The following is a 288,358-nucleotide window of genomic DNA, read 5'->3' on the forward strand; positions in this document are numbered from 1 at the left end:
CTTGACACACGATTTCAACATTTTCTGCTTGCTCCCTGTGTTTTCTGGCCACTGTTTGTTCAATAATAATATTATATATCAAATAATATTCAACCATGAAGTAACCTCTGGTCTAGTATAAATATACATTATATTCACATGCGCACAGTTTCCTCCGGCCCGCTAGAGAGCGATGTTGCGCTTTGACAATTTACTTACGTCAAGTTTGTTGCAGGAAGTAAATCTCACTGGTCAGAGGAAAGGCATGCCTCCGTCGGCATGCGAGTTTGTTTGGATCTACATGTGACACCGACTTCATTTAAATTAACAGATACTCCTAACCACCAGGAAATTTAACAATATCTGTCAGTGCATCACAGCAGTCATGGTAAAAAAAGGCAAGAAAGAAAAGAAGGTAAAGGGAGCGGAGAAGACAGCTGCCAAAATGGAGAAAAAAGTTTCAAAGCGGTCCAAACGAGAGGAGGTAACCTAACGTTAACATCAACATACCTGGGTTAACGCTGTATGTTAATATTTGTTCTGTGACTGTATATGTATCTTTTCCTATTATATATTTATATGCATATGACAGAGAAATAGCACAGTCTGCCGAGCCAATAACTTTGTAGCTTTGTACTTCATGGATGTTGGGAAAATCATTTTTAGCTGACCTACTGGTCTGTTTACTGCAAATGGTAACTAAAATTCAACTCTCAAACTAAATTAGTGCCAGGTAACAACAAAACAGTCTATAATTAGTAATAGCAATATTGCTAATATTCATATTACCCATATTACTAGGACCCACAACATTCGCTTATGTTTGAAAGCCATTTGGTTACGTTCTTCCTTCCTTCCTTCCTTCCTTGTCTGTCTCCAGGAGGATCTGGAGGCTCTGATTGCTGAGTTTCAGAATCTGGATGCAAAGAAGACCCAAGTTGTAGAGACAACATGTCCACCTCCATCACCAAGGTTCAACTTCATTGTCCCTATTGGGAAAATTGTCTTGCATATACAGCCTTGAACACAGATCATAATAAAACATATATAACATGCATATTGCTAGCTCAGTATTAGCATAACAACAAGTCTTGAGTACATCTAGCCATCATCAACCAGCCCAATCATCAGGGGTTAAAACAAAGTTACCATTGCCATCCACCAATATTTGCATGGAAGATCATCAGCTGACTTAGGAGACTCAGGAGTATTTAACAGTTAAATAACATGAGAGATAAAATATATAATTTCTTCTAAATCAACATTCAGATAGAAAAGGGTCAATTCTTAACTACCGTCTAAAAACTATGTCGTAATGCATGTTCTTGTCACCTGTCGAGAGAAAACTAAACTAAGTAATAATAGCAAATGTAATGACTGACTCTACCATAGAGTATTAGTGTTCCAGTTGAATTTTCCACACACCCCAATCTAGTTTAGCTTTTAAAGGAAGTTGTAGTCGCTGCTGGGCTGTTTTACAGATTGCTGTGGTGTTATTACGGCAACATGAAAATCAGTCTTGACTGACTGACCGACAGACCAACACTGCCATCCCTAGAGCGACGTTGCCACCTTGGCTGCGAAGCAGTCTCAAGGGAGATTACAGTGTTTTCCCTAGGTTTGTGTAAGACTTATGCTGCACGTATTTGGCGGAGGGTTTAGGGGTTTTCTCCATCAAGAAAAGGTGACGTTTTTCAATAAAAAACATGCAATTTCACATAATTTTGGACTGTTATTATTATCAAATCTGTGTAGTGCTGGGTACCGAATTCCATACTTTTGAGGCACCGACCAAATTGCCTCTAAAGTATCTAGTATCAAAAAGTGCCTCGCCATTGCAGTACCCAATTTCAGTACCTAAGTAGTAAATCTTATCAGCGTCAGTGAGCCAATACGTATGCAACATGCTTCTACAAAGATCTAATAATGCTGCTGATTGACTGTCTAACGTTAACCGTCGTAGAGACACGCAGGAAAAACTCTACCTTACACACAGAGAAAAATAAAATAAATGAATTTGTTCCGTAATGTAATTTTCTTTTTGTTTTATAAAATTGATATAAAAAAAAGTATTGTTTAGGAACTGGTATCGAAATCACGGTATTGGTATCGGTACCGAATATTTTTGAACGATACCCCCTATATCTGTGTCTAAAACGTTGAAAGAACTAGAGCAGATAGTAAAAAAATAACACGGAGGATGTATGTATGTTTTGTCTCTGATGTCTTTTCATGTTTTTCAGATTGAGTGCGTCTCTCTCCGCCCATCCTGAGAAAGACGAACTCATCCTGTTTGGGGGAGAATTCTTCAATGGAAAGAAGGTAGTAGAAAATACCCTGAATGAGTAGCTAATTAGATGGTTCAACGTGGTGACGTTTAATCCACCAACTCCTCTTTTTTCCCAGTGTATTCAGTATGTTACAGCAGACATTCCACTGAATACATTCTTCATTTAAAAACTTGTTTTTGCAGACGTACCTGTACAACGATCTGTTTTTCTACAACATCAAGAAGAACAGCTGGGTTAAATCAGACATCCCCAACCCTCCTCCCCCACGCTGCTCTCACCAGGTACACCCACAGAGAGCATCCTGGTGCTCTCTCTCTCTCTCTCTCTCTCTCTCTCTCTCTCTCTCTCTCTCTGTCTGTCCCTCTGCCTGTATAAGTTCTCAGCTTTATTGTATTTGATTTGATTCTCAGCGACACTTTTAGTTATGCAGTACCACTTCCAAATAAGCAAAGACCAGGTGACTAATATTAACCAAATGACAGGTGTTCATTCTATATAGCACATTTATCACCCTATATAGCCTGAACTTTTGCACATCTCTCAACAAGGGTTTCCGCGGTGTCTTAAAAAGTCTAAAATTTCAAAGTCAAAAGTTTAGTCCTTAAAATGTCTTATATTCGCTTAAGTATTGTGTTCTAGGTCTTAAATAATTTTCAACAGGTCTTAATTTTTCTACGTCCATGTCACGCTACCTCTAATGCTCATTAAAATGCTCTCGTAGCACTTTAGTATATGTATATATATATATTTTTCTTTTATTCCGTGGTGTTGTAGTTCTTTCTGTTGCTAGTCCAAATATAATTCGCTGTATTACGACTACAAGTGAGACCAACATGCAACTTATTTTGCAGCCAATCTAGACACCAGTCCTCTAATGCCAATGAGGAAATCGGTGAATTGTTTCAGACAATGTTTTCGGACTCTGACATTTTTTTGATTTCATGACATAGGTAGGTCTTACATTTCATTCATAATGGTCTTAAAAAGATCTTTAAAAGTCTTAAAGTTGACTTGGTGAAACCTGCAGAAACCCTGCACAACATTTTTGAACATCCTGCACTAATCCAAACAGCCTCGTTTTTCTTAATGTTAAACAGTTATATTGTGCTGTGTATATATATATGTTTTCTGTATCTATTGTTTGTTTAATGTGTTTATGTATGCGGCCCCAACTGAGGGAAATTCCTCGTAAGTGTTACTTACTTGACAGTAAATCCCATTCTGATTCTGATTCTCAATAAGTTTACAGCTATGTTTAATAGACCCTGGTAGTGTTACATTTGTTCCACTGGAACATAATTTTGTTTGGAAGTCCTTCATCATTTATGTGGTTCTTCATTTAAACCACACGGGGGCAGACTGCTGCAACACCAATCGGAGGAAATTTAGGAACTTATCAGCAATGTCATCACGGCTGATGGCTTGTTGCAAGAAAACCAATTAAATCCGAGGACATCAAACGTCCTTATCTCGCTCTTTTTATGCAGCCCTCTCCCTCCCCTCCTTTCTTTTCCTCCCCCTCTGTCCCCCTCCCTCCTCCCCTCTGTCCCCTCCCTCCTCCCTCCTCCCTCCTCCTTCCTCCCTCCTCCCTCCTCCCTCCTCCCTCCCCTTAGGCGGTGGTAGTCCCCCAGGGTGGGGGTCAGCTTTGGGTGTTTGGCGGAGAGTTTGCCTCTCCAAATGGGGAACAGTTCTACCACTACAAGGACCTTTGGGTGCTGCACCTGGCGACACACACGTGGGAGAACATCAAGTATGTGCAGAGGGTCATAACAATAGATGTAACGATGAACGGAAGGCATCATAAATGCAGTGGTGGAATGTAACTAGGTACACTCAAGTACTGTACCTAAGTTCAAATGTTGAGGTACTTGTACTTTACTTGAGTCTTTTCTTTTCATGCCACTTTCTACTTCTACTCCACTACATCTCAGAGGGAAATATTGCACTTTTTACTCCACTACATTAATCTGGCCTGGAATATGAAGTAACGCGTTGAGTCATTTACAAATGGATCCGTTTGGACGCAAACATTCTTGAAACGATGCCAGGGAAGACGGGGAAAAAAAAGATTGTTTTGGTACGTGTGGACGTGGCCTTAGTTGATTGACAGAACTGTTTGGATCATTTCCAGTTTCTAAAATGTGAGGAGTTGAGTAGTTTTAGTTTTAATACTTTAAGTACATTTTCATGATGATACTTAAATACTTTTACTAAAGTAACCTTTTCAATGCAGGACTTTTACTTGCAACAGAGTATTTTTACAGTGTGGTATCAGTACTTTTACTTAAGTAAAGGATCTGAATACTTCTTCCACCGCTGCATGAATGGAAGTAATGATCGGCAGATTGAATGTGTGAATACAGGAATCCGAGGGTGGCTAAAAATATTTCATATTATGTTCATTCATGAAGACATCTTCATTAGTTCATTCCATTCTGTAATGTCAGCCTAATTAGTAAATAAGTTGATTACTTAGGTAATAAGAATATTACAGTCCCAAGTCCCATAGGAGCACAGTGTTGTGGATATTCACTTTGTATTCATAAGGATGATTTTACAGACGTCAGTGATCTGAAATGATTTGAGGTTCTGTGTTTTTCCAGGGCACCTGGGGGTCCACCAGGTCGCAGCGGCCACCGGATGGTCCTCAGCAAGAAACAGCTGCTGGTGTTTGGAGGTTTCCATGAGAACACCAGGTAGGCAGAAGGACACTGAGTAATAAACAAGGAAATTATGTCTGTAATGGAGGGGGCGGTAGACATGTAACATGTTTGATTACATCATTACTTGCCTCATACCAGTAATGGGTAAAGAGAGACAGCCTATTCCAAATCATGTTCATTTTAAATTCTTTTTTTAAAGATTATTTTATTGGGCTTTTTGGCCTTTATTTGATAGGACAGATGAAGACAGGAAAAAGGGTAGAGAGAGGGGGGGATGACATGCAGCAAAGGGCCACGGGTCGGACCCGGGCCGCTGCATTAAGAACTCGGCCTCGGTACATTTTAAATTCTATAAGAAACAAAACAAACCCATAGAGATCAGCACAGTTTCATATATTCTACTCAGTACATCAAGTAAGTTTGATTAATTCATCGGAACATAATTGGACTTGCTGTATAAGTATAGAATTTATAAAATAAGTGTGACTCTTAGTGGTTGTATGTACAAAGACACTGTGGCAGACAGTCACTTGTAGAGACAACCTCCCTGAGAATGATTTTTTGCTTTTATAGCAGCAACAGCCAGCTTTTCAGTGACAATCTCTGATAAACCCACTGTACCTCAGCCTCCAGGACGCTGAGGTCCTGGAGAGCCGGCAGATTGCAGCCAATCACCTTCTCAGCAAAGCGGAGGATACGCTGCAGTCTGCTCTTGTGGAGTTCAGCCCCCATGTGTCCAAAAGATTGAGCTTTTAGAATCAGATCCAGGCTGTCATGTAAACATCAATCTCTCTGCAATAGGTCATAAAGCTGACAATGCTCTTCGATGTAAAACCTTTTTGATGTAATCAAATTCTTTGTATTGATATCGACATCACTGACGAGTTTGATATTTTTAGACATTTGATTTCATAGATATTTGGCTTGTGTATGTGTGGGGGGGGGGGGGGGGGGGGGGGGGGGGCAACATTTTAATTATTGAAGGCAATACAAATTATGAAGATTAATAGAATCATTCAGCTATAGGGCTGGGTACCGAATTTGATATTTTGAATAATGCTGCCGAATGGCTGTCTAACGTTACACGTCGTAGAGATACGCAGGTTAAAAAAACTCTACGTTAACTACAGAGACGGGGCTCACGTAGTAGGACCTGAAAAATAAATAAAAAGATTTCAGCGTTCAGGAACCGGTGTCAATGTCTTAGTATTGGTATCGGTACCAACATTTTTTTTAATGATTCCCAGCCCTTTTCAGCTACTTTTCAGCTCCTTAGATTTTTCGCCGCCTTGTCTTGACTGTTTCTCTGTCCTCCAGAGAAGTGGTCGTGGTCCAGGTTGAACCCCTCTGGGAACAAGCCCCCTCCTCGCTCTGGTTTTTCTGTTGCGGTGGGCCCAGCAGGGCGGGCGCTGCTGTTTGGTGGGGTTTGTGATGAGGAAGAGGAGGAAACGCTGGAGGGCGACTTCTACAACGACCTGTACCTGTATGACATGGTGAAGAACCGCTGGTTCCCCGGCCTGCTCAGGGTAAGCTACAAAGCTGTGAACCTGCAAAATGAATGAGTAGTTGTCAAGTTTGTTTGGATGAAAGGATATGTTTTGGCTTCAGACTCTGTTCTGCATTAAATATATATATTAGGGGACTTCCGGTAAGATGGCGGCGTGAGAAGTCTTTAAGTTTTCTGCTCCGCGTGTTTCCTATTATTTTACGACTCATTCAACACTTATTCAGTGACACAGTTTGAAATACTATTCACGACCCTCAGTAAGAAACATGCCGAGAAACAACACTAAAAGGCGTCCGATATTACTGAGGCTGCTGGCGATACGCAGAGTATGCGCGCGCGGCGCCCGCTTCGAGTCAGGGGATATCAGAGAACTCCTTGGTGGGATTAGATCTGAGGTAGCGGCGCCAGGGTGGAGATCCTTACAGAGCTTAAATCATCTATCTCTGCGGTGAAAACTTCATTACTGGAGCAAGAACAGAAACTGAAGGATGTGGAAGAATCCCTTACCGACGTGGATGGCCGCGTTACTGCCCTGGAATCTACGTGCTCAGCGCTGTCGAAAGATAACGAAAAACTGAGGATCAAGCTCGATGACTTGGAAAATCGATCCAGGAGGAACAATATTTGTGTGATCGGTATCCCCGAGGGCTCCGAGGGCTCTCATCCTTCTGCATTTATTGAGGCTCTGGTACTCGAGGTATTTGGTGAACAGAGTTTCTCCAAAAAGCCGGAGGTGGACAGGGCTCACCGTTCTCTAGCCCCCCCGCCGAAAGCTAATCAAGCCCCCAGGCCGTTCATCGTGCGAATGCATCACTACCAGATGAGGGAATTGATTCTCCGTCTGGCACGAGAAAAGGGTCAGGTGTTATACAAAGGATTGCGTATACACTTCTACCCAGATGTAAGCGCTGATGTTGCGAAGCGGAGAGCGGCATTTAACCAGGTAAAGGCTGAACTCAGAGGAGCGGGAATTGAAATCGGCCTCCTTTTCCCTGTGCGTCTACGGATCAATCATGACGGGACGAAAACTTTTTTCGATTCCCCGCAGCGGGCTTTGGAATTTGTGAGGAGGATTGCCCCCCCTTCAACGAGTGAGTAGGAACTCACATCTCGGCAGATAATGTAGACCTACGTGTCTCCACTTTTGTTTCCCGCTGAGCACAGGTTCTGTTTGGCTCAAGTGGTGATGATAACGAAGAGACTCATTTAAGTTTGGACTGATCCACACTCTTTAGTTCATAGTAAATGTCACTTATTTCTTCTATCAATAGCAACTTAGTTTCAAGGAGCAAAAACGCGAGCTGGTGAGTTATGGTTCTTAGTATACCAGCAGATGTTCGTTGTTTGAAGGAGGGAGGGGGGCGGGAGGGGAATTTAACGGTTTTTATTTTTATTTTTTATTTATTTATTTATTTATTTTATTTTATTTTATTTTTCTCTTTTTTCTCACCATTCATTGTTCGGAGTCAAGGTGCTTGTGTGCGGCGTTGTGACAGTTTCGCTAGATGTGCCTTATTCATTTACAAATACTTTCTGATAGATGTCCAACGTTAATAAATGTGATGTAAATTTCATAACATGGAACGTGAAAGGCATGAATAATGTCATTAAAGGGGTGATAGAATGATTATATAGGGTATTTCACACTGTTCCTTATGGTCTCCTAATGGGGTATGTAACATTGGTTGGGCTGAAAATGGCCTGGTTGATATTTTATTGGCCCTTATGCATCTCTGTGTTTTGGCCCTATTTGTAACAAGAGCTTTTCTTCCAAATATGGTATGGTCATGAATATTTAGATGAGCTGCGCGCTGATTGGTTGAGTGACTTGCCATACGCACATATTAGAGACGCGCGCTGATTGGTTGAGCGAATCCCCAATACACATACATTAGAGAAGCGACAGAATCTCATATTCCAGACACTGCAATGTTTCATTACCAAATTCACTTCTGAGACTTTTTAAGCGAGAAATCAACTATATAAAGCTGAAATATGGGCCGTTTTACAAAATTTGATGGCTAATTGCAAATTTGGTAAGACGTGTCGGACTTTAGGAGCTCCACACAGTCTGACGAGAAAGCGGCAGCCTGCTGGGCTCCATACCCAGGGCAAAGTCACCCTTTGTGGATACTGCACTACGGGGCTCCGCGGCCAGCTGCCGGCATAACTATAATATATTTACGGTTTGAATTTCGTCACGCCACTTTGATTTTAAGGCATTTTTATGAACGCGAGGCGTCTTTGTAGGACGAGCAGCTGCTTGCTATATGTCCCATTCATTACAATGGGGAAATACCGCAGCTAGCTAGCTACACTGTCGCCATAACTAAATTATATTTACAGTTTGAATTTCGTCACGCCACTTATATAACATCATTCCCCAATGTCTTATAAAGCTAACCGTTGTGTCCGATTTGATTTTAAGGCATTTTTATGAACGTGAGGCGTCTTTGTAGGACCAGCAGCTGCTTGCAATATGTCCCATTCATTACAATGGGGAAATACCGCAGCTAGCTAGTGTCGTGCTTCCAAGGTGCACTCCCAGGTGAGGACTTCTTCACTGCAATAGATAGTAATAACTTCACAAACACAAGTTAAAGTTCACACAATAGGCTCCTATAGGAGGAGAGCATCACTCCGTAGGCAGACTCCGCAGTCTGTCTCTCACCAGTGAGCTCTGACTCTCTTCCTCTTTTGCCTGTCTTTTATTGAAGTTTAACAAGGGCAGTTACATATCACACACGAACATCTGTCTCTACAAAGTGGGCTGTTGCTTTTGATGGATTGTGACTGAGCCAGGTCTTGGTGTCCTCCGTCCTTGCTTACTGCATTCCACAGAGGAACATGTCCTCCTTTGCACGATGCAGGCCACCTGTGTGCAGCCTTGGTTCTGTTCTCGTGCAGCATACTTTTAGCTCGTTAAGTCTAGGCAGCTTGCTGTAATAATTAGGCAGTATATTATAGGAACATAAGTCATTTGGTCAGCAAAGCGTGTGTATCTATATCCCACACTAGCTACACTTTCGCCATAACTAAATTATATTTACAGTTTGAATTTCGTCACGCCACTTATATAACATAATTCCCCAATGTCTTATAAAGCTAACCATTGTGTCCGATTTGATTTTAAGGCATTTTTATGAACGCGAGGCGTCTTTGTAGGACCAGCAGCTGCTTGCTATATGTCCCATTCATTACAATGGGGAAATACCGCAGCTAGCTAGCTACACTGTCGCCATAACTAAATTATATTTACAGTTTGAATTTCGTCACACCACTTATACAACATCATTCCCCAATGTCTTATAAAGCTAACCGTTGTGTCCGATTTGATTTTAAGGCATTTTTATGAACGCAAGGCGTCTTTGTAGGACGAGCAGCTGCTTGCTATATGTCCCATTCATTACAATGGGGAAATATCGCAGCTTGCTCACTTTCGCATAACTAAAGTATATTTACAGTTTGAATTTCGTCACGGCATGAATATTACAGGTTCCCCAAGGTCTTACAAAGCTTAGCTAACACTTGAATGTATTGAATGTATTTTTGTGAATGTCAGAGTTAGGAGGAGGCTAGCTAGCTCTCATTGATGGACTCCATCTCACCGCGGCTCTATCAATGAGACTCGCGGACAAGAGGCTTTATTTCCCCGATTGTTTGTTTAAATAACTCAACACACATACCCATTATAAGATTAACTGGAACCCCGGGGCTGCGGTAAAAGATTGGCGGGCGTAAGCCTCGCTGACACTGCGGGTCAGGGTGGCAATGGCAACCCAGGCAGCACCAACACGGCGAACTAAACTCCGCACACAGTCGGAGAAAAATTTTGCAATTGGCCATCCTTTTCGTAAAGCGGCCCATATTTGAGCTTTATATGGTTGATTTCTCGAAAAAAGTTTCAGAAGTGAATTTTGTAATGGAATAGCAGAGATCTGCATGACCTAGCTAGATTCAGAAGACTACCTGATCTCAGGTCAGTTGTGTAGCCTATGTAAATATTGGGGCGTTGACTGTTCTCTTTGGTTCCGGGATTTTGAGACGCTTGCGTAAGCAACTCAGCTTTGTTGGGATTCGCCCGTTTTCAGCGGCAGTTTCAAAATATGAGATTTTCATAGTAAAGGGGTGTCAATGGGACTTTGAGCTTCTATGTATGTCCTATTTACCCACCGAACTGTCGTTATTCAACTATGACAGGGTAAAATCGGTTTTGCATTCTATCACCCCTTTAAAAGAAATAAGATTTTTTCTCACTTACGACAATTAAACGAAGACATTATTTTTCTGCAAGAAACCCATATTCTTAACTCAGATGTAATTAAACTTAGGCAGAATTGGGGAGGACAGGTATTCCATTCGAGCTTTAATGCAAAAGGCAGAGGTACTGCTATTCTTATCAGGAAGAGCATTTCTTTCACCAGTGAAAAGGTTATTACTGACTCCTCGGGTCGCTACGTTATCGTCACAGGCCGCCTGCTTGACAGGCAAGTTATCCTTGTTAACATTTATGCCCCAAACTTTGATGATAGCAATTTCTTCAGCAAAGTCTTTACATCTATCCCACCTGCTGATGATTATGCTTTAATTATAGGTGGGGACTTTAACTGTGTTCTAAACGCTTCGCTAGATAGATCCTCCGCTAGAGTCATACAGCCTTCCAAGGCAGCTATAAGCATTAAACATTTCTGTGACCAATTTGGACTGTTAGACCCCTGGAGATTTCTTTTTCCTTCTTCCAGAACATTCTCCTTTTTCTCTCCTGTTCATCACTCGTATAGTCGCATTGATTTTTTTCTTAGTGGATAAGAGTATCGTGCCCTTTGTCTCATCTAGTATGTATCATAGCATTGTTATATCTGATCATGCTCCTTCCTCTTTTGTGCTTAGTTTACCAACTCTGCACCCTTCCTTTAAACCCTGGAGACTAAATACATTGCTTTTGGCAGATGACGAATTCATAATTTTTCTATCTAAAGAGATTAATATGTATTTGGAACTGAATGACAGACATGATATATCTAGATCTGTACTTTGGGAGGCACTGAAAGCTTATTTGCGGGGCAAAAATAATTTCTTTCTCCTCCTATGCTAAAAAGCAAGAGCTCTCTAAACTCAGAAATATTTCAGAAGCTATCAACAGGTTAGATGAACAGTACGCCATCTCTCCCTGTCCACGCTTATACAAAGAAAGAATAAGCCTTCAGTCCGAGTATAACTTGCTGTCAACTGCACATGAAGAGAGGAGGTTGTTAAAAACGCGGCATACATTTTATGAGTTTGGGGACAAGGCCAGTAAATTATTGGCTTTTCAGTCTCGTCAATTAAATAACTCTAAAATGATAACTCATATTAAGACCCCATCTGGATCCATGCTACATAATCTGAAAGATATTAATGATAGTTTTGTCAATTTTTACTCTACCCTATATACCTCAGAGTATCCGAGTGATTCTGCAACTTTTGACTTCTTCAAAAAAATTGATTTACCAACTGTTAATTCTGACCTTCACTCTGACCTAGGCAGACCTGTGGCCGCAGCAGAAGTTGCGCAGGCTATTGCGGCAATGCAGAGCAGTAAGGCTCTGGGTCCAGATGGATTCCCGATAGAATTCTATAAGAAGTTTTCAGCTTTGCTGGGCCCGCTTCTTGTGGCTGTTTATAATGAGTCGTTCAATACAGGAACCCTTCCCTCAACACTCACGCAGGCCTCAATTTCTCTTATCCCAAAGGAGGGTAAGGATCCCACTCGTTGCGAATCATACAGGCCATTCTCGCTTCTGAATGCGGATTTTAAAATCTTGTCAAAAATTCTTGCGCTACGCCTTGAACCCATTGTCCCTACTATAATTTCGCCTGACCAAACAGGATTTATTCGAGGCCGTAACCCATTTAATAATCTACGACAACTATATAATATTCCCCCAGGCGAACTTGAAGCAGTAATCTCTCTCGATGCTGAAAAGGCCTTTGATAGGGTAGAATGGGAATACCTCTTTAACACTCTTAAACAGTTTGGATTTCCTACAGACTTAATCTCATGGATGAGACTGTTATATACCTCCCCGAAAGCCTCAGTGTGTACAAACAATGTACACTCTGAATACTTCCCTCTACACCGGGGCACCAGACAAGGGTGCCTCTCTCTCTTCTGCTATTCGGCCCTATCAATTGAGCCCTTGGGGGCTGCGCGTGCCAATACAGCAAATTTTAAAGGTATTACGCGGCGATGGTACAGAGCATAAAATTTCATTATATGCAGATGACGTTTTATTATATGTATCAAGCCCAACCTCCTCAATACCTCAAATTATTTCACTAATAAAGGAATTTGGCAAGTTATCTGGCTATAAGCTTAACATGAGTAAGAGTGAGTTTTTTCCGATCACTCCGGCTCTTGTAGAGACTCCTCCTCTATCCCGTTCAGAGTAGTACGTGAGGGGTTTAAATACTTAGGTGTACAAGTCACAAGATCGTTTAATAATTTGTTTAAGAGACCAATTTTTGCCCACTTTTGGATCGGAATGTAAAAAAATTAAAATTTTTTTTTTAAAAAAGAAAAAAAAAAAAAAAAATATTTTTTTTTTTTTTTTAAAAATTTTTTTTAAAAAAAAAAAAAAAAAAAAAAAAAATTTTTGGAAAAAAAAAAAAAAAAAAAAAAAAAAAAAAAAAAAAAAAAAAAAAATTTTTTATTTTACTATTGGGCATGCAACGTTCAAAAAATAATTTATTGGCTACCTAGTGTAGATCCTCAAAAAACTCCTTTGTGGGTGCAAATGGAACAATCATGTACTTACTTCAAACTTTGCTCTCTAATTTGCTCTTCACTCCCCCTGGTGGGGAAAAATTACAACTCTCCCCCCAATCCTGCACTGACTCACACTTTAAAAATTTGGGCCCAATTTAGAAAACATTTTGGTTTGCAATCAGCTTCCATTCTAGGTCCTTTGGTCTCTAACTGTTTATTCCCTCCATCTTATGTGGACTCTGATTTTTGTGTCTGGGAGGAAAGGGGCATTAGGCTCCTAAGAGACTTATATATTGATAATAATTTTTGCTCCTTTGAAGAGCTTGTACGTAATTTTGCCTTACCAAGATCCCACTTTTTTAGATTCTTGCAGATTAGGAGTTTCGTCAAAAAGGTTTTTGCCTCCTTTCCAGGAATACCCCCTACATCACCTATGGATACATTGCTTGATCTGAAACCGCATAGTAGAGGACTTATTTCAAGCATATACTCTATTATAACATCTATAGATCCACAGAACTTGGAAGATATTCGCAAGGCTTGGCAAAGTGATTTACGGCGAGAAATTACAGATGGAGAATGGGAAGATGCTTTAAACCATGTGCACTCCTCCTCACCCTGTGCGAGGCATGGCTTAGTCCAATTTAAGGTTCTTCATAGGCTTCATTTCACTAACGCCAAACTAGCTAAGATTTACCCGAATGTCAACTCTGCGTGCAATAGGTGTTTGCAATCGCCTGCCACAACTGCCCACATGTTTTGGCTTTGTCCTGGGTTGGAGGAGTTTTGGAGAAAGATTTTCGAATCCTATAAAAATATCTATGGCATCCAAATTGACCCCGATCCCTTAATGTGCATTTTCGGCGTTGCTTCCGAGGGTACAGAACTTAGGAAAGATATTCGTTCTGTTATCGCCTTCACTACATTATTGGCAAGGCGTTTAATATTATTTCAGTGGAAAAAGGTAGACCCCCCAACACATAAAAGCTGGTTGAAGGAAGTGATGTCTTACATTCAACTCGAAAAGATTAAATACATGATACGGGGTTCAAAATGTAAGTTTCAAGACACATGGTCCCCCTTTATAAGATATTTTAAAGAGCTCCCCTGTCTCTAAAATGGAGTAACCTACCTCAATTCCCCTTTGTTGTATCATCCTTCTGGTTTTTATTTTAGTTTTACTTATCTTCTTTAAAAATGTGTGCATGCCGGTCTTTCATAAGTATCTATCTCTGCTAAAACCACTATATTATTATTATTAATTTTTTTTATATATTCTTTTTTATTTTATTTTATTTGTTTATTTTATTTATTTATTTATTTTTTGTTTTGTTTTGTGTGTGTCAGTTCTCTTGTTTTCTGGACTAATTGCTTTATAATGTGGGATTTATACTTTTTATGAAGATGTGCTAACTCTCCTTTTTTTTTTACTTATTTATATATATATATAGTTTTTTTGTTAATGTTGTAGGGGGAGGGGTGGGAAGGTTATATTGTATTGTAACTGTTAAAAACCCAATAAAGAAAGTATTGGAAATATATATATTAGGGATGATACGGTTCACAAAACCTTTGGTTCGTATCACGGTTTTAGGGTCATGGTTTTCGGTTCTGTACGGTTCTTGTTATTTTTTCTTTTAATTTTTAACACTCCAGAAATAAACTTCAGCATATGATATATAGCTAAAATTAGCATATTTAATGCATTTTGCACAATACATGCACACAGTGGCAGTTCTATCTATTGTTTTATTTCCGCTGTCATCATAGGTAACATGAAATCCAAACTGTTCCCACACACCAGACTTATACGATGCTGGCGCATACTCCAACTCTGGGCAGCCTTCCTTATCTCTCCCACTTGACATTTCTGCATGTGACGTGACCTGCAGCACCAGCACTCCACACTCCACTTGAGGAGCGGTCGGCTCGGCGCCTCTCAAAATCTGACGAAAATCTTTTAAACTGACCTTTGTCGATTAAAAAAACAGACAGATTCAGCGAATGTATGGCCTATTTCTCTCTTAAAATGTTTTCAGAAACACATTTTGTGAACTATTTTCGTAAAATACGAGATCGTATTCAGAACGAGACGCCATTAGAGTCTGTTTTGAAATTCGGGAGCAGCAAGACCCACGTGACGTGTTCGTCCCATCAGCTGCCATGTGTTGCGTTCGTCACACTCATCCCCCTCATCATTTCCAGTAAGTGTTTTAACATAGGTGTCGAAAGTGGGCAGTAAGTGGTTAGTGTACATTAACAGTGTACTGACGAACCGTGCGACGCACAAACGCTCCGAACCGAGACAAGCGAAGTGAGATGCTTAACAAGTTACACACCACCGCCACTGCATGAACATCTCTATCATTTCATCAGATATCACATGACTCACACATCACTGTTGCTTTGTTTATGTCCATGTGCTGTCACCTTATTGTCAACAGTAATTGACACAGTCTAAATCCTTGTGTTCCCTCAGCTGCTTTTGTAGTTTTGTAGGAATATAGTTTTTGTCACATTTACTTCCAGTTTCCTAAGGTTACAGTTACTTGTTTTGTGGTTATGCCATTGAGAAGATTTAGAAAACAAATGCTAATATAACTGAGCACCCTTTTAAAAATCTTGTTTTTGTCTTCACAAGAAAAGTAGAAATATGATCTAGTCTCAAAGTAATCTACCAGGAATGTGCGTTCGCATGTATGTGATTGACCAACGCAGGGCCTTGCCGGATGACATTGCGTTGCAGCAAAAGTTGAGCCTGGTTGAACTTTTTTGGGAGGCTGGATCCTCCTCCATTGGCACCCCTGAGGTGCTGAACAGGCTCTGGATTAAATGATAGTTAATTAAACTTCAGTTCATAGTTATTTTACTGTGAATAAACAATGAAATGATGATTTATGTTTACTAATTATGAGTAATGTTATAATTTGTGTTATTTTATCATTAGTTGAGTGCAATATAACATAATTAGTTTATAAATGTATTAGGGCTGTCAAACGATTAATGTTTTTTAATTGCGATTAATCGCAGAATTTATATAGTTAATCGCGATTAATCACATGTTTTATGATTAAAATTCTATTATTTTGCATTTCAGAACTGTTTTTAAGTACATATTAACAATGGAAAGCAATTCTTATCAGTGTATCTTGATTGGGAATCAAATGAACGCAAAGAAAGTAACTTTATGAAGTTGACTTTAAGATTTGTATTAGTTTATTATTTATTTACTGTAAACAAAAGAAGAAAAAAGAAAAAAAAAGAAGGGTACTAAACACCAGTCAGCAACTTGTTTATTGTTAAGGCCATGGTCAAAATTAAAGATTTAATAATAATGTAATTACTATAACAATAACTTATTTCACCAGTAAATTGCTGTTGAACGACAAAAACAACCACCAGATGGGAAAAGGGTATTTTACAATTACTGTGAATGCACCACGAGGTTACCTGTTTTAAGTGAACGCACTGTCTGTGTTGTTTAATTCCGACAATGGCAGCTGCAAGTGAACGCACCGTCTGTGTTGTTTAAAGTGCCAATATTATGAAAAAATAACTTTTTCTGGGATTTGGGGTGTTCTTTTGTGTCTCTGGTGCTTCCACACACATACAAACTTTGAAAATAATCCATCCATGCTGTTTTGAGTGAGATACGATTTCTGAATGTGTCCTGCCTTCAGTCTCCTAGTGAGCTGTTCAAAATCGGCTCGGACTGTGATGTCACAGTCCGAAATGAGCTGGCTAACCACAACCGTTAGCTCGTAGCTAACGGTTAGCATGCTAACGCTAGCATGCTACGTCGTTCTCAATAGCAAAGCACTGCTACAACACACACAAGTTCACCATAATCTACAAAAGAACTACTTACATGTGTGCCCTCATTTAGAAGTCTCCCAGCTAATCCTGCCTTTTAACTGACCAAAGTTGGACAAACAGGCTTTCTTTTACTGTCTCTAGAGTTAGCTAGCTGACATGCTCTACATCTGAGCTACTGAGCATGTGCGAGTGCAATCAAAGATAGTAGTGAAGAAGAAGATGGAAAGAGGTCTCACTCAGTAGCTAAAACAGAAACCAGGTGAAAAGAGGATCTGCAGCAGTGAGAGAGAGCTGTGCAGTACAACAAAAATATGGTGTTTTTAGAAAATTAAACCATGTAAACTTATTCTGGTACAACCTTAAAATACAGTTATGAACCTGAAAATGAGCATAATATGGGCGCTTTAAATCCGACAACGGCAGCTGCTGCGCTGCAGAGCAGACTGTTACATCCTGGTGTTGGAATCCTCTACAGTGAAATACAGTCACACTTTACACTGTTTAACGTTAGCTGTCAGCATTTTAACCGTGTTTAATCCAGCTGCTAGCTAAAGGTAGGCCAGGGCTGGACTGGCCATCGGGCATACCAGGCATTTTCCCGGTGGGCCGGCGCACTTTTGGGCCGAATCGCCGATATAAATAGGCCTTTTTCTTTTTGCCGGGCGGGGCAGGCCCATAAAGATCTCACAGCGGCCCATTGGTTAATTTTCTTTATTAGCACTGGCCTGACCCAATCAAATCCAGGAACCCCCTTACCCACTCCGGGCCGCAAATTTACGAATCCCACTATGGCCACGCCTCCCGGCCATGAGACACAAAGCTGTAATAGTTGTGCTGGAAGTTTAGCATTCACGTTAAAATGGACAAACGAACACCAAAGCGCAAGGGAAGTGCAGAGAAATTACAGGAGAAAAAGATTAAGAATCTACAGGCGGATTACTCAAAATGTGCCAAAATTTCTGACATGTTTGGGGCTGTAGTAGCTGCTTCAACATCAGCATTACCTGAAGCCGAGGAGGAGGAGAGGTGGCTGGCTATACAGAGAAGCAGAAACAACATCATGACAGGGAAGAAGCCGAATGACCATGACAGGACCATGGGAGCGAGTGAGGAAAAGATGGAAGGAGAGAGTAGTTGACGATGTGGTAAGGAGTAGGCAAATTAACAGGGACTCTCAGGAAGGGAGGGAGGCTGTGTATGTGTTTGTGTCCAAGCAGCTGAGACGCAACAGAAACGCCACGCTCGCGCGACATGTGCAGTGTGTAACCGGCCTCAGTGTTCCTTGAATGGCTTAATTAGCTTCTCTTGTATTGGTGCTCTTTTCCAGAGCATATACAAATTGATCACATGAACGCTGAACACTAGGCAACTCATATAGAATGCACGCATATTTTAAGAGGACTGTCTGCAGGGAATGTGTCTGACCAATCACGGTGGGTGTGGGCCGCCTGGGCCAAAAAATGCCAGGGCCAATTTTTTGTCCCAGTCCAGTCCTGAGGTAGGCTAACGTTACATGCTGTCAGTGTAGTGTAAAGTCAGGCACCGAAATGAGGCACCGAAATTTTCGTTCTTATTCGGTGTTGTTACTACCGTTTAGGTCGGCACGTTTCGGTACCCAACCCTACTTACCAGAGACAATATAGTGTGCAGTAACTTCTAAATAATTTTGATTACTCACGGACGTCCAGTGATCACCGGTTGATGAGACAGCGTTTGCACTTTGCATTTTGGTTTCAATAACAGATTGCCGAGTAGCACTCTCCAAAATATGCTTAGCTTGTAGGTGGTAGCTCAAGCTTGAAGTGCTTCGGTGATATTTTCGCGTCGCAATTAAATGCTGTTATAATTAATACTTTGTTAATGGTTAATAATTGTTTTGTAAACAATATATAAACATTATTTGGAGGGTTATTATAACTGCAACTAATGGTTATAATAATAATTGAATGATTACCAGGTGTGGCTGTGTCTCGGAGGTAGACAAACACAAGATTGGCGGTTCGATCCCAGGCTCCTCCGGCCACATGTCAAAGTGTCCCTGAGCAATGCACTGGAATGAGGCGCAAGCGTGTTTCCTCGCATATGACATGGCAGCAGTAATCCGAGCAAGACGAAGATAGGCCAAGGAGACGAGCTGAAAAGATTTTTGCCACAAGGATCACACTTTTTCAGTTGAGTGAACACAATCTGTGTTACAGATTAAGCAGCCATGCAATATTACAGTTACTGGAAGAAATCAAAGATGACTCTGACTCAGCGTTCACATTCCATTCCAGCAATTGTTAAACTCCTCGTTACATTACACATATTGGCATCGGGATCATTTCAAACAGTCATAGCATCAGCAGTGGGAATATCGCAGTCTGCACTCAGCCGTATCATAGCACCAGTACTTAACGCTTTGCTGTAGCGCACTAGTCAATACATACATTTCCCCACCACTAATGCCGAAATAACACGCATCATGCAGGATTTCTTTGACATAGCCCATTCAATTGCGCTTTTAAATGTGCGCAATTTACGGTATAGTGGGCAAAGGCGCTGATTACCCGATGAGATGCAGGTTTGGTAAATACGACGTAAGCTGATGTATCACAGCGTGCGCTTTCTGCAGGTTGGCCATGGCGCTGATAACGCTACTTTCGCAAATGTACGTACATCTGGCCCTCTGTCTCCAAAGGTACAGAGTCTGGTGTGGGGAATGGAGAGCAGGCCAGCATCTGAGGACAGCAGGTTTCGGGGTGGGGTGTATGGATGGAGGAAGTCGGAGAGGTACTGTGGGGCCAGGGCGTGGAGGGATTTGTAGGTGAGGAGGATTTTATATGTAATGTGGGACTTAATTGGGAGCCAGTGAAGGTGGATGAGCGTTGGGGTGATGTGCTGTCACGTCTTGGTGTGGGTGAGGACCCTGGTAGCAGAGTTTTGGACATACTGGAGCCTGTATTGGGTTTTGCTGGGGACCCCAGACAGGACTCCATTGCAGTAGTCCAAACGGGAAGTAATGAAAGCATGTATGAGGGTTTCTGCCACGGAGTCAGAGAATGATGGCCAGAGTCTGGAAATGTTTTTAAGATGAAAAAAGGCAGATTTGATAGATTTGAGTATGGAAAGAGAGGGTGGGGTCTAGGATTACACCAAGGTTGCTGACCTCAGGATGGGCAGATGGCGCACCCGTCAACATCCAGGATGAGTTCTTCAGCCTTCTGGAGCAGCACCTTGGGGGCCACAACCAAGAGCTCTGTTTTATTGCTGTTCAGTTTGAGTAGGTTGGTTGACATCCATGCTTTGATGTCATGCAGACAGTTGACCAGTAAGAGGGGGGGAAGCTGAGTGGATGGTTTGGTGCTGATATAGAGCTGTGTATCATCGGTGTAGGAGTGGAAACTGAGACCATGTTGCCGTATAATCTGACCAAGGCGGAGCATGTAGATGGTGAAGATAGGGCTGAAACGATTCCTCGAATAACTCGAATAATTCGATTACAAAAAATCCTCGATGCAAAATGACTTGCCTTGAAGCTTCGTTAAATCAGTGTTACCAACGTTGTATCGCTGACGGACGGTGTTTCCGCACGGAGCATTATTACTGTCGCACACCAGACGCGGCTCAGTCTGCTGCTGGCGACACATGCCAGAGCGTAAATAGCGAGGGGCTCAGAGACAGGCTGGAGAAAACGACAGAAAGTGTCCAAAGTTTGGAATCAGTTCAAACGTAATTAAAACTAAAACTCTGTACAGTGTGTCTACTGCAAAATCAAACTAGCTTACCACGATAATAGCACGACGTCAGTGCTTTAGCATCTCAACAGAAAACATGGAGTCTAACTTAATCATCCATTCCACAAAGCGGACCCGACAAAAGTAAATCACAGAGTCGTGTGGACGATGAAACTACACCAAACACAACAACTACCAAAATCAAAGACAAGAAAATACGTAGTGGTGACCACGATCTGATCTAAAGAGCTGACGCATTGACTATCCCTTCGGAAAAACAGCTGATTGTTGTGCACCCCTCTCTCTCTCTCTCTCTCTCTCTCTCTCTCTCTCTCTCTCTCTCTCTCTCCACGGAGAAACAGCTGATCAGCGATCTAATAGCATAAGTGTAACAGAGCTGTGTGACATTATAATCAAATATATAAATGAAAATATAACTAATAGTATAACTAATATTTACATATAGGCCTACTGTATATACAGATCAGTCTCAGGTTGAAACTTGTAGTTCTGAAAGTTAAGTTGCACAACTTAATGTAATGTTTGTGTATGTTTAATGTATGCCTTAGTTTGAGGTTGATATCTTTGAAAAAAATAATCTTTAAAAACAATGCAATATGGCACTTAAATGCACTTAATGCACTTAATGCACTTGATAAAGTGCTAGATTAATCGATTACAAAAAGAATCGATAACTGCAGCCCTAGGTCAAGAGGATGGGTCCAAGCAAAGAGCCTTGAGGTACGCCTTAGTTGCTTTTACAGGAAAGTTGGAGATCGGCCGGCAGTTGTTTGCATCCTCCGTATCCGAACCTGGCTTCTTGAGGATAGGGGTGACTCAGGCAGTTTTAAAGTAGGTGGGAACTACGCTAGACTCAAAGGAGCAGTTGATGACATCAACCATGATGGGACACAGGACAGGCAGACATGCTTTGACCATATAATAATATAATAGCTATCCAAATAATGTTTATTGACGTCTTACAAACATTTGACAAACAATGTCATTTGATAGATTAACAAATACTTAATATGTAATATCTTATGATGTGGGCACTGTGCAACAATACACTGTTAAATAACATCTATCTACATCAACTATAGCATTACTAATAATTAGTAAACATTATTATAATTTCATTGTTTGTTAACAGTAAAATAACTACAGTGTTTGCCCTAGGATTTTTTTCCAGGGGGGTGGTGACTCTCCCCCTATAAAGTTTGAAAACGTCAACGTCAATTTACTGAAATAAAAACAGAAACTCTCAAAATGAAACTGCCAATACGCTCATTCACAGTCATTAAGTTGTTTCCTGTATATCGGTAGTTTAATTTAAAAGAAATAATGACACATTTCTGTGTAAAAGGCTCGCGTAAAAAATATAAATAGAAGATTGTCCAATTTAACGCTTGTAGAGCGGATCTCCACGGAGCATACACACCAGTACGTGCTGCTCTCGTGCCTGGTGTTTTATTGATTATAGTGAAAGCATAGTGTTGGAACGTCCGCTCCACATACGTTACACGTGCAATGTAGCGTAAAGTTAAAATTAATTGAACTTTTAAGGCGATGAACGAGAAGCGAATTGCCTGTATGTGTGAAAACCGCTTTATTTCGCGCATCCGTTTTTTTTGTGTGTGTAATATATAGCATAATTATATAATTTTGTCATTCTTTCGGGGGGGCGTTTTGGGGGGGCAGGCCAAAACAATAATTGGGGAAACACTGAACTATTAACTTAAGTTTAATTTATCAACTTACCATTTATTAGTGAAGGTTATTAGAAAGTGTTACCAATAATTTCTATAAATTTTGGAGAATTCTTCACCACTGGTTGGAACCAGCACCTCTCAAGGGAGCTGCCATGTATCTATGCTTCGACCTATGTCTGCGATTATTGACTGTTTGGTTTCTGTCTGTCCAGGGAAACAAGTCGGGGAAGAAGAAACGAAGGAGGGGGAAGAAGGGTGGAGCAGAGGGGCAGGGTGCAGAGAAGGAGGAGGAGGAGGAGGAGGGGGCACCCCAGGGACCCACTGAGGTCGTCAAGGAGATTGTCACAGAGGACGGCACAGTGATTACCATCAAGGAAGTGATCCCTGGAGCTCAGGAGGAGGAGGAGGAGGAGGGAGAAGAGGAAGAGGAGGACGATGATGGCAAGAACACACACACACACACACACAGACACAGACACACACACACACACACACACACACACACACACACACACACACACACAGAGACACAGACAGACATTTTACTGTCAGATTGTTTATAGATTTGTCTGACCGCTGACGCAGGAGTGTGAATGAGGCCTTACTTGGAATTCCTCATGGGGGTGACAGAAACTACGCACTATAGCTTTAAGGTGTGAAAGAAATAGGGCAAAGATATAGATAGGTTGGACAATCACGTTTTCTATCTCTTCGGGTTCAGCCTCGGCCCCCCTGGTGGAGCCCTGCGCTAGGTCCAGCGCCATGGCAACGGCGCGTCAGGGCAAGCTCTTCCTGTACGGAGGTATGTTTGAGGTTGGTGACCGCCAGTTCACCCTGAACGACTTCTACTCTCTGGACCTCAACAAGATGGACCAGTGGGAGGTTCTGGTTGAAATGGACCCAAGTGAGTGAAAAAGACATGCCAATTATGCATAAGCGAAGTAACTCTTGTAGACAAATTGAAATGATATGACATGTGTTCAGTGTCAGCGTAGCAGGTAGTTCTACAGCAGCCAGTATGCTGATTTGTCTCGTTTGAATATGTTGTGATGCAGGAGAGGAGTTAGAGGATGATACAACGGGAGATAGGTACGTGAGTTTCGATTTCTGATTGTTTTTCTCCACAGAGACACAGGAGTGGCTGGAAGAGTCCGAGTCAGAGGAAGATGAAGAGGAGGAGGAGGAGGCGGCGAAAGGAGCAGAAGGGGTGGAGGAGGGGGAGGAGGAGTCTGAAGAGGAAAGCGAGGATGAGGAAGGCAAGTGATTATTCTGCCTCTTCACTCTCTTATACTTATGTCTTTCTTTTCCTATTGACCTTTTCATGCGATTTATTATGAGTAACAGGCACAGTATGTAGGTCAGGATATTCTTGGCATTAAACAGATGATGATATAAGCTATACCAACCTTTCAAGCATGTGAAAACATCTCCAATATGAAATCTGATATGGCATCAATAGTTGACTGTAGATGCTAAATGCCCTAGATTTCAGTAACAATCAACATCTTTGTTTAAATATTTTATTATCTATCTAATAAATTGGGAAGCGGTGTGTGTGTGTGTGTGTGTGTGTGTGTGGATATAAAAAAAAAACGGTGAATAAAACCAAACGGCCGAACAATTATAGGGAAAAAATTTACGTAAAAAAAATAAATACCTGCAGTCGCAGCACACAGCAGGCTGTTGACACGCTCTGTACAGCAGCAGGGGGGTTTACCAGCTTTGACTGCAGTACACTTTTTGCTGCTTCCAACGTTACATGATTGCTGAATACTACAGGCAAACTTTTCTTCACTTTCCTGGAGTTGACGGAACATAGCAACTGTTGTGTTGGAAATGGTTTGGAAAAAAAGGTTTAACCATAACGCTGGCTTTTTCATGTCTACTCTTCACAATAAAAGTCGAGCTTAAATTCACTTACAGCATTTTGCTAAGAGGAAACTCAATAAAAAGCCATTTTGCCGACAGTAAATATCAAACAAAAGCCAGACACAATATCATATTAAGTTGCTGTGAGCTGTACTTTCACCACTTCTAAAGAAACGGCAGAACATAACTTAATCTTGGAGTTTCCTCCACAGCGCTGTGCAGAAAGGTTGGGCAATGCGTGACTATCTCGGAGCTGACCGGGCAAAGACAGCAGTTTTCATCAGACTCACCCTGGGTCCGGTTAATTAAGTGTGCTGCTAAATAATAACATTACCGTCAGAAAAATACCCCCGCAATCAAATCCATACTTCAACATTGGAAATGACCACCTCTGCTGAAAGTTAAAATCATTAACGATAATAATGACGAGACAAGACACCATCAGCGTCCTTAAACGCTGACTGTGGTGATATCAACATGCAATATCTTTGACGAAAAAGGCAACACTAAAATGTAGTTGAAAAAAAACCTTTGTCTACATCATTCCAATCCTTCCCCTCCTCCATATACATATATATAATTATATATAAAGCAATAAAAAAAGAGAAAAGAAAGAAAAGAGAAAAGAGAAGAGAAGAGAGAAAGAGAAAAAAGAAAATAGAAGACAATGAGAATAAAGCAAAAACAAGATGACAGGTAAACACAAGTGGAATAATGAATGAAAAGAGCAAAACCCAAGACAAACAGGAACCAACTAAAACAGAGGAAAAGGCACACACACCAACAGAGACAAGAGAAAAAACAACACCACACACAACAGAACACACATACACACATAAAGGATAACACAAACACAAAAAATAAACAGAACGAAAAGAAATACACACGAAAACACAAAGACCACAAGAACCACAGAACTAAAACAAGACAGGAACACAAGCCAGACTCACAAAAAAACAACAAGAATAACACACACAACACAGGAACAAAAGGATGACCAACAGAAAGCTTGGATGAATGACATCCACAAGGAGACTACAAGTGGAGATGAGACACACATAGAGACAGAAATAATACAAATGAACAATAATCAGGTCACCTCAACACAGCCGTGCAGAACAAATGAATAGTGAAGATGGAAACAACAACATAAGTGAAGGAAAAACACTTTAAAACTAATAAAAAAAGACACAGGAGAGATAATGAACAGAAATATAGAAGGAGAGACAAAGAGAAAAAGGGAAGCGAAGAAAAAGTGAAGGAAGGAAGGAAATAGGGATGGACAGCCAGAATGCCTGGATATGAAAGAACATGAAAAGAAATGAATGGAAATAAAGAAAGATAAGAACAAGATGAGAATGGACTTGCAGGACTGGAAGCTGCACAAATAACATAGACTCGTTGAGAGAACTGCTTCGCCTGTAAAGTAGACAGAGCAGGCTGACAGCAGCCGGGCGGTGACAAAAATCTGCTCTCAAGTCGGACAGTTTCTAGCCGTTTCCATCAGCCTTCAGCAGGACTAAGCCAAGTGCTTGTTGCTGCTGTTGTTCTGAAACATATTAAACATTCTGAACTTAGCAGAACCTTTCCTTGTTTGTTTTTTTCTTCATATTTGCAAAGTTAAGTGATTTAGCATTTAAATATCCATTATTACAAGCTTCAGTCCCAATTTAAAAAAGCGATTAATCGCGATTAATTACAGCAAATTGTGCAATTAATTAGTTAATTTATTTTAATCGATTGACAGCCCTAATGATTTTTATACTATTTATTTGTATGATACAGCTGCAGATAAGTATTTGAACACCTGTCTATCAGCTAGAATTCTGACCCTCAAAGACCTGTTAGTCTGCCTTTAAAATGTCCACCTCCACTCCATTTATTATCCTAAATTAGATGTACCTGTTTGAGGTCGTTAGCTGCATAAAGACACCTGTCCACCCCATACAATCAGTAAGAATCCAACTACTAACATGGCCAAGACCAAAGAGCTGTCCAAAGACACTAGAGACAAAATTGTACACCTCCACAAGGCTGGAAAGGGCTACGGGGAAATTGCCAAGCAGCTTGGTGAAAAAAGGTCCACTGTTGGAGCAATCATTACCAGTGGTTTAATTGGCTTTTGTAGGGAGGGGGAGCCCTTATGGGGAATGGTCATCATTCAAAATCGCGCTGTAAAATGACTTCATGTGTTTTGACACCAAAGGGCTCTTTTTCCAGTATTAATGTGTAAGGTAGGGTTGATTAGTTATTCAAACAAAGAGAAATACTTTACAATTCACTTACTTTATTATTATTATTTTTAATTTTTTTACCTTTTATAGGGTAATGTTAACAGGCAGGCAATGGATGTAAAAATCTTTTTAAACAAGAACATTATGTTGATTTAAGAGAATCAGAAACCACTTTTATAGCCTTTTTAACAGTGATTGGCTGGCTCAGCTTGTTAATAGCCAGTGTATGTTAATTTAAGCTTCCAGTTTGTTAGACGGCACCAACATTTGGTCTGATCATAACTGGCCTGGCAGCCCAAAGGCCAAGGTTTGTGTGCTGACTTATGATGTGGGGGTCTGGGGGTCCTCCCCCAGAATTTTTTTAGCATTAAACACTTCATTTCCTGCATTTTGGTGAGTTTTTATGCACCTATTTCTACTACCTTTTTCTGAATAAATAAGCCTGAAATATCGTTGTAAAGGGAAACAAATCTAAAAACATAATGGAAAATATTGCAGTAAGGCTGTAAGCTGTATTGCTTTCATCTATTTATTCTCCTTTAGATCGACTTTTCAAATTATATCTGAGTCGTCAAACATGTAGCCTAGGCATCATTTATTTTTTGTTTGGGAAGTAACCTCCGTAAATGTGCATATGACAATAATTCACCTTAGTGATACATTATTCATTTAATTTATTAATAAACCTCTGGACTGTAATATTTCAGATGTTTGAGCAAGATTTCTGCTCATGTCCAAAACTTTGTGCACATTGAAAATATAACTCATCCCATCTGTGTTCTCTGAGATTTGGAGGAGTTGTGATATTTTGTGAAAAAAATAAAGTTTATAATTACGAGCTATTACGAGAATAAAGTCACTATATTTCAGAAAATAATCTACCTGAACCGTAGTCTGCTGTGCATTACATGATTGCTCTGCTGATACGGTAGATCTCAGACCGTCTGACAGACACAGAGCCCCGTTTGAGACGTTTAGGGAAGTGGCTGTACGCTGCTCTACATCGGAGGTGGAAACCCGAAATGTATGGAAGAAATGCACGGAGCTCAAACGCAACATCTGCCGCAGCACGCCGACAGCAGAGCGCATCCATAAACCGGAGCTGCACAGCTTTTACAGCGAGAGTGGAAACTAAACGATGTCCTGTTTCATATTTGTCAGTCAACTTTTCAAAATGCATTCGGGGCTACACTCAAAACATTCGGGGCTGAAACCCCGGCAAAATGTTTGATGCTGAAGGAGACGGAGCTGAGCTCCGGCAGGGTGTGTTGTGGACCTGAGGAGGCGGAGCTGCGCTCCGGTGCGCTCCGGCCCAATTTAACCTCTGATCATTACAAAATGGAAGAAGCTAAACATGACTGTCAATCTCCCTCGGACTGGGGCTCCATGCAAGATCTCACCTCGTGGGGTCTCAATGATCCTAAGAAAGGTGAGAAATCAGCCCAGGACTACACGGGAGGAGCTGGTCAATGACCTGAAAAGAGCTGGGACCACCGTTTCCAAGGTTACTGTTGGTAATACACTAAGACGTCATGGTTTGAAATCATGCATGGCACGGAAGGTTCCCCTGCTTAAACCAGCACATGTCAAGGCCCGTCTTAAGTTTGCCAATCACCATTTGGATGATCCAGAGGAGTCATGGGAGAAAGTCATGTGGTCAGATGAGACCAAAATAGAACTTTTTGGTCATAATTCCAGTAACCGTGTTTGGAGGAAGAAGAATGATGAGTACCATCCCTACTGTGAAGCATGGGGGTGGTAGCATCATGCTTTGGGGGTGTTTTTCTGCACATGGGACAGGGCGACTGCACTGTATTAAGGAAAGGATGACAGGGGCCATGTATTGCGAGATTTTGGGGAACAACCTCCTTCCCTCAGTTAGAGCATTGAAGATGGGTCGAGGCTGGGTCTTCCAACATGACAATGACCCGAAGCACACAGCCAGGATAACCAAGGAGTGGCTCTGTAAGAAGCATATCAAGGTTCTGGCGTGGCCTAGCCAGTCTCCAGACCTAAACCCAATAGAGAATCTTTGGAGGGAGCTCAAACTCCGTGTTTCTCAGCGACAGCCCAGAAACCTGACTGATTTAGAGAAGATCTGTGTGGAGGAGTGGGCCAAAATCCCTCCTGCAGTGTGTGCAAACCTGGTGAAAAACTACAGGAAAGGTTTGACCTCTGTAATTGCAAACAAAGGCTACTGTACCAAATATTAACATTGATTTTCTCAGGTGTTCAAATACTTATTTGCAGCTGTATCATACAAATAAATAGTTAAAAAATCATACATTGTGATTTCTGGATTTTTTTTTTTTGATTATGTCTCTCACAGTAGACATGCACCTACGATGACAATTTCAGACCTCTCCATGATTTCTAAGTGGGAGAACTTGCAAAATAGCAGGGTGTTCAAATACTTATTTTCCTCACTGTATAGTGTTTTGACCTCGACAACCCAACTGCATTTTACCGCAAACTTGCGACTAGTTAACTTTTTAAATTAATAACGCGATGTGCGGCGGCCAGTGTTGATAGTGTGGCGCACCTCCCACACATTAGTCTATGTGTGGGAAATGCTGAACTTCATACTCACCGGCACCTCTCTTCTCTTTTTTTTTTTTGTTCTTTCACACTCACTAATGTGTGGGCTGCAGCTGCTGCTGTGTGTGTTTAGGCTGCTTGCTAGTAGCTTGGTCATGATATTGTTTGTAAACTTCTGGATGGCGGTTCTTCATATGAGTGATCAAATTGGTGGTGTTGAAGGATTTGACACGGTGTCCTCCTTGCATTACTTCGACCGTGCAAGTATTGCGTACTGCACCACACCCCACCACCAATTTGATCACTAATGAAAAACGTTATAGTCTCCATTTCAGCATGTAAATCCTATGCTGCGTCTGAAACTCTGCAACATAAGGACCATCCCTATCCCCTTATGGGCCAACCCTAACCTTAGCCACTACTGGTTACTTGAATGTATCAAGTAATGGGTTAACCTCTCTACCTGTGTGTGTGTTTACAGATGAAGTGGAGCACCCCGCAGTGCAGGAGGGAGAGACGGTGATGGATTACCAGAGCCGTACAGAGCAGCACTGGATAGGACTGGCACGTGCCAACATGGGCCCCGACGCCAAGGAGAAAAAGGTGGCCAAGGTTGCCCTCGCCATGGCTAAAGTCTTCTTTGAAGACCAATAGTGGGATACGCCAAACTGTTTGACTGTGTGTGTGTGTGTGTGTGTGTGTAAAATAGTTTTTTGTAATTACCTTTTTATAAACATGTCATTTGAACTGTACTGCAAATAATTCAGTATTGCAAATTGAATTTCATTCAAGTTTAAAACAGAAAATAAAAACACTTTTTCTCCCACTGATAAAATTTTGATATATGGACTATTTACATCACCATCGTATTAGATGGTAGATAATGGTTTGTTGAGCATTCAAGTTTTCATTAATTTCAATAAAATAACTTATCTGTAAACACACTAAATAATATTCAACATTAACATTTTCTTTAACTGTATTGCTGCTGTTAATTTTGAGACCAGTGTGGCGTACCAAAGTAAAGTAGACATTAGTCTTTAAATACTTGGAGCCACATCTTAGTGCTGGTGAGCAATGAAATTAAATTGCTTTTGGTTTTGTGAGGACAGACAAGTTAGAGGTTGTAGATACGGCTAAGTGGTACAGCTTCTCTACGAAATCTTTTGTTTACACTAATATAAATTCTAAAATCTGTCAAATGTTTCTGTAGTTTCCACTTTTACAGTTTACAATCCAATCAGTGATGATGGGTGTTTTACTTTCAAGCTTCTCAGATTTCTTCAGAAGTACAGAAAGCTTTGTAGCAAACCAACAGTTCCAAGAACTACAACTTGTCTACATCTGGGCTACATCCACACTAAAACGTTTCGTCTTAAAACACATATCTTTTGCGACATTTAAACCTTGCGTCCATACTACTCCGGCGTTTCCCAGCCCCTACAACTGAGACATTTGGAAACACTGCTTTCGCTGTTTTAGTTTAAAAACTCTGGGGTTGCATCTTAGTCTGGACGGGCAGAAATGGAGATCTTTGGAAACAATAATGTTGACACCAACGTTTCCTCCCTGATTGGGTCTAATCAGTCACGATGTGTCCTTCCCTGATTCGTCAAGCCCCTATCACGTGACCCTTTTCCGGAAGAAAACAAACATCAGCCTTGATGACTGGTGGTTAAATAAACGTGTATAACGAATTACAGCGGTTTCTGACCTTAGTGTTGATGCTAGCAGCTGTTGTGCATTTATATTCTGCATTTTACAGTATAATGCTACTACTGCCTACATCCTCAGAAAGCAAGCTATCATTACAGCGATTTGTGAAGATTCCTGTGTCCAGTGGCATTATCAGCCTTGTTGGCATGCTCATGAGATATGGAAATGCTGGCCAATCAGAGCAGACTGGGCTTAAAGAGACAGGCGCTAAAACAGAGCGTCTCAGACAGAGGGTCAATACAGGTGCAGCAGCCATGGGCAGTATAAGAAAAATGTTTTATCATTCAGTGTTTTTTGGAACATTAAAGCATGTAAACATGTTGTAGTAGTAACACAAAATACAAGTATAAACCTGAAAACGGTATAGAAATGGGTCTCCTTTAAACAAATTATCTTTTGTTTATGTTCCCATTCATCCAAAAGTTGTTTGTTGGGTCTTCCTGCTGCAAGAGGACACTGTTTCACATCTTACAATAAATGTGATCATATTGTAGTGAGGACAAAGCTGGAAAGAAAATGCAACTGAACGCAGATTATGCATCAGACTAATGAAAGTCAACTTTCTTAAAAAAGTAAAAGAAAGAAGAAAAAAAACTCAAATGTGTCTCAATGTGTTTTTTTTAAATCCAAATTTCAACACTGATAAATTCCCAAATAAGTTTGAAAAAATCCAATATGTACCATAACTTTGCATATTTCTCGATAGGGTTTGCCCCCATCTGGTGGACATGTTTTGTCAGTGCAGCCAGTCACACAGGTGGAGAACAGAAGTAACAGACTACTTTAACCACTTGCAAATATTGAGGCGACACGCAAGCAAAACCAACAATATAGTGCTTTAAGTGTGTTAGAACTGAAGAAATTAACATAGAGAGGGGTTATTTTACTCCTCTACTTGAAGCCTGTTGGGTATAAAACTCCATCTGCAGACCACAACCACATGTTCAATTGGAGGTTTGAGCAGAAAGTAGAGAAAAGTACTCCAAGACGCTTAAAAGGTACAATGATCTGGTATTTCTTTTGTCCCTCTGATTTAAATTTCATGCTTTACACTGGTCATCTTTTTCTTAATTCCAGCTAAATTGCTTCTTTCCTCACCACTTCAGCTTGCTGGGCTATTCATACTGCTTCATAGATATGATGGTTTGGTGTGCCCCCTGCAGATGGCTAGTAGCAGCAGCAGCAGCAGCAACACATGTCCTCTGTCTGAGTTTTACTCCCCTACAACAAGCAAGGGGGAGAATAGGAAGAGAAAAAGAGAGGAAGGCGAGCTCAGCAGAGGAACGATGGTATTCAGGAATTATCAAATGATGCGTGAAAATGGAAGCAGTGTGGGAGAAAGGAGAAGGTAAGAGGTGTGAAAGATGGGACAACAAGACAGCAGCAGCAGCGAAGAAAAGGGAGAGAAGGAGGAGCGAGGGATGCAGGGAAGGAGGAGGGGACAAGTGCAGAACGTGTCAGGGAAGACAGTCACTGTGCGAGCACCAGCCTATCCTGACCTATTTTATCCTCCATCAGCATGTTGAACGAGGGATGAGAAGAGGCTGATGAATAATAAAGGAGAGGGAGAGATGGATGAGAATGAGACTGCCTTCCTCTAGCTCCCTTCTCCCTCCTTCCCAGCCCTTTTTCTCCCTTTTTTTCCTGCGACCCCCTTTTTTATTTTAACTCTGGGACAAAAAAAGATTTTATAAATAACTAAAGAGAAGAGATTCTTTTTCAGCACACTGCTGACGTGGTGGGGGCACGTAGCGTGCAATCGCCAGAGATGCGTCCGTCGTGTGTGTGTGTGTGTGTGTGAGAGAGAGAGAGAGAGAGAGACGAGGAACTTGTAGAATACGTGTATGGCAGGTTAAGGAAATGGGATATTTCTAGCTTTTTCCTAACAGTAGTATATTGCAAGAATAAATTATCAGACTTGGAATAATAAAGTTTAGATGTAGAAGAACTGAATCACTTTTGGCTGCCAGGATATCATAGATGAGGATGTCAAAGTGGGCAAACTAGCAACCCAGAGTTCCCTTTTGACCATTGGATGGAAACCACAGTATTTGTTATTTAGACTTTTAAGATCTTTTATTATTCTTACACAAAGCTGGTTTAGTCTTTTCATTCCTAAGGTACACAATCCAAGGCACATGTACGTAATTACTGAACACCCAGAGGAGCTCCCTTATTGATTGCTTGGAGATGTCACACCTGTACAGACAGACCAGATGGTGAACAAACACAGGGAGCTGCTGAATAAGGCTGCCTAACTGAGAAGAGAAAAACATTTTAATTTAGATTTAGCAGTGATTGTCCGACCCAACACTGGTTAGACATTTCTAAACTTTTTTTCTACCATGGAGTTTATGAGTTGCCAGATTGGTCATAATTGACACTGTCATTCTCACACATTAGTTAAACCATGAATAATTTATACCACAGACATATTACTGAACGTACACATAGGGCATGCACAAGTTACTGAAAATCTTTCATGTGTATTCTTAGATTATAATGAAATTGACAGAATTATACATTTTGTTCAATTAAATTTCATTAAAGCTGCTCTCATCAATATTTTCATTTTAACAGTAGATCAAATCACTACATATAATGTAATAGTGTTGCTTGTAGTGATGAACCCAGAGAGTTCGTCAGTGAATCTGCAGTCTTTTCGTTCTCGTTTTGGTTTTATGTCTCACAACTTTGCTTTTTTGGTTTGCTCTCATCGCTCCCATCAGCGTTCTTTCCAGATGCAACATGCAGCTTTTTCAGCAGAACTCCCTGATAAACCCACCTGACCAGCACCAAACAGCTGAGAGACAGAGTTATCAACTAGCTGGTAAACATTGTGCAGCATAAGAGCCAGATATTTCCCTCAGAAGTTGGTGGAGACAGTAGATGAATCCTCCATCATCCCCCACCCTCCCATTCTTCTTTCTTTGTAAGGACAGGTGTCAGAGCGAAGGGGTTGCCTCACAGGACGGCCCTGCTTTTGAACTAGCACCTCTCCAGTTACCAGTCCACGGTCCGTACTCAGTCTGTCTGGGGTCCTGAAGCAGCTACCCTTTTTTTTTAGTGATCAACTTTTTTATTGCCACTTTCAAACATACAAAACAAATGTGTCACAACGTGTGACAGGTAGTAGCAGATGGTGCACAGAACAGTTAAACACAAATTGAACAAGAACAAAAAACCCTCTCCCACCACCCCACCCTCTGTGGTCTCGAGGAAACAAAACAAACAAACAAACAGAAAACACACCTTGCCTAATCACTCTCCTCTAATTCTTGTGGGATTGAGGTGATTAAGTCTGATATTTGTGCTGCTGTGTTTTCCCATAGGTTGATAGTTGATGATTTTGCTTTTTTAATCCTTGCTGTAGAGAGCTCAAGCATAACTATGTCTACAAAATACGCTAACCACTGTTTTATAGAAAGCGAGTGAGGAGGGAGCCAGCGTTGAGCTATCATTTTCTTGGTTGCGCCACACATTCTCTATTGGAGAAAGGTCGGGACTGCAGGCAGGCCAGTCAAGTACCCGTATCCTCTTCCTCCGCAGCCAGGACTTTGTAATGTGTGCAGAATGTGGTTTTGCATTATCTTGTTGAAATATGCATGGACGTCCCTGGAAAAGATGTTTTCTTGAAGGCAGCATATTGTGTGCTCCAAAATCTCTATGTACTTTTCAGCATTAATGGTGCCATCACAGAAGTGCAAGTTACCTTTGCCAAGGGCACTGACACAACCCCATACCATGACAGACCCTGGCTTTTGGACTTGTTGCTGGTAACAGTCTGGATGATCCTTTTCTTCTTTGGTCCAGAGCACACGGCGTCCATTTCTCCCAAAAAATACCTGAAATACTGATTCTTCTGACCACAGTACACGTTTCCACTGTGTGATGGTCCATCCCAGATGTCTCCGAGCCCAGAGAAGTCGACGGCGCTTCTGGACACTGTTAACATAGGGCTTCCTTTTGGCACAGTACAATTTTAACTGGCACTTGTGGATGTAACTACATATTGTGGTACTTGACAAAGGTTTGCCAAAGTAGTCCTGAGCCCATGTGGTGATATCGCTTATAGATGAATGACGATTCTTGATGCAGCGCCGCCTGAGGGATGGGAGATCACGGTTGTTCAGCTTAGGCTTGCGCCCTTGTCCTTTACGCACTGAAATTCCTCCACATTCCTTGAATATTTTAATTATGTTATGCACTGTTGAAGGTGAAATAAGCAAATGTCTTCCTATCTTTCTTTGAGGAACATTGTTTTTAAACATTTCAATAATTTTCTCACGTATTTGTTGGCAAACTGGCGATCCTCGGCCCATCTTTGCTCCTAAAGGACTAGACCTTTCTTGGATGCTGCTTTTGTACCAAATCATAATTACAATCACCTGTTGACATCACCTGTTTCAAATCACATCATTATTTAACCAATTTACCTGATTACTAGCCCTAAATTGCTCCCGTCCCAACCTTTTTTGGAATGTGTTGCTGGTCTGAATGACAGGAAAGGATGTATATTTACAAATGAAATTAAGATGACCAGACAAAACATGAAATATTTTGTGTTCACATTGTCTGCAATGTAATACAAGTCAAAGTACATTTAGAAATCACTACTTTCTTTTTTTATTTGTGTTTTCCATACTGTCCCAACTTTTTTCTGATTTGGGGTTGTATTATTGATGTTGTTTTATTCCAGAACTCGTGCACCTGTTTACACTCCCAGACCATATGCAGGAAAGTTCCAGTTTGTTCAGGTTGACAGAACGTGCAATAGGGAGTGGGAATGACTTTAGAGACGTATCTCTTCTGGGGAGTCCAATACGTTCTATGACATATGTTGAAGTGCATATACTGGTGGTTTGGGTTCCTGGAACACTGGAAAATGTTGTTCCAAACTGTCTCCCAATTAATTGCGATCCCCTCAGGGCTCAGCTCTTATTCCCATTTCTTTACTATTGGGAGTTCTCCTATGGATACTTGCATCAGTTTAGCATACTCTTGGACACTAATCCTCTCATAGGAAAATCAACAAACCATTTAATAATTGGGTGCAACTCAAGACTGTTTCCACATGGCACTCCATAACATTTCCGGGCTAATCTTAAGCGAAGATAAAAATAGAAGGATATCCTGGGGACCTCAAAACTAGCTCTCAGGTCTTCAAAACTCAAAATACCTTTCTCATTGAATAGCTGGTCTAAAGTATAAATACCTCTGTCACTCCACTGCTTACAAGCAAAAGGTTTGTTACCAGACATTAAGTGTGCATTGTGCCATATTGGGGTATTCAAATGCCACTTATTGGTGTAGCATAGTTGCTCCTCCACCTGTTTAAAGTTGCTCAATGTATTGGTGATAATGGGGCCATAGACTAGCATACACTTTTTTTGGACACACACCTGCAAAGGCAAGATCTTGCAGTCTTAGACTTCCAGTGAGGTTTTGCTCTATTTCTCTCCATGGAACTGTAGATGAGGGGTCCATCCACACTCTGAGGGCTCGTAGCTGAAAGGCTCTGTGATACATTTTAAAGTTGGGGAGGGCCAGGCCTCCTGTGTTTGTTTGTTGCAGGGTCAAGTGTTTTAGCCTAGGTTGTTTATTATTCCAAATATACTGCCGAATTAAGGTATCAAGTTTCTTCCAGAAATGTATTGGTGGGGTTAAGGGGATCATTGTACTTAAGAAATTCACACAAGGAACTATGTTCATTTTAACAACAGCAATCCTGGACCGTAGTGATGCTGGCAGCGCAGACCATTTGGCCAGATCCCTTTGAACACTACTTAATATATTTTCATAGTTGTCCTGGATAACTCGCTGTAGCAATGCGTGTATGGTGATGCCCAAATATGCTTTGCTTTGGTTTGGTATTGTAACACTAATGACTGATGTTGCATGCCTGTTGTTCAATAAAAGAAGATTAGATTTATTCCAGTTCATTTTATAGCTGGAGATTGAGCCAAATTTGTTGAAGATCTTAAGAATTTTTGGGATAGAGTCCACAAGATCAGAGATGTACAACAAAATATCATCAGCAAATAATGATATTGAGCTGCTATTGGATTTAACCAGCGACCCTTTTAAAGGTAAATATGGTACAAAATGTGAGAGCTTGTAGACTTGATGTGAGCATGACGTGAGAACTTGCAGAGCAAAAATCTGTTGTATGTTAAAATTTTTACTTTTTGTACGTAAAACTATTCACACACGTGAGCTGAATTTGAAGTCACAGAGTGGGTAGTCTATATCCACACCGTTCCACTTCTTGGATTGCTCTGCCGGAAATTCCGCTGGATGTCACTCTTTTCGGATGTCCGTTTTCAGTGAAACCTGTTACCTTACCCTTTCTTTGTGTTGTAATTTTAAACTCCAGAGATTTCAAGTAACGAAGTACAAATACTTCGTTACCTTTCTTAAGTAGAAATTTTGGGTATTTATAATTTACTGGCGTAATTATTTTACAGTTTAGTTTTAGTAGAGTTTTTACTTCCTCCTTACATTTTCACGCAATTATCTGTACTTTCTACTCCTTACATTTAAAAAATAGCCTCGTTACTCCTATTTCACTTCGGCTTGTTTTCATTCCGGCTTGTCATCATTAAAAAAACCACCAAAAAAACCAAAAACCTATCCAGATAAATTGGGCCATCCAGATCGAGTGAATTTGATTGTGGTTGGATGAGAATATATATATATTTATATATATATAATATAGATATACCATTCCGACGCAATCCATCACACCTGCCCATGACACAAATCACGTCACACTCCAGCAAGGAAATAGCAGACGTATGTAGCCTAGTACGAAGATGTCTGTGGCAGAGACTCAGGAGAACTCGAGCGAAATGTCCCAACCAAGCACCAGTGAGGAGGTTGGTAGCCAGGAAGACCAGCAAACCCTTCTACGTCCCTGGCCGTACCTGGAAGAATTTTTCGAAATGGTTGGATCAGGGCATGAAGTTAACTTTTTTGACCACCAGTCACTTTGGCAGGTGGACTTTTAAATCCACCTGCCAAAGTGACTTTTTACCAGCCAGTTTTTTTTTTTGCCTCATAAAAGGTGAAAAACAGGACTTGCTGTGTCTCTATAATCCTGTCCTGTCCTATTCATGATAGCCTACTCATGGACATTGAGCCGTCATCACGTGCTGTAGTAGGGGGGCCAGCCTTGATAATACTGCATAGGGGTCCGGTGTTGGCTCGTTACGCCACTGCATATAAGAGATGAAATGACTGACAAAATCAGGAGTAGGCTACGCGCACCACAACAACAAAACACTGGTGAATGTGGACCATAACACATGAGTTGTTGCAAAAAAGTTTTTTTATTTGTATATTTCTTAAAAATAAAAAAATAAATAAAAAGGAAACTTGTGTTGGGGAGAATAATAATTAGTACTATTAATTATTTACTCTGGGCTGAGATTTTCTAGGAACCTTACCAAAAAGGCTCAGGATGATGATGTTGGTATAATATGAAAACGGCTAGTGGATTTAAGACACAAAATAATAATTTATTGAATGAATCAAATATGAACATATCTGTCAGTGGCTTGTTGATCTTTACATTGTTAGTTAATTTCCTATCCTTTGCTGGGACTCACATTCATATGGTTTCATATTGGACTTTAACTTAACATTGCACTTACAATAAAGTAGCTGTCCTCAATTTAGGTCATCTGTAGGTCTCATCTGCGTTTTTTCCTGCATCCACCGTATGTGATTGTGTGTGTGTCTGTGATTGTGTGTGTTTGTGTGTGTGTGCGTGTCAGTCTTGGGGAAAACGGAGCAACAGGCCCGCACGCTGCAGACAGCTGACAAGATGAAACAGCAGCAACTTTCAGAGACTTAAGAGTGAAAAATCGTTACAGCGTACATTGTTGTTACAATGTATACATATTGGCAGGACGGTCTGAAAAGTGTTGCACGGTCTTTCGCTGTACGTTTTGTTGGTAAATGTGAGATGTTCGAGTCACACACACACATCTCATCTTCATAACATAAACAAGGAAATTAATTTGATCCATTCTCCATCCCACTTGGTCAGTGCCTGCACGATAGGGAGCCCCGGCTGTCAATCAATGTCTTCCAGTGATGCGGGCCCCTGATTGGACCAGGCCCGTAAGCAACCGCGTACCCTGCTTACCGATAGTTACGCATCTGAATCACTCAATTCTCATTGGCTACCCGCCAAAGTGGCAGGTAGATTGACAGTGTTACCTGCCAATTGCAAAATTCACCCACATTTGGCGGGTGGGCGGGTGTTAATTTCATGCCCTGGGTTGGATGCAGAAACAACTTCTTTTGAATGCGCTGCAAGCTCTGCGCACCCAAGTACCACGAGCTAATTGTTTCCAAAACTCGCCGTCTAATTTGAAAAAGCATATTGATATTATTTTTTTCCTTTACATTACTTTTACTTTAATACTTTAAGTAGTTTTGAAACCAGTACTTTTACACTTTTACTTGAGTTGATACTTCAACTTCTACAGAAGTCTTTTTAAACCCTAGTATCTATACCTCTACCTGAGTAATGAATGTGAATACGTTTGACACCTCTGATGAGGACTATGGTTAACTGCTCCTCAGATCTCTGCAGTGTAAATCCAGACAGCTAGCTAGACTATCTGTCCAATCTGAGTTTTCTGTTGAACAACTAAAACAACTTTTGAGCGTACACTTTCCACCAAAACAAGTTCCTTCCCGAGGCTATTTTGCAGCAGCACCTTGGCTCTAGCACCGCCCAAGACGACTGTGATTGGTTTAAAGAAATGCCAATAAATGAGAGCACATTTTTCTCCCATCCCGGAATGCTGTGTGGACTAGCCAGACCTTCCTCCGAAGCGCTGTAGAGGAAGGTCTGGTCAGGGCCGGTTCTAGCCCTTTGGTTGCCCTAGGCAAGATTGAGTTTTGCGCCCCCGCCCCCCCCCCCATCCCCTAGTCTTGCATTTCCAGATCTCCACAGCGCTGTGTCAGCGATAGAGTAGCAATGTATGTTCATTTTAGTTTCTAGCTTCCATGTAAGTTAGATGGCACCAACATTTGGTCTAATCATAACTGGTCTGAGGCCAGTGTTTTTTCCAGATTTGTGTGCATGGTGACTTATGATGGGGGGGGTCTGGGGGTCCACCCCCTGAACATTTTTAGCATTAAATACTTCATTTCCTGCATTCTGGTGAATTTTTATGCACTTATTTTTGTTTACCTTTTTCTGAAACAATTTATACTGGAAATATCTTTATCTAAAGGGAAACATAGATTACAAACCAAATATAAAAACATAATGGAATATATTGCAGTAAGGCTCTCAGACATTCTGTATTGCTTTCAACTATTTATTCTCCTGTAGATCGACTTTTCTAATTAAATCTGAGTCACAACACATGTAGCCTAGGCATCATTTACTCTTCCCACTTTTGCTTCTTTTGTTGAAGTAACCTCCTTAAATGTGCATATTAAAATGATTCACCTGAATGATACATGAATTCATTTTAATGAATTAATAAACCCGTGGACTGTAATATTTCAGATGTGTTTGAGCAAGATTTCTGCTCATGTTCAAAACTTTGTGCACATTCAAAATACAATATATCTCATCTGTGTGTTCTCTGAGGTTTGGAGGAGTCATGATATTTTGAGAAAAATAAAGTGATAATAACCATAGTCTGCTGTGCATTATGTGATTGTTCTGTTGATACGGTAGATCAGTAGAACAGTTTAGGGAAGTGGCTGTACGCTGCTCTACATCGGAGGTGGAAACACAGAACTACGCAGAAATAGGGACACATCTGCCGCAGCATGCCCACAGAAGAGCACGCCCACGGAAGGTGCGCTGCAGCAGCTCCGTGTCTGTCAGGGGCGTAGCACAAGACCCTGGGCCCTATGCATAGGCAGTCCTGATGGGCCCCCATGTTCCTCAAACCCCCTCCCCCCAAAAAAATAAATAAATAAAATAAATAATAATCAGGCCTCTGTACACATGAATCTGTAGGCCTAGATGTTTATAGGGTAATAACTATTAACTGTAATGCTTGGAGTAGCCTGATAACACACATTTCAAACCTCCTTTCTCAACATTCTGAGTTACTACTACATTTTGTTTTCTCTGTATCTTTACTTGCCAACCTGTGTACTATGGTGTCTCTCTGATCATCTGTTAATTTATCTGGCCATAGTCCTGGATCCTCTGGTCTACACTACTTTCCAGTTCCTTAGCTCTCATTTCCACACTGTGCTCAGAGCTCCCTGCTGTCTTCACTCCTATCATCCTCAATCACATCTTCTCTATCATCTTTCTCTATGAAGGATACATCTGATATTAACCTCTTATCCTAATTGTAACCTAATATAATAAAACACACTAAGATGTTGGTGTTACTTAACACCTTTCAGTCAAAATGGCTAAACATGGTTTGCTTTAATTTTGATATTTAAGCTCACCTTGTCTCAAATCCAAAGAGGAGGATGAGGGGTCTGTTGTTACTCCCTCCCTGGTGGGACAGTTTCTGAAACTAAGGGCCAAGTGTTTCACAATGTTAACATCTGCTTCTACTAAATCTGACATAACTATAATGTTGACATGATATGATCTACCGATGATCTACCAAGCTACCTATGACACTGATTAGCCTATTATTGCTAATTATAGACATTATATAGCCTATTCATTTGAAATTAAACATGTTTTAAATAGGCTATAACAATGGTGTATTGGATGCAAACAGCGTTGTTAGTGTAGTTTATTTATTTTACCTCAGATTACGGTACATGTATAACCAAATTATCATTTGAAAGGGTATGTTCTGCTCTTTGAATGGGTTGTCTCAGTCCGTTTTTAGCACTAACAGTCACGGAGATATTCAAGCAGTTTAGCATCATGGATTTCATTTTTTAGTTTAGTGCTCACCTTTCTTTGAAAAGAAGTCAGTTACCAATTGTTTCTCCTCATTTTGTTTTCTCTCCTTCTCCTGTCTTTCCTTTCTTTTTGGTAGCATGATTTGGCTTTCTTTGAGAAAGACATTTCTACAGCAGAAGTTTGCGCTCCACCAGAGGCCTGTACTACGAAGCAGGATTTGGCGTTAACAGCTAACTTAAGGCTCAACCCAGGATTTTCTGTACTACGAAGGTGGATCAGTTGTTATCGGGTTCAGTCGCCGTGGTAACTCATGCTGAACACCTAACCTGGTCGGGAGCAGGTTAAGTTGGAGATCAGAGATCAACCGGTGTAAAAGCACCTGCTTCTTACAGTGCAGACGCTCTATTGCTTGGTCCTGCTTCTGCTTGCATATTTTTGCTGATAATCTTGCTTTTCCTCTGAGAGAAACTACGAGCAGCGGCTCTTGGATACTTATAAATCACTGGACTATACATTTTTTGTAGACATAGTAGGCTATTGTCATATTTGAAAATTTTTCTGCGTGAGCGTGGCCTACCAATAGCTCAAACCTGTCCTAAAGTGACTGTAGCTAAAGCTAATTAGCAGCAAGATGCCACCCGTTCTCCATAGAGGACTACTACAAACTCCTTCAGAAGATTGCAGTTCTGGAAACCAAAATGTACCGGTTAGAAGTAAACGTGGAAGTGAACAGATCATGTGTAAATGACACCACTTTACCAGTGACCCAAAACAATGGACAAAAGCATGCTAACACTCGGCTAACTAGCACCAGCAAGACCACAAATAAACAAGAGGGCTGTGGAACGGATAATAAATCAACAAGTGGCAGTCCTCCCTGGAACTCTTTTGGTGCAAAACCTAAGAGTAAATCATTTTCCTGGGAAATGGGAGGACGACTAACGGGCAGAGCACAGGGCCCTGAGATTTGTGATACGACCGGCTGGCCTGCATTATCATCCAGGCAGAGCGCCTCTTCAACCCCTGTACTTAGCAGGACACAGTCGTGGACAGCTGCAAAAGGGAAAATCAGCAACAAAATGCCTCCCCAACAATTGAATGCGCAGGTGAAGAACAGATTTGCTCCACTGCTGCAGGACCCTGGACATGACCTGGATTACGTCTCATCGTCACACAGCAGGGTAAGGACTGAGAGCAATTCTAAAAGTAAAAAGCTACAGGGAAAGTTAATGACTGGGCCCCAAACTCTGATTGTGGGTGACTCTGCTGTGAAAGATATAAAAAGCAGTAAAAACACCAAAATACTCTGTTTTCCCAAAGATATGGTGTCTGACTTGGCCCAAAGAATCCAGGATATCATAGCAGCACACCCAACTGTGAAGAACATTATACTGCATATAGGGTCAAATGACGTTGTAAAGCAAGAGTCTGAAGTGCTGAATCGTGACTTTATGAATCTGCTGAACACAGTCAGCTCCCTAAACGCAAAGGTGTTTATCAGTGGCCCTATACCACCAGTCAGAGGAGGAGCTGAGAGATTCGGCAGACTGTTGGCACTGAACAAATGGCTTTCAACTGCATGTACCAACAACCATTCTCTGCAGTTCATTGACAATTTTAACATTTTCTGCAGACATCTTTTTAAAGCAGATGGACTATTCCTTAACAAGCCAGGAGTAAAGCTGTTCACCTGTAGCCTACTTTACTTTCTGCGCCACACATCTGCTCCCTTGGCCAAGGACACAAGACAAGATGAACCAAAACAAGAGGAAGACACAACAAAGTGCGGCAGTGAGCCACCACAGCCCCCACCTGAGCAAAGATTTGACCATGAGAGACCAAAGAGCAGAGATGAGAAATCTCAGCACCCCTTCTCACCCGTCCAACACTCCTCAAACCCCTTGGACAACCACGACAGCTTTGAGGACTTCTTTAAGGATACGTCGCTCTCCCCTCTTTCCCCCATCCCCATGTTGGAGTTCACTGACCAGATGAAGCAGCTGGTAAATGCTGGAACCAAGTATGCCCCCCTTCCTTCTCCCATCGTAAAACGCCAGGCACCTCTGCCCCCTCAAGGACGGCAGTTAACTCCTTCTCCCCAAACTGATAAGGATACTTGTGTGCAAAAGGCAACAAGCATTAACTGATATGGGCTGGGTCCAGGCTGGATGCCTAGTAGCACTCATGACTCTTTCCAAGACAAGCCTGGGCCCTGCGTATTAGATTCTTCCACAATTCATGTTGTGATAGGTAATAGAAAAAGAATGGTGAATAAGCACGTGACTGCAAACTTTGCAAATTTAGCATCCATTCCTCGTCAGCCACAGTCTGTCCCAAAAACTGAAAACGCACTAACACTAGCCCTACTAAACGTTAGGTCTTTGGCGGGAAAGTCATTTTTAATCAATGATTTTATTATCAAGCACAATCTTGATTTTATGTTTTTAACTGAAACCTGGTTGGACCATAATAAAAGTGCTGCTGTTCTCATTGAGTCAGCCCCCCCGAACTTTAGTTTTATGAGTGAGAATAGAGTGAATAAGAAAGGAGGTGGAGTCGCCATTTTGTTTAATGACTCATTCCAATGTACGCAATTATCTTACGGAAATTTTGCTTCTTTTGAATATGTGGCTCTTCAGCTAAGATCCTCCCCTCAAGCTCTACTTCTAAATATCTACAGGCCACCTAAATACTGTGCATCCTTCTTTGATGACTTTACTGAACTGCTGTCTATAATCTGTATTAACTTTGACCGTGTAATTATTGCTGGTGATTTTAACATTCATGTTGACAACCCCAGGACCGAGGGACCAAAGAACTGTGTTGTGTTTTTGAGACCTATGGACTGACTCGGCAGCGAAACCCCACGCGCACAATAAGGGGCACACTCTGGACTTGATTATCTCCAAGGGTCTGAACATTTCCAAGGTTGTGGTGACTGATGTTGCTCTCTCTGATCATTCCTGTGTTTTCTTTAACGGCACTATCTCTGTGCCCAAAAGTGTTCAAACAAAGTTAATTAGAAAACGGTATATCACTGAAAACACCAGTGAATCATTCATTCAGCTTTTCTCCTCTACACCCACCCTCACTGGGGCCTCAGTCACTGAGCTTGTAGATAATTTCAACTGTAAAATTACGAACGTTATTGATGCTATTGCTCCCACTAAGGTCAAAGCTGTCTCTGGTAAGAAAAGATCTCCATGGAGAAATTTTATAGTTGTGAGAACAGAAAAAAGAGAGTGTCGAAAAGCTGAACGCAGTTGGCGAAAATCTAATCTCCAGGTCCATTATAACACTTATAAAGAGAGACTTCGCATTTATAATCTGGAACTAAGAAATGCAAGGCGGTCCTTTTTCTCTGACATTATTGCCAGAAACAATAATAATTCACGTGCTTTGTTTGCTACTGTTGATAGATTAACTAACCCTCCAGTACCAGTAGCATCTGAACTGTTGTCTACCAAGGCTTGCAATGACTTTGCCTCCTTCTTCACAGACAAAATTCAGAAAATTAGACAAACAGTCAGTGCTTCCATATCAAGTACACGATATGTGTTGTCACAGTGTGCACGCAAAACAAATTCCAACATGATACAATTTCATACGATCAACCTTAAAAACCTCGAGGACATTATACAACATCTGAAAACCTCCTCCTGTTACCTTGATATTCTACCAACGGGTGTTTTCAAAAATGTTTCGAATTGTTTGGCTTCTGATCTTCTACAGATTGTAAACACATCTCTGCTCTCAGGTATCATCCCACAGGCCCTGAAAACTGCAGTCATCAAGCCAAACCTAAAAAAGAACAATCTAGACAGGACACTAATGAGTAACTATAGGCCAATATCAAACCTTCCATTTTTAAGTAAAATCATAGAAAAAGTGGTTTTTCAACAACTCAACCTTTTCTTATCGCTAAACAACAGTTTTGATGCCTTCCAGTCAGGTTTTCGACCACACCACAGCACTGAGACGGCTCTTGTTAAAGTCTTTAATGACATCCACTTAAACACAGATAGTGGCAAAATTTCAGTCTTAGTATTACTTGATCTCAGTGCTGCATTTGATACGGTAGACCATGACATATTGCTTGACCGATTGGAAAACTGGGTTGGTCTTTCTGGCTCAGTACTAAAGTGGTTTGAATCATATTTAAAGAATAGGGACTACTTTGTGTCTATAGGTAATTATACATCTGAGCATACAAATATGACGTGCGGAGTTCCCCAAGGCTCAGTTCTGGGGCCTCTTCTGTTCAACATCTACATGCTTCGACTGGCTCAGATTATGGAAAACAACAAAATAAGTTACCATAGTTATGCGGATGACACCCAAATTTACATAACCTTATCGAACAGATTAATGATTGGATGTGCCAGAACGTTCTTAAATTAAATGAAGAAAAAACGGAGGTAGTTGTTTTTGGAGCAAAAGAGGAACGATTGAAAGTCAGCGCTCAGCTTCAAACGACAATGTTGAAAACAACAGACAAAGCCAGAAATCTTGGTGTAGTCATGGACTCAGACCTGAATTTTAAAAGCCACATTAACATAATAAAAAAATCAGCCTATTATCACCTTAAAAATATATCAAGGGTTAAAGGACTTATGTCTCAGCAGGATCTGGAAAAACTTGTCCATGCTTTTATCTTCAGTAGACTTGACTACTGTAACGGTGTCTTTACAGGTCTCCCCAAAAAATCAATCAGACAGCTGCAGCTGATTCAGAACGCTGCTGCTCGAGTCCTCACTAAGACCAAGAAAGTGGATCACATCACTGGCTTCCAGTGCCTCAAATAATTGATTTCAAAATACCTTTACTGGTTTATAAATCACTAAACGGTTTAGGGCCAAAATACATTTCTGATCTGCTACTACATTATGACCCACCCAGACCTCTCAGGTCATCTGGGGCAGGTCTACTTGTTGTCCCCAGAGTCAGAACTAAACAGGGGGAGGCAGTGTTCAGTTTTTATGCTCCACATATTTGGAACAAACTCCCAGAAACCTGTAGGTCCGCTCCAACTCTCAGTTCTTTTAAATCTAAGCTAAAGACCTATCTTTTTGATGTTGCTTTTCTTTAAATAATCTATTTTATTAACTTTAATTTCTTATACTGCACTGTAACTTTTATTCTTATACTGCACTATCAATTTTATTATTGTCTTTTAATGTTTTTAATGTTTATTAATGTTTTTAAATAGTTTTTAATTGTTTTCTTACTGCTCTTTCATGTTTTATGTAAAGCACTTTGAATTGCCCTGTTGCTGAAATGTGCTATACAAATAAAGCTGCCTTGCCTTGCCTTACTGACCAATCAATAGGTCGATTGATAACGGCGTCACCGTTCTTAAAGATCAGGCGGAGGTCGGTGCAGAGAGAGAGAGAGAGAGAGAGAGAGAGAGAGAGAGAGGTGCGCTCATAAAAGTTAAAACATTTAGAGACCAACAACCCCGTTAACATGGGTATTTTTATGAAATATATAGTCCATGAGCCAGGGGGGTTGATCGGTATCATCGGGGGGACAAAGGCTCATAGTGATTTTTGGCAAGGTATACACCCCTAGTGCTAGAAAAATAACGATAGCAGTGCAGTGGTGGTAGCGAATCACTTTTTTTCAGCTCATGAAGTTACTTACCCCCTAAGATAAATTCCGTTTTTGAAATCTGGTGTATATCTGGTTTAGGCTCATGGTAGGGATATTGTCAATATTCTATAATATGGTGCTTGGTATCGTTGGAAAGGGGAGCTTTTAGGCTTTCATTTAAGCCCAGTACTGAATCTGTCTGTCAATCACAGAGGTCACATGACTTCTTTAAACCAGAAATAACACACATTTTCTCCCAATTTCCGCCTAAACCGTGTGCTTTCTTTTATCCCTGGGGCATGACGGAACACCAGGGACACAAAACTCAACAACTTCAATACTCAAGGCACTCTGATGATTCAGAAAATGTACAATATACCCATACTATTTATATGTGAGAGCCTTAAATTAGACTTATGCAGCCGGCACAAGTCTTCAAAATAGAATTTAGCCAATAGAATGGACAAATAGAATACCCTATTAGTCCAGGGCCAAATGGCCTCTTTATTCATGTACAGTTGTAATAAAAAGTAATTGTTTCAATAGTGTTGTCAACATAACACTTGTAAGTGGTTTAACAAAATGCTTCTATCATGTATTTTAATATTCAGCCACTTTAAGTTAGAATGTCAGAAAGTAGCTCATGCACGTAATGATGGATTTTGACAGTTTGAAAAGGTTTTGTCAGTTTTGTGAAAAGATCGTAGGTTCAGTTGACTGGTTATAACAACACTACCAACTATGCCATCTTCAATCAACTTCCAGTGAGTTCCAGGGGTATTAAATGTAAGTACAAAATACTTTTTCTCTTGTGCTTGTGAATTGATGGGGAATAGACAGAGGGACATTATACCTATAGTAGGGGTCGGCGATATATATCGTCTACGATAATATTGTCGTTGTTGTGTTAACGATGTGCAAATTGATATTATCGAGTATTTAAATTACTTAGAAAATAACACTTCAAAACACGCATTGGAACGCTACACATTCACTAATGTCAACAAAGATGGCGGCACACGATTGTGCAGCGGCTGCTAGCTCTCCTGTCTCCTGTATTTTTATACAAGTACAGCCACACTGACCTAATCAATAGGACTACGATACAACACAGCCGTTACAGGAGCCTTCCAGGCGGCTCATAACGTCCCGGAGGACCTAGCCAGACAGGACGCTCCGTGGATTGTTGTTGGCATCTAGCACGCTGAGCTAGCTACCGGATCGAGACAAGAACTCCGGCAAGACCAGAGGAGGAAGACTGCATTTTTTGTGCAGAATGAATGGAGTACTGACCGCAGGGTCGTTGCCCAGCACTGCTCACCTGACCTGGAAGCCCTGTTGGTAATATACAGGCCATTTTATTTACCACGAAAACAGCACACCGCCGTCTACACAGCCCCCGATGCAAACGTTAGCACAAATTTGGCTCACCGCTAACCATAGTGAACAAACTGCAGCGCGATCACCTGGAGGGGATACATATTGTAGCAGGGGACTTTAACAAGGTGACCTTAAAGTCTGTACTCCCCAGCTTTTTCCAGCATGTAGATTGTGTTACTAGAGGGAAGAACACACTAGACCATGTATACTCTAACATCAAGACAGCATACAGAACTGCTCCTCTCCCTTACCTGGGCCAGTCAGATCATATCCAACTACTCCTGATCCCAGCATACATCAATCAGATCACATCCAACTACTCCTGGTCCCAGCATACATCATTCAGATCACATCAACTACTCCTGATCCCAGCATGCATAAGATCACATCAACTACTCCTGATCCATTAAAAAATTGTATTTGGGTTTTAGGTGTCGTCCCTCAACGCCTGCAGCAGGTGTTGCATATTGCAAAGTTATCTTCTGCACACACGCTGAAGAATTTCCAAACAGCTGACATGTTGCAGGTTAATTCACGAGGTTCCCTAATGTGCAAGAATAGCGCGGACACGCGCCACACACAGCGGAGAAGTTGAGAAGAAGGAGAAGGAAAAAGAGACCGTGTCTCTGTCCGTGTGTGCGTGCGTCCTTGAGAACTGTAACTCGTATAACTTAAGTTGTCAGTTAATTGTAGTATTGACCTGCATGAAATCGGCATATGTCAGACTGACCTGCCGCTCGCCGGTCATGGCAGAGCACGTGAAGCACGGCTTCGGTAGCCGTCATGTTGAATGTAAACAAAAAGTTGTTAAACCACTTACAGGTGTTATGTTGACAACACTATTGAAACAATTACTTTTTATTACAACTGTACATGAATAAAGAGGCCATTTGGCCATGGACTAATAGGGTATTCTATTTGTCCATTCTATTGGCTAAATTCTATTTTGAAGACTTGTGCCGGCTGCATAAGTCTAATTTAAGGCTCTCACATATAAATAGTATGGGTATATTGTACATTTTCTGAATCATCAGAGTGCCTTGAGTATTGAAGTTGTTGAGTTTTGTGTCCCTGGTGTTCCGTCATGCCCCAGGGATAAAAGAAAGCACACGGTTTAGGCGGAAATTGGGAGAAAATGTGTGTTATTTCTGGTTTAAAGAAGTCATGTGACCTCTGTGATTGACAGACAGATTCAGTACTGGGCTTAAATGAAAGCCTAAAAGCTCCCCTTTCCAACGATACCAAGCACCATATTATAGAATATTGACAATATCCCTACCATGAGCCTAAACAGGTATACACCAGATTTCAAAAACGGAATTTATCTTAGGGGGTAAGTAACTTCATGAGCTGAAAAAAAGTGATTCGCTACCACCACTGCACTGCTATCGTGATTTTTCTAGTACTAGGGGTGTATACCTTGCCAAAAATCACTATGAGCCTTTGTCCCCCCAGATGATACCGATGGCCCAAATTTGGGGCCCTGGCTCATGGACTAATAGCCTATATATTTTAATGGGAGGGAATTACATATCGGCTTCTTGAGCCGTGTGTCGCCAGTGCGCACATCGGTTTGAATTATGTTTTTATATTTTTTATTTGCTCTAACGATCGCTTCCCACTGCCAGGGTTGCAACTGAAATAATAGGCTAAAGCAACGACAGTTTATGGAAAGCACAAGTGTAATTATGGTCAGATCTTGGTCCTGACTGGTGAGGAAGTGATATTAATAAGAGTTGTGAACATTGTGATTGTAAACATCTACAGCGTCGGGTATTTATTTATTTTTTGCCAGCTTTCCTTCCTGTTTTAGGAAGCAGCGACTCTATTGCGTTTTCCCTGGAAAACCGTGTCTGTGTTCTTCATATTTATGGAGAATTATAATTTGCTCTTCTTATATATAACATGCGGCTCTGGTAGATGTTTGCGATTGGTCGTGGTGCGCAAACACCGCCTCTTTTATGTGAACGCGCGCGTCTCTAGATTGGGAAACCCTGAGTTGACTGAACTAGTTGATAACCAGTGTTGTAGTACAGGTTATGCGGGACCGCGGTTGTTAGGTTAGGTGAAGCCGGATTACTGAAAGAAATCCAGGACAAGTTGATCTTGCTTCGTAGTACAGGCCTCTGATGCTCAACTGAACTATCCCATCCATCCATCCATCTTCGTCGTCCGCTTATCCGGTGTCGGGTCGCGGGGGGAGCAGCTCCAGCAGGGCACCCCAAACTTCCCTTTCCCGAGCAACATTAACCAGCTCCGACTGGGGGATCCCGAGGCGTTCCCAGGCCAGGTTGGAGATATAATCCCTCCACCTAGTCCTGGGTCTTCCCCGAGGCCTCCTCCCAGCTGGACGTGCCTGGAACACCTCCCTAGGGAGGCGCCCAGGGGGCATCCTTACCAGATGCCCGAACCACCTCAACTGGCTCCTTTCGAGCAGGGCGGCAGCGGCTCTACTCGAGCTCCTCACGGATGACTGAGCTTCTCACCCTATCTCTAAGGGAGACGCCAGCCACCCTCCTGAGGAAACCCATTTCGGCCGCTTGTACCCTGGATCTCGTTCTTTCGGTCATGACCCAGCCTTCATGACCATAGGTGAGGGTAGGAACGAAACTGACCGGTAGATCGAGAGCTTTGCCTTCTGGCTCAGCTCTCTTTTCGTACAACGGTGCGATAGATGGAATGTAATACCACACCCCGCGCCCGATTCTCCGACCAATCTCCCGCTCCATTGTTCCCCTCACTCGTGAACAAAACCCCAAGGTACTTGAACTCCTTCACTTGGGGTAAGGACTCATTCCCTACCTGGAGAAGGCATTCCATCGGTTTCCTGCTGAGAACCATGGCCTCCGATTTAGAGGTGCTGATCCTCATCCCAACCGCTTCACACTCGGCTGTGAACCGATCCAGTGAGTGCTGAAGGTTCGCAGGCCGATGATGCCATCAGGACCACATCATCTGCAAAAACAGCGATGAGATCCCCAGCCCACCGAACTGCAACCCCTCCCCGACTCGCCTCGCGATATCCTGTCCACAAATATTACAAACAGGATTGGTGACAAAGCGCAGCCCTGGCGGAGGCCAACCCTCACCTGAAACGAGTCCGACTTACTGCCGAGACCCGGACACAGCTCTCACTTTGGTCGTACGAAGTTGGATGGCCCTGAGTAGAGACCCCTCACCCCATACTCCCGCAGCACCTCCCACAGTATCTCCGGGGGACCCGGTCATACGCCTTTTCCAGATCCACAAAACACATATAGTAGCCGGTTGGGCATACTCCCAGGCTCCCTCCAGGATCCTTGCGAGAGTGAAGAGCTGGTCCGTTGTTCCACGACCAAGGACGGAATCCGCATTGTTCCTCCTCAACCTGGTGTTCGCTCTCGGCCGAACCCTCCTTTCCAGCGCCTTGGAGTAGACTTTACCAGGGAGGCTGAGAAGTGTGATACCCCTGTAATTGGCACACACCCTCTGGTCCCCTTTTTTAAAAGGGGAAACACCACACCCCAGTCTGCCACTCCTTTGGCACTGTTCCAGACTTCCACGCAATGTTGAAGAGCGTGTCAACCAGGACAGCCCCTCCACACCCAGAGCCTTGAGCATTTCTGGGACGGATCTCATCAATCCCCGGGGCTTTGCCACTGTGGAGTTGTTTGACTACATCAGTGACTTCCGCCCGGGAAATCAACGACAATCCCCCGTCATCCTCCAGCTCTGCCTCTAACATAGAGGCGTATTAGTCGGATTCAGGAGTTCCTCAAAATGCTCCTTCCACACGCCCTATTACCTCCTCAGTTGAGTTCAACAGTGTCCCATCCTTACTGTACAAAGCTTGGATGGTTCCGCTTCCCCCTCCTGAGGTGGCGAACAGTTTTCCAGAAGCACTTTGGTGCCGACCCGAAGTCCTTCTCCATGTCTTCTCCAAACTTCTCCCACACCCGCTGCTTTGCCTCTTTCACGGCAGAGGCTGCAGCCCTCCGGCCCGCCGGTATCCTGCAACTGCCTCCGAGTCCTCTGGGATAACATATCCCCGAAAGACTCCTTCTTCAGTCGGACGGCTTCCCTGACCACCGGTGTCCACCACGGTGTTCGTGGGTTACCGCCCTTGAGGCACCTAAGACCCTAAGACCACAGCTCCTCGCACGCAGCTTCAGCAATGGAAACTTTGAACATTGTACACTCGGGTTCAAAGCCCCCAGCCTCCACAGGGATGCACGAAAAGCTCCGCCCGGAGGTGCGAGTTGAAAGTCCGTTGGACAGGGGCCTCCTCCAGACGTTCCCAATTTACCTGCACTACACGTTTGGGCTTACCAGGTCTGTCCAGAGTCTTCCCCCACCCGCCACCCAACTCACCACCAGATGGTGATCGGTTGACAGCTCTGCCCTCTCTTCACCCGAGTGTCCAAAACATACGGCCTCAGATCAGATGAACACGATTATAAAATCGATCATTGACCTTCGGCCTAGGGTGCTCTGGTACCAGGTACACTTATGAGCATCCCTATGTTCGAACATGGTGTTCGTTATAGACAATCCATGACTAGCACAGAAGTCCAACAACAAACAACCACTCTGGTTTAGATCAGGGAGGCCGTTCCTCCCAATCACGCTCTCCAGGTGTCTCCATCATTGCCCATGTGTGCGTTGAAGTCCCCCAGCAGAACAATGGAGTCCCCCACTGGCGCCCCATGCAGGACTCCACTCAAGGTCTCCAAGAAGGCCGAATACTCCGAACTCCTGTTTGGTGCATATGCACAAACAACAGTCAGAGTTTTCCCCCCCGCAACCCGCAGGCGTAGGGAGGCGACCCTCTCGTCCACCGGGGTAAACTCCAACGTAGCGGCCCTCAGCCGGGGGCTTGTTAGTATCCCCACACCCGCCCGGCGCCGCACACCCTGAGCAACTCCGGAGAAGAAAAGAGTCCAACCCCTATCCAGGAGTACGGTTCCAGAACCCACCAGGTAAGCCCCACCAGGTAAGCCCCACCAGATCTAATCCAGGTAAAATAAAATATATTCCAGACTTTTCAAGGGCCCTCTCTCCCCTTGGGCCCTGGTAATCAGTATTGGGTTTACCCCCAGTCCGACGCCCCCGGTGTCTGTGCTGCTACTCGTCTCTATTTTTACAGCGAGAGTGGACTCTAGCGACGCACAGCTCTGCTTCAGAGCTCCGTGTGTTTGAGTCTGACCCGTAGACTGGAAACGTTGTGTAATGAAAGGTTGACAAGTAAACGTGTGGCTGAGGGGGCGCCCTATGATATTTAATAAACACGTTTTATTTCACTTGTCGTTCTAATTCTATTATTAATGGGAAGTAAACCTAAGGGCGACACGGCGCCCTCAACACATTTGACGCCCTAGGCAATCGCCTTGGTCGCCTATGGCAATCGCCGGCCCTGGGTCTGGTAAAGTGAGACTACAGAGTGAACTACTGCCGACAGCATGCTGCTGGTTAACCCCCTGTCTACCACTATAGCTGCTGTCAAAACCACCACAATACACATGTATTATCAGGGTGCGATTTTCCGGTGGGATGCGTGGGATTTCCCCCTTTCTGGTCTACATACTGCCTCTGCTGAATTATTTTTATCCCCAGTGGGGACAAAATGTATCCCCAGGAGTTTAGCCAGAAAAAGTGAGCTTCGTGCGGCGATGCCAGTCACAGTTAGGCACCAAAACATCCAGATAAATCTTGGAAAAAAATCGGATTTGGATTAAAACAATTCAGAGGAACGAACAAGCCTCTCCTGTTCTTTTGTTTTTGCTACGAAGTAAACTCCGCTCTCCGGCTTAAAAGCACTGTGTTTTATGTTATGTTACGTTGTGCTATTTCATTTTGAGATTATTATCCATAGAATTTTTAAGTGCGTAAGCGTTTTGGCATGCCTGGTCGAGTGGCACTTTATCCATGATACTGAAAGGGGGATTTAATTCTTGCATGTTTTGTTTTGTTGTGCATGATCAAAAAACACGCCCCCCCCCTGCTTTCTTCACAAATCACACCCTGTATAGATCAGAAGAGAGACAGTCATGCACCAAAAAACAAGAAACACAAATGCCATCTTAGGTAGTATGCAGCAGTAAAACACTATTAAAGTTACCAGTTACTATTAGTTATGTAATCTTGTTACATCCTCATGAATATATAATATAGGCCTATATAATTGTGACAAATGTAATTTTTGTGCGTGAGTTAAACATTGATTTGAGACCTATACAACCCCTTATATATAATTTCACTATGCTCTGCTTTTTATATGTGACCCAGTAACCATTATCCATGAGTGTGTCAGCGCCTTCTCATTCCTTCTGTTCACATGTTGTCATGGATTTGTGAGGGCAGACTCTTGTGTTACTAACTTCTCTAAATCCTAATCCCTTTGTTGTGGTCAGGAAATCACGCTAAGTGTGCATTGCCCTGCCTGCCCTCTGAATGCCCTGCTCACCTTCTCTCTCTCTCTCTCTCTCTCTCACTACTACCAGTGTGTTTAGAGGCCTAAACCTTAATCCCCAGCCTCACAGTAATTTTATTATCATAATCTGGGCTGGAATTGGTTTAGCTATCCCAGACACTGACAGACAGAAGGACAAGGACAACAACCGAACAGGACAGCTGCAGGGAGGCGCTGAACGGAAAAAAAGAGTACATGGGAAGAAGTGTGAGAGAGGAATGAAGTTTGTGATATGAGGAGGAAGGATGAGAGGACAATCAGGGAGAGGTAGAAAACACAGACTAAAAGAGTATTCTAAGGGGAGTTAATCTAAAATAATTTTAGTAACATTTGTATCATCTGGTGTTTCCTTTACCCACTATGAGATCTAAACATCTGTTAGGTGACATGGGCACAAAAGTCAAAAGGAGGTCCAGGGCAGAGGGTGTTATTTTAATTTTCCTTCCTCAAACACCACTGTGATGCCCTTGAGAAAGGCACTTAAAGGATCAATCCACTGTGAATTACATAGGTCCGAAAAGTGCTGCTCCAAACCCCAACCAAGTCAAAAATGTGTACCAATAGCAGTGAAGAACACATTCAAATAAATGCATATTTCACAATTCAGTAAACTATTTTGTGCCATTCATAGGTGCAGCCATCCAGTAGGAAGAACTCTTTTTTTAAAAGATGTTTTTATTATTAGATAGTGTATATTGACTAGAGAGGAGGGAGACAAAGAGAGGGGATGACATGCAGCAAAGGGCTGCAAGTAGGATTCAAACCAGGGCCGCTGCAAAGGACTTGGACATTATCTATTGACCCAAAACATGGAAGCCTGAGGGACCCTGAAATACCTTTTCAGTATATACACCCAGTTAACAACTTACATTGGAACTAATGGGGCGCCATCTGGGAACACGTTTTCTTAATACTGCCATGGTTTGCCACTTTGTGTAGACATGTGCAGCTGAAACGCAGAACAAGCTCCATGTCAGTGTCAACGTAATCTTTATAAACAGATAACTGCATATGAATGCAGAATCTGTTGGCAGCGGGATAAGATTTTGGTATTGGAGGTGTTCTGGTTTCAGTTTGTAGTAATGACCAATCACGTTTCAGCGGGGTTTGGTTGCTTGCACGTAAACAGTCCGTATGGAGAGCAAAAGAGTCGCATTGGCCAAAATGCAATCCATCGGCTATCATCTAACAACGATATAGCATTTTTATTAGCCTAACATCCAGTCGGATGTACCTCCTCTGGTGTAGCCTGAATCAGACCAGACTCGAGCACTGACACAGCACTGTGGAGATAGGTCTGGTTGTGCAAGACTAGCTTTATGTTTTGCAATTTTTTTTTATGATTTTTAAATGTATCTGCATTCATATGCAGAAATCTGTCTAACGCCAAAATGCCAAAAACACCTACAAAAAGTATCTACAGTATGTTTGTCTACTGTGTGGAAAAATGTCCATAGACGGCCATAGACGGGGGGAAAGGAAGACATGGCTCCCGTCGACATGGCTCCCGTCGCCATGCCCCGCTTCAGCCTCTCTTCAGCTCAGAGTCCTCGCTGTTCAGTGGCCCCAAGACTGTCCTCAGACCTGCCGACTCCTGTTCACGTTGCCTAGTTTCCTGTCACTGTTCCAGTTGCCTTGTTGGCGGACCCTGTCCCGTCGCTTGTCTTCAGCTCAGCTGACCCGTCTCCTGTCTTCAGCTCAGCTGACCCGTCGCCTGTCTTCAGCCCAGCTGACCCGTTGCCTAACCCTCGCCATCAGCATTGTCGCCAGCCTCCAGAGGGTATACGTCTTTGACGTCTTGTTCGGTCTACAGAGGATTGCCGTCTGAGCCATCCTGTCCGGCCGCCAGAGGGGTTTCGCTTTGCCAACGGCCTCGAGAGGAATTTCACCGTCGCTGACGGCCTTCAGAGGGGTTACGCCTTCGCCGACGGCCTCCTGAGGGGTTTCGCCTTTGCCGACGGCCTTCAGAGGAGTTCTGCCTTGACCGGGGGTTTGTTTGAAAGGGGTTTGTTGGACTCCCTGCCGCTGGGAGACTTACTTCGCCAGAGGGGGGAATGGTGTAAGTTCCAGGGCGAACCGGAGACCATTGGTTGGCCGCTGAGGCAGCTCTATTTCGTCCTGATGCGGCCACCAGCATCTCAGGTGTCATATAGTCTGTTCCTGTACCTCCCTGACAGATCCGCAAACCTTATAATATTTCGGCATGGTTTAGCCACCAATCATTAGCATGAGCCACTGGTAGTAAGCTGGTTCGATATTGAAAGATATTGAAATATCATATCAATACATTTGATCTCTGTATACTGTATTACTGTGTTGCAATGTGGCACGTAATGTTACTGTGCATAATTCTCTGACATTGTATGATTTAAATGACTCTCTAATCTATCATCTGGGGCCTCATTTATAAAACCTGTTACTCAAGAAAATGTTGCGTGAAGCAGTGTGAAATTTGCCGTCGCAACATTCCTCGCAAAAGTCAGGATTTATAAAGAATTTCCATGCGTAAAAACTGTGCCCAGTTTTCTGCAACCTTTTGACCATGCGTGTGATTGTGCGTAAGCTCCCAAGGTTTTGTAGACTGCGTTTTAGTGAACTCCAGTGGTAACACGAAATATCACATGGATAAAGTACTCTGGATGCATAGTGCACAGCCTGCATGTGAGCACACCCTAAATTTTTATTTAGTTTTCATAACAATCAATTAGGTCTATCCAGGAATTATAAAAATGGATATTTATATCCAACAAATACATTTACCATACCCTTGTATGGTGTTCGGGTCTGTGGGACCCGTTTTTAGTGTTTGCTAAAAGAAACATGCTATTTTTTATTTCTTCTAACTCAAACTCATTGGCCTTGGCTCATTTTCTGTGAAGAACATAACAAATAACCTATTTTCAATGACTGCACACGGTACAACCACCTACAAATAACTATGACATATGAGGTGTTCGGGTCTACTGGACCTGAGTGTAATACTTTTAGGTGCTATGAAACTTAACTGTGTCCTCCTCCTAACTGGGCCTGCTGTGTGTGTGTGTCTGTATGTGTGTTTCTGTGTGTGTGTGTGTGTGCCTATGTGTCTGTGCGTCTCTGTGTGTGTCTGTGTGTCTGTATTAGAGTTTAGATTCTCTGCCCGAGCCCGACCTGAGCCGGGCCGTTATTTTCCGCCACTATCCTCGGGCCGTGCCGGCTATATAGGCTATATTTAGGCAAAAGTAACAAATGTGTCCAAAAAGTTACACAAGTTAGACTAATTACAAAATTCAACATGTGTCATTCACGGAGTCTCCTCCTCTCGCACACATCACACCGGGCCTACTGTGCGGTGTGTAGCATGGAGCTTGAGGATGTAAAAAAAAAAAGAAAAATAGGAGAATTAGCCTACCTTTGAGCAAGTTTGGAGGAAAGTCGGAGGTATGGAACCATTTTAAACAAGTCTTGGGCAGTGACAACATATGTGTCGGCTTTGTCGAGTGCATTAAGCGTGGCACGCTGCTCGCCTGACAGCAAATAAAAAGGGGACTTGAACAGACACATGAAGCAGGCTCGCCATGGCAGAAAAGATGATAGTCAGCCTTCAACGTCCTCTTTTGTCTTCTCCAAGCATAGGCAAGCCCTCACAGAAATGCATTGAGTTTTTTTTACGTTTCTTCATTCGGATCCATTTGCAGTCCATTCCATTCTGAATAAACAAACAGCGCAGTTTAGGCTACATGCTTCGTCCTTGTTGCATTATTCATTAATAATTCTAAACAGATTTCTGTAGTTCAAACAACTCTGAATTGTAGTTGACAACATCAGTTATAACGGCCCACGTATTAAAAAAGTATCGGGTTTAAATCGGGCTTGGGCTCATAATTACAGTTAATGTGTCGGGCTGGGCCGGGCTCGGACACAACGTGCACGGGCTCGGGTAGGGTCGGGCTTGTTGTTTTGGGCCCGATCCAAGCTCTAGTCTGTATGTGTGCGTGTCTGAGTGTAGGTGTCTGTATGCGGAAATGTTGTCTTTCTGCACCTGCTATTCCCACATAAAGTTACAAAATTGTTACATTTCAAGCACTTTCACCTGTTCTGATTAAGTTCTAAGAAATAAGCACCAATAATGATCAAAAATCTTGTTTCTATTTTTTACCTTTTTTATAATTAAATTTCCTTGTTTTCTCACAAAAAACGAAAGTGATCATATGATCATAAACAGTGGCGGTTTTTGGTACGGGCGAAATGGGATTTTTTCATGTCACATGGTGGGCGGCACGAGAACTTAAAAAAATAAATAAAATCCTCTGCGCCGCGAAGCGGTTTTCTGTTAGCCTATCTACCATTTCACTGTGTGGGGAATTGGCAAATCGGCGCCCCCTGCAGAGGCGCCCTGCTTGCACCACCTACTTTCAAAATGAAATGGACTAGTCCGTAATGGTGCGGGCGCGAAAGATAAATACACGGTGACAGGAGAACTGGAAAGTACACAGAGACGGAGAAAGACGAGTCTAAACCTTTCTTTTATGTCAATGGTCTAAACGTGAAAATGAAACAAAGTTACCCAAGCGGCTCAAATAAAAGAAAAAAGCGAAAAGACATGTTTTCGGCAGTAGCAGGACCTCCATCAGCTCCCGTGGCTGATGATAGTGGTGGTGGTGGTGTCAGCGGCAGTGGCAGTGGCATGCAAAGTGAGGAGAGGGACAGAGATGAACACTTTGCCCCTTGATAAAACTGAGCCAAAAACTGAGTGGTGGACAAACTGTTGATGATAACACTACAACAATAAAAGACGTAGGCATGCTTTACTGTATGATTCTTGCATTAGTGGCCTATATAAACGTTGCACATCATGCAAACGTTCTTAACGAGAATTGTAGCTTTTCTATCTGCATTGGCAGACAAAAACTCATGATAGACCTCTTCAAATTAAAGCACAGGGCCTCTTGAAATGATATATATATATATATATATATATATATATATATATATATACAGTACAGGCCAAAAGTTTGGACACACCTTCTCATTCAATGCGTTTCCTTTATTTTCATAACTATTTACATCAGGGGTTGGCAACCTTAGGCACGCGTGCCACCATGGGCACGCGGGACCTTAACCAATGGCACACTGGTAATATGTGTTCAATAGAGTTATTGATGTGTTGAAATCATGGTTGAAATGCTGAAGCACTCCCTCATCCGCATGCCAAATTACAACGTTCACAGTTGCGCGACCTGTTATTTACGGTAGGCTAGTTTGATTGACTTGTATCCCCACCAGACTGTATACAAACTATCCCCATACGCATGCAGCAAAGACCCAACCTACTCTGCCTCTGCTCTGATTGGCTAGTAAGCTACTAGTAATGCTGCTGGCCAAATCTGTGCTGGCGGAGCGGGCTTGGTAGCGGTATGTCGGCAATGGCAGGCCCGCTAGCTAAGAAAGCTAAAGTTAATGTTTGGGCATTTCAGCCCTCATGGACAGAACAGTGGGGTTTTGTGTTTCAGAAGGACCGTGCGGTGTGCACATTATGTCTTGAAAATGTTGTTTGCCGAACATCGAGTGTTAAACGCCATTTTGAGACCAAACATGAGAAAACTTTCAAGGATGTGGCAGACAAGGCTGAATCTATCAAACGTGCCGTGTCCAGGTATGGGAAGCAAGCTAACACCCTTAGTCTTCGCCACGGCCGAAGATCATGCTACCAAAGCAAGCTATCACATTGCTAATTGCATTGCAAAACAGGGAAAGCCATTCACTGATGGGGAATATATAAAGGAGGCTTTCATCTGTAGCTCAGATGTTTTGTTTGATGGCTTACCAAACAAAGAGACAATAAAATCAAGAATAAAAGACATTCCCATATCTGCCAGAAGTGTTGAACGACGCATCGAAGAAACGGCAGAAAACGTAACAGCGCAGCAGACAGGTGGTTTGAAAGAAGCTATGGTATTTAGCGTTGCACTTGATGAGAGTGTGGATGTAAATGACATACCATGTTTGGCAGTCATAGCAAGATACGGCGATGTGACTGTAAGAGAGGAACTCTGTTGCTTAAAGCCAATGCCTGAAACAACAAAAGGTGAGGACATAGGCAGAGTTTTTCTGGAGCATTTAGAGGAGCGAGGGATTGACATTAGCAAGATTTTTGCAGTGACAACAGATGGTGCCCCCGCCATGGTCGGGAAAGAGCGGGGAGCAGTCACATTAATCGAGGAACAAGTTTGTCACCCCATCATGAAACTTCACTGCATAATACACCAAGAAAATCTTTGTGCAAAAATATCAAATTCAGATCTTAATGAGGTTATGGCTACAGTGGTGAAAATTGTTAACTTCATAGTTAAGCGATCTGCTCTAACACACCGACAGTTCACATCTCTGCTCGAGGAAATGAACTGCGCACACAAAGATATCCCTCTCCACACAGCAGTCAGGTGGCTAAGCTGTGGGAAAGTTTTGGAGCGGTTTGTCAGCTGTTTTGATGCTATAAAGGCCTTCCTGGCTGAAAAAGGCCAAGACTATCCCGAACTGCAGGACGAGGAGTGGGTTGTGAAACTTATGTTTCTCACGGACATTACGGGACACCTCAACGAGCTTAATCTACACCTGCAAGGTGCAGGGCAAACAGTTTTGGACATGTACGACACATGGGCTGCTTTTGTTGGAAAGCTGAACATTTTTTCAAGTGACACCTCCACTTTCCGCTACTTCAGGCACTTAAGGGAGCTGTCCACGGAGCACAGCATCAGCACCGCTGAAATATGCAAATACATCAGCGGACTTGAGTCGGAGTTTACAACACGATTTCGGGAATTTCAGAAGTATGGACCCATGTTCTCATTCTTGATTAAACCCGATAGCTTTGATGGACATGAACTGGATTTAGCTCTGATGGACTGGCTGGATATACAGGACGTGGAAATGCAGCTGATTGAGCTGAAGACTTCAACACTGTGGGCAACAAAGTTTGCAGAGCTACGGAAACAGCTGGAAACCACCGCAAGGCATGATCACGGGACTTGTATCTTCACCTGCTGGATATCTGTACCAGATAAGTTTTGCTGTCTCAGGAACATTGCATTGGCTTTGCTGACAGTCTTCGGATCAACATATCTCTGTGAGCAGATATTCTCACATATGAAGAGCGTGCTCAGCCCCTCCCGCAGACGTTTGACAACTGACCACTCCGAAGCTTGTGTGCAACTTAAAGTGACTAAGTACGAACCCCAGATAATGGAGCTCAGCAAAGAAAAGCAGGTCCAGGGATCACATTGACTGGTAGGCATCTGTTTAATGTAGCACATATGACTTTACATACAAGAGCTCTGTCCCAGTCTCTTTTTTCATGTCAGATGTGGATGTTTTCATTGCAGCATCCTTGTATAGTGTTTGTGACATTTGCTGCCATGCAACCTTTTTTGAAATGAGGGAATATAATTGCAAGCAGTATGCAAAATGGGAACTGCATATAAATCTGTAAAAAAAAATACAAGTATTAAGAGTATTGCTGACAAGAGTAATGATTTCAACTAAGATGTGGATGTTTCATAAGCATGGCAGCATTATTGTATAGTTCTCATATGTCTGTTACTCTTAATTCTCCTGTTTTGACATTTACTGCCATTATAACAGAGTGAAATTTAAGATGATAAAAAACATTGGTGTAATGTTGGTAAGGTTAATGATTTCAACTCAGATGTGGATGTTTTCATAAGGTTGACAGCCTTGTATCATACTCCGGATATAATTACGTTATGGTTTTATTAAGGGAACTAGGCTAAATGTTATCAAATTTTGCTATGGAATAAAACTACAGATTCCCTGGATATTAAACTTTTGATGTGATGTCATAATTAAACTTAATGTTGACATGGCACACTAATAAACAAGAAATTTTGAAAAGGGCACTTCATATCAAAAAGGTTGCCGACCCCTGATTTACATTGTAGATTCTCACTGAAGGCATCAAAACTATGAATGAACACATATGGAATTATGTACTTAACAAAAAAGTGTGAAATAACTGAAAACATGTCTTATATTTTAGATTCCTCAAAGTAGCCACCTGTCGCCTTAGAACAAAATGTGTCTGGTGTTTTTCTTTTGTCTTAGTCATAAGTGAAAAAGATTAGCTGTCATTTCAGTGTGCGATGCCTAGGAAGTAATTGTTACAATTACAATACATTGCTCTGATTACTGCTTTGCACACTCTTGGCATTCTCTTGTTGAGCTTCAAGAGGTAGTCACCTGAAATGGTTTTCCAACAGTCTTGAAGGAGTTTCCAGAGATGTTTAGCACTTGTTGGCCCTTTTGCCTTCACTTTGCGGTCCAGCTCACCCCAAACCATATCGATTGGGTTCAGGTCCGGTGACTGTGGAGGCCAGGTCATCTGGCGCAGCACTCCATCACTCTCCTTCTTGGTCAAATAGCCCTTACACAGCCTGGAGGTGTGTTTGGGGTCATTGTCCTGTTGAAAAATAAATGATGGTCCAACTAAACGCAAACCGGATGGGATGGCATGTCGCTGCAGGATGCTGTGGTAGCCATGCTGGTTCAGTATGCCTTCAATTTTGAATAAATCCCCAACAGTGTCACCAGCAAAGCACCCCCACACCATCACACCTACTCCTCCATGCTTCACGGAGGGAACCAGGCATGTAGCATCCATCCGTTCACCTTTCCTGCGTCGCACAAAGACACAGCAGTTGGAACCAAAGAACTCAAATTTGGACTCATCAGACCAAAGCACAGATTTCCACTGGTCTAATGTCCATTCCTTGTGTTTCTTGGCCCAAACAAATCTCTTCTGCTTGTTGCCTCTCCTTAGCAGTGGTTTCCTAGCAGCTACTTGACCATGAAGGCCTGATTCGCGCAGTCTCCTCTTAACAGTTGTTCTAGAGATGTGTCTGCTGCTAGAACTCTGTGTGGCATTCATCTGGTCTCTAATCTGAGCTGCTGTTAACTTGCGATTTCCTGAGGCTGGTGACTCGGATGAACTTATCCTCAGCAGCAGAGGTGACTCTTGGTCTTCCTTTCCTGGGGCGGTGCTCATGTGAGCCAGTTTAGTTTTACTGGCGGGTTTTGCGACTGCACTTGGGGACACATTCAAAGTTTTCGCCAATTTTCTGGACTGACGACCCCTTCATTTGTTAAAGTAATGATGGCCACTCGTTTCTCTTTACTTAGCTGATTGGTTCTTGCCATAATATGAATTCTAACAGTTGTCCAATAGGGCTGTCAGCTGTGTATCAACCTGACTTCTGCACAACACAACTGATGGTCCCAACCCCATTAATAAGGGAAAAATTCCACTAATTAACCCTGACAAGGCACACCTGTGAAGTGAAAACCATTTCAGGTGACTACCTCATGAAGCTAATTGAGAGAACACCAAGGGTTTGCAGCGCTATCAAAAAAGCAAAGGGTGGCTACTTTGAGGAATCTAAAATATAATACATGTTTTCAGTTATTTCACACTTTTTTGTTAAGTACATAATTCCATATGTGTTCATTCATAGTTTTGATGCCTTCAGTGAGAATCTACAATGTAAATAGTCATGAAAATAAAGGAAACGGAAGGTGTGTCCAAACTTTTGGCCTGTACTGTATATACAGTGCCTTGCGAAAGTATTCGGCCCCCTTGAACGTTTCGACCTTTTGCCACATTTCAGGCCTCAAACATAAAGATATAAAACTGTAATTTTTTGTGAAGAATCAACAACAAGTGGGTCCCAATTATGAAGTAGAACGAAATTCATTGGCTATTTAAAACTTTTTTAACAAATAAAAAACTGAAAAAGTGGGCGTGCAAAATTATTCAGCCCCTTTACTTTCAGTGCAGCAAACTCTCTCCAGAAGTTCAGTGAGGATCTCTGAATGATCCAATGTTGACCTAAATGACTAATGATGATAAATAGAATCCAGCTGTGTGTAATCAAGTCTCCGTATTAATGCACCTGCTCTGTGATAGTCTCAGAGGTCCGTGTAAAGCGCAGAGAGCATCATGAAGAACAAGGAACACACCAGGCAGGTCCGAGATACTGTTGTGGAGAAGTTTAAAGCCGGATTTGGATACAAAAAGATTTCCCAAGCTTTAAACATCCCAAGGAGCACTGTGCAAGCGATAATATTGAAATGGAAGGAGTATCAGACCACTGCAAATCTACGAAGACCCGGCCGTCCCTCTAAACTTTCAGCTCATACAATGAGAAGACTGATCAGAGATGCAGCCAAGAGGCCCATGATCACTCTGGATGAACTGCAGAGATCTACAGCTGAGGTGGGAGACTCTGTCCATAGGACAACAATCAGTCGTATACTGCACAAATCTGGCCTTTATGGAAGAGTGGCAAGAAGAAAGCCATTTCTTAAAGATATCCATAAAAAGTGTCGTTTAAAGTTTGCCAAAAGCCACCTGGGAGACACACCAAACATGTGGAAGAAGGTGCTGTGGTCAGATGAAACCAAAATTGAACTTTTTGGCAACAATGCAAAACGTTATGTTTGGCGTAAAAGCAACACAGCTCATCACCCTGAACACACCATCCCCACTGTCAAACATGGTGGTGGCAGCATCATGGTTTGGGCCTGCTTTTCTTCAGCAGGGACAGGGAAGATGGTTAAAATTGATGGGAAGATGGATGGAGCCAAATACAGGACCGTTCTGTCTGAAGAAAACCTGATGGAGTCTGCCAAAGACCTGAGACTGGGACGGAGATTTGTCTTCCAACAAGACAATGATCCAAAACATAAAGCAAAATCTACAATGGAATGGTTCACAAATAAACATATCCAGGTGTTAGAATGGCCAAGTCAAAGTCCAGACCTGAATCCAATCGAGAATCTGTGGAAAGAACTGAAAACTGCTGTTCACAAACGCCGCTTCTCCATCCAACCTCACTGAGCTCGAGCTGTTTTTGCAAGGAGGAATGGGCAAAAATGTCAGTCTCCGATGTGCAAAACTGATAGAGACATACCCCAAGCGACTTACAGCTGTAATCGCAGCATAAGGTGGCGCTACAAAGTATTAACTTAAGGGGGCTGAATAATTTTGCATACCTATTTCAGTTTTTATTTGTTTAAAAGGTTTGAAATATCCAATAAATTTCGTTCCACTTCATGATTGTGTCCCACTTGTTGTTGATTCTTCACAAAAAATTACAGTTTTATATCTTTATGTTTGAGGCCTGAAATGTGGCAAAAGGTCGAAAAGTTCAAGGGGGCGAATACTTTTCGCAAGGCACTGTATATGTATATGTATATATATATATATATATATATAGATAAAAAAAAAAGATAAAAAAAAAAAAAAGAGAGCATTTTTTTGAATTCATGAGGAGTATACCGTTTTATTGTATTAGTAAATGGCACTCTTTTGAAGTATTTAATGTGTCAACTCTCACTGATTCTTGCTTACTCATTACATGGCGTTAGTAGTTTGAAGGAGTATTTATGTATATAGTGCATTTTTATTTTAAGTTCTGATAACCTATACTGTCATATTTTGTGAAGAATTGTGTCCATTGTCTTTTGAAAATGTTGGAGGTGGAGATTGTGCAACTTAAAAAGTGTTTCCTGTTGTAATTGCAATAGTTAAATAACTGGATTCTCTTGAGTATGTTTTTCAAATGTTCTAATGAAGGATTTGTGCAATTGAGAAATCTAATTTTCTCTTTCACTTATGTTGTTATAATATTATAAAAAAAAATTGGGGGGCGCTCGAAGGGGATCTCGCCCTGGGTGTAATTCAATGTAGAACCGCCCCTGATCATAAATGTGATCTCACAGGGGTAAATAGCAAATATGAACCATAAATGATATATATATCATTGGTAATTGAGCTAAATCTGTTAAGTATTTTTACATAAATTGTTATGGCTGTATTGATTTAAAAGCCTAATAATGTGGTGGATCCCCCAGACCCGGGAACATTGGCTGTGTAACAAAAATATGAACACCACACAAGGGTTAAGGCCTCCAAACAGGATTTTGTTTCAATGTTCTACCTCTGTTAGGAGCATCTCGATCTCACAATCACTGAATCGTGTTTTTTCCCCATTTTTCCATTTCATGATTGGTCATCAAGGGCTTCTTTACAAGGCTGCAATATTCATTGATTGATTAAGATGGACCTTATTAGGACAAATATGGGATGACCTTGGGAGGAGTGTGAGGCTTGTGCACGACCGCATAAGGTAACGCACGTCCGTATTTATAACGAGAAGAGTGCGTACCGGTGTGCATGGCAAGGTGTTATAAATCAGAATTTTGTTGTTCAGACAAAATTCAGACTTTTTGGCACACAAAATCTTTCAGAATAGAATCTACACACAGTTTTATAAATGAGGCCCCTGGCGTTTCCGGACATTTGCCAGAAGTTAGAGTAACTAGCGGGATTATATGACGCCATTAACAGGAGGCCAAATGACACACTCCGTGTCATTGATTAAAATGACTCTGGGTTTGAACATTGAAGGAAACATTTAGGATAATGTAAGTACACAACTAAACAAAATATATAACATATCGTATCATAGTCGTTTAGTCCAGGGGTCTTCAACGTTTTTAAGCCAAGGACCCCTTAACTGGAAGAGAGACGGGGCAGGGACCCTCTACTACATATATTGTATAAAATGCTGCATATTAAACTGGGCCTACAATAACATGTAGGGCGGCCCAAAATCTTTATACATAATTTTTTTGCATAGAATACTAAGCTATTAAAATAGTTGTTGGAATGATTTTATAAATCTTGTTTTAATGTTAAACATACATGTGGCACTGTGAATCCTTAGGATTAACTTTCTGTAGATGGCCTTAGTGACTCCTTTACCTATAGGCCAAGCCTATCATCAGTGGGCATTTACATTTGCTAGTAACGTGTTGGATTAATTTAAGGACTTTTCTAATTTTTGAAAAAAAACGTAAACAAATGTAACCATAATTTGGAAGCCTCCCTGCATTGACTCTGAGGACCCCCTAGGGGCCGCAGACCCCCTGTTGAAGATCCCTGGTTTAGACATTTTATGCAGAAATGTTACATATTATATCTTTATGGTATGTCTGACAGAATGCAAGTTGAATATTAGAGGTGCTGCAATTGCATATAAAGTCAATGGACAAATATGTTCTTATATGTGTTAAAAGGTGCCTTGTACTTGAGGGTACAGAGTACAGGGTGATGTCACATTACCATTTTCACAGATTTTTCACAGAATTTGTCTGGTCTTGAGGGGAAAATGACTTGATTGTCTCAGGAAAAAGCTAGGAACTACTACTGTTGCAATGGCCACCAAAGAAATTAATGAGTATGATAGCATGACTATAACCCACATATAATTTACCAACAACGAAAACAATTTAATGTTATGTTACTCTTTAAAGTAATAGTTCAACATTCTGTATGAAGCTAGAGCCAGGAGTCGATCATCTTAGCTTAGCATAATGACTTAAAAAAAGGGGGAAAGGGCCACCCTGGCTCTGTCAGAAGGTTATGAAAAATGTGTCTACCATTATTCCTAAAGTTAACTAGTTGACACTTTTGTGCCCAGCTAAGATAACCAGCTGCTGGCTATAGCTTCATATTCACCATACAGACGTACGAGTGGTATCAATCTAACTCAGCAAGAAAGCAAATAGGAGTATTTGGCAAAAAATGGCGAGCTATTCCTTTAAGATTCACCTGACGATGATTGAAAATATGTATCACTACCACTTGCAGTCATCGTTAGACTCTCAGATCAAGCCAAACATCCGAGAACCAAATGAGACAAGATGCAAAAAGAAAGACAAAGGGTGAGAAAATGATGAAAAGCTACAGGTGAGGGAGGAGTCTCTGTGCTGAGTGTGTGTCTCTTTAAGAGCTGGAGTGTACTATTGAGCAGGAGCAGGGGAGGGTTGGTTGGCTGCATTGGAACAGTCCTCTTTAATGAGCAGATTTTCTGAGCGAGGGAGACATACACACACACACACACACAGATCAGGAGAGAGAGAGAGAGAGAGAGAGAGAGAGAGAGAGATACAGCCATAGGAGGAGATGAGATTGTAAGACCAAGACAGCAGGCAGGAAGGCAGGCAGGCTGTGCGTCAGCCGGCGCTCCATAGGGAAACATGGAGACAAGCAGGAGATGCTGAAGAGGACAGAACACACCATAACAGGATCATACAGATGGATGTTATTTCATCAAGCAGGCAACCTGAAGGCAACAGAGGATAAACCACTTATGGACGCAGTGGATTAAAGACCTACAGACAGACTGAGAGAGGGAGAGGGAATATAGGGAAGGAGAAATTAATTAATTCACTTGTTTATTTTCATTGTCTGTGTGTGCGCACTTGCTGTCAGAAAGACTGTGTGTGTGCCTGTGTACGGTGTGTGCGTGCATAAGGCAGGAAACTGCATTGCTGCTCCCCAGCACCACAGGATAGACAAAAAAAGAAGGCAGCCGAGCAGATTACCTTATGTGTTTTCCCCATTTTTCTGTCTCTATGCATGTGTGTGTTCCTTCGCTGTGCAACCAGGCACAGTATGTGTGTCTGTGTGTGTGAAGGCTGAGAATAAGAAGAGGATGGTGAAGTGAGCTGCAGATTCTGACTTTAAATAGTCTTTAAATTGTCTTTCTTTTTTTTTTTTTTTGGTCTGATCATCGGGACCGAGCTTAAGAAACAGAATATTTCTCTTTTTATTTCTTTCTTCATCACACAACATGTTACAGCATCGGTGCTGATCAGAGAGCCTAAGGGTGGCTTCTATGCTGGAGGCTTGGAGGTTTGAAGGGCTGCCACCCGGGACACTTCTCGGCTCTACACCCCAGGGAGGTGTAGGCATCATCAGGTAGGAGGCAGCTGAACGCGGGGGTCTGAGCGGAAAGCAGGACAGGAGTAGGAGTAAGAGTTGTGCGCGTGTGTCGTGGACTGTGTAGGCAGGCCGATGGCCGGCCGGTGGAACTGCCTGATGGTTTAAACTCCTGCTGAGAGAGGATAATGGCAGTTCTGGGCCCACTCTCGTCCTCTCTCACCTGCATCTTCCACAGCAAAGCTGGAAAGTGCTACAAGGAGCCCACTAAGAGGATGGTGTGAACAGTCTCACCATTTCCCTCCACGCCGGGAAACCCTGACACCCCTGTGAGGGGGCCACGTTTTGTTGTTCACCTTGTTTCTCCTTCCTCTTCTCCAAACCAGCTGAAAACAAGGGGTGGCGTTGCTTGATTTGTGTGGGAGTTCTCTCACTCTCCTCATCCTCACCCCTGACCTCACCTACCTCCAAACTGAGCTCCATGGACTGGTTTTAGCACCAACCTGTCCTTTTTTCTCCCTTCGTTTTCTTTTTCTTTACTTTTTCTTTTTGTCGAGGCTTCAGGGGAATTGCCAAGACCTGTTTCATGCATGTCCACTGGCGGCAGGTTCAACTTTGACGATGGGGGGTCATACTGCGGAGGGTGGGAGGAGGGCAAGGCACACGGGCACGGGATCTGCACGGGACCCAAGGGCCAGGGCGAGTACTGCGGTTCCTGGGCCCATGGCTTCGAGCTGCTGGGCGTCTACACTTGGCCTAGTGGGAACACCTACAAGGGCACCTGGGCTCAGGGCAAGAGACACGGTGTGGGCGTCGAGAATAAAGGCCGCTGGGTGTACAAGGGCGAGTGGACGCACGGCTTTAAGGGACGCTACGGCGTGCGGGAGAGCACGGGGACCAGCGGAAAGTACGAGGGGACTTGGAACAATGGGCTGCAGGACGGATACGGAACAGAGACGTATTCAGATGGAGGTAAGAGGGGGAGGAGAAACACACAGGCAGGCAGATGCATTGTGGGTGATTTGTGGGTGGGCTTGAGTGTGTGTATGAGGATGTGTGAACCAAACAGTTCCTGTCAAGGAGCGATATTTGAGATTGACTGACAACTGTTGTCTGTGAAAATGACTTGTTAGTGGGGAATGATTGACAGGTCGATGACAGTTGCAGATGTGACAGATGTACAATAGGAGTAGTTAGTCCAGAGGTATTCTCGGGTCATCCTTTCTTCTGCCGTGGTCGTCACACACACACACACACACACACACACACACACACACACACACACACACACACACACACACACACACACACACACACACACACACACACACACACACACACACAGAGGCAAAGGGGTTGCATCAGGACAGGCTATGAAAATGATTCTCAATCTCTACTCTAATTTTCTCCCTCTAACTCTTACTTTCTCTGTCTTTTTTCTCCTCATCTTATTTCCTCCCAACCCTCACCCCTCATGTCAGCTGCATGAGGACACACTGTGTATTTGAAGGCCTTCAATTCAGGCCATGCAGTCTTAGGAGATGAATAAAAGGTTGTAGGAAAAGAGGACAGCAGTTCCAAAGTAACAAGTCCCAAGAAAACAAAGTGTTTCTATAAAAACAGATTACAATGTTGTATTAATCAAACAGAGGGGCAGAGACATAAAATCCATGTCTGCCCCCTTGATTTCTCCATTTACATGTACAATGCCAGTTTAATTACTCCTGTATGCTGTGAAATCAAATACACTACAGAAACAAAATGTTCACACTTAAGCGGCAGAGTAGGAGGCTCATTTTCAAATATTCTTTCACTCCAAATGAGATGTTTTAGTTATTCTTTGTCTAAACAAAACAAGACTAAGAGTATACACCCATTAGTGGTTCCATTAAGCTAAATGCTTAATCAGCATGCTGACATACTCACTATGACAATGGTAACATGCTGATGCGAAGCTGGTATAATGTTTACAATTTTAGTTTAGTATGTTAGCATGCTAATATTTGCTAATTAGCCCACATATTGTATTTTTCTTTAAAATACTTGGACTACACAATTTAAAGTGCATGAAAAAGTGTGCACCCGAGACTATGAGCTACGGTCTGTATCTCTCAAGCCTTTTTACCTTTTTTTTTACCTAATTGACTGTAATTCTTGTCTATGTTCCGGGGCTGCTGATTGGCAGATCAGCTGGTGTTTGTTTTGGGGGATTTTAACACGTGCGACCTGTCACCTCACCTTTCCACCTTTGCAGCATTAAGTAGACACGCTCGCTCGCTCCACTCGCAATCTGGACCAGTGCTACAGCAACATAACGGACGCATACAAGGCCGTGAGCCAGCCTCCCCTCGGAACATACTGTAATATCATCCTCCTAGTCTTCATCCACGAGGTTCCACTTCAGGGATTGTTCCGGTGCTGCCGGATATTCCCCTGGATCACGCGCTTTTCGCCCAGATGCCCATTACCTTACCCTTTTATTGTGTTGGAATTGTAAACTCTGGTCGATTTATGAGGACTATAGTTAACTGCTCCTCAGATCTCTGCAGGGTAAATCCAGACAGCTAGCTAGACTATCTGTCCAATCTGAGTTTTCTGTTGAACAACTAAAACAACTTTTGAACATACACGTTCCACCAAAACAAGTTCCTTCTTGAGGCTATTTTGCAGCGGCACCATGGCTCTGTCCGGTGCTTAGAGCCGCCCAATTGTGATTGGTTTAAAGAAATGCCAGTAAACCAGAGCACATATTTCAGACCCTCCTTTGCAGCGCTGTGGAGGAAGGTCTGGCAATGCGAGACCTATCTCCTCCCAACATAGAGACAGAAAGTCAAGCGTGAAAAAACACTCTTGAAAACAGTAGATCAATGGTCTGAAGATGGAGAGGAGAAGCTTAAGGACTGCTTTGACACCATGGATTACCAGATGTTTTTTGACGAATGCTCTTATCCACATGAACAAACAGATACAATCACAGGCTATATTACAGTAAGTTCTGTGAGGACACTGTTACCACAACTAGGACAGTTAAGGTGCTCAGCAGTAATAGCAGTAGTAAAAAAGACCTTAAAGTGTGATCCAATGAGAATGGGAGGGTTGCATTTTTGAAAGGTGAAATGGATTTGGTAAAGTTTTTACAGCGAAAACAGATTTTAAGAATAAGGTTGAGCAAAAATTCTGTACAGGCAATGCAAAGCCAGTATGGGAGGGGCTCCATACTGTAAGACAATGGGCAGGGAAAGGAAAAAGCAAAGTATGAAAACTGCAGAGTGGTAAATTTGTTAATGATCTAAACATCTACTAAGGAAGGTATAATGTGAGAGATCCAAGAATAGGCTGCAGTAGGCTAGGGAGCTACAATATGAACCTATTCTGCTATCTGAGAGAGAAATAACTACGTGTCTCTCCACGACAAGACCTGTGCCTAAAGTCTCTGGAGCAACATATTTGAACGTTTTTTAAACCAGTTGTACCCACTCCCCTGTAGTGTATGGAGAGACTTGTCCCATGTAGGGAATCAACTCGACCCTCTACAAGTCGACCCTCTACAATTTGCCTACAAATCGCACAGGGGGACAGAGGACCCGACAACCAACCCCCCCATAAACGTGATTGCTGGTCTTATTAGGGTGGCTGTGGCTAAGGTGGTAGAGCGGTCGTCCAATGGGAACCAGTGGTAAGGTTGGTGGTTTGATCCCTGGCCCTGCAGTCCCATGTGGAAGGGCAAGACACTGAACCCCCGAGTTGCTCCCGATGCTGTGCCATCAGTGTGTGAATGCTTGTGAATGTTTATCTGATGAGCACGTGGCACGTTAGCAGCCTCAGCCACAGTGTATCATGTGTGTGAATTAGGAGTTGGGATAGGGCCGAATTTTTTTGTCCGAGCCCGGCCCGCGTCCGACAGAACCGTGACCGAACCCGGCTCGAGCCCGACAGACTCTGCCTGATATGCACGTGTTTCGTTGTCAATTAAAGCTATAAACACATTTCCGCAATTCTGCACACAGGAAGACGGATGTTAGGTTAATATTTTAAATTTATTTTAATCACAAAAACGAACCTTTGCATCAAGTGAAACAGGCCCATTACATAATAAGCTGTTTTAAATTTTAAATGTCCAATGCCTTACGCTACAGCACTGATGTGACCTACCAAGCCCGGCCCGAACCCGTCCATCATTTCTAAATATCTGTCCGAACCCGGCCCGGCCCGTCGGGTACCGTTGGGACCCATCAGGCTCGGGTCGGGTATCCCAGCCTTAGTGTGAATGGTTCCTGTACTATGTAAAAGTGCTTTGAGTGGTCGTTAAGACTAGAAAAGCGCTATATAATACAGTCCATTTACAGTGCCTTGCGAAAGTATTCGGCCCCCTTGAACTTTTCGACCTTTTGCCACATTTCAGGCCTCAAACATAAAGATATAAAACTGTAATTTTTTGTGAAGAATCAACAACAAGTGGGACACAATCATGAAGTGGAACGAAATTTATTGGATATTTCAAAACTTTTTAAACAAATAAAAAACTGAAATGTGAAGGTGCCAAAATTATTCAGCCCCCTTAAGTTAATACTTTGTGCTACCACACTTTTGCTGCGATTACAGCTGTAAGTCGCTTGGGGTAGGTCTCTATCAGTTTTGCACATCGAGAGACTGACATTTTTGCCCATTCCTCCTTCGCAAAACAGCGCGGCTCAGTGAGGTTGGATGGAGAGCGTTTGTGAACAGCAGTTTTCAGTTCTTTCCACAGATTCTCGATTGGATTCAGGTCTGGACTTTAACTTGGCCATTCTAACACCTGGATATGTTTATTTGTGAACCATTCCATTGTAGATTTTGCTTTATGTTTTGGATCATTGTCTTGTTGGAAGACAAATCTCCGTCCCAGTCTCAGGTCTTTTGCAGACTCCATCAGGTTTTCTTCCAGAATGGTCCTGTATTTGGCTCCATCCATCTTCCCATCAATTTTAACCATCTTCCCTGTCCCTGCTGAAGAAAAGCAGGCCCAAACCATGATGCTGCCACCACCATGTTTGACAAGTGGGGATGGTGTGTTCAGGGTGATGAGCTGTGTTTTTATTACGCCAAACATAACGTTTTGCATTGTTGCCAAAAGTTCGATTTTGGTTTCATCTGACCACAGCACCTTCTTCCACATGTTTGGTGTGTCTCCCAGGTAGCTTTTGGCAAACTTTAAACACAACATTTTTATGGATATCTTTAAGAAATGGCTTTCTTCTTGCCACTCTTCCATAAATGCCAGATTTGTGCAATTATCGACTGATTGTTGTCCTATGGACAGAGTCTCCCACCTCAGCTGTAGATCTCTGCAGTTCATCCAGAGTGATCATGGGCCTCTTGGCTGCATCTCTGATCAGTCTTCTCATTGTATGAGCTGAAAGTTTAAAGGGACGGCCGGGTCGTCGTAGATTTGTAGTGGTCTGATACTCCTTCCATTTCAATATTATCGCTTGCACAGTGCTCCTTGGGATGTTTAAAGCTTGAAGCGGGAAATCTTTTTGTATCCAAATCCGGCTTTAAACTTCTCCACAACAGTATCTCGGACCTGCCTGGTGTGTTCCTTGTTCTTCATTATGCTCTCTGGCGCTTTTTACACGGACCTCTGAGACTATCACAGAGCAGGTGCATTTATACGGGAGACTTGATTACACACAGCTGGATTCTATTTATCATCATTAGTCATTTAGGTCAACATTGGATCATTTAGAGATCCTCACTGAACTTCTGGAGAGAGTTTGCTGCACTGAAAGTAAAGGGGCTGAATAATTTTGCACGCCCACTTTTTCAGTTTTTTATTTGTTAAAAAAGTTTGAAATAGCCAATGAATTTCGTTCCACTTCATAATTGGGACCCACTTGTTGTTGATTCTTCACAAAAAATTACAGTTTTATATCTTTATGTTTGAGGCCTGAAATGTGGCAAAAGGTCGAAACGTTCAAGGGGGCCGAATACTTTCGCAAGGCACTGTACATGTATTCATTGGATAGAAGCAGGTATTTTGTCATAAACCAAAGTATTGTATGGATTAAAATGTTGACCAAATGATGGCGCTAGATAAAAGATCAACTTATCTTTTGGGGAATGTGAATGTCTGTTCTAAAGTTTATAGCAATTTATCCAACAGCCATGTCATTTCACTTAAAAACACATATTTGAACCTCAGGGTTGGTGCTAGAGGAAAAGTCACGAGATCACCAAAGTCATTAGGCTTTGTCCTCTGGGAACCATGAATATGTTTTGTGCCAAACATTCCAGTGGCTGTTGAAATATTTTAGTCTGGGCCAAAGTGGTGAATCGACTGAACGGCATTGCCATCCCTAGAGCCATGCTAAACATACAGCCAAAAATCTTCTGGTGGGCATGGCCAGAAAAGTTGAATTGCAATACTGTTGAGACACAGAATCTGACAGTTTTGCCGAATTAGGTGTATCATTTTAATGCATGTAATATATCTGTGACTCTGTTCTTCATATGACTGCAGTAATATGATAGAAAACAATAATGATGGCCACAAAATGTACTGTATTATTTTCATGTATGATTCATAATTTTCATATGTAAACATATTTCAAAAGACCTTTAATTTGTAGAATCTATTGAAGCATCAGATTTACCCTGGAATTAAAATCAATGCCATCAATGCACTTTGAGTCTCTTAGACCGAGGCTCTTAGACCGAGGCTCAGGTCAGTCACTATTAATGACCATATGGATTCCTGCTTAAAAATAGATACACACACACATACATATGCATTGTGCATGCAAATATGCACACACAAAATCTGTTGTGTGAGTTGAGCAACAGAGCTGGCAGTAGCATACATGCAGTTAAAGCTTTGTTACATAACTCTACAACTAGCAGGCCAGCTTTTACACTGCCGGCCTGGACTACACACGCACACACGCACGCACGCACGCACGCACGCACGCACGCACGCACGCACACACACACAATCCTGAGCAGCCTGATAAAATCCGCAGACCAGACTGGTTTGACGAGTTGAATCAGGACAAGGGAGAAGAAGGCAGCTTGACAGACAACCAGACAGATGGGATGGACGGACAGGCGGAGGAAGGGATAGATGGATCGACAGATGTGCAGATTGATGGATGAATGGATCAGTTAAATGATGAATAGATAATTGGAAAAAATGGCTGGTTAGATGGATGGATGGATGATATCATGTTTACTATGAGAGATACTAATCAAGGGAAGAGTGAGATTCCTGCAGAAAGAAAGGGATGGACAAAAATGGACAGCAAAAAACAAAAAGTGATAGGAAGACCGCCCAGAGAGGACCATGTCTGCAAGGCTGTAGCTCTGTGAAGTATTTGAACCCACATACTGTAAATGCAGCAGAGATTGGCCTAGTTATGAGTGTTTATCTTGCCCCAACAGTACACAGTGTCCTTATTATAAAAGCATTTTTCCATTATATAAATCTATGAGGTAGAATAAAATGTTTTTGCTCAAGCCAGTGCACAAAACCACATAAGAGAAAGATAATAAGAAATAACTATGAAGGATTAATACACAAGACCAAAGAGGAAATGTATTTTGTGCAGTGATAATCCATTTCATGTTTACTAGGATAAACGTTACCTTGCTATAGCTGACTTACTCAGCTAACATGATTTTTACATGGCACATATATGCCTCGCTGGGTAATCTCTACATTGTGTTATTTAGCTTGATTCTGTGTTCTGCCAAAATCATGGCTTCCTGCTCCAGGTCTGCAGAGTAAGGCTTGTGAGAAACCAATTTCTGGTCTTGGTATGGCAGGGGAAACTCCACAACAAGAGTTGACTGTCAGATGACGTAAAGACAAAGATTCTATATGTCAGAGGCTAATGGTACAGAAACTCTTATGCTGTATTACATTTTAAAAACCCACTAAGGTGAAACATTAGCCCTATTCGCACAGGACTAGTATTACCTGTGATATTAATCCTGTGGAACCTGCCATGTCTGTAATTTGTCAAGTAAAATTCAACTGCAAATTACCTATAATAATCATCCAAACACATAGGTTGTGTGATAGTCAAATAAATTCAGTTATCTCAGGACAATTTACAGATAGAGTAGGTCTAGACTACACTCTATAATTTACAAAGACCCAACAATTTTTCACGAGCAAGCATTTAGTGTGACAGTGGCGAGGAAAAACTTCCTTTTTACAGGCAGAAACCTCTACAACTAATGCGAATCGGCTTCTCTGTGATTGTATTGGCTGCGTTATAAATGAAAGTTTTAACAGAGCCTTGACATCATATTCATGGGATAATGTTAGTAAATTTGAGTAAAATACAGACTTCACTTATCCTGTGTGAATGTGCCACACGAAACCATAGACTGTTATGGGCAAAAAAGACGTAGGGGTGGAGTAATTTCTAACTCATATGAGGTCCCATGGTAATACTAGTCCCGTGCAAATAGGGCTATCGTCTGGAAAGAGATCTGTTAAATTGCTACATTCATTGGGAAGAATACGTTTCAGATTTAACAGATCCTGTTGGTGCAAGCTTCATTTGAAAGAGTAATTTGTGCATTTAAAGCTTTAGTAATTGATTTCTGATTACCAATAGGAGGCAGAGTAACCCCAAAGCAATCTGACAGACACACTGCCCAGCCTAACTTTTACACATTCAGCAAACACGGAGCAACATTATGAAAATATTGACCTAAAATGGTCAAATTAGGTTTGGTTTTGGTATATCCATGTTCAGGAAAACAAATGGTTCCAATTATTTCAAATACAGTGTATATAACACACCCAGAGCCCAAGTTGTGGCAAAATAGTTTTTGGAGAATCTGTAGTTACTGCCTTTTTCCTTGGTATGGTGCCACGTTTTTGGTAAGTAATACAAAGCAAGAATACAGTAACTGCAAAATAGGTGTAAAATATCAAATTAAATATGAGGATTGATATGTACAAATAATAAGCTAATATAAAGTAACAAAAACAGCCACATGTCCAATAATCTACCTACAACTACTTAGCTGGATGACAGGATAACTTTAAAGTCATTTTTCTCAGTTCTGCACTCTGTGTAGTTACTGCCTTTTTACTTTGTAGGGCAGTATTTATATCTGTTGTCATTTCCTTCTGTTTCAAGGTATAGTTAAAGAAGGTGGTCCGACCTAGCTGATGTTTTTGCTGTGCTTATTTTCTGTACTATGTTGCTTTGCTAGCATCTTTGATAAACCAAATCTAGTGTTACGGTCAGCAACAGCTAGCCACCGGTCGGACTGACTGCTACTTAGGGTGGTGTAAATTAGCTCTCCGACCTAATGTTAGTGAAAGTATTGACATATGATAGCATCAAACATGCATTGTAGATGAATGAGAATAGAGCATATGCAGTAGTTCCTCGAATGTAAGCAGGGGTTTTCCACCCAGAAGTTACTGCAAACAAACATTGTCATTGGGTCTATAGTGATTAACAAAACAATTATTGACATAAAAAGAAGACATAATAAAAGTACTATTAAACTAAAACAAATAGCTAAAACAGAGTAATACGCTCAATTTATATATCATTTAGTGTCAATTAAAAGAAATTGATTAATGGTGTTGTTTGTTTAAGTATTGTATAGTAACATTGGATTTGGCAATATAATTAGCCAAGTTATTAATACAGTTTTATAGTTAAACTGAGCTCTGACATAATTTAACGGGAATATATTGCCTTTGCTTTGAATTACAGTAATGCCCGAGAAACTATCAGCTTAATTTGTCCTTAATGAACAAAATGATTGCCACCTAGAATTGTAATGAAACTCACTTGTCAGTCTTTTGTGATTTAATGGAACACGCTGTGCGCTAGGCTCACTGCCGGTCCCGCTCTCCCCTCCAACTACACCTGATGCCACATTTCTAAAAAACACTCTTTTCATCTCTGCTGTTTGGCTTTCCGTTCCTCTCCTACATTTGCCAACATTCCTCTCTCCTCTCCTCCCACCTCTCTCTTTCCTCCCTCGCTCAACTGCATTTGCACGGAGCTGCTCTATACAGTAGGGTTTCCATAGCAACGCTCACCGACATGCAGCAGGTCAGCATGTCACGAGGGACTGAGTGTTCCTCACTGCTATTGGCCGACCAGCCGGCTCTACTAGGCTTTGATTGGCTGGCTTGGCCTTCTGGGCTAATGGTGTTTACTGAGATGAAAAGCTAAACTGACTGATTACCAACCATACACACACACACACACACACACACACACACACACACACACAGACAGACAGAGAGAGAGAGAGAGAGAGAGAGGAACGAGAATTAGAGAAAGAGTGAGTGAAGAGATTATAGCAGTAGTGGTTGTTGTATCTGACTAGCTAATGCACCAAACACAGTGCCAAATGCACAGAAACTCACTCTACTATCCCTTGTTTCATGAATACTTCACCAAACCCAGAAAAAACAAAAACAGTTTGACACCATTTATATCGAGGCACATCCAATCACAGAAGCTTCATTAAACGATGCTCATTGTGACAGCTTCCTGGAGCCTCCTTCCTGTCCCCCAGCTGTTGGCAAATACGCCACAACAACATTATAATTAAATTGTCCTACATCAACATATCTTGCTGGCTTGCTAAAGGCTGCTATCAGTGCAGTAATTATTCCAGCTCTGACCATGTTATGTAAGCGGACATAATAAATTCCCTTTTCATGTTTAAATACACCCAGCAAATACATAAATTATTATCTACGCTGAGACATGACAGGTGGGCCAAATTAAGTCATGCAATGGTTAGACATGATGTTTGGAAGCTTGATGACAGGTGCATGTATTTGAGAGAATGTATTTGCAGCCTATTTGAGCATGTGGGAGGAAGCTCTTCAGCTAATAGTGATCACTGTGCTTTTTTCATATCATCCTGTAACTAAGACGTGTTTCTCTGGAGCACTCAGCCATGCATGTAGATGAGTTACGTTCAGTTCATGTCCAAATTCTTGTGCTCTGTAAATGTCTTTGATTGTTGTCAATTGCCAACAAGAATAGAAAATTGGGCAGTAGGCTACTAGGCATCCCTGACCTCCAGTCCTCACTTCAAAAGCATTTGTGAGTTCATTATGAGGTCATTGCCTCATTTGTTTTTGATCGTTTCGAAAAACGTGACTGATAAATCACAATGTTGAGAGAGTCTTCCTGCCCATGCCATTTTATAAATAGCCATACATGTGATGAATGTGTACATATTTCATATTTAATAAATTCAGTACAGGATCTGTCTGTCTCTGTGAAATCCAGCGTGCTGCTCCTGAAGCTGAATGCTGACTAATTCCTTTACTCTGTTCAAGATGATCCTGTTAAGCACTTTGCCTGGTGTCGGTAGGAGTGTGACCCCTTCTATAGTTTGCACCGTTGCTGCGGTTGCCATGTATTGCACTCTGTATTTTGTAAAGAAGGGAGGTTGGCAGGTCCTGCTGCCTTTCCAGATTCCCACACGGCACCTTTAAATCCATCCTCTATACTTGGTACACTTGTTCTAAGTAGATACAGTATGTCCGTTCTTTAATTGTGTCTTCTTGGTCAAGGATGGTTCAGCAGAGTGAGTGGATGTTGATGAACACAGCGCAGGAATCCAACAGTACAGGATTGTCTCTCTGACTACAACATGAAAGATTTGGTGTTGTCATAGATTCAGCCACCCGTTTGCTATTGAGGGGACTGTAGGTGTTCTTGCCCGCCACTTGATGTCCTAGGTGCCTTTTTAAGGTTGTTTCCAATCTTGTATATACTAGGGCTGACAATCAGGGCTTTAAATTAACTTTTTTGATCACCAGCCAACATGGCTAGTAGATTTTTAAAGTTACCAGCAAATCAGATTTTCCACTAGCCAAGTTTGTTTTTTCTAACTAACTTTACTTTAATTTCAGCTCTTCTGGTTTGTTTGGTGCAGGTCCGTTTGTCTTTTCTGTTTCAGTGTAGCTCGTAATCGATACCAATCTGGAAACATTTCTGCAGCTGGCCGATTCAAACAGACGCAGTGTTGATTGCTTTATTCATCACTGGCCAAATTGGTTAGTAACTTTAAAATGTTACACGGCAAAGTTAATTTTCACCCACATTTGGCAGGTTGGCAGCTGTCAATTTACAGCCCTTGGGTTGGCTCAGTGGGTAGAGCAGGCACACACATACTTAGAGGTTTATGCCTCGATGCTGAGGTCTAGGGTTCGAGTCTGACCTGTGACGATTTCCTGCATGTCTTCCCCCTCTCTCTCACCTTTCTCACCTAGCTGTCCTGTCAATTAAAGGTAAAAAAGCCCCCCAAAAAAACATAAAAAATAAATGTAATCGCAATGCATGTTTGTCCTTAGTTAACTTAAACATTTTTTATCTGTTCTAAATGTACTTTAAAAGGGATATTTTTCAAATTTGTAATGCTCAACTTGTTATTGTCATTGACTTGTTATTATCGCTTTCACTTTAACAACCCTAGTATATACTGTACATATGACTGATTTGGAGAGTCAAATATAGCAACAACAACAACAAAAATATAATATAATATACCGTGTATATATATATATATATATATATATATATATATATATATATATATATATATATAAAGTTTGAATATATTGAATACAAGTCTGAATATATTAAATGAACCATGAATATATTGAATGAAAATTTGAACATATTGAATGAAAGTCTGAACATATTGAATGTATATACTGTATATTCAGACTTTCATTCAATATATTCATGGTTGATACAATATATTCCGGCTTTCATTCAATATATTCCGACTTTCATTCGATATATTCAGAATTTCATTCAATATCTTCAAGGCATGATATACAGTGGGGCAAAAAAGTATTTAGTCAGCCACCAATTGTGCAAGTTATCCCACTTAAAAAGATGAGAGAGGCCTGTAATTTTCATCATAGGTACACTTCAACTATGAGAGACAAAATGAGAAAAAAAAAATCCAGAAAATCACATTGTAGGATTTTTAATGAATTTATTTGCAAATTATGGTGGAAAATAAGTATTTGGTCAATAACAAAAGTTCATCTCAATACTTTGTTATATACCCTTTGTTGGCAATGACAGAGGTTAAACATTTTCTGTAAGTCTTCACAAGGTTTTCACACACTGTTGCTGGTATTTTGGCCCATTCCTCTATGCAGATCTCCTTTAGAGCAGTGATGTTTTGGGGCTGTCACTGGGCAACACAGACTTTCAACTCCCTTCAAAAATTTTCTATGGGGTTGAGATCTGGAGATTGGCTAGGCCACTCCAGGACCTTGAAATGCTTCTTATGAAGCCACTCCTTCGTTTCCCAGGCGGTGTGTTTGGGATCATTTTAATGCTGAAAGACCCAGCTACATTTCATCTTCAATGCCCTTGCTGATGAAAGGAGGTTTTCACTCAAAATCTCACGATACATGGCCCCATTCATTCTTTCCTTTACACGGATCAGTCGTCCTGGTCCCTTTGCAGAAAAACAGCCCCAAAGCATGATGTTTCCACTCCCATGCTTCACAGTAGGTATGGTGTTCTTTGGATGCAACTCAGCATTCTTTCTCCTCCAAACACGACAAGTTGAGTTTTTACCAAAAAGTTCTATTTTGGTTTCATCTGACCATATGACATTCTCCCAATCCTCTTCTGGATCATCCAAATGCTCACTAGCAAACTTCAGACCGGCCTGGACATGTACTGGCTTAAGCAGGGGGACACGTCTGGCACTGCAGGATTTGAGTCCCTGGCGGCGTAGTGTTTTACTGATGGTAGCCTTTGTTACTTTGGTCCCAGCTCTCTGCAGGTCATTCACTAGGTCCCCCCGTGTGGTTCTGGGATTTCTGCTCACCGTTCTTGTGATCATTTTGACCCCATGGGGGGAGATCTTGCGTGGAGCCCCAGATCGAGAGAGATTATCAGTGGTCTTGTATGTCTTCCATTTTCTAATAATTGCTCCCACAGTTGATTTCTTCACACCAAGCTGCTTACCTATTGCAGATTCAGACTTCCCAGCCTGGTGCAGGTCTACAATTTTGTTTCTGGTGTCCTCTGACAGCTCTTTGGTCTTGGCCATAGTGGAGTTTGGAGTGTGACTGTTTGAGGTTGTGGACAGGTGTCTTTTATACTGATAACAAGTTCAAACAGGTGCCATTAATAAAGGTAACAAGTGGAGGACAGAGGAGCCTCTTAAAGAAGAAGTTACAGGTCTGTGAGAGCCAGAAATCTTGCTTGTTTGTAGGTGACCAAATACTTATTTTACCGAGGAATTTACCAATTAATTCATTAATGTGATTTTCTGGATTTGTTTTCTCATTTTGTCTCTCATAGTTGAAGTGTACCTATGATGAAAATTACAGGCCTCTCTCATCTTTTTAAGTGGGAGAACTTGCACAATTGGTGGCTGACTAAATACTTTTTTGCCCCACACTATATATTATACAGTATAGGACAACCTACTTGTATTTGGACAAAGTTATTTGTGTGTGTGTTGTGTGTTCAGTTACAAAATGACAAACATTTTCAAATATTCAGGGCAACGGCATACCACCATGTTATCATGGGTGGTATGCCATTTTTTTAGCAGATAAATAATCCTCAATTAGGAATCTGAAAGACTCAGACAGAAAAAGGACCTAAGCAGAATCTCTTAAACGGATAAGGGACCATTATCCGTTTAAGAGATTCTGCTTAGTGTGCAGTGATTTAAAGGGGCGCTATTCAGTTTTGGCAATTTTTGCTTGCAGGTTTCACTATAGAGCTCCCCCTACAGCTTCAGAATAGATATTTGGCAACACTGTTGTAAAAAGTCGTTGGCAACTCTCCCCCCTCCCATCTTCTCCCTTATGGTCATGTGCTTTGTTTTCACAGAAGCCGGCAAACGCACAGAGCCATGTCCACTGAAGTAGACAGCTAGTAAGCTGGCTAGTAAGACCGTAACAGACAGCGATCATAATAAAAACCTTTACAGACAATAGCAAACATCCTGAGGTCACAATGACAAGAAATTCAAAGATTGGACAGAGTTTAACGCCAGGTCAGCATCAGATTTGCAGGCTTCTGTTTGTCTTAGTTCTCTGCATTCTGAAGACGCAGGTCCAATGTTTACTCGTGTCTGACTCCTCGCTCGGTCAGTCTGCGGTTTCCTCTTTCTCTGTTCCTCCGACAATGCTTTCCTAGCTTTCTGCTTCTTTTTGCCGGCCCAGCGATGACGATTTTGTGAAAAACTCCATCGCTACCTTGTTCTTATAGCTAGCCGGTTCCTATACGTGTGCAGTGCCGTGAAGCAATTCGTTACATCGCGAGACCTGATATCATGTGATACTTTCTGACGCTGAAGCCGTTGGCTCGCCGGCCGAAAGTTGCAAGACCGTTCACAGGCGCTAGGGGGAAGCGAGACAACCACCATTCAACCCGAAAAAAGTAATATAACCATTCCAATGACTCCGAAGCTGTTCAGTTAAGGTAAATTAAGCTAAAAAAAACTGCATCGTTCCCCTTTAAACAGGCAACAGTTTAGCTTTAAACTTCCCTTGCTTTCAGTGTTCAGTCTTTGACCATTGTCTAACTTCTCTGTCTGCATGCCTGTTCAGCATATCTGCTATGTCTCTGTCTGGCTGTTTATCCTGCCTGTCAGTTGTCATATGTACCTGTCTTACCTGTCTGAGCAGTTGTTGCTTTTCTCCCCAGCTGTGTCCATTATACTGTCAGATTATACTGACATTTCTTACTTACACATGCAGTGCACCAGATTTACTTATTTCTCCTAAAAGCATTGCAAATATATCCACACATCAGTTCATAAAAAAAAGTGACACCACCCATGAAAGGTGGAAGGTGGTCAAAGAAAATCCACCTCCTCAGCAGTCACACATAGCTTTTTTTTTCTTTTCTTTTTCTCACAGATGCGCTCCAATTGTACAGTGAAGAAAAGTATTAAAAAGCATCACTTAACTTGTGCTTTGGTGTTTTGTTTTTTAGGGCCATTGCTAATACGTTCCTACTCTACTACCAACCCCACTGCAGCCTTAGCTTATGTAAAGGGAGTGGTTTGATGTTTGTAGTGAGGATTAGTGGTGCAGTCTGAATCATGAAAATTCTAAATATCTATCTTGGAAGTTTGCCCTGCACCACTGCTAATACAATACTAACTGGACATGAGGGAGTTTGCCCTGGAAGCACCAGGGATGGCATGGTGCTGCAACTTCTCTAAAACTCTTTAGAGACTGTATGAAAATTCATTGCGAAAGAGGAGGGCCAGAAAAGAGCTTTTCACTGAGGGGTAGTCTCACTTTATTTTTTGAGAGCTGGGGAGGGTCCCTGCAGATTAATGAAAATAGGCTAATTTGAAAACATTATATTGAGCCATTTTTCTTAAAAAAAGTTACACAAAATCACCTCATCACTGTTTAAATGTTTGTAAAAGCACAGACGTAAAAAGTAACCAATAGCACTGATTCAAATTATAAAATATGGAAAGTTTCCATATTCCATTTTTATTTATTGAATTTTTTTTAAACTTGCTTTTTAGAAAACTTGTGTTTCCATTGGAAACACACGGTTTCTGCCCGACAACAATATTAATGTTATAGGGTGCACCATCTTAATTTCTTATGATTGGTGAATTGTTGTACCAGTGATATTAAATTGTTTTGAGATATTGTGGGAGAGGTATTGCCAGATTATTTCTTAGTCAAGGGGAGAGTGTATATAACACTTTATAAAAATTGTGAAACATAAGGTTTAGCCCCACTTCCCACACCGATCATTTTCATACAATACCTTATTCAGGGTTTTTCCTGCATAGAGAAATTTTTGGTGCCAGCGCCAAAACGTCTGATTTTCAGCAGCCAGCCTCCCTCTCATCCACAACTGATATATTTTACACTTGGGCTGGTGCTGATAAGAGTGCTAAACTGCAAACTTCCATTTTGAATGGAAGTGAACGCTCTGCTGTGAAGCTGGCGCTAATGGGATCTCCGTTTGCAGAGTTCAGGCTGTACCGGAGGATGTGTTGAAACATTACACGTCATAACCCGTTCTCATTCCGAACTCGTAAAATAGTTGGGTGTGAGAATGTGTTGGGTGATCATGCTGCTCTGGGGGACTGGCTGCGCAGCGAGAAGCTGCTAAATTGAAACTGTTTCATGACCGGTTAAAAACGTCCAGTAGTCGCGTTAAATAGTAGTCCAATTCGGTGTCGTGGTACAGTTGGTTTCAACACCTGATGCGAAGTGTAGGCCTACGGGAGTACACATGAAAACCCTGAACAAGCGGCGTCGTTCTGCGCCGTCTTTCTGCTGTGCCCCATTCACGTAGTGTCATTTTTTCGCTATGAAGGTTAAACTCTGCAATTTATCCGCGGTTGACATGTATGCACGAACTGGGGTGGTCTGTTACACTGTAGGCTCAACATTACTGATACGTTTTTGATCAATATAATGTAGAAAACATTACACGTCATAACGTTTTTTTTCCATAACATGATTGTATTATTGTACAAATTAGCAGTAAAAGCAGTAGCCTATGTAAGTCAATCCTAAATTTTTCATCTTGGGAGCACAATGTGCTCCTTGGGGGAAAAAAGTGACCATAAGCCCTGTTCATAGGGCTACTGATTAAACAGCTGGACTTTGGGGTCAAGTGTAGTCCATCCGGGCCCATGTCCCAGATGTGGAAGCTCACTTACTGGAATACTGAATTGTGTTGTATTTTAGATTGTTACCTGTGATTTCCTTGCCATAAATATAGCCATTTTTACAATAAATTGCTGCCTAAAAATGTATAAGAATGCAGGAATTTAAGTCTTTTACGCTCAAAATGTCCTGGGGAATGACCCCCAGACCCCCCCTGCTTAATGTGTCCTGTTATTATTATTCGTTCTGATTTTGTTTTTTATTATTATTATCGTTGTTGTTTTAATTACACATTTCTTAGCTGTGGTAATGGAGCATTGGATGAGAACTTAAACATTTAAACCACTTCTACTGAAATCCCCACTGGCACAAACAATCTGATAATTAAAGTAAACTGAGTGAGAAACTTGACCTTGTGTTTTCTAATCTTACTCTACCTCCTCATTTCTCTCCCATACACAAACACACTCCTCCGACATGCAAGTGCTGACATGGTGAAACAACACATTAATAATTCATAAAATAACCAATTTCAACTCCTTCATAGTCCGTCTTGCTCCATGCTTTCTCTTTCTTACTGCTGTGCTTCACAAATCAATATTTAGAGGTGTAAAGCAGTAACAGAGAGGATACTGCGATAATATAACGTACATGAACCACTTTGAATCATCTGGAATTAGTGAAAAGATAGAAAAATGAATAGATAGTATTGTTCAAACAGAATTTACATAGTTTGATACGTGGTTTCTACTGTTGTATCCTTAGAATGAAACACAGACCTTTTTAAACTAGAAATAGAGAACAGACGTGCACATTGGTTAAAGAGACAATTATGAATTCAGCCTGGGGGTTGGCGCGTGATTAAATTGCTGTGCCTCTGTGATGTTTCCGCGCTTTAATCTCTCCGTGTTAACTCTTTCCGTGCGGCTGCCTCGTGCCCGCGGTAGCCTCAGCCTGGGTTATAGGCCCATATGATTTGAGAGTGCTTCCTGTTTGGCCTCCAGGCAGAATCACTGAAATCGTTTTGGCATGCGATTGTGAAGCAGATTCTCCTCACAACTGTAGGCCCGGGGTTGAGGCCTTCCTATATAGGCTACAGAAGTCAATTGTTGTCAATACAACAGTGACAGGTTCATATTGAAAATGATGAGAGGAGGATAACTTAATCTGCTGTTGCCTGCTGTCTTGGTACAGCAGGCAAGCAAGGCGTTTTTTTGTTAAAAAGTACAAAAATAGGCTACTGTAAAGTGTGTACCTCAGTCCGGCTGGTGCTAATGTTTTTTGTTTTTTTCATGTTTCCATGTAATGCACTGAATTCATATAAAAAACTGCCTGTGAGACTGTATCTTTTAGCACCATGGAGAGCGACATGCTCACATTGGAAAAGCAGCCTAGTGCCCAATGAATGAATATTTACTTAGGCATTATTGATTAAGGGTGGCATATGCTTCCAAGGAATCATAAAAAAGCAAAAAAAAACACACTGCTTTACATATATTTATTCACTCACACAGTAAGTTGCCAGTTTTGTAGTTACACCTATAGCTAAAACTAGTGCAATCTGACACAACAGATAATTTAAGAGAGGTGTTCAACTTCATTGTTATTTTGGAGGCTGTAGTTTGTGGTGCTGATGTTTTTCTACTATTTACAGTAGTCCAAATGGTGCGGAAAAAATGTTAGAAACACTGGCTGTGTCCAGAATGAGTCACTATTCACGTTTTAGGGCGCTTTTTCGTGGTCAGACATTTTTTCTATAGTGTCCGAATTGTAATTCAAATTTGTGGAATACATTTTAGAGCACTTATTGTTTCCCACAATGCAGTGTAATATCTAGTGAACATCAATGCTCACTACAATATTAAAACTATACCACTCACATTCTTGAAAATTAATATAGCTCGCAAATTAATCATTTTGTAGGTAAGGGGATGTCAGATTGCTAAAAATTAGTGCTGTCAGTTAAACGCGTTATTAACGGTGTTAACGCAAACCCATATTAGCGGCGTCAGTTTTGTTATTGCAAGATTAACGTTCTTTTTGGCTTAGCAAACTTTGTAGTTTTTTTCACATGCTATTGCAACAACTAGTAACGTTAGAAAAATTACAACACCACACCGGATCTAGCTAGACTGGAAACAAAACAACAGGCACACCGCACACACTTGTTTGGGCTTGCGAGCCGGCCAAAGAGTAGTAGGCTAACGTTACGTTTTGAGTGGATGGCGAGCGCGAGATGCCGAAATGGATGCCAATAAGATTCTGAATGGAAAGTTTACTTTTAAAAAGTTGCCAAATGGTTCCATTGACCATTGACCAAAGTGATCTGTGTGTTTTGTCGTTGTGAACTGAGCTATTATCGCAGCAGGTCCAGTCTGAAATACCACTTCATGGCCAAGCACACAGCTGATGCAAATTCTCCACCCCCTCATCAAAGCCTGATGACAAAAGCACAAAGCAAGCCAATCCACTTTTCCATGTTGATAAGAGCATTAAAATAAGAAAAAATAATGGGACAAAAAGAAATCAAGGGACATTTAGAATAAATAAAAATGTGCGATTAATTGCAAGTTAACTATGACATTAATGCGATTAATTGCAATTAAATATTTGAATCGTTTGACAGCACTACTAAAATGTGTTCCCTGGCTCTTTCTGGGGCCCGTTGCACAAAACCAGGATAAGGGATTAAGCCAGGATATTCCAGTTATCCTGGATGAATTTAGCCTTGACTTGGTTGCACAAAAGCAGAGGCACCTAAGTTACCATGGAGATTTATTCTATGCAGCTAGCCTGCTCCTGACCAGGCTAGCTTTATTGATTATGATTTATTAATCCTGGAGCCTTTTCTGTTCACTCAGCAGTGCTTATACCTTATTATTAGTATCAGCCTGCATTAAAATACAAAAGGTGCATATTGCTGTTCAGTAAAGCACTGTTATATAAAGTTGTGACCATTTGTTTTATAATTATTCATGTGACAGTCATTGTTACTGTTATATTGCTGTATGAAAACTGCTATTCATATTGTTATTAGAAGTTTGATGAATATATTACGGCAGTAGTTGAGATAATTAGAAAAGGCTGATACAGTAGTAAATGTGTTTTAAATGAAGTCACTGATGAAGGATAATATATAAAGTGCTATGCACGTGTTAGTGGTTCCAACAATGGCAGACTGGTCAGGGACAAATACACCTTTTACTATTTTAATTGATTTATTTCTTTAAGTATTCTTTAACAAAGGACCATGTATGTTCCTCTTCCATGTGCACTGTATTTGGCATTCTTAGCAGACAATTTGTGTTCTCTCCAGTAAACTGGGACTATAATTTGGGAGGATTGAACAATTATTATGGGTTTTTATAATTGTACAATCCTCCCTAATTATAGTCTTAGTTCACTGGACCAGTAACTATATAGTTGAGGCTACTGTACATTCATGAAACAACAGGGAGAGGACACCTCAATGGTTTTTGACCTTATATTTTCCTGGGGGGAAATAACTGATGAATACACTGTGTTACAGTCATGTTTAAAGTGTGCATTAAATGTATCACTTAATTATCTTTATAGTTTCTAGATGTTAGAGTCCAATTTCTTCAGAGCCTTCTTTTCTATGTCCATTAATAGGCCTTCAAAGCAAAGGAAGCAAAGCATATAATATGTAAAGAAGGAAACAAAAAACAAAAACAGCGGACCGACTGAATGATATATCTAAAAATATAAATTTACGGACTACTGCTCTTAAATGAAACCATTTAGAGTTAGGCTAATTATTTCCACAAAAGAACTGTTGTACACTTTGTCTGAAAAGCGAGCAGTGGGAGTAAATATATTCCTTAGGTAATTCATATTTTAGCCCATACGAGAGAGAGAGACAGAGTGAGAGAGAGAGGGATATGTACGCTTCACAGCATTGTAGATTAGTGGTTGTAATTGATCTAAATGGTACATTTCCTTCGTAACATTACTGCTCACTTTTAAGGCAAAGAGTACAACTGCTCATTTGTGCAAATAATTAGCCTAACTTCTTGAATGGTATGGCAGTTTCAATTCAGAGCAGTGGTCAATAAATGTATATTTTTAGGCTACTTAAGCATTCAGTCGGTCTGTGATTATCTGCCTCGCTTTCTCTCACTGTTTTATTACACCGCCCGTGTTTTACAAATTTTCCCAAATTATAAAGTGCACTCTGTGTAAAAAAACAATGTATTCTCCATTTTAGCATCAGTAAATCTGTGATCGATACTGTGGTCTATTTAAGTAACTTATAACTTATCCCAACTATGTACACCTGGCTTGACATAGCTTCACCTTCTTATTCTGGCTCGGCAAACGTGCAACCGATTAAGCCACGATGAGCGGATCACACTAAGTCAAGCTGCGCTTTTTCAGTTATCCTGGATTTCTTCATTCTGCTTTTGTGCAACAGGCCCCTGGATTGTTGTTTTGGAAGAATAAGGTAATGGGAAACTACTATAGGCAAACCATGGGTGTATTATATTAGAGGCGACTCAGTTTACACTTGCTGCCATAGCAACGGTAGTGCAGAGACAATGACCTGCGTCATGTCCATGGTCATGTCCGATAGTGTATTTTTATTTTACCGATGAGCTCACTATACAGAGAACTCCCCGATATAGTGAGTAGGGAGTAGGGAATGAGTGCATGTTTCCAGACACAGCCACTGTGTCTACTAACACTTAGGTAGCTATACAACTGTAGAGTGTAGTTTCATTCAATATTTTACAAATAGGGGGACAAATGCATGTCAAATCCTCTGTGGGACTTTACTAAAACTGTATAACATTTCAAAATTTTCCTTGATTCCTATGCAAAATGTTTATTGGGATAAGTGACATCTGTAGTTTTACCCTCACTCGTGAACAAGACCGAGATACTTGAACTCCATGGGGGCAGCAACCTGATCCCCAACTGGAGAGAGAAATCTACAATTTTTTGGCAGAGAACCTGATAAGGTTAGCTACCGAATTCGGCTTTTAGGCACCGACTGAATTACCTCCATAGTATCGAGCCTCGAAAAATGCCTCGTCATTCAACACCAAATTTCAATACCTAAGGAGCAAATCTCACCAGTGTCAGTGAGCCAATAAGCATGTAGCATGCTTCTACCAAGATCTAATAATGCTGCTGATTGGCTGTCTAGTGTTACAAAACTCTACTTTACACACAGAGACAGGGCTCAGAGACAGGGTAGGAGCTGAACATTTTAACAAAAAGATTTGAAATTTAGTTTTTGCTGAAAATGAATTTAATGAAATTGGTATTGAGAAAAAGAAGTATCGTTTAGGAACCAGTATCGAAGTCAAGGAATTGGTGTCGGTACCTGTATCAAACATTTCTGAGCGGTACCCAGCCCTAGAACCTGACCTGGAGATGCTGACTCTCTTCTGCTGGCTGTAAAACGAATTGCCTCCCACGCGGATAATAACGTTTACTTAAACTTAACCTGACCACTTCACTTCTGTCCTTTCCCCGGCCCTGTCCTTCCCCTGGCTGCGGCCTGAAATCCTATCCATGAAGAACAACCCTTGTGTCTAACACTGAAAACTAGGGCTGGGTACCAAATTCAATACTTTTAAAGTATCAAGTATCGAAAAATGTCTCGTCATTCAATACCCAATTTCAATACCTAATGAGTAAATCTCATCAGCATCAGTGAGCCAATAAGCATGCAGCATGCTTCTACCAAGATCTAATAATGCTGCTGATTGGCTGCCTAACGTTACACGTCGTAGAGACACGCAGGTTAAAACTCTACGTTATGCACAGAGACGGCTCACGCAGTAGGAGCTGAAAAATAAATAAAAAGATTTGTGCCGTAATGTTTAATGTTCCAATTTCTTTTCTTTTTTTTTTTATAAAATTGCTATTGAAAAAAGTATTGTTTAGGAACCGGTATCAAAGTCACGGTATTGGTATCAGTACCGGTATCGAAACGTTTTTTAACGATACCCAGTCCTACTGAAAACGTGTTTGACTCCCGCACTACCCCCCACAGGACCCTTTTTTGCACTTAGTATACAAAAAATCAACATACATACAGTTTTATTGTTTACAGAAAATGAATAATTGCCCTGTTGGACGTCAGTCAAACTGCAACTTAAAGTAACGGTTCATCATTTTTGGAAATATGCTTATTCGATTTCTTACCAAGAGTTAGGTGAAAGGATTGATACCAATCACTTCTGCATGGTGAATATGAAGCTACAGCTAGCAGCGGGTTAGCTTACAAAGGTAACAAAATCCGCCTATCAGCACCTCTAAAGCTCACTGATTTATACTGCAATTAGTCAGGGTTTTTCTTCATTTTAAACATCAACAACAAACAAACAACTTTTCAGTAATCTTATGACCAGAAATATGACCTGTAGCAGACAGGTGATTTTTTTTCCTGCACTGTCAGCAGAAACACTGTCACACAGAAGCACAGGTGATGTTCTGTCTCTGGATATTCAGGACTGTCTCTCTTTTGGGTATTGGTCTCACTCTTCTGTTCAAGCATGCTGGCGGTCATTTAATAAAATTGGTAATCTTGTCACACTGTTGCACTTGTGTGTGTGTGTGTGTGTTCTTTGATCTGTCTGTCATATGGTCGTACAGCTGTGTGCTGACATGATTACAAAGGCCTGGCCAGATGTGCCGGCCAGCTGTCTATGACACAGACTGTTTTTGTTTATGTATGTGTGTATGAGCCATAAAAGGCAGCATATTGTTCTAATGCCAAGGGCAGGTTCAGAAACACCACCACTTCTCACTCAAGTTTTTCAACAGCACTGTGGATGTGCTTGTCGTGCCTGTGTGAGTGTGTCTTAGATCTTAAGCAAGAATCCTATTGGCTTCTAACATTGGCTACATTCAGCACTTCCCACTTCACTGACACTTGAGCCCACAAGGGAAATGTTTGTGTGTGTTTGCGATAGAGACGTGGTTGCAGTCCTTATATGGCCATGTAGTTTGGTTAGAGCGAGTGCGTTTGCTACAGAATGAATCAGAGTGCTGTTACATCAGGGGTACGGGCAGGCAGGATGGATCACTTGCAATCCTATTGGAACACACGCTTCCGTTTGAGTCTGTGTGTGCGAGAGAGAGAGAGAGAGAGAGAGAGAGAGAGAGAGAGAGAGAGAGAGGAATGACAGAAACACACATACTCAGATGGCCTACTTTTCAGAAACATAGGGATGTAAGGACTATTATGCAGCAGTGAGTGCGGGTAGTGCAGAGACATGGTGTGAATGAATGGAGAGGATGGACAGAAAAGAGGAAGTTACTCCCATGTACAGTACTCAACTTAGTACTTTGTCAAATTATTTTATATTAAATATGATTATACACATCACAGAGAGGAAGTGGAGTACTCTGATACTGCTGTTAAATTATTGCAGTTTTATACAGGTCAAAAAACATCTTTTGTCAATAAGAATCACCATGCATAAAAAAGGAAAGGACATGTAATGCTATACTTTTCGTCTAGGCATGGCCAGATTAACCTGTTAGGGTGCACAGGGGCAACAATTTTGCTGTTTTCACATTTCAAATAGGTCTCATGTCTACCAGAGATTCCATTAGAGAAAATAATTGACCAATCACAGCTTAGTGGGAGGGATCAAAAATGGAAAGTTCATCTTCCTTCCTAGTTAGCCAGCTACCCACCAAATTTACGTCTCTTGCACTGCATGGGAGACCCGGAAGGTCCCATAGAAAAGCTCAGGTAGGCAGCTGTGCGCTGTTCTTTAATAGAGGTGAGGTGGTAAACCAGCCGTACATTTGCCAAACCAACTACTCCTCCTCCTTGAGGTCTTGTAAAACCGAAAAGCACTGTTTGAAAACACTTATGATAAAGCACAAGTCTCACCTTTGTGTCGCCTGTCCAAGTTTTCATCTTCTTCGCCCCATTGTGGTGTGCCAAGCCGTAATGGGGTTATTACTGCCACCCTGAGGCCAGATTTATGCTTTATCGGTTTTACAAGATTACGCACCCACACAAACGGCCGAATGCCTGATCCTTACGCCTGGCAGAGATAATAATCCCCACTCTAACAAGAAATCTACTACCATGCACACAATGTCAGGCTGAATAAATGAAGTGTAATGAAATTGCAATTTAGACTGATTATCAGGCTGAAACAAAAAAAGGGCCACAACATGAGTCATAATGCTCAGCTGATATTGAAATTACCAAAAGCCAAGTGATACAATGCAAACCTGGGGGTTTTGGCGCCTTTTAAAGTCTGGGGGCCCTGCGGCAGTTGCCCATTTTTAGTTTGTTTGGTAATCAAGCTTTGTATCCGGCAACTGTGGAGATAAGACTTTTGTTTCCCTTCTGTGCAATGCAAGATGGTAGTTAGCTCTTGAGATAGTGACCAGTGATTGTACACTACACTTAGTAGTCTCACTTTGCCAAACCTTCCTCCACAGCGCTGCGGAGGAGGGCCTGGCTAGTCCACACACCATTCCGGGATGCTCTGGTTTATTGGCATTTCTTTAAACCAATCACAATCGTCATGGGCGGCGCTAAGCACCGGGCAGCGCCACGGTGCCGCTGCAAAATAGCCTCGGGAAGGAACTTGTTTTGGTGGAACGTTGTACGTTCAAAAGATCTTTTAGTCGTGCAACAGATTGGACAGATAGTCTAACTATCTGTCTCGATTTACCCTGCAGAGATCTAAGGAGCAGTTAACAATAGTCCTCATAAATCAACCGGAGTTTAAAATTCCAACACAAAGAAAGCGTAAGGTACCTGACATCCGGCTGAAAAGAGTGAAATCCGGCGCAATTTCTGGCAGCACTCTGTAAGGCTATTTTTCATCTAAGATTTCTGTTGTTGTAGTCATCCTGTGTAGCCTATGCAGCACCAATTTTAAAATCCAGATAAATAATCAGACCACAGCTACTACAGAGAAAATATTTATGTAGAATTGGTATTGGTAATTGTTTTCCTCTCTTGTTAGGAACATTCCAAGGCCAGTGGGTTGGCGGGATGCGGCATGGCTACGGAGTTCGCCAGAGTGTCCCATATGGCATGGCGGCCGTCATCCGCTCCCCACTCCGTACTTCCATAAACTCTCTCCGCTCCGGTTCGGAGCACAGCAATGGTACAGCTCTGCTGGACCGGACCGGGGCGGTGGTTCCTGGTCCTCCTCCTGTTCCTGGCACTTTGACCACCAGCGTCTCCATGTGCAGCACGGGCAGCAGCGGCAGCAGCCCCGCTGTGTCTCGGGGAGGTTTTGTGCTGACGGCACACAGCGAGGCTGAGCTGCTGAAGGGTAAGAGAAAAGGCGGGCTGTTCCGGAGATCCATCCTGTCTGGGCTCAAGCTGAGGAAGTCAGAGTCCAGGAGCTCCCTGGCCTCCCAGAGGTCCAAACAGAGTTCGTTCAGGAGCGAGGCTGGGATGAGTACTGTGTCCTCTGCTGCATCTGATATCAACTCCACAATCAGGTAATAACAGGAGTAGATGATGGAGGGGGTGGGGTGTGCAAGCTTTACTGCAGATCAGTAGAGGAATGGTCAGGTTTTCCAACTGAAAAGTTGTTTAGGCTGGTGGCAAGTGTCTTTTTTTATTTATTTTTACGAGGGCCCGGGTTGGGCCAAACACAGACTAATGGCAGCATTAAGGTTGCGCCCGATAGTTTCTGTGATAACAGAATTCTAAATAAGAATTCTAAATAAGAATTTAAAAAGCTATATAAAGACTACATAAAGATTTGAAAATATGACTACGTCTAGTTTCCAACCGTTTTAAAAACATCTTAAAATATATTAAAAATAATTCCCAGTGGCTTAGGCCTGGTGGGGGCAATTTAGGGTTGCCCCCACCCCCACCAGGCTTGCAATACACTGGGGGAAACACTGTTGGTCTACTAGTTAGTGAGTTGGTTATCTTCAAACTGAAGGTCTAGAAGAAAATCACAAGGATACAATGAAAGTCTTGGTCTTAGTCTACCGCTCGGGCTCGGGTTGGGTATCCATCCTCTAGTTGGTTGGGGTGGTGGATGGGTCAAACACAGGACTTTCACCCAGGGGACCGGGGATCGTGTCACGTTTCCTAAACCTAACCGTCGCTTTCTTCTTTTACTGAACCCAACCGTCCCGTTCTTCTTTTCCTAAACAACCGTCCCGTTCTTGTCCTGTGTCCCGTTATTGTTTTCCTAAACCCAACCGTCCCGTTGTTCTTTTCCTAAACCCAACCGTCCCGTTCTCGTCCCGCATCCCGTTATTGTTTTCCTAAACTCAACCGTCCCACTGTTGTCCCGCGTGTCATGGAAACGTAAGCCCACCCACAACCTTTTCCTTAACTTAAGGGGCCGTGTTCATTTCACTGAATTCTTCCGTAGGCCCATCACGTAATTTCCGGTGATCCATGTTCATTTCACGGAATTCTTCCGAGGGCCCATCATGGAATTTTTTGTGATTCCGTGAAACTGCCACAGATTTTGAGTTAAGGGGCCGTGCTCATTTTACGGAATTCTGTGAGATCAGGTTGGCTGGGTACTGGGTAAGGAAAGGCTGTTTCATTCATCATGTGATGAATCAATTGTGTACCATTGGAAACACTAAAATTCCAAGTACACTGGATTGAGGTGACTTATTTTTAAAGGAACCAATTACTAGAGGACAAGAGTCAGCAGCTCTCAACCTTGTTTGTTGGCAAAGTGGCTGTCAGCAGCTTATCAGGTCTGATTAGTTATTGGCAAGGCTGATAAGGAGAGAAACCTCTAGGTCCCCCCCCCCCTTCTACAGCTGTAAACATGTACAAAAAAGCCTCTGAGGGCTCATATATGTATGCAAGATAAAATACAACATTTATAATTCATTTGTATGTAATGTATTGCAATTAATCAATTACTTACTTATGTGTTAGATATTCTTATAATTGTACCATATTATAGCAATATTTATTATGCTGGGCCAGTAAAAACATACTAAAGGGAAGTAGAGATCTAATTAATGGGCTAGAGGAGACAAGATAAAAAAACAAGCCTATGTGAATCCTAGTTGAGCAAGACATTTATTATTTCCTACAACTAAAAGTATTAGGAATGGTTCAACATTTTGGTGAATGACCTAACTTTCTTTCTTTCTTTCTTTCCAAGTGACGAATGATATCGATCTCATGTCTGTGTACTAAGTATGTAGACTTGAGTGAGGACATTGTTAGCCTATCTTAGTATAAAGACTGTATTATTGGTCAACCTGTTGCACACTCCTTTCAAAAAATCCACAAGAAGAGCATGCTCAGACTTGCTAATGGCATCTCTTCTGACTTCACCATGAATGGTTGAATAAATAATGAATACCAACTTCTGCTTTCTAACAGGTGATTTAGAGTCCCTTCATTTAGATACAACAGGCTTAAGAACTCTATTCTTGTAAAGAAAAACCGACCATACCTGGCAAACCACTTACCATCTCCAACAGAAAACACTGTTCACAAACTGCACCACACAGCTTTGATGTAGTCCAGCCTTTACTTCCGTGACGAATGTGCATCACTTTGTAACACACGTTATAATGCTCGCCTAGCTGCTAGCGTGGCACGCCCTCAAACTCTGCTTCTGACTGGCTTGTAGTGCTGACCTAGTTACTGCGCGTGTGCAACTCCCGTTAAAATTTCCAACTGGAAACTCTGACTTCATTGCCATTGGCGTACAGTGCTCTTTCTGTCACACTACGGTATCATAACTTACCTGCTAGCTAAACATGTTTTGTTCTCAAAGTTATATAGTATTTAGGATTATTGATTGAGCACACTTGTCAAACCAATGTAACCTTTCACCTTTCCAGTCTTGGAGATGCAGATGCAGAGTTGGCCGTTGCAGATGACGATGTGGATGCCACGGCAACAGAGACCTACTGCGGGGAGTGGAAGAACGACAAGCGGACAGGATTCGGTGTGAGTCGGCGGTCTGATGGGCTGCAGTACGAGGGGGAGTGGCTTAGCAACAAACGCCACGGCTACGGCTGCACCACGTTTCCTGATGGCACAAAAGAGGAAGGGAAGTACAAACAGAACATCTTGGTGAGCGGCAAAAGGAAGAACCTGATCCCTCTCCGGGCCAGTAAGATCAGAGAGAAGGTGGACCGAGCCGTGGAGGGAGCACAGAAAGCAGCCGACATTGCCCAGCAGAAGGCTGAGATCGCCTTGTCCAGGTAATGGCTTAATGCTGTTTTGTAGATGAGTTGTATGTCTGTCTTTCTTGTGTTTGTCATTTACCTCCATTCCTTAGGTTAAAGTAAAAGGTCAGAAGCAAAAGAAAAGCTAGTTCATCAGGGTCGGTTCTAGCCTGCTATATAAGGGTGGGCTGGTAGAAAAAATAGCCGCACTGGTAACCCAAAGGCATAGGATTTGGTTCAAGATATGTGGGGAGGCATATAAAGTGGGGGCTCAGGGGGTCCTCCCCCATTTTTAGCATTAAACACTTAATTTCCTGCATTCTGGTGAATTTTCATGCACCTATTTCACATTTGTTCTGCATAAATTCATGCTGTAAATGTCTTTATTTATGTAAAGGAAAACACAGAGGACAATTGAAATTATAAAAACATACTAGAATATAATGAAGTAATTAATGAAGGCATTAGTAGATTATCAAGTCAACACACATAGACATAATTTACTCCTCCCTCCTGGCCTCGTAGTTCATGACTAATGTATGATCCAAATTGACAAAGGCCTTAAAGTCCCTGAAAAACTATTTTCTCATTAGCTTTTTACGATGAGGGATGGCAACACATTCTCACTCCCATCGCGTACAGTATAGACGCTAGGGCATGTGCCTTTGGCATTGTTAGTGATGCCAAAGGTCTCCTTTAGCGTCATATCTAAACACGCTTGTTCCAGACTCTTGGCGTCACTTTTGACGCTTTGGGTTGGGACGTACGTTTAACTGACATGCGGCACAAGCAGGGGACAGTTAGGTTTGGGAAAAGATTGTGGGTGGGGTTATAAAATGTACGTTTCAGTGACACATGGGACAACAACGGAACACAAACCCCGGTCTCCTGGGTGAAAGTCCTGTGTTGTTTGACCCATCCACCACCCCAACCAACCTCCCTACGCAGCATTTCGGGCATTCATACTACTCGCTACTGTTGTTGGTCTTAATACTACGTCATCTTTTTAAAATGTTATTATTTTGGGCATTGCAGGCCTTTTATTTTTATAGGACAGATGAAGGCATTAAAGGGGAGAGAGAGGGGGAATGACATGCAGCAAAGGGCTTCAGGTTGGAGTTGAACCCGCGGCCGCTTCGTCGAGGAGGAAACCTCTATATATGGGCGCCCGCTCTACCAACTGAGCAATCCGGGGGCCGAGACAGGAGCAATCATGATCATATGATTCTCTTGCCAGTAAATGGCTGCTGAGCCATTCCCTTTAATGAACAGTATTCGTATAGACCTAGTTTTGTACTGATCTGAAAGTAACTAAGTATCTAAACTAGGAACATAATGAATATTCTACTGAACTGAAGACGGTCAGAATCAGTGCGAAATGTTGCCGTGGCATGAACTGTGATACCTTCACTTACTAATATACACAGGAAGTGCACTTGAAGGGTGATGTGATCACTTAGGTTAGAAAAAAGTGAATGAACTACATAGTCAGTGGCTTCGAATCCTTAAACGGAACTAAACGTAATGATTCAAATCAGCAAATTGATTCAATCTCACTCTCTGTTTATGTCTTGTATCTCTCTTTCTTTGTATTTTACCAGTGTCCACAACCATACTGATGACTCCATGTATCTGAGTCATTAGGGGAGGGTTGGCTCTACATGTAAACACTTGGATGGCCCCATTCCGCATTATAATTGAGATCAATGACAGATTAAGAACAGGATTAAGGTTAAGGTGGAAGTAGGGTTAAGGAGGTTGTGGTACAAGTGAAACAGCTAGCGAAGCGAGACCGTAAGGAGCTGTTAAGACTCTGATGAAGCTGCTCACCTGAATGGAAATGAGAGCCTGCTCTCATTATAACTCTGCTCATCGAACTTAAACATCAAGCACAGTTGGGGTTGTGATGTTAATGGGCGTGCCCTGACCTTGTTTACAACAGCTAGAAACTTTGGGACAGTAATATAAGGCAACAATTTTTGTTTTTCAGCTCAGGACTTAGACTTATTAATTAGATTTCCTAGGACCTCATGGATACACATCAATACTCTTGTCATGTGGGGAACCATCAGAAGTAGGCCCATGACCCATTTTGGTCCCAGACCTTGTTTCAAGGGACCCAGTTAGAGGGCCATGGATACAGTAATTCTGTGGCAGTACTTGCTGTCCAAACTTCTTTTTTTAACCATCATTTGTAGATTGGGGTTTCTAACGGCAACGTTTGGAAAAGAAAATGTAACAAGGTGAAACATTTGGATAATGACTTCAATCCAGGGATACAAGCAAGCAATTTGGCTTCACAGGAATCCCATTCCACAGTGAAATTTATATTAACTAAAAGATGGTTTGCCAGAGCCAGTTCTGAAAAGTAATACTGCAGGTCACAAGTACAATGTCTATTTTAGATTGCCAATGGCTGTAGGCCTATTGGTATAAACAGTATTATCCCTGATACCATAGCAACAGCCTTGAGTATTTCAAATCTGAGAAAAGTGACTTGATATGATGTATTTTAACACATAGGTAAGAAAAAGGTAGAAAGTTAGAAAACCATGCTTGAATAGACGGTTGTTGGTGTGGTGTATTTTTTGGCTGGACCAGAGGACTAGCCCTACAACCTCAAAACTCTGCCCCGCTGTCCTTCTGTCAGTGAGTGATGAAGTTCCACCATTGGTTCGAGTGAGTGTGATGACGTCAGTGTTGGTGTTTCCCCACTGGCCATTGCCTTTTCGAAATGTATTTATGCCACACAGGCTTTTACCTCCGATATCGCCCACGCACAGGCAGAGTAGGCTACATGCCGATGAACAAGTAAGCCTATAATAAACAATCACAAACAGCAGTGACACAAGGCTGGGCAGGTTTTGATATTTCATCATATAAAAATTGAGGGGAATTGAAACTCCAGGAGAACAGCAAATCAAAAGGGTTGGAAAGCAGTGGATACATATTTGATCATTTATCAGCTAGATCTAGATATAGATATAGGAAAATTGAAAGAGTACCAGTGCTTGGTATCAGAAAATACATGAAGTTCAGTACACATAGTATTAAAAATGAAAATGTAGAACTTCTGCATCCCTAAAAATATATATTTAAAGAAATAGTTTGACATTTGGGGAAATACACTACACTTTCTTGCTGAGAGTTCAATGAAGAAAATGATACAACATTCATATCTGTACTCTAAATATGAAGCTACAGCCAATGCAATTAGCTTAGCCTAGATTAATTGACTGAAAGCAGCAGGAAACACCGAAACACCTCCGAAGCTCACTAGTTAATAGGTTACTTCCTGTTTGTTTGCTCAATCCAAAATGTAAAAAACACAAGTTGGGTTTTTACACAGTTTCATGCTAACTGTGTCCCCACTGCTTCCAGTCTAGCTAAGCTAATCTAAGCTAAACATCTCCTCTAATGCATTCTCATTCTCAGCATGAAAGCAAATATGTGTATAGGTCAAAATGGCTAACTATTTCTTCGAGGTGCTGGTCATTGGCAGGTTTACCATACAGATTACAGCTTAAAGACAGTTTGTCTTGATGGACTTGACTTAAAAACAAAAAGAAAATTACTTAAACCAAATGTTTGATTAGGACTTATAATACAGTGGCAAAAAGTCATTGCATTGTAAAGGAGCCTAGGCTATGTATTCTTTGTTGCCTTGGAAATGAGATCTGCAAGAATTTCTTTCTCCATTTGGGTTTTTTGTGTGATTTTTTTTATTTTTTTTTGCCTCATGTTGTACAACAGATGTCCAGTCCTGCAAAGAAAACATTGCAGGACTAGTAGTGACAATGAGTTTGTGAGTGAACCGGTTGTCGGAAATGGGTTAGGTTTACTATCTGATGAGCAGTTGACCTTAAAACAGATTAATAATGTTACACACTGACATCATGGTCAATAACTGTAACTTACATGTATCCTTTGTATATGTAGTCCCATATATCTTTGTGTTGCATGTATTCAAGAGTAGATCACCATTTTTTTGTGTCAAAACTTGGATGGACAAGAGTGTGACTAAGAAATGGTGTGAGATAGAAAAGACACAGATAAAGATAGTGTAAAAGTAGGAGTTAGAGAGAAAAAGCCAATAAGAAAGTGAGTCTGAAAAAGTAAGAGGGAGTGAGAGTAATTTCCGCATTATGCCAACAAAGGCAGGCATGAGAGAGAGCAGAGAGGCTGAACTAGAGGCACACACACACACACACACACACACACACACACACACACACACACACACACACACACACACACACACACACACACACACACACACACACACACACACACACAGGCAAGAGGATTCATGAGTTGAATCACTAAAGATCCAATCCTATCAGTCCTGATGAAAGTCTTCTGCTGAGAGCTGTATGACCACAGCTTGCTGCTGCTGCTCCTAACACATTGCACACTGTTGATGAGTCACTCAGATAGAGAAAGAAAGAAATGTAGACAAAATAAAATTCACATCAGTCACTGGGTTGTCATGACGGTGATTAGATCTCTCCCTTCTTGTATGATTCCACATTTTTAAGTTGGGACAGACCTGCAATGAACAGATAATAACATCAAGCATAACTAGAAATACCCTGATGAATGGACCAAAACGTTGTCACATGTAATCCTAATGCCAGTGTTGGGAAAGTTCACTTTCTACATGAACTAGTTCAAAGTTCAGTTCACAAATTTTAAAATGAACTAGTTCAGTTCATAGTTCATACTTCAAAATTTTGAACTAAGTTCACAGTTCCAAAAATCAACTAGTTCATAGTTCTTTTTTTCCATATGTTGCTTCAGTTCAATGTGCCGTTTCAGATTTGCTGTGGATGTGACTGAAGTGCGGACTTTCTTTTGGGCAAAGTTTGCACAGAAATGTACGATTTTTCCCATCCTCACTGACCTTGTCATAAAACTCGTTTAAATGATCATACGACGCCTCCTTGCTGCTTTGTCGGCTACATGCTGCTGTCGACACCATGCTGCTTTTTGTTTTGATGATGCATGCGGCTATGCAACACTGGTGGCTGGTGTTGCCAGATTGGGTGTTTTTTCCGCTATGTATTAAGCCCTGTTTATGGTGTGTTTTAGCCGGGTTTTCGCCTGCAAGGCTCTATAGAAATCTGGCACCCTATTGAACGAGGTTAAACTGAGAGAGCGTGCCGTTCACAGACACCAGAATGAACGAGTTCACAGTAACGTTCATCAGGCAGTAATACAGTACGTTCAGTTCATGTTCGCCCAAAATATGAACGAGTTCATGAACTATTGTTCAATGAACGCGTTCAGGCACAACACTGCCTAATGCTAATAGAAGCGGTACGTTTTGTTAGGTTGTATCTGAAATACAGTGGACCGTCAATTTAAATATAGTGTAATACCAGTGCTTTCACAGTTTGAGCCCGTCAGCCAATTATAATTCAATTAAATTCAATTTTATTGTCATTGACACAATGTGCAGTCAAATAACAAAATGTAGGTCAATGGCTTCCAACAAACAGTGCGGGTGGTGGGCACATACACACTAGATTAAAAAAAACACAATATTATTAACATTATCAACATTATTTACAGACTCAGAATTATTGATACACTCTGCAAGTGAGGTAAGATGTATCTAAGGAGCAGGAAGAAAATAGGAACAAGGAACAGGACAGCAGATGGGATTATAAACGTGCAAATATTGTAAATGTACTCGTGCAAGTAGCATAGCAAATGGAAATATAAACATATAAAAGTATGCAGTAACAGGGAGAGGATGGGGCGCTGGGGAGAGAGTTGATATTTTGATGGGTAAGAGAATCTTGGATGTGAGCATGTGTGTATGTGTGAAGTAGGGTTTGGGGGGGGGGTTAGTTTAAAGGGGAGGGTGGTTGTATGTGGGTAAGTAAAGTTCAGCGGGTAGGTATCAAAAGATATGGTAATATCCCTCATAGATTTCAACAGAGCATCATGGCTAAAGGGTGTCAAAATTCACTTACCCTGGTTCACGAATTATATTTTTCAGTTGGAGAATTGAAATATACAGTAAAACAAAACATATCCAGAAGAAAATTTGCTTTTTTGTTGTGCATTAGTTTTTAATGTGAGCTATAGTGGTATTCATCAGAATGAGTGCTACAGGAATTCATGACCTCAGACTTGTGGATAATATGGTTTGCTCGCATTTTGGCAGGAAAAACGAGTATACAACAAAATATATAGTTTTCATACAGACTTTTGTATACATTATATATTCTAGTGTATTATCATATTTTGTTTAACATGTGCAAATATAATTTTTTTTTACCTCAACCTCAAACCAGATAAAGACTTGCGCCCCCCCTGTGATCTTTGCTGCCCCCCCTGGGGGTGCCCGGACCCCGGGTTGGGAACCACTGCTGCAGATAATGATATTAACTAACTTCTTCGTTATTATATCTGTTGATGTTGAATTTTCCCCTATGGATGCATTAACTGTTATAAATAAACTGTATTTATCAGCCATTTTCAATGCTTTCATTCTTACCAAGTTTTTTGTAGATGAGGAAATCATTTAAAGTTTCATCCCTGTGATTAGAACCAGAAATTAGTCCGACACGTTTGTAAAACATGTCAGACAATTTTGAAGTTGTCGACGGGCATCATTTTTGCTGTTTTCCACTGCTTCCTGTCTTTGTGGTAGGCTAGGCTAAACCCATTTTGGACCTATGCATATAGAGAGGTGAAATTGATATTGATCTTTTTTTTGATATGACGAAAACAAGCACTTATTCTTTTAAAGGTGATACCTATAACATTTTACTTTAGCTATCAAAATATAATTTTTACATTAATTGTGATACTTTTATTAGTTAATTATTGGAAAGAAATGGTCAAGATATTCACCAAAGCATTTTGCTGACAGGAGTTGTGTTTCTTAAATGTACAACCACATTTCCCATAGCCTCTGGTAAGGTGATCTGCATTGTATACAGTAACTATATATTTGCCTCCAAATTAACATGCCAGCGATTTATTGATGTTAAGACTCTTCAAACTGTATTATTTATTAGTTTCACCTGGCTGTCAGTTGTCTTTGGCTGTCAAACTGTTGCTTCTTTGTCAGTCTGACGGTTTACATCTGTCTCTCTGTCTCTTTGTCTATTATCCAGTGGCTGTGTCTCTCTTTGTTTCAACAATCATTGGCCGCCTGTCTGGGAGAAGTTTATATGTCTTTGTTTTACTCTGTCCCCTGATATCTCCTTGAAGTTTTTGCCTGAAAACCATTTAATGCCTACCATACCCTAGAAGACTTTGTACAGAGTTTGAAAAGACTAAAGTCTGGCACCATCTCACGTCTAAAGACAATCATCTCACATCTAATGTTAAAGACTGTCATAATATGTAAAGACTGGAGAGCTTGCAGGGTTGCAAATTGCAAGACTACAACTAGATTTGTTTTGAAAAATTTAACTAAGCTAGCTAGCTACTGCAAGCGTTAGCTAGTAACTTCAGGGAGAGTTTGCCGATTTTCTGTTCTGCTCATAGACTGTTAATATTAATGGACAACGCATCCGGTTCGGCGAAGTGCTGCAAATGCTGAAGTGCCTTAAACCTGCATTCTATCTGAATTCCAGCAGGGGGCGACACGTGCGGTTGCAAAAGGAGGTCGGTTTCTGTAGAAGTCTATGAGAAAGTGACCCACTTCTCACTTGATTTATTACCTCAGTAAACATTTTTATAATGAGTTTATGGTCTCAATCGCTAGTTTTAAGTCTTCTGCAAGACAGAATGATGTTAATTTTTTGAATTATGGTCTCGTTGATTTTAAAATCGGCGATAAAGCAGGGGGTGTTTTAGGGCGGGGCTATGATGTGATTGCCAGTGAAAGTGTGTAACGTAGAGTGTAAGCAGCTCCTCCCTCACTCCACCCTCTTGTCTAAAATGGTCACATCCGCAACTAGGATGGCTGTGCCCGTAATGGCATACTCGACGACGGATAGCAGATCTCTACAAACCAATGGGTGACGTCACACATGCTCTGTTCATTAATATACGATCTATGGTTCTGCTGTATGTTCAGATGAATGGCAGCAGTGCCTGGACGTCTGCGTTTATCTGCCGGTAAAACTCCCTTTGGATGACACGCTCCTGAAGGGTTGAAAATCGGCAACTTTCCCTCTTTAGCGTTTAGCTTAGCACGGCGCCATGGCAACAATAAACAACTCAGGCTCTACCCGTTTGCTTCTTCCTGTTTGGTGCTGGAGGGAGCGCACCCATTGGTTGTTGACAATGTTCATGTGATTTAACTTCACTACCAAGACTTAAAACTTCCGAAAATATCAAACACATTTGATTTTTTCGGAACGTCAAGACGGGAAAAAGACTGACAACCCTAGCAAGATTCTCATGATTAAATTCCGATATTGGAAAATAGTCTGCGACAATGGAATCGCTTTAAAAGTCTTTTGGTGTAAGGTCGACATAAGTTTAACAGGAAGTTTAAAAGTTTTGTGGGTTTCAACAATGACAAGTTGTAATTTGGACGCACAGGTGATCCGGCATGGTATAGACATAAAAAAAAAAAAAAGGTTGTAAAGATACACGGTCAGAACATTCAACAACCATCAGCTAATGTATGCTGAAGAGGATTGTGCTCGGATATTTAGAGGGCAGGAGCTTGGGGAGGGACAGAGTGTCCTTGTTTAAAGTAGGGTGCCACTTTTTTGCATGCTTAAAGCAGATAAACCCCAATCTCAATACAAAAAGTACTTGAATTAACCTATTTCATGAGGGCAGTCAGAGTAGCAGAGGAGAGACAAGACAAAGAGTTTACAGGCCTGCTTGCGTAAAGCACTGCTGACATGCTTCCAGATAAACGCTAACACATTATAGTGCGTTCCATTTACCTCGGAAGCCGGAGCAGGGAATGACATCACACCTGAGTTGAATGCGTTCTATTTACAAGTCGGTTTTTTCATTGTGGGGTAGGCTCTAGCCAGGTTAGCCATTGTTAGCAATACCATTTATTAACAACGCATTACACTGTTTTTTGTGCATACAAACAGCGTAACAACATGTCCACAGATAGAAGTTGGACAGGACTATGTGTATGACTGATTTATTGAGACACAAATAAGACAGAGGTGCTAATAACTGTATGTTACTACAGCTTTCACAACTGTTAATGCACGGGGCATCCATGTTGGATTTTGAGCTCGGGGTACTGCAAAGTTGTCCGAGTTCCAAACTCGGAAATCCGAGGTCAGGGGGCATTTCCGACTTTGACCTCGGAAAATCCGACTTTCAAGTACAAATAGACTGCACTATATATTTAGCATGTTACCATGCTAACATCTTCTAATTATCACTAAGCAGAAACTACAGCAGGGTGATGGGAATGGCATTAGTGTTGCAGGTATTTGGTCATTAAACAAAGTCACTCAATCAATTAATTTGTCATGTAAAGAAATCATATAAAATACAATTCCAGGGAAATTTTATGCTGTCAGAGGGGCAGTCTTAGGCAGTGTCCTCATTTAGGATCCTAGTGGCCTGAGGGTAGAAGATTCCCCTGAGGCTCTCAGTGCTGGCCCGGTGTATCTGGTACTTTCTACCCAACCTCAACAGGGAGAAAAGACTGTTACCCGAGGGGTTTTGTATCTTTAATGATTCTCCTAGCCTTTTTCTTGCAGTGATAAATATCCTTCAGGCAGGGTAGGGCACCGCCTATTGTGTGTTCAGTCAAACAAACCACAGGTCTTGTTCTGTGGTGTTTCCGTACCAGGCAGTGAAGTTTCTCCTTAGTATTTGAGGGGATAGCCGGAATTTCCTCAGGTGCCTGAGGTGAAACTGTCTCTACTTTGCTTTTTTCAGCACTGAGTCAGTATGCACTGGTCCCAGGTCAGACTCCGTGTGATATGGACACCAAGATACTTGAAGCTGTGCAACCTCGAATCAATTTTTGAATTGATGATGGCGCTAGAGGAAAGTTAAGAGATCACTGGGGTTATTACCGTACATCTTGAGGGGAACATGAATATATATACCAAAGTCATAGCAATCCTTACAAGCCCTATTCGCATGTGACTAGTATTACCTGCTGACCTCTTGCCTTTTGTAATAATTATGCAGGTTGTCTGTCGGGTAATTTCTAAATCACACGTGGTCCCTAGATGATACAAATCCTGTGCGAATAGGGCTGTTGTTGTTGAGATATTTCAGTAAAAGCAAAAAATGTTGCTAGCAGATCATCAGAATTATTAGAAATTCATCCTATGGGGACCATGAATGTCTTAACTTTCATCTTAACCCATCCAGTACTCCACTATAAAGTTAGATTTATGTAATTGTTACCAATAGAAAAGTCATGGCATGTCTCTTTTGTGACTTGTTACTTTCAATTTAATAATAAAGCTTATCTTCGCCTCTCAAGGGGCAATTTGAGGGAAGCGAGTTTGCAAACACAAATGCATATAAACAATTCAATTGCACGCATAAAAACATTCTAATAATACATATATGACAATGTTAGAAAGAATTGAGATACACAGGGATTATCTCCAATCTGCAGATGGCCAACAATATCCAACACTACAAAGGGAAATTATGTCAAAAAGTGTTTAAAGTGCAAGTGCATTACTAATCTATATACAGGGTCAACTGGTCTTGTTCTATGGCTGTTCACAAGTCTGATGATCTCTGGGATAAAACTTTTAGAGGAAATCTAAAACACATTCCTGGTGGCATCAGTTTAAAGTAGTCATAGAGGATGTGTAGGGTCACTGATAATCGTTAATGCTTTTTTGAAAACTTAGTCAGTATTAACTGTACAAAGGATCTTTGTGTTTTGCCAATTATTCAGTTCAATTATATAGTTCAACAACTCCTTGACAAAGTGATGTCAACCCGCAGAACAATGAAAAAGTTAAAATACTTCAAACAAGAGAGGAATAAGTTGACAGTATATATATATATATATATATATATATATATTTCGGTGTCTGAGATGAGGTCTTGCTGAATCTTGTCAGCAGGAGCAGGAGGTAACATGCCCATTTAACTATTTCGGTGAAAGTGGTGACGCTCTGAATATTTGCGAAGTTCTGTGCCGACAGGCAAGGTGGGTGATGCAGGTTGCTGGTTTTCTCGGATAATTGCAAACATCCAACTTGACTCACTGTTATGATCCAAACTGTACATACAATACTTCAATACAAGTATTTAAACCAACTCTTTCTTTGTGGCACACACATGCGCACAACACACACACACACACACACACACACACAACACACACACACACACACACACACACACACACACACACACACACACACACACACACACAGAAATGTCTAACCCAGATTCAGACAGCAGCATAGCCCAGGACAGGACAGCCTCTCTCCCTCTCTCTCTCTCTCTCTCTCTCTGTGTGTCCCAGAACAGAACAGCAGGGTATTTCCTTGTGGAACACTAGGAAAAACCCTGAGAAGTGAAACAAAGTCACAGGATATTCGCTGCAGATACTCTTGGAGCTATATGAAGGCACAATAGCAATCTAGTTCAAGGATGATGCAGCTCTTTGTCCAACTTTGTTGGAGTGTGTGTGTTTTCAAATGCGTTCATAGGCTGTTTATGAACGTTTATCCAACTTTTTGATGTTGATCCATGTCAGGAGGCAAAGAGGTCAAAGGTCAGGTTTAGGCTCCAGTACAAAATCCCAGGGCTGATAGAAATTTTGTCAGATGTCCACATGCCTGATGTTACAGCAAATCCCAGATTTGTATGTATATGTGTGTGTGTGTGTGTGTGTGTGTGTGTGTGTGTGTGTGTGTGTGTGTGTGTGTGTATACTTAGCTGATGTACCCTAATCACTGATGACACAAGTGCTGATGTAACTGATGTGGCATCAGGCTACCTGTGATTAGTTGGTTCCAGATAAACACACCAGTGACTCACTGTGCTTTGTGGATGGAGCCATTCCCTACAATCCTGTGACCTTGTTTCATCTGCAAGCCTAAAGCCTAACACACGCATGCACACATACTGTTAGCAGTGATGCAAACCAGAAAGCTCTGTTAGATGTTCATGTATGAATCACCCTCATCCTCATCAGCTGGTTAAGAGTGACATGAGATAATGGAGGAGCTTAGCAGATTCCTGGATTAGACTTTCTCTTCCTGTCTTTCTTCTCACCTCACCTTGATGTGCCTGCGTTTTTCTTTTTCCTTTGTGTCCTCCATCTACTGTTTGCTTTGGTTCTTCTGTCCTCTATCTCCCTTGTCCTTTTGGCTTTGGCATCCCTTTGGCAGTGTATGCAATACTTAATTTTTTTACCAGGGGGGGACGGTTCGTTTCGTTCAACTGTCTCATTAACAACTTTCCATGACACCGCCCGCAGCTATATAGTTCAGAGAATATTATAGATCTAAAACAAAACTGACAAAAGGGCGGGGCTCAAAGAAAAAGTCCCAATTGCAAATTTGTCTGCTACTTCAACACCACAGACAGTGCTATGGATTTATTAATACACAGGCCGCGATCAGCAAGTTGGAATACCCGAGGCGCACTGCACTGCCTTTCTTGTTGAATACGCCCCTATCAGACCAGTTGCGTCTTTTTGTGATCCCTGCTAGGCAACTCTCAAATCACCCCTCCTCAGCCAGCAGTTTTTCTGCTTTGAAGTAAATGATGTCTGGCGTTTTTTTTCCACTCTGAGTTGAAGTTTTTTCAACTCAAACATTCAGGGTGCTCCAAGAATAAACCAAGAGGCCTTCAGCAACGCAAAAGCAGCTAGCAAAAAGGTTAACTCTCATTGAAAACAATGACAAAAAGCCACCCCAGGCTACTAAAACGCGCTCTGTCTGATCGTGGTCTTAAGCTTTCCGATTTCCGAGCCATGGTCGGGGCCATAGATTCTAACTTGCACAAACCCAGTTAAACGATTAATGAGTCAGGCAGACTAGACAAACATATTCCACTAAACAATCCCTCGGTCCCTGCGCTCTCTCCGCTACTAGTGGATATAGAGGGGAATGACATTCCCCATCATCCCCCCTCAAATCACCTGCAGGGTATAATTGATCCTTCCCCGAACAGTGATTGTCTTATCATAGCTTAGCAACTGCACGGCTGACCTGCCAAGCTTTAGATTTCTACACGTTAAAGCGGTGTGCATTAGTGCTGTAGTAAGAGTGATACTCGGTACAAAGTGTTAGGAGGGTTGTCTTTTATTTTAAGCTACACCAAAATCAAAAACACAAGAGCAACATAATAAGGAATTCATGAACCCTTGTGTTGTCTTCCTGTCAACCTTTTTCGATGTTTTTGACGCCTTTGTTTTTGCTTTTTCCAACGTTTGAAATTGTTAAATTTTTCTTCTACACATTTTCAGCACTTATTTCTACATCCCATATTTTCTGATATAAAACAAAAATTGAAAATGGGTCATTGTGACCTGAAGTCAACACAAGGGTTAAACGGTGTATTGATCTGCTGTAACGTAAGCTTAGCAGTTAGCTGTTAGCATGCCAGGCTAATTTACTACCTAAAATAGTAACCTTGCATTACTTCCAAAGTCAAGCGTCATATCATTAGCTAATTACATTATATTGTGGGACTACAAGTTACATTAGAAAAGTCCCTTTTTCAAGACCGGAACCTCCATTGTGTTAAAGCCAAAATTATTGGAAGATTGTGATTTTGTCCTGATCTGTATTTTTTTGGACAACTCCAGCAATTCTATCAAAAAGATAAAGAGAGTGTTACCTTTGCCAAACTCCTTGGTTATTCTTTTTCCATAAAAAGTTGTCCTTTCTAAAAGTAAAGCATGCTGTTTGAAAATGAATAATAAAGCATAAATCTAACCTTTGTGTTGGCTGTCCAAGAATATTTTGTAAAGTAAGCATCCAAACTGTGTTCTGTTGGAACAAATGAGAATTTGATTACAGTTGTATTTATTATACTGTATTATTTTGGAGATAACTAGCTTTACCTCTACAATACATGAGCAATGCTCACAATGTTAAAAGAAGGGAAAGCAGTAAATCAGCACATCTGAGAGGCTTGAATCAGCATATATTTGGTATTTTTAGCCACACGGCTCTAGGGATGGCAATGTCAGTAGGCCTAGTCCGTTGGTCCACCACTTTGGTATAGATTGAAATAATGATCAACTTTTGGATTACCGTAATGTTTGGAATATAAGACTTTTTTTGACCTGGAAATACAACTGAAAAAGTGGGGTCGTCTCATATTTGGGGTCTAGACTTTTTTTATGGTAATACACCCACAACAACAGATGTCGCCAACAACACAAAACGAGTAAAACGCATGTTGCCCTCATAACTGAAGCAAGTCACTGTGCCTCACAGCTAGCTAGTGCCAGGGCCTGAAACATGGAGAGACCATAGACTGTTAATATTAATGTACAGAGCATGTGTGACGTCACCCATTGGTTTGTGGCACTGTGCTATGAGTCGTTGAGTTTGTCGTTACGGGCGCAGCCATCCTGGTTGAGGATGTGACGATTTTAGACGACAGGGAACAGTGAGGGAGGAGCCACGTTACGTTACACACTTTCACTGGCAATCACATCATAGCCACGCCCTAAAACATCCCCTGCTATATCGCAGACCATTATTCAAAAAAATAACATAATTCTGTATTGCAGAAGACTTAAAACTAGCGATTGAGAGCTTAAACTCGTTATGAAAATGTTTACTGGGTTAAATCAAGTGAGAAGTCCGTAACTTTCTCATAGACTTCTACAGAAACCAAACTACTTTTGCAACTGCTCGCCACCTGCTGGAATTCAGATTCAGGTTTAAGGCACTTCCGCATTTGCAGCACTTCGCCGAACCGGATGCTTTGTCTGTTAATATTAACAGTCCATGGGAGAGACACAGCGATTGTCTCGAACAAAGTCTCAGCTGGACTCAAACCAGCTGATGGTCGCGCTACGACTCAGCTGTTCAAGTCGCAGAGGCTGGTTTTAGAATGTAAGGGACGTCACCTGTTTGGTTTCAACAGTAACAAATAGAAGAGAAGTCAGCTGGTAAAGTCAGCTATAAGACATGAAATTATCCATAATCCATTTTATTTTAATGTTACAAACAGCTGGTCGAAATGGCAGAGTTTTAGACGGAGCCTCAACGACTGCCCGAAAGGACGGGAACGTTATATGGTCAAGCGAGATAGAGAGAGACTGAAGGGAGAGAGCGCCCGCCGCCCAGTGGCATTAGAACAAAGTAGTGAATCAACGAAATAAAATGTGTTATCGCCGATTCATCACTAGAAGTGTAACTGTAGCAAGCATCTCACTATCACTAACGTTATCCACAGTCATATTTAGACGCAACAAATGATATATCCAGCTACGAAAAGCCTAAAAGTCAGAAGTTAGAACGGAAGTGCAATGAGACGTTGTCATTGAGATGATACCCCGTCTGAACACGCAAACAGCCAGAGTAAGGGCGGTTACACATCAGTACACATACACGTCCACAAGGCTACGCATCGCTGCGCTCCGGCCGCCATTATGCGTCGATGCGTAGCAAAATGTGTCGTCACAGGTTTTGTTACGCGCCGATGCACGCAATACTATGCGTAACTATATGTTATATTTCTTCTACCACTTACCCCTTCCCCACTTCCATCTCACCCTCCGACCACCCCGACACTAGTAGCTTCGACTGTTTGTGCAGTTACCCCACCATCTCATCCCCCCTACCAGCCCGACATCATCAGCCTCCCGTGGTGGTAAAAGGAAGCGTAAGAGCGTCAGGCCGATTATGGATCCATGTGAGACTACCCTCCTTGATAGGCTGCAGGAAATGCAGGAGAGAGAGGGTGAGGGAAAGCGAGAGGAGCGACATACACACCACTTTTTGTAATTATCTGTGCCATTTTCTACAAAATCTTCCACAGGAACAAAGCTGCTCGCGTTGACTATGTTACGGCCCAAAATCTTACCGTGGTCCTCAAAGCGTCGAGGAGAGTGTGTGATTACTGAAAAACGGAATGATGCCCATTACCAGAGCAGTCATTCAGCTGAAGGCCTTGGAAATATTTACCGTTAATTTGAATGTGACACTTTCATCTAAAAAGATATTGAAAATATTATTTACAACTTAAGATGTTAAAAATAACAGCCTACCTTGTTTAATTCAATCTGTTTTTATTAGAATTATATTCAAATAAAATTATTTTCTTTATAAAAACAAGAAATGGTCTTCAAAGTATTTTTCCAAATATTTGTCTTGAAAGAGAGGGGGTTGTCTAATAATCAGGGTCGTCTTATATTCAGACCAATATGGTATTTGCAATAAAATGCCATGAGACATACATTGTGAGAATAAAACCTAATGACTTTAAAGATTGCCTGACTTTTCCTCCTATGCCACCACGAGTCGAACATTTCAATTTGAGCGTTAGATGGTGAACACTGTAAACCTTATACCTGCTAAATGGCTAAACAGCTCTATATGAAACCAGAGCAGAGCCAATGGACAGCCCTGTCATAAACCCCTCCTTTTGCTTTAAATGTCCCATGGCATGAAAATGTCACTTTATGAGGTTTTTTAACATTAATATGCATTCCCCCAGGCTGTCCTATGGTCCCCCAGTGGCTAGAAATGGCGATAGGTGTAAACCGTGCCCTGGGTGTCCTGCTCTGCCTTTGAGAAAATGAAAGCTCAGATGGGCCGATCTGGAATCTTTCTCCTTATGAGCTCATAAGGAGCAAGGTTACCTCCCCTTTCTCTGCTTTGCCCGCCCAGAGAATTTGGCCCACCCATGAGAGAGAGACATCATGGCTTTCAAACGAGCAAAGTGGCAGTTGGTTAAGACCACACACCCCACCCTTCACCTTGCCCCCCTCCCCTCTCTCCTCCTCAATAGCTACTTACACAGAAATGGCACATACTAAGGAAAGCTCATTGTGGGACTGGCTCTAGTGGCTGTAATTCTGCAACAAGGCTGAATTTCGGGAAAGAGACTTCAGATACAGTATTAGGGGACCACTAAGGTCTATATAAAAGCACCCAAAGAGCACCATGTCATGGGACCTTTAATGTAGAGGTTGTCAATCTTTCGGCCACTGCTGTAATTATGCCGGCTCACCACAATTAATCTGTTAATGATTCATTGATGTTGAATACGTAACACCTTTTAACTCCACCTTTTATCTTCCTTTTTAGTCTCTCCCCATGTCATTCTCCATTACACCCTCTTGTCACACACTCCTGTTCCTTCCTCCTCATCACCTCACTTCATCTCTTTTTCCTTTCTCTCTTCTTGCTCTCCACCTGCAGCTCTTTTTTTCTTCTTTTTCAAGCCCCCATTGAACAGGTATCTCTTTTCTCTCCAGGCAGTTGATTCATCCTGAAACAGGTTGTTCCTGGGAAAAGACGGGAGTGGGACAGGAAATTTTAGTCTATATCCACGAGATTCCACCTAAATCCGGTGGATTTCTGAGGACTATCAGGGCTCCAGACTAACTTTTTGCCTTGGTTGCACTGGTGCGCCTAACTTTTTTTATTTAGGTGCACCAGCACAAAATATAGGTGCACCCAAATGTTTCCTTGCATCGCCGTTAACGCTGAATGGCGATACACGATATATAGCTCTGTATTTTTTTACAAAGTGGGCTAAATGTTTTAAGTCAAAGCCACTTTTCACAAGCTCTTTTATTAAAACAGATTGTGATTAAAATAAAATGCAAAGACAGGGTTTCCTTTACCAGTTTGAAAATATACAGCTGCAACACATGTAAATGAAAGTTATCTAAAATAAATAGCCTAGGATATATATATAAAAATAGAAAATATATATATCTCTGAGAAAGCTCCTTCACTTGTTTTCAACAACAATAACAGACTGATTAAAAAAGAAAGAGGACGCCCAGATGGCTCAGTTGGTAAATATAGAGGTTTGACTCCGAATTGCGGCCCTTTCCTACATGTCATCCCCCCCCTCTCTCTCCCCTTTCATGTCTTCAGCTTTCCTATCAAAATAAAGGCCGAAATCTTAAAAATGGACTGAAGCATATGCTACTCAGAGAGTGACAGCTGACTCATTAGCAGCGTTACACCCGTCTTGTGTAGGCTATGAAATGTCTGTATCGTCACTGCGCTGCATTTTTATGAACTATGATCCAGGAGGCTCCGTCTTACACGCCATTACTCAACGAACTGAAGTTAGTTGCATTTAATAACTTCTAATGTGTTTTTCGCCGTGGCGGCGGCAATAATAGAGAGTTACCAGCGGAAAACACTGGTACCAATACAGGTTTCCCTCTCAGACTTAACAATATACAGCTGTGTTAATAACAATTAAAACTGTAGACAAATGTAAGTAGTTTGGACCGGCGGCGCTGTGTCTCTCCATGTTGCAGGGGAGCCGTGTGAATGGGGGCGGGGCTGCGCGGAGGAGAGATCCAAACACAGGCACGGGTTTACAGAAGGAATGGGTCATGTAACGCAACATTTAACCATATCGATATAAACGACATCGCTTCGTTCGTGGAGAGGCAGTGGATGCGAGGATGTTAGGTGCAACCTAGGAAAAAACTTAGTCGCACCCTTACAAATTTTGGTTGCATTTGCAACCAAATTGGTCGCACTCTAGAGCCCTGACTATGGTTAACTGCTCCTCAGATCTCTGCAGGGTAAATCCAGACAGCTAGCTAGACTATCTGTCCAACCTGAGTTTTCTGTAGCACGACTAAAACAACTTCTTAACGTACACGTGTTCCACCAAAACAAGTTCCTTCCCAAGGCTATTTTGCAGCAGCAACATGGCTCCGCTCGGGGCTTAGCGCTGCCCATGACGATTGTGATTGGTTTAAAGAAATGCCAATAAACCAGAGCATGTTTATCTCCCATCCCAGAATGCTGTGTGGACTAGCCAGACCCTCCTGTGCAGCGCTGTGGAGAAAGGTCTGGCAAAGCGAGACTAGGAAATTGTGGAGGACAGGATGGGAGAGAGAGAGAGAGAGAAAGAGAGAGAGACTAAAGGAGTCTTTTGTGTTGTGGTGTGAGAGCCAAGGTGAGAGCAGGTTGTGCCAAGAGTGTGTTTGCATGGCAAGCAGATTATTCATGACATTAAAACTTTGTGAATACGAGACTTCTGTCAAAAAGGTTCATGTGTGATTATGTCATTTGAAACAGTAAGACTAGTAAGTCACTAAGTCTTCTCTATTCTCACACCTCACCTCCCCCACAACCAACAGGCATGCACTCACACACACGGCGGTGTTGAGTATTCTGTGGGCCTGGCGTAGCAGCGCTGGCAGAGAGTGGCAAAGAGAAACATTGAGGCAGAGAGGAAATCAATGGCCATCGACATGCAACACTGCATCAAGACTGTTACTGCCCAGACAGAGAAAATGGAGGGAGGGATGGAGAGGCTATTTTACAGGAGAGCCCTTTGAAAGGCAGAGAAAGATAGGCGAATAGAAAAAGAGAGTAGTTGAGAAGAGGGTTGTAATTGAGAGACAGGATCTGTTTGATATAACTAGAAAGAGTGGGTGGGACAAGAGGCAGATGAAAAGGGGATTGTGATAAAGAAGGAAGGAGCGATTAGGTAGAGGAAGAAAGGAACATGTGAAGAAATTAAAGAAAGAGCGAAGCAGATATGAAAGGAAGGCTGTAAAGAAGCAGGTGGAGAGATGAAGGAGATGTGAAAAGCCCGACAGGCAGAGGCAGTGAGATGAATTCTTTTCTGATAGTAAACACAATTTCAATTTCGCGCAGATGACTACAGAGCCTGTAAACTGATACGGAATACAAACCACCACATCTAAACTGTAGCTCTGTGATAATTGTCCCCCCTTAGCGACTGTGTGAGGTATCATGTAATATGTAGCTGTTCATACTGTAGCCCTGTGTGTTTCTCACCCTCTGGCTCAGCTGTCTTTTATAATGACATTTGTCGGCCACAACAACACAAAATAACTCTCATATGGATAAAAGGGTGTACTCTGCATTTGCATTTGCGTTTGTTTCATAATAATACCTGAGAATAAATGATTTATATGAGCTCAGCAGTGATGTGATTGTGTGTAGCTGTATTATTTAAGTTTCCCTTATCACAGGGAAAAAAGGCCTTAGTGTTACTTGGCACACAGTAAAATACAATATAAAGTGATGTTCCCTATTCAATATGTCCATTTACATTTCATTAAAGGAGTGATAGAATGATTATATAGGGTATTTCACACTGTTCCTTAAGGTCTCATAATAGGGTATGTAACATTGATTGGGCTGAAAATGGCCTGAGTGCTATTTTATGGGTCCTAATAATGCCCTGTGAATTGGCCTTAGAATCAACAACATGTTTTCTGCCTTATATGGTATGCTCATGAATATTTAGATGACCTGCGCGCTGATTGGTTGCACACACACACAAACACACAAACACACACACGCACGCACACACACAATTTTCGTAAAACGGCCCATGTTTGAGCTCTACATAGTTGATTTCTCGCATAAAAAAGTCTCAGAAGTGAATTTAGTAATGAAATATCACACGAACAATGTATAACATTTCTGAGATCTGCGCGACGGAATTTCAGTCTTTCATACTACTCGCTACTGTCGCTCATTATACTATATAAAAGTAGCTGCTGCTCTGCCCGGTGCGTTCTACACACACACACTGAAGGGTGCTTTGCGTCGTATCTGATGCTGAGAGCCACTGCCCAAGCGTCCTTATTTGACGAGTTGGGAGTGAGAACGGGTTGCTTCTACAAGATTATAAACCTTCATTTCACAATCTTGTAGCTCGTGGCAAGTCTACCTCTGATTGGTATAGAAGTTATGGCCAATACCCAAAATCCTTATGGGGAAAATTAATGGGTTTTTACTTCTGGAACCATACCGTTAAGCTTTATAAGTCTGGCGAGTTTGGAGAGACAGTTGACCAATCAGATCTTAGCAGCTGCTAATTAAGTATTGGAAGGCCATCTAGATGGCTGGATACCTTTTGATCAATGTGAAATATGTTAACGGCTCCTAGCAACCACTACCGCAATGTTGAATTTTTGAGTTTTGCAAACACAGTTTCCATGTGAAAATGATGTGTGTCCGCACAAATTGTTTTCAGATTGTTTCCTTACAGTTTTCCAACCACACTGAAACACCCAAATGTCATAAAAAAACGGCTAAATGCCTTTGTCTTCTTTAAGTTGGCAAACAACAAGTCTGCGTCATAGCTAACATCTGGAGACTTAGCTCTTTAAACCTCTGTTCTGTCCCCTCTGGCTTTCTGTGATCAAATTAGAGGATGGATACCCGAACCAAGGCCGGGTTTGGACAGATATTTAGAAATGATGTTCGGGTTCGGGTCGGACTCGGTCACATAAGTGCGATAAGGCATTGAACATTTTATATTTAAAAAAGCTTATCATGTAGGTGCAGGCTTGTGTTAATGTGTGCTTGTTGCCCCGTGTGCGCTGATGCGCTCATCTGTTGACATTTCTGAATGCCTTCCTGCTGTTGCTTAATAAAAGCGGGCTTTCCACACAAACAAACGTATGCATCATTAGTATAAGAAAAAAATGAGATTTTAACTTTGTCGGGCTCAGGTTGGGCTCAGACATAAATATCTTAATGCCTGTTGGGCTTGGGCCGGGTTCGGTTACTGCTCTGTCGGACGCGGGCCGGGCTCGGACAGAAAAATGCGGCCCGATCCACACTCTAGATCAAATACACTATGATGTAAAACAGCCTAACTCACGATTTACAGTAGCTGTTACATATTTTTCTGTTCTGTCAGACCAGTAAAGGAGCATAAAATAGTGAATTTAAAAAGTTCTGTTTTCAGGTGAGAAAAATGTTGGCTTGGTATGGACAGAAGGTCAAAGCAAAGAGAAAACATTGTCTTTAGCTTGCTTAGTGTGCCTGTACACTAACTGGTGTCCACCATGTCAGGTTAATTAGTTGTGTGTTTGACAATTATGGTTACCAACTTGTTTTTATGTGGGTCCCAACAACATCAACAAGATCACTTTTGGAATAATTGTGAGGACAAACAAATTCCTTAATTTGCATACATTTACCTGAACTTTATTTTTCTTCCAACCATTAAAGTAGTGGGCCCACATTGCAAAGTATCCCATCAGCACTTGGGCCACAAACACAATAATCAAATTATATTTATTAGCACTATATATTAGGGATGCACTAGACGCTTTAAAACGTCACAGTTAATTATTGGTAAAGGCTCCGCTACACTGAGTGTTAACTGACTGCATGTTATGTGTAGCAGTGTGTGCAGTTCTTATTAAACCTCCTTGACAACATAAACGCTCGTGTATGCATAATTAGCGTGAAACCGTGATCATTTTTTAGATTATAATCGTACCAACAAAATCTATAATCATTGCATCCCTAAATCCAATACAAAGTTAATGGAGGTGAACAGGTTGAGTTCTGAGAGTCTTGTGTGTATTGAATAAACGAGGGCTCAAACACAAATACCCCTGTATCAGTGAAAAACTGAAATGCTGTGGTGCACTTTTGGCACTTTTATTGTGTTCTTTTTTTCCTACAGTATTTTTGGACAATGGTTTTCTATTCTGTTCTGTCCTTTTCCTTATCTCCTTCCAACCTGCTGTACTTTTTTCTTCTTAAATGTTTTTGGACACTGCTGCTAATGATTCTGAATGTTTAAAGTTTGATTTATTTATTGTCCATTCTGTGTGTCTTCTGTGTGTCAGGACGGCTCATGCACAGGGTAAAGCCGAGGCAGCAGTAGGAGCAGCTCAGAAAGCCCAGGAGGAGAGTCGCATGGCGAGGGTCACCGCCAAGCAGTTCTCCCCTTCGTTCCAGCACCCAGGAAATGGTGGTCACACACACTAAAATCGCAACATATATATGCTCATATTGTATGCCGCACATGTACATAATCCACAAACCCAGCCAAGCAGACACATACGAAACAACACATGTGCCTAACACATGCATGAACAAATGTGTGTGTGTGGGATGGTGATAAAGGTCAGTGTCAACCACCCTCCAGCTTTGAGTTTCTGCCTCTGTCACTCACACCTGTACAGCACTGCAGGTAGCCAACCCACAAGAACATGCATGCACTGACACACACACGCACGCACGCACGCACACACACACACACACACACACACACACACACACACACACACACACACACACACACTGACTTTATGACACATACTGTACACTCCCACACACAGATACCTGAGATGACAGTGATTGTTCTTTTGCCATCTATTCTGCTCTCAGCGGCTGTTTGTTTCTATTGTGAGGACATCCATGTCAACAAGTATCAGTGCTGACATTTTGCAACATGTTTATGTTGAGTCGTGCATGGACATCATCGTGTACTCTGCTATTGCCTTTGTATTTGTTTGCAGATAAAAACAAAGGGACTGTACAAAAATTAGGGGGTCAGAGAGGTAGATTGATTTCTTTGGAAAAGCAGGGGGAGGATCCTTGAACTTTTTGGGAGATTTCTTGTAAAAAATGTTTTAAAAGACTAAATAGATAGATCACACATTTCTTTCTGGAGTAAACATCTCCAAAAGGCCTGGCCATGCCACTCAGGCATCGTGTAAAAGATTTGATGGACATATTCATCATTTTGTTAGGTTTGCCATGAATTGTTTTTTGGGTGGGGTCCAAAGAAAAAAAATTATAATGTTATGCTTTAAAAAAATAATATTAAAAATAATAAAGAGTCAAGCCCCCTCCCCACCCTAATCATTTTCTTATACCGTCGGAGATAATGCATGACATTGTTGCCTGTACTGATAGTTATTGTGCTGTCATTTAACCCTTGTGTTGTCTTCCCGTCGACCTTTCCTGATGTTTTTGTCACATTTTTCCGATGTTTTTTTTTATTTTTGTTGCGATTCTTTCAACGTTGTTGTTCTTTTCAACATTCTTTTATAACTTTTTTTCTCCATATGCTATAAAATTGAATAAATCCCCCAAATTCAATAAAAGTAGTGAACTGATCATTTTACTTGTGAAGAGTATTTTATGGAACCATCCACGATATTTATTTTGACAATTTCGTTGAAAGAAACCCAAATTCTGATATAAAAACTTTTTGAAAATGGGTCCCATTTGACCCGAGGACAACAGGAGGGTTAAAGAAGTTTTAAAGGTCCCATGACAAGGTGCTCTTTGGATGCTTTTATATAGACCTTAGTGGTCCCCTAATACTGTATCTGAAGTCTCTTTCCCGAAATTCAGGCTTGGTGCAGAATTACAGCCACTAGAGCCAGTCCCACAATGAGCTTTCCTTAGTATGTGCCATTTCTGTGTCTGTAGCTATTGAGGTGGAGAGGAGGGGGGAAAGGTGGAGGGTGGGGGTGTGGCCTTCACCAACTGCCACTTTGCTCGTTTGAAAGCCATGATGTCTCTCTCTCTAATGGGTGGGCCAAATTCTCTGGGCGAGCAAAGCAAAGAAAGGGGAGGTAACCTTGCTCCTTATGACCTCATAAGGAGAAGATTTCAGATCGGCCCATCTGACCTTTCATTTTCTCAAAGGCAGAGAAGGATACCCAGGGCTCGGTTTACACCTGTCGCCATTTCTAGCCACTGGGGGACCATAGGCAGGCTGGGGGAACGCATATTAATGTTAAAAAACCTCATAAAGTGAAATTTTCATGCCATGGGACCTTTAAGAAGTAAGCAGCGATGGCAGTGTCATGCCAACAAGCATGAAGACAGCGTAGCTTCCCCACCTCACCGTTTCACCACCTCCCAAAAAGTCCCATCTTCATTCTGATGTCTTCTGTCTTTTGCAGGCATGGAGGTGCAGCGTCCCAAACGTCAGGTGTCCAGCGAGGTGGAGGGTGAGGGGTTGTCGAGTAGCGCTGGCACCGCTGACAGCCCCGACCTTTATGTAAAGAGCGCGGGCTCCGACGACCCATCTAACGACGCCGCCACCCCTGATCTCAGCCCTCCTTCTTCTTCACCGCCCCACACCCCTCCTCCCCCTGCCAGGCCGTCCCAACGGAGCAAGAGTGCCCGCTTCCACCGACAGAGTGCCGTGGACCACGGGGACAAGGGGAAGGACGGAGGAGAAAGGGGTGAGAAAGGTGGTGGAGGAGGGCAGACGGAGATCCAGGTGTTGATGGAGGGAGGAAGTGGGGGAGGTGAAAGTGGAGGAGGAGGGAAGGGGGAGTACACGCGGGCCAACAGCTGGAGCGAAGACAAGCGGAGAGGGATATTGTCGAAAGGAGGAGGTGTGCTCAGCGGACGAGGAGCGAGCCGCACCAATGGACACAAACACAGCTCCTCCAATCACAAGGCCCGGGAGCACGGATCGTCCAATCACAGACAGGCCAGAGGGGACAGGTGGACAGAGTCGTCCTCGTCTGCGTCTTGGACGTCGGGGCGCAGGGGCGTGCACGGTAGGGGAGGCCGGCTACTGGAGCAGGATGAGGAGAAAATAAGCAATTATGAGATGGAGATGAAGCCTTTACAGCCCAGAGACTCCACTACCCACAAGCCCCATGGGCCCGGGGAGGAGAGGCCTGGGCATAGTCATGCTCATGGAGAGGAGCGGCCGCACACCGTGCAACGACAGAGGCATAAGAACCGTGAAGGGGGAGAAGAAAAGGAGAGGAGGGAAGGGGGGAAAGACTCAGCGCACAAGCTGGGGGAAAAGATGGATTCACGGCCTCTACGTCGGGACCTCACTCTCTCCCCCCCGCTGAAGTCCTCCCCCATCACACCGGAGCAGCAGGACCACAGCCTCATGCAGAGCAAAGGCAACCCGGTAAGGCTCATACTGAGAATACTAACATATTTCTGGTTCACACAAACACAATACTTAGAGTGGCTAGGAGGAACTTTCAGTTTGTGTTGATTCTAGCGGCCCCTTTGGACAAAAGCTGTACCACACCTGCTGTCGTAAGGATCTTTTACTTTTGCATAGCTGCAAAACAGAATATCCATGCTTAAACCCTTATACGTGAATATTGTGTGTAAATACTATACTAGATACACAAATCTACTGTTATCTAGGGATAGTAACAACAATAACAAAGGCAACAATAATGTGCCCGATGCAGCAAAAAATTCATAATGTCCACGGGAGGAAAGCATGTAGGCTATTACCCACTTCAGATTACTGAGTTAGCGTTACCGGGATGTCATATAGTTGTGGTGAATGTTTTGCTCGGACAGAAAATCATTCATTTACAATACGAGAATATGTTAGGCTACAGATGCATCGTTACATTATAAGTGTTGCATATTGTAACTTAGCCTACTTTGGATGAATCCTGAGCTAAACCAGGTAACATTATCACAGTCACTGGGGCCTATTTTAACGATCTGAAACGCAAGTATCAAACGCCAAACGCAAGTAGCTTTGTGGGCAGATCTCGGGCACTGTTGCTATTACACCCGCGGGTGTAAAAATGGGTTGGTCTGAAGTAGCTACATTACTCATAGGTGTGGTTTGGGCGTAACGTGCAATAAAGCAATCGGAGCGTTATATCACATTACCTTTATAAGCAGGCGCGCTTGTTCCATGGCAGATTGCTATTATAATATCGGATTTGCTAGGCGCACGCTCTTAATACAACCATGGGCGCACGCCAGGAGCGGTTCACAGCCGAGGAGACCGACGTTTGTAAAATGTAAATAAAGAAATGACACAAAAACATACTTTCCCATGTTTTGGGCTCACTCTCATTGAATTACGAGTTTATGAATGCATGGTGATATTTTTGCAATGTAGTCTAACATTAGACCGAGATTACCTCACTATAGACCATGCAGCACTTCTGTCTCTCCTCTCCCGTGCTGCTGCTGGGGCATTTGGGTTAAGTGGCATCGGGACATGCAGTTCAACATCACATCTCCTCTAATATTTCCTCATTTATGTCATCAACACATCCATGATTCATGGAAATGTTGTGTAAAACAAGGTCATATTTTTCCTTGTATTTATGTATGGTTTGCAAAAATGGGAACTGCTGGGTCCCTGAGATGAGAGAAGCAAAGTGTACGCGCGGTGTGCGCACTTTAAATTACGGCCAAGCATGCGCCCTTAAAATAGCATCTGAATAACGAGCCACTGACTTTAGACTAGGTTTTTCCTGGTCAGTGGCGGAATTGTTTTCTGAAACTGCAAAATAGCACTAGGGAACATTTGCGCCGGAACACGGCTCCTCTTTTTGCTGAACCGCCCCTGGAGCGCAAATTCATTCCCTAATTTACCGACATGAGTCTGTGGAGGGAAAAGTCTGCTGAGCGTCAGGTGCAAAATAGGAATGATACATGCGTTGGTGTACAAAGTCAATTGCGCTGGGTGCAAGATAGGGCCCACTGTGTCACAAGCCAAAGCATTAAGAGTTTGTTGTAGCAGTGTAATAATAATAATAATAATAATAATAATAACTAAAGCCCTATTCACACGGGATTAGTATTACTTGGTGACCTCTAGTCATTTGAATAATTTAATTACGGAGGTTGTCTGGGATCTTAATCCCGTGCGAATCGGCCATGTCTGTAATTTGTCAAGTAAAAATTCCACAGCAAATGACCTACCATATTTCGCCGAATATCGAGATCCTGTGATAATATTAGTCCCGCGCGAATCGACATGTCTGTGATTTGGCGGGGTCGTATATCATTTTTTTCAAGGTTTTTGTTTTGTGTGCGCCTTTTTATAATAATAATAATAAATTGAATTTATATAGCGCTTTTCATGGACTCAAAGTCGCGAAGACGGATATGGGATCGCAGGGGGCTGCGGACACCGTCTTTGATGACCAATTTATGTATAGACCACCGCCTGACCGGAGAACTCCGCCCCCGATCCACTCCGCTGATGGTGATGCTGTGTTGGTGCCGCAGCAGCGGGGACAGGAGTTGCGCCTCTGGTAACCCTTATCGGGCCTGGCCCCCAATTGCGGCGCAGCGGCCTTGCCCTGGCCGTCCTCCACGCACCTCCGAGTACCCAACTGTCAGGGTACAGATATGTCAGTAAATTTGAGTAAAATCACTGATCCCTTACGAATGTGCCACATGCAACTCAGATATGTGGGGAAGGGGGGTAATTTCACAGATCACAGAGGTCCCCAGATGATTAGCGCATTTCATGAAACCCAAGGACCCTTTACACAAGAATGGGGACAAAAACAAAATAGTAGGCCAACACAAACATGGACTGAAAATAAATAAAAAATGACCGCCAAATGGAAGGGGGACGTAATTGCATGTAGGCTACCGACGTACAACTATGTCTGGCATTGTAAAGTTATGTATGAAATAGACATATTAGGAGGAAGAGGGTCAATTTGGGGTCGCTTTTTGTTGCACTGAAATCTGTGACCCATAAGAATGTCTGACTGTAGAGCCGGTCTACCTGCCATGAATCATTTTGTGACTTTGCAGGGGAAATCACACCCGAGGAAAGGCATTAATAAAAACTATATACAAATTGCGTTCTTTTCACTCTTTAAGCTATGTTCACACTGCAAGTCTTAATGCCTAATTCAGATTTTTTGCTCAGATCCGATTTTTTTTTTTTGGGCTGTTCACATTACCTTTTAAAATGTGGCCTATATCAGACTCCAGTGTGAACTGTTTGCGGTTTCGAACTGACCCACATGCGCAAAAGAACAATAACAATGACTTCAGATGCAGCACGCTGTTGCACTAAAGTTAGGTAGGTTATGGAGGAAGTAAGCATTTTCGCTTTTATTTCAAAATGTTTGTGTAATGGCAGCTGTTACATTAATGAGCAGGTGCTAGGAGGAGAAGAATGAAGAGAAAGAGAGCCAAATTGGCTATAGAGATGGGTGGGTGGTGCGCCCAATCCCACCTCAGCCGGCGCGTGCCGGCCCTCGCTTTCATTGCGCCACGGGGCGACCCTCTGAATCACGTGCGTGTTAGACTCCTTGGTCCGTGTATTAAGACGGGTCGGGTGGGTTCGTCGCCTTTTTACGTGAGCCGATCCCCGCCCTGGTACGCGACGCGGTTGGGGCACACTGAGGACAGTCCGCCCCAGTTGACAGCTGCACCGGGAGCAGGGGGCCCCGTCCCTCCCCGCGGAGAGAGAGGGCGTAGCGAGGGTTATTGAGGTAAAAGTCGAATAAAATCCGCCTTGGTTGTTCACACTGCAGCCGCATTGAAATAAATCTGATCTGGGTCTGATTCAGGACCACATATGGAAGTGGCCTGAATCTGATTTTAAAAAATCTGATTTGGGCCACTTTTGCCTACAGTCTGAACGTAGTCTCATTTGCTGTTACACATCATTTATGATCATCAGATGGAAAAAAACAATTTCAGAAACATTTAAAAGTTCCTCGTAGCTACTTTAACAAACTCTGAAAGATCATATTAAACCTGCACAAGATTTTTGTTTCATAAAACTGCTGATATCCTCAACACTACACTGCACTTTACTTCCAAGTGCTTTGTATGGTCACAGGCTGAAAACCCATCTGGTGCACAGCAGTTTGAGTTGAAATTTAGCAGAAAAAGGGCTCCCACCTGCAGCTGTAAGCAAGCAAGGTTGAATATCTTCATCATTGTTTTCACCTCACCAGCTACTGGGATTAAACAGTTGACACTGATAACATTAGATTATATAAACCCTTTGGGGTTTCCTGTCTTCCTTGCACTGTTTATGTTTATCATGATGAATTGGTTACTATGTACAAATTATTATTCTTTTCTGATGTGCTAAATAAAGGCAAAAAAATATGTTCCATCAGTGCAAATTTGCCTTTTGCAGCTTTAAATCTTTGTTAGGACTGCACTAGTGTTTGTTTTATATCGTATAAAATATGAAGTCAATAAATATTGTAGTTTTATTTTTATTTTATTTTTACGTACATTTTCTAATGTAGCACATGTACAATTTAGAATAACAAAAAATGACTCAACATTTTGTGAACTTTTTTGAAGGCCTAAATATATGGAAGCAAAGAAATGCCATAATAATGAAAGAAATATGTAAGAAACTGGTCACCTTATGTTATGAAATGTAATAACTACTGAATGCTTCATGTTGAAGCCTACAGACAACTGAATGTATAGCATTGAAATATTTTCCTTTGAAACCCATGTATCTAAACTTAAAATTCACAGAAGGCAATGTTAAAGGCCCTGAACCCCCACATAGGTGTTTATAGTTAATGTGGCTGATTGGACCTTTTCCAGGACTGTGTGGGTGTGGTTAGACTGAGTGATTGACATCTTCATGAGTCACCTGTTAGGGCGGGACAAATGACATCTTTATCATCCTTATTGGTAGAAAGAATTTGTGACCTAATAAATTCCCATCTAAGAGAGTCTAAAAGAGTCTAATCAGCCAGAATAACTGAAAACACTTATGTGGTTGTTCAGAGGCTGTAAGACGTACAGATTCAAAAACATTTCCTTTTGGGGGGGGTCACAGATTCAGAGAAGACAAAATTGAACTTCCAGTCACTCATCTCAACTTCTCTTTCCTTATCGTGTGACTGACAGAACGTAACCTGGTTACGTTGATATCTTGTGCTCCGCCTCTGCTTCCTGAATCAATTCCTCAATACATCAGCCAGACCTACCTCCACAGCGCTGCGGAGGAAGGTCTGGCTAGTCCACACAACATTCTGGGATAAGTGAAAAATGTGCTCTGGTTCATTGGCATTTCTTTAAACCAATTACAAACATCTTGGGCGGCTTTAAGCGCTGGACACTGGTAAAGGTGCCTTCCACACAATAGCCTGGGTAGGAACTTGTTTTGGTGGAACATGTGCATGTAAGGAGGCAAGCTCTGGAAATACAATGGCTGTCGAATGTGTCGAATTTTACTCAGAAAAAGATCAATATAATTTGATAGTTGGTTCTAGCTCGGGGGAGGTTTCCCTAATCGCATGGAGTTTAGAATGCCAACACAAAGAAAGTGGAAAGTGAGGGACATCTGGACAAAAATGAGGGACATCCGGTGGAACCTCCTGCGGCACCAGAACTATCCCGTAAATGAAACATCGTCAATATAGGCTAGGCCTGGGTTAAATCACACTAACACGCTTCCTCATGTGACGTGTCAATCAGCTAACCAGAAGCTCACTTCTCTAAAGACACCAGACTGATATCATAACCTTTGTCTGATCAATTCAATTTAGGCTGAATTTCTTATACTTGGCGGTTCGTATGCTCAAACCACATATATAAATACATGTAAAGTTTGAATTTCAACATTAAAGAGGCTATAATCAATATTTTATATTCACAATGGAAATTATTATAATAACTGATATTAAGACTGGCTTAAACAAAGAGAATAGAATAGATCTAGAAGAAAGATTAATAAACAATAAATGCAGTGAGAGATCTGCAAAAACCAATACATTATTTTGAGTCACTTTGCTATTCTTCTGGCCAAAAGTATATGGACAAGTAAAACTAAAATCCATATGGGATTGTTGCACAGTGTCCAATGACCAAAACCATGACAAATGATCTGCTGCTAATAGGCCTCCACTCTTTTGCAACCATTCAGCCAGAAGAGTAATGATATCCAACACGGATGTTGGGCCATACGGCTTGGTTTGCAACCCAAAGGTGTTGGATAGGGTAAGGTCAGCAGCCTGTTGCACCAGCTGTGTGTAAGTTCGGTTCAGTCTTAAATTAGGGTGTAAAGTCCATACTAAACGACAGTGTTGGGCAGTTACTTCCTATATGTAATACATTATAGATTACTAGTTACTGTCATTTGAGCGTAATTAGTTATATTACAATATTACTGTCTCTACTATCTCTACTTTTGCGTTACTTTTGAGTTACTTTTACCAAAGTAACCGCAGAAGTAGGTAGATTGTGAATTTCACCATGGGATCGACAAAGTCTCAGCTTTATCCACTGTAATAGCCTACATCATAATTTATTCATACTATTTTGTATTATTCATTTGAATCTGCAAAGCAGGCTAACTAAAGTTATACTATAAAATAAATAGTGAAGTAAAACGTGGGCCTACAATAGGCTTACTTGACTGAATTGTAGTGGAGTAGAATTATAAAGATGAAAATACTCAATTAAAAGTACCTTACAACTGTATTGAAGTACGGTATAGTTACTTTCCACTGCTGATAAAATGTTATGCTATTACGACAGATGTTATCCGTACCGTCTCTGGTTCTGGCTCTGACCACGGGAACAGTGATGGGACAGCACCTTGCTTCAACACAACGTAATAACTCCTGAAAATAATGGGAGTGGGCCTATATTTCCATCTCGCAAATATATTCGTCCCTGCAGTCCTCTCAACCATCGAATTGCATCGAATTGGTAGTTATGCGTTATATTACTGCGTTACTGCAAAAAGGAATACATTAGTGTAATCGCGTTACTTTTGTAACACGTTACTTCCAACACTGCTAAACGATACGTTGAAACTAGTTAGTTTGATGCTAAAGTTGTGTCCATGTTTGGTTGCACCACGGCAACGTAAGGTTCACCTTATACTGGAGTTAAGTCCACACTAACCAGAATTAAAGCTTAGATTGTGCCCAAAAAATCAAGCTCGACCCTACCCGAGCCCGTGCACGTTGTGATCGAGCCTGGTCCGGCCCGACACATTAACTGTAATTATGAGCCTGAGCCCGATTTTAAACTCGACAATTTTTTAATACGTGGGCCATTATAACTGACGTTCTCAACTACAATTCCGAGTTGTTTGAACTACAGAAATCTGTTAAAGGGGTGATAGAATGATTATATAGGGTATTTCACACTGTTCCTTATGGTCTCCTAATGGGGTATGTAACATTGGTTGGGCTGAAAATGGCCTGGTTGATATTTTACTGGCCCTTATGCATCCCTGTGTTTTGGCCCTATTTGTAACAAGAGCTTTTCTTCCAAATATGGTATGGTCATGAATATTTAGATGAGCTGCGCGCTGATTGGTTGAGCGACTTGCCATACGCAGACATTAGAGACGCGCGCTGATTGGTTGAGCGAATCCCCAATACACATACATTAGAGAAGCGACAGAATCTCATATTCCAGACACTGCAATGTTTCATTACCAAATTCACTTCTGAGACTTTTTTAAGCGAGAAATCAACTATATAAAGCTGAAATATGGGCCGTTTTACAAAAATGTATGGCTAATTGCAAATTTGGTAAGACGTGTCGGACTTTAGGAGCTCCACACAGTCTGACGAGAAAGCGGCAGCCTGCTGGGCTCCATACCCAGCGCAAAGTCACCCTTTGTGGATACTGCACTACGGGGCTCCGCGGCCAGCTGCCAGCATAACTAATATATTTACGGTTTGAATTTCGTCATGCCACTTATATAACATCATTCCCCAATGTCTTATAAAGCTAACTGTTGTGTCCGATTTGATTTTAAGGCATTTTTACGGGTTGGCGTCTTTGGTAGAACCGACAGCTGCTTGCTATATGTCCCATTCATTACAATGGGGAAATACCGCAGCTAGCTAGCTACACTTTTGCCATAACTAAATTATATTTACAGTTTGAATTTACGTCCCGCACTTATACAACATCATTCCCCAATGTCTTATAAAGCTAACCGTTGTGTCCGATTTGATTTTAAGGCATTTTTATGAACGCAAGGCGTCTTTGTAGGTGGAGCAGCTGCTTGCTATATGTCCCATTCATTACAATGGGGAAATATCGCAGCTTGCTCACTTTCGCATAACTAAAGTATATTTACAGTTTGAATTTCGTCACGGCATGAATATTATAGGTTCCTCAAGGTCTTACAAAGCTTAGCTAACACTCACGTCCGATTTCGGATTTCAATTGAATGTATTTTTGTGAATGTCACAGTTAGGAGGAGGCTAGCTAGCTCTCATTGATGGACTCCATCTCACCGCGGCTCTATCAATGAGACTCACGGACAAGAGGCGTTTATTTCCCCGATTGTTTGTTTGTTTAAATAACTCAACACACATACCCATTATAAGATTAACTGGAACCTGCGGGCTGCGATAAAAGATTGCGGCTGTAACAAGCTCGCTGACACTGCGGTCAGGGCGGCGATGTAGCAACCCAGGCAGCACCAACACCGGCACTAAACTCCGACACACAGTCGGAGAAAATTTGCAATTAGCCATCCATTTTCGTAAAGCGGCCCATATTTGAGCTTTATATGGTTGATTTCTCGCATAAAAAAGTTTCAGAAGTGAATTTTGTAATGGAATAGCAGAGATCTGCGTGACCTAGCTAGATTCAGAAAACTACCTGATCTCAGGTCAGTTGTGTAGCCTATGTAAATGATGGGGCGTGACCGTTCTCTTAATACACCCATGGGCTGACAAAGGTTCCGGTTTTTGGGAGGTTGACGTCAACTTCCAGCTTTGTTGGGATTCGCCCGTTTTCAGCGGCAGTTTCAAAATATGAGATTTTCATAGTAAAGGGGTGTCAATGGGATTTTGAGCTTCTATGTATGTCCTATTTACCCACCGAACTGTCGTTATTCAACTATGACAGGGTAAAATCGGTTTTGCATTCTATCACCCCTTTAAGAATTATCTTAATGAATAGTGCAACAAGGACGAAGCATGTAAACTGCGTTGTTTGTTTATTTAGAATGGAATGGATCACAAATGGACCCGAATGAATGATGATGATATAATGCATTACTAATTTAATTTTGGTAATATTAAACCCGTTAAAATCACAGTAACACGGGTTACAACGCATTTTAACCCAACAGTTAGTCTTTTTTTTCGGCAGAGAAAACACAAGTCCGTGAGCCTTATTTCCTGTTGCTGGAATTCGGTGGTTAATATGACTGCAGAGACGGATACATTTGCAAGATGGACATTATTTTCAGGAGTTATTACGTTGCGTTGAAGCGAGGTGCTGTCCCGTCACTGTTCCCACGGTCAGAGCCAGAACCAGAGACGGTACGGACAACATCTGTGTCCTGTCAGCGCGGACGGCCGTGTGTCCCCGTGTGCTGGAAGCATCAATGATTCTCAACTGGTAAAAGAGATATCCACGCACTGCAGATCTATGCACTTTATTAAGCATACATCATCATGCACATATCCGTTGGTAATGTAAAAAAACATTGATTATAGCAGCTTTAAATTTCAGAAGTTTGAACATCTGCATGGCTCTGTTTGGCCTTAATATCACCCTGGACGGCAGCTGTATGGTGTATTTGTCATATCTGTCATGTCACTGCCACACATTGATTTTATTAAAAGGATTTGTTGTCCACTGTCATGAGGATACATTCCATCCCCAGTGACATAACACAATGTTATCCAACATATTAAGATAATCCTGGGGGAGAGGCACAAGGTTTAACCTTGTGAAATAAAGAAAGATTTTTTTGTACTACGAGCAAGCAGGGGGGATTACGGCGTTTTAATATAATTTTTGGCTACGTCTTGACTCAGGCTGGAGGACGGACCCAACCACGCTAATCCTGGATAATAATACGGTCGCAGCATTAGCTAATGAAACCAACAGGAAAATCAGCTTCAAAGGAAAACCACTCATCGTACGCCGCAGACATGCACTGAGCTCATTATAAATCAAGCTTTTTTTTTTTTTTTTTTTTTTTTTTTTTTTTTTTTTTTTTTTTTCTCTCTCTCTCTCTCTCTCTCTCTCTCTCTCTCACACACACACACACACACACAAAGGTACACGTAGTGTGTGTAAACTGTTAAATACAGTTCCACACTTACACAACTTGCTCACTTTAATCACTTTAATCCAAATTTGTCTGCAGTGTGATGACTCTGGCACAGAGAATGAAGTCAGTTATTTAGTAGTTTAGTGGCTGCTGCTGCTGCTGCTACCTGCTAAGTGAAAACATGAAGCCTAAAATATACACACACACACACACACACACACATACACAGATATACAGGCGGTAAGAGAACCACAGCGGTCCTCTCTGCACCTTAGTAACAGCAGACTGGCAAACTAGCCCCTTCCTCACAGAAGGCCCCCTATTGGTTAACCAGAGCTCTGTTGCTAGGGAACAGCTTATGCCTTGCTTCAATGGTGGCCAATCGGTGGGCGTGTGTCAGTGACAGAGGGGTGGGTGGAGGTGGTGTGTGTGTGTGTGTGTGTGTGTGTGTGTGTGTGTGTGTGTGTGTGTGTGTGTGTGTGTGTGTGTGTGTTTGCAGCTGCAGAGAAGCAAGTGAGATTTGTGTAAGACAGGTTCACAGCATACACAGATACTATCACACTCCGATAAATACAAACAGGGAATGTGCAAACACCATGGATTGCTCTGACACACCGACACACACACACACACACACACACACACACACACACACACAAACACACACACACACACACAAGCACACAAAGGACCTCTTTTTACCAATCACTCAATCAATCAAACTTTATTACTATGGTGCTTTTTGTGCAAGATGGAAATACAAAATATGCATTAGATAGAAACGGAAAAAAAACATACTCTTGTACTGTATCCAGTATTAAACCTCTGTACCAAAATAGCACTGCACCTCTGTGTCCATTCAAAGACATCAACCAGTCGTCATCATGGAACACAGAAATGAAGCCTCTGTGCATCCCAAAGGCTCATATTTACAGGAACCACGCCTCAGTAAGATGTGTCCCCAGACAGCCGAGCTCTTCATGGCTCACAATAACAAAAAGTAGCATGATGACAAAGACATCTTAAAATTACATTAAAAATTTTGGAACAGGTTAGTAGATAAACCAGTAACTATGATCTAGAAAATAATATCTCAAGATTTTGCTTGAAAATATCAACAGATTGTGATGCCATTTGCTTACAGTTTTTTTCGATTGTTTAAGAACTATTTTAAAAGCAGGGACCGGTTTTTCAAAACACTACACCCAATTAGCACAACCACACCCCCGGTTAGCAGAACTTTTTGCAAAATGAAACACTCTTGCAAAAACTATACACTAATTTAAAAAAACATTTTTTGTTACCATATGAAACACGTTTCATATGACTTAGTTCTGTTTGAACCGGTTACACACTGCTGTTGCTAACCTAAAACACTTTTAGCAATTCTACTTCTCAGTGATTAGAGTACTGTAAATTAAGTACACAGAGAAAGTGCAAACATACAATAAGTTCACCAAACACTACACAAGACCAATGCTGCAGGAAAATATCATTTATTTCTCTCCATATACCCAAATCAGTCAACATGTCAACATGGAGAAACACACAACAAAACATATCCCAGTTTTCATGCTTACTACAGTAATGTGCATAACACTGTTAGCTCAGCAAACAACAGACAAACATAAAATACTGTATCCAGTACAGGTTACAATTACTGAAAAAAAAAGAAAAAAAGAAAAAGATCTGAAAAAAAACTGAAAATACAGTACAGAATATACTAGACTTGCCTGCTGCATTTTTATAGTGCTTAAACCTGATTGGTGTGTCTACAATTAAGCAATCATGTGTTTTGCGCACCTGGTGGCTGTGTTTCACAGACTGACTCATAGGTGTGGTCATTTGACAGTCAGTGCTTTGGAATTGCAAGGAAGTGACATCAGGATATACTTCTGTGTGTAATGTATACAAGTGTGTTTAGTGTTTTGCAAATCACTATGTGTATTGTTTTGTAAAAAGTGTGATCTTTGATTTCAGTGCGTAAGCAATCGGCAAAAACTGTAACACTAAAACCTGCTTCTCTATTATGCCATTTTTTTTTTTTGTACCACCTCCAAAAACACGGATGCCCCGGACAGGGGACGTCCTGCACCAAAAAAAATGGCAGCCCGCAAAACTATTGCTGTACACTACACACTACACACTACACTCTACAACTGACAAAGTGCAGACTTTCATCTTTTTGGATACCAGTGAAAGGATTCAGCGAGTGAACCTGACAATTAATATAATATGAAAATAACTAGAGCAACGTGTAAAATTAAAGTGGACACATGTTTGTTGACAAGCACGAGCGACAAGTGGTGAGCACAGGAAATCTCACCCACTTTCACCCAAATTCATTTGTTATTATTGTATAATTATTTTAGGAATTATGCTAAATAAATCTTCCTGCTGCTGTACTCCAAAGTACTCCTATTTGAGAAACACTGGTCTTAGTGGTAGATCATGGAACAACTAAAAGGCCAGTGCCAGATGAAGGAGCAGATTTAGTGCGTTTGACAGGTAGTCAGTCACTTTTCTAATGAGTGTTTAGAAAACCAATAGCGATGTACAAAGACGAATCTACTACCTAAAGCTTTGTGCACATGCTGCTGCATTTTGGCTGGTCTGCAGTTTATGTAAAGCTTTCTTAGGTGGGCCACAAAATAAAGCATTACAGTACTGTTGTCAAGCCTGCTAGTGATAAAAGCAGACATAGGTCTGTCAGTATCTGCGTTGAAGAGTTGTGACTGTACTTTCCAAAGATGATAAAAGGCAGTGCTGGTGATATTTTATTTTATATGTGAGCATCAAAATTCAATTGAGGATTAAAAAGCAGACCAAGGGTAGCCTGACAAGCCAGACCCACATCAAGTTGTTGGCAGCCACTAGGGTGCGTCTAAATTTCTAGGCTAGACCAAGGGTACTAGCTCGAGGCTTGGTGTTTTTGGTGTCAAGGATTTTAAGTCAAAGTCACTGCACAACTTGCATCTTGGAGCCTGTGCTCTAATTATTAAAATGTAATTTTCTTTGACATTAAAAAGTATGGTGGCGGGTTGTGTTGTAGAGTGCCTAATCCTGCAGAATTATTGGTCTGTCTATAGTTTGTATGGCAATGAAAATCACTTCTCTGTTCACAGATAATATTTACAATAGTTGGGCATTCTACAAGCCAATTTAGCAGAACAGTGGTAACTCTAACTCTCTAAGAAAGCAAATAAGTGTATTTTCCAACATGTCCAACTGTTTGTTTAAGAGGCAGATCCTGCGGCTATCCATTCCATATGATTTACTCATTGAAAATACTAATTGTGAATGATTATGCTCCTTTGGCACAAAGGAAATAATTACACTGAAGATTACATCAAGTTATTCAGTAATCAGCTGACTACTTTTATAACGTGGAAATGGATATGACTATCTAGAAGTCAGGAATTGTGCTACAGTGCATGGATAAAGAGCACAGATTTCTTAATAAATAGAGGTAGAAAAGGCTAATGATCAGAGGATTTCATCCGGTAATTAGCTATGGCACAGGTCAGTGATAAGCCAATCACCGGATTGATCAGCAGAAACCTTATTAGCAGCCACTCTGGACAAATTTATTTACAACAATGTTGCACTAATGATGATGCTTGATATCAGTTCCCAGTGTTCTCAGAGTCCCATTTCCCTCTCCCACTGCAACCATTGCTACAATATTAGACTCAATTAAAGCCATAGGTGTCCTGTACTGTACCTCCTCTTTTGTAAAATACTTTGATAAGACCAAAAAACACTATGTAACTATTTGTAAATTTAAATAATTAATAATAATTAATTTTAAAGGGGTTTCAAACTCAACTTCACTAAGGGCCAGATTGGAAAATGAGAATCACATCAAGAGCCAGATATGTATAGTTTCTTTCTTCTTCTGATGTTTTTTATTAAGTTATAAATAATTTGTCTCATTCAGCTTTCTCACTTACAGTGTGGGCCTCATAAAGCCCCAAAAAATTTGGCAACAAAGATCCTTAGCCATTATAGAAAAAGAAAATGACAAAAAGGTGGAAAAAAGCAACAAAAACGTTGGAAAAAGTGGCAAAAACATTGATAAAAGCGGCAAAAACTTCGGCAAAGGCAGCAAAAACTTCATAAAAGGCATCAAAAATGTCGGAAAAAAGAGCCACAAACGTCGAAAAATTTGACAAAAACGTCAGAAAAGCGACAAAAACTGGGTTTGCCAAAATGTATTGTGCACCTAAATTGATATGCGGGTCGGATCAAAATCTGCGATATTGTCAGTGAATCTACTACTGTAGATTCACTTTCACATATTTACCCAGAATAGACAGGTGGTCAGAGAGACTGGCCTTCACCCACATGACCCAGGTTGTCAGCAAGCATCTGCTTAAGTGTCATTGAGCAAGACACTGACTCCCGGCCAGCTCCAGGCTGCTGTTCTGCAGCCGAGTTGGCCCTCTGACCTCACTCTGTCAGAGAAGGTGTCTCTCTGTGGGATCAGCACAGGATTGTATTATTTATCTTAAGATGCAAACTGCTCCTTCATCATTGCACTGCATACATGTATCATCATTGCTCCTGGGTCTTATCTTCATGCACTGCAAAACAGGCAAAGCATAAAACAGCATTCCAATTTGTTTATTCCTCGTTGCAGAAAGTCCAGGGTTCGAGTCCGACCTGTGACGGTTTTCCTGCACGTCTTCCCCTCTCTCTCCCCTTTCATTATTCAGCTTTCCTATCCAATAAAGGCAGAAAGCCTTTTTCAGACCATTTATACAATTAGTTCAAAATTCTGTTGCGTGATTACTAACGAAGACCTTCACTGTTCCCATATGAACCTGGTGCAACTGTACCTTCACTTCACAGGTTTCCTGTCAAATTTAAGATTGAATTCAAAAGATTAGGCCTTCAAAAGATTGGGCTCTATCCTATTAACAGTAGTAGCTGATTATAGGTCTCTCAGGTGATGCTTGCTTAACCTAATTTGTTCTCTTTCTTTAAAGGTATACTATGCAGGATTTTCCTAAAAAGAAACCTATTTAAAAATGATTTTATTGATTTAGAAATTGTCCGTCCGAGTCTATGATCTTAACTCTGTCCATGGCAATGGTCTGTTGTAGAGAAATAGCAAACTGACAGGACTGACCAATCAGAATCAAGTATCCAACTGAGCCGTGTAATAAAGACTCAAATATCCCTCTCAATCATCACTTATGATCTAGTAGAAGTGTGTATATATATGCAGAGGCCGTCTGCCCGTAATTTCTCTTTTCTTTTTAAACTTTGCTGTGTTAGGCGTGTTTTGAGGCGTTACCCTTTGGGCTCAAAGCTACGAAAATATAGTGGACACAACAATTCCTGCATAGTATTTTGAAATGTATATCTGTGAAGCACTTTGTAACCCAGGGTTTGAAATGTGCTGTATAAATAAAGTTTTTTCTTTGACTTACTTACAGTACATGCTATTTCTAAGGAATATGGGCTAGACAAATAATCAGTATAGAGTATATTTGGAAACGTAGGCTGATTTGTGAGCATACCCAATATTTGAAAAAAAGGTGAGTTTTCAACTAATATCGGAAGAGAACATCAACCACACTGTGACTGACATTTAAGGTGCAGTAGGTAAAACTTATAAAACTAACTTTCTGTCATATTTGCTGAAACTGTCCCTATGTTTGAGTAGAACTACATGAAGCAGGTCATTTAAAAAAAATCCGGCTCTTCTGGCACCACCTACAGCCTGTAGTGCGGTTTGCAAAACTCCACAGCTCCCTGTTCAGATGCACCAATCAAGGCCAGGGTTGGTGTCTAACTGCTTTTCAATCACTGCTCATGCATACGCATTCATTCTCCATTGTGGGGGGAGGGGCGTAGGAGACCGTTTTGGGCTTTAGCAGAAAGGGTTTACAGTTGTATAAACCCCAGGGCTGTAGGATTCTCTGAACCAGTAAAAGAATCAAACGACAGTTACCAGAATTCACCTGACTGCTGTGGGGCGATTGATGTGCATGCAGTTATGCAAGGTCCAATGAGAGTGATGTTGAAAGTGTGAAATTATTTCAACACAACAGAAAGTCCTGTAATCACCAACAAGTTCTTAGGAATAAACTGATAAAAAAAGAAGAGATTCATCAACCTTTCTGTTAAAAACAGTGGGTTGGTCCTTTAAATTGTGTTAATGCAAAGCACCTTACCACCTATACTAAACCACTGGTTGGTTTGGAGGATTGTGTTCCCTTTACTTTCTTTTCAATTAATACCCTTATACTGCATAGCATGTTTATTGACATATTATTATCATTATGACCAACTGTGGTAGTAAGAAAGGTTTTGGCTGTTCTGCATCGCCTTGGTTAAAAAAGGTACAGTAAATGGATGACTATAAATGACTGCGTACGTTTGTATGTATTAGCAGGTTCGATATACTGCCTGTATGGAAACGGCTTTGTCTGTGAGCTTTGAGTGTGTGTGTGTGTGTGTGTGTGTCCTGATTATTGACGCGCTCCTCTTTTCTCTTTTTCTCTCTCTCCCACGCAGGCCTACAGCTCTTTCCTGGTTGTCATGGTGATTTTGCTCAACATTGGAGTGGCTGTTTTGTTTATCCACTTTTTTATTTAAAGACAGCACAGCTTTCCAAGTCAGCCCATCGTTACAACAACTAGAAATTCATATGAGTATTACGACGACTCTGCTTTCGTTTTCCTGGCGGTTCCTGGACTGCAACCGGCTGAAAGAAGACAAGGTCCAAGGAGGGCTCCACCAATATTTGGGCTAAAGGTAGCTAAGCCGGGCTAACCTCGCCTAAGCTTGGTCCAGTCGTTTTGGAAGAGACGCGGAAGTGGACAAAAGAGGGGTAAACCAGTCCAGGTAACTGGACTACAGGGAGATAATATAGTCCAGAAACTGGACTAAAGTGAGCTTCAGTAGTTCACACACAGACTCAAATGGGCTGAACCGGTCTGATCCCCAGGCCATGCAGAGCTGCAGCTGGCATTACAGCGAGATGTCTGCTTCCACTGTCTGCAGACCTGACTGACAAGACAGACTTTTTCATCCTCAAATCATAGTTTTCAACAGATTTGTAACTTATAATTTATTTATTAACATTTTCTCTCATGTACAATATGTTGATGGATATATTCTTTATTTTGTAACCCTCCACCCCTCTTTATATAACTCCTGCCTTTTGGTTCCTCCACCTGCCCGGATGTTGTTACTGATGGTTCAAGGTGTGTGTTCATGTGTGTGTTCATGTGTGTGTGTGTGTGTGTGTGTGTGTGTGTGTGTGTGTCTATGTAAGACTCAGGAGCTGGCGAGTGTGTGCTACCAGGATGATACTTCCCTGTCTACACAAACACACCCATTGCTATTACCCGATCCCTCTCATTCATCTGTCCCCGTTCTGATGTCTGTCTCCTCTCATTCTTCATCTTATGCTGGGAGTACGAATGTGTATGTGTGTGTGTGTGTGTGTGTGTGTGTGTGTGTGTGTGTGTGTGTGTGTGTGTGTGTGTGTGTGTGTGTGTGTGTGTGTGTGTGTGTGTGTGTGTGTGGGTGTGTTTGTGTGGGTGTGGGTGTGTATGCTTATGTGTGTCTCTGCATACTGTATATGTATGTTTGCTGTGTGCCTAAATGTTTTTTGCAGAATGTGAGCGTGTTTGCAACTGTATCAAGCAGGCATGTCTTGTCCACATTTGTGTGTACGTATGAATGCGCGTGTGTGTGGTCTCCAAGTAGCTCAGTGGCCTTTCACGCTGTTCATGAACTTGACAAGAGCATTTCAAGAGGACACAGTCACTGCTCATCCACATCTAGCCTATACTAGCATCAGCTGACAGCTGTGCTCTCTCTCCGTCTCTCCCTCCTACTCTCTCCCACCTCCACACACACACACACACACACACACACACACACACACACACACACACACACACACACCAGTCAGAGAATGGAGCTTCCTCCGTGTTGGTGGTAGTTCAAGACAGACCGTCCTTGGCAACGCGCTGCACCTACTGTACCCCCAGCAGAGGTATTTAGAGGAAATACTGCATTCACCGAAGCAAAGCCTGTATGTGTAACACCAGAAAAATGGCTTTAAAGTCAATATCAATTTAAAAAATCTGTGTATCCCACTGCTTCTCTCAAAACATAACCTGAAGACGACGTCATCTTTTATACTATACTTGCAAGATGTCTGAAAAAATTACTAGTCGCCACCTGCCTTGCTTTTGTAGTGCAAATTGATAAATGTACAACAATGCATGCATGTGTACTGTAATATCTTAGTTGTGCATTAAATCTGAAAGCAAAAAAAAAGCTTCAGAAGCACATGTTAAGTTTTGATAGGAGCAGTGTCTCGAGAGAAGCCATTTTGGTACTGATCATGAAGCTGGAATTAAACAGCGGAGTCAAAATTTCTTTTGTGGACTCTTATTGATCTTCGCTGGGTGTTAAATGAAAGTCCAAGCAACCTGAAAGGAATTCACTTGAATTCATTGGAAGGCTTTTGGTGAAATGATGCAAGTCTGTTGTAGTGTAGTAGCAAGCAGTGGCCTGGATCGCGGCAAGGATTTACCGCCTCGTCTCCATTCCTCAGCTTCTCCTCCAACTATCCAAGACCCTCAGTGACAGACAGACAGACAGACAGACAGACAGAAACACCAGTCACAATTTGTCTATTTTTTATAGTCAAAGGAAGACACTGGGTTTTTCTGTGTGTGTGTGTCTCAAAACCAGTGTTTGTTTGCATGCGTGCACACGAATGAATGCTCATCGGACTGTGTGAACATGTGTGCACATCCGCCTCCCTCCACAAGCTGGGATGGGATGGCTGAGCCTGTTGCCATCGGTAACAACTTCCAGGGGGCAGGGAGGTTCGCTGTTGTTTTTCTGTCCGACAGCGTTTCTCAAACTATGGACTGGAACTCCAACTCGACTGTAGGCTCATTTCTGGTGTTTCCCCACATTATTACAAGAGCACAGTCTAATGTGCCCGCACCCTGCGAGGCAGAACAATGTATTTTCATTTCATTTTGGTCCCAGACTGAAAAAGATTCAAGAAGCTCTGCTGTATGCCATCAGCCTGGTGACGGTGCCCTGCGTCACCCTGTTAGTCCGCAGCATGCTACAGCATGCCAAGCTACTCTCTCTCTATAGTTTGACTCTTTCTTTCTTTCTTTCTTTCTTTCTTTCTTTCTTTCTTTCTTTCTTTCTTTCTTTCTTTTTATGTTTCTGGGAATTACATCTGTTTTGTTTTTGAGTTATGTGGAGAAAATAATGAAAGTGTTTGAAAGAAAAATGACTCTTGGCTCTTGTGTTTTTTGTCTTTCTCTTTGCTTGTGTTGCTGTGTTGTGTTTTTAAAGTTTTTGTGTGTGCGTGGTTGTGTGTCAGGCAGCATACCTGATGCAGAGAGGGAGGGGTATGGTTACTATAGCAACGTTAATTTTCCTTCGTCAGCAGAGGGGCAGGGCCTGTGTTCGGGGGCGGGGTTTACCTCTAGAGACCAATGTTCTCAAAGAGAGAAGTGAGGATAGAGGGAGGCTGTGTTGATGGAGAAGAGGAGAAACAAGAGAAGAACTACACAGAAGGGCAGATGAGGGGAAACAATAGGCAATAGGCCTACATTCGTGTTTAATCAACATTTTAAAATTCTTTTTGGTGTAATGTTTTCATCATCTGTGACTAGGCATTGCCAGGTGTCATGATGGATGCGACACCACATGGATCAGAAAGTGTGCTGCTGCATCAGGTTTCAACATGGACATCTGACGCCATCTTCTGGTCCTAGATAAGAATTACATAATAACAGCAACAGGGGGCCTCGCTTCGCTCTCTTCACATCGAGTATTGGACTATGAAGAAACTATTGAACTGTAAATATAATACGGATCATTGCTGCTGCTATGTAAAACATAAAATATGTTGATCTATACAGTGGCTTTAGTGACTCACCAGCCGGACTGATGAGAAATTATACCACCACATCCATTTTATCCCTTGCCAAAACTATAGGCTATTTCTATAGGCAAATATTACCCTTTGATACTCATCACTGTGACTTTATGATCGACTTTTCTTATTTACGCGCTATAAACTGATAATAACACTTCACTCCTTAAATATTGTGTCTTTATGTGTTTGTATTTGTAACAATCTTAAACGTTGTGGTACTTTCTAATAAGATTTCCTTTGTTTTGTTAGCTTTGCTGTCATATCAAAATGCCTATAGCTTCCCTCTAAATCTCTAAAAATAGGCTAATAATAAGCTAAAAATATTAACTAAATTCGTAGTGAAACCATAGCTTTCTTATTATTGAGACTATCATAGTAAATAGATTATATAGCATCAGTTTAACATGTATCTGGCACTTTAAAGCTTCAGTAATAAAGCTGAGATATGTATGAGCGCATGAGAAAAAGATGTGAAATAGCAGGGCAGCGGATATCCCTCTGAGCCAATCACGAGAGAGGCCACGTGCATGCAGACGGGACTCGCAGCCAATCAAAGAAAACATTTCTGTACGGTGGGCTGGTCTTGCTGCCAGAGTTGGGTTAATGTTATAAACAGCTGTTTTTTTTCCTCGATTTCAAGACTCATGGCAGAATGCAGGGAGACTAGAACAACATGTTGCACTCAACTCATTCATGGATTTTACTGCGTGGATAAAACTTTTAGTAGCCTATCATTTGTGAGTTTTTTTTTCTCCAAAGTGGCGTTTGATGAGGTAAGGTCTCGGAAATGCTATATAGTGTTATTTCCAGTGGCAGTAGCAGCAGCAGCTTCGGGCCACACTAGTTTTGTTTTTAATCTTTAACCTAGCATAGTTTTGCTATCGGTTGGGACTTTAGTCGCTGGGCTTCGCACAAGTTGTGGAACACCATGAGGACAGAGGAGCATCTACAGGAAGGGATTGTTGTGCCGTGCAGGACAGGAGAGCGGGGCGGCTCAGATCAGAAATGATAGAGCGTCTCCTTGAATGGGGCGGTGTGTTTTGATCCACTCTGCCATCCTGCAAGAAGTGTAGCTTACCGTCAGGGGGCAGCGGTCCGACCGGCGTGGAGGGACACGGCGGAGGGACTCCTGGCTGCCGTGCTAAAACACAAACAAGACCGCTTTGGCTTCATGTGAGGCGACTTGGTGAGATTATATTATCGATAAAGCCTGCTGTTCTTTGGCCGCTGGTTCGCCAACACAGGAATAAACTTTATGCTTCTTTAATTTCACTGCTGTGGTCGCATAGTGTGGGTAAAAACATTGAGAGGGAGACAGAGTCAGAAAGTTGAGAAATTAGCTGTGACTTTACGGCCACTCGAGAGTAGCGCTGCTCACGCGCGCCTGCGCAATTACGCACGTACACACACACACGCGCTCCCTTTTGTTGTGAAGTTCACTCTCCGTTGAAAGTCTGACATTTTAATTCCCGTTATTGTCTAAACAAGTACAGTTTGAGTGAATGTGGGAGGATGGTGGAGAGCCGGAGTTGTGTCCAGAGGGAGGGGGTATACCGCTGGTTCTCCTCCCTCACGTCAGCCCAGAGAATCGAGTTCCTGTGCGGCCTTCTGGACCTCTGCGTCCCCATCGAGCTCCGCTTCCTCGGCTCCTGCCTGGAGGACTTGGCCCGCAAGGACTATCACTCCCTCCGGGATGCGGAGATCAAAGCCAACAACCCCGCCGACCTATCTGGCCTCACCAACATCACGGACGAGGTGGTGCGCAGCAAGCTGCTGGTGTCCCTCGCCCTGCTCGGCTCGGACAACAGGGAGGCGGCGGTGGTCCTGTACCGGACCCTGACTCACATAGACACGGTGATCAACAACTACGGCTTGGCGCTGAACGACGGGAGGACCGAGGAGCAGTTTCTTTTACTATTCACCATGGCCTCTCACCACCCGGCCTTTAGCTTCCACCAGAAGCAGGCGCTGAGGCAGCAGCTGAGCCAGATCCACGACATCCTGCAGGTGAGAGGGATGCTTAAAGTGGAGAGCCACTAGAAAGTTCACAGGGTTATCAGCAGTAAGTAGGAGGGGCCCAGCCAGCTGTCAGACTGCAAGAAATAATTTGAAATAATTTGACCCATATTCAGTAAGGGGGTAAATCACACGTTGTATTAGATATTATACTGATTCTTTGGACAACAATACAATATTTGCAGATATCACAAAGTGTGCCGATTTGATTCAATTCACGGGCCCGCAACCAGTATGAGACGAACACCCCTAATATTCAGGCATTTTCAAGTCAAAAATGTGCTTGTGTGTGAAATAATTCGACTACTACTAAATAACATTCTTCAATGAAATAATTTTATTTTACTAGTAGAGTGAAGTATAGAGCATAATTGAATCCCTTGCCAAATTATGTAGATGGATATTTCAAGAAACATGTCTTGGTAAGCCATATACTTAGGGTTGGGCATCGTTTAGATTTTAACGATTCTGATTCCAATTCCGATTCTTCCTTTCAATTCCGGTTCTTATCGATTCTCGATTCCGATTCTTTGAGTGGTGGAGTTGAAATGGGTCACATGCTTATTTCACAAATTAGAGGAACATTTTATTTTGATTCAAAAGGTGGGTTGCAGTATGACGGGGCTTTTTCAATGTAAAATAAAGCCACACTCGAGCACCGCTTACTGTGCTCCATGGCTGCAACACAACAAGCGCCTGGTCTCTACGGAAACCAAAACTTGCGCATGTTAAATTTGGAACCCATGATCTGATTTGAAACCAAATCCTCCAAACGATTCCAATAAAGAAACGATTCCGATCGAATCGTAATTTTTGAAACGATTTCAAGTAGGAATCGGTTCTCGATGCCCAACCTTACATATACTGTACATTAGGGGTTTATTTCTTGGGAATAAATGCCACTTTCTCAACAATTAGATGTCAATTGTATTTCAACCCATACATATACTATAAGTATATGGACACGGACTGTATAAGGTGATAAACGTCTAAAATGGTGAAAGTGACTTTTGATGTATATTCATGTGGGTCATGTCGCAGCTCCAAAAAATGGTCCTGTATTCACTCGTGTGAAATGTGCTCTGGTTAATTGGCATTTCTTTAAACCAATCACAATCGTCATGGGCGGCACTAGGCGCCGGACGGGAAGGTACTTGTTTTGGTGGAACGTGTACATTCAAAAGTTGTTTTAGTCGTGCAACAGAAAACTCAGATTGGACAGATAGTCTAGCTAGCTGTCTGGATTTACCCTGCAGAGATCTGAGGAGCAGTTAACCATAGTCCTCATAAACAGAGATGGGAAGTAACGAAGTACAAATACTTTGCATAAAAAATGGTTGTCATTCGCATGGCAAATTTACTTTTATACTTCAAATAAATTTCCAAGCCTGTACTTTGTTACTTTTACTTGAGTAAAGAAGTTAAATCAGTGCTTCTACTTTTATCAGAGTATTTCTTAACACAAGTATCTGTACTTCTACTTGAGTACGGGAAGTGAGTACTTTTGCCATCTCTGCTCATAAATCTACCAGAGTTTAAAATTACAAAACAAAGAAAGCAGAAGGTAACGGGACATCCGAAAACAGACATCCGTAAAGAGTGACATCCGCAGAACGAGAGCATTCCTGGAAGCGGAACGCCATGAATATAGACTACCTGAACAAAAAGTGACATGAAAACTCATAAAGCAGGTGGGATGACAGCATAGTGAACATGCTGCAGGAGCAGAGTGTTACTCTGCTATGAATCCTCATCTCTCCCCTAAATTCAGAGCACTGGGCATTGTTAACCAGTGCTGGATGCTATGAGTTATCACCACGTCGGCTCATCCATCAGGGCCCTGGCCACATATAAGGTTTTCACGGGCTCAGAGGAAAGGAAAAGTCATTGTAGCAGGTGAAACACAAACTAATTGCAGGCTTTACTGAGACCTGGCAGAGGAAATATGTTACATATAAGTACAGCCCACTGACATGTTACCTATACACCCAAATTACAGGTGACACGTAGTCAATGACAGGCTGCCTGTTAACACAACAGACCTCAGCCGTGTTATTCAGTGGTGAACAAAGTAAATGACATGCTTGTAGGTGAAAGCTGACAGCCAGCAGGAGTTTATGATGTCAACCACAGCTCAGGTAAGTTTAAAAATATATTTTTCGTTTGCAGTTGACTTAGCTTAAAGAAGTATTTGCATTTTTGACATCTGTATAATTCCAAGGCTCTCACACATGCATTTGTTTTGAATGACATCAAGCTTTGTTGGATATATGTCTCTCTGGGGTCTAATTGATCCCAAATAAGTTACCATGCAGGGTAACATATTGTACATTTCTGTGTTTGTGACAGAAATACATATGGCTAGGCAATGTATCGATATTGTATCGATATTGACATATGAGAGTAGATATTGTCTTAAATTTTGGATATCGTCATATTGCAATATAACACACATATAACATATAACATATATATATATATAACTTTGTTCATGCACAACCCATGCAACATACAATACGTGAATATTTCCTTATTTGGTGTGATAACAATACTTTATGTTCAGTACCACCAACTCAAAACTTTTACATTTTTGTAATTTTTGTAACAGTTTGGATTTTAATAGAATCAGAAGAAGAAGAAAATATTTATTATTTTTTACACATGAACGTAGCAGTGTGTTCTGTTGGACTCAATGAGAAAGTAAAGCCAATGTCTGTATAAGAGTTATTGTGATGATATTGGGAATTATGGAAATGAAGGGAACATAATTATTAAGTCAATTAAATTGTTTTATTAAGCACATTTAAAACCGACAAATGCTAACCAAAATGCTTTACAGAGATGCTCTTCCTGATGACTAGAAATAATATTTGTAGTTCATGGCGTAGCAGTGCACTGCAGGGCGTAGCAGGGCACTGCAGGGCATAGCAGGGCATAGCAGGACGTAGCAGGGCATAGCAGGGCACTGTAGGGCAGTGCAGGGAACTGCAGGGCGTAGCAGGGTGTAGCAGGGCATAGCAGGGCGCCAAGCAGGACCACGGCTACAGCTGCAACCATGATTTAGGTGCCACCCTAATCCGATATCATCACGATACTTATTTCACGATACAATATTCTGCGATATATTGCAATTTATTACCTTTTTTCCAACTTCGAATTTTTCCCAGTTTCAAATGATGTCCCCAAAAGAAAACTTCAACATCTGTTTTGTCTAACAAAAAAAAATTTCTCTGTTTGTTCATCTCACTTCAATTTTTAATGCTGCAAACTGGGATTGTCAAGCAGACAAACTGACCAACACATATACAATAATAGCTTAATACTTGGCTTCTGTGTATCGATACAGTATTGCCGTGGGAAATAGCGCGATACTATGCGATATCAATTTTTCCCCCGCCCCTACAGTACTTATACTACACTGGGGGATTAAAGAACACAATAGCGTGAAACATCAAAGATTGTGATTTCGCTGGTATTCGGATCCCAGTGCTCTCGGGCTTGGACTCCTAATAAATTATAATAATAATTCCCTTAACGTAAGTAAAGACATTGCACCATACATTGGTGCAGAAAAGGCACAAACTGTTGCATAAAAATTCACCAGAATGCAGGAAATGGAAGTGTTTGACACTCAACATTTGACGGGGAGGACACCCCGGTTATAATGTGTCCCCCCTCCCAAATGTTGAAACAAAACCTACGCCCTTGGTTGCAGGTGAGAAGGGGAGGAGGAGGAGAGGCCCAAGCCGCGGGCCCTGGCGGGGGTCGATCTGCCGCATGTTATGCTCAGCCACATCACCACTATCACCATCAGAGCGTGTCGCTGCCTCTGGCCTCGCTGCCCCCCGCAGCCTGCTCCCCACCTGATGCCAGCGCTGCCTACCTGCCTCTGTCTGCCTGCCAACCCTGCCACACACACTGCACCTGCTGGCACAAGGTAGGGAGCAACACAGCCAGTCATGTACATTTAACAATAGAGCAAGTTTCAATTCTTCAGTAAATAAATAAAACTAAATATGTAACGATTGATAGGTCGTCGGTGGTTCTGGTAGTTTTAAGAGCTTATCACATGGGGAGCGATTATCGCACCTCGTAATTAATTTCCAATGAGAAGCGAGCGGGCTGGTAGGGGAGTGTGGGCAGTTTGACAGGCGACGCGACAAGCGGGCACAATCCCGTGAAACTGTTGCATTCGTGCTAGTCACATGCACACGCCCGCCGCAAGGGTTGGACTGTGTTGAACTTTACCCTATGCGAGCGACGCGCAGCGCACATCAATGAACGAGAGACTGATTCTTGCTTGTTTGTTTCCTAAAATATAAAACTGTTTTCGAAACAGTTATCAGGACGTAGACTGGGGGACTTTTGGTCTTCAGAGCATCGGCACAGGACTGGATTTATTGGGTAACGTCCGTAAATTAGACTATGCTAATTTAGCTAACTTTGGCTATCAACAATAACAGTCCGTGGTTAGGAAAGACTAGGATTGCCACTATTAGTTATAAACCGACCTGTGATTAGGGTTATATGATACCACAGTCAGTTAATCTCATTCAGTTGTACCGGCAGGGATACAGTAGTGCACAGAATCCTCATGGTTACCACACATTGATTGCCTGGCTTTAATCGTGGAGCGTTGTCCTTTACATGAGGAGTGTAGTAGACCCACGCAGATCCACGCGACTACGCAGGCGAAGTGTCGCTCCCCATGTGAAAAGCCCTTTATCCTGCGTTTTTCATATTTTGTTGCTTGGGCTAACTGGCTGAAAGGCAGCTTATGTCTTCAGTTGAATTCTATTCCGGTAGGGAGTGCATGCAAAAGTGAGGTATATGCTGTATGAAAGTGTAGCTTTCATTGGAGTGAGTGAACTGCCATGTTTCATAAATCGGATGTGTTACATCCATGAAATGTTTTATATTGGAATTAATACTGCGTTACTCATTCATTTAATATAATAATAAATGAACAAAATGTAGATAGAAAGCATTCATGTGAAACATTTAACGTGTGCCAGCTATAGGCAAGAAGACTTCTAACTAGCATCAGCACAGGCTTTTGAAAGATAAAAGAAAATCAACTTTTGCAGAAAAAATGTATGAGTAACTTGGATTTGTCAGCTATTACCCAGTATTCTGTTGTTTATGCAGTCAATTGTGGTTTACAGCAGCTGATCAGTCCTGTGTGCCTTTTCCTCCATTTTTTTTTAGTTTTTTTAGCAAAAATGGCGATTCATGTTTTCTTCTTGTAATGCATGATGTGCAAATGTGGTTGTGTCACATTTTACGATGTGGTCATTTATGATGATATGGTGATTTATGAGATACAGCAGTATTATGACTGAAATAGCGTTAGATTGATGCAGTCATATAAATGGCTTCATCAACATTTTTTATTGTTTATATTTGTACAGCCTCTGGCTGTAGATTTGTGATGCTGTGTGTTCACTTCATGTTACTATGCACCATCCAGACAGCAATATGACTTCCTGAAGAAGCATATTTTCATTTGTCAAGTCATATTCGACAGTATTGAGTATTGCGATTTTCTTTTACTTCTTTAACAAAAACAAAAGTTGAATAATATACTTCTAGAGACAATAAATCATGAGACATTTGTAAAAACTAAGTGCTTTCTGAAAGGAATGCACATTACATGTCAGTCAGTCAGTCTGACATTTATTTCATTTGTAAAGAAGTACATAACATGTATTTTCTGCATTTTCTGCTTTTGGTCTGTTAGAAAACAGATATGATTTCCGTCGGCGGAGGTACCCTATAAACGGTAACACTTTACAATAAGGTACACAAAAAAATAGGTAGTTAATGATTAGTTACTGTTTTTGAAAGGGTAGTTACCCTTTTTCAGAAGGGTAACGAATGGTTAGTTACCCTTTTTGAGAAGGGTAGTTACCCTTTTTGAAAAAGGTAGTTACCCTTTTTCAGAAGGGTATTTACCCATTTTGAAAAGGGTAGTTACCCTTTTTGAAAAGGGTAGTTACCCTTTTTCAGAAGGGTAGTTACCCTTTTTCAGAAGGGTAACGAATGGTTAGTTACCCTTTTTCAGAAGGGTAGTTACCCTTTTTGAAAAGGGTAGTTACCCTTTTTCAGAAGGGTAACGAATGGTTAGTTACCCTTTTTGAAAAGGGTAGTTACCCTTTTTCAGAAGGGTAGTTACCCTTTTTCAAAACGGTAGTTACCCTTTTTCAGAAGGGTAACGAATGGTTAGTTAACCTTTTTGAAAAGGGTAGTTACCCTTTTTCAGAAGGGTAACGAATGGTTAGTTACCCTTTTTGAAAAGGGTAGTTACCCTTTTCAAAAGGGTAGTTACCCTTTGGGGAAGGTGTTTTACCCTTTTCAAAAGGGTAGTTACCTTTTTTCAAAACGGTAGTTACCCTTTTTCAGAAGGGTAACGAATGGTTAGTTACCCTTTTTCAGAAGGGTAGTTACCCTTTTTCAAAACGGTAGTTACCCTTTTTCAGAAGGGTAACGAATGGTTAGTTACCCTTTTTCAGAAGGGTAGTTACCCTTTTTGAAAAGGGTAGTTACCCTTTTTCAAAACGGTAGTTACCCTTTTTCAGAAGGGTAACGAATGGTTAGTTACCCTTTTTCAGAAGGGTAGTTACCCTTTTTCAAAATGGTAGTTACCCTTTTTCAGAAGGGTAACGAATGGTTAGTTACCCTTTTTCAGAAGGGTAGTTACCCTTTTTGAAAAGGGTAGTTACCCTTTTTCAGAAGGGTAACGAATAGTTAGTTACCCTTTTTCAGAAGGGTAGTTACCCTTTTTGAAAAGGGTAGTTACCGGGAAAAAGAAAGAAAGAAAAAAGAAAGAAAGAAAGAAAGAAAGAAAGAAAGAAAGAAAGAAAGAAAGAAAGAAAGAAAGAAAGAAAGAATAATTCCTTCAGTTTCAATAGGGCCTTCGCCGCTGTCGGCACTTGGGCCCTAAATATACTATAGTTATGCCGGCAGCCGGCCAGCTCCGCGGAGCCGTAGTCCCTGTAGTCCAGTAACCCAGAAACTGTGACTTTGCCCTGGGTATGGAGCACAGCGGGCTAGCGCTGTATAGGGCTGTAACGATACACTAATCTCACGATATGATACACGATATTCAGCTCACGATACGATATATATCACGATATTCAGCCAACGATAAGATTCGATATATTTCGATACACTTACATCATTTTCTGAAAGATTTAAAGGGGACAGAGTGATTTTGGTGACATCTTGTGAGTGTTCCATTTACTTGGATTTAATTAATTGAACTGAAAACATCAATTACATAATATACAGACCCTTTCCAAAAAATTAGAATATCATGGAAAAGTTTATTTATTTCCATAATTCCATTCAAAACGTTAAACTTCCATAGATTATAGATTCAGGGCCCACAACCTAAATGATTTCAAGTATTTAGTTGTTTATTTGTACATAATTTGGGCTTCCAGCTCATAAAACCCACGAAAACAGGATTAGAATACTGTGAAGAAATCACCATTTACTTCTCAGTTTTTGCAGAAAAAAAAGAAATTAGGATCACATCAAATCAATCAAAATATGGTACTTTCAAAACGATACGTCAATCTTCAATACTTGGTAGGGAATCCCTTTGCCTTAATCACTGCCTCAATGCGCCGTGGCATTGAGGCAATCAGCCTGTGGCATTGCCTGGGAGTTATGGAAGCCCAGATTTCCTTGATGCTTGCTGTCAGCTCTTTTTGTTTTTGGGTCTGGTGCCCCTCATTTTCCTCTTGATAATACCCCATAGATTCTCAATGGGGTTTAGGTCCGGCGAGTTGGCTGGCCAGTCAAGCACTGTGATGGCATGGGCATCAAACCAGGTTTTGGTGCTTCTGGGGCCAGGTCCTGCTGGAAGATGAAATCTGCATCTCCATACAGATCCTCAGCAGAAGGAATCATGAAGTGCTCTAAAACATTCTGGTAGACTGATGCGGGGACCTTGGATTTAAGAAAGCAGAGTTTACCAGCACCTGCACTGGACCTAAGTGGCTACCTTACAGGCCAGTAAATAATAAATAGTTTTGTAAATAATAATAATAATAATACAAAAATCACAAATAGGCAGATTTATCTTTGCTAATAATATGTTGGATTCATGTTTATGTATGGACATATTTTAACTTTTGGAAAAAGAAAGAACTGCAATGACAGTGCAGAGACTCACAGAGCACAGTTACAAAAGACCTGGAAATGCTGACCAATCAGAGCAGACTGGGCTTTTTCAGGAGTGGAAAGAAAAAAATTATATTTAGACAGACAGGATGAGAAAAATAAACTGTTTTTTTTAACATTAAAGCATGTAAACATGTTCTAGTAGAAGCCTCAAATACATGTATGAACATGAAAATGAGCATCATATGGACCCTTTAAGATTAGTCATTAGACTGGTCATAAAAGCTGAAAAGTCAAGGGATTCACTCTAAATAGGGGAATTGTGATCTTCTACAGCAGGGATCATCAATTACATTGTTTCAGAATTTCAAAGGGTAACTACTGTTTTGAAAAAGGGTAACTACCCTTCTGAAAAAGGGTAACTATCCTTTTCAAAAAGGGTAACTAACCATTCATTACCCTTCTGAAAAAGGGTAACTACCCTTTTCAAAAAGGGTAACTAACCATTCGTTACCCTTCTGAAAAAGGGTAACTACCCTTCTGAAAAAGGGTAACTACCCTTCTGAAAAAGGGTAACTAACCATTCGTTACCCTTCTGAAAAAGGGTAACTACCCTTTCAAAAACAGTAACTAATCATTAACTACCTATTTTTTTGTGTACCTTATTGTAAAGTGTTACCGATAAAAAAAATCGTCATACAAAAGAAATCACGATACATACACAAAACGATTTTTTTTCGCACAACCCTAATGTCCTTAAATTGGGGCTAAATATGTGAAAGCACCATCCGGTCAACTACTAAGTTATTCTTCTCTGTTACAAAAAAGAGTCACTTTTTGTTTGCTAGAGTTTTGCCAGTATAGAGCTAACACATACAGTTGTTTTGAGTTGCGATCATAAAAGCTTTAATGAACTGGCTCCAGATTGAACAGCTGTTCCATCATACGAATTAGAGAAACAAACAACAAATCCAAGGTAAACATATGGTATGTGATAGACATATTATTACTTTATTATCAGGAAAATAAGGATATACTTTTGACGATAACTTCTCCCATGCTAAATGTGTAACTGAGACAAAGTGAAACAGTTCACTTCAGTTTATCCCAGTGTGTATGAAAGGTGTCAAAGAACATGTGGGAATACAAACAAAACAGTAACATTGTCAGTTTTCATAACTTTGAAGATCACAATTCCCCTATTTAGAGTGAATCCCTTGACTTTTCAGCTTTTATGACCAGTCTAATGACTAATCTTAAAGGTCCCATATGATGCTCATTTTCATGTTCATACATGTATTTGAGGCTTCTACTAGAACATGTTTACATGCTTTAATGTAAAAAAACAGTTTATTTTTCTCATCCTGTCTGTCTAAATATAATTTTTTTCTTTCCACTCCTGAAAAAGCCCAGTCTGCTCTGATTGGTCAGCATTTCCGGGTCTTTTGCAACTGTGCTCTGTGAGTCTCTGCACTGTCATTGCAGTTCTTTCTTTTTCCAAAAGTTAAAATATGTCCATACATAAACATGAATCCAACATATTATTAGCAAAGATAAATCTGCCTATTTGTGATTTTTGTATTATTATTATTATTATTATTTACAAAACTATTTATTATTTACTGGCCTGTAAGGTAGCCACTTAGGTAGCCATCCACAAATACAGTTAAGCTTAAGGATTCCCTGTGCCACATACATGTTTAAAGGGGTGATAGAATGATTAGATAGGCTATTTCACACTGTTCCTTAAGGTCTCCTAATAGGGTATGTAACATTGGTTGGGCTGAAAATGGCCCAGGTGCAATTCTATGGGCCCTTATGCATCCCTGTGTTTTGGCCCTATTGGGAACGAGAGCTTTTCTTCCAAATATGGTATGCTCATGAATATTTAGATGAGCTGCGCGCTGATTGGTTGAGCGAACCACATACACATACATTGGAGACGAGACAGCAGGTCTTGTATTTCAGACACTGCAATGTTTCGTTACTAAATTCACTTCTGAGACTTTTTTGTGCGAGAAATCATCTATATAAAGCTCAAATATGGGTCGTTTTACGAAAATTTATGGCTAATTGCAAATTTGGTAAGACGTGTCGGACATCAGGAGCTTATGAGACAGCGCTAAAGCTGAGCAATTTTATCGATTCTGCGATATAAATCGATATTTTTTTCCCCAAGAAAGTATTGATTTTTAAGCCGCGAGTATCGATCCGAGTCCCATTCAAATCCCCCGTGTTTACCCCCGTTGGCGTTGCAGGCTGAGCGATTTGGTCAGCCAGCCGCTAGTGTCGCTGTAGAGCAGCCAACGTCAACTGGCCCGTCGCCAAAGCTTTTAGTCTGGCCCGCAGAATAATCATGAATTCATAAAATGTAAAGAGGAAAAAATGTGTTCTGTTATTTATCATTTCAAGAGCAAAAAGCCAGCCCCATGTATTTACATCTCTATTCACATGCCGGGATTCTGTACAGCGATGCCCGAGCTCCACACACACAGCTGAGCCAAGATGTGTGTGCGTTAAAGCATTAAAACGAAAAAGAGATTAAACGGGAGGCTGAGGGCAAATGAACTCACGCTGGTCTCTTTTCTGTAAATAGGCTACAATTAAACCTTCGTGAGTAGAAAGTCAATACTTATCAATGCAGTCACCTGTGTAGACCGGCATAAACATGTAGAAATCAATATTTCAATCTGCTCAGTCCACCACGCTGTTTTACGCAAACACAGCTCTACTCTGCAAATAGCGAATTTTTACAAACAAGCTAAAACAAAAGCTGTCGGTTTTTAGTCTAACTGTTTATCTTAGGTTGCCGGGAATCTGAAAATTTTGACAAATTCTTGTAAACCTCACTGTTGGCTGAACAAACCAAACTCTCCGCTAGAGCGGACAATCTGAAGCTACTTAATATGCACGTGAATGACGCGATGTTCGAGTGATGATGATGATGCTGGTTGTATTATTTTGCAACATCGTTTCATTGCAAATGAGGCATACATGACGAGTGCATAGCCTGCTTATCAGTCCATTCATCATTAAAGCTGGGCTATTCCACGTCAACTTTTTGCTTCAGCCTCTTTGACAGTGACATGTTTACCTGACAACAGCCTTTCTTTCTGCAAGCATTTTCCACCAATCAGGATGCTGCATACTGCAATAATGTTTCCATAATCACAGACTTTAACCATCACTCCTCAGTGAACTGCCTCCTAGTCTGAGATCTTTTTCTAGTTAAAGAGCCAGTTATCATTATGGAGTTTCCATGTTTTTTCGGAGTTTGCTCACACTAATACATGTAAAAAAAAAAATAGCATTAATTCAGTAAGAAAGTGAAAATTTCGAACAAGAATAGGCGTATTAGGTATAAATTCATTTTATTTTCTTTATTTGAAAGTCCGGCCGCCAGAGTGCTTAGAAAAATTCTGAAACAATGTAGTTGATGATCCCTGCTGTAGACTCTCTGTCCAGTCAGAGACATATATTGTGTAATTGATGTTTTCAGTTCAATTAATTAAATCCAAGTAAATGGAACACTCACAAGATGTCACCAAAATCACTCTGTCCCCTTTAAATCTTTCAGAAAATTATGTAAGTGTATCGAAATATATCGAATCTTATCGTTGGCTGAATATCGTGATATATATCGTATCGTGAGCTGAATATCGTGTATCGTATCGTATCGTGAGATTAGTGTATCGCTACAGCCCTAGACAGCGCTAGCCCGCTGTGCTCCATACCCAGGGCAAAGTCACAGTTTCTGGGTTACTGGACTACAGGGACTACGGCTCCGCGGAGCTGGCCGGCTGCCGGCATAACTATAGTATATTTAGGGCCCGAGTGCCGACAGCGGCGAAGGCCCTATTGAAACTGAAGGAATTATTCTTTCTTTCTTTCTTTCTTTCTTTCTTTCTTTCTTTCTTTCTTTCTTTCTTTCTTTCTTTCTTTCTTTCTTTTCCCATCAAATGAATTGCCTTTTTGAGGGGCTTAACATATTCAAAAACTCACCAAATTTGGCAGTCGCATCAAGTCTGGTGAAAATTCACGTATTTTAAGGGTTTCGGGAATAGGCGCACAAAAATGGCTCGCTAGCGCCCCCTAGAAAGATAAAAGAATTGAGCCCCTGCAGTGCGTTTAACGTAGACTCACGAAACTTGGTACACATATGTAACATGTCAAGATGTACAAAACAATTAATTACAGCCATACCCTAAACCCAACAGGAAGTCCGCCATTTTGATTTCAAAGTTCGAAATTAGTGCGATTTTGGCCATTTCCACATGTCGTACTTTAACGAACTCCTCCTAGAGATTTCATCTGATCAACTTCAAACTCGGTCTGTGCCATCTTAAGATGTTAAAGATGAAAAGTTGTTAAAAGAAAAACTTTTCGTCATAGGGCGTGGCCCTTGGATGTATTAAGAGAACTGGATACAGTACGTACGTTCCAATGAGAGTGCTCAAAAGCGCATTATGCAAACATGGAGCTCGGCTTTTCCGCATTCTTGGCCCATGATGTCACGGTGGACACGCGCACTAGCAACAATTTGTTTGTGTTGTCTTAGCAACCGGTAGCAACATGCTCGTTCATGAGCTTCTCTCTCGTGGCTCTTACAAGTGGCGAACTCATGAACTCGCCGTTTTCATTGTCTAAAATATTCACTAACGTTAAACCGTTTCCGTTGTTCCTGATAGTTTACATGCTTAGCTAAATAAACGATGGATGTATTTAGCTAGACAACCAAGGAGATTTAATAATTATGTCGTGCTGCTAGCTAGCTAGCTACTAGCTAGCGCTAGCAGTTAGCCTGCAGTTTCGTGAACAGAGCTCATCCATGGCTTCATCTCTCATCCACGTTACAAGCTTTACAGCATACAGCCCTCGGATGGATCATAAGAGAGAACCAAGGCCATGTAATCACTATGTCTGTAGTAACGTTATGTAGGCATGATCTTAATACAGCCATGCTAGCTAACCCTGATGTTAGCAACTAGCTAGCTAGCCGATAGCCCCGCCAGTTTGGGAAACGCTAATTACGTTACATCCACGTATCATAACTTCATAATCATATGTATCATAACTTCATAAGATAATACCATGGACGTATTGATAGAACACATGGTGAATTACAACCGTTAGCTAGCTATATCCATTATTACAGCTAGCTACGTGAGCTCGGGAGAACAGTCATGTGAACGGACGTGCGCAGTCCCGTGGGTCTCGCGTCCATTATGCGCGTTCATCATTTCAAATTTAATAATTCTGGATTCGCTTCTAGTGAATGTTAAAAATGTAAAAAACGTAATGTTTTAAACAAGGACCCTTTCATTGTTCAAGCTGGTAAGTTGATATACCCCGAAACAAATTATCCGCTGAAATATAAACGTTTCTTTCGCCATGTAATGTCTATGTGAAAAGTCTTTCTGGGCCATGGGGTGCAGTACCACCGTTATCCGCTAAGCCCATGTTGGCATATAGACACGGCGCTCTTCCTGGGGGCTTGGCGTGGCCGTGGCGGGGCGGCCATTTTGTGCGTTTCGCCGCCGAAACAGGAAGTGGGTGTAACTCGAGTGTACGTTATCCGATTACCTCGAAACTTTTCAGGATTCATAAGAGTCCAACCCTGAGGACAAATAAAGGCCGATATTTACGTAAAGCCATAGCACCCCCTAGTGGCAACAGGAAGTAGGCCTAAACGTCAAGGTGCTATACTTTAACGAACTCTTCCTAGAGATTTCATCCGATGGACTTCAAACTTGGTCGGTACCATCCCAACACCTTAGCGATTAAAAGTTATTAAAAGAAAAACTTTTCGTCAGACAGTGTGGGCGTGGCGGCCATTTTGAGTGTTTAGTGATGAACATATGAGTGTTCGTATCTGCCCAAAATTTCTCACGAATCACAAGGGTCCAGGCCTGAGGACACCTACGGGCCAAAATTGACTTTTGGTGATAGCGCTCCCCGCTGGCAACAGGAAATCTGCCTTATATGACAAACATCATCCGATTTACATGAAACTCAGAATGTGTGGTCTACATGTGATACTGATCCGCCCCCTATAATATGACCACGCCCACTTACTCAGGCCACGCCCCCTTTTATAACATTTGAACTGTTTAAGGTAGATTCTTGTGTGAGGTATCATTGAACTCAGCAGAGACTTCCTTCTTCATTGGTGATGGTTTGGCCCGCCCCCCATGTGTAAGCCACGCCCCCTTTCATAACTGGTGACCCGTTTAAGGTAGAGTCTTATGAGAGGTATCATTGAACTCAGCACAGTTCCTTTTTAATTGGTGATGGTTTGACCCGCCCCCTACGCTTTTGCCACGCCCCTTTTCACAGCTAATGAACCGTATGACGTAGAGTCTTATGTGAGGTATCGTTGAACTCGGCGGGGAGTTCCCTTTTCATTGTTGACGATTTGCGGCGTCTGAGTGCCGCGCGAATGCATGGTCGCAAGGAGCGGCGTCCGCCGGTAACCCCGATGTGCGCAGAGGCGCGAGGGCCCGTCCATCGGTGCTCGCAGCTTTAATTGCAGTTTGAATTTTGTCACACCACTTATATTACAGCTACACTAAGGTCTTAAAAAACTAACGCTTGTGTCCGACTTCAATTCAATGCATTTTTGGGAATTTGAGGGGTTTCGTTAGCTGCTAGTGTCCCTTTAATCCTATGGGTAAAGATCGCGGCTGGCTGCAGGCCCTGGAGCTCCGTCAAGGCCTCGGCATTTGGTAGTCCAGTAACCCAGAAACAGTGACTTTGTGCGGGTATGGAGCGCTGCCGGCCGTGACGGAGATCCATCTAGCTCACAGCAGGCCAGCTCCTGCTGAACTGCGACACACAGTCGGACAAAATTTGAAATTAGCCATCAATTTTCGGCCCATATTTGACCTCTACATAGTTGATTTCTCGCATAAAAAAACCTCAGAAGTGAATTTAGTGATGAAATAGCAGACGAATTTCTGAGATCTGCGACCTATTCAGAAGACTACCTGATCTCAGATCAGTGGTGTAGCTTATGTAAATGTTGGGGTGTGACAAAGGTTAAGACTAGAGCCAAATAAGGGGGAGCCACCGAGTTGACGTTAACTTCATCATCAAAGTTCGTTGAGATTTGCCCGTTTTCAGAGGCAGTTTCAAATTGTGAGATTTGCAGAGGAAAGAGGTGTCAATGGGATTTAGAGGTTCTATGTATGTCCTATTTACCCACCAAACTGTCGTTATTCAACTATAACAAAGTAAAATGAGTTTTGCATTCTCTCACCCCTTTAACATTAAAACATGATGTATAAATATGTCAATAATTATTGTTTTAATAGCTTAGTATTGTTTGCACCATAAAAAGGTCATTGTAGGACCAGTTTAGTATGCAACTCAATTTTATACAACATATAGTAGGGGGTCCCTGCTCTGTCTGTCTTTCAGCTAGGGGTCCTTGGCCTAAAAACTTTAAAGACCCATGAACTAGTGGAGCTGGATGTGGAGTTTGAACCATCAACCTTCTTTCTGCTGATGATCCAAACCCTGTGATTAATGTTTTGAAATGTACTCCTCTTGTAAACAAATACAAGCAGTCACCCATAAAATATTCAAATATTGACGATGAAAGAGAACAGGAAGAGCTAAATGTGGTCCCTCTGCCTGGATGTGTTGTAATAAAAGGTGGAGATCTTAGAGGGAGGGAGAGATGGGGTTTTCCAAATGATGCAGGGAACTGAGTGGCTCATTAACCCTCTGTAACATCTGTGATCATATTGCAGAGAGCTGATTAGGGATTATTAAGACACGAATCAGGACTCAGAGAAATGTGGAAGAGAAACTGATATTCTATCAATGGGAGTGAGGTTAAGAGATATGGAAAAGAAAGAAGCATAATGTTGGGTATTTAGTTCCTCTCTTTCACACAGACGTAGACCCACAGTACACACAGAAGCATGCAGCCACACTGTTTAAACATGTGTGAGCAGTGAAGGGAAAGTACCCAGCTCAGAGAGGAGCGTTTGTATTTAGTGTTTTGTTGCCCTTGGCTCTTGCTTAGTGCAGGTCAGCACATTTCTCTATGCTGAAATCAACCCTCTGTGGTGTGTGTGTGTGTGTGTGCGCGTGTGTCTGTGAGCGAGTGCATGTGTGTGTGTCTCCAGTGAATCCCCAGGAAGTTATAAATGCTCTCTCTCTCTCTCTCTCTCTCTCTCTCTCTCTCTCTCTGTGGCTCTCTTTCCTTCCCTCAGTGCTCTGAAGGGTTTGACAGGGTTTCATTGTAAGCCAGAGCAGTCGCTTACATGATCTACAGTAGAGCAGCTTTTAGCCATGCCTACTGTCACCTACTGTTGATATATATGTGACACAATAGCTTTCACTCAAGGCTGTAACACTGTGTATCTCTACTGTAGCAGGGTTTATATTGGCCAAAATGGAGAAAGGCAACAATGTCCATAACTTATATACTAATAGTAAGGCTCCTTAAAGCTGCTCTAATCAATATTAACAACGGATTGAATGATTTTTTATAATGCCTAAGGGGTTTTTCGTAGTGACGGACCAAACAGAAATCTTTCTCTGCAGTTCCTGTCTGCTCTGCAGAGCATTTTAGCATCTTTATTGTTTTGGTTTTATGTCCCGCTTTACTTTACTTTTCTCCTCAGCGTTATTTGCAGATGCAGCTGTAGTGGAAGTTTCCTTTGCAGCAGGGGGGGAAATTTCAGAGTTTGGTAAATTGAAACAAATAAGACAGACTGAGACTAAAACCAAGTTGGGTTTTTGTATTTTATTTAAAAAGATATATTTGCAAATATAGGAGCAACATGATTTCACAAAAGGCCGCAGCCCAGTGTGGAGTCAGTTTCTCAAATGAGTGAACAGAACACCAGGCTTTTATGCATCTTCAGAGTGACAGCACACACGCACTTAGATTATTATGACGCTACAATTTTTACATGCAATCTGATACACATGAAGACAATCAGAGAAATACAAGAGACATCTGGGAGCCATTTCGCCTCCTCCTCCCGGTACGACTTTCACCCCCCAGTTACATCTTAACTGGCATGGGAAAACTAGAGCGTTTTAGGGCGACCTTGTAGCCCCTATCTGTTCAGACAAACCGTGCTCACATTATGTTCCAGACTGGACGTCTCACAAAGTTAGAATCAAAATCTGCATGTGGGAATGAGAAACTCTTTCAGCATTTGTGAGAGAATTAAAGTAGAAATAAAACATAAAAATATCAGGAATTATGCTTAAATGTAATTTTTGCCATTACACAGCCGACAGCTTTTGTTGAAGTGAAAAAAAGCTTCCATAATCCACTGTGCTCCACCTGGCCAGCTCCAAATGGCACACAGACAAACTTTGCTGGTATACAAAGTATTTAGCACAGATATTTGAGTCCTGGACTTTTTCGGGTGTACACGGTTAATGTACGGTACAAATTAATTCTAATGTTTCTGTGTCAAGCCCTGAGGAGGAGCACTGGGCTTTGAAACCAATTTGACAAAGTGGCCTAACCGTGGAATTACAACTTCGGGGTCCGTCAAGTGATGCCATGTGGCCCAAAAATACTTTTTCACATAGACTTGCATGGCGGAAGAGACGTCTGTAAATCAGTGGATACATTTTTTTGGAGCATCACAACCCCCGTGAAATCATTATTTGATCTATTGGTACAGTAACATTTGGAAAGTCTAGAAGAGAGCCCCACGATTCAATTATTTAATCCCTATGCAAGTAACCATAGGTCTAAACCTGAAGTTTGCCGGTTTCTAGTGTGCCTGCTATATGTGTTCCCTAGTGCTGAAGATCCAGGCAAATTTATGCGCAGCAGTTGAACTTCTCGCGCCACTGAGCAACTTTCAAAGGAACGAACGGGGCCCTGCCTCCAACACTGTATCCAGTTCTCTTTATGCATCCATTACATTTCATTTACCTGACGCCTTTAAGTGACTTTCAATGTGCATTCAACCATGAAGGTACAAACTCGGAACAGCAAGAATCACATAAAAGAAGTGCATTACATTCAAGTAAGCCAAACTACAAAGTGCCACATGTACTGTAAGTGCAACATATAAGTGCAATTATCTTATAACCATTATCTTCTTAGTCAAGGTGCAGTCGGAAGAGTGTTTTTTGTTTGTTAAGTAAAAGTAGCAATACCAGAATGTCGATTAAAAGTCCTGCCTGTGAGATTTTGCTTTGAAAGTAAAACCTGTTTTATTATTATTATTATTATTATTATTAATGATGCATTAAAGCAAGACTCATCTTAAAACCACTATGTGCACTGAATTGAGTAAGGGTGCATTTTGTTTTATTGCTTCTGAATTGTACATTTTATTTGTAAGATAAAACGTGTTATTTCTTCTTCTAAAAGGGACTTATTTTTTCTTTAACATCTAAGCAGTATAACATCTAAACAGCTATGTTATAGCTTGTGATGGAGCAGCTTTTTTAACTACTCTATGTACTATTAGCTATTAGTTTATTGCATAGTGTTTTATAAGCTCATATGTTTTGTATGCAAGGGTTAGTAATCTACAAAGCAATACAGCTGTAAGCTAAATGTAGTAGAATAAGTATAAGTAAGTATAGTTGAGTAAATGTAACACAATACATAAATAAAAGCCCAAGTACCTCAAAATTGTATTTAAGTGCATTTGAGTAAATGTACTTAGTTACTTTCCGTCACTGCGCATAAGACAGACCAGCCACTGCAGTCTGTTCTTCCTCCAGGATTTGAAGTCACCTTGAATGAGTTTATTTTAACACGAAGCAGCTGGATGCCGAGTCACTCCAGAGGAAAAAGAGCTGAATTAGATTTTCTCCAGCAGGATCTCGCAACAGTGCAGCGGTACAGTATAAACAACACATACAGTACATCGGCCACATCTGTTGGGCCTGTACAAACCTGCATAATCACCCTATCCTATGAGTGCTTTATATATCTATAAAAGCAGTGCCAGTGTCAGAATTGACAGCAGAGTGAAGCTGACTTTTGTAGGAGAGGGAGGAGGAGTTGCTGTGTTTTATAGTTTTAAGTTGGTTTTTTTTATTGCACACATGCTGTCCACTTATCTTGCACTTTTCTTGATTTCATTCCCACACCACTGTTTTTCTGCTTCTTCCTTGTAATCCTTCCCACAGATTCATGTTGCTCTTGTGAGTGTTTTTACTTCATGTACATGCAGTATGACAGAGTCAGACTCTCCTTCCCCTCTCTAACAGTCAGCAGACAGAGCAGAGAGTTGGCAGGTTGGGCGAGGAACATGCGGATGTGGCAGTAGCACACTTAATTGTTTTCAGATCCATCGGCCCATGCTGTGCGTGTGTGTATGTATGATTGCAGGCAAAAGCACATGTTGGGTTTTCCCCATGTATCGTGAAAGATTGGAATCGGGACAAAAGCATATTGTCCCATCCCTATTAATTAGCTACTTATCCATGATAATCTGTAAACTTACATTATCTTTTAGTCATAACTTGCTAACACATAGTTGGCATCTCGCACACTTATGACTCTTTTTATTTTTCATGAATCAGCATTTTGAGGGGGTTTCCTGTTGAACTGTATGACAAGTATTAACCTTTTATTTAAATTTGTTTAGATACAAGCATACTGCATCTAAGAACAGGATGTTTTAAACATTGTAATGTATTCCAATAAGTAGAGTAACTTAAAATGATTACTGGGACTGGGCCATTCAGCCTGTGTTCCATACATTATACGGAGCACACTACTGTCCACTACATTGTAAGATACAGTAAATGTCTAATTAGGCCTTGATCCTTTTTTACCTTTCATAAAATCCCATTTAAATTATGAATTTAAGAGATACTATATGTTGCTCACATAAGTCCAGTTTCTTTGAATTTCCTGTTTTGTTTGCATCTAATAGATAATCTGCAATTAAACATATAAACAGTGCATTATCATGACAAATTGTTCATAGTATTAGCTTTGAGTTGGAGTAATATTCTTGTGGGTTCTTGGGATTCACAAACTGTTGTTTGTCTGACAGTTTGTGGCACAGGATTGCAATGTTAAAGATCCAATGTGTAGGAATTTCTCCCATTTAGCGTTGAGATCATATATCGCCACCAACTCTCTCGTGTCACGCAGTTCAAAGTACGTATTACAGCTACGGTAGCCTTCACGCGTCAAAAAGCCGGTCTCTTGCTCTTTTCAATATGAAAATTTGGATTTTGAATCCATGTTTCCTTCTTCCTATGCTTCAAACTTGCCCGGGGCCGGGAAGCTATGATACCCATTAGCAGCACCTGTGAGTTTATCATGTGACAGCGAAGCGAGAGGCGGAGCACAATATCCTGTATGTCCCTTACCGGCTAATGTATTTCAAGATGGCGCATGAATACGGAGCGTCTACCCCAGTTCATGCAAACAGTTCATGGCCCAAACTAGAGCCAGACCGATATATCGGCGGGCTGATATTATCAGCTGATATTAGGCATTTTCCAAACTATTTAACCATTTATAATGGCCGATAAATGAATATTTAAAAAATGGACGAAACCCCCTTCAACCATGTTATGACTGTTGGCGTTGCATAGTTTGTCCACCAGAGGGCGCTCTACAGCGTCCCTGTTGGCAACTCTTAGATTTTTTTTTTTTATTGTTTTTGTTCAAAGGACTTTAAGTTTCATATCTTAAGTTTGTATTTTTATACATTTTATTTATCAGAACTTTTAATATATGTTGATATTAAAAAAGTTCCTCTGTTCTGTTATGACAATAAAACCAGCAAGTTTATTTTTAAACTGCATTATCATATTATTTTAGTGAGGACTCATAAATAACTTTTTTTATTTTTTTTAATAAACCTGTTTCAGGAAAATCCTGCATCTGTTGCATTTATTGGCGTAGAGGAGCCTCATTGTTAACTTTTTTTAATTATAATTCTCTGTAGGTTTAAATTGCTCAATTTGAATTTGAGAGAGGTTTATACAAATCTAGCCTGTTTTCCTCCTAAAGTGTTATAGATCAATGAATCTCAATAGATCATTTTAAAGGTTTGAACCCCCCCCCATCGTAGTTTGACAAATGTGGCCCCCAAACACAATCTTGCATAGGACCAAAGCTAGAAACAGCCCTGAAACAGACACATAGCAACATTAAAATTCATTTGGAGCCGTGTTAACATCCATCTAATAAATGTAAGTCCACTATTCACTCTAGCTCTGTATTTAATCTCTACCAATTCCTAAGGGAAATATCTGGTTCTTCAGCTGCTAAATGCTGCACTATGGGGGTGGCAGTAGCTCAGTCCGTCGGGACTTGGGTTGGGAACTGGAGGGTCGCTGGTTCAAGTCCCATTACGGACCAAGTACAGAGTGTGGATTGGTAGCTGGAGAGATGCTAGTTCACCTCCTGGGCACTGTCAGGTGCTCTTGAGCAAGGCACCGTACCCCCCCAACCGCTCAGGGCGCTAGTCCAGCACTGGCAGCCCACTCCCCTCTGACATCTCTCCATTTGTGCATGCATAGGTCCTGAGCATGTCTGTCAGGCCAGTGTATAGTGATTTCTAACAAACAGAGTGTAAATTGTAATTTCCCCACTGGGGATCATTAAATTATTATTATCATCAGCTAGTTGCTATTGGTGTCTGCAGAGTTGGGTGATAATTCTCTGTGGGTTTGCCACTATGCGCGACCCCCTTCCCATTATGCATAACCATTCACTTTGTTGTTAATATAAAAAATATTGATTAGAACAGGTTTAAAAAGCCTTATTAATAAATGCCTTGAAAGAAAAATCCATCCTTATACAGACACACTTAACATTGTTGCCTGTCTCCATTTTGTTGTTCGTCCAACAGTAAAGGGATGACAATTCTTTCTCCCTACAACTGCTCCTCGAGGGCGTTGGTATAAATAAGAATGCCCTCTCAGTTGACAAGCCTGGTTAAATATTGGTTTACTTGCGCTGCCAGATCTTTCTCCTCACTTTGTCTTAGCACTGTGCCAGCCCTGGAAAGAGTGTTGCTTAGTGTGTGAGTTTGTTCAAGCAATGACAGCACAGCTTCAGCTTTGCATATATATAGATGGTTGTAGAATGTTGCCATGTGTGTGTTTTTGTGCCAATGTGGGACTGTGAGGGCAACTTGTTGACAGAAGGGGGAAACTGTGTGGGTTTCCATCTGGTTACATTGTAGAGAAAGCAGAATTCACTATTATGCTTTACTGCACTTGACAATGCGAGACTATCGCGATATCAACTGGCGCAATAAACACATCGTGAAAGGCTGTGACATATCGCAAAAGATCAGTAGAACGCTGCACTTTAAAATGCAACTGTCATTCTTTTGTAGTGGTGCCTTTTTATATTCAATTCAATGTTCAATTTGATTAATAAAATAATGTTGGAAAGGATTTCCTTTTATTTGTTTCAAATTCAACAAGCAATTTGTTGTATTTTAACAGAACACTGAAAGCATGTGCACTCATATGGTGCAGCCCTAGTATCTAGTTATCCCTGACCCCTGAGCTCTGTGGTTTTAACCTCTCTTTTACTGGATGATCTCTCACCCCTGCACTCCAGAGCCGGACCAAAGAGGCCGGAGCAGGCTCAGGGTTCACCATGGGACGACGAGACCAAGCTGTCAGCCAGGCGCTTCCCCCTCCTCAGCCGGACCTCCCTCCTCCTCCCCCTCCCACCCCTCCACCACCGCCACCTCCTCTACCTGCTGGACAGGGTCAGGACGCAGCAGAACCGACCAATAACCACCAGGGGAAAGCAGGAAAAGGTGAAGCAGCCATTACAGAAGCTGTTGTTTTTATATTCCTGTTACATTTGTAAATGGTAGTGTCACTCCCAGAAGAACACTTGATGATGATCCTGTGCTATTTACAGTAAATATGGGCCTCTGTGATGGAAATATTCTCTACTTTGCTGTTGTATTCTGTTACTTTCTACTTTTCTTCATTTCACTGCAGGGGCGTAGCACAAAATTCTGGGCCCCGTAGAAAGGCATTCTCTATCAGCCCCTTCCTGCATCCACAGCTATTCATTCTAGCATCTTTTTGTGCCCTCCTCAGTCCCATTTCCACCCCCAGTCCGACACCCCTGTCTCATTGTCTCTCTGTTTAACTTACTTCTACTCCCAGTTAAGCCCAGTTGAACAAGATGTGGCATGCTGGCACATCTGCACTCTACAATTAAGCTTAAAGAATGCTGCCCTAAGGCTAAGGGTGTGTGTGTGTGTGTGTGTGTGTGTGTGTGTGTGTGTGTGTGTGTGTGTGTGTGTGTGTGTGTGTGTGTGTGTGTGTGTGTGTGTGTGTGTGTGTGTGTGTGTGTGTGTGTGTGTTCAGATTCAGGTTCAGGTTCAGGGTGATGCATCAGTTCAATCATCAACAAGTATTTTTGCATTCTACAGAACATTCCCACATGAAATACAATTAATTAAACATACATTTTTCCATTTGTTATTATATTATTTTAATCAAATATTGAGCAGAGAAGTTTGAGGTTCTTAGAGCTAACATGTTATCAAACAGTTAACATATGTGTATATCCAGCAGACATGGAATAACATTAGCAGTCATTTGGAGTTGTGTTTCTGTCCAATGTGACAAATGTAAGTCTGAATTTCACTCTCCTTTTCTGCTCTCCACCAACTCCTTAGAGAAATGGATCTTTAGCTGCTAAATGCAAGTCTGTAGCTTGTAGTTGGTTTATCACTAAATGTAGCCTCCTGTTGCTCCTGGAAACAAGGTTGAATCAATTTAAGTGGGGTTATGGTTTAATAAATGTGCTGTAAAATCAAAACAACGACCTAAAAGAGGCAGAGTTGGGTGATAATTCTCTGTGGGTTCATAACTTTGAGCGAAGCATATTACACACTGATTGACTGTCAATATAAAGATATTAATCAGTGGAAAACAGTTGTATCTTAGTCATAATTATCTAGTGTCTTTTTTGCAATTTTGCGAAGCAAATGTATTACGTTATAGACCCAATCACAATGTTTGTTTACAATAACTTCCGGGTAGAGAACCTGTACAAACGGGGACGAGGAACAATTGGATATACTCTCATCTCATTCATCTAAAATGCATGTTTGATATCAACACTTTCCCTAACATTAGGTTGGAGAGCTAATTTACCTGTTGGGCCACAGACTAGAGAAAATTACACCACCCTAACTAGCAGTCAGTCCGACCGGTGGTGAGATGTTTCTGTTCATAACGCTAGATTGAGAAACATTAAACTGTTGGAAACGTTAAAGTTAAAGCTGAAAATAACAACAGAAATAAACAAGTTTGCCAATTTCACATATCTCGGCAATTCAAATCAACTGTCAGTCTACCCGGAAGTGACTATTGTTGAGTAAAATTGGCCTTAAATAGGACCAAAAACATCTTCACATTCTATAGCTGTTACACAGCAGACATTTTGGGCTTGCCGTAGCAGGAAAAGCACAGGTAGAATTGATAACATGAAAACTGACTGCATTCCATTTAGGTGAGCTAGTTCCAGGGTCCCGACATTGTGCATGCTGGCTTACTGGGACACTTGATGGAACTGTCTGCCCTGAAAAGGGTCTGTAAGAAATTGACAAAGTTGTGAATTGTCTCACACTAAAAGTGGCAACAAAACTACCGCGACAATGAGGGACATTTCTCTAATCAGGCAAAGTGAAAATACCTTTTGTGGGTGTAGCACAGGATTTTGCTCTTTGAAAATTAACAGTGCAAAAAAAGTCAAAATCTTATCTTCGCATTTACTAAACACACATTATGACAGCAGTGTCTTGTTCTACATTCTAAGTCACACTCACACTGAATTATTGGTTTATAAGACATTTAAACACCTTTGTAATCAATCACTCGGTGGCCAGCTGTTGTCTCAGGGAGTATAGTATGTGGTTTTAGGTTTTAGGGTGAAGCTCTTCAGGCCAGTCTGTTATTGTCTTGGCCCCCTGCCTCTGTTTGTAACACAATACTTAACTATTTCACTACCTCATGGTCACACAACATAGCTGTCACCAGCATAAATCAGATACACACACACACATACACAGTTGTATCCACCATGCACAAACACATGCATAGAAGCGTACATACTCACAGGCACACAATAACGTTTATATGGCATGTCATACCGTTTTCCCTGTGTGTTACAGTTTTTGCTACGTCAGGCCAGGAAGAATGAGCCACACCTCATGTGTTGGTTTTACGATCTGGTTTTCTGGCGCACACACATTTAAACTGTAGTTGTAAAGTAATAAAGACACAGTGATATTTATCAATATACAGTATTATCTATTTAGAACATAATTCCTTTGATCACGCCATTCACACACAATCCTGGACTTCATAAAGTGTGTGTGTGTGTGTGTGAGCCTAGATTAGTGTAAATGGCAGGCGGCATTTAGAGCCTTCCACAGCTGCTGCCCAACAGGCACACAGCGAGGTGGTGACTGATGTGCGTGGTGTGTGTGTGTGTGTGTGTGTGTGTGTGCGTGCGCGTGTGTGCGTGCGTGCGTGGTGAGAGTGACTCCTTTCTCTTTCCTACTTTATCCCCCTCTTTATTTGTCTCCTCCTTCACTCATGTCTTTCCCTCCCCTGCTGCTTGTCCCTGCACACCTCTGCCTCCTTTGGCTTCAGATAGAGTTTTGGAGTCTAATATGTCTAAATCTATACCTGGAGGTCTTCTGCACACACACACCCATCTATTCAGCGTTCCCACCATTTCAACTCATGTGGAGCAGCCCTAACCTGCCTCTGCACCAGGGGCATGCGTCCAGACACAGAAGTAAACATATGCGCAAATAATCCAAGACGTGTGCACACATGTAGTCTTAACTCGTGTGTGACGGATTTGCATTCATATATGCTGGGCAATATATCAATATTATATCGACATCGATATATGGGGCTAGATATCGTCTTACATTTTGGATATCGTAATATCGTGATATGACACACGTGTTGTCTTTTCCTGGTTTTAAAGGCTGCATTACAGTGAAGTGATGTAATTTTCTGGACTTACCGGACTTACTTACTGTTTTATAATTTGCCATGGTATCCACATTATTGGTGATTATTTATCAAAACTCTCATTGTGTAAATATTTGTGAAAGCACCAATATCGCCACAATATCGACGCCGATGTATATGGTCAAAATATTCGTGATTTTTGATTTTTCAGATGCAGTGTCTGTATCTGCAGTGTCCTCTGCCCCTATTTTCTCTTTTCTTCTTATTTCTGTGGGTGCTGGACATTTATGAGCTTCAGCAAAGAGCCTTGCAAATAATATCCATCAAATAATATACTGAAGATGAAGTTTGCTGACTTGCTGTTGAGTAAGTAACTGCAAAAATGGGGCTCTCTTCCACTTACATTACAAAAAGACACATTGTGACAACTGTGAGGAGTGAGCTAGCTAATGACATTTAGACTTATATCAAAAGGTCTGGTGAAGAGGTTGCTTTCCATAGTGCAGGATGCATTATGTAATGATATCACTGTTTGTCATTTGAGAGCTCTTTGACTTCATCAGCAACTGTCTTGCTATACCAGCTACCCACCCATTGCACTACATGCATTTTAACTGCTCAAAAAATAGAGGACACTATCTTTGAGCAGTTAAAATGCATTTAGTTGGGGAAGAAGAGTTGTTTTGCAACATAATACAGGAATGACATCACAGTACCTGGAGAAGCAACCAACATGGAATTATTGTGGCTGGTCAGCAATCTTATCCAACCAACCTTATGAACACACTGTATACACTACAGTCATTTCGTGCTATGGGGCTAAAACTTGAGTGCATCAACAGTGCAGTTGACTGGCCAGTTCACATCACCGTCAGTCAGTGGTGGAAGAAGTATTCAGATCCTTTACTTAAGTAAAAGTACTGATACCAGAGGCGATTTCTTTAAGACTGCAAGGGAAGCTCGGCTTCCCCTAAAATGTCAAAAAAATTAATGGTCAAATATGTACTGATGTGTTAACATTTTATTGACTAAAAATGTATTAGAACACGTTCATAACAAAGACGAGTTTGTTCACAATCAGCTACATATAGTAGGTCTGACATCGTCCATGGACTTCAATGGGGCTGCTTTGAACAGTTTTTTTCACTGCTTCGAAACTGGACGATCATTGGATAAATGCTGTGATTATGTCCCGTCCACGGACGCTCAGCGTCTCTGGGGGTGAATGGAGGAGTGGGCTGGCCTGGACTCCGGGCTTCAGCGTGATGATTGGAGGGTCTGTTGAAAGACTGCATCTTCCTTTTGATTGACCGCGATTTTGTACTATAAAAAGTCACCGAAGCTATTCGAGCTCAGTCCCATCGCGGATTTTGCAAGTGTGGTCGAAAGACAACCTATTTCTTGGTATTTGCTTGGCGAAATTGCTAGCCAATTGCTTATTTACCTGTAATTAACGGAAGAAAGACATTTAGTTGCCCTGCAGTTTCTACTAGCGTAATGGCTGCTGACATCAACAGAAGCTTTTCCAAAACTTAGGAGAATTCACGCTAGTTCTGTTTTGCCCTTAGAGTTCACTCTGCCATTTACTGGTCAATGTCGCCGCCTAGTGGCAAGGAGTGCAAATTACTTTTACACCACTAGAGACTTTCTTTCTTGGCTGTAACTTCATACAATACAAGCATCTTAAGTTAAGATGCTTATTTTTGTAACATGGGAAAGCTGTGTAATTACTTGGTGTTCCTGAAAGACATGGAGTTGGGACAGTGCAATTCCTCAGCTTTACAAACTGTTTTCATTAGTGGCAACAATTGTAGCTACATCTGCAGGTGTAGAAAGGAGCTTCTCCTGTTTAAAGTGGCTCAAGTCCTATACCTGTAACACAATGGGCCAAGGCCGTTTAAGCAGCCTAGCTCTGCTGGCCATTGAGAGGACACTGGTCAAGTCACTAGTATTAGATGTCTAGTTGGTACAACAAGGTCACACAGAGCATTTTCTTAAAAAGGAACGTAGACCAGAATTTACGTATAAATAATTCAATTCAATTCAATTTTATTTATAGTATCAAATCATAACAAGAGTTATCTCAGGACACTTTACAGATAGAGTAGGTCTAGACCACACTCTATAATTTACAAAAACCCAACAATTTCAGTAATTGAAATAAATTGAAAATTTTTATGATGTAGGCCGAAAATGAGCTTCCCCTCTTTGAAAGACCAGCAGCCGCCACTGACTGATACCACACTGTAAAAATACTCTGTTACAAGTTAAAATCCTGCATTGGAAATGTTACTTAAGGAAAAGTATCATCAGGAAATTGTACTTTAAGTATAAAAAGTAAATGTACTCAAATCAGAAAAACTTTCACATTTTAGAAACCAGAAACTATCCAAACAGTTCTGTCAATCAACTAAGTGTTTAATCGGTTAATCATTTCAGCTGTACTCTACTTGTAGGCCGTTATATTGTTGGGTAGTTTAATTTCTAATAAAATATAATATTTTATAAACTACATGTGTTTTGTGTGCAAAAATCTTAATTTGTAAAGTAACTAGTAACTAAAGCTGTCAGATGAATGTAGTGGAGTAAAAAGTACAATATTTCTCTCTGAAATGTAGTGAAGTAGAAGTAGAAAGTGGCATGAAAAGAAAAGACTCATGTAAAGTACAAGTACCTCAAATTTGTACAAAGTACAGTACTTGAGTAAATGTACTGTACTTAGTTACATTCCACCACTGCAGTCAGTGCAGTTACACCTGATGACATGATTAAACTACTTCACTTGTAACTTACTAGTTTTGTCCTCACATAAGTTTTAATTCCTCCTGGCTATTTCAACTTTAAATGAATAATGTGTTTAAGCAGGAGTGTCAAACTCAACTTCACCAAGGGCCACACTGGAAAATGAGATTCGCATTAAGGGCCAGACATGTTTGACATGCTTTTATTCAACCGAAAAAGTCAAATACCTTTAACTGTATTATTCGTGTCTTATGTAGCTTTCTCCCTTACAGTTTGGTTGACATAAAGCCTTAAAAACAAAAAACAAAAAAGTTCCTTAGCCATCATAGTGTTTAGCAAATCAAGCAAAACAATGATTACATTTTTTACAACAACCTGTTTCACAGCCTGAATATGTAAACTCTCTGGTTCTGTGGGAATGTCTGAGTGTCAAAGTCGGCAAATCTGCCAAATTCTGTGTTGCATAACTACAGTCTGAAAAACACTTTCCTGTCTTTTTGGTTTGGCTCACATCTAGGCGGCCCAAAATCTATTGTCAACCTAAATTGATATGCGGGCAGGATCAAAATTTGCAAGGGGGCTGGATTTGGCCCTTGTGCCTTGAGTTTGACACGTGTGTTAAAGCAACTGTCTTAAACATGCGAAGTGTGGCCAATCATGTGTGAACCAATCTGTGCTTCTTTCAGTGGTGATTGAGAAGGTGGTGCTGAGAGGAGTGACACACACGTCTGAAGACACTAGTGAATATGTGTTCGAGGTGGGTCCAGTCTACACACAGACGCCTGCTCACTTTTCCAAATGCTCTTTGTTCATCTCTTCATGTGTTCACCCTTTCCTTTCACTTGGTTTTCTACTTCCTCTACTCCATCACCTCCACCTTCCCTTCCCCTCATCCTCCCTCCTCCAGGCCAGCTGGTCAGATGGGTTTGTGTCATCCGTTGTCAGAACTCGGCAGGAGGTGACAGAGCTGCTGAGCCAGGTCAGGACCATCACGGTAACACACAATCCCTAGTCTGGCTTTGCCAGGCCTTCCTCCACAGCGCTGCGGAGGAGGGTCTGGCGAGTCCACACAGCATTCCAGGATGGGAGAAAAACGTGCTCTGTTGTTTATTGGCATTTCTTTAAAGGGGTGATAGAATGCAAAACCAATTTTACCTTGTCATAGTTGAAAAACGACAGTTTGGAGGGTACATAGGACATACATAGAACCTCAAAATCCCATTGACACCTTTCACAATTTGAAACTGCCCTCTGAAAACAGGCAAATCTCAATGAACCACCAAGTTGACATCAACTGGGTGGCTCCTCCTTATTTGGCTCTAGTCTCTACCTTTATCACGCCACAACATTTACATAGGCTACACTACTGACCTGAGGCCAGCTTAGTCTTCTGAATCTAGGTCACGCAGATCTCAGAAATGTTATACATTGTTCGTCCGCTATTTAATTACTAAATTCCCTTCTGAGACTTTTTTATGTGAGAAAAAAACTATGTAGAGGTCAAATACGGGCCGTTTTACAAAAATTGATGGCTAATTGCAAATTTTGTCCGACTGTGTGTCGCAGTTCAGCAGGAGCTCAGCAGGCTAACGTGACAGCGGCCGGTGCTGCCTCGCGCCCAGCGTGTCCTCCTTCACAGACCCCAGCTCGCTGTGAGCTAGATGGATCTCCATCACGATCGGAAGCCCGCGGCGCTCCATACCCACGCAAAGTCACCATTTCTGGGTTACTGGACTACCGGAGCTCCAGGGCCTGCAGCTAGCCGCGATTGAAGGGACACTAGCAGCTAACGAAACCCTTCACATTCACAAAATGCATTAAATTGAAATCGGACACAAGCGTTAGCTTTATAAGACCTTAGTGTAGCTGTAATAAGTGACGTGACGAAATTCAAACTGTACATATATATTAGTTATGCCGAAAGTGTAGCTAGCTAGCTAGCCGCGATCTTTAGCTAACCATAGGATTGAATGGACACTAGCAGCTAACGAAACTCCTCACATTCACAAAAATGCATTAAATTGAAATCGGACACAAGCGTTAGCTTTGTAAGACCTTAGTGTAGCTGTAATAAGTGGCGTGACGAAATTCAAACTGTAAATATATTATAGTTATGCTGAAAGTGTAGCTAGCTAGCTAGCCGCGATCTTTAGCTACCCATAGGATTGAATGGACACTAGCAGCTAACGAAACCCCTCACATTCACAAAAATGCATTAAATTGAAATCGGACACAAGCGTTAGCTTTGTAAGACCTTAGTGTAGCTGTAATAAGTGGTCTTACCAAATTTGCAATTAGCCATCAATTTTCATAAAACGGTCCATATTTGAGCTTTATATAGTTGATTTCTTGCATAAAAAAGTCTCAGAAGTGAATTTAGTAACGAAACATTGCAGTGTCTGAAATATGAGACCTGCTGTCTCGTCTCCAATGTATGCGTATGTGGTTCCTCAACCAATCAGAGTGCAGCTCATCTAAATATTAATGAGCATACCATATTTGGAAGAAAAGCTCTCGTTCCAAATAGGGCCAAAACACAGGGATGAATAAGGGCCCATAAAATAGCAACCGAGCAGTTTTCAGTCCAGTCAATGTTACATACCCTATTAGGAGACCTTAAGGAACAGTGTGAAATACCCTATATAATCATTCTATCAACCCTTTAAACCAATCACAATCGTCATGGGCTGCGCTAAGCGCTAGGGGTGTTGACTGAATCATTGCATCAATACGTCGCGATGCAGACATGGACGATTCTGCATCGATGCAGTGACAGACCATAATCGATTATAGCCTATTGATGTTTTTTGTTGATTTTCCGGTGGCTGCTTTTTTTTGTTTTTGCCATTTGTCTGCTGTGTTCAGACTGCACTACATTCAGGAAGTGTCTTTTTTAAGAGCCGATACAATAAAAAGGGGAGTAAATATATATCCGACTGCTTGAATTTGTCGATGAAAACCACGTGTAGTAATATATAATGAAAAGCATCGTGATATCGATTTGAATCATTGGCAGGATAATACATACAGTTTGCCGCCGCAAAATAGCTTCGGTGAGGAACTTATTTTGGTGGAACAGGTGTACATGTGTATGTCAAAAGTTGTTTTAGTCGTGCAACAGAAAACTCAGATTGGACATATAGTCTAGCTAGCTGTCTAGATTTACCCTGCAGAGATCTGAGGAGCAGTTAACCATAGTCCACCGGAGTTTAAAATTACAACACAGAGAAAGTGTAGGAAAAGAAACGGACATCCGGCCGAAAAGAAGGACATCCAGTGGGATTGCGGAGGCTCCGGAACAATCTTGGAAGTGAAACGTTGTGGATATAGACTACACATTCCCTAACTGATAATAATAATCTCAGGTTGAGAGAATAGTCAAATGTCTTCAGTACTGTTTATTCTACAGATTGACCTTTTACAAGTATAAAGGGCCTATACAATTCTAAATGAATGAATGAATCACTTCCCCCTAGGGCTGGGGAATATATGGATATTATATCTATCCATATATGAGGCTGGATATTGTCTGAAATTGTGGATATCGTAATATGTCATAATTGTTGTCTTTTCCTGGTTAGGCTACATTACAGTAAAGTCACGTAATTCTTTACTTGTTGTTTGATGTTTATTTCTTACCAGACTGTTCTAGCTGTTTTATTATTTGCCTTTACCCACTTAGTCATTGTCACTGATGATTATTTATAAAAAATCTCATTGCGTAAATGTTTTTTGAAAGCACTAATAGACAACACTACAACATCGTCGCAATATCAACATCGAGATATTTGGTCAAAAATATCATGACATTTAATTTTCTCCGTATCGCCCAGCTCTACTTCCCCCTCTGTTTCTGATTTAATTATTGTAAACAGACATTTGGGGCCCTATTTTAACGATCTGAAACGCAAGTATCAAACGTGAAACGCAAGTAGCTTTGTGGGTGGATCTCGGGCGCTGTTGCTATAATACCGGCGGGATAAATGAGTCTTGCGCCCAACGCAAATCTAAAATGGGTTGGTCTGAAGTAGCTAGGTGTGGTTATCTCACATTCCCTTTAAGAGCAGGCGCGCTTGTTCCATGGCGGATTGCTATTATATGCCTGGCGTGGCAATGTTGCTGCGGCCTCTTGGGCGTATCTCCACAGTCTGGAGAGGATTGCTGCAGCCATGGAGTGTGGGCCTCCAAACGCACCACTTGCTCCTGTTGTGCCCCTTCCTCCTCCCCCAACTCCATCTCCGTCCACCCGCTCCACCAGGAGCGCATTGCGCATTGCCACTCCAGGACCAGATCCCGCCGGAGTGTCCAATTTCACCGTAGTTCAACATCACGTCTCCTTAAGTCCTCTAATATTTCCTCATTTATGTCATCAACACATCCATCATTCATGGAAACGCAAGCCACAAAGAATGCTGCGACTTTTTGAGGACTGTACTGTAAAGTGCCTCCTGACCGATCCAAACACCTGAAGCGCATTTTCAGTAATATTTTTCCTTTTAATTATGTATGGTTTGCAAAAATGGGAATTGCTGCGTCCGTGTGGATAAGGGAAGCAAGGTGTATGCACGTTGTGCACACGCTACATTATGGCCTCTGCATCTGAATAACGCGCCACTGACTTTAAACCAGGTTTTTTCTGGTCTGTGGCGGAATTGTTTTCTGAAACTGCAAAATAGCACCAGGTAATGTTTGTGCCTGAACACGCCTCCGCTTTTCGCTGAACCCCCGGGAGCGCAAATACATTCCCTAATTTACCGACGTGCGTCTGTGGAGGGAAAAGTCCGCTGTGCGTCTGGTGCAAAATAGGAATGATACATGCGTCGGTGTACAAAGGCAATTGTACTTAGTTTAGTATGTGTTTTTTTCTTCTTCTCTAAGCTGTCACAAGCATTTCCTGATGACGGAGTGGAGAAATTCCTCCCGCAGTCCATAGAGCTGGACGCCAGGTGAGTTCCATAACACACTTGCTCTTGAAAAGTGTTGTTTCTGTCTCATCCAGCTGGGGAAAGCAAGGGAATTTGATTGAACTCTTCCAGAAAGAGTTAACAGTACGGCTGTGCAATTAATAAAATTTTAATTGTGATTAAGATTTTGGCTCCTGACGATCACAAAACCGAGTACTCGAGAAAAACGATTATTTTGCAGATTATGTTTTGCAAATAAACTCTTTTTTGTCTTGTGTTCTGAATGAAAAATAGAAAACGTTAAATCGGAAAAAGTATAATGGGAAATGTGACAGTTCAGGGTGTTTCCACTGTTGATTTGTTCACTGTTTTTTAACTTCAATAAATACATCTTTCCAAAAATCAACGACTTATCATGTTAAATAATTCTGATTTCAACATTAACCAAAATAATCGTGATTATTATTTTTTTCATAATCGAGCAGTCCTAGTTAACAGTTTACTGTTCCTTATAAAGCATTTGCAAAGCAGTTTGCAAAGCAAAGTTTTTGAATAATTTAAACCCTGGAGTGTTTCAATCTGTTTGCTTGCCAAAAGTCTTCTTCTTCACGGTATTTTGTTGGTGCATTTCTACTTTTCATGGTGCGTTACTGCCTTCACCTGTTAAGGCTGATTAATGCTTCTGAGTTAAATCGACGCCGTGGGTATGTACGTTAGGGCTGTTGGAACGAATTCTGAAAGTCGAATATAATTCAAATAGTAAAAACATCAATACTATTCGAATGCTGAAATTACTATTCAAATGTGTTTTATAAATAGGTTGGCTAATAAAAAAATAATATTCCTCTTCTCAAGTCATGTCTGACAATAAGTTACGGGAGTGAGAAACACAAGGCATTGTGAGCTAACGTTACGTACCGAGTAACGTTAGTACAGGTGGAGTGACAGGCTGCGGCTGGAAATCAGAAGAAGGGTGGGAAATAGTTTTAACATGACTTTAAAATCGACATCCACCGAGCCAAAATGCTGTTATCTGTTACGTTTCCGGGGATTAAAGGACCCAAATGCAGGGAGAGACAGGCAGGCAGGCAGGTAGGAGAAGGGTTGAGTTCGAGGATTTATTAATCGAAACACAAAAAAGAACCAAGGGAGTCCTGGGAGAAGCAGCAGGCAAAAACCAATTCCAAAAATAAGAAGAAAGGTATCCAAAACAATCAAGGGAGTACAAAAAAACAGGGAAATACAGGAAGGATAGAAATTGACCAGAACTAACACAGGGAACGCACACAAACACACACATAACGATCTGACACAAGACAAAGGGAACACATAGGCTAAATACAAGAGGTAATGAGCAAACAAGGAACAGGCGATACAACAGGTGAAACACATTAGGAGTGGCAGAGTAATCAACAAAGGCGGGAAAACACAGGAAGTAAAACTAGACAAGACAAGACAGAAAACCAGACTATCACAATAAAACAGGAAACAGAATTATAGACAACAGGGAACAGAAATATACACAGTCAACAGAATCAATATACAAAACAGGAAACATACAGAATTATGAAAACAGGCAACAGAAATATAAACAACCCCAACAGAAATGTCCATAACCGCAACAGTTATCAATAGTTAGCTTGTTCTGGTTTCCTAACTGCGTCGCGAGTTATAGGAACTTAGCTGGGAGCTTCATGGAGACAGCAAAAGTTAATGTTAGCTGCCCAACAGCTGTCAGAGTTAGCATCAACTTCATAGATTACCTTCTAACAGCTGTATTCTCAGTAACGTTACAATCTGCAAGAAAAAGGTTGCTTTTAAATCACTAAAATAGTAGTGGCAGTACTGTTTGGCCTAATTATCAATGCCGTTAGCATCGTGGCTAACACTATTGTTACTTAGTTTATGACAAATCGTTTTGGCTGTGCTTTCTAAAATGATGTAATTGTGCTAACTGAGCAACGTTAGCCTTTACAACGGAGCCGCTTCAATACACGTGTTAGATAATGTTTCATTGCAGAGTTCTCTGCTGATTTGTGTTTATTGCTGTGTGCGTAGTGGAATATAATGTAAACAGAGAGATTGCAATGCGCCATGACATAGGTCCCCTTCAAAGGCCAGGCTCAGAGTCATATATTATAGAGAGTTTGGCCAACTAGGGAATCGAATGTTCTGAGCTATCCCTTTATGCGATTGGTCCCGAGGTGGTCACGTGTTTCGTGGACTCCATGTTGGATACCAACATTCATCTGATTCCCATTGACATAGTGCAGGGAATAGTGGAAAAATGTAATACATTATTCAAAAAATGACATAAATCACTGAAAAAATGCCCAACTGTTGCGCGTTTGGCTACAATGAAAGACCGGGATGCGGGAAAAGATTTCACAACTTCCCCGTGAACCAACAAGGCGAAAAGTATGGGAGCTGAAGGTGAAAAGAGCAAACTGGAGGGCGATAGGCTACTCATTATTGTGTGAGGTAAATGTCAATTTCTCTCTTCGACTTATGATAACAAATTACATAGGTCAAATATAGTAATACAAACACTTTTTACCCATATGCTGTCGGTCGCATTATCCTTGTCTTATCGTGTATTTTGTCAAAAGACTGTAACTTTGTTAAGAGTTTAGTTGCTAGTCATGACGTTTTTTGAAGTGTGTTTGTAGCGCAAGTAAGTTACTGAATTCCCTTCTGTATTTGGCCTGTCTTGCTCCCTTGACGTGGTCACTCACTACAATGGGCATTTTTTAGAGGCCCATTTACGATATAGAAGGTAAATATACACTGGAATATTTCCGTAAGGGCCTTTTGCATATTGACAAACGTTGATAATAACATGTACTGTATATGCCTGTTTATGGTGAAAATAAGCAATTTATTTCAAGATAGCATATTTGCCCCTTAGGGTTACACTGTGGAGTCCTCTGACGATGGTATCCAATATGGCACCCATGATTTGAGTTGGCCAAACTCTCTCTAATATACGGCTCTGGCCAGGCTAATGTTATAAGTCCCTCTAGTGGACAGAATGTATAACAACAACTACATGCTTATAGTGGCAGTGACAATGCATAAGCCTGAGTAGTGTACATATTAATAACAGGCTTCATTTGAGCATTAGATATTTGAATATTATTTGAAATTTTAAAAAATAACAAATGAAATTCGAATGGTATTATAGAGGAAGACTGACAGCTCTAACGTACGTAGGTACGTGAAGCATAGGCGTAATTAACAGGAGGGATTGAGGGGTTACAACCCCCACAATAATCAAAACTGACCAGTGCAAAACCCCCCCGCCATAAACCTATTATTATTTCCTTTACATAAATAAAGACATTTACACCATAACTTGATGTAGAAAAGGTACAAATTGTTGCAGAACAATTCACCAGAATGCAGGAAATTAAGTGTTTGATATGCTAAAATTTTTGATTTTGCACAAAAGTGGAGATCTGGAACACACAAGGCAGGAAGTAAAACAGAGACATGACACAGGAGAAACAGAAGCTGTGGGCTGAAACTGTTCCCTATTACGGAAATAGTGCACTATACAGTGTGTTCGCCATTTGGTAGTGGTGTTCAAATTCTGCGTGGTTAATTTCGTTTACTACATAGTCCACTACAAAATACCCACAATGCACTGCTAATTTGAGTATACATATGATGTACCCTACATTTTACTTCCGTATACCACAATGCAACGCGGCCACGTTTTCCTGGAGGGGAAAAAGCAGATGTCACCACGAAAACTGAAAAGGAAAAATGCAGCGGACTTTCGTTTCTAAACAGTGGAAATGTATCATGCAACATATATACAACATTTTACTATCCTCCTGGTTGCTTGTTTCAGGGACGTATTAGAAGTATTTTTGTTTCGGTTTGTGTACATGATGCTGGGCGCGCCCGCTTCCGTCACACAAACAACGGGCGCATCTCCTGATGCAAATCATGCAACGAGGAAGAAGCTATGACAACCTAAGGGGGTAAGCTTCGCTTCAGAACTCGAACCTCCTATGGCGCCATTTTGATGCTTCCAAACGATCACCGACGTTAGCATTCCATTGACTGCCATTTATTTTGACGTCACTTTGACAGCGAATAACTTTACATCTGAAGCGTTTAAAGACTTTTTTTGTCCATTGTTTATTTCTAAACACGACAATGTATAAAAGGCTCAATTACCTTGTATCGTAACGACTGTGTCATAACCATGCGACTTACTGTCGCATAGTAGAGGAATTACCGTATAGTACAGGAGAAGCTCGCAGGCATTTTCGACTTACATTAGCTGTTTAAGTTTAATTACTAATGTTAACTAGCATTTTAGTTAGCAATAATTAGCCTGTGTCCATGTTATCTCCTTACATATACCTACGCTCTCCGTCTCTGCAAGATTGGGAATGATTGAGATTTCTCTTGGCACAGCTACCAGAAGACTTACAACTTTCAGACACGTTGCTCACGTCACATTTACGTCATCTCTCTCAGTTGGAGGCTGCGCATTAACGCTCAGCGCTCACCGGAAAAGTGCTTCTAATATCCTTCACTGCTCTCCGTCAATAGCAACGGGATCTGTTGATCCATTATATACTGTCTATGCGACAACCACACAGATAGAACATGGGTAAAACAGGGAATACAGGAACACATGAGACAGTGAACAACAAGGAAACAGGGAATGGATTATCCAGTAGCAAACAATGCAAGATACATGTTTCAAACAGACGTGTATAAAGTACTAGAGACCCATACTTGAGTAAAAGTACAAGTGCTCTATCAAAAAAGTGACTTGAGTAGAATTAGAAGTGCTCTTTAAGCACCACACTTAAGTAGAAGTACTAAAGTATTGAACATTTTTTGTACTTAAGTATTGCAAGTAGTTTATTTTAAAATGTACTACTCAAGTACTGAAAATAAAAGTACAAGTATTGTGTTATTTAGTTATTAAAGAAAGCAGTCAAAAGTTTGAATATCATATTGTTTAGATTATGTCAAATGTTTAGCCAAGGCTGTAGCCAAAGGAATTAAGAAATATTAAATATATTATATTAAAAATAAAAATATTAACAAATACTGAAATAAAATGTCCAATTATCACACTGTGCAAGTAAAATGAACATCCTCTCCTGCACAGTAACGATTAAAGCCCCAAAAAACGTATCACACACTAGCTAGTAACGTGTGATGTACAGTGGAAAGTTAGCAAGCTAGCAAAATACAGATAAACTAGCAGCTTCACATCACAGGGTCAAACGGTGAATCAAGTTGTGATCAATAAAGACATCCTCTACAATAATTTGGCCAGATGTGTTTTTACAGCATTTACAGTAACCTCTCTGGCCTCTCTGTTGGTGCCCATGCCCACCTCTCTGACCAATTCCTTGTCCACATGCTCTTCCTACTCCTTTCTGTCTATCCTGCCCCATGTTACTGCAGGGTTACTGCAATGTTACGGGTCCGATCAGGCAAGTGACAAAAAACTTGTACTTGCCTTGTACTGGCCCATATAGATTTTTTTTCTAAGAAAAAAAACCCGTCAAAAAGCATCCAAAAAGTAAAACGAATCGGAAAAATTTCAAAGCGTAAAAAAAGCGTAACAAACATCAAACATGTTGAAACAAGCATCAAGTACATGGAAAAAAAAGTTAAACCAATGCTGAAAGCATCAAGTACCAACTCAATTCTTGATTGGCCAACGGCACATTCAAATCAAATCATCAACAAGCGATAACGCCATGGTCAATTGGATTGTTATATTTAATGCCCGCCTGCGATTGTTTACACTCCCTAACCCTCGCTTTACAGAAAGCTGAGTTTGTTCTGAACATTTTGATATGAAACACATTAACAGGTATCTGGTTAAATAAAAATAAAATGTGAATTTAAAAAGAAATTTAAAAATGTCCCCCCAGAGGGTTAGGAGCAGTTGGATTAAATGTTGGTGAAATGTGTATGCAAATCAGAAGACAAGCATATCAAAAGTATTGTGAGCATTACATTTTGAAAGACAATTACTTCATATGAAAGGTATTGATCATGTGTGGTGAAAAAGTTACTGTGTAATAGCATGTGATGTAGCATCTCCTCCTGTAGCTTTTAAATCCAGTTGGCTTTCCCTGTGTCCCTGTGTCTGTCTGTCTGACTTCCTGTCTCTCCCCCTGCTGTCCTGTATCTCTGCCTGCACCCAGGTGTCTGACAGCGCTGCCATGTCCTGTCCTCCAGCACCACAACGTCCAGCTGTTCTTCACCTCCACCAGGCCTCTCTCACCCAACTGTCCTGCCTCCCTCGCCTCCCCTCTTCCTCCATTACCCTCCTCCCTTCCTACGGCTCCTGTAGCCCCAACCTGCCCGTTCACCTCCAGCTCTAGTAAGTCTTTTGTTTCATTGTCAATGATTTTCTAATTTGGATTTCATGTCATTTCTGCTGTCTCCTTTTTTTCAATGCAGAAAAATAGGAGACTACATGTAGCATTAAAACATCAGAATCAAACTTGCGGATGTCATGAATGTGTGGCTGTGAATGGGTGAGTCTATAAATCAGTAAATCTCTAAAGAGGGCAGCAGGGATATAGTATAAAACTATTCTTAGATGCAAGGAAAGAAGGTGCCAAGGAGGGACGGGGCAAGGCGGGCAAGATAAAAGATTTCATGTCTGGGTTTTTGCCGTTGGAGAAGAGAGTGAGGGGAGTGGAAAAAGAGGTAATGGAAAGGACAAGGCCGTGGGTGTAGGTCTTGGTTGGTGGTAGTGAAGCGCCGAGAGAGGTGAGACTGCAGGCAGGATTTTCAGTTGGTGTTTTGGAGGTGTTGGAGGGAGCGAACAGGGTCTATTTTAGTCTGATGTGGGAATTCAGCATGGCATGTTTGCGTTGGGAAGCCTAGAGTGTGGTGACCTCATGTTGGTGTGTGTGTGTGTGTGTGTGTGTGTGTGTGTGTGTGTGTGTGTGTGTGTGTGTGTGTGTGTGTGTGTTTGATTCTGTGATTTGTCACTTCATCCCAAAGAGTATTTATAGCCGTCGGTGCAGTGTATATCTGTGTGTGCTTGTACTTTTACATGTGTTTCTACCTCTGTCTGTGTATGCGTGTATGTGTGTGTGTGTGTGTGTCTGTGTGTGTGTGTGTGTGTGTGTGTGTGTGTGTGTGTGCGTGTGTGTGCGTGTGTGTGTGCCAGACTCAGGAGACCCCAGGGCAGCAAGATTAATATGAGTCTGTCTGACTGTGCTGTAATTTGCCTCCACAAACACACAGAGCTCTGCCCCCACCAGAATATATCACAGTCCATTCTTCATAATATTGCATTTAACAAAGGGGTAATGGGTTTATGTCACACAGCAGATACTGCTTTCAGAAAAGAACAAAATGACAGTGTCAAGCTCTTAATAATATAATGATAAACCTTTCATCATTGCAAAATGCCCTGACATGTTTTTAAAGGTTAAAATTAGGACACATTCAAGTGTTTCATGCAGAAACCCCCTTGCATTTAAGATTTAGCAGTTGGTAATAACATATTTATGAAAATCCTTTATGTAAGCAGTATAGTGTCTTTGCATCTTAACTTAAAATTACACTAAATCACATACTCAGTCCTTCAGAATACAAACACCTCATATTAGCGTATAAGCGTTGATGCGCATTACTAAGTGCACATATCACTGTATCAATGTGTGTGTGTTCACAAGCATGTTTTCTTAGTTTAACAACGAGTAAGCAGCATTGCACCAGTATTGCTAATAATATCTTCACCACCATACATTTCAAATGTAAAGCAGTAGTAGAAGGAGAAAAGGAAAAAATAAGGGCTTTCTTTAATGTACGGATTATGCTACCTAACAGTATACTGTATGTCACAGCAATGAATCAGAATAAATGCTGCAATACACTTAAATATGCATTATTTCTTTTGCCGTTTGATTTTTGCATAGTGTGATTCCACATGCACAGAATTAAACTAAAGTCATTCCAGTAATGCGATACAAAACTCTACATATTCACTATGCATACTTGTATAGGGCAGCTACAGATAGGTAAATACAACAGTGCTGGTCAACCCTGTCTTCTGTAGTTGGCCACAAGTTCTCATCCACATCGCACCTTCGTCCTCTCTTGTAATACACCTGGGAGAGAATCTTTTTGCATGGGGTTGAGGACTGGAGAGTAAAGCGTGATTTATACTTCTGCGTAAAATATACGCCGTGGCTACGTACGTAGGTACGTAGCCTGAATTTCACCTCTCGAAAAATGTAACAACACGGTGCGGGGACGCACGTCGAGTCTTGGTAGCGTTGCATTTCCTGGTTCTTCTTCTCCATAAACTACATGAAATTAAGGAGAGGTTTAGATTTTCCCAACGTGGTCAGACGACGGAGATGCTGCCTGACTTGCTTGGCTTGAACTCATTTCTTGCCCACTGGGTGTTTTCCTGGAGTTTCTGAAGCAAGCGTCTAGTGCATGATTTTGTCGTTGTGATGATCGTCATGTTGTCCATATAGGCTCTAATTGGCAGAAGACGCAGGCCGCTCTTAGTCCTCTCACCTCCCAACAAGATGCCCGTATGAACATTGCCATGACAAATGCCAGAGAGGAAATTGTGTCTGCCATGATGCTGATCTCCAGGTGCTGCCAGGCAGTGGTGTTGTTCTCAGATGTTACACAGAACTGAGATCCTGAAAGTAGCTCTTGACCAAATCTGTGATGTGGTTTGGTATGCCAAAGTAGTTGAAGGCCGTCCACAAGATCTTGTGAGGGAAGAAGGGCACTTTCTGAATATTGCAGTCATTTTCTTACTTCTTAAAGCTACATTGTGTAAGAATTACTCCCATCTAGCGTTGAGATCATATATCGCAATCAACTTTCTCTCGCCATGCAGTATTGCAGCTACGGTAGCCTTCACGCTTCAAAAGCAAAAGTGTACAAAAGGCTGTCTATCAGCCGTCATTGTTGGAGTCCATGCATTCTCTTAATACATCCATGAGTTCATGTCGGAGAGTGGCGCAGACACCCCGAGCGGGCACGCGTGCTACCCGACGGAAAGGAGAGAGAAAGAAAAGGAGACTGCAGCGGTCCAGAGGATAATTAACTAGTTGGGATTTGGTGTGTGCCTCCAAAGCAGCTCCAATCCCCAGTCGGCGGTTTCCTGGCGTGCGATGAAAGAGAAGATGGTGCACCCTTGGTCTTTGACAGATGTGCTATTTGCGAACGTTTCGGTTAGGCAGTGTCGGCTACGATTTGGTCCAATCATTTCCCATCTTGTTCAGGCTTGGCGCTCGGTGGAAAGGTACTGTAATTCTTCCTGCAGATGGCATCTTTATTCCCCCAACAGTGATTTGTTCATGGCCAATCACCTTCCCCCAATGGGAAAAGGGGGGCATTCACCTTTTAGGGGACGTTTTTGATCTAAACAGACTGTGCTCCTTTCTAACCTAAAGAAAATGTTTAACCTACCAGGCACATCCTTCTTTTTTTACCTCCAGCTTAGAACAGCTCTTCAGGCACATGGCGTACTGTGGCAGCATCCCTTGCCTGCACATCCGCTTCACGAGCTGTTCATTACTAAAAGTGATTCTCGGGGCATGGTATCCACTCTCTATCGGTATATAAGGGAAGACTCACACCAGACACTTCCACTAGACAGAGTATGGAGGAGGAATTTCCCAGGGCTAGAGCTGGATTTCGACTGGATCAGTGTATGGAATAATGTCAAATTGGCTTCTAGAAATCCCGACCACCTGCAGATCCACTGTAATTTTGTCCTTAGGACTTATTTGACCCCTCGTAAGCTGTGCCTGATGAAAATTATTGGTGATGCTTCATGCACACTGTGTTCGCTAAAGACCATGGGCACATTTCTTCATATGTTCTGGCAAAATGTTGCCTCAGAACTGACGACACTGTCTCTGGGACAGTTCCCGCAACAATACCAGTTTTGCTCCTGAATGACACTGAAATCCACAGAAAAGGATAGTCCTTGCCGGGCTCACGGCTGCAAAGAAAATGGAGGCGGTGTGCTGGAAGCCCCCACACACTTTGACCATTAAGCAATGGCTTCTTATCTTTCTTGACATAGTTTATATGGAACTTTCAACAGCCCGCATCAATGGTGCTAGACTGCTGAATGTGGATATGTGGCTTTTAATGGAAGAGACATTGGGTGGGTTGATATTGTTTTGAGTATACCGTTCTTATTTCATTTTAATTCATTAATGTATTTTTATTTTTTTAATTTATGTATTTATTATTATTTTTTTTTTTTTTTTTTTGGGGGTGGTTACATGTATGTTCTTTTGCTGGTTGTGTCTATGATGTGTGTTGAATAAAAACATTTGATCACAAAAAAAAGATCTTGTGAGGAACTGAGCCGAAGGCGTTGGGAAGGTCTAAGAAAACCTTGTGTAGGTCTCTCCGTTCCTTTTTGGAACGTTTGTATCTGGTGCCAGATGATATTGGCATGCTCCAGACATCCTGAGAAAACCTGGATCCCGGCCTTCTGCACCGATGTATCAACAAAGTTGTTTATTTGCAGGAATGTAGAGAGCCTTTGGGCCAGGACGCTGAAGAAGATCTTTCCCTCTACATTCAGCAAGCTGATCTGGCGCATCTGGCTGATGGATGAAGAGTCCTTCTCTTTGGGGATCAGGATACCTCCTGCTCTTCTCCATGCTTTCGGTATCACTCCCTTCTGCCAGGCCACCTTCATCAGCTTCCAGAGGTATTTAAGGACTCTGGGGATGTTCTTATAGAGCCTATATATGGGATACCATTGGGCCCAGGTGCTGATGCAGATCTCATCTGCTTCACAGTCTTCTCCACCTCGCTCCATGTGGGGGGCCTTACGTCCATTTGATGTTCAGATGCATGAATTGGTGGTATGTCGTTCGGGATGGTGACTGGCTCATGCCATCTGAGTAGGTCTTCGTCAGGTGCTCTTTCAGGTCTTTTATGGGCACCATGAGACTCCCTCTCTTTTCTCGGTCAAAGAGGCCTTTAACAAAGCTGTAGGGATTGATGTAGAAGAGGGTTCGTTCTTTCCTCTTGTGTTGTCATCTGAGGTGCTCTGATCTTCGCAGCTTTGCCAGTCGCTGCTTTATCTCAGTCTGCAGATCGTCAAGTCCCACTCTTTCCATCTCTGTGGCCTTCCTCTACTGCTTTGTCAGTTGTCTTCTTTCTTTCACCAACCTGTCGATTTCCGGCTGCCTCCTGGACTTTGAATGGTTTAGAGGGTCTTTCTGCTGCCTCTGCGTTTTACCCTTTATCCCAAACTTCTCTGAGCCATAGCTGTAGATGATGGATCCCATGTTTTCCAGTTTTCTCTCAACAGGACCCTTCTGTTGTCCTAGTAGGAGGACCAGGTCTGAATCAATGGTCAACATGGCATCATGACTTTGCGTAAACATACATGCCACTTTCCTAAAGCCAAATAGCGTGTTATCTGTACGCATTTTGAGCTTTCCATGTGTATGTCTACGCTGTATACAGCGGATGTAAACATACACGCGTCTTATCGCGAGAATGTGCCGTACTATCGCGAGAACAACGTCACACCCGTGTAAAAAAAAAAAGGTTGGGTTTAGGAAAAGAACATTAGGAAAGGCTTTAGTAACACAAAAAAACGACAAAAACACGACGGTGACCAACGTCTCATGCTTAGGAAAACAATAAACGGTTGGGTTTAGGAAAGAAACATTGGGGAAGGGTTAAAAAAACGACGCCACACGCGGGACGCAATCCCAGCTCTCCTGGGTGAAAGTCCTGTGCTTTACCCATCAGCCACCCCAACCAAGCTCCCTCCGCGGACTTACGTCCTTTCATACTACTCGCTACGGCGAAAATTCACACGTAATGTAGGTCAACGGCGGCTGAACGGCGTTGATAAACACGCCAAAAAAGCGATTATGCATCTTGATAACATGCAAAAACAGCATATGAATTGGCGTGTCATACATACGCCACTTTATGAGATCAGGCTGGTGTTGGCTGTGGCTGGCTGAGCTCTGGGCTAGAGACTGCTGCTGGCTGTAGCTGGCTTGACTCTGGGTTGAAGACTGCTGTTGGGTATTGCCGGCTTGGCTCTGGGTTGGGGACTAGTGTAGGCTGTGGATGGCTGGACACTGGGCTAGAGACTGCAGGCTGGCTGTTCCTGGCTGGGCTCGGGGCTGGAGACTGTTGGAGGGTCTATGCGATGTTGAGCTTCATCTGAGGTGCTGATACCCTGAGGACTGTGGGGGTTCTTCTACCTCCGGGCTTCACTCGACTAATTTGGCCGACTCCTTAAGAAGTATTGGTCAATGTGAGACCCCTTGCTGAGCTTGGTGAGGCATTTCTTTAAGCCTTGATGGATTTTAAGGCCCCTCGCTGTTGTTAGTTTTGACCAGCCACAGATGCAGTTCTGCAGCTCTTGTCCTGCCATTGTTGATGGCCCATCCGTTGCAGTGCTGGTTGTTCTATTCATTATCAATAAACTAATATATAGTGAGTATTAAAAGAGTGCTTGTATTGGTTCTTTCTGCAACTTGGCACCCTAAAGCGAAATGTGTGTTATCGAAACTGTAAACCTACAGTACAACTACGGTCGAAACAGAACGTGACATGAAACTGATGCAGTGAAATCCAATCCCAATAAGGATTTTGACTTGTATGAATGTAGGATATACTGAAGGATAATGTCTGACTCTAGACGTCGTACAATATTTAGAGTAATACAGCATATTCAATCCATTTTTCTTTATAAGTAATTCATCTGCATAATTTCAAATACTGACTTTTGCATGAATTGCACTTGACATTTACACAGGACATTGCTAAGAATGAGTTACTCTTTGATAGCATTATTTTATGCAGGCCTTTTTTAATTTTAAAATGTAGCACCAATTACATTCCCGTGCTTAACATTAAGTGTTTTCATGCTCTGATGAACTCACTGTTTGATGTATTACCTCATTTGATCCAGATGTTATTTTGTGTGCAGTGTGAGATATTGAGGCCAAGAATCTGACTTTTTTTCACATTTTCATTGTTGTGAAAACTAAAAACCAAAGCAATTGTACTGTAAATAAAAGATAACAAAGTCTTACTTTTTCTTTTGGATAATGCAAAAGTGTGTATTTCAACCAAGCAGGATGTGGGTTTTACTCACTTGATAACTTGAGTTTTTTTAAACACTTGGTGTTTGATGACAGTGAAGATAATAAAGGTCTTTTTTTCACTCTGTCCCTCAGGTCTTGGCTGTATGGTTCAGTACAGAGGAGCCAACAGGTTTGATTTTTTTCTTTCTTTGTCTTTCTATCATCCATCATCATCATCATCAGCATCCCTTCTGACTGTATTTCCTCTGTCAGGGCGGTGTACAGAGTGGCCAGCGTCCAGCCCGTCGTCAGCACCCACAGCTCTGTCATGACTCGCCCCTTTCCTCACCTCTCCTCCCTCCCTCCTCCCCTTCCTCCCTCCATTCCTCCTCCGCAGCACTCCCCCCAGCTGTCCTCCCTCCCTCCCCCTGTGCCAGCCCTACCCACCCAGTGCTCCATGGCTGGTGGAGGGGATCCCTCCTCCCAGCCACATACCCAACACACTCAGTCCCACTCATACTCCCAGCACCACCTACATCCACAAAGCAGCAGTCAGTCCCTGCACCTGTCCCTTTCCCATCCAACGTCCCACTCACATTCCCAGTCCCTTTCCTACCCTCAGTCCCATTGCGTGTCTCATTCCCAGTCCCATACACAGGCACCATCCCAGTGCCAGCCCAATACTCCGGAGCAGAACGGCATCCTGGACTGGCTCCGCAGGCTTCGGCTCCATAAGTATTACCCCGTCTTCAAACAGCTCACCATGGAGGAGGTGGGTCAGCTTTAGATGCCGTCCTGTCATTTATTTATTTATTCAGAATACCTTACAGGAAACAACAAGTTTGCTCAATCAATCACTAAAATCTGTATTTCAAGCTGCACGATATAGCAGTCGATCGTGTCCTTTTTAATTATGGGAAGCCAAAATCGTGATTGTGATTAATTTTCGATTAATTGTGCAGCCCTAAGTTATGTAAGCTTTTCACACTGAAATAAACCAGTATGTCTGCTTATCTTCAACACATTTATTTTTCCTGTGCTCCCTACAGTTTTTAGCTCTGACAGAGGAGGACCTGGACAAGTATGACCTGACCCAAGGAGCAAAGAAGAAACTCAAGACTCAACTAGAGCTACAAAAGACTCAACTAGAGATACAAAAGTCAGTAGAGTATACTGCAGATATCACTAATCACAAATAATATTGGTGTATCAAAGCATAACTTTGCTACTTTTTGGTTATTATGTGGTAGTTAAGGGCCATTAAGTAAGGTATAATCCACAAAGTATTTTTTTATGAAAAACAGTGCACATTACGCAGAGGCTTTTCATAACTGCAATTTCAAACTTAGAAAGAACATAACTTACTTAAAGGAATACTCTAACATTATGGGAAATAATCGCTCTCTTGCTGAGAGTTAGACAAAAGACCGATACCACTCTCTTGTCTGTGCGTCAAGTATGAAGCTGAAGTTATTAGCTTAGCTTAGCATAAAGACTGAAAGTAGGGGGAAACAGCAAGCCGGGCTCTGTCCAAAGATCAAAAATACACTTACCAGCACTTTGAAAGCACAGAAAGGTTCTGCTGTTGCTGACATTTGTCAGATTCCTGGACCCTTGATGACTTGTTTGTATGGAAGTTCATAAACTAAACCAATGTAGCTACAGTAATTAATCAGTAAGTCAGTATTTTAGAGGCAAGGACAGATTCATACCCGTAGTACAGGACTCCCTTTGCTCACTGTTTAAAGATGCACATTGAGTTTTGGCAGTTTGTAACCCTTGTATGTAACTCCATCATATTTTTCGACACTGCTTTCTGAATAACATCTATGTGGTTTTATTTTAGGCAATACAGCAGTCTCTTAGCATGCATCCTCTCACATTCTCATGCTCAGAATCTGGAGACAATCACAAGAACAGATTTTGAACTGAGGGCACCAAAAATCACTCAGAAATTGCAATGAAAAATTCTGCACTCACAAATCTGTCCACTAATCCCGATTAGCATATACATCACAGCTTGAACAGTTTTTTCTTCTTGCATAAAAGTCCGTAAGAAATTCCCGTATAGAGGAGGTGCTGAATTCAGTGTGGATGCATCAGCGTTGATGTGCTGTTGAGTGATGCTGTAGCTATCCTCAGGCAGTGCAGTGTGACTTAAACATAATGCTCGCTAGCGTTAATTTGCCCTTAACATCTTTGTGGCAGTGCACAGGGAAGTTCACAGATGCTTTGTCCCATTATCGATTAACAGACAGACCGATCAGCCGCTGATTTCAACAGTAAATATACAGCATTAGCGGTCCACAAAGCATCAATGGTTAACCAGCTGTAAGTGGGCCGGAGAGATTAGATATACTTAGGAGGCTAAAACACACAGAAACACATGCAAAAACATGGACCTGCAAGCAAATGCGTCCACATGCTCTGACTCTCTTACTAACAAAAACACACACACACACACACACACACACACCGGGGTTCTTCATGTGAGCCTGCTCTTTTTATCTCTTGATCGTGTTTCCATCCCCAGTATCAACAGGTTTCCATTAGGCAGGTGTGTGTGTGTGCGTGCGTGTGTGTGTGCGTGTGTGTGTGTGTGTGTGTGTGTGTGCTTGAATAAGACAATGAAAAGCAGTGGTTTTCCATGCGACAGGTTTACAGATGTGTTTGTAGAAGAGCAGTTGGAATGCTGAGGAGCACGTTGAGTGGGTCATGTCTCCCCCTGGTGGTGATAGGTGGACACGGAACTGCCCTTCAACTCTTGGACAGAAACAGAGTTTAAATGTACAAAACAGGTTTCCGACATGCCTTGGGCCATAATTTTTTTTCTGTTCCAGTCTAGAAGAAAAGGTCCATCCATTACATGAACATGTCTTTCAAAACAGAAAAACTCGAATGAATATGTGTGATAAAGTTATTGCCCCCCCTTGTATTTATGCTGCAAATAAGCTTCTAAAAGTAAATGTGATTTACACGAAACAGGATGAACCACAAGATGCCTCAGACCTCTCTGCCTGTGTGTGTCCCATGCAGGGAGATGAAGATGGAGAAGCGACCCTGCAGCGGCATCGCCAGGGTGACGCCATCTAGTCACATGGGACCCTCAACACATCCCACCTCCACTGCAGGTAACCAAGCTGGTTTGTCTCAGGCTATCACTGCTTATTTGCCTTTGATTCACATGTAAGGTTACAATGTTTAGATGTGAGGCCAGGCAAAATGTTTGCCGTCAGTGGCCCAAAAATTCATTTAAATTCATTTAAATTAAAAAATTCATTTAAATTCATTTAAATTAAAAAATTCATTTAAATTCATTTAAATTAAAAAATTCATTTAAATGTGACTTATAATTAAACTGTAGAGTCTATTTGCTCTGGTGTCCAGCAGTATTAGACAGTGTTTGCCCTGGGCAGGGTGAATGTATGGATTTGTATTAGGGCTGCACGATATGAGGACAATATCTTATTGCGATTATTTTGAAGGATATTGCAATTGCAATATTGGAGGGAATGATCATTTTGTATTATTATTCTCATTTTCATTGAAAAAGATAAAAATTAAAATTATTATAGTGTGATTTTTGCGAAAATCTGTACCAAAGAAAGATTTTTTCTTTAGTCTGTAGAACACAATTTGTAGGCCGGAATGTCTCTACCCAATACTGTACTTAATTTGGAATGGTTTGACACATATTTTAAAGTGGAATTTTTAGACATCTCCATATTTTCTGTCATATCTATAATGTTATAATGTCGGATTTTCATGTTAAAACATGAGGTAAACGTATTTCAAAGAAATCCCCGTGAGCTAAAACGTTCTGATTTTCAACTGTTCTGAATGCCCCAGTTTCAACATTTTTCTTTACTCTCGGCTTAGTGTTACGCAACTCTAAGCCGGTCTTCTATGATTAGTCATCTGCTCCAGGCAAGAACTATTGGAGTGTTTTTTTATGCTACTGCGGTGTTAACATTGTCCCATGTCGCTGCATGCTAACGGCAGTAAAATGTGTCATCTTGGCTGCCAAATGTTGTTAAATTCTCCCCAATAGACCTTTTTCACAGCAGACATGTTGACATAGTAGGAAAAGCACAGGTGTACCAAACCATTAATGATGGCTGCATTCCACTTAGGCCCTGGTATTGTGCATGCTGACTCACTGAAATAGCTTACTGGGACACAATGGAATTGAGCCATCTTTAAGGTTATCAATTTCAGCTGTGCTTTTCCTACTATGACAAGTCAAAATGTCTGCTGTGAAAAAAGGTCCATTCCGGGTCACATTACTCCTGAAACATTTCCGGTTATGTAGTATTTGGGTTAGAAGCCTTTATCTGCGATGTTTGATGGTAGAAAGTGCTGTTATATTCTATTAGTGTCCACTGCTAACTACAGTAGCTACATGCTAACACCAGATAGCTGTAATCTTGGCGGCCAATACTGGTCATGTCTCCCCAAATTCGGGTCACTTTACTGCTGGGACATGTCTGGTTGTGTAATATTTGGTAAAGAAGCCTTTATTGGTGATCTTTCACGGTACAAAGCCCTGCTTCCGTTGCAGTCAGTCTCAGACTCTGGAGTAAACCTGTTTGAGTCGTGATTCACTCGGATCTTTAACCTAAGTCTTTAAATTGACTCACGAATTAACTCGGATCAGTTGAGTCCTACTACAATTCAGTCTAAAATGATAACAGCGCCACACACAAACCTCTTGCAACATTAGCTACTACTAGTCCTAGCCATCTTAGCTGCAAAAAGCTTTAGAACTTACAATTTTGTAGGCAACAACAACTCCACAAGTCAACTCAAGTGACTGAGTGAGCAGAGAGACAGTCCGAGACAGTTTATCCGATCCGCAGACTCAGAGCCGGAAGCTCGCAGACCATGATTCACTCGAGAACTCACGAGCCCTCAATGACTCGTGAGTTGTCGATGCTCGCGCGAGTCAGTCAATCCCGCAAATCAGCCGGCTACGTTGTCATGAGTGGATCTGATTCATTCAGACGAGCGAGTGAAGTCTCTCCTCGAGCTCAGAGTAAAGTCCACAACAAAAGCCATTCTTTCATTTCTGAAATAACATACACTGTTCTGCACATAGCCTACCTAGGCATACTCTAGGTTTGGTGTATAAATGTAATATTTTTAAATGCAATTTGGTCGAGCACACAGTCGATTTAAAAAACTAATAATAATGTATTCACTACGGGCATTTCTCCGTTCCTGTTTCTATGTCTACATTGAAAGCCTATATATTGCTTAGGCTACACTAAGTTAAGAAAATAAATAAACAGTCTGGCTCAAAATGCTTTCTTTTCTGTGACTAAATGGCTCTCTTGTGAGCAGCTGCATGAGGTGGCAAGTGAGTGTGCGCAGTAGGACTGAGTTTCCTTGGCGATTTAGCAATACTGATTCAAGTGATTCAAGTGACTCACACAACCCGGTTCAGTTCAGTGAGTGACTCAGAATAACTTGAATCCTTAAAAGGAACCGGGTTTGCCAGGGCTACTAGTGAGTGAAATAATACAGCGGAGCAACAGTGACTCACAGACATGCTCTGGCCAATCAGAGCAGACTGGGCTTTATTTTGGGAGGGTGGGGCTTAAAGAGACAGGCGCTCCAACAGAGCATCTCATACAGAGGGTGAATACAGGTGCAGCAGCCATGGGCAATATAAGAAAAATAAAGTGTTTTTTGAACATTAAAGCTTTAGTGCGTAACTTTTTGATATTAATGAACGTCCGTTACATTCAAGCCGTTGCCAAATGAGTTGCTACAAAGCTAATTAAGACTATCAGCTCCACACAACTCTCTCTCTGTATTTCTCAGTATAACTGTGTTAAGAAGCTTGTGTCGTCCGGTGACTTTCCAGCGCAGAAGCTCGAGTGAAGATAATTACCTATGTTTTTTTAATCCTCCATGTCCTCCTGGCTACTAGCAACTGCGTGGAGGAGGGTGGGGGGGGGCGGTGCGCGATCACGGAAGGCTTGTATCATGTGGACGCACCAACAGTGTTGTTGTCATTACTTATAATTCCTCATGGGGGCGACAGAAACTACGTACTATAGCTTTAAAGCATGTTCTAGCAGAATCACAAGTATGAACCTGAAAATGCTATATAATAGGTCCACTTTAACAGATATTACGCTAGGGCTCGGTATTGTTCAAAATGTTTTGATACCGGTACTGATACCAGTACTGTGACTTCGATACCGGCTAACCGATACTTTTTTTGATAGCAATTTTATAAAACAACAAAAATTACAACATTACACATTACGGTTTATTTTTCAGCTCCTACTATGTGAGCCTCGTCTCTGTGAGTAACGTAGTTTTTCCTGCGTGTCTCTACGAAGTGTAAGCATTATTACATCTTGGTAGAAGCACGCTGCGTGCTGATTGGCTCACTGACGCTGATGAGATTTACTCCTTAGGTATTGAAATTGGGTATTGAATAACGAGGCATTTTTCGATACTCAATACTTTAAAGGAAATTCAGTCCATGCCTAAAAAGTATTGAATTCGGTACCCAGCCCTATAATGTGCCCCCCTGCGATTTGGCTATTGCCCTAGCCAATATTGCGATTTTGATAAAATTGCGATTAATTGTGCAGCCCTAATTTGTGTGATTGTGAAACAGCCACAATGCTTATTTCACTGCATTAAAAAATGTTAAGACAGCCTAACATTGCCGTGTATTGAAATGTATTTCAGGAGAGCTGCGAGTGGAGGTGGACGCTGTGCTGCACCATCACCCCGTCTCCACAGACAGCAGCTCGTCCTCCGGATACTCCAGCTCTTCCTGCTCGCCCCGAACACCACTCTGCTGTGACTCTGCCTTCGACAGGACCAGAGACATTCACAGGCGTACGTTTTTTACACAGGACTGAATTATCAGAGTGATAATCCTGAAAAAAAAGGACAGAAGCCAGATTGAATTCTTGAATGCAGCAGTTTGAAAGTGATATTCCCTATTATTTGCTAATTTTCCTTAATGTTCAATTTGTTAACACTTTAATCCCATTCAGGTAGGCTACAAAACATAAAATAATACATTATATTATTGTAATATGATAAATGTACATTTAACGTTTTGATATTAATGAATATCCGTTAAATTCAAGCCAAATTAATCAGATCCACACAACTCTCTCTGTATTTCTCAGTATAACTATGTTCAGAAGATTGTGGTGTCCGGTGACTTTCCTGCGCAGAAACTTGAGCGAAGAGAACTACTGTACCTCTTCTGAAGAGTCCATCATGTTCTTTTAATCCTCCATTTCCTCCTTGGCTACTAGCAACTGCGTGGAGGAGGGTAGGGGTGCGTGCATGATCACGGAAGGCTTGTATCATGTGGACGCTCCGACAGTGTTGTTGTCATTACTTAGAATTCCTTAATAGGGGCGACAGAAACTACGCACTATAGCTTTAATATTGGCTGAAAAGTTTAAAGGTGCCCTGTCATACAAAACCATTTTTACTTGCATTTTTTGAAATATGTTAGGTCCATATGTGTTTGTGTTCTGTTGTGAATGTGAAAATGAATTGCTACCTCCTTTGTCAGCTCGAGCCACTGAAAAGAAATAAGCAGAGAAAGCAGGCCAATTACAAAAGCTGGTCAGTCTGACATAATATTGCCTGAGCTCATTACTATTCATTAGCTCGCCCAGTTGGGCTGAGTAAAGGATTCTGACAGCCAGGCTCTCATTGGTTAGCTGTTAGCCAATCAGATTCAAACAGCTTAGCTTGTTGAATATTAATGAGAACTGGCAGAAATCGGGCTGAGTCTAATGAAATACGTGTGGCAGGGCACGTTTAAAAACACACATGCAGTAGCACTTGTTGGACCCAAGCGATACTACTTCTGTATCATTATGTATTATTATGGAAGCAAAAAAAGTTCATGAGATTTTGAATCCCACAAACAACTGAATTCCTCATTTTAATATTGAATAAAAAACACCAAATAAGCATTGAAAATGTTTACTTTGAAAAACCATCCGTCTGAATTTAGATGGTTTGAATTCTCTTTGAAATTTTCAGTAGGTAGTTTCATGTCGTGCGACCGATTTTACATAAACTCATTACATAGAATTCCATGAAGGTGTCAGCTGTTCTACATTCTACTACACACATAGACATTAAAACTAGTCCTCAACACGCCGCTGTGTCTCTGTGTTCCAGATGTGTCAGCTCTGGACGCAGTGGGAGGGGGTTCAGAGAAGGACCGGTCCTGTCTCTTCATCCTGAACTCCAGCTGCCCCGCAGGCTCCGCTCGCCCCACAGCCCAGGTCCTACCTGTTCAAACCGATCCAGCTCCTCCTCCTCACCCTCCCTCCTGCTCCTCCCACCTCCCCATAGGCCTCCCGCAGTCTCCCTACCACCCACAGTTCAGTTACCCCCAGACCCTGCTGTCCCCAGTCTCAAACCCAGCACGCATCCTGACTTCCCCTCGTAAGCCCAGGCCCCCTCCGCTGTGCACAGACGACAGGACCAAGCCGCTGGGCTCGGGCCTGCCCGTAGCCGCGGCAGGCTTCAGCCCAGGGCTCAGTGTGGGATTGGGGGTGGGGGTGGGGCTGAGGCTGGAGAACCTGTTCCCTGGGATGAACAGGGATAGCTCTTCCACGATCCAGGACTCGCTGGTTTGCCGTGGCGTGGCGGCGGGTGGCGTGGCGGCGGGTGCCGTGGGTCTGATGGTGGAAACCAGTTCTGCTCTGACCTCCACCTCCAACAGCCTCCACCATGTCTCCCACCCCCCTCTGCACTTCCACCTATCGTCCTCCTCATCCCCTTCTCCATCTGGATACTACTCCTACCCGCCTACATCTTTCTCCTCGCCCTGTCCCTCCACAAAGTCTGGCAGCTCCAGTAGTGGTGGTGGCTTTGTTCCCATGGCAACCGCGAGCAGTGTTCCTGTGGCTGCTGTGCCCTGCAACACTTACTACCCGACCCAGCCTACCTCTAGCCCCTCCCCTTCCCCCTCCTCTGCCTCTTCATTGGATCAGAGTCCGGGTCACACCCCCTCCATGTGTGTTTGCAGCTTCTGTGGTTGTCGAGGGAACTGTGGTGCCTACGGGACGTTGCCTGGATACACAGCGGCCGGCTACCTGCAGCCATTCTCGGCCGGCCCGTCACTCTTCACCCTGGGTCCTCTGCTCCACCTCAGCCCCCTGCTAGCCTCATCCAGCGCCACCGGCGCCACGCCCTTCTCCTACCCAATGATGGTGCCGCCGCCCCTCTACCGCCACAGCGCTCTGTCACCTGACCAGCAGCATGGCTTTGCCATCTACCAGCCCCATGGCATTGTGGGAAAAGGAAGCCAGAAACGGGCAGCAGGGAACGTGTCGTGCTATAACTGCGGCGCCAGCGGACACAGAGCAGAAGAATGCAAACAGCCGGCCATGGATTCAGCACAGCAAGGTGAGTGGGCGAGTGAAGGAATGAACAAATGAACGGAACTAATTATTTCCTGATAGGCTTTGTCACTGTTCTATTTAGGGCTGAACGATTCATGGAAAAGAACTGATTGCGATTTCTATGCCAGATATTGTGATTACGATTCGATTGGCAATTAAAAAAAAAAAAAAAAAGTTTAGCTAAAGTTCAGTATTGCCAGCAATAAGTGTTTTTCTTTAAATCAGCATGGAACATTGAACAGAATTCAAGAACAATCTGTGATATGTAACACTTTATCTTGTGAAAAAACAGTAAATATAATAGGCCTAATAAAAAAATGAATAAAAAAATGTTAAACCGAATGGTACACCAAACATTCAACTAAACATTGCACATTCGAATAATCGCGGTCTTTGCGATTGGCTAAACGCATTCTTTCAAATTGCGATTTTGATTTGAAAACGATTAATCGTTCAGCCCTAGTTCAATTCAATAATAATCACCTACGTAAAAGTTCCATTTTAAAATAGTTATTCATTTGCTATATACAAACTATTTGGGGATCAATTCTTAATGTAAACATTAACCTGGTGCATTATAAATCATATTTGAGGGTTGCTTGCTTGCTTTTACAATTTACAGCACAGGTTCTCTGAGCATCTCTTTTATATCCAAGCAAAAATGTTGTATTGTAACTGAAATGTCCCTAACCTGATTGATAAACAGTAGAATCAAATCGGAAATGTATTTGAATCGGTGATTGCCCCCTTTGGCAACCACCTGTTCAATATTTGTGTTTTTGTATATGTAAAAACTTACAAAACTGGAACATTTGTGCGCAACACAACATTTCAGCTGTTGTGCGACCGCTTTCCACACACGCGCGTTTGCCGTGAAAAGATACAGGCAACGCAATTTTCTGTTCACGTTAACGCAACATGTTAAAATTCAGTGCCAATATGGCAGTATGTACCGGACGAAATAGCAACGCGGATTTCGGTGACTCATTATGGTGCCACTTAGCTAGCTAAATGTCTGTGCTGCTCTCTGATGCTCCGAAAAAAGAAATTAGAGGCAACAGAAACATTGCTGCATGTGTCACGCTAGTTAACACTAATAACACGTTACACAGCATGTAACGTTAGCCTACTGTTAGTAGTAGCTACAGTAGTAATTGGATTAAACGCAGTTAAAATGCTGACAGCTAAACGGTGTAAAGGTGTGACTGTATTTCACTGTAGAGGATTCCAACAGCAGGACGTACAACCATCTGCCGCTAAAGCTATGAGCTAACAGACACAAACTAGCACTGGTCACTGAAAAACAAAACAGACATGAATAAAGGTTGCGTTTACTTAAAACTGGTGAACCTCATGATGCATTCAAAGTTATTGTAAAATACAATTTTCTCATCTGTTTTTTTCTTTTCTTTTAATAACAATTTACTGGTGAAAGAAGTGATTATTGTTAAATGTTATTGTTATTACATTTTTAATAATCATTTAAATTCCCCCCTTTATGTGCTGATCCGAAAATTTATCCAATCCGTGACTCAAAACCGCGACCCAATCCGTGAGTTTTGTGATCCATTGCACCCCTATTTGAGAGGGATGGGAAATTATATTGCCAGCCATTCTCTCATTGTGAGAACGGGAAATCATTGGCAATACCCAGGCCTAATTCTTGCATTAAAGTGATGGTTCGGAGTAATTTCACCCTAGGGTCCTTTGCACCATGACCTCGAGCCAAACAACCCCTAGAAGCTTTTCGATCGAACATTGGGAGAGTTAGCGTTATCAGCTGAATAGCTCAGTGCAGGCGCTAATGGATCCAACTGTGTATTTTGTTAGCCCACTAATAATGCCCAAAATGATACCAAACTTCTACACTAGTACAAATAGGTTATGTACTCATAAAACATACAGTTTGTAAGTACACCAGGAGTTTATGTAAATAACACTTGCCTGCTGGCTTCTGCTCTCTGCTGCTACAGGCAGTAAGATGAGTGCTTAGGGACGTCTGCAGTACATAGCCTATTGGTACTACTGTAGAAGTTTGGTATCATTTTGGGCATTATTAGTGGGGTAACTTACAAAATACACAGTTGGATCCATTAGCGCCTGCACTAAGCTATTCAGCTGATAATGCTAACTCTCCCAATGTTTGATCCAGGTGAAAAAAGCTTCTGGGGGGTTGTTTGGCTCGAAGTCGTGGTGCAAAGGACCCTAGGGTGAAATTACTCCGGACCATCACATTAATGATAAAGTTATAATTATTGGTATTCTTTTTTAGGCACAGCACTGATTTCACACCACAATTCTATGGATAATATCACCTCTTGTAATTGGGACTTATTGTGTTTCTATATGGTACAACCTATAATCTATCCATTTCAGTTTTTCTCAATCGCACATTTACTGAAAAATGTAACAACCTCATGGGTCATCCAGTCTCTCCTCTCTGTCTGGCTACAACATTTTATGATATCCTCCCTTGCAGTGCAACGAGGGAAAAATCTTTTGGCATGACACAGCCCCCCCACCTACAACAATCTGCTGTGATATCCTCACCTGTCACCTGTTTGCATTTGGTTGCTCTAAATTGTGAGGAAATTGTATTGTTTCCCATCTAGCCTAAGTCTATTCATCTGAAAACGTTTAGAACAAAACCACATACCTATTATGTATCTAATATACAATCACCTAAAGGATTATTAGGAGCACCATACTAATACCATTTACCCTATCCTATCAATATGGGCCAACATTTCTAAAGAATACTTCCAGCACCTTGTTGAATCAACAACACAAAGAATTAAGGCAGTTCTGAAGGTGAAAGGGATCCCCCACACCATTACACCACCACCAGCCTGCCCAGTGGTAACAAGGCATGACGGATCCATGTTCTCATTCTGTTTACGCCAAATTCTGACTCTACCATCTGAATGTCTCAACAGAAATCGAGATTCATCAGACCAGACAACATTTTTCCAGTCTTCAACTGTCCAATTTTGGTGAGCTCGTGCAAATTGTAGCCTCATTTTCCTATTTTTAGTGGACATGAGTGGTACCCGGGGGGGTCTTCTGCTGGTGTAGCCCATCCGCCTCAAGGTTGTGCGTGTTGTGGCTTCACAAATGCTTTACTGCATACCTTGGTTGTAACAAGTGGTTATTTGAGTCAAAGTTGATCTTCTATCAGCACTCGGCCCATTCTCCTCTGACCTCTAGCATCAACAAGGCATTTTTCGCTCCCCAGGACTGCAGCATCCTGGATTTTTTTCCTTTTTCAGACCATTCTTTGTAAACCCTAGAAATGGTTGTGCGTGAAAATCCCAGTAATTTAGCAGATTGTGAAATACTCAGACCAGCCCGTCTGGCACCAACAACCATGCCACGCTCAAAGTTGCTTAGTTCACCTTTCTTTCCCATTCTGACATTCAGTTTGGAGTTCAGGAGATTGTCTAGACCTGGACCACACCCCTAAATGCATTGAAGCAGCTGCCATGTGATTGGTTGATTAGATAATTGCATTAACGACAAATTGAACAGGTGTTCCTAATAATCCTTTAGGTGAGTGTATATGTGACAGGTTATTGTGATTGTTGGTTGCTCTATTTTGCATGTAGGGGTTTACACAATGAACATGTGTGTAATTGCATTTGAGAATAATATGATTCAATAGCAAATGAATGCAAAGGCTTACTCAGTGCATTTTGTGCCAAAGCAATGACAAATGACTATAGTCGTGTGAACAACTGACCTTATGTTCATATAAATAGTCATATAGTTTGACGAAGTTCAATAGTCATTCAACGATTGTGCCAAAGCGATTGAGAAAAACTGTAATAAGAATAGGATGTTTTTTTAATCAATCAAAGAGCGCTCAAGCATGTTCTATCTGCGCATTGCCAAAGCTTCAACACAGCAACTGTATTCCTTTTGTTGTGTTTCACAGGGACATTTCGACTGAAGTACACTCCTCATTCTGACAGTAAGGACTCAGGGGACTAACCAGCAGAAACACCAGTGGATTTCAGATGTCATACTCCTGACACACCTGTACCTCATGTTCCCGCTGAAGCTAGTGGGCAGCAGCCACAGACTGCCTGCCTCTGAGTAGCCTGTCCAAACGACTGTTGATCTGAAAGCACAGACCCATTGTGTATTTTGTAATTCTTTTACAGCAGCTTACAGAGAGATGAGAGGACAGAAAAGACACAGATTGGCGAGAAGAGGAGAGGAGAGGAGAGGAGAGGAGAGGAGCGGCTGTCACAGTCTGTGTCGTCAGATTAGCTTTAATCCTTCCTCGGTTCTGGAGATATGTAAACTCTGGCTCGCTTCATTTCAGAGATGTAGCTAGAACTCTGCCTGTCATGTCATGTTACCTAGTATGGTGCAGGTCAAACAGAGAGTCGTCAAATCTGCTTCCCAGCTAAATGACTCAGCATTCATAGTCTTCTAGATGGCTCACAAACCAAAGACACAGCACTCCAGAATCCTCATAACATCCTGGGCACTTGGTCAAGTGCATTTCTACTTTTCTGAAATCATGCCTTTATTGTGACAGACTAGATCCCTTGGATATATGCCCAGCACCCGTGTTATCTTCCCTTTGACTGGATCTGCTGGTATAAAACTTCTCATACTGTACTATTCAAAGCCTTGATACTTTATAAAAAAGCAGCTCTTTTGTACAGTATGTCTTGTGATCAGGTTTGGCTCACTGTTCTCAATGTGCTGTACAGTATAGCCCAGTTACTGTAGTTCAGAGCTGTGTTCCAGTTTATGCTACATACTAATTATAAGTATACATTGTATACTAATGTTTATAGTATATGGGGTTTGCAGCTAGAAATCAACAAACCTTTTGTTTTATACCAACAGGAAATTATGCAATACATGCATTGGGCAAAGGCAATCAAAATCCGAATTTATAACGCAACTGCTTATAAGAGAATAGTTGGAGAATAGTGTCCATCATTAGCGTTTTTAGTATGCATATTGACTGCTACATACTCAAAACCTGCTTAAAATGAATGTGCAAGAATTTGGGACACAGATAAGAAAGTTTAAACTATATCACCTTCTTGCTCATCCTCCTTGAAGAGGAGCAAAAGGGGGGTGGATTGTAGGGGGGGAAAGTTACCTTAAAGGTAATCTGTGGTATTTTTTTTTTTTACCACTTGTAGCACTATGCAGTAATGTCATCCGATGTTCAAAGTGAATAAAACAGCTTATGCCAGCCTAGAGTTAGAGTTCCACAACTAACGTTACACATATCCTATACAAGTCCAGTTTTGTATGTACAATTTATGTCCCCTTCAATAATTGCTCTGCGTCTGTTAGATGAAATGTATGCCCATGACCAAGGATTACAGTACAAGTTTCAATCCAACATACGATGGCTATGAGTCAAGAAATGTGGGCATGGAGTATCTAACCCCTGTGCTGGGACACAGCGTAAACCTCATCATTGAAGCGTGTGTGGACAGGTGACACTTTGAAACTGGAATCCCTCTTCAGCAGCTGAGGGATCACAGAGGGATACTGCACCAGCCACCTTCTTTTTCCATGAAAGCCCTTCCCCTTAGGGGTGATCTGCAGTACAGCCTCTCTATCTCTGAGCCAACCTGAGAGCAAAGTGGCCTCCAGTGCCAAATACTGCTCCTCTATACCAAGACAATCAGAATGCACACTGAATATTTTCAGAAACTTTGTCTTTGTATCTTTAGTTCACACACCAGTGTTCATTTCAAAAGTGCCAATTTGTTTTCAGTTCAGTTTGATGATGTTTGATTTTTTCAAGGTGTTGTAATGTAATGTTGAGCGGCCTGGACGTTAATCCTAAAGTTGTTCTCACTCCAGGAGAGATGGAGCTGACTGTTTTTGTAATTAATAAGCACATGCTTTATGCAAATGACAATTTAGGAATGCTTAAATTGGAAAGAGTCTAAGTAAGTTGGAATATGTTTCACAGTGTATTCAAGTGTCTGACTGTGAGTGAGTTGCTGGGCAGGACCCAGAGTTCTACAGACACGAGGACAGCTGGTCCTTCAGATGAAACTCTATCTGTACCCCTGGAGGGCACAGCACCCATTTCAAAATAGTAAATACTGAACATTCAGTATGTGTAACAACTTCTGTCTGTTGTTTAAAATAAGACAATGTTTTTTTGTTTTTTTATTGTAGAATAAATGTCTTTGGAGCATCGCCTTTTCACAGAAATAAGAGGCTTACAATCAACCAGCCAGCCTTCGATTGTGCAGGTTCATTGTTCATTTACATTTCTGTAACGGCGCAACTGTCTTTATGAACATGGCCGTATAAAAACACTTATCACAATACAAGAAAAAAATGCCTCCATAGATACCAAAGAGTGCCTTCTTTTGAGGTTCGTAGGCCTCATTTCCACTGTGTGGTTCAGTTAACAGCTACGGAAGAGGATTAATTATTATATTAAAAAAATATATATTTGAGTTCTGAGTTTAAAGTCAGAATTTTTTTTTACTTTAAAGAATTCTGACTTTTATCTGAGAATTTTGACTTTTTTCTCAGAATTCTGACTTTAAACTAGGGATGGCCCGATACCATTTTTTGCTTCCCGATACCGATTCTGATACCTGAACTTGCGTATCGGCCGATACCGAGTACTGATCCGATACCAGTGTGTCATATATTTTATTATGTTTTAACAACTGTATACTACTATCCTTGTATGGATGTGATATGATTTCTATCTCTGTTGTCGGTTTGGCTCAGGTTAAACTCTTTGTGAAACATGAACAAACACAAACAATGAATGCCACAGAACTTTCTTTTATTATCCAGTTTAACAGTCAGTTATAACGGAAAAAGAAAATAAATAAACTACTTTAACATAGATTTTCTTTAGGGCTTTATTACGTGGTATCGGATCGGTGCATAAACTCCAGTACTTCCCGATACCGATACCAGCATTTTAGGCAGTATCGGAGATGATACTGATACTGGTATCGGTATCGGAACATCTCTACTTTAAACTCAGAACTCAAATACAATTTTGACATGTGGCACTAATCCTCTTCCATAAACAACTTATGCTAATGGTAAACCAAAAGAGAGCAAGTCGAGTTGAGTAGAGCCGTGCCGTGCCATGCCATGCCATGCAGTTGAAATGCGGACAATAGGTCCACTTTTGTAGGTTTTTTGGAACTATTTAGTTTTGCAGTTTCCTTAAAACCTGTATGACCTCTATAAGAATCACAACAGTGCCTGGTTAAATGATGCTTAAGCATGCATGTTCATGTTTAGTAAAATGTGCTTTTGCAATATTTGTGTGCAAATGTTTGAGTTAATTTGAAGGTCAGATTTTATATTACTTATTGTGTTTTAAACTTGTTTTATCTGAACTTTGACGGATGTTTGGGTAATAAAACATTTTCTGATTCTGTCTTTCATCACATAGTATATGTACATGATTTATGTTATTTAAGTTAAACTGTAATATCAGCCATTTTAAGAATTCAAATACATATCCAATAAGCTTTTTTCACAGTAGAGATTTTGACTTGTCATAGAGGAAAATCACAATGGCTCCGTTCTATTCACATATCCCTGTAAGCCGTGACAGTGAGCAAACATTTACAATACCAGGACCCTGAAACTGAGACAGCTAAATGCTATTCAGCCATCATTCACAAAGCCACAAACAAGAAACGAAGAAAAAGAAAACCGACCCAGCGCACAGTTTTTCTTTAAAAAGTACAAAAGCATATATACATAGGAAGAGCAAGGTGCTTTACAGTGGACATAACATTAATTCTTACCCTGAAAAAATGTCCACATGTACAGGGTCCCATATCTTATCTCTCTATCACACCTCTTCTATCTTCATTATAAAATCTCAGTCTCTCCAGATGTAATGTGTTTGCCATTTCTCTCAACCACAAATCATCAAGTGGGTACAGAGTCCATTTTCCAAACTCGCAAGATTAACTTCTTTGCAATCACCATTCTGAACAGAACAGCCATTTTTTTTCTTAAAGTGATGGTTCGGAGTAATTCACCCTAGGGTCCTTTGTACCATGACCTCGAGCCAAACACCCCCCCAGAAGCTTTTTTCAGCTGGGTCTAACATTGGGAGAGTTAGCGTAGAGTAGCGTTATCAGCTGAATAGCTTAGCGCAGGGGCTAATGGACCCACATTTGTATCTCGTAAGTTACCCCACTAATAATGCCCGAAATAATACCAAACTTCTACAGTAGTACAAATAGGTTATGCATTCATAAAACGATGGATTGTAAAGTTTGTAAGTACACCAGAAGTTTATGTAAATAACACTTGCCTGCTGGCTTCTGCTCTCTGCTATTGTTGTTGCTATATATATATATATATATATATATATATATATATATATATATATATATATATATATATATATATATAAAAGGCTTTCTGAGCTTTCTCTGTATAAATACCGTATATGTCAATACCTGCTTAGGCTTTCAGCTAAAATTCCAATCAGCAGTGTTTGATAGGCACCAGACTGAAATCTATTCTGTTTTGAATGTGTGGTTAAGAGTTTTGACAGCAGTGTGTTAGCATTTGAACAAAGTGCTGTAAATCCACAGTGTTGTGCACGTTGCGGTTAAAGCCATGGCATAAGTGTGTAGAGTTTTGAAAACTGTCCTAGCAATGAAAAACGAACTAGAGTTTGGTCCACGTGAACTGCTGCTGTGCAGACCGTAGTTAGAGTTTTGCACATGTTACTCCAGTTGTTCCCACTGTCGTTTAGCAATCGAAAAAAACTGTAAGTCATATCGTCATTGCGATATTGGACAATGTTATCGCACATTGCAGATTTTTCTCATATCATGCCGTGCTACTTTTTTGCTCAAGAACCTTTCAGCTCCGGTCGTCTTAGAACTTTGACCTTTCACACTGTGTTTCAGTTCAAGTTAATTGTAACAATGGTGGTCTTGTACTAGAAGACATTCTATGCAGTAGTACTCCTCGTAGTCTATATCGACGATGTTTCACTTCTGGGATTGTTAAGGTCAGCTGGATGTCCCTCACCAGTGTTGTAATGTAACGGAGTACAAATACTTCGTTACTGTACTTAAGTAGAAATTTCACGTATCTGTACTTTACTTCGCTATTTAAATTTATGTCAACTTTCACTTTTACTCCACTACATTTCCTAGATAAAATGTATACTTTTACTCCGTTATATTTCCACTAAGCATCTTCGTTACTCGTTACTAAAAAATAAAATTAGAAGAAATGTGTGCGACTGCAATAAGGGAGGTTTGGCGAATCACTGCTCCTAGATTGCATTACGCACACCGCGCGCTCTATTTCAGCGCTTGTTTGTTGCAAACCGCCATGGAAGCATGAGCACCTACTGGAGGACCTCCAGTTATCGTAGACCACCAGGCTCGACATAAGCAATGGCCCGATGGCCCGCCCGGGGCCCAGTAAAAACGTATGTCGGGCTGGTTGCAGCCACAGTCACTGGTGTGTGCGTTACTTCACGCAGCACATGTAGCCTACTGACTGGAAACGTTACCGAGGATTATTTACCGCCGATGGCGCAGATGAACTAACGCTACACTCGTTACTGTAAGTAGGTAGCCTACAATAAAACCTCCATGATTAAAGAGTCAATACTTATCAATAACCCACATACCTGTTCTACAGGCAGAAACAGTAGAAACCCATATCTCAGTTCGCGCTGTCCACTCTCGTTCCAACCGCTGTGTAAACACAGCTCTACTCTGCAAATAGCGACTTTACAAACGAGCTAAAATGAAAGATGTCAGTTTGTAGTCTAACTGTTTGTCTTAATTTGCAACCAATCTTGAACTTTGGACAAACTATTGTAAACGTAGCTGATTTCTAAACGAGCCATCCTCTCGCTGGAGCGGTAAACCTATGGATGTATTTTAAGACCAAAACAAATACATGTGGCTACTTAATATGCACGTAATTGAATTACGCGTATTCATTGTTGACGATGTTGCCAGTTGTATTATTTAGCAACAGAATCGTCTTATTTCAAATTAGGCATACAGGACTAATCTGAGATCATTTTCTAGTTAAGTAGCCTATCTAGTTATCATTATGGATTTTCCATGTTTTTAGGGGTTTGCTTACTAATGTAAAAAATATAGCATTAATTTAGTAAGAAAGTGAAAATATCAAGATGACGATGATGATGTGATAGGTATAATTTTATTTTCTTTATTTGAATGTAGTTGATGACCCCTGGTCTAGCTTTGCTGCTAATGGCACAACATCCAGTGGCAGTGGCTAGCTTTTTCCCTGCTTTTTTGTCCTTTTCCAATCACACCTATGATATTTCTTTCAGGGCCAGTAAAAATGTAGAAGGGGCCAGCAAAACTCTGATCTACTGGCCCCGGGGGCCAGTGGGGATTTTTTTTTATGTTGAGCCCTGCGACCACCCCGACAATAGTGGTGAACTCGGTGAACAGGGTAGTGGTGAAGATAACGTCATACACCTGTGTTGCAAGAAATGTTTCTGTACATTGATGTCAGCTCTAAACATATGCTGTTTGTTCTTTGAACTTAAGAGAATTGTGCCTGAAAAGTCCCTGAATATGCTTTATGCTTTACTATAAGAAAGCCACAATAAAAGTTCTAACCGCTTGCTTTTAAAAAAAACAACTTTTACTTTTACTTTTGATACTTAAGTACATTAAATATCAGAAAATTACTTTTGATACTTAAGTACAGTATATATCAGATACTTTAAGACTTTTACTTAAGTAATATTCTAAAAGGTAACTTTCACTTCTACCGAAGTCTTTTTCTAGTACAATACTTGTACTTTTACTCAAGTATTGCTTTCTAGTACTTTATACAACACTGTCCCTCACCTTCCGCATTCTTTTTTTTAGCATTCCAAACTCCGGTGGATTTCTGAGGACTATGGTTAACTGCTCCTCAGATCTCTGCAGGGTAAATCCAGACAGCTAGCTAGACTATCTGTCCAATCTCAGTTTTCTGTTGCACGACTAAAACAACTTTTGAACGTACTCATGTTCCACCAAAACAAGTTCCTTCCCGAGGCTATTTTACAGAGGCACCGTTGCTCCTGCCGGCGCTTAGCACCACCCAAGACTGATTGTGATTGGTTTTAAGAAATGCCAATAAACCAGAGCACGTTTTTCTCCCATCCAAGAATGCTGTGTGGACTAGCCAGACCCTCCTCCGCAGCGCTCTGGCGTAATGCGAGAATATACTCCCCAAGACCTGTAAATACACTTTGATGTTTAAAATTGGAGGACTTTCCCTTTAAAATGTGTGAACTTCCAATTTATATGCATTAACATAAGCAAATCTTTCTACAATACAGAGAACTGCTACATCCCCGACCACTTCTCTGAGTATGTTTGGTACAGGTCTACTCTTGTCATTAGATAATTCCAGTATCAGCTTGAATATAAATCCAATACTAGTTCATAATAAATCTGTTGAAATAGTCAGATCGAAATCTTAAAACTTTCCCAGTGGACTGGAGGACTGGAGGAGCAGCAATGAGATTACAGGTCTCGTTTTGTCCTGGATAAAAACCACCATTCTCATCCATAGAAAATGACAGGGCAGACAGTGGAATAAACCCATATTTACACATGTACTGTGTGATTAAATGTTTCAGAATGCTAAAAAAAAAATACAAACATGTCGTTAGTGTTGCAGAAAATAACTGTTAATCTGCATTTCATTATTTTTGCCATTATTTTGGTACCAGTTAAGAAGCTAAAAAGCAGTCAACATTTTTTTTGTTACCCAGACATAAGGAATGCACGTAAAAGCCACATAAAGGGAACATTTTGTGTGCAGAAAAAAGAATCTGCACACCTCCGACTATAAATACAAAGTGCTTCAGAGATTGAGCATTTTACTCATGTATCAAAAGTAAAAAAAAGAAAAAGGAAAAAGAAAAGAGATTTCCTTTTAACATTGCTTAATAATCCAGACAATCAACTGTTGGTGTGACCGGAATTGTGTGACTTACTGTACATACACTAACCCAATTGCGTCAAATGTCCTTTTCAGCCAACAGTTTATTCTCACTGTCAATGTTCTCCTTTCTGGTATGACTACGGTGGCCCTGAGGGCTCAAGCGCACTGCAAATTAAGAAAACTCATACAAATAGACAAAACGCAAGCAAATGAAGAGAACGTCTTCTTGTCAATTCGACAGCAAGTAATAGCAGCAAGTAGCACCACACAAAAACAGAAACTGTTTCTAGTGGACACTAAAAAGTGATGCACATGGGCTGAAATTAACCTGCCGAACCCAGGGCCGTTTCTGAACATTTTGGGGCCTTAAGCAACATTTTTTACATTGCCCACTGGGCATAAAAGTAGCATAGCTCCTTTAACTCCAGTACCACACCCAGTCAAGTTTGGTCAAGGACAGATCCAAAGGAGACCAAGTTCAGAAAAACATCCCGCCCAGAGAACAGTGAATCTGTCAAGCAGTCTAATTAGGGTCAATTGAAGTGTACCTACTGGAGCTTCGTTCTAAACCTGTTAAGATCCGACACGTCAATGCACGGAAGCTAGAGGACATCGTGGCACGAAACATTCAAGTCAAGATCCAGTTGATTTTGAGCCACGGTAGCTTTTCAAAGTTGGTCTGTGGTCTTTTGTAGAGCTGCAAAGATTAATCTATTAGTTATCTATTAGTTATCAACTATTAAATGAATCCCCAACTATTCTGATAATGGATTCCTTGGTTTGAGTCATTTTTTATGAAACAAATGTAAGCTCGATGGTGTTTTTTGCCTCTAACGGCACCTTCCAGGCAGCTAACCCTAACCTTAACCCTAAACATAACTATTGCCACGCTGCCTGGAAGGCACCGTTGGGGGCAAAAAACACCAAACACCAAAATTTAACACTTCTCTGATTGCAGCTTGTTAAATTTGAATATTTATTAGTTTCTTCACTCCTCTGCGACAGTAAATCAGAATCAGGTTAATTGCCAAATAAGTACTTATAAGGAATTTGCCTTGCTTGGTGCATACATAAACAAACATGGTCACGGTCAACTTTATTATCCCTAAAAAGGGAAATTTGGATGGTCAAGGTGCACATACATAAAACATTTATAAAAACAGATACAAATATAAATATTGATTTTAATCCACTATTTCCCCCTCACACACACACCACACTACACACAAAAGAAAAAAATACAATCAGATCCTATGTTTTTGTATTGTCCGTGTCATTCAACAGTCTAATTGCTGAAGGAACAAAATATTGAAGTAAATTGACTCTCAAGTCAATTTACTATAGTACAGTATATATTTTTCTGCTTTCCTTAATTTTGTTAATTTCTATATTATTCTTGCCTCTGTGGCCTTAATTGGGGTTAACAATAAATATCCCATCTTGTCAACTTCATCTCGCACTCATCCTGAGTGTTTACACCAGCTCACGACTACTCATCGACATCTCCCCTTAACATTTACCCTTAACCTGGCTGTTCTTATTTTCCTTTGCAGAATCCTACCATTGCCCCGGTAGCTTAGTTGGAACCTATTGTGCAGAGGGTGAGCAGCGTCACCTAGAATCTGCTCCGCCTTACTCACAATAAGGTCCTTACACAGCTGAGCAGCTGACATCTGGTCACACCCAATGGTTTATCTGTGTTTTTTGCCCCCAATGATGCCTTCCAGGCAGCGCTGCCTGGAAGGCCCTACTCGCCATACTGACCATGCGCTGCACTCTATTCTGATCTAGGCTGCGCTTTGCTTCCAAACACGCAAATCAGACCAAAGGACAGGATACATAAAAAGAGCATTCGCTGTTGCAGTTTTTCAGTTTTTTCAGTAGCACATACATCAAACCTCAGCTGGTCATCAATCTCTATCCCCAAGTATCTGTATGTATTTACTCGTTTGATGGGTTAATTATTAACCTTGGTGAGTGGGATTTCTCCTTTACTACAGTGACCATTTCCTTTGTTTTAGTCACAGTGACCTTAAGAATTGTCAGAACACCACCGAATAAAGTTCTCTACCTCTTCTTCAAAACCACTCAGGGATGATTTGTCAGGCTTTAGGAGCCCCACCAAGGCAGGGGTCATCTGTATACTCGAAAAAGGTACGAGTGGACAACATGGCATCATGACTTTGCGTAAACATACACGCCACTTTCCTAAAGCCAAATGGCGTCCTATCTGTACGCATTTTCAGCTATCCACGTGTATGTCTACGCTGTATACAGCAAATGACGTGGTGGGTATGTTTTTTTTTTTTTTTTTTTTTTAAAGAAAACAAAAATGGTTGGGTTTAGGAAAAGAACACAGGGAAAGGCTTTAGTAACACAAAAAGCGACAAAAACACGCTTAGGAAAACAATAAACGGGTTGGGTTTAGGAAAGAAACATTGGGGAAGGCTTAAAAAACAACAACAACAACAACAACAACAACAACAAAAAACAGCTGAAAATCGCCACACACGGTACGCAAACCCGGCTCTCAAGGGTGAAAGTCCTGTGTTTTACCCATCCGCCGCCCCTACCAACCTTCTTACGTCCCTTTATACTACTCGCTACAGCGGAAATTCACTCGCAATGTAGGTCAATGGCAGGCGATTTGCGCTGATAAACACGCTAAAAAGCGATTATGCGTCTTGATAACGCCAAAATGGCATACGAATTGGCGTGTCATACATACGCCACTTCATGAGATCAGTCTGGAGCGGAGACTGAAGCTCGACACTCGTTCGTATACAGCGTGTGCAATATTGGAGACAAAACACAGGGGCCCCTGTAATTATAGATTTAGGGAAGGAAACAGCGGTGTTAAATCTAACCCGCTAGATTTGCTTCAAAATAAAATCATCAATCCACAAAATAAGCCTTGGATTAACCCCAAGATCCATCAGCTTGCCCACCAGCAGATGGCTGGGCTGAATAGTGTTAAAAGCACTGCTAAAATCAACAAACACAAACTTCACCAAGCTGTTGGGTTGTTCAAGATGTTCATATAAACTGTTAGTCATTGTCAGCAGTGCGTCCTCAACCAACCCCCCCCCCCCGCTCTGGCTGGTACGCAAACTAATAAGGATCCAAGAATGGTGAGACTTCAGCGAGGAGAAGTTTTAACACTATCTTCTCAAAGCACTTCATAGGTGCTGAGGTTAGGGCAACATGTCGCAGGTCATTCATCTCTTTAGGCCTATATTGTTTTTGGGCACAGGTACAATTAGAGACTGCTTCACCAAGTCAGGGACTGCCCCTGCGTCCAGTGAGCGATGTTGGCTAGTAACTTACTTCAGCAAAGAAAGAGGAACATTACATACTGTACACTACTTACATTTTTGGTTTCGAGGTACAGCCTCAGTAAGGGTACTTTGTCTATTTTATACAATTAAAATTCATATTTTCCAGTTGAGGAGGTGATGAGGTCCTGGTTTTTTTTTTAATTTACATCGTAAAGCACTTTACTGTATTCTGATAAAATCTCCCTGGCCCCGACTGATTATTCCCCCTCCCCCCCCATTTCCACCACACTTAAAAAATCCTGGAATCGCCCCTGAAGATTTGGCATTATGATGATGCCAGATTATAATAAAATATGAAACATTTATGTTTTAAAAGGTTAAGGCAGATGGCTGCAATATTTTGCATGCGAATATTTACACAATGAGCATGTTGGTAAATGCATTTACGGCCCCAAAAAAATAAAAAATAAATAAACAGGAACCCCCGCAATAGTTTTTTTTTTCTCCTTTTATTGTTTACAAAATACCAACATAAATACATAAGAGGCTGTGTGATATTGCTGTGTGAGGATAGGTGTGTGAGAAACAGAGGAGCAGGCAGAAAACACCACTGAAACAAATGCTCCACCCCTCTGTAACAAACACACAGTGGCTTTCACTAGTCAGAAAAAAAAAAGAAAAGTCACCTTTGTACTTCACATACTGTAGACAGAGTAGAGTAAAGACATGTCGTACAACAGAAATGAAAATCACATAAAATAAAAAGAACCAAAAAGATAAAATACTGCGATATAAAAGCAGCTAAGCCTCAATCTGTTAAGAAGACGGTGAGGAGGAGGAGAAGCACAGCCAGTGAAGGACCATTTATAGACAGACAGGATACTCAAATGTTTCTTTTTCTTTCAGAGTGCAGCCCTTAAAACTCCTCTGGGCAGATGTATGTTCCCCACAGCGAAAGTGCTTGTTGAATTTCAGTGAACTGAAACTGAACAACAGTGACAGCTCTGGGAAATCAGCCTAAAAAGGTCAAAGGCAGGACAGTCAGAAATAATGCTCATCAACCTGCCTGTGTTTTTTTTTTTTTTACCTTCCTTCATTCCTTGATCACTTTAATACAAACTTGTGACAAAGGAGATAAAAAAGGAAAAGAAAACGGCAACCCCTCTCCTCTAATTGGCATTTACAGAAACACCATCATCCTCCATTCACACATGCAATCAGACCATGCTCCTTGTAGTGTGTCCAAAGTCAACTTGGTTACACTCTCAACGGAACCCCGTTTCATATTCAAATCTGTAAAGTCAATAATATCTGTACAGCAAGGCTTTTTTTTTTTTTTTTTTTTTGCAAACTACAATCATCCATTTCAATAGCAAAAGCAGTTCCCCAACATATTTTTCGTTACAGTGAAGATGCTTAAGGATACAATGCAGGAAAGGTTAAAAACACCAAAGAAGGACCATTGAGGGAATGTGATGATACACACAGCAGAGATGCATTAAATTCACGAGGATCTTCTCTACTTCATTTAGCATTTTTCTCTGGCAAAAGTACTCTAATCCAGACTACAAATCCCCAACTTTCACCTTTTTAACTGCAATAAAATGCTTCCTTAAAAAAAAAAAAAACATATCCTAACTTTCTCTGTCTCCGACTGTCTCCAAAAACCCTTAAAATTAAGGTTGGCTTTGTTCATTGGCTAATGTATATTTAAATAAGTGGTGGAGCCTCGCCACTTTTATGCAATATCCCTACCTGAAATGTACACATACATTAACATAAATACAGCCGAGGAGACACACAACGCTGTAACTAACTACCGTCAACAGGTGGTACGTTGCCATGGCGGTGGACATGATTCACCAGAAAGCACAATAAAGAAGCAGAGACATACACTTAAAACCTATTGGCCTGAGTCATAGTCCGATTTGGGGATTTCTCTACTTAAACTCTGCTGTTTTGGTTAAACCCTTGTGGCGTTATGCTACTGGGTGAGAGTGGTGGTATCCAAACAGTCTATTCGCTCACTGCAGTCATAATACAGAGACCATAACCTGAACCAATCCGAGCCGGGATATTATCGTACACTGTGTTTAGATTTAGCGGTTTGTGTTTTAGTTCTTACAGTCGAGACTAAAAAGGTGTGCGGCAAGAAACGTGGTGGGGACTAAAAACTACAATTGTCCAATCGCTTGCCAGGTGGAAGAAGAAGGGAAGGCTGTTCACTGGGCGGTCGCGGCTGTGCCAAAGGTCTCCTGGGAGGCGTAGACCATGTAGAGGAAGCCATCCTGGTCCCGCTCCCGCTCATAGACCTCGGAGATGGCGGCCGACACAGAGACCATGCTGTGGCCATTAGCCAGCAGGAAGAAAGCCTGGTTGGAGTTCAGCTGGAGGCGCCTCCTGGTGGCCAGACAAGGATTTTTGACGTGAGGAAGGACATTTTACAGTTTTTTTTGGATTGCTGAAAACACTAAACCCCATTCTCTGAACCAAATGCTCAGTGGCCTGAACACATTTGTCGAATCAATCGCTATTATCACTTGCTAAAAACACATTTCACACTGTGATGCACTTGTGTTGCAAAATGGTAAAACACGGGCAGCAAAAGTTAAACACAAATACAACACAGTTGTCATCGTTTACACACAACGACTCAAAATTGTACACACACACGTTTCATTTTTAAAGATTTTTTGGGGCATTTCTACCTTTAATGGATAGGACAGCTGAGATATGAAAGGGCAGATGGGGGGGAGACATGCAGGAAACTGTCACAGGTCGGACCCGAACCCTGGGCCTTCTGCGTCGAGGAATAAACCTCTACATACAGTATGTGCGCCCGCTCTACCAACTGAGCTAACCCGGCCACCACACCCGTATCTACTGAGGTGATCAAACCAATTGTAGATTATATAAGCCAGTTCAGAGATGTGATGCTGAAGGATAGGGATGTCACGAGAACCGATAATTGCGATACCTCTCGGTTATAAAATGACAAAACACAGACGACGCCCTTTTTTCTTTCTTTTTTTTAAGCGCCGTAAGCACCGACGCCAGTGTTAGCAGCATCTGTGCTGCGCCTCTTGGTCACGCAACTGTTAGAACACACCGTTGTTTTTGCACAGTACCTTTTGAAAAGATGCCTGGAAGTCTGGAATGTGTCTGGGGACACCAGTTGTTGCATTATGACCATTAATTGCACTTTATTATCTTGTTCTATGCTCTATTGCACATGTTTTGTATGTCTTGTCATGACATTTTGCAAATATTTTAATAAAGAAGTTCATGTTTCAAGTTCAAGTACATGGAATCTTAGAAAATATATATTTTTTTCCTACCGTGGTATCAAAATTGGCATCGAGAATCGTGTTATTTTACAGGTATTGGCACCGACTACTGAATTGTTGGTATCGTGACACCCCTACTGAGGGAGAATAAATCTTTCATTCACTTTGATTTCTGCGGTTTCACAGTATTTTTTGTGTACTGCCATGTGCTTTCCATTTCGTTTTCTCTGTTCTTTGGCCTTTTGCAGTTGGACAACTTTAATATACAGACATTCAAATTGTATTACTTGCAATACTTGCAGTGTACAAGATACTCACTGTACAAGCTGTGATATACTTTTTGTTTTCATTGCTATCCTGTGTATGTATGTATACTTTCCGAGTTTGTTTTTGAGGCCACGTCGGAGAGGATTTTCTGTCATGACAGTTTTCTGAATCTAAATCCGACAGGAGAGGAGAGGAGAAAAGAGGACTTCTGGTCTACCTGATAATCTTGATGAGTTCACTCATGTTGACGTGGTCTGGCACCAGGAACTTGGTCTTGTCCAGGATGGGAAGTTGTTTTTCTCCTTTATACCTCTCAATGATCACCTACAGAAGACATACACACAATTAATCAATGACTTCTACCTTCTACTCTGGTAGAATTCTATAAAGGCAGAATTTCCTGTGTGTTTTTTTTACACCTGATACCCTGACAGTTGGAAGATGTGTTTTAAACAAGTCTTTAAGAACAGCACCGTCAGTACACAGACCACACGCAAACTTAAAGCTGTGGTAGGTGTTAAGGAAAAACACAAAGACGGTTCGGGAGACCTAAATGAATTACACAGGAGCATTTATTGAACACTCAATTGACATCATGACATCATGACTTTGCGTAAACATACACGCCACTTTCCTAAAGCCAAGTGGCGTGTTGTCTGTACGCATTTTGAGCTATCCGTGTGTATTTCTACGCTGTATACAGTGCACGGCAGTCTGCAACATCACAGTGTAGCCACGTGGCGTGTTATCGCGAGGCTACGGTTGGGTTTGGGAAAAGAAGAAACGGTTGCAAAGAAGAAACGGTTGGGATTAGGAAAAGAAGAACGGTGTTGGGTTTAGGAAAAGAACAAACGTGGAAAGGAAACATCACACGCGAGACACGAAGAAAACATCACACGCGGGACACAAAGGAAACCTCACTCGCGGGACTCCATCCCCACTCTCCTGGGTGATAGTCCTGATGTTTTACCCATCCTCCACCCTGACCAACTTCCCTACGCGGATTTTCATCCATTTCACACTACTCGCTATGGCGTCAATTCACACGCACTCGCAAGGTAATGTAAGTCAATGGAGGCCAAACGGCTCTGATAAACACGCTAAAAACCAAGTATGCGTCTTGATAACACGCCAATAATGGCATAAGAATTGGCATGTCATACATACGCCACTTCATGAGATCAGTCTGCAATTGAGGAAAGAATTTAGGCAGGCAGTACAGTTTAACCATGGTGCGTCCCAACTCTGAAGTTCCTGTTTTCCTGAAGGTGTATTTAAACTCATGCTGGATGTGTTAACTTTAGCTGAACCTTCAATGTAAACAAAGATATTATAAATACAGATGCTAAAGCCTTTTTCAGCCTCTCTCTCTCTCTCTCTCGCTCTCTCTCTGGGAAGTATGGAAGAGTGTGGCAGGCCCACCAACCTCCAGAAGGAGACAGTCCTGGAACAAAACATTCCCTTATCATGCAGCTGTCTAGATTCCCTGAATCTATGGAGGCACAAAGTTGAAGTACTCCTCTGCCTGGAAATGTTATGAGGTTATGTTGGACACTGACTTAAAGGTCCCATGACATGGTGCTCTTTGGATGCTTTTATATAGACCTTAGTGGTCCCCTAATACTGTATCTGAAGTCTCTTTCCCCGAAATTCAGCCTTGGTGCAGAATTACAGCCACTAGAGCCAGTCCCACAATGAGCTTTCCCTAGCATGTGCCATTTCTGTGTCTGTAGCTATTGAGGAGGAGAGAGGAGGGGGGCAAGGTGGAGGGTGGTGTGGCCTTGACCAACTGCCACTTTGCTCGTTTGGAAAGCCATGATGTTTTTTTTTTTTTTTTTTTTTTTTTTTTTTTTTTTTTTTTTTTTTTTTTTTTTTTTTCTCTCTCTCTCTCTCTCTCTCTCTCTCATGGGTGGGCCAAATTCTCTGGGTGGGCAAAGCAGAGAAAGGGGAGGTAACCTTGCTCCTTATGACCTCATAAGGAGCAAGATTCCAGATCGGCCCATCTGAGCTTTCATTTTCCCAGGGCTCGGTTTACATATAGTTATTCAAGTGGTCTGAGAGAAAACTAGACTTCTGTACCTCCGCTTGGCTCTGTTGTCGGCCTTTATAAAATCTAGCCGTGACGGGAGACTTTGGCCAATCACAGGTCATTTCAGAGAAGGAAAAGGTTCCTGTTGGCTGTTCTACACATGAAGACATTTTTTTTGCTTTCTACAAACTGCAGCTTTAACTTACAAATACAGACGGAGGGCATAGGTATATGTAAGGAGATAACATAGGCACAGGCTAATTATTGCTATCTAAAATGCTAGTTAACATTAGTAATTAAACTTACACAGCTCATGTAAGTTGAAACTGCCTGCGAGCTTCTCCTGTACTATACGGTAATTCCTCTACTATGCGACAGTAAGTCACTTGGTTATGACACAATCGTTAGCCTATTTTTACAAAAACGTCTTCTACGTAGCCATAACGTGAGGTACAAGGTAATGGAACCTTTTATACATTGTCGTGTTTAGAAATAAACAATGGACAAATAGAGTCTTTAAACGCTTCAGATGTAAAGTTATTTGCTGTCAAAGTGACGTCAAAATGAATGGCAGTCAATGGAATGCTAACGGGAGGTGTTCATTTTGTAGCATCAAAATGGCGCCATAGGAGGTTCGAGTTCTGAAGCGAAGCTTACCCCCTTGGTAGAGATGCACCGATAGACCGGCCGGTGACCGGAATTGGCCGGTTTTCACGTGCTCGCCCATGACCGGCAGGTCAGTCTGACATATGCCGATTTCATGCCGGTCAATGCTACAATTAACTGACAACATAAGTTATACGAGTTACAGTTCTCAAGGACGCACTCACACACGGACGCGACAGCACAGTCTCTTTTTCCTTTCTCTCAATTTTTCCATGTAGGGAACTTCGTGAATTAACCTGCAACATGTCAGCTGTTTGGAAATTCTTCAGCGTGTGTGCAGAAGATAACAAGTTTGCAATATGCAACACCTGCAAGGAAAAAGTAGGGCGTGGAGGGACGACACCAAAAACCAAAATCACAATTTTTTAGTTGGATATTGGATGTGAAAAGGTTCTAACATTGCACTTTAGATGTGTGTGAATTTCCCACACCAGGAGTAATTTATATAGTTCTATTTTATAATGATCCATTATCTGTTCAAAAATTGTTCTATGTTCTGTGCAAAATTAGAAAAGAAATATTTGTGTGTGCTGTAAAGTGGTTAGAAAAAATGAAATCAGAATCGGCTAAAATTGGTATTGGCTGGCCTAACTCAATTAAAATCGGAATCGGCCTAGAAAGTTGTAATCGGTGCATCTCTAAACATAGGAAAAGTGTAGGTTACTCTTAAATCTAAAATAAATAAAATAAAACTTTTGTAGTTTTTAACATTGACCAGCAGGGTACAACAAAAAAACAACTCTCTCTACAAAACCAAAGTTTGGAGCAGATTGGACAATGTCCATCCGAGTTACAACAACTTCCTATTTAATGGCGAAATGCACAAAATGGCCGCCACAACGTTAGACAACACACAGTAAACATGCATTATGTTGCTCTATATCAAGTTTAGACCACACAATACACATTTCATGTAAATGAAATAGTGTTTATTACATGAAGCTGACTTCCTGTTACCAGTAGGTGCCGATGGCGCTATTAATGGCATGTAGATGTCCTCAGGCCTGGATTCTCATTATGCATAACAAATTTGGGGCAGAATGGACAATGTGCAGTCTAGTTACAAACCACTTCCTGTTTCGTGGCTGAACATGGGAATTCGACGCCTTGCCATGCCCACGTTGTGCGACAAAGCTTACAATCTTCTGACCACATATGAGGTGGACAACCCGCTAGGAGCAACACATCAAAGTATGGCGACTCGACTGTAACTTCATGTTGCCAGTAGGTGGCGCTATGGCTATATGTAGATGTCTTCAGGCCTGGACTTTTATCAAACGTGAAGCTTTGGCCTGATTTGACAATGTACAGTCTAGTTACAAACCACTTCCTGTTTCATGGCGTAACATGGAAACATGGATTGTATTGACCAATTTTAAAGTTAATCAGGTTAAATCTCTTAGAGGAGTACGTACAGCCCCTTGAAATGGTAAGAAAAAAATCCAAAAATGGCACAGTAAATTCAATATGGCTGACTTCCTGTTTAGGGAATGACTCTAAAAGGCTTTTTTGTAAGTCTAGAGGTGATACACATGACTCCCGTGTCATTTAAAACAATCATTGCCCAGCGCTAAAGTTTTTGTTAATCTGTACTAGGTTGGTTGATTACTTAATCATTTTTATTGTGTCCTTTGTTTTCTGTTTAATATTTATAGTGAGAACTGTTTTACGGAATCAGGGTAATACATTTTAATCATTCCATGTTAAAAAAATAACAGTAATGATGTAAATGAAAACAATTTAAATTGCTGATCTGAAATTTGAGCAAGTATTAAGAAATACATAGACCTCTGTTTGGCTTTTCTGTCATACAGTCTTCCGCTCCCCCACCCGTCTTGATGGAGTTGCATTACAGTGACACAGCACATCTGCCTCTGTTGTCAACACTTACCATGACATGGCAGTTAATAAGCCCAGGAGAGTACATAGGAATACACACAGACAGACCCACACACACAGACAGACCCACACTCAGACAGACACACACACACACACTTTTAAGATGAGAAGAGGCCTGCCATGTGGCAAGCAGATGGAAGGCTGTGGTGATACTCTATCTCAAAATGATAAAACGAGCAGGTGAAACACGAGGTGTGCGTTTGTTTGTTGGTGGTTGCTAGGAGCCACCGGACACCTGACTTAATAGCAGAAGCAGTCACACCCATTTCTCAACAGAAAAACAAGGAACAACTGCTGTGGTCCCTGTAAGCGGAAAAAAAGCCTAATCACAAAAACTATGTATAAAATAAACTTAGAATAATGACCAGCAAATCCACATGCAGAAAGCGCTTGCAGAAATGTGTGTGATTGCCAACAAATGACATTTCAAACAGTTCAGAGTACAACCAGGAAACATGTGGTAACATTTTCCGTTGCTGTATGTTCGCCTTGTTCTTACTTGTGTCTTCCTGCGTGCTGTTATGCACGCAGGAAGTGCTCTTAAGGCCTTTCTGACCTTAAGAGTTTTTTTTCCTATCGTGTTTTGAGAATAATGTTGCTTCAGTGGATTTCACTGTATAGGCTTTGGTGTTCACTCAATTATTGCAAGGGATTGTGCATCGGCACTCACTGGTATCTTGTTGGGGTGCTGCTCTCGGATCAGTCTGACATCTTCTACTCTCTGTTCTGTAAGGCAGAAAAACAGACTCAGGTTAATGGAAATGTAATAGCAGACAAAGAGATTAGCAGCTAGTACTGATAAAACACAAATGAGGACAAAGACAAAGCAGCAGTCAAAGGGTTTGTTATTATAATGTCTGGTTCAACAGCTATGTGGAGGTGTCACATATACATTCTACAGAGAAAGACCAATGAATGTTACAGCTGTAATTGGAAAATCTACTTTGAACCCTTTTCATAAACTCGCGTTTGTATGCCTCCGCCAACCAGTCAAGTTGCAGTTTACATCCATGTCTGTCCAGACTCATAATATATGTAGTCAGTGAAGACTTTAAAGAAGTTTAATAAAAAAAAGGTACAGTACACCACTACAGTTTTAAGGTGGCCACCCAAGATTAGGGTCACCAATTCACTATGTCTGACCAAATGTCTTCCCTTCTGTTCCTGTGTTATGGCGTTGAATAGTGGCTGGAAAAATGTTGGGGGTTTGGGGTATAAAATGTCATCACTTCATCATTTTATCCAATTAGACATTTGTGTCAAATTGTATCATAATTACCGTAGGAATTCATGAGTTATGGCTCAAACGTGTTTTGCGAGGTCACAGTGAACTTTGACTGCCAAATCTACTGGGACATCCCAAAGCCAGAATGCCTCCGGCCACAGCTATCGCCAGCGCGGAGGCATAAAAATCATAATGTTATAACATTCTCGAAGCTTAATATCAAGCAGAATAGAAACATCATATATATATATATATATAGTTCCACAGTGGTTAGCTAATTATTAGACAAAAATTATGATTCACTCATTTTCTACTCATTTACTCCAATGTGTGTTTACATCCCTTAAAAATAGACAGGCATGTTGAGTGCACACCTCACCTGTATGTTGGAAATGATACTAAAATGTGTCATTTACATCATGATTTTGATTTATATCAAGGGAGTTCCTAGAACTAGATACAATGCTAACATAATATATTCACTAAATGCCCTCCGTATAGGCTGCATCATTTAAAAGCATGGGTAAGAATCTGCAGGTGAAGGTGGAGCTTTTCGACACAACGTTTTTACTCAAAAGATCAGGGTCAGTAACACAGCTGCTGATTGGATGGATCACGTAGTCATTGATGACCTATGGCAGAGCCGGCCCTGCCTTTCTAAGGGTTAACCCAATTTGAAGTGATTTGGAACTGGGCCAAAATGAACGGCTACAGATAACACCCTGGGCTTGCTGCACTTTGTACTGACAACATCAACTACAGTCTGATGGTCAAAATGGGATCAACAAACTTGAGCATGAGGATGAAAACATCTCAACGTCATGATCATTACCATGATGTTTTTGATCTTAGAATTAAAATGAAACATTTGGAAGAAATAGTAAAAATGAGAGAAAAAAAAGAATTCATGTTTTTTTTTTTAAACGATTCTTTTCCTTAGAATCAATATTGTTTTTTTGTTTACCAATGATTGACCTAAATGAAAATCCATATTATGTACTTCTTTACAAATTAAATAAATGTCTGACTAACTGACTGACTGACATATGATGTGCATTCTTTTTTTAGCAAACACTTAGGCTAGTTTTTCTAAATGGCTCATGATAGATTATCTCTAGAAGTGTATTATTCAACTTTTTTTTGTTGAAGAAGAAAGAAAAAAAATCGCAATACTATCGAATTGCAGTACAAATCGAATCGTCACCCATGTATTATGAAAGAATTAAATCGGGACAAAAGCGTATCGTTCCAACTCTAAAACTAAGGATTGATTTTCTAGAGCCAACCAATCAAAGGCAGCACACTGGGTGCTGTCAGTCAGCTGATGCTTTGAATTAAGGCTATCCAGTCTTGTGATGTGCCACTAAAAAAAAAAAATTCTAAGAAGACAAATGCCAAATGTTAGGACACATCTACTGACATTGCCATTTTCATACTAAATTTGAGGAAATTGAGATTGTTCCATGATTACATTTCAATCAGGTTGAGTTCACCGCCCAGGAACAGGGAAGCTCTGATCTGTCTCTCTTGACTGAAGCAAGTGACAAACAGCCTTTGACTCATCAGTTTTCAATCCAATAAAAGAAGGAAAAAAAACATACAAAATGGGAAGCAGTTAGTCTAAATGCCTGTGGTGTTTTTCTTATACATTTCCATTCTGTCATAATAAAGGATTTAGTCAGTGGTGCTTGGCACAACTGGAAGATTCCCTGTGGATTCCTGAGTCATCTTATGAACTATTATACAGATATGCAACTTAGGTAAATAATGACTGCTGGTGAACACTACCACACGATCACACTGTACACAACCACTAAAACAACAGTTTGTTCCCAACTGTTAATCATAGAGGTTCTTCTGAGCTCTAACGGCTGTAGTTGTGTTATCTGGTCTATTTTAGCACAGGTCCTTCTCTCTTTTCTGAAGCTTAGTGCAGCCAACCATTACTACAGAGGTTTAGCTAATTTGGTCTCAGGTTCAACAAACTATTAAGAAATACACTTGGAAACAGTTAAAGGAAAGGCTGTTTAGTGCTGCGAAAGCTAGAGTGAAAAATAGATGAAAAATGTGTAATTATGGCTAAAATGTTGCATTTAGAAATTACGGTGGGCTAATTAACAGTGTGTGGATGTTTTTCTCCAATAAAAAGGTTTTAGTGACCATTAGCTATGTCACAGCAAGTGATTTTAATATCCATATCCACAATTTTACATGTAGGCTATTTACAGCAGGGGCGTGCTGGCTAAAATGTAATGTAAATAAATGTGTGTTCTAGGAGGGATGCCTGCTGCCTGGCCCTCATGTGCTCTGGTTGTCTAAAGGTTGATCAATAACTTGACTTTTAACAGGAAGTTGGTCACTTTTAGTCATAGTGGGAATTACATTTCCAGTCCAATAACATGACTTTTAACAGGAAGTTGGTCACTTTTAGTCATACTGGGAATTACATTCCCAGTGCTGAAGGAAACAGTTCCCATCTTTGTTCGTTGAAGATACGTAACACTAAGGCAATCCAAACTAAGGCCAACATATCTAATAATTAAGTTGATATGTTTTGTACTAAATTACTGAAAAGCAGCACAAAGTAGCAGTGTTGGGATAGTTACTCAAAAGAAGTAATAGATTACACATTACTAGTTACTTGTTTTTTTTTTAAAAAGGTAATGCCTTACTTTACTATATTACTCACTACTGAAAATAACTAGTACACTATTAGTTACATCACTTTTAGATTACTCAATAACATCACCTGAGATGCACCATAACTTACCAAATAACAATATAAAAGTTAAACCTCATGTATGCCCAGATCAACAAAAACCTTTATTATAATGAGGACATACACAATATCTTTATGCTCTTTAATACCACAGAGCTGACAACAAAGTTGTGAACATCAGCACAAAAGTGGTCGTCCGCTCTTCGTTATCTGTATTTTGCACAGTATGTTTCGGAAAGATGGCGATTCCACTGTCGAAATAGGCAACATTTCCTCCACAAGCCCACTTATCTCTGCTTTGTTTATCTGCTTTTGAATACAGTCTTGGCTGCTTGGCAAGTGTCGGCAACATGCTCTTTTCATCCGCCTCGGCGTCACTCAGGGTCCGGGGGACTTCAGCAAATGCCTAGATTGGATGTTTGCCATGTTAGAGAGATGTTTGCGACCGGGCGACAATTTACACTTTACAATCAAGTTTTTGTCATTTCGCGCAATTAATTGGAAGTAATGGGCATACCCCTCAAAAGACGTCTTAAGCGGTGGCTCTGCTAGATTTGTTTCATCTACTGTTAAGAAAATCTAAAAGACGTGATCGTTTGATTTCTGAGGAAGAAGGAGAGGCTTGGGTCCAATTGAAAGTTAAGCAAAAGGTTTAATGAAACAGCATGATGAAAACGACAAGACTAAAACACGAAACACTGCCAGCAGTGGACTGCAAGACATGCTTCCCCTTGTGAGGGTCACAGTTTGCAGCCCTGAGACATGACAAAACAATACACTGTAAACAGCGGACTGCAGAACCTGGTTCCCTTGTCAGGTCACAGATCCGCAGTCCTGAATTCACCTTATATTCCTGTGGAATTGTGGGTGTTACCTTGAATAAAAAATCTCTCAGGATAAGGACACACACCTCTGAATTTCAGGTTTACTCCAGGTCACAGACAAAGGTCGTTTATCATCGTAGTGCTGATTCTATTCAAGTTTACAGAGATATGCATTTCCTTTGTTCTAATCAAGTCTGGCCTAGCAGGGAGTGCCTCCCTGAAAAGCAGACCTTTCCTGTGGGGACAATGAGTCTTCTCCATATGCTAAATGGCAGATATGACCTGATGATTCTTTAGAAGCTAAGGTTGGAGTGAGGCAGTCGAATGCTAATCAGTAGGCCTATTGTTATTTGATTAAATCTAGCTGCAGGCTAAATACCAAAAGTACATTGTTTTCAAAACATAAGCATGGTTTTAACTTTTTTTATCTTCAACAATACTCGGATGAGTGTCACGGTGGCGCAAACACACACAAAAACGGACGTTTGAATTGTTATTCTCTCCTCCCGTTATGCAGATAGGCTAGTTGAAGAACCAGTAACGCAAGTAACGCAATACTTATTTGATAAGTAGCCTGTGATGTGATTACTGAGTTATCAACAGTAATGCGTTACATTACTGCGTTACGGACAAATGTAATCTGATTACAGTAACCCCCAACTCAAAGTAGGCCTATATGATGTCAGAGAAAGGCAAGTGGATAAACTAATCTGTTGCAATATACATGTATTTGGAAAGGCACTGCAGGTCTTTAGCTCTGTGGGCTGGCTGGGAAAGCGTAACTGAAACTAAAATCCGCATCGAGGCTGTGGCCTACCCTTCCAACAGAAACAATAATTAAACACCGCACTTGTAGGCCTAGGCACCATTCGATTTTGTTGTCTCTTTTAAACTCGTCTCTTCTCCTCTACAAACTGTCCCATCCCCCAATCCTGCAGCTCTATTTTTCTCTGCCCAGCGTTTCAACACCACTTTGTTTTTCTCCCACAGCTCTGATGCAAATAAACACACACACACACACAGACACACACTCAGGGAGAGACAGGCCTGCAGCACATATCCTATTATAATCTATTCTATATTTAAACCTGTATGCGAGTGAGAACTATATTTATCTTTATTTAAGCATTATGTATTCTGTCTCTCCTTTTAGATAAGTTGACACGACCACAGACCTTCGAACAATATGGTTAGGTTTTCTACTTAGCTGTACAAAACTCCAGTGGGCTTTCCTCCCTGGGTGTTGAACCTATAGCCTAGCTACATTTAAACTGTAAACGGAACAAGCTGGACAACATGAACGCTAATAGTCGCGACTAGGAGAATAACTACTAACTATCTGGCCTGTTTACATTAACGATGAAATTCAGTCTTGTAACGTTACAGTTCAGACACAAAATGAGTGCGCCAGCTACAAACATACAGCATAAGACATAAAGCAGAGGTGTTGTGTGTAAAATGGTAAAAAAAAGTTTAGATAACACCTACCGAATGTCCTTCTTTGTTTGAAGGTTTTTTCTGAAGGCATTGCGTCAAAGTCAACCAGTTGGCAGTAGATGAAAACGGAGGTATTGGCAGTATCAAAGCAAAAATATAAAAGCTAATAATGATTTATAAAACTATTCGAGTTCCCATGTGCTGGTAGCTTATTGTTAAAATACAAACTAAAAGCAACACTAGTTTAGAGACGGATTGATGTCGTTGCTTCCTTCCTCTGGCTGTGTTGTGGACGAGCTCGAGCAAGCAAAACAAACCTGTCAGCTGACCTCTGACGTCATGCGCCTCTCTCTCTTTCTCTCTCTTTCTCTCTCTGTCTCTGTGTGTGTGTGTGTGTGTGTGTGTGTGTGTGTGTGTGTGTGTGTGTGTGTGTGTGTGTGTGTGTGTGTGTGTGTGTGTGTGTGTGTGTGTGTGTGTGTGTGTGTCAATTTAAGACTCAATTCACGTTAAATAAACAAATCTAATCATCAAATTGTAGGAATTTGAGTTTTCTGTTTAGAAAAACAGAGTGCTCATTGCACCACCATTTATAGAATAAATCTAAGTGAGTACAAATTGTGATTATTACATTTGATTAAAAAATTATGTTCGAAAAAAAAGAAAAGAATTAAAATCATGTTGTTTTCCCATTGGGGAGGTAATTATCTGATTTGTCTTATTAACCTGCATCGTTCATCATAACTCCAAAGCATCTAGCATCATTCCTTAAAGGTCTATAGTTCCAAGACCCATCTAAAAAAATCAAATCACCCATCAAGGTGATCTAAATTTTATTAAGGTCCCAAAATTTGAAACCCCAAAAATATGGATATAAAAGCCTCATTTCAAGTGTAAAAAGTACCAAACAACAGCAGCCTTTGATGAACAAGTCGAAATTGACTGAAAACACAAACAATATTTTTAGTTTTTCCAGTAGGTAACATACGTACAGACTGAGCAATGTAACCTCAGGTTCACCAATGTGAAATTCAAAAATGAAAACAGGACTATAACGCCATGTCACTTTGGCTTCCCTGATTGATGTGAACTAGACAAACATTTCTACAGTGGTCAAAAAATAGCTTGACCGTTATGTGCTTTGCACAAAGTATATAAATAGGCCTACAGAAGTGTACTGCTGCCACTCCAGAAAAAGAAAAATGTATCAGTATCACATTATTACGTGAAAAGTTTATTGTAATATCAAGATGTTTTTCACGTTATAACAAGATATTTTTTACGTTTTAACAAGATATTTTCACGTTAATTTTAATTTGAACTGTTTATTGATCCCCAGTGGGGAAATTACAATTTACACTCTGTTTGTTAGAAATCACTACACACAGGCCTGAAATACACACAGACATGCTCAGGACCTATTCATGCACAAATGGAGAGTCAGAGTGAGTGGGCTGCCAGTGCTGTACCAGCACCCTGAGCGGTTGGGGGAGGTACGGTGCCTTGCTCAAGAGCACCTGGAAGTGCCCAGGAGGTGAACTGGCATCTCTCCAGCTACCAATCCACACTCTGTACTTTGGTCCGTACTGGGACTTGAACCCTCTGGTTCCCAACCCAAGTCCCTACGGACTAAGCTACTGCCACCCCTAATGTTATTGTAACATACAAACTTATCAAGTTATACAATATACTATTTATCACGTTAGAACATGATAATTTATTGTTATAACGTGATATTTTTCGCATTATAACGTGATAATATATCTTGATATATATTGAACGTGAAACTTGTTTAAATGAAGACATGACGTGTGGACAAATACATTGCGAATTATGGCTCATAAACACGATTTAAAGGGTAACGTAGCATTTTTTTCCCTATATTTTTGTGTCTAAGTGACTGATGGGATCAACAATCTATGACATTGGTCCAGTGTTAAGCACGTTGCAAACAAGCTTCAATTTAAGTTAATAGGGCAATTGTCCAGCTTGTAGCCTATTTACCTTCACAAAAGTGCTTGTTTTGCCACTGACAGGCTAGGATTAATATTCTAAATGTCTGACAACATTATGGAAAGGATCCCTTCAGAGATAGACCTTTAAAAACCTATTTGAGACCTTTCTGTTTAACCTGAGCTCTGAAGTCGCTAGCACTAAACCCACCAGACTCCATTTAAAAAAGCAATACTTTCGGGCGCCCGGATAGCTCAGTTGGTAGAGCGGATACCCATATATAGAGGTTTACTCCTCGACGCAGCGGGCCAGGGTTCGACTCTGATCTGGGGCCCTTTGCTGCATGTCATTCCCCCCTCTCTCTTCCCGTTTATGTCTTCAGCTGTCCTGTCAATAAAGGCCTAAAAAAAAGCAATACTTTTGCGTGTATAGAGCCAACATATTTCACATGTAAATCGGTAAACTATGTGGTTATTTCAAACACAACTATAGTTGTGATGGTTGGAACAGTGGAAAGACGACCCAAAACGGCTTTTCATGGTTTTATTTTGTTTCTGTCGAATTTGAATGAAGTGTATTTTACGATGAATTACTGTTTATTTACATGGAACATGTGGGAACACAATTTCGCAGATGTTTTTATGTTTATAAAAAGGATCTTACTCTTTAACAGAAAGGTCAACCTCCTTAGAAATCCTTTCCATAATGTTGTCAGACAATATTAATCTGAGCCTGTCAGGGGCAAAACAAGCACTTTTGTGAAGGTAAATACAAGATGGACAATTGCCCTATTAACTTACATTGTAGCTTGTTTTGCCGCTGCCGACTGCAACAATCTTGCTTAATACTGGACCAATGTCAAAGATTGTTGTTCCCATTAGTCACTACACAACATAGTAATATAGGGTCCTGGTTGAAAAAAACGGTAGTTACCCTTTAAGTTCTACTTCATCATGGGCTGAGACTTTTATTCTTCCCACTATACAGCACCATCCATTTCAAAATCCTTCTTAGTGTACGCACTTATCACAATATCATCCACCATCCTCATTAGCAGCAGAATCTCGCCATCTCTCAGCCCAAGCATGAAGTAGGAGGACTTAATCAAATTGTGTATATGAGCCATATTTCGTAATTTATTTGTCCGCACACCGTGTCTTCATTTAAACAGGAGTTTCATGTGCTAACAAGATCACGTTATAACATGAAAAGTGTCACGTTATAACAATAAATGATCACGTTATAACGGGAAACGTTTCACATTATAACGTGATAAATACTATATTGTAAGTTGATAAGTTTGTATGTTGTAATAACGTGAAAATAAATAGTTATTACAATAAAAATTTCACGTAATATCGTGATACTGATACATTTTTCTTTTTCTGCCGTGGCAGCACTATGCTTCCGTATATGAGAGAGTCCTGCACACTGCTGTCTAAAACGGCAGTTTGCACTGCTATTTAGGACAGTTTGGGAAACCTTTAGCAACCTGGGTTTGTTTTTAAGGTTGACAGGTCCTTTTTGTCATTACAGTATTTTAGTGCAGCTTTATAGCTGTTCCACCTCCCTGTCGTCTTATAGTTTGAAAATCATTTCAGTTGCGTCTACCTGATAGAGACGGTAACTACATCTGAAGGGTAACACATTTCAGTATTAAAGTAACATGAACTGTAACTGTCACAGGAAGATCACCAGGTCAAATTCATAGATCTGCTGGGGAGATCAAGTAAAACTTTCCGTAACCTGAATTCTCGAATCCATGGCTAATTGACATAAATCATTTAGTTGAATAGCACAGTGAGAAATATTCAGTTACAAGAAAAGTTTTTTCAATATGTAATTAAAATATAAGCAATAAGAGACAAAAGTATTCTTTTAAAATGTTAGACTGAATTATTATATTATAGCCTTTATATCCATAGTTTTTGTGTTTCAAGAGCAGAAAATCATATTTTTTAATCACATTTTTTTCTCACTTTCTTTAAATTGTGGTGCAAAATGTTTCCTTTTTTAAGTGAAAAATGTATGCAGTTCTATATTTTGTCCAGCAGGTGGAGAACTCTGATCACCTGTTGAATCACCTGAATAGCGCAGGTCTCAGGGACCAGAGCAGGCTACCTAACTACACTCTTTACTGCATGCAGAAATTGACGAACTAAACTAACAAAACCAGTTACTCACCTCAGTTTCTCTTTACCTGTAATAAGGAAAGCTTCTGCTGCAAGAGAGACACTGACATGCTGACATGCTAGTTTTCCAAATGCAAATTGGGAGCGTTACCATGTCCTTGACAGGCATGAACGCACACATGTGAGAGGTCCTTGTTTCACTCTCTTATTCAACAATTATACTGTAATATATTTTTGTGCAAAACTGGTGCTTGTCTCTTTAAGCTTCTTTTGTACTTATTTCTGTAGCAATGGAAAATGTTACAGTGTGATTGTTTATTCACATCCCAGGGCATTATATTTTTAGGTTGAGCTTGCTGCGAAGCCTTCCCTACGGATATCCACCTGAAACCCCCCAGCTGGTGCTCAGTCAGGTGTGTGTGTGTGTGTGTGTGTGTGTGTGTGTGTGTGTGTGTGTGTGTGTGTGTGTGTGTGTGTGTGTGTGTGTTGCATAGAGATTAGTCTTTGTGTCTGTCCATGTGCTGTCATCCAACTGGGTGTGTCTACGAAAGATATGAAGTCAGTTAGAAATAATATGCAGCAAATAACACACACACACACACACACACACACACACACACACACACACACACACACACACACACACACACACACAGTATCATCTACCACATTCAAGCTGTGTATTTGTCTCAGCATGGTGCAGGCCCCGAGGACTGTGTGTGTAGGTGCATATATGAAGCATCCTCCCCTCTCTTTCTATGTCAAAGACAGCTGTAGACACTGATAACACCTGGAATTGTGGGTTGGGGTTTCGGAGTGTGTGTGCATTCTGTGTCTGAGTACACACCTATGAGTCGGGGAACACCCCTACCCTTCAATCAAATATTTGCTGTCAATATTTAGACTCGCTCCTTCCCTCCGCAGTGGGCTCCCACCTGCTCCCTCCACTCATTAGGTGATGGTGTTGTGAATTGATGGTTCTCACCAGGAGGCTCCACAAGTGCAGAGCTGGTCTTAATCAGCTGTTCAGATGGCTGGAGTGCTAATCCTTGTGAAATTAAATGTTGACACTGTCTTAGTGTTATATGTAATATCAAGTGTGGTCGATACCAAACACAGGTGAGGGATATGAAGAGGGCAAAGGTGGTGGTTGGGTCTTGTGCGTGTCTTGTGTGTGTATTCCCTTTCTTTGAAATAGTTCCCACTGTGTATGCATCAATGCATATAAGAGGAGTACAAATTATTTGGGACACACCCACTTTGACCAATCAGTGCACCATTGTAGTTGTGGCCTCAAGAGTGGCCCTAGATGGTCCCCTCCAAATTTCGTAGAAATCCGATGAACCCATCATGACATGTAAACTTTTCGTATGTGTAGCGCATTCTTCGCGCATAGTTGCGGAAATAAGTTTCGTTGATAGCATTTCATTGACAGAAATGCTAAACGTTTGGTCGCCAGCTAAATAAACTGTTATTGGTAATTTACGCATTTTTGGAACCTAGCAAAATTCTTTCGATAAATTTTGAAAAAGTAGGTTTTGCATTTATCGCAAATTTTGCAATTGTTTAACAAATTTGAAAAATAGTGCTATCAATTGGCCGATTGACCCCAAATTTGACACAGAGCCATAGGGGAGCATGGGAAACAACTGTATGGAGGTTTTTGTTAATCAGAATAACTGTTGCCAAGATAAGCAAAACATCCTGTTCAAGCCTTCTTTTGATAACTTTTTGTTATTAGGGTCCACAGATGCTACATGCAATTTTTTTTGCAGCTCAGACTCATGACCTAGGAGGAGTTAGAAAAAGTAGGTTTCCGATAAATAGCAATTTTGCGGGGAGAAAAGTCTGGGCGGAAATGGATGTGGCCTATATCACGGGATTTAGCTGAATTCAGGGAACGAGTGGATATAAGGTTTTTGAATGTAAGGTGTGGGAGTTATAGGGCAAAACCCATTCTTATTTTTATAGCGCCACCTCCTGGTGAATATGTGTCATTTTTCCTTTCCAGGGAACGTTCCACAAAAAAATCCTTTTGATTACAATAGGCTTTCCACACCGCTGGAAAACTGATGCATGCGGGATCCCAGCCCCCTCTGGCTTTTAACCCCTAATAACGATATGACTCAGTGAAATGTGTAGATATCCTACAGATGAAGATTTCCCATCAAAGCAAACAGAAGTTACACTATACAACTGTAGAAAAAAAGTGGAGCAAAAGCAATGAAAGTAAACACAGAGAGAGAAAAATATGGCAGCCATCTTCAGAGTAATAAAACTGTGGCCCTTCAGTCATCAGTGGACATGGCTGCTTTTTATATGTCAAGGGATAATGAAATCCCCCCAGTAAATCTTTTCTGACCTTTTTGCAGCCACTACCTTGTATCCAATGATTATTCTTTCTTCACCATCTTGCCTGTATTTTTTACCAGTTTGAGTAGCAAAACTTGAACCACATGCCCCCCTCACTGAAGCTCATACTGTAAATCTATCAGAGTAGAGTTGACTGTTGGTGATGGAGTGATTTTGAAACAACAGTCAGCAGAGAGGGAACGTCTTGGAAATAATTTTGCTCTATGTCAGGGCAGGAATGATGAGTATTTGGGAGAGGAGTTTGTGTTTGCAAATTCTGGATCACTGTTTCTGTTTTGGTGATTGGGGCTTCTACGGATTGTGGGCCCCTAGCAAAACAGTCAGTCAGGCACACACTGAAGTAACATTAAACTTACTTTATACCTCATCATCACACAATCATGTAATTTCCTACATGTTGGTTAGGGACTGCATAAAAATGAACAGGAGTAGGGAGGGGGGCTTATAGTTACTTTTTCTTTTAAAACAATACCCTCCCCGGCATTATTAAAGCACCCATATTATGCTCATTTTCAGGTTCATAATTGTATATTGAGGTTGTACCAGAATAGGTTAACATGGTTTAATTTTCAAAACACCATCTTTTTGTTGTACTGCACATTGCTGCAACTCCTCTTTTCACCCTTTGTGTTCAGGTCTCTGTTTTAGCTACAGAGTGAGACGTCTCACTTCTGTACCATCTTTGTTGGCAGTCGCACATGCGCAGTAGCTAGGTAAGGATCACATCAGCTAGTCAGGTCAGTTACAAGGCAGGATTAGCCGGGAGACTTCTTCTAAACGAAGGCGCACTTCCAACTTTGCATGGAATACAGGGACATGTAAGTAGTTCTTTTGTAGATTATGGTGAACTTGTGTGTGTGTGTAGCTGTGTTTTGCCATTGAGAACGAGGTAGCATGCTAGCAGTTAGCCACCTCGTCTCGGCTACTGACTTAGAAAGCCCTGCAGATTTTTCATTCAGAAACCCGTATCTTACTCAAAACAGCATGGATGTTTGTATGCGTATGGAAGCACCAGAGACAGAATAACCGGCAATTTCCACTGGATGTGGAACGTCTGCGGAACGTCTGCGGAACGTCGGCGGAGTCATTAGGTTTCCATTAAAGTCAGTGTGTGTATTTCCTCAGACTGCGGAACGTCTGCGTCCCTACTCCGTCCCAGTTCCGTCAGTCCGCAGCCCTCCGCAGCAGATACGCAGAGCTTCTATTTTTGACGGACGACGGAGAGCTCCGCAGCAATTCAGCTCATGGCAGATAGTGCGGGACAGGAAGTCGAGCACAGAAACAAAATAAATATCCGGTTAATTTTCAAAATAAAATACACCGTGCTCACGGCGGATCATATTTCCCTGCACTACACCTTGAAAACACAGCACAGAGTCGTTTCCCCTCTAGTCCTCTAAATGGAAACAAACTGTTGTTGGTTTTGTGGTTATATTCTATGTGAATTCGCGAGAACTTGTGGGTCCTCGTGACTACAGCTGTCAGTCACGGCCGCAGCCGTTCCGCAACAAATCCGGACCCGATGGGTATTGACGGCGGACGGCGGAGCATGCAGCAGACACGCAGTGGAGCCGGTCCGCAGCTGTTACGCATCCAGTGGAAATCCCCGGTAACACCCCAAATCCCAGAAAAAGTGATTTTTTTTTCATAATATGGGCACTTTAATATTGCCGGATCCTCCCTTTGGTGTAAGAAAAACTGCAACACACTTTCATCCCATTATCCCCAAATAACAGATAGAACAGTAATGATTTGGTAAGCCTACAACTTGTTTACTGAAATTGTGTAGCCACATTTACATATATTTATATTACAATAATAAAGTTACCACACATTAAAAAGTGAAAATGGAAATTGCCAAATTTATGGCTAACTGAAATGTTGAACATTCTTACTGCTCTACTTTTAGCTAACTATTTGAACTATCCATTACTTTTAGCTAACTATTTGACTTATACATTACTTTTAGCTAACTACACTCACCTGAAGGATTATTAGGAACACCCTACTAATGCCGTGTTTGACCCCCTTTCGCCTTCAGAACTGCCTTAATTCTTCGTGGCATTGATTCAACAAGGTGCTGGAAGCATTCTTTAGAAATGTTGGCCCATATTGATAGGATAGAATCTTGGAGTTGATGGAGATTTGTGAGATGCACATGCAGGGCACGAAGCTCCCGTTCCACTACATCCCAAAGATGTTCTATTGGGGTGAGATCTGGTGACTGTGGGGGCCATTTTAGTACAGTGAACTCATTGTCATGTTCAAGAAACCAATTTGAAATTATTCGAGCTTTGTGACATTGGTGCATTATCCTGCTTGAATATCAGAGGATGGGTACATGGTGGTCATAAAGGGATGGACATGGTCAGAAACAATGCTCAGGTAGGCTGTAGCATTTAAACAATGCCCAATTGGTACTAAGGGGCCTAAAGTGTGCCAAGAAAACATCCCCCACACCATTACACCACCACCACAAGCCTGCACAGTGGTAACAAGGCATCGGATCCATGTTCTAATTCTGTTTACGCCAAATTCTGACTCTACCATCTGAATTTCTCAACAGAAATCTTGATTTCTCAGACCAGGCAAAATTTTTACAGTCTTCAACTGTCCGATTTGATGAGTTCGTGCAAATTGTACCCTCATTTTCCTATTTTTAGTGAAGATGAGTGGTACCTGGTGGGGTCTTCTGCTGGTGTAGCCCATCCGCCTCAAGGTTGTTTATGTTGTGGCTTCACAAATGCTTGCCTCGGTTGTAACAAGTTATTTGAAAGTTGATCTTCTATCAGCTGGAATCAGTCGGGACAATTCTTATCTGACCTCTAGCATCAACGAGGCATTTTCGCCCCTGTTTTTCCTTTTTCAGACCATTCTTTGTAAACGCTAGAAATGGTTGTGTGTGAAAATCCCAGTAACTGAGAAGATTGTGAAATACTCAGACCAGCCCGTCTGGCACCAACAACCATGCCACGCTCAAAGTTGCTTAGATCACCTTTCTTTCCCATTCTGACATTCATTTTGAAGTTCAGGAGATTGTCCAGACCTGAACCACACCCCTAAATGCATTGAAGCAGCTGCCATGTGATTGGTTGATTAGATAACGAGAAATCGTACAGGTGTTCCTAATAATCCTTTAGGTGAGTGTATTTGAACTATATATTACTTTTAGCTAACTATTTGAACTATCCATTACTTTTAGCTAACTGTTTGAACTCTTATCCATTACTTTTAGCTAACTAGTTGAACTATCCATTACTTTTAGCTAACTATTTGAACTATCCATTACTTTTAGCTAACTATTTAGACAAATTTCATCGCTTGTTTTAGTTATTTTAGTTTCAATCTGTCTCTCAATCACAAAACATATAGTGTCCAGATGTCACAGTTGACTCAATATATGAATCTTATTTCCTGTTTACTCTACAATCCTTCTGTGTCCTGGCAATTGTAGTAGTACCCCTGGCGTACAAGTGTGTCTGGTTGGGAATTACTGCACACAACGTTAAGGAGAATATACCTGGTACTAATGTTTACTAATGCTTATTTTGTGATTCAACATAAATCTTATTAATGTGTGAACCGTACAGTCAGGCCCATTTCTTGTGTTGTTGTTTTAAAGTGTTCTTTTAACATTGGAAAGTAGACGCAGCTTATTATTATTCTTTGACCATGAGCTAACAAGAGAACAGCCCTTGAATAGAAAATCAAATGTTTCTTTTAAAAGCGATGGAATCATGTTTGTGTTCAGAACGTTGAATATACAAAAAAAAAATAAACGTAGCGTAATTGTTAAATAAAATAAGTGCTTTACATTGATCCATAAGGGCTGTTAATGTATATCTGTGTGTATTTCAGTTTCAACCCTGCCAAAGCCAAAAACCTCACACTGTGAACCACAGTTGTAAGATCTTTGGTGGTGACTGTTGTCTAAATGATTAAATGTGTCTGTGTGTGTTTAGAGACTGCTCTGAGATGGCCAGTACTGCAACAGGAAACATTTAGGATTGTGGCCTTTTCTGGATTACATTGGTTGCACTGTTGCCAAGACAACAGCAATTAGAAAAGACTTGGTTACCAACCAGAGAGTGGTTATGTTTCCGTAGCAACCAAGGTCAGGAAAAAGGCTCTGGGTTTACCTGATTCTTAAGAATAAGACAGATACAATATATTTGTTTTTGTACAAAGTACTATGAGGCTTGGGGTTCATGTAATAATATATTATGTGTGTTTGCATCGAAGACTCCAGCAGAAACACAGTGCCCTGCTTCCTTACTGACTTTTGAACATCTGTGGAGAAATTGAATAGCTGATCATTTCCTATTTTAGATAAAAGAGGAAGTTTAGGCTTACATTTACTGCAGAAAACTGAAAAGATATCAACCCTAGCAGCATCTGATAGGGTAAAAACATATGTGGCTTGAAACAAATACAGAACCATGAACATGTGAGGATGCACTAACTCACCAGCGCTCAAATGTACACAATCCTGCACATTTTTTATTATCTATCTGTTAACCTAAAGGAGGACAACAGACAATGTGTCCTCCTATAAGTATGCCTGTGTGTCTCTGCCAGCTGTGTGTGCTTCCTGTAATTAGTTGATTATCACAGCATGTTGTCACACAAACACACTATAATGACAATGACTTAACATGGCCTCCTTAAGCCTTGATCTACAAGATAGTGTTTAATGTGCTTACGCAAAACTAAGCAGCTGCATAATACAGCCACTGCACTCACACCACATCGATGCTAACATCTTTACCTCCCGTTGTCTTGTTTTGTCACCCTGCGTTTCTCACCAATTTCATCTCTCCATCGTCTTTCTGTCCGTAAACTCCTTCTTCCCTCCACCCTAACCCCCGGTAGTCTCGCTCTGTCACGCACTCACGCACACATGTACACACACACACATTATAGTGTGTAACCAGAGGCTAGGAGAACACTTAATCCCTCAGCAACTGCTTTCTATGCCACCATGACCTCTTGCAGCTGCTTGGGTGTGTGCTTTTTGCCTTTATGTCGGTTTATTATACCTGTGTGCCGGTTCATATATTGCCGACTTTGCATTCATTTCGGGAGTGGGGGTGTTAGGTCATTTGCATATTTTTTTATATCGGTGTGTTTTTAATAACACTTTGGAGCTAAACAGATGTCTTGTGTTTTCGTCTGCAACACAGATGGACGGATATAAAATTGCAACGTTATGATCCTAGTTACTGCAAGAGAACAGACTGCAGGGATCAGTATTCAAATTAAATATGATGACACTTACACTGTGTCTTGTCTGCTCTCCATATGTGTTAAAGCTTTGTGCAAACTGATTTCAGGTTCATCATAAGGCTTCATTAACATATGCAATGAGATTATCTGTACAGCTAGTTAAGAAATCAATTATAGTTTACATGCAAGGTATGATGGGATAAAAGCTCTGAATCAGCTACATGACAAAACGCAATTTCATACAGAAGAAATGCTGTCAATTGTTTCTGCACTCGAATGCTTTCCCACTCGCATGTGCATAAGAAACAACACCCATGCCAGATACAAGCCAATATTTAGAGGTGGGAACCAGAAACGATACCAATTTTACCTCAGGTTCTTGCCACACAAAGCTTTTCCCTGTCTCTGGTAACAAAGTACTCTGGTATATAGATAAGAGCTTACAATAATCTTGAACCACAGCTACTGTAGACAACTAACTGCATACACAATTTTTTTTTTTCAATTAAATAAAAAAGCTTTCCATCCCTATGCAACCCTTTACTTTCTGTAAAGCTCACGAAAAAAAAATCAACAGTAAAATTTAGACAATTTTATTGGCATAAAATATATACAAACGGTAATATGTAAAAACGTGTAAAAACAATATAATATAAAATTAGCTTTTTCCCCCTTCATGTGAGAGAAAAAGAAGAAAAAAAAAAAGGTTCATTGGAGAGCTGGTCATGGACCAACTAAATAAGCAATTCTGATATGAATGTGTAGCTTTCAGTGCACAGTAGGGAAAAGAAAAACACCTTTGGTCCCTTCAAAGAGGTCCAGCTACCTATGGCTCTCACCTCGGTCGCACATCAACGACTCTCTCAACATCTCCATTTACACTTAGTCCAGCCTCTCCTCCCTACAGGTCCCTCTTTGTTCTGCTGAGGAAGGGGGAAAGAGGAGGAGAAGTGGTGCAGACAAAAAAGGAAAAGGCAGAATTGCTGCCTTATGGCAGAGGAGGTGGGGGAAATGGAGTGACCAGTGTGTGATGGTGGGGGAGAGAGGCGAGGAACAGTGGTTTCCATCAGGAGGAGAATGCAGGGAGAGGACTGCTGATTTCTCTGGAGGAGGAGAGGGCGACTAACAGAACAAACTGTTTTTGTGCCTCCTGATGGAGGACAGGTTTGTTTGTATTGTCACCAGTAGCTGCTTACAGAAGCCCAACGGTCCTACAATTTATGTTCCAAGTGTTGGTTTGGTGTGTTGCACACATACACGAGCTCCTCACGCACAGACATGCCTCATGTGGAAGTTGACCACGTACTCCGCGTTGGTGCGCTGGACGGAGATGGCAAAGGGTTCAAAGGGGTGGAAGGTGAAGGCAACCAGGCGCCGCACGGCATGATTTACCGGCCGTCCCAGCAGGCCGGCCTGGATCTTAAACTTCAGCAGGCCGGAGTCCCGGGCATAAAACCTGGTGGGTGAGGGAGACCGAGAGAAAACAGTACCATTAAATTCTTCATTTAGTCCAGTCTAGAGGTCGACCGATACTGGTTTTTCAGGGCTGATGTCGATACCGATTATTTGTAGGTAATGAAACCGATAACAGATATAGCAACCGCTATGCATTTACAGTAAAAATGAAAATCTTTTAGTCAAAAAAAACGGCAACACAAAAGTTAGATTAAATGTATTAAGCAATTATTTAATACATTGGAAACTTAAATAAAGTAATAAATAAAAACAAAAATAGCTTCCTGAAGTTTTAACATTTTAACAGTTTGCTTGCAAGTGTTGCAGACGGTTTACAGAGCTGTAGCAGATCCAGAGTAGTGCACTTTTTAAATTATTAAAAGGTCCCATGACATGGTGCTCTTTGGATGCTTTTATATAGGCCTTAATGGTCCCCTAATACTGCCTTGGTGCAGAATTACAGCCACTAGAGCCGGTCCCACAATGAGCTTTCCTTAGTATGTGCCATTTCTGTGTCTGTAACTATTGAGGAGGAGAGAGGGAGGGGCAAGGTGGAGGATGGGGGTGTGGCTTTGACCAACTGCCACTTTGCTCGTTTGAAAGCCATGATGTCTCTCTCTCATGGGTGTGCCAAATTCTCTGGGCGGGCAAAGCAGAGAAAGGGGAGGTAACCTTGCTCCTTATGACCTCATAAGGAGAAGATTCCAGATTGGCCAATCTGAGCTTTCATTTTCTCAAAGGCAGAGCAGGATACCCAGAGCTCGGTTTACACCTATCGCCATTTCAAGCCACTGGGGGACCATAGGCAGGCTTGGGGAACGCATATTAATGTTAAAAAACCTCAAAGTGAAATTTTCATGCCATGGGACCTTTAATTTTATCGGTAAAATAAAACACCGATACAGATAATCTGCGACTTGCCAAATATCGGCTCCCGATAATCGGTCAATCCCTAGTCCAGTCCTTTGGTTTCTGAGGCCTCTGCCCCTTATATGATAGTAATCCATGCTGCTATAGACTCCTTCCAAAGAAGTGAGTAGCCCACGTTGCCACAAAACTGTGCATGACTGCACGGTCTGCTTTTAAATGAATGAATGAATATTTTTAGTTAAGCATCATACACACAAAAAGTTCCCGTCCCACACAGGCCTACAGGACACAACTTAAGGAGCGAAAGGAGAAAAAAGCAACACATGGTAGTGTTTACATGCCATGTGTCAAACACAGTATATCAGATATAAACTTTATAAACCAAACACAATGCTCTCAGATACTAATAAGCCTCTAAGAAAACTGATGCTAGCTATGTTAAATGCTTTGTTAGCATGTGCTGTGATTTATCGGTCATATCGAACAGACTGGGATGCCTAGCAGACATTTTCAGGAAAAAGCTGATAAAAAGGACAGGAGAACATAAAGTGCATTTCATTCTCAACCTAATCCAAATCACACAGGTGACGCTCCCTGTCCTCTGGGACTGAATGGAAGTGTCCGGTTTCCACAGCCAAAGGCAGGGCGCCAGATCCTAACCGAGCACAGACGGACCTCTGAGCTCTGATCAGGTTAAGGGTGACATTTTGCAATTAGGGCTGAAACTAATTATGGTTTGCATTGCAGATTAATGTGTAAATTACTTTCGATTTCATGTCTAATTCAGGTAAACGAAAATTGGCCCAAAAAGTCCCATTCCTCATGTTCCTCATGCAGTTTTGTCCAACTAACCGTCCAAATCTAAAAAGACATTCAATTTACTGTATATATTTATATATATATATATATATATATATATATATATATATATATATATATATATATATATACCGTAAGCAAATTAAGCAAAATAACCAGAAAATGTTTGCCATTTTTGCTTGAGAAATTATTTAATCGATTATCAAAATTGTGGCCGATTGCTTTTCAGCAGTTGTCTATTTGATCAATCTTCTAATCATTTTAGCCCATGTATCTTTTTAAGGATGTAATGTAAGTCACATTATCACTAGACTCTTAATGATAATGTGATTCTTTTACATCAGTTAATAAGATGCTCACTCCCCCTGATTAGAGTGTGTACCTGATGGGGTGATCTCCGCAGGTCTTGGGCCTCTCCATTACTGACACCCACTTGTCATCATAACTGAAGAGGGAGAGGTCGAGGTACGGACTGCTGCTGTAGGACTGGGCGCTGATAGGCAGCTGACCCAGCAGCCGTCGCACCGCCTCCGTGTGCCCGCCGTATTTGGCGTTCACTATGGTGTCCTTGAATCTGTGGCACAGACAAACAGGGATATCATATTCAATTCAATTGTATTTGTAGTATCAAATCATAACAAGAGTTATCTCGAGACACTTTACAGATAGAGTAGGTCTAGACCACACTTACAAAGACCCAACAATTCCAGTAATTCCTATATCAGCACAATAATAATTCATACATGCAAACTCAGAAGGGCTGAAAAACTGAAAAAGACACATTATACATATTTTTTTTTAAATAAAAAAAAAAAAAGGAGCACAAAACGACAGATGGCGACATTAAAGAACGGCTTGTTTATTGCTAAGGCCACAGGGTCAAAATTAAATGATTTATTAAAAATGTAATAACAATAATTTATTTCACCAGTAAATTCCTGTTAAAGGTGCTTTAAGTGATGTGACGCGTTTTTTAGGCTACAACATTTTTTTGTCACATACAGTAAACATCTCCTCACTATCCGCTAGCTGCCTGTCCCCTGAACACACTGTAAAAAACAAACACGGTCTCTGTAGACAGCCCAGGCTCCACACACGGCAACAAAAACAAGCCGCGCCAACCTGCCCCACGAACCATAACAAACAGTGTTCCAGCCAATAACAGACAAGAAGGAGCTGGTTGAGCCATCACTGCAGCAGCGTTAGCACGTAGGCTACTTCCACAATGCGTATTCATGACTCAACCAACTCCTTCCTGTATTTACTTTCTTGCCTGACCAACAGGCGGAGCGAATGTTCTTGCGTGGTAAGAAGCGTGGTTTGAAGCTTGGCCGGCTTGGATTTTTCTCCGAGTGAAATGAAACCGAGTTTACAAACTCACTACCCAATTTGGACCAGAGCAAACGAACTATAGGTGTGAAAACGTTCAAACTCCACAGTTGGCCACAAAAGTGCTTCTGTGATCCTAAAACACTTTAGGATCACAGAAGCACTTTTTTAGTTTGGTTTGAAGTTCAGAAAGGAGTCAACGGCCTTAGTTTCCACTATGGTTGCTATGCTTTGGAGAGAACCTTTGTGTTTATTCTAAGCCATTGTTTCTCAAACATACAGTACCTGGCTAAATTATGGTCCCAAGTCTCACTTCACACTTTCAACACTCAGCAGTGACTCTGTGGTGTCCCTTTCTATCCGCCATCCGTATTTTGAGTCTTTCCTCCCGCCTTGGTTAGTGCTCCATTCTTGCGAACCTGCAGGTCTCTCTATACTTGGTTTGTGACGGTCTAAAACCTGATGAACTGGGCTTATGCTAGCCAGTTCTAAGTGGTACAAAGCTGGCTTGCTGAATGTGTTTGCCAGCTTTCAATATCTCCTCTCCTTCTTCCTGACATCAATTTTCAACACTCTAAAATCCAATTCTAAGCCCTTTGCCTCGCTCAAACTATCCTTTATCTTCTCCTCCTTCCTCAACCCCCCCTCTCTCTGTCTGGTCCTCCCTCTTCACCAACACTGGCGAGTCGAACCGCCAAATTCAATCACAGCTCCTCCAGCCATGCTGACCGGCTTAATGTCTCTCTTCTATATCAAGATTAAGTCCTAAAACTCCTTCCCCCACCTCCAGGCGTTCGCTGCTGATGCGCTTCCCTTCCTAACCACCTCCTTCAAATCTTCCCTGACATTTGGCTGAAATGACCCCTGGGACCCTACAGCGTGCCGACACTAATTATGTTAAAGCTGAAATACATTACATTTTGGCAAAAGAAATATTTGGCATTTGAGTTTATTGATCCGATATCCAGCCATGCACATGACATTTCTCTCCTCCGTACCTTCTCTGGACCTGCCGGGCGTAGTTGTTGGACGAAGCCGAGCAGGGGAACTGGACCGCCTGGCTGTGCAGCGTAGCGTTTCTGAACAGGTCGCAGAAATTCTCAAACAGCTCCAGCAGCTGGTCGGAGGTGTTCTCAAAGACGGCCAGCACCTCTGTGGACACCATGTTGTACACGACGAAGAAGGAGGGCTGTGGAAGAGAGGGGCAGGGTGAAGATCTGGAGGAAAGATGATACAATGCACCCTGGTCTTCAAAGAGGGAAATACCAAGGACAGACAGGATGGGCGTAGGGCTGCACAGTATGTTGTTTTCTTCAATTTGCGCAATAAACACATTGCCAAAGCCTTGAACATTTCGCAAAATACACTCTGAGACTATTTTCTGGGCAGTTATCGGCCTAATTTAAGACAGGACAGCTGAATGTAGGAAAGAGGGGTAGAGAGAGGGGGTCTGACATGCAGCAAAGGGCTGCAGGTCGGAACCGAACCCGCGGCCGCCGCAGAAAGGACTGAGCCTCTATATGTGGGTTCATTCAATGTTCAATTTGTTAAATGGAAGAATGTCGAAAATGATTTCCTTTCGTTTGTTTTAAATTCAACAAGCAATTTGTACTGAAAGCAACAGCGCTGCAGAACCGAGTACACTTTAATATCCTATCGCAAATAAAATAGTTAGTGTGTTAATAAACAACACTATCACATATGGCATATTTTCCTCATATCGTGCAGCGCTAGATGGGTGAAATATTCATTATAGTGTAACGAGGCCATATGAGATGATTAATATATGCTTAATTCTGAGTGTGGTGGGACAAAAATAGCTGATTGGAAAGGAAGTCAGAGAGCTGAGATCTCATGTAAATAACGCCTACTAAAGCATACGTGAATGAGATCTATTTGTTAGTACATCTTGTTTGTCGACATGAATGAATCCCGGCACTGAAGAATATCTGCAAGAGAAACGTATCCTTGGAGAAAAGAGGAATCCCTGTTATGCAGCACAAACAACAAAAGACACGAGAGAAGCTGGGGAGAGTAACAAAGAGAACACAAAGAGGAATTCAAGTGTGTGTGTGTGTGTGTGTGTGTGTGTGTGTGTGTGTGTGTGTGTGTGTGTGTGTGTGTGTGTGTGTGTGTGTGTCTACCTGTGAGGGATCTGTGACTCTGAGTGTGACCACGTCTTCGCTGGTGTATTTAATGAAGAGGTGATGCTCATCCAATAGCTGCATCTTCCACATCCTCAACCTCCTCAGCTGATCAAAAAACTGGAAGAATCTGACGAGAAAAACCAAGAGCTGGGTTGAACTAAACAGATACAAGTATCTAACATCAGGACAAAATGGGAAATGGTACTTGATAGACTGAAGAAGAGCTAGTTTTTGTTGCGGTTGACAATTCATCCACCTTCACAGCAGTGTGCCACATTGTAAAGACTTTTATGTCTTTGTAAACTGAACACAGGGTTTTTACCTGCATGAAGGAATTTTTGGCACCCCCCCCCCAAAGAGGTTTCAGACAGGGCCAAAGGAAATTCACCAGCGCAATAACGTCGGGAGGAGTAGTGGTTGCTGATATAGTGGCATCAGTACTGAATTGAGACAGATATTTAACCAGTTTAAAACTTCTCCAAGTCGCATTGAATAGTGGTTTACTTTTGTTTTGGTACAGTGGACTTGGGCACGGATCCACCAACTCTGCCCGGATACGGTATGCAGTGTTCAAACTAATGAAATAAACTGGACATTGGGCCCAGGTCCATGATGTAAACGCCCCCTTACTGCCTTATATTCCTTTTATTTTTATTTTGTTTTGAATTGCCACCTGCCTCCTGAGTTTTGTGTTTTCCTTTACATAAATAAAGACGTTTCCACCATAAATTGGTGCATACAAATGTATCAGAATGCAGGAAACGAAGTGTTTGGCGCTCAAACTTTCCTCGGGAGGAGCGCTTAACATGTGTTCCCCCCAAAGGCCCATTTCTGAGCCAGGACAAACCCTGGACTGAACATCTTTTGGATTTTGGACTGTTGGTCAGACACACTCGCTAGATTATCATTATGTATTTTACAGATAAAGAACTAACTGAATAAAGACATATATTCTATGAAATTAGTCATTAGTTGCAACTAAATCACACTAAAAGCCCTTTATTACTGAATTTTAGATCCTACAGTTCACACATAATGCCAATTATACTTAAATTAAATTGTAACAACCACCTGTTGTCACTTACAACAAGCTACTTTACTTCAGTCATAAACACACTAGGTACACGTTTTGCTTGGTTTATAGTATACAGCTGGCCCATCTAGAACATTTCCACTGCACAAAACCTTTTTTCAAGGGACCAAGAGCCTTTTTAAAACCTAAGCCTGCATTTTGACAAGAGAACCAGAGACTAAATATAGACCCTGTAAGATACTGTAGTTCCAGGTGTTAGAGCGGTCTCTGGTAGAGTTTATATTCTCTGCCGAACTTAGCCGATATTTCCGGCCACTATCCTTGGGCCGGGCCGGGCCGGGCCCTTGATCAAGCATTTGTGTTTCTTTTAATCATTACTTTATTAGCCTAATTGGGTGGGGAGAAAGCTATGCCTCTCCAGCTTCCCCTGTAGCTCTGGTTATATGTCGTGCACTGACTTGAGTGTGAGGTAAACTGTGCTAAATCGTGTCTCCCCCATTTTTTGATAATTGCGCAACCAGGCCAGATTGTTTCAGATATCTCACGAGTCCTTTAGCAGCAGATATGGTCTCTCCTATACCCGGCGCGTTGTTGGCCAGTGCGTCGGCATGCAGCCCGCGGCGAAAGTCTTCTATATGGTTCCAAGGCTTTGATTATGTTGCTGCCTTGATCTGTTACCCACACTATTCGGCTGAGGGAGCTAGGGTCAAGTTTTTTTTTTTTTTTTTTTTACGTTTTTTCATTCGGATCCATTCCATTCTGAATAAACAATGCTTTAAATGTTTACATGCTTCGTCCTTGTTGCATTATTCATTAAGATCATTCTAAACAGATTTCTGTAGTTCAAACAAATCGTAATTGTAGTTGAGAACGTCAGTTATAACGACATAATACCACGTAATATAAAATTGTCGGGTAATAGAATAATGAAACCATTACCCGTGGCCTCTGTTCAATATTTGTGTTTCTTTTATGTATGTATGTATGTATGTATGTATGTATGTATGTATGTATGTCTGCATGTATGTATGTAAAAAAAAAATCAAAAGCTACAAAACTGTAAATTCAACACATTTCAGCTGTTAGGCAACGCTTTCCACACATGTGCGTTCGTCGTGAAAAGATACAGGCAACGCAATTTTCTGTTTATATTAAAAGGCGCATGTTAAAATACGGTGTTGGCCCATAGTAGTAGAAAAAAATATTTATGTAAAGAGATAACAGATATGAGCTACGCCCCGACCGAGGCGATTACGATGTTTTACTGTAAACATCTTCAACTGCCAATTTAGGGGACATCGCCCAACCCTAATTTCCCCAATGATTTTAAGCTTGCCAGAGTGATTTCACTTTACAAGAAAGGGAGTAAATTAGATCATGGAAACTATAGAGCTGTTTCTATTCTGTGCAGTCTGTCAAAGATAATTGAAAGATCATTTTTAAAACAGATTGATAAGTATCTAGTATCACACAATCTACTCTATGAGTTCCAGTCTGGCTTTCGTAAGTCACATTCCACTGACACCTGTCTACTGTATCTAACTGACTACATCAGGAGGGAGGTAGATAAAGGTCATTTTTGTGGTATGTCATGTTAGACCTACAGAAGGCCTTTGATACCGTTGACCATGGCATTTTGGTAAACAAATTAAAAGCCATTGGTTTTAATGACTTAGCAGTCAGATGGGTGAGGTCTTATCTGAAGGATAGGAAGCAGGTGGTGGATATTGGGGGAACAATGGCTCAACCACAATGCATAGACTGTGGGGTCCCGCAAGAGAGTGTCTTGGGTCCACTTTTTTTTCCTTCTATGTATAAATGACCTTAAGTCTGTATGTTCATGTGAACTTTTTCTATATGCAGATGATTCTGCGTTACTGGTTTCTCATAAAGATAAGAACATAGTTGAAAGAATTCAGTGTAGAACTATTGAATGTCAGCAGGTGGATGTCAGACAACAGGCTATCGCTTCACCTAGGGAAAAAAGAAGCCATACTGTTTGGGTCAAAGATAAAACTGAAAAGATCCCCTGGTTTTAAGGTCTTAGTTGGAGATAATGAGATTAATGTAAAGGACTCAGTTACTTACCTTGGTTGTGTGCTGGACTGCCACTTGACTGGAGTGGGCCAAGCGCAAAAGGTACTTGCCAAAGTAAATCAAAGAGTACGTTTCTTGGCAAGAATCTCAAGGTTTCTGGACAAGAAAGCGATGTTAACTCTACTCTAATTCAGCCTTATTTTGACTATGCATGCTGCTCATGGTATAATGGTGTCTTACAGCATCTGAAACATAGGCTTCAGACTGCTCAAAATAAGGCTTTGAGGCTTATTCTGAACCTCCCCATGAGATCTTATCTTGATACTTCTCATTTTGAGACTATTGGGTGGTTAAAAGTTGAAGATTGAGTCTCTCAGATTCACCTGTGAATGGTACATAGGACTGTGTATGGGGTTGTCCCCAAATATTTAATCAATTATTTTAACAGAGTAAAAGATGTTCACAGCCACTCCACCAGGGGAAGCTCTACTGATTGTGTACCTCCTAGAGTTAAGAGTAATTTAGGTAAGGAGTCCTTTTTGTATGTAGCAACAAGCCTGTGGAACAGGTTGCCAGGAAATCTAAAGATGGTCAGAAGTTTAGGAGGTTTTACGCAGGCACTGAAAAAATGGCTCAGATGCCAATCGTAATAAGAGGATTTATTACTGTATTGTTTTAATGGATCTATTTAATATATGTATGGTTTGTGATGATTGATGCTTGATCTACTGCCACTTCCTAACCTCCCCCCCTCCCCCTCCAAGGGACCACAATGGAAATAAGCCCCAGGGCTTTATTGTGTTATCCTGACTTTGTTTTGTTTTTAATGTATGGTGCTAGCTGTATCATATTTTATAATGAAATGGGCAAATAAAATCAATCACTCACTCAATCAATCCGGTATCTACCGTAACTAATAGCAACGCGGATTTCAGTGCCACTTAAATGGCTGCACTGCTCTCTGATGCTCCAAAACAGACAATACAGGCAACAGAAACATCACTGCATGTCACGCTAGTTAACACTAATAACACGTTATACAGCAGGTAACGTTAGCCTACCGTTAATAGTAGTGCTGTAGTGAAATGGGCAACACTGAATAAGATCAACAAGTAAGTGAACACCATGTGACTCGGACCTAAGTTAAAAAAGATGGGATAAAGTGAACTCTTTTTCAAAAGAATCTACCGAGAGCATGAGGGTAACATTAATTAATAGGTAATACCTCCTCTTGGCAGTGGCGCTGCCGTCCTGCTCAGCCCTCCTCCAGAGGTAGACCAGCAGCCTGTGCTTGAGGGAGTTGATGGTTTTGTCGGTGTAAAGGCGAGGGAATCCTGGCTGACTCTCGGCCTGAGCCTCGGTGTAGACTGCGGAAAGAGTCAGGAGGTCGTCCTCATAACAGAACCGCCCAATAGTCCTTACATCTAGGAATGTTCCCTCTGGAGTGACCTGGGAAAGAGGGAGAAGAAAGAGAGATGACGGAAGTTAAACACATTCAGACCAACAAAAAGCACTTGGCGAATTGCCGCAGGGTTGTGCGGGGGGGGAGTGTCAACGAAACGGCTCATTTGCGTGACGTCCTGTTGTGTTCTTTAACCCCCCCTCCAAATGTAGCTAGCACAAGTAGACTTTTTTTTCCTTCCGATCGTTTATAGATCTTGATGTTTCCGACCGCAATTGAAGGCAGAGAGGAGCGAGACAGCGAGTGCACTGTTGTTGCTGGAAACATTCAGCTATTACACAAACTCCCGGGCAGTTCGGTGCATGAGTTTCATTTTTTACCCTCATAGTGTTTTAAAACTTTCTTGTGGCAGCGATAGAGGCAGTGACGTTTCCTGTTTACTGTATGGCATTCTCAAAAACTGCCTGAAACCATAGCTCAAAACACACCGAACAAGTCTGACCTCTGTGACGTTGCATTTCTCCAAAAGTTGCGCAGGAGGCCCGCTGCGTTTTTTTGCATGTCCCCCCGGCACTACCACCATTCAAAATGAATAAAAAAAGACCTGCGTCTTCGCCGGACCATCGGACGGCCGGCGCTGGCCGTCTGAACGCGGCCTTAATTTGTTCTTTCAGCAGCAATACGTCCCCAAAATAGATGTAATTGAATAGAAAATTGAGTAAATAACCTCTTACATCTGAGCTTAAAATCTGCTTTTGAAAAATGTTTTAAATTTAAAGTTAAAAATCTGTCCACAACCAAATTATGAATGTCTCAGAAAGTGTTTTGCCTTTTATAGATGATGAGAAAATACATAAAACATCACTCGGTGGCGTTTCACCGGAAGTGCAACTTTTCTTCTGCTCACCTGAAACACGTGTATGGTCTGCTGCTGGACCGACAGCACAGCCAGGATGTTCCTGTAGAGGTACAGGCCCTGGTTGTGGGACAGGATTATCTTGTCACACTTAAAGGACCTGGTGTCACACAGCCTGCCAGTGTGGAGGTCGATGATGTGGAGGGAGTAGTCTTCTAGAGGAGACCGAGGGTTGGGAGTCACAGATTCGTTGTTCCGATACACCTGGCAGGAGATAAAATGTGGATGAAAGGGGCAGTCACAGCCAAACTATGGTAAGTACATAGAGCTGAGAAAATCAAATATCACAATATTTTGGACCTAATACATCGATGTCGCTATTGCGGTAATATTGTAAGGTTGACTATTGGTGCTTTCACAAAGTAAAAACACAATGAGCACAACAACAGCTAGAACAGTCTGGTAAGTGCTGTAATGCAGCCTTTAAAACCAGGAAAAGACAACACTTGTGTCATATCACGATATTTAAAATTTAAGACAATATCTAGCCTCATATGTCGATATAGTATTGATATATTGCCCAGCCCTAAAATCTACATTTGCAGCAACGAAGTAGTTCAATTATGTCTGAGTTTCCTTGTACATTTGCGGTGAGCACGACAGTGTTGTTACCTCAAAGAAGTAAGGCGGCGGCTCCTCTGGGACGTACACTGCCGACCCAACAATGACATAGCGGCAGTCGTCTGTGAAGAGGCTGCACTCTCGGTTGAGGTGTTCTCCATTTGAGGCCACATTAGTGACGTGGAGCAAGGAGAAGAAGCGCTCAAACAGGCGGCCTCGGATGTTGAGGGAACGCTGGTCATTGGCCGTTAGAAGAGTCTCTCCCTCTTGGCCTCTGAGCAGGTCCTGAGCCGCCTGGCAGCCTTGATATTCATATATCTGTAGGAGGAACATTGGGATTGGATTTTCTTACTCCTCGCATTGTCGCCTCTGGTAAATTAGGTAGGGATGCACCATCCAATACAACCTTTTTTTCAGACCAAGTACAAGTACTAACATTTGGGTACTCGCCGATACGGAGTACCAATACAAGCACTTAATAATCCCTCTAGAGTCCGAGGGTGTTTTCAGACACAGATGATTTTGGCCTGCTCTGATAAAGTCTGATGACATCATGCATGTGCATATTAAGTAGCCATGTGGATTTATCGATCCAGCGGAGAGGATGGTTTGTTTATAAACAGTTAAGACTACAAGCCGAGAGCTTACGTTTGAGCATGTTTGTAAAAATTGGCTATTTGCAAAGAAGCGCGGCATCGGATCGATTTTTTTTAACCTTTATTTAACCACAGAGTTTCTGCAGGTTTCACCAAGTCAAATTTAAGACTTTTTAAGACCTTTTTAAGACCATTATGAATGAACTTTAAGACCTTTATCACAACATCAACTAAGCCCTACATTCAGTTTTTCAAGCCAAGTATTGCTAAACTTGCACTTTCCCATAGCTGTTTCATGTCTGCGGTACAATCCGAAAGAGACTCGCACCAATAACACGAAAGCTGATTGGCTTCAATATGAGTTACATGTTGGTCTCATTTGTAGTCGTAATACAGCAAAATTATATTTGGACTAGCGCAAGAAAGAACTACAACACCACGGAATAAAAAAGAAAAAAAGAAAAAAGAGCATTAGACGTAACGTTGCATGGACATAGGGAAATTAAGACCTGTTTAAAATTATTTAAGAACTAGAACACAATACTTCAGCAAATTTAAGACTTTTTAAGGCCTAAAATTTTGATTTTGAAATTTTAGACTTTTTAAGAGGCCAAGACAAAGCATAAAACGTGCGAGACAACAAAGAGTTACACAATAAATATGCAAAAGAGTCTACAAAAAACACATATCAAATATAAATACTGAGTGTAGTACAGAATCTGTTTGTGCAAATGGGAAAGTACAAAAAACATTAAACAGATATAAAACAGATATAACAGCAGTGCAGGTAATAACGCAACGAGGACCAGTTGTGCGATACCCGATACTGGCGTCGGTGCATTCCTTAAATTAGGTAGTTAGATGGATCAGGCCAGGTTGCTTTTGACAGTTGGAAGATTTAAAAAAAAAAAAATAAAAAAAAAAAATATATAAAAAAATATAAAAAATAAAATAAAAAAAATAAATCACACAATGTGTGGTATTTAAGGAGTCTAACTCCAATGTTTAGAGGGGAATAATGAGGGGGAAAAGACCCTAGTTTAACTGTTCTTACCTCCAGGGAAGTCTGGTCAGAAGAGAAGGCGATGAAACAGCGTCCATCCGGTGAGAACTTCCTAAGGAAGCATGGGGGCTTCTCCACGTTGACAACAGTAAAGTTGGGGAAAAGGTTTTGGTGGAAGCAGCGCACTCTGTACCAGTGAGCTCCGGGTCGGCCCGAACAGATTCTGCGCCTCTCAAGACGATAAACCACGTTTTGATTCTGGATGCGTCTGGGCTTCAGGGTTGGGGTGTCCTCATCCATCGCTGTGATTAGAGAATGATCTCAGACCCTTCCTCAGAAGGGAGTTAGACAGGCGGCCAGTACGATGAAACGACTACATCACAAGTGCAGTCCTGTTACCTATGTTTTCTAAAGTAAGTGAGAGGGGAGAACAAGCAGATAAGTGCTCGGTTTTAAAGTTGAATAGGTTTTTAGTGTCAATTACTAAATTGACACTAATGAATCAATTACTTTCTCTAAGTATTTTTTTCAGTAGGTGTTCTGGTATTTTGATCTTTTGTTATCTGATTTTTTATTTTATTATCTTACTTATTTCTAGTATATTTCTTGTATTTTCTGTATGTGTGTGAGTTTGTGTATGTCCTTGTAACTTGCTGCTGTAACAGTAATTTCCCATTTTGGGATTAATGAAGTCTATCTATCTATCTATCTATCTATCTATCTATCTATCAATCAATCAAAATACAGTAATAAATTAAAACTTTTTGATAACAGATTCACCACTATAAGTTGCCTAACTGATCGAGTAAAACTATGAAGTATTTGCTACTTCCAGTTGCAGTAAACTGATCTTTAGGGGTGAAAAAATAAATAAATCCTATGTATCGTGATTTGTTTTGAGACGATTTTTAAAATCAATAATTTCCCCCAGAATTTATATATATATATATATATATATATATATATATATATATATATATATATATATATATTTTTTTTTTTAACCAATAATTCACCTAAATATTTTCTGTTTAATACAGTACCACTGATGGCCTATCAGTTTCCCGCAAAACTGAGCAAAAGCAGAAAAATTCATGTTATGTAGTTCAAATTAAAGACTGTATAACTAAATAACTGACAGACAATTGATGTGCAGTCGTCTTAGAAAACAATTACTTTTTAGAAATGTCTCATGATATATATTGATATATAGCTGTAAGTGTATTATTCAACTTTTGTTTTTGCTAAAAAAAGAAAAAGAAAATGGCAATACTCAATTCTATACAAATTGAATCGGCACCCATGTATATCGTGAAAGAATCGAATCGGGACAAAAGCATATGTCCAGCCCTACTGATCTTCATGTATAACGTTAAAACGTGAGGACTGCCCTTTTATTGAGCTATGTGTGGTTATAAAGGAACACACAAACTAAATACACATGCAAATCGTCGCACACTACAACATGGACAGGAGGACTGTGTTCAGCTCTGTCCTAGGTGTCTGGGTCTGGTTTGAATCGGAGCACGTTGCAAACATTGACATATATGGTTGCAAAGGGAGACCCTGGTCTATGACGTGTGTCACTAGCTCAACCAACTCGACAATATATAGATCTAGAGATATATGACACAGTACGCAGTTACTCACTTGTTTTTAAAAAGCCAACTGGGAAGCTTTCTGGGTCCTCCAAGTTCAGCTAGTTGTGTTAGCAACAGCAGTTAAGTTTGGCTGACGAGCTAGACAAGTAACAGTTAGCTACCGGGCCGCTAACTTCTACCTTACGTCAGTGGGACGTATCCAACTTCATTTATTTCCCATAGTGCAAATGTAACTGGAACCTGTCACGTTTATCCAATTATCCGACTGCCTGAAGCATCTGTGCCATGGATGTGATCTTTGCCGATGTTTGTTGTGAGTGAGCCGTGAAGGAAACGCAGAAGAAGAGGATAGCAATGGCTGGAAGCCCAGAGGTTTTCTTTAAACAGCGCCACCACTTCCTCCTCAGGTGAAAAAATGACATTGCAACATGTATCAAATAATCAAAGGATTATAGTCGCAGCTGAAAAGGCAACCAAAATCACATATATAATTTGATGTGCAATGTTAGTTATGATTGAGCCGACATGTCATGGCATCAGAGTAAAGGACTGTTATATTACACAATGTCAACAGTCTAGTATAACACATCACTTATGTTAGATGAGAGATAGATGACAATAGAAGATGAATCAAACATTATATTGACTTTGGTTGAAGATGATAGAAGTAAATGTTTAGTTACAACAAAAATGAAAGTAGTTATTACCAAAAATGAAAGTATTCTATCATACATGCTAGTGGTAACCCAAATGTAATTGAAACTAATATGCTAGGAGTATATTTATTTGTAAGTACATTTTATTGAATACAATTTAAAGCGCATTGGTAACTGGAGTGAATTGCATTTTTATCATGGCAACACACGAGTCAAACATACACCTGCTGATTTCAGTGAAGTGGCAATTTACTGATCAGTAGGTGGGTTTGTAGGTGTGGAGCACGAGTATTCCAGCGAACTTTGAGCATGACTAATTGCTTTAACTAAATTGGCAAAGATGAAAAACAACAGACCTTTGGCCACTGTACCTACAATGTATATAACTGTCTTATTTCATTTAATTGATTTGTTTATAACAGTATGTAGCATAAGTGAACCCAAGGGGACCTGCGTTTTGCTCCCCATAATGACATATAATTAAATTATGATTATCCTCTTTCTTATGAAGAATGTTCTTACGGCTTGAAAATAGCATTATAAAAAAAGCAAAAGCAAAATGTTCACAGTACATTGGTCTTGGAAGACTGCTAATGGTTCTTTGTGCAATTATCCCTGACCAAAGGGTCTCATTTGAATGTTGTAATTTTCCATAAAAGCACATGTAGTGGCGGGCATAAAAGGCCAGTTTGAAAAGACAAATGAAGAAAAGAATGGAGGGAAGGATGTGAAATTATCCACTTTAGAATCTAATGGCATTTTCCTTTTCAACCATACCTGATTAAACCTGTGCTTCAAGATGTGGATGTGGATGTGTGTGTGTGTGTGTGTGTGTGTGTGTGTGTGTGTGTGTGTGTGTGTGTGTGTGTGTGCCTTTTGTGTAACGTTTGTGCGCATGAGTGCACATGTTTGAGCGGTGCCTGTGTTTGTGTGTCAAGCCTGTGCCTCAAAACTGTGTTGTGTGCATATATATGTGTGTGTGTGCACATACAGGTGTTTGTGTGCTACAACAATAACCCAAAATATAAACTGTACTATCTTCTGGTTTGTTCTCATGCCATTTTCTAAGAAATAGCCAATAAACAGCTCACAACACAGGACCCTCGCCTTAGCTTTTAGCATCAGACCATGAAGTGAAGAAGGGATGGAGAGTCTACATCTGATTGGTTTTATACAATTTTTTTCTTCCAGAAGACACAGTGCTTTTTGAAGATCTTTTTTTTTTTCTGTTCATCCTTCTTTGCCTTTTACAGCCTAAAGTGGACAGTTCCTGCTCTTGTTCACATCTCTTTCTCCAGGTGAAACAGCACTGATAGTTGTCTCCTAATTGCATGCTTTTGGCACTATCACCCCACTACAAAATGGGGTTACATGAAAACTTCAATTTCTCCAGCTTTCTGCAGTCATGGGAAATAAAGGGTGGTAAAGAAATGCAACTTTCTCAACTTTCTGTGACAACAGGACTTATGTACAATGTTTAAAACATGTAGGGGAAAAAAGACAGAGAGGAAAAAGAGTAGGGCTCTCTAACACCCTGTTATGGAAAAGTAAATAAGGGAGCTGAACAGAGTACAAAGTCTACAATTGACGTTATTACCGTCATTATAGCGAACAGAAATATCTAAAAGAGCATTTGCATTAAAGGACATCCGGATGAAAAGTATAGTGCAGATTCATTGGCTTGATCGAACTTCTATATAAAAGGCATTTAGAAAAGGTTATTCGAAGCATGGGCAGCACATAGAACAACATAGTTTTACCATTTCCTCCATCTTTTTTTTTTTTTTACTCAGACAGTTGTGTTTGGCATTTAACAAAAGCTTTTAACTTTTCGATCCAGCCTAATTTCAGAGCACAATTGGACATTTTAACACCGTAACTTTCCAGTCCTTATGTAGCTGAACTTTCGGTGTCTTTTGTGACAGTGAATGATTTCTGCTTCTTTCGAAAAAATTATAGTGATCACAAATGCATTATGGCAGGCCAGCTTGCCGCGGTCTTCTCAGCTCCGCAAAATGTGAGACTGTGAGAGAGGTGAACAGGGAGAGAGACGGTTGAGAGAAGGATGCAGCTGTAGGCTACACTTTTGTCTGCCTGCTGCATGGATGGTTTAATGAACGGGCCTGCAGGGTACAAAAGGGCCCAAAGCTGGACCCCTTGATGTTAGTATTTCTCAAGGCTGCATGTTTTTGTGCCAAGAAAAAAAGCCAGAACTACATTAATTACTTAAGGAAAAGTTAGCACTACTAGAATATAGAAACACTCAAATGAAGTCCTGCATTCAAAATATCACTGTAAAAGTTATATTAGCAAAATCTACTGAAAGTATAAAAAGTAGGCTATACTCATGATGCAGAACAATGACCCCTCTCAGTGTTCTACTATTATATATTATATTGGATTATTATTATTACTGGATTTTACAGGTTTAATCCATAAGAAGACATCATATTTTATAAGATCATCATATGTTTTGTATGTTTAAGTTACTATTGGTCAAGTTAAGTCAGAATGGTTATTTAGATTTTTGTTATTCTTTTCTTTGTCATTTTTTCATTATCTTGTCCGTTTTGTTTGACTTTATGTCTCATTACACAAACTCGAAGGCGTTTTGTATGTATTTTTATATGTTCACATTAGCACTCACCCTGGTGAGCTGCTAATGGGGACCCTAAATAAATAAAGTCACTGAAGCCGTCAAATTAATGTAGAGCTAAAAGCACAATATTTTCTTCTGTGCTGCGGAGGAGAAGACGCCTATAGGTAGCATGAAATGGAAATACTAAAGTAAAGTACAAGTACTGAGCTTAAGAAATACAAGTCCTTAAATAAGGATTTTGATTTGGACCCAGGCCTTGCCAAAATAAAATAGGGGAGATCAAGTTAAACCAAATCAAAAGTGATAGAAAGAAATCTTATTCATTGTCATATCACACTTTGCACGAGTGCAGTGTGAGGGAAAAATAATTGGATGTACAGTCCATTAATAGTGCAGTATTACCGTAAAATAAAATAAACCATATTATGTTGAAAACAACAATAGACATTAAAATTTGGAAAATATACACAGAACAAGGAGAACACGAGTCAGCACACAAGAAGTAAAACAGTCTTTGCAATATGTGAGAAACACTTAATTGAATATACCCACTGTCCCTATACAACTATAAATAAGACACAATTAAATGCGTTACAGTGCACGCTGATATATAATATGTGCATGTAATGAAAGACACAATAACTGACATCCAAATGTAAATCTGAGCCAGAAGCATTTTAAATATGTGTTTCCTGCCCAGACCTTTGCTGCCACTTAGATTATATTTACCCTCAAACAGTGTGTGAAGTGGGGAGGCATGAGCCCACTGTGACAAGAGCAAGAATAGGAGACAACCGCTGTTTTGAATATTTTAAGGTTTTCTTTTCTTTCAGTGAGCCCACCCACACAAATCACATCTCATTTAAACATGCACAAGGTTTATGGGTTAAATATATACACAGGATGCCACACACACACACACACACACACACACACACACACCACACACACACACACACACACACACACACACACACACTTTGCTTTTTGTCTCCTTACTTAACAGGAATTATTTGGTCAAGACACCAAGCCTTACTGTAAAAGTCACGAGAAGATGCGTTCGACAGTCCATTGGTTGAAAATAAAAAAAAGTGAAAAGTGCATGTCATTTTTCGGTAAAGCTTACTGTAATTAAGTTTCACATTTAAAAAAACAACAACACATGACTCCCAATTAATCATTAACATTTCCTCTCCAACCTCCTGTTATTTAATTTAGATGAAAATAACTCCTCAGCCTCAGAAAGCCGTTTTATTGGTTCTTGTGTGTAATCGGTTACAAGGGAACCCTCCTGCTAAATGTTCCACATTTTCAATTTTCTTCAAGTGAGGCATAATTTTAGATGTGAGTTACCAGGGGGAAAGGAAGGATAGGGAAAATGCAACAGCCGCATTTGTTTGTCAGCGTGTGTGTGTGTGTGTGTGTGTGTGTGTGTGTGTGTGTGTCTGTGTGTGTGTGTGTGTGTGTGTGTGTGTGCGCGCGCACATACTTATGTGATGTGAAAAATTTCAATTATACATTCCTTTATCTTGATCATGGAAAACAACAGAAAATTGCCATTTCACATTTACAGTTAGAATTCAGTATTTTCCCTCAAACACACACCTGTCCCAGTTTTTTTGCTCTGTTTTGCTCTGTTGCTATTGATGTGCCATCATTTACCAGGCTTTAATGAAAATAAGAGCATAGGCTGTAGTGTTTACGAGTGTATGTAGTGTGTGTGTGTGTGTGTGTGTGTGTGTGTGTGTGTGTGTGTGTGTGTGTGTGTGTGTGTGTGTGTGTGTGTGTGTGTGCGTGCGTGTGTGTGTGTGCGTGTGTGTGTGTGTGTGTGTGTGTGTGTGTGTGTGTGTGTGTGTGTGTGTGTGTGTGTGTGTGTGTGTGTGTGTATGCAACAGTTATTGGGTGCAGAACAGAGAACAAGCATCAGACATTAGGAGAGTATTGATTATGAACAGGACATGGACAATTCTTTCCACTGGGTCAAACTTTCTCCTCACTCCAGTTGTCAGCACAAGATGAGAAGTCAGAGACACAATTATTTTGCCATTTTCCCCAAAGAAAAAGAGACCATGCTTAAGGGAAGAGCTTAGAAAAAAGAAAGAGGTCACCTGAACTTGCCTCACTACCCTATCACGTTTCCAATTCAGTCAGAGGAGAATGGCCTTGGTGGGGGACTGAGCAGCTGTACACATTACAGCCGAGTCTCAGCAGCTAGAGCTGAAGCCGGCCTGTAATTTCTGCCATTTGAGAGTGTTAGCTGAAAAGCCGAGTGATGGCCACTTTTCTGTTATTATTCCTTTGGCAGAGTGCTGGCTGAAGGAAACAACCATGCTTTAAGAACATGTCCATCATTCGCTGGCAGTATTTGGATGATATTTGTGAAAGTAACTCTGTCATGTTGTATTGTTAACTTTGAAAAGCAAATGTGGTTGCAAATGTTACGGTATCTGTATATATCATCCTGCGTCTGTCCTCCTTGCCTCCTTCATTATATGGCAGTAGCTTCCGTAGCCTAGGCTGCTGCTTTAATGCTTCCCAGCAGAACACAACAGAAGTGTTTTAATACTCAGATCCATGACTGGCAAACAGCAGGTGGCCAAAACTTTCGTTGTGTCTGAAAAGTGCACATCCTAGCAGCAGTGTTTACTAGTGGGCATATTTACATATAGTTAATAAATTTTAATAGACAATTCAGCACATTAACCTTGAAGTCCAAGCTGCCTGTAGGCCTCATGCCAAGTGGGAAAAACTGTTTGTGCCATTCTCCTATCCGAGAGCTACAATATCTCCCACTTGGCAAGAAGAACTACAAAAACTGCTGCTGGGTGCAAACGCTGGCAGTTTAATCTAAATAAAATCCAATATTAACACTAATATTGTTTGGTTTTAAAGGAACTAATGCTGCTGGTTTGTACCTGGTTTTTAGCTGTTAACAAACCGCGACAAATACTGTATGTAAGTCTATAAAGATAGCTGGCTTAGAATTCATTTTAATGTGGTGTGACCATGTAAGGATTTTTTCACAGCAGACATTTTAAATTGTCATAGTAGGAAAAGCATAGGTGTTACAAGTAACATTATCAGTGGTTCAAACGAGGAATGTATAAGATATATTTACTAATGATGAAATCATGATGAAATAAATATATTGTTGGATTTGGTCTTTTCATGGGATTTGGTGACAATAAGAAAAATATAGAATGTCGCCAGATTTATAATCAAATATCAAGAGGCTGTTTTGTATCGTGTCATGAAGCTGTTTATATTAATGGAATAATTTAAAAGTCTCTAGCTTTATTACATTTTATTCCTATTTCCGACACACAACCACAGGTGGTAATCGTCGGCCTCCAACTCCAATTAAAAGCAACTTGTAAAATTTCCTCACCAGAACAGTCCTTTTAAGATGACTTGCCAAGTTTCAGGTGTTATCAGCCATGCTTATGAATAAATAAATGCAATACAAGTTGATGTTTGTGTTGAAAGAAATAGCCTCTGCATGTCATTATGATAATAGCGCTCGCTGTTGAGGCGTAAAATTGTTTACAGACTGAGGAGGCATAATATGTAAAGGGAGGTGTGATTGTGCAAGAGTTTATTCAATAAAGACCATAAGTGACAGACAACATAAATTGACTAAACTATTATTGTAAAAAATGCAAATCTTTTTTTTAGTTGTGAGTTTTGGACCTCCTGAGCTGCAGCTGCATGTCTTTTCCCTCCTCCTCCTCCTTTCTCCACATCATCTCTCTTTCCCTCTATCTCTCTTGTCTGTTTTGTGACCTGCCTTTGTGTTAGCAGGTAAATGAGTTCTTAGTGAGTATTAACTAAGATCAGTGGTGGTTATCTGATCAGAGCAGGTCACATGGAACAAAGGCCTCTCCTTTTCCTCCAGCCACCTGCACTGCTCACTTCAAATGAGCTTGAAAGGTGTGTGTGTGTGTGTGTGTGTGTGTGTGTGTGTGTGTGTGTGTGTGTGTGTGTGTGTGTGTGTGTGTGTGTGTGTGTGTGTGTGTGTGTGTGTGTGTGTGTGTGTGTATTTGTGTGTGTAATTGTGTGTGTATATCTGCATTTGTGCATGTGACCGAATACTCATGTAAGTATGTTTATCTATGCATAACTGCATGTGTGTGTGTGTGTGTGTGTGTGTGTGTGTGTGTGTGTGTGTGTGTGTGTGTGTGTGTGTGTGTGTGTGTGTGTCTGCGTGCCTGCGTCTCCAGGGCTGAGGGGTCGACAGATGCTTCTTCTCAGTGAACACAATGAATTACTTATAGGCCGTTAAGCCAAACACGGCCGCGCTGGCCGCTGGTTTACCCAACACTGATAGGGCCATCTGCCGAGGTGACTCTGCCTTCCCCACTCCTTTTTTTTTTACAGACACGTAACCAGATGCTTATCTGCCAGGGTGGGGCCCCACTGCTGATTAAAAACATCAGGACTTCTACAACTTTCTTTGTGGATTTCTACATGTGTGTAAATGTGTGTACACATTTGTCTGTGTATGCAGGCGTGTACATCTTGTAAAAAAACAATGAGAGGGGGTTTCAGGTTACCCGCTTTTCAAGTCATTGACCCATTATTTCAAAAATCACTGTCTGATGGCAAATCTGCTATCACAATTATTACATTATGAACAATACTTTATAATACATATGACATGTTCTATTACATCGAGGTCTGCACTTTTTCCAATGCAAAAACTATTCCTAAAAACGGTTGGAATAGTTTTTACAGGGATTATTTCTGACTATTCTTTTCAATGTTTTCAGGCTAGAAGGGACATTTTTTGCTGTTTTTAACTCTAGGTTTTGTATAAGCTCCATTATATTTGCGTTAAAATGAATTAAGTCGTTAACTGAAGATATGACTTGCAAAGGGTTTATAAAAATCCTATTCTTAAACATAATTTAATTATTGAGTTTGGATTTTCCGTTTACAATTCCTGAAGGATTTCACAATGTGTGGGTGTGTATGTCTGTTTGTGTGTCTGGGACCTTAGGCGTATGATACATACCTGATGGTTGTGTGTGTGTGTGTGTGTGTGTGTGTGTGTGTGTGTGTGTGTGTGTGTGCGTGCGTGTGTGTGTGTGTGCACGCACATACTTATGTTATGTGAAAAATTTCAATTATCCATTCCTTTCTCTTGATCATGAAAAACAGAAACAGAAAATTGCCATTTCACAATTACAGTTATAATTCAGTATTTTCCCTCAAACACACACCCGTCCCAGTTTTTTGCTCTGTTATTTTTCTGCTATTGATGTGCCATCATTCACCAGGCTTTAACGGAAATAAGAGCAGAGGCTGTAGTGTTTACGAGTGTATGTAGTGTGTGTGTATGTGTGTGTGTGTGTGCGCGCACGTGTGTGTGTGTGTGAGTGATATTTGGAGTGGTTGCCATGCTTACAGGACTCCTCTGTATAAACTGTGGAGATGATAGATTTAGGAAGGTCTCTCTCTGTAATGATGTTTGGACCTGCTTCAGTCAAACTTTACTGTCAGTGCAATCTCTGTCATATTCAACTCTATGAATATATAGCAGTCTGTCAAAATGATTAAACTGTGAGTATTCAACATGCCCAGTTTTTGCATTTTAGACATTCCTAGATGTTTCTTATGTGCTGTGATTAATCATTCAGTGTGCTATTCATGGTTTTACACTGAACTGAAAGATTCAGTTCCTAAGTGCATTTGCTTTAAAGATGAAAAATACATTATGTAGGCCATGTTCAATAGTTCAAAAGCGGAACTACTTAAACAACATGGGTTTTATTTGAACGCTGCTACATACGGCAATGTCATGGTAAAATGTGAGTGTGACGTTTTCGTGTGATTGCATTATCATCCAGCCATACAACAACAAGGGTGATGATTGGCTTCTTTCAGATCAGTTACACATTGTGACTGGATATTTAATTTTCTTATAAAACTATGAGCTGTACTGTTTTGTGCTAGATAAAAGAGGGCTTCCTCATGCAGCTGCAGGGCCAAACCCTTCATTTTTAATCAAGATAAAATTGATAACAGTATATCTGCTAGCTATTTTTTATTTGAGTACAGTCATGTATAAATGTAAGCAAAGTGAGACGCAAAGGTGAGGTAGACCAGGCCGAGGACAGCAGAAGATCTGCCAGCTATTACTGAACGCTCTGCAGCATGTCTGTATCTACCCACTGAATGACAATTTTGATTATAGTTCATGTTGCCTGAGCACTGCATTGTCAAAATTAATTTAATATAACAGCAGGTCCTGCAAAACATCTGAAAAACATACTAAATTGAAACATTATCAAAATTTTCCCATGGGAGACCATTACAGGTTGTCTATTATTTCATCTAACAAGTGTAATCATACGTTGTTTTGTGTGCCAATTAATGAGTGCATTCTATTACATTTAAACTTAGAAGTGTTTGTTTGTACAGCCGGTGTTTATGGCTGTTTGCTTACATCCAATGATGAGTGAGAGTTAGAGTTTGATTGGTTTAACTGGTATATAGGGGCGTTCATACTATATGCAATATAATTTGGTTTTAAAGGTTTCAATTTCCATTTTAATTGGAATTTCTTTTTTTTAAAACAAAAACACATTAGTAACATCTGAGTCTTGTCGTGCTTTATTAAAGGAATAGTTAGACACTTTTGGGAAAAACGTATTAGAGAGTTAAATGAGAAAAATTGATACCCCTCTCATATCTGTACATTAATTATGAAGCTACAGCTAGCAGTTAGCTTAGCAAAAAGACTAGAAACGGGGGAAACAGCTTGCCTGGCTCCGTCCAACAGTTACAAAATCTGCATGGCAGCATCTCTAAAGCTCACTATTTACAGATGTACATGTGCAAAACTCACCACACTAGCCACAGTCTGCATTACCAACAGTCCCCTGAGCTAAACAGTTCACATCATCTGCAAAACTCATTCCAAACAACACAACTCTTCACACATCGTCTCAAAACAGGCTCAGTGGAGCGAAACACTATGAACAATCCTCATAGAGACAACACACACCGTCACGCAGAACACACTGAGAGTAAAAACTCAGTATCTTAGGGGTGGCAATAGCTCAGTCCATATGACGTTGGCTTGGGAACCGGAGAGGTGCTGGTTCAAGTCCGTGTACGGACCAAAGTAAGGCGCATGGACTGGTAGCTGAAGAGATGCCAGTTCACCTTCTGGGCACTGCCAAGGTGTTCTTGAGCAAGGCATTCGCAGCCCCCCTCACTCTGACATCTCTCCATTTGTGCATGTATACTGTAGTTCCTGAGCATGTGTGTTCTAACAACGGAGTTGTAGAAAATTGTAATTAAAATGATAAAATCGAACACCAATACAGAAATTAGAAACTTTTCATCTCTTGCCATGCACCTGCATCATATATAAATACAATTAAATGTGATGTTTCTATTGCTTCCATTACGTAAGTGCGCAGTTTAACTGTAGTAAATGTAGTGTTTTTCACGTTTTTTTACAGCTGTGTATGTAACCTCAGACATCCTACCTGGACATATTGGTATCTTTGCTCTTTTACCTGTTTCTCTTGAACGGTACAGTGTATGACTGTTTCATTCTTACTTGGTGTTTTTTTTTTTTTATTTCCAAAAAAAGTCTTTCACTATATATTTATACAGTATATGTTCACTAACAAGTCTAAAACAAGACAGCGGCTTAGGCTTTCAGCTAAAATTGCAATCAGCAGTGTTTGAAATGCACCAGACTGAAATCCGTTCTGTTTTGAATGTGTGGTTAAGAGTTTTGACAGCAGTGTGTTAGCATTTGAACAAAGTGCTGTAAATCAAAGAGTTGTGCAGGTTGCGGTTAAAGCCATGGGATAAGTGTATAGAGTTTTGAAAACTGTGTTCAAGCAATGAAAAACGAACTAGAGTTTAGTCCACGTGAACTGCTGCCGTGCAGACTGTAGTTAGAGTTTTGCACATGTGGCTCCAGTTGTGCCCACTGTCGTTTAGCAATCGCAACAAAAAAAACTGTAACATGTTTTGTCTTGTTTGCTTAATGTGTACAAAAAATGAAGTGCAAAAATGACAAGTTGTGGCTCGGAGCAGTGACCTTGAGTCTCTGCTGGTTGCCAGGCAACCTTACTGTTGCCCACTAAGAAATAGTAAGTAAACAAACGAGACCTGCCATGCTAATTAGTGAGCTTCAGAGACGCTGGTAGGTGGATTCTGATACCTCTGCACAGAGCCAGGCAAGCTGTTTCCCCTTTTTTCCCAGTCTTCATGCTAAGCTAAGCTGAGCTTAGAGTACAGTGCGCTGATCTCACTGTCAGAGTGGTACAGTTGACCTTGTTACTCCCACCATTCACGTTTTACTACAGTCTCGCATGAAAGGGCTCGGACTTGGCCTAGATGTATGTGAAAGGAAACACAGAAAAACACAGGTTACATTCAAGTATCAAAAAGACTGAACAAAATGTGTGTGTGTGTGTGTGTGTGTGTGTGTGTGTGTGTGTGTGTGTGTGTGTGTGTGTGTGTGTGTGTGTGTGTGTGTGTGTGTGTGTGTGTGTGTGTGTGTGTGTGTGTGTGGGTGTGTGTGTGTGTGTGTGGACCCATTTCAAAAGGTGCACAAAAACTAACACAAATCCTGCAGAAAAACAAAACAAAAAAATACAAGCACTCGACAACACAATTGCATTTTCCACAATGGTTTCTGAGTCTGGGAAATTAGAAAGTACAATGAAGCACACAGCACACAATGGCCTTACAAATTGCTCATTTGTGTCAGAAAATACACCTCTTTTCTAGCATTTCTCCAATCACTCCGCCAGGGAGACACACGGTGACAGATTATGCATAGCTGTCATCTGCTGATCAAGAAGAGTTCATATGAAATGTAACATCATATATTTGTTTTATTTCTTTATTGGCTCTAAATCCTCTTGTAGTGCTGGAGAGCACCAAGGGGACAGTCAGGAGTGAAGGGTGTCAGTTTTATACATACACTTATGAATAACTGTATGAAGCTTATATATTTACATGCCTTCTTTTTCCAAAACATCACTGTGTATGTAGGCTACAGGCTTATGATAACCTTGCTCATGCATTTCTCAGGCATTTCTTTCCTATTTATCACTCTAATTATATGAAATGTTAAACCACAATGTAAAATATATGTACAGCATTGCTTTTGGTAGTTGATTCACTGCTCTATCTTTGCAATAAAGGACGAAGATAGGTTCAAAGGGCTCACTACAGAAACAAATTCAATATACAGCACAGATCTCACTAAACATATCCAAAATGAAATTACAATAATCAATAAGTACAGAAGATATGACAGATATGAATTTAGATAATCATGCCTGTCTCACACAAATTCATAGTGGAGACTCAAGGCTGTGACACTCACACTCACACTGTAATGCAACCTTGGATGTTAATGAGACCTTATAAAGCTGGAATTATGATCTGTGTGCTTGCCCACTTGTTTTTTTTATCAAAAGTTTTTTTTTTATTAAAGTATGTTTTTGGGCTGCTGGGGGTGCTCAGGACAGACACCCAAAATGTGTCCCTGGTAGATCATTCATTGCAGTATTCTATGTTAGTTAGTAATTATGGCATTGTAAATCCAGCCTGATGTGATGCCGTAGCCAAAGTTACAGGTTTACAGGCTCCTCTGTGGGTTGGGTTACATTCATTTAACCAACCTTGGTCTTATGAAACCTTTTTAAAGGTTTGCATAAAATAAAATTAAAAAAATAAAAAATAAATAAATAAAAAAATCTTGGTTGTTAAGCTGAACGTTAGGCATTTTTCTTGATTCTAAAATAGATATCTTTGTTGTAAAGTGTTTATATTTTTTATCATTTTCAACTGTCGTGTTTATCCACAGGCTCATCTTTATGTTTTTCTATAATGTGATAGCCAAAGCTTTGTTTCCCATTTTTATGGCACAGTGGGCGTTGTTTATGTTGTGATTTCAAGAAAAGAAGATATTTAGTCACTCTGACCTTTCTACAATGAACTACTGCACAGGACTGACAATACCAAAAAATATGACAGGGAAGGTATATATAGATTGTAGATCCTTCTCAATTTGAAGTTTGGTGGAAGAGGTATTAAGATTCTTTACTAAAGTAAAAGCAGCGATACCACACTATAAAAAAAAATCCTAAAAGTACATTGGCATCAAAATGTAGGCTACCTAAAGTATCCAAAGTAAAGGTATTTTGCAAATTAGTGTAATAGTAACCATATACAGTACAGGCCAAAAGTTTGGACACACCTTCTCATTCAATGTGTTTCTTTATTTTCATGACTATTTACATTGTAGATTCTCACTGAAGGCATCAAAACTATGAATGAACACATATGGAATTATGTACTTAACAAAAAAGTGTGAAATAACTGAAAACATGTCTTATATTTTAGATTCTTCAAAGTAGCCACCCTTTGCTTTTTTTGATAACTCTGCAAACCCTTGGTGTTCTCTCAATGAGCTTCATGAGGTAGTCACCTGAAATGGTTTTCACTTCACAGGTGTGCCTTGTCAGGGTTAATTAGTGGAATTTTTTCCCTTATTAATAAAAAATAAGGGAAAAAAGTACATACTATACTATAAAAGTACATACTATACTGTATATAATTGGATTACTATTATTACTGATTGATTAAAGTGAACGCAACATTTGAATGTTTTCAACATGAAGCTAAATCTGTTTTAAATCTCTCAATTCTAAGTATTTTTTTTACGTTTAATCTAACGATAACGTTTTTGCATGAGGATCATATGTTTTACATGTGAAAAGATGTGCAATAAATGTAGTGGAGTAGAATATACAAAGTTGTGCCATATTTCCCTCTGAAATATAGATGTATAGCCTACGGAAACATAAAAATGGAAAATACAAAAGTAAAGTACAAGTACCTGCAAATAGTACATTACAATGATTAAGGAAACGCAATATATACAAATAAATAAATCAAACACAACATATGAAGGACATATTCAGATGTTGAGCTGCATCCTGTTGCACAGTTCATATTTCTTACATTTGGAACTCACGTGCTTCTCTTTCTGTGTGTCTTCCGGTGTGACTAATAGCTATATTAATAGTGGAAATCCAGATGTGTTTTTTCACCTGGATCCACCTCGTCAGTGGACACCATGAAGCTATGAAGGGTTCATGAGTTGGGCACATTCTGTTAAAGCCTGAGGCGACACACAGCAGCATGTGTTTCCCAGCTTGCCTTGCTTCCAATCTTTCGCATTATTAAGCCTATACCTCATGTGGAAAAATCACACAGCAGGCCACTTTTTTGTGTCTCTAAAATGAAAAAGCCAAATAAAAGCAGGAAATTATTGAAAAAGAAAAAGAAAAAAAAGAACACATTCACTGAGGAGCAACACAGCTGAGCACTTAAAATGTGTTTTTTTCTTCTGTGTCGAGGAAATAATGCCGATATAATTTCTCCTATAGATAAAATCGAGGGGGGGAGGGTCGGACGGGTGACGTCAGGTCCCATCAGGCTGACAGACCTCCTTATTGGACCAGTGGAGGCTTTTTAAAGGAGCAGGCAGCAGCGCACCCGGAGGCTTGTTCTCCGCTTCCGACGCACCGCACTTCCCCATCTCTCCATCCAACAACGGCGGCGGCGGCAGCAGCGGAGCCGGGCCGACAGCAATCAGGTAGGTGAACGCGGAGACTCTCAGCATCTCGCATTTTAGGGCGGTTGGGGGTATGACCTAGAAAGAGTGGAGGTGAGGAGGAGAAGAGGGGTTGCAGGAAAGGAATGCACTGTCGGAGTATTTACGGAAAGCAGGGAAATAGAAAGAAACCGATTAAAACACAATCACTCTGCATCAGTGAGATTTAAAATAAAAGAGAATGTACGCATGATACATGGCGCTCATCTTTTCCTGCCTGACCCTCTGTTTTCTTCCTCATGCTTTAGATTGTAATGATGATGAGGAGGAGGAGGACGCAGGATGCGCGGTGCCGACTGACCCTGCAAGATATCAACAGGTATGTGAACCCACTGATCTTCTCTAACAGAGACTTCAAGTGTCCTAATTTATACACATTAGAGTACCGACCAGGTGAGCGCCCTCTCCAAACACCAACAAAAAAGTGAATGTCGGTCCTCATGTCTAATTCCCAGTGCAGCCTGGCAGCCCAGTGTTAAGCGCCTGTATTGATCTCAAGACCACGGTGCCCCACTTAACGTTAATAGCAGCTAATTAGATCGAAAAGAAAAGTTGTTGTGTTTTTTTCCTTGGGTCCCCTGCAGAAAGAGCAGCGTGGTCCCCGAGTCGTTACCTCCCGATGGATTATCCACCGGCCGCGTCACAGCCTGTAAAGGCTTCCCGGGCTCCAATGACAACAGCTCAATCTTGAAACACTCCGACTCAATCAATAGCTGGCTTGTCTCCAGTCGGTTGGACAGATGAGAGGGAGACAGAGACAGGCAGACAAGCTTCACTGGTCTCTCTCTTTAAAAAAAAAAGTGTGACGCTCACCGCATTCTCATGAAAGGGATCGTATGATATCGTATGAAAACGTATGCACAACAATTCGTATGATAGCCTAACTTATGAAATGACGGCCACCGCCGCCGGCCTGGATAGCTGCAGCCTCTATACAAGCTTGATATATTTAATTTCTTTTTTTTTTAAGCTGTGGTGAAATTAAAGCTTTCATGAGTGTGAAAAGAGAAGAGAACGTGTGTTGAACCCAAGCAGAATAGTGATTTCAGCACCGGAGCGGCGGACAGCTCCGCACATGTGGCCAGATGCCCAACCCGGCATGGACATGAGAGGGAGAGAAAGCAGAGTCTTTAGTTACACTGGCTCAATCTCAGGCCTGCTTTCTCCATTGCAGAGTTGATTTTTTACATGATCATTTTAAATCTTCTGAAAGGGTTTTCTCACTCTGTCCAATCTTCTTAAACAAACTGAACCCTAGATGTGTTATTTCAGCATGTCATAGCCCATGAAATGAGTTGAAACTTGCTCCAAAAAAAACTGACGGAGACCAGTGATGGCACCGTGTGAAGTGTGAAGGCCAAGAAATGTATCATGCATATTATTCATTTTTGTCCCAAGTCCCAAATTATTCTGGGTGAATCGCCTTGGGATGTGTCAGTGACAGGCAGCCTCCTTCTGGCAGGGTGTGAGGTGTCAAAATGGAAACTGGAGTACAGCCAGGATTTCCTATTTACATACCCCCACCCCCCTTACATGAGCCTGTATGGAGGGAGAGAGAGGGTAACGCAATCTGAGGCTCGCACACGGGTACATACACACGGGTACATACATACACCCACACATACACAAGTACACACACACACACACACACACACACACATGCGCGCACCAAATGGTGTGACACAGCACATGCAATCTGTAGCCATGAGAGAAATTCAGTGCTAACAGGTGTTCAAACAGGCCGCTCCGTACATTCTTCCAATTATTGCAATTAGATGGTGCCTGGTTACCACTCCATAATGTACAACTGCTGTGGAGGAGTGTGTGTGTGTGTGTGTGTGTGTGTGTGTGTGTGTGTGTGTGTGTGTGTGTGTGTGTGTGTGTGTGTGTGTGTGCGTGTGCGTGTGTGTGTGTGTGTGTGTGTGTATGTGTGTGAAGGAGAGAGAGGATGACAGAGACCGACAGAAATAGATGGAAAACAGCAGGAAAGTAGGAGAGAGGGAGAGACAGGGACCCCTTAGTGCATTTGTGATTGGGATGTCGCGATTGTTGCTACCTGTGGAGGATAAAAAAAGCAGTGTGAATGATATACTATTGTGTGAACGCGCTGTGAATGCATAACTAATCCCCTTTTGCCCAGAGTCATTATCAGCTTTAGCAGATTGTCTAGAAACCGCAGGCTTTTTGCCTCCGGTCCAGACAACAGTGTTTGATTTCAAATATAAAAAGCAGGCTCCCTCGGTACAGTAGAGTGATCGTTGCGTTTTAGATAAACTGGTGGTTGTTACTGTTTTTTTTTGTCGAGTGTGTACTGTAGATGCACAGCATACAGATTGGAATGGGCCATGGCTGTAAAGTGAAGCTGTTTGTGTGGAAGTAGAGCTTATTTGAATAAAATGTGAATGTTTATCAAAATATTATTTATTTATTTCATTATCGAATAATCTGCTGATCCAATGTCTTTGTTTTGTCCGACCAACAGTCAGAAACCCAAAGATATTCAGTTTTCAATTATATAAAACGAAAGGAAGCAAATTCTCGTGTTTTTAAAAGCTTGAAACCATCAAATGTAAAAAAAAAAATGAGAAACTATTATCAAAAAATTTTGCAGATTGATTTTGCGTCGATCGACTACTTGGTACAGCTCCATTAGTGACACAGAGGTGTCTGTTGCTTTACTTTGGAGCCATTTCTTTGGGCTTTCCTCTTTGTCAGACCAGAGTGTGTGGATTTTAATGTGCATTTTTGAGATTTGAAGTAGGTTTTAGAAAGGTGGTTATGATTACGTTATTCTTTAGGAGGTGGAAGGAAAAAACATGAAAATCCTCAAGAAACCAGATAATGACAAGAAGAGAAAATCTGTGATGGAGGACTCATTCCATCATGACGAGAGAACATCTTGATTTGATGAGTGATTGAGCTGTCATACTTTACAGAGAGCAGAGGGCAATCACAGCTGCCACAGTCTTATCACAGAGCAAGAACAAGAAAGAAAGAAAGTAAACAGTGTGCCATAAAGAGTGACATCTGAGCGATATCAGTGTGTTTGTGTGTGTGTGTTGTGTGTGTGTGTGTGTGTGTGTGTGTGTGTGTGTGTGTGTGTGTCCATAGGTGGGCGTACATGTGTGTAATATTGAGCAGGAGATGTTTGTGGCAGCTGTTGGCCTTGTTTGAACAGCAATCACAATCAGCGGCAACAGCAGCCGAGCGTGTGGTTGTGACAGCGCTGGTGGGAGACTCTCTGCTATCGCTCCCCCACTCTCCACCCTGTCTGCACCTTCTGCACCTCCACTCCTCCTCCTCCTCCTCCTCCTCCTCCTTCTCTTCCTGCACCCTCTGATTCTCTCATGCCTGCCTGCCTGCCTGCCCTCCTGCACTTCCTGTCTGCCTCCTCTCCTCCTGTTGCTTCATCACTTCCCATCAGCAAAAAGTCACTGACATTGCATTAGTTCCACCACAGTAGGGGCAGGATCTGGATTGATTCTCTGCTCTCCCGGTAAAGTTATTATAGCTTCAGATCTCTTTCAATCCAACTTCAAAAAGGATTTGTAAAGCCGTGAAAACAAGGTGTCCCTGTTCCTCTGGTCTGGCTTTGTGTAGTTCTTCTTTAACACTGCCTGGAGGAAAAAAAAAACCTCTGTACTGCAACTACTGCTGGCTACCTGTGATAGGAGTGACACACTGCACACATGATTTGATTACATTTCAGTGAATCTCAAAAATAGGATACGGAAAATAAAATTTGAGAATAAACAAAATAGGAATGGGGCAAATATGGTACAAAGCAAAACAATTATCTTTTTACATGTGTCATTATCACTCAATTTGTCTGTGGTTTTGAGTTTATGTTAATGTATATTTTCTTGTTCCTATTCTTTTTCCTTCTCCTGTTTACTTAAGAACTGATATATAATGAGATGTCTCTGAACCTGTTTTTTCCCCTCATATTATTTGTCTTAATTTAAAAGCAGAAAATAAATTGATAAATCAGGGTGTGCAAGCCAACAAACATAGTGAGATAAAGATATTGAGGAGAAAGATGAATCAAAACGTTATAAAACTAAATTTAGCCCAACAGTATGCATGTTATGAGTTCAAACAAATAATACAGCGCATTCCAGAGAAGCAGATTTTCAACAAGGAGGACTAGTTAGAATAATGCAAATAGCATTCAAAACAAAAATATGTGAATATATTCAAAATGAAAATTCAGGGAAAATATAAACAATATATATATATATACCCATGTGTCAAAAGTATAAGATTTATTAAGTTTTCTTCATACCCAGTACTATTCTTCCGCCACCCTGTCTTTCTCCACCTGTTCCTCATGTACCCCTCCTCCACTCTTCCACCTTCTTCTCCACCCTCACACCCACCCCCACCCCCATTCCTCACCCTCTCATATCCCAGCTTCTTATCTCTATCTCCCTCTGTTTTTTTTTTTACCTTCCCTGCATCTACTTAGGGAGCAGGCTAAATCCATTGTTTGATGTGTCCTTTTTCATTCGCTGGAGGAAGGCAGAGGAGAGGAGAGGGGGCAGGGATGGAGAGGTGAGGGAGATGGAGGTGGTGTTGGTGGGGGTGTGTGGGGGGGTATGTTCACTTGAGGGTGGGAGAGAAAAGAGAGATTATTAGGGGCATCCGGGAGAAACAGGCTTGTCAATGTTTGTAGAGCTGCCCTACAGTCAGTTTATTGGTTGTTGTTTTTTTTGCTTTGGAGTCAGTGGAGTTAGAAGGAGTCAGTTTTAAAAAGGAAGTCAAATATTAAATTGCAAATATTGACAAAATAGGATGTTGTTTCCCAGAGATTCCCATTGCTGTGGGTGTAAAACAGAGTACTAAGACGTCTACTGTTTAAGTTTAATGTCCAACAAAAATTAAATTGCATGTTTTTTTCTGCTCTGTTAATCCCATTCCCCATGCTCTACTTACGCAAAAGGGAGAAATATATATTTTACATTTTTGGGGTTTTTGTCTTCGCATTTGCTGTTAGTTCTCCATCTACAAAGATTAATAACTTGTTTTTATACAGCTCATTGAACGATATCATTTAAAATTTGTATTTGTATCAAAACATCAGTGTAATAGATATATCCATGACATAGATCACTCATCCCCTACTCCGTAAAGAAACACATAGTTTACTCTATAGTGAGCAGTTAACTCAGATTTAGGACATTTATAAATCCTGATCATTTTTCATCATCTTTTACGGGTTTAGTCGCACAATGATCATTTTGTCATCTATAAAATGCGACTCATTGCATCATAGGATTGTTAGCAGAAAGTAATACATGCCACAGGCTCTTTTTACTCTTTTGTTCCACTGTGGGAATATGATGACAATATATAGTAAATACATTTCACATTCAAAATTCAGACACTTAAATAAAATGGCAGAGGGTAAAATAGGAAATAGGGAGTGGTTTTGGTTACTGGCTAACAGACTTCGAACAACAACTGACATTAGCTTTCTTGATATTGTCTCCTTTTTTCTTACTTGTAATTCAGTAAGGTTTCTTCCTGTTAAAGGGGAGTTTTTCCCTGCCCTTGTTGTTCATTCTGTGTAAATGAATGAATATAAAGTCTAGACCTGCTCTATACCTCAACAGTGACTGCCCACTATTTGAACGGATCTGATTCCGTAAATGTTTTTTCCCATTCAGTATCTAAAAGAATGTTCAAGCCCGTGACGTGTTTTATCGTCACCATAAAACATTTGATTCGGCTCAAAAAACCTGAAAAAAGGCTAAGGTACAAGAACAGTGCCTGAAATGGGCGTACTCAACAGTACTGAGTACCTGCAATTCAGATTTTTGTCCACCTTACTTCTAATTGGTATTGGTATTGGTAAACGGTATTTTTAATTGGCTGATAGTTATACCAAAAATAGGCTATATATCAGGATTCATTGGGAAAAACCAAGCAATTATATGTAAAATCAGACATTTAGCACCCCCATATGCTGTATGAATGATCCTCTGTTTCATAAGCACATTTCAGACACTGCAACAATTCAACTGTGTGATTGGCAGTTGAATCAGGCTCCTTGGATCGATTCATTGAATAGTTTACTGTTTGGGATCGCCCCTACAAGATATAATAATAATAATTTCTACTTTATTAATCCAGCAAGGGAAATTACAATGTTTTCACTCTATTGTTGGAACACACATTACACACAGGGCTGAGATACACACACATGCTCAGTACCTATATGTGCACAAATGGAGAGAAGTCAGGGTGAGGAGGGTGCAGCTGTCGATGGACAGTTGGGGGTTCGGTGCCTTGCTCAAGCGCACCATGACAGTGCCCAGGACCCCACCATACTTTGGTCCGCACGGGGACTTGAACCAGCAACCCTCTCCAACCCAACTCCTCACAGACTGCTACCCCATATACGTGTGAATATAAATATTCCCAAGACACATTCGATGATCATGTCATGCAACTGCCAAATAAGGGTACTGGCATATTTTTGGTCCAATTCAGGCACTGTACAAGGCTGTGTACATAAACAATCATAGACTTCAGTGGCAGGATTGTGGGTAGTGCAGTACTTCTCCTTGACATTGCGAATAAAACCTGTTTTTCTTAAAACAAGGTTGATGTCATATGGATTTGTGGCTTCTACAGGGCCATAAAACTTCACATTCTCGACACTCGTGGTCAGTCTACCTAGGATGGTTAAGACATTACGGCTAATAACCAAAATCCAAATGGAGAAAATGAATGGGACTTTCACGTCCGGAACCACAATATTTTTTTAAGATTATTTTTTGGCCATTTTAGGCCTTTATTTTATATAGGACAGCTGAAGACATGAAAGGGGAGAGAGAGGGGGGAATGACATGCAGCAAAGGGCCGCAGGGCGAATTAATTTAGCCAGTGTCCTACATACATTGTCCTACGGGTTGCTAGTGCTAGACAAAAGAAAAAAGAAAAACTCCACGTCGTCGTCGCTCGTCTGACCCACCTCCATCTCGTTCTCAATCTCCTACAGAAAGACTTGGCGCCTGGTAGGCAGCCTAGATGCTGATCATTCGTCACTGTAGTTCTTCCGGGCGCGATTTTTTTTTCTTCCTTTCGATTTTCGTTAGTCAAAGTTTTTTTTTTTTTTAACTCAGTAACGGATGGGATTTGTAATGTAGCGAAATACAATACTTCACTCAAAATGTAATCAAGTACATTTTAAATTATTATTATTTTAAAAACTCCTTGAAAAATACAAAATACACAACAAAACTATTCAGAGTAACGTGAGTAAATGTATTTTGTTACTTTCCACCTCTGGGCGCCTGCTCTACCAGGTGAGCTACCCAGGGGCCCGGGAACCACACTGTTGACCTCTATATGACAAGTGTCATGGGATAGCTTCTGTTGTGATTTGGCTCTATATAAATACAAATTGACTTGACTTAAAAACATACCTGCAAATGTAATTTCAGTTAATTTAGATGCTGGTGTAGCCTTTACTCCTTATTACCACTACTAACAAAACATTGTTTGCCTTTTGAGCTAACGTTACAGCGCAGTTTTGTCTACTACCGGGGTTCAACTGTCAATCAGACACCGACACGCACTGACATTATTTTTGTGTGATTTCAGTTGGACTTCGTTACTGAAGGCAGTGTGTTTTCTCTCCGTTTGTCGATGGTGGCTGTCTTCTGTTGATTCTGTTCAAATAAAAAAGCTTCTAGTGCACAGATTTGTTGTAATGAGAAACAAATGCAGAAGCTTTACTAAAGTGTCTACAGGGCACATAATTGGGTCAATGACAGAGAGAAGAAATGGCAAATAGTAAAGAAATAGTTTCATCGACAATAATTTCACAAATATGAAATTTACTTAAATGATGGACACGTTGTTTCTGAAATTTTACGTGAAAACTCGCTGTTAATTTCTTCCGCCGATTGTTTTTCAGTAGAAATCTTTATTTACATCAGATGGCAGGACATCCTAATTATGACTCGGTTTGAGAAAAAACAGCAGTGAACACAAGACACAGTGTGCAAAAACGAGACTGGAGAATCAAAACGGACTAACTAGCAGTAAACTGATAACCCATTTGGATTCTATTTCGAGTAAGTGTATGATGAGATCAAACCGTGTGATCCCCAGCTGTGGCACCTTTGCTGTTATTCTCCACTTTCTACAAGAAACACAGGGCCACATGAACATTGGTGTTGGCTGACTGATTGTCGCTCATTGTTAGTTTTTTTACCCTCGGCCCTCATGACATGTAGGTTGTGAATCATGATTGGCTCATAGAATAAAGGACGTGGCTGTCTGTCTGTCTGTTCTCTGACAGACTTTAACATCTGAGCTGTCAGGCTCGTCCCTCCGCACAATGATAAGAAAAGAATTAATTTCAATAGCACTGACAAAGGACTGTCAGCATAAAGGAAAATACAGATTAATGCAAATAAAGGATCATGCTTGAAAACTAGAAGGTCAGAGACAAGATGTGCATCATACACACGAGTGCTTTTATAATACTACTACTAATAATAATAATAATAATAATAATGACAATAATTCATTTATTCTGTATATTACTGTTTTGCTAGGGTACAAACAACTGGCTGCGTATGCACATGTGAGAATAAAGGCCCTCAGTTGCTAAAAGGCATGACTCCTAAATTTAAAAAAAAAGATGCTTTTTATTGATTTATTTTGGAAAATTATATAATTTCTAGTCTCTCAACTCTATTAATAATCTGGAAAAAAATATAAGTAGATCAGCAAGATCACACACATCCATCTGCCTTAAAATGACATTTAATTTAAAATAGTTGTCCAGCATCCTAGCAGGTACTTTGATGATAACAACATGAGGGGAAATTATAATTAAAGATCTGCTGATTACCAGAGTAAGAATTGATGTCCTAATTATCTTGCATTGTAAATACAATACAACTGTAAAAGATGTATTAATTGGTTCATATGCATCTTTAATACAATGTTCGGTCAGAACAGCACAGGTTAATCTCCGCAGAGGGTTGTGCAGATGTGTTATATCATATTGAATCACACAACACAGATTGTTGCTTCATTTACATTTCAATGCACCATACCAGGCACACTGAGTACACTGAGTGACGTGAGTACATATACAGAACTACAGAGCAGATCAGCACTTACAGTTTGTATTCACATTCCTGTGTGTCAGACAGGCATGTAGAGGAAAAGCTCACAAAGCAGCATGCAGCATTGTTCATGTTTGACTGCATTTAAATACTCCCATTTCTATCAAGCCTTTCAGTCTATACAAAATGCAAAAGCACAGACAATTATGTATTTCTGCGTGCAGATTTGTACATCTATTTCTGTGTGAATGACTACTGCAGTTAACGATTCACATTTTTTTCACTCCAAGGTCGATGCAGAGTTCTTTAGTAAAAGGCAAAGCGCTTCCTCGTCCACCTGCACACTGTGAGTAACTGTCAGCACGTCAGCCATCTGCCACCGCGCTTGTTTCTCTCTACACACTTCATTGTGTTGTTGCTCTGATTGGAATGTTTGCACTCGGCCTGCGTGTATGTATTGCAGTTTATTTTTTCCTGAATGTTAGACCTTTTTTGCACGTTCCTCCATGTGTGAAGTCTGTTACGAGTCTGCGTACAGGTGTGAAAGCGGGCATGCTCTGAGATGATCTGCTGGTTCGTTATGTGTACGACTTCAGCTGCTTTGTGTGATTTTGTGTTCTTTGTATGGAGTTTCTCACGTTGCATGTGTGCGTGTTCATTTGATGAGTGTGTGTGTGTGTGTGTGTGTGTGTGTGTGTGCGTGCGTGCGTGCGTGCGTGCGTGCGCACGTCTGTAGGCGTGTGCAACGAACTTCTTTAAGCACGATGTGTGTTTCCTAAGTTTGCGCGTTTGTGTCCTTGTGTGTCTCTCTATGTATGTGTGTGTTTATAATCCAAGGCCATTCAATAGCGCCACATGCATCCATCCCATATCCTGGTCGCTATGGTTACCGAGACCACTTATCACAGAGGGTCCCGGCAGATCAAACAGGTGTGCATCCTGACGATGTCTCTCCTCGACGACTGTTGCTAGGAACCTTTGTTGCACACAATGCACAGGTGTTTGTTGCCGCCTGTGAAAATCAGCAGGAGTGCAAAAACATTGTCTTGACGTCCCAGTGTGTGTGTGTGTGTGTGTGTGTGTGTGTGTGTGTGTGTGTGTGTGTGTGTGTGTGTGTGTGTGTGTTTGTGTGTGTGTGTGTGTGTGTGTGTGTGTGTGTGTGTGTGTGTGTGTGTGTGTGTGTGTGTGTGTGTGTGTGTGTGTGTGTGAATTTTCACGAGACACCCTGCAGGCAGTGTTAGTCAGATGGGAAAATCTGAGCAGCAGAAGTCAATGAGTAACTGTCTCCCCTCCTTCAGCAGCAACTACTGTTAAGAGTGGCTTCGAGCAAGTCACTTCACCTCAGATGCTCCTGTGGATTCACAAACTGTTTATACTGAGCAGCACGATGTGTGCACTGTGCAGTGTTAGACTGAATAGGAAGCAGACTAATGCTGTAAAACAACATGACATGGGTTTGAGAATGGAATAAGGGTTAAAGTTAAAAGACCCAGAAAATAAGGCTTTAAATCTTTAGGTTTTCTCTGCAACATTAAAGGGGCTCTCCAGCTATTTAGCATTACAGGTAAATTACATTTTGCGGCTATAAAAACATCCTTAAAAGTCCTGTACTCGACATTCAGAACATAAATACAGCAGCAAGATATTTGCTATGTAAATATATAGTGGATAGGGGCGGAACGGTACACAGAAGTCACGGTTCGGTTCATACCTCGGTTCAGACATCACGGTTCGGTTCGGTACAATGGAGGGAAAAGCAAAACAAAAATGCAGAAAGCAATTTTTTTTTTTTTTTATTGTGTATGTCTCAGGCTGTACCACCTAGTGTCATACAGTCTCCCTGAGCTAGCTGTAAAGTAAGATGTAAACAGTAAACAATAGCATCAGCTATAAAACTGAAAATACAGCGTCTCTGTTCTCAGACAAACTAAATTACCTGATTAATGCAACGTTATCACGACGTCTCCCGGCCATTTTTCACCGCAGAAAGCTGCTCCCTGCCTGCCTAAAGCTAATGTAGATAGCCTGAAGAAACAAGGCATCTGTCCCAACTAACGTTACAGTTCGGAGCCACGACACTGGAAACGTAACACTACTCCACAACTGCAGGCTGTGTCTAATATAACATAATTTACACTGATTTAAGTGTTCTTGGATACAGTTTGTGGCTTGTTCTCTGGGTGGTGGTGTCGGATATGCGTTAGCCACATACCCAACAACTGCTGAACAACGCCAACACACAGTCCTCGTCTTATCCACCACTCTCTCGCCTGTACTGTAACTGACGGGGAAACTGAAGTTTTCCCAAACAGGCGATCTTAAAAAGGCCGGTGGGTTCTCTAATTCGCCATACTAGTCCTTAATGCTGCTCATAGGTGCCGCTATCTGACTCACTGCTTCAGACCTAAGAACCTGCATATCTAACAGTAGTTCCGCATTACATTAGTTCCGCATTACATTAATTAATTTGCACGCAAGTTTTATTTATTTGTATACCGTTTATTCTCCGTGTAAATTCATGCACCGAACCATGATGCCTGTACCGTTTCGGCCCTAATAATGGAGTAATGGGCCCTGAGCAGAGAATGAAGTCACACACCCTCTGTGTGTGTTGTAATGCGAGATTCTCTATTCTCAAAAACATCTCTCATCTTCTTCATCTGGATTGTGTAACTGTGATTTGATCAGATTGGATCTGGAAACAGAAACAAACAACCCCATAACTGTCATCACTGATTCCGATATTGATAAATCCTGACAAGTTAGAACCGTTTTGGGCTGAAGAGCTCAGCTGGTGACATCATCTTTTTCCAGCTGAGCTCTTCAGCCCAAAACTGTTCAAACTTTGGCAGAACATTTTGTGTTAATGCAAGACATCAACGAACTGATTGAGAAAATAGGTTTTCAAAGCCTTTAAAGTAACAGTTAATTAGTTATGTCTCTATTTTGTGATTAAGGGTTCAGGGTTAATGGTGGTGGTGAACTTTTTAAAATGTTCAAATTAAACAACAGCCAATACCTGCTAGCACTTATTGAGACACTGGAGATTCAGAGTCTGGGTAAACTTCTTGTGTCAGGAAGTTGAAAATCCACATTTAAACTTCAAACTTCTACACAGCAAAACCCTTTTGGTCTCACCTGCAGTATTTTACATCCTCTGCCGCCTACTTGACACTTCTCAAATTTGAAATTCCTCCTGAAGCTGCAAAAGTGTTTTCCCTAGTGCAGCTTTAAAGGGATAGTTTATGTTTTTTGAAGTGGGGTTGTATAAGGTGCTTATCCATAGTCAGTGTATTACCTACAGTAGATGGGGGTCGGCACGCACCCGGTTTAGAGAAGCAGGCAGGAGGACCGGCACGGAAGATAAGCAATGTCTGCTGTGGAGGGGCGGGGGGGCAGCAGCTAAATGTATTTCAGCCACCTAAAAAAAGGCCCACGTAAAGAAATCTATATCAATTGAACATATTTTCTCTGCTTTACCTTCCTGTCAGACATCCCTCTCCGACGGGGAACTGAAGGCGGGTTAGTTCGGACTCTCCAAAGTCACACAATAACACCAACGATTGGTTAGTTTACCGATTGAGGTGGCGGTAGACCAGCAACTTCCGTGTTCTACAAATCAAAATTACTTTTCGTCAAAAGAGTCCGGTGGCTTTGAAGAGAGCAACGGTGGATGTAACGGCTTCAGTTCTCCGTCGGAGAGGGCTTAAGTGTTAGGGAAAGGATGTAGTCAATAGGAAGAGAAAGATTCAAGATTCAATACGTTATTGCCATCCGACTTTAGTTGTTAGGAATTTGCCTCAGTGTGCTCATGACAGATCCACAAACAATCACAGCATAACCGTCAAGACGTACATAATAAGAAACGAAAACGCCCAACACATAATACATAGAGCAAGCTTTGGACGTAATCCACACGAAAACACACAGACAGACTGACGAACAGAGCAACACCA

The 288,358-nt window shown here is 41.2% G+C and overlaps 5 protein-coding genes across 9 annotated transcripts; 3 read left to right on the plus strand and 2 right to left on the minus strand.

The window, feature by feature from the left end:
* Positions 1–222: 222 nt before the first annotated feature.
* On the plus strand, positions 223–29,908 carry klhdc4 (kelch domain containing 4). Its single transcript, XM_039809147.1, has 12 exons — positions 223–463; positions 860–951; positions 2,223–2,301; positions 2,453–2,551; positions 3,884–4,020; positions 4,874–4,966; positions 5,560–5,665; positions 6,253–6,459; positions 22,645–22,873; positions 23,154–23,336; positions 23,560–23,688; positions 29,555–29,908. The coding sequence occupies exons 1-12, from the start codon at positions 365–367 to the stop codon at positions 29,725–29,727; spliced, it is 1,626 nt and encodes a 541-aa protein (XP_039665081.1). The 5' UTR covers positions 223–364; the 3' UTR covers positions 29,728–29,908.
* Positions 29,909–69,026: 39,118 nt separating this feature from the next.
* Positions 69,027–144,477, plus strand: jph3b (junctophilin 3b). Its single transcript, XM_039808976.1, has 6 exons — positions 69,027–70,824; positions 96,457–96,943; positions 99,290–99,655; positions 122,307–122,431; positions 124,383–125,359; positions 141,740–144,477. The coding sequence occupies exons 1-6, from the start codon at positions 70,443–70,445 to the stop codon at positions 141,818–141,820; spliced, it is 2,418 nt and encodes an 805-aa protein (XP_039664910.1). The 5' UTR covers positions 69,027–70,442; the 3' UTR covers positions 141,821–144,477.
* Positions 144,478–145,744: 1,267 nt separating this feature from the next.
* zcchc14 (zinc finger, CCHC domain containing 14) lies at positions 145,745–209,972 on the plus strand. Of its 5 annotated transcripts, none has more exons than XM_039807970.1 (14): positions 145,745–147,161; positions 150,886–151,107; positions 169,843–170,047; positions 176,672–176,742; positions 176,893–176,964; positions 180,864–180,931; positions 187,084–187,262; positions 194,107–194,143; positions 194,227–194,725; positions 195,003–195,112; positions 196,939–197,084; positions 200,665–200,817; positions 202,135–203,370; positions 207,301–209,972. In XM_039807970.1, exons 1-14 carry the CDS (start codon positions 146,667–146,669, stop codon positions 207,354–207,356), a joined length of 3,549 nt encoding a protein of 1,182 aa, XP_039663904.1. In that variant the 5' UTR covers positions 145,745–146,666; the 3' UTR covers positions 207,357–209,972. The 5 variants fall into 5 exon arrangements, with proteins under 5 accessions (XP_039663904.1, XP_039663906.1, XP_039663905.1 ...); XM_039807972.1 differs by having other exon boundaries at positions 196,990–197,084; XM_039807971.1 differs by having other exon boundaries at positions 194,239–194,725.
* A 9,108-nt stretch (positions 209,973–219,080) lies between these two features.
* map1lc3b (microtubule-associated protein 1 light chain 3 beta) lies at positions 219,081–233,268 on the minus strand. The gene is made up of 4 exons (XM_039807976.1): positions 232,995–233,268; positions 227,409–227,464; positions 222,362–222,468; positions 219,081–220,990 (listed from the first exon to the last, which is right to left on the minus strand). Exons 1-4 carry the CDS (start codon positions 233,032–233,034, stop codon positions 220,813–220,815), a joined length of 381 nt encoding a protein of 126 aa, XP_039663910.1. The 5' UTR covers positions 233,035–233,268; the 3' UTR covers positions 219,081–220,812.
* An 11,933-nt stretch (positions 233,269–245,201) lies between these two features.
* Positions 245,202–260,741, minus strand: det1 (DET1 partner of COP1 E3 ubiquitin ligase). Its single transcript, XM_039807500.1, has 9 exons — positions 260,443–260,741; positions 258,844–259,200; positions 257,245–257,511; positions 256,624–256,836; positions 255,540–255,763; positions 251,242–251,371; positions 250,096–250,286; positions 248,151–248,342; positions 245,202–246,080 (listed from the first exon to the last, which is right to left on the minus strand). Exons 2-9 carry the CDS (start codon positions 259,090–259,092, stop codon positions 245,891–245,893), a joined length of 1,656 nt encoding a protein of 551 aa, XP_039663434.1. The 5' UTR covers positions 259,093–259,200; positions 260,443–260,741; the 3' UTR covers positions 245,202–245,890.
* Between the last annotated feature and the right edge of the window lie 27,617 nt (positions 260,742–288,358).

The sequence above is a fragment of the Perca fluviatilis genome, chromosome 8, assembly GCF_010015445.1.
Source record: "Perca fluviatilis chromosome 8, GENO_Pfluv_1.0, whole genome shotgun sequence".
NCBI classification, from domain to species: domain Eukaryota; kingdom Metazoa; phylum Chordata; class Actinopteri; order Perciformes; family Percidae; genus Perca; species Perca fluviatilis.

Excerpts from the sequence above, each read along its gene's own strand:
- zcchc14 (XM_039807970.1), top strand. The coding sequence starts at position 146,667 with ATGGTGGAGAGCCGGAGTTGTGTCCAGAGGGAGGGGGTATACCGCTGG. Across the intron at positions 147,162-150,885 it reads AGATCCACGACATCCTGCAG|GTGAGAAGGGGAGGAGGAGG; the intron begins GTGAGAGGGATG and ends CCTTGGTTGCAG. Across the intron at positions 197,085-200,664 it reads ACATCCCACCTCCACTGCAG|GAGAGCTGCGAGTGGAGGTG; the intron begins GTAACCAAGCTG and ends AATGTATTTCAG.
- jph3b (XM_039808976.1), top strand. The coding sequence starts at position 70,443 with ATGTCCACTGGCGGCAGGTTCAACTTTGACGATGGGGGGTCATACTGC. Across the intron at positions 99,656-122,306 it reads GCTGAGATCGCCTTGTCCAG|GACGGCTCATGCACAGGGTA; the intron begins GTAATGGCTTAA and ends TCTGTGTGTCAG. Across the intron at positions 122,432-124,382 it reads GTTCCAGCACCCAGGAAATG|GCATGGAGGTGCAGCGTCCC; the intron begins GTGGTCACACAC and ends TGTCTTTTGCAG.
- map1lc3b (XM_039807976.1), bottom strand. The coding sequence starts at position 233,034 with ATGCCTTCAGAAAAAACCTTCAAACAAAGAAGGACATTCG. Across the intron at positions 227,465-232,994 it reads CAAACAAAGAAGGACATTCG|AACAGAGAGTAGAAGATGTC; the intron begins GTAGGTGTTATC and ends TCTGCCTTACAG. Across the intron at positions 220,991-222,361 it reads GAACTCATCAAGATTATCAG|GAGGCGCCTCCAGCTGAACT; the intron begins GTAGACCAGAAG and ends TCTGGCCACCAG.
- klhdc4 (XM_039809147.1), top strand. The coding sequence starts at position 365 with ATGGTAAAAAAAGGCAAGAAAGAAAAGAAGGTAAAGGGAGCGGAGAAG. Across the intron at positions 5,666-6,252 it reads TTGTGGAGTTCAGCCCCCAT|AAGTGGTCGTGGTCCAGGTT; the intron begins GTGTCCAAAAGA and ends TGTCCTCCAGAG. Across the intron at positions 6,460-22,644 it reads GGTTCCCCGGCCTGCTCAGG|GGAAACAAGTCGGGGAAGAA; the intron begins GTAAGCTACAAA and ends CTGTCTGTCCAG.
- det1 (XM_039807500.1), bottom strand. The coding sequence starts at position 259,092 with ATGGATGAGGACACCCCAACCCTGAAGCCCAGACGCATCCAGAATCAA. Across the intron at positions 257,512-258,843 it reads CTGACCAGACTTCCCTGGAG|ATATATGAATATCAAGGCTG; the intron begins GTAAGAACAGTT and ends TTCCTCCTACAG. Across the intron at positions 248,343-250,095 it reads GCCCGGCAGGTCCAGAGAAG|ATTCAAGGACACCATAGTGA; the intron begins GTACGGAGGAGA and ends TCTGTGCCACAG.